General features: G+C 41.3%; 6 protein-coding genes and 1 long non-coding RNA gene across 13 annotated transcripts; 5 read left to right on the top strand and 2 right to left on the bottom strand.

The window, feature by feature from the left end:
• Positions 1–13,763: 13,763 nt before the first annotated feature.
• Positions 13,764–17,290, top strand: ube2g1b (ubiquitin-conjugating enzyme E2G 1b (UBC7 homolog, yeast)). Its single transcript, XM_061801146.1, has 6 exons — positions 13,764–14,023; positions 14,307–14,409; positions 14,512–14,609; positions 16,420–16,598; positions 16,669–16,763; positions 16,832–17,290. Exons 1-5 carry the CDS (start codon positions 13,981–13,983, stop codon positions 16,753–16,755), a joined length of 510 nt encoding a protein of 169 aa, XP_061657130.1. The 5' UTR covers positions 13,764–13,980; the 3' UTR covers positions 16,756–16,763; positions 16,832–17,290.
• A 415-nt stretch (positions 17,291–17,705) lies between these two features.
• arpc3 (actin related protein 2/3 complex, subunit 3) lies at positions 17,706–20,886 on the bottom strand. The gene is made up of 7 exons (XM_061801145.1): positions 20,735–20,886; positions 20,322–20,421; positions 19,828–19,904; positions 19,577–19,645; positions 18,658–18,784; positions 18,426–18,520; positions 17,706–17,953 (listed from the first exon to the last, which is right to left on the bottom strand). The coding sequence occupies exons 1-7, from the start codon at positions 20,738–20,740 to the stop codon at positions 17,891–17,893; spliced, it is 537 nt and encodes a 178-aa protein (XP_061657129.1). The 5' UTR covers positions 20,741–20,886; the 3' UTR covers positions 17,706–17,890.
• A 35-nt stretch (positions 20,887–20,921) lies between these two features.
• gpn3 (GPN-loop GTPase 3) lies at positions 20,922–25,243 on the bottom strand. The gene is made up of 8 exons (XM_061801142.1): positions 25,041–25,243; positions 24,780–24,888; positions 24,195–24,362; positions 23,611–23,735; positions 23,398–23,513; positions 23,145–23,241; positions 21,789–21,917; positions 20,922–21,186 (listed from the first exon to the last, which is right to left on the bottom strand). Exons 1-8 carry the CDS (start codon positions 25,086–25,088, stop codon positions 21,100–21,102), a joined length of 879 nt encoding a protein of 292 aa, XP_061657126.1. The 5' UTR covers positions 25,089–25,243; the 3' UTR covers positions 20,922–21,099.
• A 21-nt stretch (positions 25,244–25,264) lies between these two features.
• rnf170 (ring finger protein 170) lies at positions 25,265–30,819 on the top strand. Of its 2 annotated transcripts, none has more exons than XM_061801144.1 (7): positions 25,265–25,369; positions 26,080–26,254; positions 26,369–26,447; positions 26,615–26,729; positions 28,301–28,374; positions 28,449–28,580; positions 29,746–30,819. In XM_061801144.1, exons 2-7 carry the CDS (start codon positions 26,115–26,117, stop codon positions 30,013–30,015), a joined length of 810 nt encoding a protein of 269 aa, XP_061657128.1. In that variant the 5' UTR covers positions 25,265–25,369; positions 26,080–26,114; the 3' UTR covers positions 30,016–30,819. The 2 variants fall into 2 exon arrangements, with proteins under 2 accessions (XP_061657128.1, XP_061657127.1); XM_061801143.1 differs by lacking the exon at positions 25,265–25,369 and adding an exon at positions 25,468–25,910.
• Positions 30,820–32,644: 1,825 nt separating this feature from the next.
• hook3 (hook microtubule-tethering protein 3) lies at positions 32,645–54,424 on the top strand. 4 transcript variants are annotated; one of them, XM_061801587.1, is made up of 24 exons: positions 32,645–32,858; positions 37,871–37,956; positions 38,335–38,407; positions 38,761–38,811; positions 39,369–39,501; positions 39,997–40,064; positions 40,210–40,272; positions 41,098–41,181; positions 43,117–43,280; positions 43,349–43,489; positions 43,649–43,736; positions 45,516–45,629; positions 45,734–45,844; positions 46,011–46,095; positions 46,164–46,233; positions 46,708–46,848; positions 47,097–47,184; positions 48,335–48,369; positions 48,584–48,666; positions 48,754–48,854; positions 48,948–49,052; positions 49,435–49,506; positions 51,236–51,372; positions 52,625–54,424. In XM_061801587.1, exons 1-24 carry the CDS (start codon positions 32,802–32,804, stop codon positions 52,638–52,640), a joined length of 2,166 nt encoding a protein of 721 aa, XP_061657571.1. In that variant the 5' UTR covers positions 32,645–32,801; the 3' UTR covers positions 52,641–54,424. The 4 variants fall into 4 exon arrangements, with proteins under 4 accessions (XP_061657571.1, XP_061657572.1, XP_061657573.1 ...); XM_061801588.1 differs by having other exon boundaries at positions 51,509–54,424; XM_061801590.1 differs by lacking the exon at positions 32,645–32,858 and adding an exon at positions 35,398–35,401 and having other exon boundaries at positions 37,870–37,956.
• Positions 54,425–61,060: 6,636 nt separating this feature from the next.
• trabd2a (TraB domain containing 2A) lies at positions 61,061–141,829 on the top strand. 3 transcript variants are annotated; one of them, XM_061802006.1, is made up of 7 exons: positions 61,061–61,086; positions 75,479–76,039; positions 105,606–105,752; positions 106,182–106,356; positions 132,560–132,650; positions 134,803–135,045; positions 139,440–141,829. In XM_061802006.1, exons 1-7 carry the CDS (start codon positions 61,069–61,071, stop codon positions 139,621–139,623), a joined length of 1,419 nt encoding a protein of 472 aa, XP_061657990.1. In that variant the 5' UTR covers positions 61,061–61,068; the 3' UTR covers positions 139,624–141,829. The 3 variants fall into 3 exon arrangements, 2 of the variants coding, with proteins under 2 accessions (XP_061657990.1, XP_061657989.1); XM_061802005.1 differs by lacking the exon at positions 61,061–61,086 and adding an exon at positions 73,124–73,266; XR_009792354.1 differs by lacking the exons at positions 61,061–61,086; positions 75,479–76,039; positions 105,606–105,752; ... (1 more) ...; positions 132,560–132,650; positions 134,803–135,045 and adding an exon at positions 137,918–138,138 and having other exon boundaries at positions 139,440–139,576.
• Positions 141,830–141,835: 6 nt separating this feature from the next.
• LOC133491105 (uncharacterized) lies at positions 141,836–165,573 on the top strand. Its single transcript, XR_009792355.1, has 4 exons — positions 141,836–142,968; positions 156,446–156,505; positions 156,603–156,641; positions 163,858–165,573. It is a non-coding gene; the product is annotated as an uncharacterized LOC133491105 (long non-coding RNA).
• Positions 165,574–241,816: the final 76,243 nt, after the last annotated feature.

Genomic DNA, 241,816 nt, shown 5'->3' with positions numbered 1-241,816 from the left:
TATTGATCACTGAAACTGCCAGCCAGATGTGACATTACCTAGTGAACAAAATCTTTTTCGACAGCCAGTTTGGCAAACAGAAGTTTTGCCTACGTAAGACCGCTAAGTATGTAACATGTCCTCCAAATAGTCTACAATAGAACACAAACTTAGACTTGCATTATTACATTTCGCCTGACTATATTACCACACTAACATAAAACAATTTGACGTCAAAGAGACATGAGCCGACAGTTGAAATATCTCTGCTGGTCATGAGGCAAAAAAAGCCTTGCCATCCATTTAGTATAGCACTAATCAGTCCTCATTATAGGCAAAGGTGAGCTGGACTGCATCCTGGCTGACTTTGGCCTGAACACCAGGTATACAAAGGCCTGTTCGCTTGGCCAATTGCAGGGGGCATAAGAATAACAGACATTGACTCACATTTGCTACTCAGCAATATTTAAAATCTTGAATTATCCAAATATGCATGTTTTTGGAGTGTGGAAAGGCAAGGAAAAAAATGCAAACTGCACTTAGCGAGGCCAAAGCTGAGAACTGTGAGGCAGGCATGCTAACCACGAGCCCGCCACGCTTCCGTTCATTCAAGCCATCAAAGCCTTCAAATAACAATAAACAAACTATGCATGCTGCTGGAGATGTATTACACCATACACAATTCTGCTGCATGTCTTCTTTGATTTGGAATGAGCTCCTGATTGTCCACCTTTGCATTTTCTACACTTGTCCTTTACAGGCTTGTTGTCGGGACATTGGATTCTGTCCCAGATGACTCAAGGCAAGTGGCAGGCTACACTCCGGACTGATTGCCAGTCAGTGACACGCTGATTGCGGTGGCCATCATAGGCGATTGTGCATAGTTGAAAAGTCCCTGCCATTTTTCACATTGTTCTCTTCAATTGCCTTATCCAAAGGCCTGCTGCCTTTAGCTGTTGTACTTGATTTATCGTGTCAAACCAGCACATGGGAAGTTTCACTGTGACATTATTGATGACTCTTTGCTATCATCAGTGCCCTTTGATAATGGTATTCTTAAGTACATGATCACTGAATAAAAATATCATGGGATACCTGTGCATTGCAGAAGATAATGGGGTTCTAACATGAAATAGAAAATTATAAATATATACCCCCAACCATGAAAAAAGGCTTATCTTTATTGCCCAAGTATGTTAAAACTACTATCATTGTCGCTATCACTCTAATACTATCGTTGAAAAAAACATTCTAACAAAACAAACATAACAAAACACGCAGTCTACTAGTTAGACTGCTTATTTTTTGTGTAAAAACTTACAATTTACAAGAAAAGGCTTCCCAGTGACCGATGAATTGTAGGTCGCGATTAACATTCGACAATACTGCTATATTTATTTGTGCATTCAAAACTGACTGCAAAATCGATAACTTCTAGTCTAAACACTTAATAACAGGACAACATAACATTATGTTATTCGTAATATGATAATGTACATGATTTAGGTTGTTTGTTTTGACAGCTCCATGCAGGAGAAGATGGTAAGTATGAGCTATAATCCTGACACGATTCCCCATCAGTCATAGCATGCGCAGTTATTTTTAAAACGATAAGAGGCACAGCTGCAACGGCCGTCGAGCCATTTGTCTTGTCCTTCATTATTGTCTATCTCCATTTACACTGATTGGCTACCTAAAGTGAATGTCTGCAGAGACAGGAAAGATTTAGGAATAGGCAGTGAGGTCAAGACAAAGAGATATCTTGTAAGGAGGAAAACTGGGAAGTCAGCGTGAGGAGTTTAGAAAATGTAGTAGGAACGGCATACAGTTGTGGCTAGGGATGCAAGTTTAATTGGTTCCGATTGGTTCTTGTTGCTTGTTGTGAACTGAATTGAGTTCACTGCCAGCAAAATTTTGCTCACAAGTCAAAGCAGGAACAAAAAATCAGAAAAGCTAAAAAAAAAATTGTATTTGTACCTCAAGGGACTGCTGTATTATATTTGAATTAGAGGACCTTTCAGCAGTTGGGCTTTTGTTAAAATTACGGCGCAGATAATCAACCGGGTTAAGGGTGGGTTCAGCCCTCGTCAGCTTTTCCAGGTCACTGGGAGGTCAAGCAGGGCGCATCAATCAGCAAAAAATACAGATAGATTCCTAAATGGCCTCTTCCCAGCCCTTGCAGCCATTCGAGAATGATGCTGGCCTTGTCGGAGATAAAACTAGATCCATTGGCGTGATTTGTGGAGAGTGGGGCAATTTCAATACTCCTCTCTGGCTTGATAAATGGGGCCCCCGCTTGATAAAGGGCCAATTTGCTACGGGGCCAGTAGCAATGAAATTGCAGTACCCTGCATCCATTGCAAAACAAGGCTGCAAGGTGGAATACCTCATTATGCAAAGCAGACAGTCAAAACAAAATGAGTTGTGGCAGAAACTATGACTGTGTTTGATCACGACGCCACATCCATTTTCTAAACAAAACAAAAAAAATCTTAACATATAAATGTCAGAAACTCAAGTCAAAACAATCTAGACTGTGCCACAGCAGATATCAAGCACCCAAATCAATAGATCCATTTGAACTCAAATAGGGCGATTCACTTTAGCATCACTTGACAGCTCTCCTCTAGACTGGAGTGTGCAGGAGATAAAGGCTGACGACAAGGGGAAGACGCTGTAATCTAAAAATCAGTAAACGCAAAAGATTTGATGCCCGGTCCATTCTCGCTGTGGGCTGTCGGATGGAAAAACAAATCTGCCTTTTCTGTCAGAGTAACTGGATCAATCCTTTGGATTTTAGATTACACCAAAAGCACCTGCACATTGGTTGAATTCTCTGGGGAAATGTATAGTCTTTGGGGCTGTATATATATATATATATATATATATATATAGATATATATCGTTTCAATTGTACCGAGTCGGGCACCCAATATTGGCTCAAGCCAGAGGGAGAGCCATCCTTCCTCGTTCATTCCTGTAGCGCTTCCATTGTAATTAGGAACAGATTTTCTGTACCTGGGAGGTTTGAAGGCAAAGAATTGTGACCACTGCCAAAACAATTCATTGCATGCCTCAACAAACCTACATTACCGGGCAGAAGTCTAAATTTGTAGATTTGCTGAGTCTGAAATGCTATATGACCATAGACAGTTGTAACGAGAACAATGTCTCTTAGCAGAGTGCAAAACTCCACACAGGCTGAGGTGTTAGCATATACATTGAAGAAAATATGTATTTGAACAATCTGCTTTATTTATTGCAAGTTCCCACTTAGAAATCATGGAGGGGTCTGAAATTTTCATCGTAGGTGCATGTCCACTGTTAGAGAGATAATCTAAAAAGACACCAGAGACAAAATTGTGCAACTTCACACGGCTGGAAAAGGCTATGGTAAAATTGCCATGCAGCCTGGTGAAAAAAGGTCCACTGTTGGAGCAATCATTAGAAAATGGAAGAAGCTAAACAAGACGCTCAATCTCGATCGGACTGCAGCCCCATGCAAGACATCACCACGTGGGGTCTCAATGATCCTTAGAAACGTGAGGAATCAGCCCAGGACTACATGACAGGACTTGGTGAATGACCTGAAAAGAGCTGGGACCACCGTTTCCAAGGTGACTGTTGGTAATACACTAAGACCTCACATGGTTTGAAATCATGCATGGCATGGAACGTTCCCTTGCTTAAACCAGTACATGTCAAGCCCGTCTTAAATTTGCCAATGACCATTTGGATGATACGGAGGAGTCATGGAAGAAGGTTTTGTGGTCAGATGAGACCAAAATTGAACTTTTTGGTCATAATTCCACTAACAGTGTTTGGAGGAAGACGAAGGATGGGTTCCATCCCAAGAACACCAACCCTACTGTGAAGTATGGGGGTGGTAGCATCATGCTTTGGGGGTGTTTTTCTTCACATGGGACAGGACGACTGCACTGTATTAAGGAGAGGATGACCACGGCCATATATTGTGAGATTTTGGGGAGCAACCTCTTTCCCTCAGTCAGAGCATTGAAGATGGGTCGTGGATGGGTCTTTCAACATGACAATGACCCGAAGGACACGGCCAGGAAAACCAAGGAGTGGCGCCGCAAGAAGCATACCAAGGTTCTGGTGTGGCCCAGCCAGTCTCCAGACCTAAACCCAACAGAAAATCTTTGGAGGGAGCTCAAACTCCATGTTTCTAAACGACAGCCCAGAAACCTGTCTGCATCACACAAATAAATCATTAAAAAAAATCATACATTGTGATTTCTGGATTTTATTTTAAGATTATCTCTCTCACAGTAGACATGCACCTACGATGAAAATTTCAGACCCTTCCATGACTTCTAAATGGGAGAACTTGCAATATAGCAGGGTGTTCAAATACTTATTTTCTTCACTGTAGCAGAGTGTAAAACTCCACATAGGCCGAGGTGTTAGCATATAGTTATCATCTGTTTTGTTTTTTTTTGCTACTCTAGGGTGATACTATCATCTTTTATGAGATTCGGACGTGTGTTGCTAATACGCTTCTGGGGGACACTGTTCCATTGATGCCATGTTTACAGATACTGTTGCTGAAGTAACATTTTGGGTTTAATGCCCAACACTAGATTCCTTCTGTGAGACCCACTTTGGTTCACACCCACCACCACCACCTTATACATTTTCTTAAAACATGTGAAAATGAAATGAAAAATATAGATGGTGGAACACAAATATTGGAAAAACTACACTGCACAGATTGAATATATCAAATTGTACTGTATATGTGCAAAAAGCCAGAGGGAAAAGCAGCACTTAGACGTAAAATGATGGGAGCATGTCAAGAGAGAAATATCAGGGAATTATGACAAAAAGGAGGCGAGCAGAAGGCGGTAAATGAAAATGTAAAATGTGTGATTTCCATCAGATTTGTACAGACCTCGAGAATAAGTTGAGTGCCAAGGCTTATTGGCGTGCGGACTTAAATGTGATTATGCTAACTCCGGTTCTGATTGCAACACCTGCGCTCATCATGTCGTCGAGTAATGACCTCAAATTTAGCATCTCAAACAGAGATTATCCGTAATCTGATTTCTATCTCTCGAGTCACGATCGTACTTGAAAACTGGCCGTATATGCGAGCAAAAACAGCAAATTAATTTGCATGAATTCCTTTTGAGCAAACACGTTTCGTGCAAATACTGTAGATTTTTGCACCAAACAAAATGGGATCTTTAAAATGACAATTTAACAAGTCTATTCTAACAACGTAAGGGAAAGAAAGTAAATACAGCGACACCTTGAAAAACGTGTGACCCGAAGAACAAGTCTTTCCAGACAGAAGCGATGAATTTTTAAAAAATTCTTTTGGTAAAACTTTCAAACTAAACATAGAACCAAGACAATTACACATTGAATATTTAATACAACCACACACAACTTTTCCTGAGAATTGTCTGCTAGATTAACGCTCACAAAATGTTGTGAAATGCCTTCGATGGGCGTATTAACTCTTTAAACTATAACAATAATCACAGTCACATATTTTAGTTTCTCCACTGTGAAAAAATAATATTACAGCAGCTTACTGAGCTACCTACAATAGTTTTGAAACTCTTATTCATTCGTCTGCATGCTGTATTATATAAGAAACCACAGTGAATAAATCATGGCGTAGAATAAAAGAATAAAAAAAATAAAGCCCAAGTGTCATCCCTATAAACATTCTAAAATAGAAATGAAAAATACATACAGCATTATTCACTTCAATGTCTATAGGAAAAAATAAATATGAGGGGAGAGCACGTCATGCATGCGCAAAGTTGTGAAAGTGTCATTTGACATCGAAGTGGTCACCATATTGGCTGCATCTACTGCCCGTGACGTCACTCCGGACATTCGTCAGTGAAAACACGCCGTGGCTCCTACTGTAGGACACGCCCCTTCAGACACGGAAGTTGAATTCGAAGAAGAGAAAATCTCACAATCAAGTGAGGTGACCGGGGCAATATTACCCTATTGTTTCGAGCCATATTTAGATGATATGCGAATCACGGCCAAAAACGCATGTGGCCAAACCACCTCCCTGTCCGATCCACCTCTGCGCGGCGTAGATGAGCCACCCCAGCCGAAGCCTTGATCAGCGGACACGGCGCCGACGCGCACATCGACACATTTAGCACCTATGATTTACGGACGCGGATCTTTTGTCACGTTATGAAAGGATTAAGCCCCCCCCCAACTATTGTTTTTTTTTTAGTAGCTCTATACACACCTACCTGTCATTTGGAAGCCACAAAGCTCTCATCCTTTGCACCTGTGCAATCCATTTTTCAGGACGAACTCTCTTGGAAATGTTTGAAGGGTAAATCCATCCTCCCGAGTGTTCAAGCAATATCCAGCAACGCAACAAGCCGGCATTTTGGCTAACACGAAGGAACAAAGAGCTACCTTCCCGCAGGTGAAACTAATAGAAACAAACGAGTCCGCTTGAGGGCGGTCCTGCCACGTACATCACTTCCTGCTTCTTCTCAAAAACAAATCACTCGAGAGGATTTTCATGGCGGGAGTTACAAAAAGCCGTATACGTCAAAATCATGTTTTGTGGTGAAAAACCGCATGGGCCCATACCGGCTGCCATTTTTTTTTTTTTTCATTAATAACATACTAAAAATCATGCATTTTATGACAGTAGCCCTTTAACACTCTGTTTACTGTAATTGTGTTACTACTCTCTGATTTCAGAAAGTACAATCAAAGAGGCTGTTTTTTCCCCTTTGGAGATACTGAAGCATATGATTGCATTTCTATCCATTTCCGTGGGAAAAGATGATTTGAGATGCGACAAGAGTGGTCATAGAACGTATAAAATTTGTACTTCATGGCACCATTGTATTTGTTTTCACACGTACCAGAGTAAAAGTAAAACGTTGGCCAGAAAACCAGGTTGCCAAGCCATAAAAACCATTGGATTTCAGCCAAACAGAGAAAAAGAAACAAGACAAATTTATGACCGTCATGATCTTTTCTCCCAAATCCAAATATTCAAACATTAACAACACTTTTCACAATGTTTTAAAGAATATGATTTTTAAGGCCAAGCCTCGTCTACCTCTCTTGGACATCTCTTTTTTTCTCTGTCATTGTGTCCGCATGGATGATCTTTGCAACATGATGCATTAACCAGGCCACTTGTGTTTTCATCCTGTAATCTTGCAAATCAATGTTGTTGTAGCTTTTTACATGCGCGTATAAATTGGAACGCTGAAAAACACCGAGCGGCTCCCATTCAGGACCAGCCACCAACTGAGAGGACGACAAGGGCATCTATTTCGGGCGCCGAGCCTGAGGGGGCCATATTTTATTTTACAATGCTCCGTATTAATATAAACCAAACACCATGCATGGTCGCCATTAAGGGCCTGTAGATAAACAACCCCACAACACATCGTAGATTTGTGTTTTACAGAGACATTTCATTTATCTGGAGTTACATCAAAGAGGACTCCTGAGGGGGCTGGGGGTGGGGGGGACATTATGTTCACTCAGGTTGTGAACGGTACGATCATAGAAGGATTTACCAAATTTCCTGACCTGCACTTTATTTATCATCGTGCAACGGCGCCTCCGTTTTAACCCTTCAGGCGGGGGGAAAAAAAGATGATGCCCTGCCCGTGTCACGGTTGATGTAATTGCTACAGCAAACAGCAGCTGCCGAGTCAAGATGCCATCTGTAAAGGTGAACGATACACGGAAAGTATTGCTGAAAGCAGAGGGAAGTATGATGGAGCAATTAACAACGGTGACCCCAAAAATAATCAGGTGACAAGGTAGTGTAGAGCAGTGATTCTCAAAGGGTGGTCCTGGTACCATATGTCCCTGCCTACACAGTTCAGTTCTATTTGACTTTTTGCTACATTGTGCTGTATTTTTTAACTTATTTAGAAGGAATTATGGTTCACTTTCATGTGTGCAATACATTTTGATCTCATGTTGGTGTGTTAGGGTAGGTAGGTTTTATTTTCTTATATTTAAAGACAATGGTAATCTTCAAACTGCACGTTAAAGTGTAGTACAAGTGTACGTCACAGTACACTTGCCATATACTACCTATGTACAGTGAAGAAAATAAGTATTTGAACACCCTGCTGTATTGCAAGTTCTTCCACTCAGAAATTATGGAGGGGTCTGAAATTGTCATCGTAGGTGCATGTCCACTGTGAGAGAGGTCATCCAAAAAGGAAAATCCAAAAATCCCAATGTATGATTTTTTTTTAACGATTTATCTGTGCGATACAGCTGCAAATAAGTATTTGAACACCTGAGGAAAACAATGTTAATATTTGGTACAGTAGCCTTTGTTTGCAGCGACAGAGGTCAAATGTTTCCTGTAGTTGTTCACCAGGTTTGCACACACTGCAGGAGGGATTTTGGCCCATTCCTCTACATAGATCTTCTCTAGATCAGACAGGTTTCTGGGCTGTTGCTGAGAAACACAGACTTTCAGCTTCCTCCAAAGATTTTCTATTGGGTTTAGGTCTGGAGACTGGCGAGGCTATGCCAGAACCTTGATATTCTTCTTACGGAGCCACTCCTTGGTTTTCCTGGCAGTGAGCTTGGGGTCATTGTCATGTTGAAAGACTCAACCACGACCCATCTTCACTGCTTTGACTGAAGGAAAGACGTTACCCAAAATCTCCCAATACATGGTCACAGTCATCCTCTCCTTCATACAGTGGAGTCGTCCTGTCCCACATGCATAAAAACACCCCCAAAGCATGATGCTACCACCCCCATGCTTCACAGTAGGGATGGTGTTCTTGGGATGGAACTCATCATTTGTCTTCCTCCAAACACGGTTTGTGGAATTATGACCAAAAAGTTCGAGTCTTACTGATTGTATGGGGTGGATAGGTGTCTTTTTGCAGCTAACGACCTCACGTAGGTGCATCTGATTCAGGATAATACATGGAGTGGAGGTGGACTTTTAAAGGCGGACTAACAAGTCTTTAAGGCTCCCTGAGAAGGGTTGCGTCAGGAAGGGCATCCGGCGTAAAAATTGTGCCAAACATATATATGCGTTCAGCTGAGATGACACACTGTGGCGACCCCGAAAGGGACAAGCCGAAAGAAACACACACACTAACAGGTCTTTGAGGGTCAGAATTCGAGTTGATAAACAGGTGTTCAAACACTTATTTGCAGCTGTATCACACATATAAATCATTAAAAAAGAATCATACATTGTGATTTCTGGATTTTTCTTTTTAGATGATCTCTCTCACAGTGGACATGCACCTACGATGAAAATTTCAGACCCCTCCATGATTTCTAAGTGGGAGAACTTGCAATATAGCAGGGTGTTCAAATACTAATTTTCTGCACTGTAGCTCGCGTTCATTTTCTGCAGGTTTTCTGATACAATATTCAAATATTATGATTAGAATTTGTGCTACATTTACAACAGTGTTACATATTGAAATTATGCATGACTGTATTATGTAAATAAGACATTCCGTACTGATGTGAGGAGTGTTGGTTGCGTTGTGACCAGAATCCAATTAAATTACCAGCTATTTGTTCATCATTTTTGACTGGAGCAATAATTTCCAGGTGAATCAGGCAAGTCGAACTACGTCTGTGTAGGCGTGTGAATTTACAACAAGGCAGGATGCAATCAGCTCGGCAGGGGGTGGGGTCCACCCCACCCCCACCCCCCTGCAGGGGTTTAATCCTCTATTATTTAAAAGAGGGCATATCAATGGGAAAATAAGCCCAATCAAGGGGTTTGACAGGTCAATCAAATAAAAACACCAGACGAACAAAAACTCCCCAGAGGTTAATGTGCCCTTTCAAACATGCTTGTTTTGAAATTATAGTTGGTCAATGTACCGATTTATTAATGTATAGTTTCTAAAAAAAAAATGCACTAGAACTACAAAAAAAAGCATGAATATAATCACAATGTTTACCTAAATTGCAATATTCAGTTTCCTGTGATGTCTATTAATGTATTATATATGAGCCTGCATTTATATTTCTACAAACATTGCAGTCTGCACCGTGACAGTGAGAAAGCAGTGAGACTGCAGGGCTACTGCTGCACTCTCCCCAAAGATTAAATTGGACGTTAAAAAAAAAAAAAAAAGATGTTCTTATCTCCTATATTTACTTTGCTGGGATAATGAAATGTTTTGTCGTGTTGGAGTTTTGCCTCCTGTGTGGTTGACTTGTACAAATGTAGAGAAATCTTTCATGCTCACCAGCCATGTCAGCGTTGATAAGGAAAAAAATGAGATAGGAAAAAAGTGGAGGTCAGGGCAGCGCAGCGCAGCGCAGCGCCCTAGTGGTTAGCACTTCTTGCTCTGCCGTTTTAGGCTTGCGGGGCGGATCTCGTGAATGAGATTTCTTTGGATCGTCATTCAAACACAAAAACATTATCTGGACCTAAATCCAGATTCCCCCCCCCCCCCCCCCCCCACACACACACACACCCCTTCCCCTAAATGACAGTAAAAGAATGAGCTGGTTGTGAGTTGATCAGGCGGCTATTCAAAACCTGTTACACACTGCCACCTATTGAAAGCTGACAACAATGCAGGACAAATTCAAGAATTAAAACCAAGCTTCATTTTTAATGACACTAAAACAACTATCCATCCATCCATTTTCTTATCCTCACGAGGGTTTCAAATCTCATCTTTGGCCGTCCTGAGTGCAGTTTACATTTTTCCCCCGTCCTTCCACATTCCAATACTTTAAATATTCCTGAGTTGTAAATGTGAGTCGATGTTTGTTATTATCCATCCATTTTCTTAGCCGCTTATCCTCACAAGGGTCACGGGAGTGCTGGAGCCTATCCCAGCTATCAACGGGAAGGCGGTGGGGTACACCCTGAATTGATTGCCAGCCAATCGCAGGCCACACGCAGACAAACAGCTGCACTTGCAATCACTTTTTTTTATATATAATTTAGAGTGTCCAATTAATTTTGCATGTTTTGGGATGTGGGAGGAAACCAGAGTGCCTGGACACGGGGAGAACATGCAAACTCCATACAAGCGGGGCCAGGATCGAACCGGCTCCTCAGAACTGTGAGGCTAACGCTTTACCAGCTGAACCACCATGCCGCCCCCTAAAAAAAAACTAAAGACAACTAAATATATATAACTATAATAATCATTTTTGATTGAACCGTTGTTTTTTCTGTTTGTGGGTTTCTCTTAAACAACGCTTCAAAAACGTCCTGGTTGGTCCGCTAATGATATAGCAAGGCTCATTTGAATACATTTGCGTGAGTGATCAAGTCAATTAACTGATTAAATTATTAATAAATGAGCATTTCTCTGTAAATGCTCTGAACAGGTGCTGCTCTCATGCCCCTCGTGTATTATAGTGAATAATGCTGCTCAAAGGAGTTACGCCTTAGCAGTTTGTATTACCTGAAAAATGTTCTTCCATCCAGGTCGAACGAATCATACACGCTGAGGTTTAAATCCGATGAAGTCCAAATTCCTATTGATTTGGGGGAGGGGTCAATGGTTCCAGTCATTTTTTTTTTTTATCACTCCGTCACATTCCCAAAAGCAAATCATTCCTTCAACCTGCGGTAGAAACAACGGATGGAAGTGAATTTCAAGTTGGTTCCTTTGCTTTTTGTTTTTGTTTTTTTTTTTTTTGTAGCAAATTTCCAGCGAAAAAATGTTCTTTTGGAAACTTGAAAAAGCGAACAGTTGTGCAATGACTCAAGTCAATAAAATATAAACTAATCGCCCTGATGTTATGCTGAGCGGTTATATCGTATTTAATGGGCCTGCGCTTGATGGGAGGTACTTGAATTTGAATGGTTGGTACAGAATGAACGTCACATAAAAACTCTCAAACTAAAACTGCGCAGTCATAGACAACCACAGCCCGCATGCTCTGAATCAATGACATTAAAACGTCAAAATATACAAATGAAAAATAACTTGGTTTGATCTATACAGTAGCTACTCAGTTATTTGCTTGGAACATCATATTCTAAAAGACAGTAAGTAGCGTGTCATTATTTAAATGAGTCTGAAAAGAAGTTAATAAACGTCTTGCCTTTCTGATCTATAACAAACGGGATTCCAAACGTATAGAATTTATGCAACCAATATACTACCAATTTTAAGCGCAAGAAATCTTAAAATCCCGGAAAATTGTTGCACATTAAAGTGATGATGATTAACGGTTGGTGCAAATGAACAACACTCAGTGACCTTTGAAGCAACCTTTTGCGAAGAGGCCTAACCTTTCCTTTGAGGGGAAAATTCTCATTCTCGGAATCAATCAGATGAATAATAATGTGACAAATGTTTGCCCTCAGAACACCAATAAACAGGCTAAAAACAATACTAAAAATGACTAATATTTAGTCAAGCAACTGTGGGTGTTAATTGTGTGTGAGACGTTAATTTACCAAGCAAGATCTCAATTCAATGATTAACTGTGTAATTTCTTACCATAGTAAGACACTGTCATTCTAGTATTACTGGATTACTTGTGAGGATAGCAAGGACAGAGCGTATTAGTTAACGGGCCTTGAGATGGATATAAATGATATCGAATATCGTAAATGCTCAAACGGATTTTATGAGTTGAAGTGAGTCCGACTGCTTAAATGAGCCGCTAACTAGCTAGCTGCTGGCGGCGTAACATCTTTTCATGTCAGATTTGTCATTAAAAATTGCTAAAGCATTACCTGTGCGGTAAGGCACGGTGATGCAGGTGTAGAGTGTTGGGCTCACAGTTCTGAGTACTGGGGTTCAAATCCCGGCCTCACCTGTGTGACGTTTGGATGTTTTCCCCGTGCCAGGTACTCTGGTTTCCCCCCACATCCCAAAAATATGCATGAATTGGAGACTCTAAATCAGTCATTTCCAACCCTTATCGAGCCAAGGCGCATATTTTACAATTGAAAAATCCCACGGCACACCAACAAAAGTAAATGTCACCAAAAATGGATCGCTTAATTACTGTATGTAATTCCTGCCATCTAATAGAAGAGGATTTTTTTGTTGTCTGTCATCGTGCCTCACTGGCATAAATAGATGAATAAAGATAGATTATTTCTTGGAATAAATGTTTTTTTTAGCAATTACATAAAATTGGATAACTTCCCGCGGCACACCTGAAGAGCGCTCACGGCACTCTAATGTACCCCGGCACATTGTATCACATTGAATCCCTGCTCTAAATTGCCCCGAGGTGTGATTGTGAGTTCGACTGTTGTTGCCTCCGTGTGGCAGTTCGGGGTGTACCTCACTTCCTGCCCGATGACAGTTGGGATTGGCTCCAGCACTCCCTTGTGAGGATAAGCAGCTCAGAAAAAGCGTGGATGGATAACCTTGTTAGTATTTATCACAGGCAGATGATAGTTTAATCACTGGAATCATCTTTAGAAAAGTTTTCTGATAGGGAAATTAATATTTGACGATAGTTTTTTCAATGTTTGAATTCAATGTTGCTGAACTAAACTCCCAGCTAACCAAACCACATTTTACATCCTAATCTTGTTAAAATAAAAGGCACTTCTTTCGAAGAATACATTTGCTCTTTTTTTCCAGCATTTACTTTTTGGACATTACACGCGTAGCAATATAAAGCCATTTAGTTTTCCCTATGCCACTCCTTCAGTGTCTTGCGGGCTTCTCTTGAATTCCTGTAAATACATTACAGGACATTTCACAATTCACTGACATATCACTTTCTCACAAATCGTCATTAAACTGGTATTTGTCGCTGGTTTCGTGAACAAACCGACACCGTGAACGCCTGCGAGCTCTGACTGAGGGCACACTGTTCAGTCGTCACTAGCTTCCTGTGAGCTTCTTTTTTTTTTTTTTCCTCGCTAGCTCGTGTGGTCGACGTCACTACAGAACGGAGAAACGTGGATGTTGTCAAATGTCTTCTTTTTCGGGGTCTGTAGTTTGACACGGTTTTGAGAGGAAGTTCGTTCAAATAGGCGAGTGGGGTGTTTTAATTAAAAAATATATAGTAATAATGACGGGACAGTCGGCGTTGTTGCTGCGCAAACAATTAGCAGGTGAGTTAGCAAAGAGGCACGGGCTTTGTGATCTGTTGAAATAGAACGTTTAGAATTGTTTGGTTGAGATAAAGTTGGGCTTAAAAGTGTTGTCGACGGCGAAAGAGCTAGTAGCTGTTGCTCAATCGCCGGCTGGCAAATGAAACTGTTTTTGTTGCTCGAGGGCCAGTAGAACGATTCGATTCGAGCTGTCACGTGTATTCGGCAAATGCTGTTTACGTCTTATTCGCCTTTATATTGACAGTGTACGAGCTCACCTCAGCAAACGAATGTAACATTTCAGATCTGAACAAGAACCCCGTGGAAGGCTTCTCGGCGGGTCTTGTGGATGACAATGACATCTTTTTGTGGGAAGTGGTGGTCATTGGACCCCAGGATACCCTATTGTAAGTGAAGTTCACCCAGTCTCAGGAAATTGCCGATTAAAGGTTAGAAAAGATTGTTTTTCCTCAATTAATAACAACTGATCTGATGTTTGCATTTTGTAGTGAAGGAGGGTTCTTCAAGGCCACTTTAACCTTTCCCAGGGATTATCCTTTAAGGCCTCCCAAAATGAGGTTCGTCACTGAAATCTGGCATCCAAACGGTATGTTTTCGTCAACTTCAACTGGCTTAATACATCGCTTCATGTGAAACGGGTTAAGATTCCACACTGATATTCTGCTTCTTGTTTCCCCGATGTATGATGGAAAAATGAAGAAATGAGATAAATCAATTTAGAAGTGGGCAGGCGAACTTTCATTAACTCTACAAGCCGTGCTGCCTAGCGTGGGAGCTATTTGTACTTTTTTTTTCCATTTTAAAATGTCTTTTGTTTAAGATTTGTTATAATTTTGAAACAAATGTCTATGCTTTAAGACACAGGTGTCAAACTAAAAGCCCGGGGGCCCAGAGCCGGCCCCACCGCTTGATTTTATGTGGCCCTCGAAGGCAAATCATCTGTATCAACTTCCATGATTTATGTAAAAATCCGTATCAAAATTTCAAAATGTCACTTCATATAAATGATAATATTGATATATTACGAGTGGTTTTGTGTTAAACAACAACAATAGTTTAAAAAAAACATTACTCTTGATTTCTGATTCCATAACTAGTTCATAAATTTCATATGAATATCTCATGAGGCGCTCAAAGATTTTTATTTATTTATTTCATAAAGGCCCTCTGAGGGAAATTAGGGTAAAACGTGGTCCGCGATGACAATGAGTTTGCCACCCCTGCATTAAGATTTTTACAAATACTTGGAGGCATTTAAAGTGTGTGAGTTTGTATTATGCGAAATGTTATTGGCGATATATGGCCTTTTCACTGGTAATGATCATCATCTCCAAATACTAGCATTATTATTAGCATTTTTGACTACCAGTATCAGGCATTAGAAAAATAACATCGGTCTGTCTCGCAATAAGTTTCTTAACCAGCATAATTGTAAAAATAAGTTACCAATGTCGAGCGGAAATTGGAAACAGATACGTGCATGAAGTTCGACGACTTCCAATCCGTCGTAAACGTCATCTGTATCCGAGTTGAAACACACTTTATTCTGATGCTAACCTACGCAAATGGCATTAGCAAATTCAGAAATACAGGAAATATTTTTAAAAATCATTTTCAGGCAGTACGGCAGTAACTTAGCATGCTTTTCTTTGCCGCATTGCGGCATTAAAATGTGCTATCGTTGATCACTAACGCGGTAGTCAAATCATAATTGCAGTATTTGTAGGTCATGAATCTTGTGCCCTTTGACCACGTATTAGACAGTGCCGTAATCTACTAATCAACACTAACATAAAGTCATAGTCATATGGGCTTCTTCAATTTTTGAGTGATTTAAGATTTTATGGCTGCAATAAAATTGACCGTACATGTCTTGATTTATATGGTAAGACTTAATAATTTTTGGTACTCAAGGGTTTTAGCATTTTACCAAATGGTAATTTGAGATTAGCATCAAATTGCTTGCACTTTTATCCAGAATGTTACTCTCATCATGTTCAGTTTTATAGGTTGTTTGGATCTGTCAGTATCATTTAGGGTTACGTTCTCACTGAAGGGCTTGATGCCCAATTATTACGAAGTCGTTCACATCATAAAAACAAATGTGACTTCTATTCCAGACGGAATGCGTCCGTGACGTCGCACGTATGCGCACAGAACAGGATGCTGCTTTGGCAAGTGCTTACCACTTTTGTCGCGATCCAACTAGTCTCGAACTCCAGTTTCTGTTCTTGACCTTGTAGCTGTGGATCCTTTTTGAGCTAAAGCTTGATGGCATAGATTGTGACCGTTTGACCTGATTCTCCACCTTTGAGGCATTTTTTTTTTTTTTAGATGTTGAAGTTCCGCTGTACATAAATGTAATTTTTTTTTTTTTTTCTGGGTGGGGGGGGCAGTTGCGAAAAATGGCGACGTATGCATATCCATCCTGCACGAGCCTGGAGAAGACAAGTATGGCTACGAGAAGCCGGAGGAACGCTGGTTGCCAATCCACACCGTGGAGACAATAATGATCAGCGTCATTTCCATGTTGGCAGACCCCAACGGCGACTCTCCCGCCAACGTTGATGCAGCAGTAAGTCTCTCTATGACATATTCCATTGAAAAAGAACCAAATGCTCACATTTGTATGTGGCGCTTTGCAGAAAGAGTGGCGTGACGACCCTAAGGGTGTTTTTAAGAAAAAGGTTGCACGTTGTGTGCGGAAAAGTCAAGAGATGGCTTTTGATTGATGTCTCAGGTGAGTGCAACAACTTGACTGGATGGCACACAAATCACGGAAACTTGATTGGGTTGTTGTCGTTTCAGATCGAGGATGTAACAACTTGCATACCAGGAAGTCCACTCAATGACAGACGTTTACGGATTTCAGATGTAACATATCTGTACATGCCCTCTGATTTTTTTTTTTTTGCATAATCTCCTTCGATACATGCAACAAAGTCAAATCTCAAGTTTTTCTTTATATATACACCTATTTATTTTGAAATGAGAACCAGTGAAGAGGTTTAAGGGCTTTTTCCGGGGGTGGAACGCGAGGGTTACATCTGCCACACTGAGCCATGCAGCCTACAGTGCCTTTTGTAAAAACTGAGGCTTAGTGTGGTGGGGGGAAAAAAAACAAAACTGCATACCAGAATATAGTGTATAAAGTTTCTTTTACCATTTCTTTTTTTGCTTTGGCAAGTGTTAATGCAGACCACTTGGGTGATTATGTTGAAGTTAGTGGTTATGTGTGGAATAAAGTGAACCATTTTTTCTGTTCTATTTCACTTGAGTGCTTTTACACGTGCATTGGTTTTAAACATAGAATGCTAAGTGGGGAAAAAAAAATTGTTATACACTAATAATGCGCAAGTGTTACTGTAATCTGGGTTAATCCCTTGCTCTCTGATGGGAAATCCTGAAACTAAAAGATGTTTAAAATGACCTGGAAATGCCCATCACTGAAAGAATATCTGCCATTCTAGTTAATGAAAATCCAGGCAGCTATGGCTCAATTGGGAGAGCAGGTCATTTAGTGACTGACGGGTTGATGGTTTAAATCCTGACTCCGAAGTTGAACCCTCAATTGCTCCCAGTGGGACTGACAGCATCCAGCATAGGAGCAAATACCCATTCCCGTATGAAATGTGAAGTTGCTTGTAGAATTTTGTAGAAACTTGTGCAATAAGAAACATCATTGTCCCACATCCATAACTGCTTTATTGAATCAAGCACCAGCTCAATTTAACGTTCACTTTAAGTGACAACACATTATCGACTCAAAGCGTATAAAATTGCACCACAAAAAAAAGCACAAATCCAATCTTATAAGAAAAAACGCCCATCTGGCAGGCACAGATGAAAACAATGCATGCTGCCTATTTACTGTCCTGGAGCAGACAGACTCTTGTTCATGAACTGCTTCTTGACGAAACACATCCACCACTTGAAGGGGGGAAAAAAAACAAACAAAAAATACATTTAGACCATGAATGTTGGGCTTCTTGACTAAGATAAATATATACTAGTCCAAACAAACTTTCCTCCCCATTGTAAATATTGTACTGTATTTTGCTCGGATTTTTTTCTTCATCTGACTCACAGTTTGATTTATATTATTATCAAAATAGAACCCCCCACTATGTCCCAAGAATTGGGACAGGCCAGACCAAAAAAAAAAAAAAAATTAGTTTCATGTGCATTATGATTTCATTTTTTAAAAATTAAACCAAAAATTATTGAATATGTACTGATACCTTCGAATAAGTATAATAATATTATAGATAATTAAGTTGCGCTTAATCACAGGACAAATTCAACTTCTAAATCAAGGTAATGCTAAAAGTCAGAACAAATGTTCAAAAAAATCTGTCATGTAAAATTTACACTTCCTTGCCTGTGTTCAAAGTGGACTCACCTTACTGGGTTTGTCTGTCTGGGGGTCAAACACACGGTCACATAGCCTCAAGCCTGTTTCCTGCCTGATCTGCTGGAGGTACAACCTCATTGTGTCTGGAGAACAGACAGTTTAGCTTATTTTGGATCAACTTTTAAGCACAAACAACAGCACCAAAGCACAGTGGAGACTATTCAAACTAATGTCGGCCTTCTATTGTTGGGTTTCTTGAACGCACTTTTAACCATCTCACCTTCCTCCTGCCTGTTACCGGGCTTGGTGTACATGGCGTTGAGGGGAAAGCCAGGCTCGCCGGGAATGGGAAAATTGGTGATGCCCAGTGTGTACATTTCCTTCTCCCCTTGGCCCCTGGAGCTGCACTGCAATGAGCAACACGTAAACATTTTATGCGATTTGATTCTTGAGAATATTTCATTAGAACACTGTATAAAATGGTTTGAGAACTTAAGTTTCATGAAGTGTTCTTACTGTTACACAAACAGCAATAAAAAAAAAAAAAATAGGGGGAAAAAAAAGTTGCACAGAAAGGCCGAGTTTGCGTGAACATATTTTTATTTGTGTTCCACTGTATAAAAAATATATACTCAAGAAAGTATAAATCGCCCACACAGGGCAAAAAAAAAAATAAAAAAAAAAACAAAATATAACCCTCCTCCACCCCCCACTACATCCGGAGAACTGGACAGGCCAGAACGAAAAAAAGAACTCCAGTTAAATGTGCATCATGATTTCTTTTTTTTTTTTTTATTAAACCAAAAATTCTTGGAATATGTAGCGATACCTGCGTATAGGTTTTTAGGGTTGGACGGGGAAAAAAAGGCATAAGAAAAAAATCGTGACTAGGAGAATCCGCGGATGCTGGACCACCAGTAGCCAGGTTTCTACTGTATAGAGATGTAGTTTACTGTGAAGTAAAACTACAAATTGTATATAAACTGGAGTGGAGCTAAATGAGGTGACCAAAATATTAGAAGCAGTCCTCTATATGCAGTATAGTTTTACTGACTGGAAAACTAAAACAATGATATACTTTAAATACGTATCATCAAAAATGAGCATTAATCTTTTTGTAAAAGGCGGAATTATTACCACCACTCTTGAATTAGCTTTCATGTCATGCTTGTGGCTGAGAAGTGCAGGTCATCATTTACCTTTTGCAGCTTCTTTAGACACTCAGAAATATAGAGTGTGATGTAGATCAGCGTCCTGTCTGCTTCATTCTGAGAGAAAAAAAAAATTAATCGCTGAAGGGATTTTATTTAACATACATTGGTGCAATTCCATAAACTTCTCCTTTCTGGGCACGAAAGGAAGCAAGCTGAGGCATGTAAAGGAATGGAGTGCACAGCTAATTCAAGACAGCATGCTAAAAATGTGGCAAAAGTGCATACTGCTCTCTCACCTTGATCTCGTAGTTCTTAAAGAAAACATTAGCCTTGAAATAGTAGATAGCCTCATCAATAATGTCGGAATCGATGCCTGAAATGAACAAAAGCATCTTGTTAAACATGGTTTAACAAAATCGGCAATCACTGAATATTTACAGTTGACAGGCTGACATCAGAAGACTTAAAGGGCACATTTTGCCACACTAACGTTTTATAATATTTGGTAAGTAATATTGTCTATGGCGATTCAGTAAATGTGAAATATGAATTAAAATCATCCACACATTACTTAGGTCCAGATTTTTATCTGCCAAAAAGTCTAAAATTGGGGTAATTTGATTTTAGTTTAATGTTCAGAATCTTCACACATGCATACATACATGAAGTACATGGGTTATATAGATATTATTTAGAAAGTATATCGGATAAGGAAGTTTCCCCACACACAAATTATTTGGAGAAGCAGACAACACGTTTCAAGGTAGGATAAAAGGGCGCGTATACTAACCGTCTCCTCTCGCCGGCCCCTTAAACTGTGTTTTAAGGGGCAATAAAGCCATGTTCCCCACCGTCCTGGTGTTCTCTTCCTGCATGGTTGAGTGATACGCCTGACAAGCAAAAAGGTTCAACACAGCAGTTGACATAAACTGTATCCCAAAGTCACAGCGGCCGCTGCTAGCATCCCCGGCGGATGGTGCACTCGTTGCTATGCGAAGCACTAAACTTAACGCACAACATCGGTAGATGGTCACTGAAAAAATTCCATAACATTTCCTTTTTAGACGTGAATGCTAATCCTGTTAGCCAAAAATGCTAACATCAAAGCTAGCTCGGTCGCCAAAGCGTCACTTCTTTCCGAACATTTTAGGTTTACTGACGACTAAAGATTGGACTCCTTTAAGTACAACGTGAGGCACTTACCGGCATGTTGAGTTAAAAATGTTAAATTCAACTGCTCAGCGACAAATTTTAGCACCGTAAGATGCTGCTTCCGCCTGTTCCACCCTTTCTGTTAAAACAGGAAGAGGCCGGTCGGCCACGCGGCATTCTGCAAGATGGTCGCCAGGAGGTGCCAAAGAAACGCTTAGTGATTTGACGACGCAAAGGAAAAGTTTTGGTGTTTTTATTAGTAAAATATAATATTTACACAATTTTTTAACAAAACGTCACACGTGATAAAACCAAACAGGACGAATAACACAACCAACGAAGTCCCTTAGTCACTGAGACCCGTTGTTGATTACTTCCTGGTTCTCAATTTGCCTTTTAAGGAGCTCGAGTGGAAGTCATGACGTCCTAAAATGACATTTCTCAGCTACATGGTCTTGAAAAAAATCGTCATAATTAGTATCACCAGCGTCTTCGTCAGTTTCCTGTAAAAGAGGAGAGAATGGGAAAAGTGAATGGATAAATTATACATATATGGGTAGCATACAACGATCCTGACGTGTCATTTCAAGGAATGGGGAACGGCGTAAGAATTTGGAGTCATGCACCACTCCTGTACTTATTCTTTATTCATTAATTTGACAGTTTTCATACAAATATTTGTTTTAATTATGACATTTCGTAAGTTCAAAAGCCTGCACAATGAGCAAGCTTCTTGAGTTGGGTAAGACTACAAAATGTGTCACAAGAAAGTAGCGCTTCCCAAACTTTCTTTGTAGCCCCCCTTTTCGCGGATGAAATTTTCACTCCCCCCCACCATTAGTATACAATATTCCTGAAAAAAAAAAAATCAACAACAACATGAAAAACTACTGGTTGTAACTGAATGATGAAGTGTTCGTGACAGTTCACGGTAACCCCGCACCACCCGTCATAACGCGATGCTCCACCAGGGGTATTAGGATAAGATAGTGACAAAGATAACTGAACTGCCTGATCCGACTAGCCCACTGATTTGGGTTACGTCACCACTGTACAAACAGAATTCTGTTGTAAACCAAAGCATTAAAGGAATGATGCTCGCTACCTTTGGCTCTTTGACTTCCAGATCCTCTCCGTACTGTATCGAGAAGTCAATATGTTGAAGAACTATGTTGATGCCCTCCTCATCGGTGCGGTCAAATGGCATAAATCTCACCAAACTGTAGTCGTCAATCTGTCAACACAAATGAAAAACTTACAAAAACAAGTACCGGTACTGTTGGGATAAGCTCAGCTGACGTACCTTTCCGACCTGTAAAGTACAGACAATCAGATAGCCACATTGTCTTAACCCCTGGCTTGACACGCCCCTCTCGCCATATTGTCCCAACAAGCAATGCTGATTGCCAGTAGCGGGCGCTTGGAAAAGTTAATGTAACAAAGAAAATGGTCCTCAGAGGCGGTTGGGGAACATGCAATTCTGATGAACGATATCCTGCTAGGTTACAAGGGGCCCGCGGTCAATTCATTTTCCAAAGCCCAAAACACAATTGATGAAGTGCCTACAATGGATTAAGGCTTGCGGAAGAGCGCACGTACAATTAAATGTGGACAATATCAAACACGAGGCTGTATGTTCGAAAGTAAGTGAGGGAGAAGTATCTTCTCTGAGTTTAATTGAACTATTATCAGTGCTCTATACATTGCAGGAGAACCACTTTCACTTTGTTAGTGTATCACTGACCTGCTGAATGAAATGTGTAACGTTTTATGTCAAAGAGTAGGGTTAGTGATGTCATGCAAGAGAAATGTCTATTTGCCTATTTGTATCACATCAGACTTTTAAGACAGAGCACTGGGTTCGATTACAAGCCAAGTGAAATGAATACACCCACTCACTTATAAAGGCTTCAATGATATTTCTCGTGATCATTCCAAGTAAAAAGTTGTCACCCTCCTTTACATGCGCAGTACGATTCCACTATTTTATCCTATTGGATTTCAATATGAAGTTTGTGAGGCGTCAAACCTTTTTTTGCATTGATCGCCAACGTTTCGCTGTAACTCTGACATTGCGTCCTGCTGTGTCCAAAATCTTAATTCCGTGTACATATCCTTGTGTGACATAGTTGAGACATCTCTGTAGTACTCTCTTAGACAAGTCTGACGCGTTTGGCAAAAAACATACCCCAATATTATCTGGAATACGCGACAGAGAATCGACTTCAAACATGTTCTGTTCAATCACCATTTTGGAAGCTTGTGGGACATGGCTAAGGTGGCAGAGCTTAAGATCGCCACTGGAAAGTTCCATTGGTTGGATTCCATTTCAAATGACGGATACTTTTGTTCAACGCAATTTCTATAGCAGATGCTTGGTGCCACCAACACACACAAAAAAACAATTATGGCAATTAATAATTCGAGGAAAACAATGCAGTATGAGATGAACTGCTCTTACCAGTTCACAAATAGCTTTTGTCAGCTTCTTGAATTTTTCACTTCTGATGGCGTCAGAGCTGTCCTGCATCATGGAGTACATATCAGGATCAAGATACCTTATGAAAACAGAATACTTTATTTTAGAGACAAGCACTTTCAACATTTCTCTTTCATTGTTGTCGAGTGTGCTCCATAAAACACAGATAAATAAAATAAACACCTGGTACCTTATATGAGAAAATAGTGTAAGGAACGCAAAAACTGCACTTTACTGTTCAAGTTCTTTCTTGGCTTTGGGATTAAGCAGATCCATTTTCGTCATGATGTTTACTTGTGAAATCTCCAATGACACCATGGCACTCAGGGCTGCCATGACTCCCGATATAAACTGCAGTCAGAGAAAAGGGGAAGTCATTTAACTTATAAATCACGTCAAATAAAAGCATACAAAAACGCTGTGTAAAATATGAAGACTAAAATCCAACCTTAAAAGACTCGACCATGAACTGGGAATCGACCAGAAAGACTCCACACACCCGAAACTCCCACTGCTGGAGCTGTTCCACCAGCTGCCTCATGACGGGGAGGTGAGTATACAGCTCAATCTGACCTGGAAAAGGCAAAACAGAGACACTATGGAGTATCCATCCATTTTCTTTACCACTCATCCTCACGAGGGTTGCGGGGAGTGCTGGAGCCTATCCCAGCTGTCAACGGGGAGGAGGCGAGGTACACCCTGAGCAGGTCGCCAGCCAATCGCAGGGCACATAAGAGACAAACATCCACACTCACAATGTGCCACCTCGGGGCAATTTCGAGTGTCCAATTAATGTTGCATGTTTTTGGGACGTGGGAAGAAACCGGAGCGCCCGGAGAACAGGCAAACTCCACACAGGTGGGGCCGGGATTAAACCCAGGTCCTCAAAACTGTGAGGCCAACGCTTTACCAGCTGATCCACCATGCCGTCCCAGCAAAAGTCAATCAACTTTTGTTTAAGACCCACAAAAAAAAAAAAAAAAAAAATGTTGCACGTCTTCTTTAGTCAAAATGGCCTGGGATGACATTCACCTGGGCAGTCAAACAAAATGTAGTCATCCTCGACATGACCCAGGGCTTCTTCCAGCCAGTCAAAGTTGTTGGCAAAGTACTCCATGCAGAAGACCAGACCGCCGTTGGGCCCGAACCTCAGAGATTGATCCTCCATCACGTCGTCCACCTGGATGAGTTCACGGATGTCTGATAACATAGATGACATTGGGTAAAAATATTTTGTGTACAATGGGGAATGTGCAATGTTTTCAGCGGTGAACGCTGACACAGGAAATAAAGGCACCATCATTCAAGGACACTGAAAATATACTCATTATCTCCTTAAAAACGTATGTATTCAGGTTTATCACGGGTGTATTTACAGTAAATGTCAATTATTCAACCATACATTACAATTTGGGTATTGTAATATGGGGTTTGGGCTGAAAATGTTTTAGAAGCCACTTGTCTAAAAACCAAATGAAGCTCTGAGTAATGTTTCCTTTCTTTAGCAGTAAGGTGTGCGAATTTTTCCATATAGGGACAATTATTTTCAATCAAGGTTTTTATCAACTACAGTACATTTAATGCCGGTAGACTATGTAAGCTAGTAAAATTACTCACCGGCCATAACAGGGTAGTCAAAGTGCTCAGCTGCAGGATCCAGATTGACCACTTGGACAGAACGCTTCAATGAATCAAAATGTTGGATCATCGTAGCACAGTAGGTGCTCTGCAAAGTAAAAAAAAAAAAACACACACACAAGTAAATCATTTATGTGGATCTACAACTTCAAAGAATGCTGTTAGCTTAAGCGCTAACAAGCTAAGCTACGATACTATATCGACTGTGTGCCTTAAACCAAGAATCGTCAGAGGACTTACCTTACCGCTACCTGCAGGGCCCATAACTATCTGAGCGTAACGCGGCATTTTCTCCACAAATCAAGAAATGTGTTTGTCGTAATAAAACTAGCTCCCCGTTGGAGAAGACAACATTTTCTGTAACAACAACAGGCCGTGTCGTGCGGGTAAGTCTTCACTAGCGTGAGCGGAATTCATTTTGTTGTTGAGGCAAGCTACCGCCATCTAGAGTTCAAAGGGGGGAACTAACAATACCCCTGCTACGATCAGAGATGTTCTCAGAGGAAGATTATATACTTGGGAATTGCGTAAAACATCGATTGCAGGGTGGCCAGGAACAGATATGTGGGGTAAAAAATTACATATTTATTTTTCATTCCAATGTACTACACTTCATCTTATTAAAAGCTAATATAAAATACCGCTACACACAAACGTCCTTAAAACCCAGACCTCAAAAGGAAAATTGCCATAGAAGACGTACAAATGGTGTTACACTTTGTCAAAAACACAGAGAAATCACCTTTAAAAATGTAAAAAAATACATTTATATCAACTAACTTTAAAACGTCGCAATGGGATTAACACATATACTTTCCGTTCAGGTATGTCCGTGGAAATCTTTTCTCAGAACATCTCCGGCAAGACTCGTCAAAACGGTAGTAGCCAGTAGAAGCTAGCAAGTCGCAGCTTCTTTGAGCTAACACAACACCGATTTGAGGAAATGTAAACAATTTTGTCTCATAAGACTTATGATAAGGTTAACCACGGTAGCAGAAACGCTAAAGACATGGCAGACCGCATTTACTGTTGGCCATTGTTTGACGAGCTCACAAAGTAACATATTTAAAGAGAGACTGCTGATATAGTTTGTAGCAGTGAAACTAAAAGGTGAGTTGATTAGTAGAATATCAAACTGGTGCATTAAATATGTCGACTAAACTACAGACGTCTTAAGTGCCAACAGAATTTAGCTTGTACTGAAAATGAAACTTTGTGGCATGTGATACGACACAGCTCATGTTGGAATGCAGTTGTCCACTATTTTTCTTCACTCTAGTAATGGAGGTAATTACTGGATTATGAGTGTGGGTGATGGAGGACAACCAATGTGGGGACGTGAACTATCTCATCCAAGATGAAGACACGTTTATAGAAGGTGTTAGCAACCAGGTTCTGTTTGTTGTGGTGCTCACCATCACATTCCTTGCAGGCATCCTCACTTTACTCTGTAGGTAAGGAAATAATCATTGAAAAAGAAAATAAATAAAATGCCTGTTCCGTTATCTGACATCACACCGCTCAGTTGTTTATTTTGACAATATCCTATCTAAAAATTGATCTTTTAGAGAGGAGCAGCAGCAGAATATTCATCCTGAGAATCAAGAGCATGTTCGAGCTATCCGACAGCAGCTACAAACAGAGCAGGTATGGAGGCAAATAACCTAAGGAGTAAAATGTACTATATGCATCCATATATCAAAGAGAACAACATTAAATTGTGTAAATAAAAAGAAAAATCGGTCATAATAGTTGTTGGATAATGTAACATTGCAATGTGGAGCATTACATGTTTTCATTTTAATGTATCCCAGGAGGAAAATCCCCAGCCAGAACCCAGGCCGCAGTATTACAGAGACATGTCTTGCCCTGTGTGTTTACAACAAGCTGTTCTACCTGTTGAGACCAACTGTGGTCATCTTTTCTGTGGTGAGGATATTGGATGCACTAATCTATAAAACTAATACGCTGAAAGAAAAAAAATACAAAGCAAATTTTGTCACTTCAGCAATTATGAAGGTTACATGCTTTGTTTCTCTTTTGTTGCTTGAAATTGGATTAAATGTTTTAATTCAGATACGTTTATTAATACATACTAGAACTGGAATAGTTGAGTGCACAGCTCTATTTAGGCTGAATAATCCAAATAATGATAATTAAATATTCCTCTTTCATTCATGGTCCACTGTCATGAAATGCATGATTTTAAGTATGTTATTAATGAAAAAATGGCAGCCGGTATGGACCCATCCGTTTTTTTCACCACAAAACATGATTTTGATGTATATGGATTTTTGTAACTCCCACCACAAAAATCCTCTCGAGGGATTCGTTTTCAAGAAGAAGCAGGAAGTACCGCACTCAGGCGGGCTCGTATGTTTCGATTAGTTTTACCTGCGGGAAGGTAGCTCTTTGTTCCTTCGTGTTAGCCAAAATGCCGACTGGTTGTATTGCTGGATATTGTTCGAACACTCGGAAGTATGGATTCATTCTTCATACTTTTCAAAAAGACCCGATTCGTCGTGAAAAATGAATTGCACGGGTGCAAAGGACGAGAGCTCTGTGGGTTCCAAATGACAGGTAGGTGTGTATACAGCTACTAAAAAAAATAATAGTTGGGGGGGGGGTGTAATCCTCTCAGAATGTAACAAAAGATCCGCGCACATAAGTCAGGGGTGCTAAATGTGTCGATGTACCCGTCGGCGCCAAGCACGGCTTCGTACGAGGGGCATGGCTTCGGCCGGTCTGGCTCATACATACTGTCTGGGAGTCTGTTGTTAGTTAGAAGTGATTCGCATATCATCTAAATATGGCTCAAAACGAAACGAAACAATGGGATAATATTGCCCTGGTCACTTCACTCGATTGTGTCCGCGGCGGACGCTTAAGCCGGTCTGGCTCATACATACTGTCTGGGAGTCTGTTGTTGGTTAGAAGTGATCCTCATATCATATAAATATGGCTCGAAACGATGGGGTATTATTGACCTGGTCACTTCACGTGATTGTGAAATGTTCTCTTCTTTGAAAAGAACTTCTGCGTCCCATAGTAGGTGGCACAGCGTGTTTTCAATGGCGAATGTCTCGGTGTGACGTAATGAACAGACGTTGCAGGCAATATGGCTACCACTTGGATGTCAAATCAGACTTCCGCAAATTTGCGCATGGGTGACGCGCTCTCGGCTCATATTTATTTTTTCGTATGGACATTGAACTGAATAATGTTATATGCATTTTTCATTACAATATCTATTTTAGAATGTTTATAGGCATGACACTTGACCTTTAACATTCAGACAATCTCAAAGGAATAGTTAAAAATGTAAATAAATTTCCTTTATCCAATTGTCAGAATGTATTGGGCTCCTATTTGGTCCATACGCCGTTCACCCACGAAGTTTAGTATAAATTAGGTTAGTTATTTATACCCGGGTAGAAAACCTAAAACAAGATAAGCTTTTAAACTGTTATTTAATGCAACATTCCTCTGACCCAATGCAGGTTCCTGTATTATAGCCTACTGGAGGTACGGCAGCTGGTTGGGTGCCATTAACTGTCCCATATGTAGACAAATGGTGAGACTTGACTTTTTTTAATGAACTTGGTTGTTCTTCGAATAAGATACATTCATCTACCCCCCCGGTTCCAGGTGACGTTGCTGTTCCCGCTGTTCAGTGAGCAGGCTGCTCCTCAGAGGGTCCTGGACGGCGAGGCGGAACCTCTGCTCATCTTAAGAGACATCAACGATTACAACCGTCGCTTTTCAGGCCAGCCGAGATCTGTGAGTTTCAGGTTCTTCGTAAAAAATGCACAGTGAGGCTACAGCAGCTGCACCCACACTGTATGCTAATGTAGTGGTTAGAAGTTACCGTAATTCCCGGCCTACAGAACACACCTGGTTATAAGTCTCACCCAGTACATTTGTAAAGGAAATACCATTTGGTACATGCATACGGCGCAGCTGTGTAAAAGCCGCAAGTGCCCACATTGAAACTCACATTGAAACACGAGATATATACAAAAAAAAGACGGTACACAGAGAGTTTAACACGGAGAGTTTAACGCTAATGATAGCGCCGCGCTAACAGGGCCAATTAAAAAACCATACCGGTAAAAATAACTGAGACACGGCAGGAACATGCTCCCGCAGCGCTAACAGGGCCGGACCGGTAAAAGTCACTTCCTCGGCACATATCTTCCACCATTCTCACTCTTACCTTTTCCGCCCGAGTGCCCCCTTGCGGCCGTTAGAAAAAAAATGCACAAATTAGCCGCATCGCAGCATAAACTGCAGGGGTGAAAACGTCGCGGCTTATAGGCCGTAAATAATGTTAAATAGATATTTTTCATTCAATTGTCAGAATGTATTGGGGTCCTATTCGGTCCCTACTCCGTTCACCTATGAAGTTTAGTGGAACCCTAACCGTCATGCTAATTCTAACGCTAGCGCCGCGCTAACAGGGCTGGTTAAAAGAAAAACGTACCAGTAAAAATCACAGAGACACGGTAGTTCCTCGGCACATATATTCCACCTGTCTCACTCTTACCTTTTCCCCTCGAGTGCCCCCTTGCGACTGTTAGAAAAGAAATGCACAAATTAGCCGCATCGCACCATAAACCGCAGGGTTGAAAGCGTGTGAAAAAAGTTGTGGCTTATAGGCCGGAAATTACGGTAAAAGTAAGTTTCTTTCGGCTTGTCCCTTTCGGGGTCGCCACAGCGTGTCATCTCAGATGAACGCACATATGTTTGGCACAATTTTTACGCCGGATGCCCTTCCTGACGCAACCCTTCTCAGGGAGTGGAGGCGCCAGTGGGATACGAACCCACAACCCCTGGTTTATCAAATCAGTGTAATAGAAAATAATTTTGAGACAATGCCATGACTTGTATGTTGTGTAAAAAAAACATCATAGACGTGCTCTTCTTTTCCCTTCATTTCTCTTAGCTAATGGACAGGCTACGTGATGTACCCACACTCCTTCGCCACGCTTTCAGGGAGATGTTCTCCATGGGGGGGCTCTTCTGGATGTTCCGGATCCGAATCCTTCTATGCCTCGTCGGAGCCCTCACCTACCTGGCCTCGCCGCTGGACATCCTCCCCGAGGCGCTTTTCGGCCTGCTGGGTTTCATGGACGACTTCTTTGTCATCCTCCTCCTCTTTGTCTATATCTCGATCATGTACAGGGAGGTGGTCACGCAGAGACTGAACGGCTAGGGCGCAGCTCGCCAGTAAAAGACGCTCCGGGAGGGAGTAAATGATCCAAGGAAAGATGATCAACAGTGCTTGTTTGGTAACTGGTGCGGTCAAATCTTCAGTGACGGGGGATTAGTAAAGGTTGACTGTATAGAACGCAGAACATTTACGGTATTTCGTCAAATAGTAGCATGGGGTGTCTTGTGATTTTTAACCTCAGTACGAGGCACAACTGAATTACACTGAATTCAGTTTTGTGGTCATTATGGCTGCTCATTAACTTGCATGGGTTTTCTTTGGCTTCTATCAAAAATGTGCATTGCAGGTTCATTGAAAACTCTGAATTGTCAATTGATGTAAACAGTTGTCCGTTTCTGCATACTCTGATTTGGTGACGGTATAGAGAACGGGTGCCTAGTTTTTTTTTTTGGGGGGGGGGGATGCATTTGCCCAGAGGGGACAAAAGAAGGTGTTTTTATGACATTTGAGGTCATTTGTTGTAATGGGCCGATGCACCAAGCGATTTATTGAAAGACGGTGTCTCAGCTGTTTATCGAATCACAATGTTAAGTAGAGGGGAGACCACAATTTGAGGAAATGAGGTATGAGCTTATTGTTTTGGACATTTATGTTGTGTGATGGGACCTTGTTTACATTGGATTCAATGCCAACAAAAATGGATCGAACTGGAGTTGTAAGTTGATTTAATTTGTCCAATTTAAACGCACGAGGTATCATTGTGCGACTCTTAAAATCTGTTCAGCAAGCTACATTTGTTGATTATGTTGAATATTCATTGGTAAAATAAATTATTATTTTCAGTCATTGGTTGGTTGTACTTGTAGATTTATTTTCCATTATATTTCATCTGTGGTTCTTCCTGTATAATGTATATTAGAGGATCTGTTCCCTAACCTGGAATTGAGAAATAAATGTGACGCTTGAGCAACGTGCAATTAATACATGTGACTTTTTTTTTCTTTTTTATTTGGACTCAACATGTCACCAGTTGGTCGTGGGTGTGGCACCCATAAAGTGTAGACATCTTTTAGTGGCATCCTAAAGTTAGTGGGAGGCTTTGCGGGGTCCTGACCTCTGGGCCACAAATGGCTGCTGTAATTGTATCTGTTCCATTTGTTTTCAAGATTATAGTGTGGTGACATGCAGTATAAAATCACTCAGATTCTTCTGACTTCTCTGATTTAAAGTGCCACTGTCATGAAATGCATGATTTTTAGTATGTTATTAATGAAAAAACGGCAGCCCGTATGGACCCATCCGTTTCTTCAGCATAAAACATGATTTTGATGTATATGGCTTTTTGTAACTCCCGCCATGAAAATCCTCTCGAGGGATTTGTGTTTGACAAGAAGCAGGAAGTGACGTACAGGGCAGTTGCGCTCTCAAGCGGTCTCGTCTGTTTATACTAGTTTTACCTGCTGGAAGGTAGCTCGTTGTTCCTTCTTGTTAGCCAAAATGCTGGCTCGTTGTATTGCTGGATATTGCTCAAACACTCGGGAGGATGGATTCATTCTTCATACTTTTGAAAAAAGACCCGGTTCGTTGTGAAAAATGGATTGCACGGGTGCAAAGCACAAGAGCTTTGTGGGTTCCAAATGATAGGTAGGTGTGTATACAGCTACTTAAAAAAATAATAGTTGGTGAGGGGACGTAATCTGTAAGTCAGCGGTGCTAAATGTGTCGATGTGCCACCGCGGCCGAAGCCGTGTGCGGAGGTGGATCGGACGGGGAGGCGGTTTGGCCGCATGCGGTTTGGCTGTGATCCGCATATCATCTAAATATGGCTCGAAACGATAGGGTAATATTGCCCCAGTCACTTCACTCGGTTGAGAGATGTTCTCTTCTTCGAAAAGAGCTTCCACGTCAGAAGGGGTGTGTTCGTCTCTCATAGTAGGGGCCACGGCGTGTTTTAAATGGCGAATGTCCGGGGTGACATCACGGACAGAAGATGCAGCCAATATGGCGACCACTTGGATGTCGAATGAGACTTCCGCAACTTTGTGCATGGATGACGTGCTCTCGGCTCATATTTATTTTTTCCGTATAGACATTGAAGTGAATAATGTTATGTGTATTTTTCATTTCAATATCTATTTTAGAATGTTTATAGTGATGACACTTAACCTTTAAAGTTTGTTGTACCTGTTCTCCACTTTGTCCTTGCTGTTTTTAAGGTACCCACGCCTGTGATTTTGACACTGGGAACTGGTTGTTCACGAGTCCTCCAATATTGTGATTAAAAATGAAAAAAAAAAAAAAAAAAAGGTTGTGGCACAATCAGCACCACATTGGTTGAGATCCAGCAAAGCAGAAAACAAAACAAAATAACAGCTGACATGTATTGGGTGTTGGTTTATTTTACTTTTCCTCCCCTGAAAATAGGGTTCAATAGAATAAACAACAATTTATTAGTTACATTAAGGATGGGAAATATTTTGAAATCATTTATTTTCCTCCCCCCAAAACAAAACTGACATTTGAACAGGGATGTTACGACTTTTCACATCCACCGTATACTTATCGTGACTTTTTTTTTCGGGATGTGCTGTGATATTATTGTCGTGTAAAATTTGAGTCTAGGTTCAATAAAGGATGAGGATGAGGAGCGCTGGTTGACAGGACAGCAGAATCGGGTACGGTCTGGTTCTAGACTCCGCCCAGCCAGGCCGCCGGTGTCGGATATTGAGAGACACCCGAGCAGAGAGCGAGAGAGACCTCGGGAGCGTCTGAGGTTGCTAATAACTTTCGGCTATTCATCATCTAAATTCCTTCTTCCTTTATTTACAATGTCTACATCGGGGTCCTTGGATCGATTGGAACTATGTGAAAGCCTTCTGACATGGGTAGGTCATAGACCAGAAGGTCCGATTTTATTTTTTTTCCCCCCCCCACCGCCCTCCGGCTCCGATGACTAGCTAGTTAGTTAGCATCGATGCTAACGCCTGGTTGTGAGCTAACTGGAGGAAAAATGAGTCGAGTTGACGCCGCTTACGTATGCAGGCCAGCTGTTGGCTGCCCGAGCTGCGGATGTGTTCGTGTGCTAGCCGCTTGCAAGCCTTCTAATCGAGCGAGAGTTTTAATTTTAATTTTGATTTTTTGCTCTCCGTGCAGCCGGATATTTGGCCAGGTTCAATTTCCTAATGAATATCACGCAGTTTAGTGACAGGCAGGGAAAGTGGTTCAGAAAACATCTGAAGAGCCTTTCTTTGGCTTGAGCTTGGGCTGGTGTATCCGCTGTTTTGTTTGGATTTGAGTCGTTTGCATTCCCCTCCTAAATCTTCTCGTTTGCTAATGAACTCAGCATGAAACATCTTTTAAGCAGCGCGTTCTTCCCGTATTGCTTATGTTTACGTAATCCAGATGTAGCAATAGCGCAAATGTCGTCATCATATTCATCGCACTACGTCATCACGTCACTAGTATTATACTTTCCACTTCGTACCAATGGTGCAATTACTTATTATTTTCCTTTCGGCTCGTCTGTAGCATAATTAAACTATACAGATCGATCTTAATAAATTAGAATACTGTAGGACAGAGTTTCTCATACAAGGGCCCGTGGACCCGTAGTGGGCTGTCTGTGAAAATAAAATACATTTTTCAAAAGAACCCATTTTATTTATATAGGGAGAACGATTTTATACTTAAACCACACAGGGTACTCAAGTTTCTCACCACATATATGTGACCACATTCTTTCAGTTGTTTATTTTTACTTCTCCTCTTGAAACAAAATAATGATTATCATAAAATGTTAAAATTCTGCTCTACAGTTCATATTAACAGTGTATAAAGTTTAGTTTTTCCTTAAAAGTTTACATTTGAACAAGGGCTTGTATTCTGTAGACCTTTTATAGCCACTGTCTGTTAATAAAAAATAAAACATCACACCATAACTAATACTCATTTGTACATCTGGAATTTCAAGACTGTGATGTCATTGTACAAATACCAACACACATTACTGTCACATCAACAGAGGAGTGCAATGGCATGTTTTGACAATACACTGCCTGGATTCTCTGCAGTTTACAGTAAAGATATGCGCTGTGATATCGCAGACCTTTGTGCGGTACAGTGTGCTGCTTCGAAACCAAGCTGGAATGTTGTCATTTGTCAATATTATCAATAACATTTTTGTCAGGATAAAGTATGTGTCGATTTTATAATTTCAGTTTTCATCTGTAATTAATTGTTTTCCTGACTTCTGTACCAGCACAAAAAAAGCAAAACCAAGTAAGGAGGATGTTTTATATCAATTGTGCTAAGAGTGAAGCAAGAATGAAGGGAAACTATGGTGGCTCAGCTTCCATTCAGACATTTTCTTCAGGGATAGGAATTTGTCAATCTTTATATACACATTTAAAAGCAGTGGTGACTGATTAAATGTAAACAATCAAATGTTTTCCTTTGTTTATACACTAGATAAGATGATTAAATTTGATTGAGTTTCAGTTCGCTAACTATTCTGTGTAACCAAACTTTTAACTTGGATTCAGAAAACAAATGCACTTGGAACAAATATACTGCATCGCACAGGGGGTTGGTTCTTCACAGCTAATATAATTACTGTGTGTGTGTCATTACTGGAGGTGATAAAGTTATGTCATTGGCATGTACTTGGTGCAATTCTTGTTACCATAATGCTGAGAAGCCCTGCAAATCTGCATCACATCAAAACTCAACTGAACAGTCTTTCTTCATTTTAGTATTGGGGAAAAATTCCTCACATACCTGTGAACTACACCGCCCAACCACAACAGTGTGACCACTTGTGGAATTTAAAGGTATTAAAAAAAAACCATCACCTTTGGTAGATATTGTAAGAGAGCTATTCATTTAACAATGTTTATTTTCATGAAATTAGAGCTGCTATTTTGTATAATCAAAATATTCGGATCAGCTTTCACTCATTAAGATGCGGTACAGTTCTTAGTGTTGTGGCTGGTCTGTATTTGAAGTCACATGTGAAGTGAGCAGGCTGCAATGGTGTCACTGGCAGGATCTGCTTACCTCTGCTTATGAAATGACTTTGCAGCTATCAGAGGAAAAGCTCTTCCTGTTGGATAAAGCAAGGCAGGTTAGGGTTTGTGGTTGACAAGTAGAAAGATTATGCTGTCATACATGATAAACCAGAAACTAAGTTATTTAAGTTGAAAGAATGCACTGTGTATGATTGAGTTGTTAAAAAAATGTGTAGAGAGCTTGATGGGTTTGTTGCATATTAGCGAAGTAACACAGGAATACAGTTTGAAAGTTTTCTGTTCAACACAGGTCAGCTTTGTTGGATCACATTTCAATTTTTGTGTCAATAACAGTGCTTGAAGTTGCAACATACCCCCTAAAACCTAATTGATGGCTTCCATTTTCAGGAACCTCTGACATGACTGTCACATTTTTTTAATAAGAAAACCAACACCCTTGAGTGTTTTACCCTAAAATCTAAAAATTGAAGACACAATATTAAACTGTTTGGGCATTATGATTAATTCATAGTGTGTCTTCTTTTGGTCTGGATGCCGTAGCCATAAGGGGTCAGTAAAATTCAGGCATAGATAATGAGCGTGTCACTACTTACTGCTCAATAAACTGCAGTAATATCCGTTGTTTTGCACAGGGGATAAGTACCAGAGGCGGCACGGTGGATCAGATGGAAAAAGCCTTGGCCTCAGAGTTCTGAGGTGCCAGGTTAAATCCCAGACCCGCTTGTGTGGAGTTTGCGTGTTCTCCCCGTTTCCGCATGGGTTTCCTCCGGCACTCTTTGTCTCTATGTGCCCTGCGATTGGCTGGCAACCAGTTCAGGATGTACCCCGCCTCCTCCCCGTTGACAGCTGGGTTGGGCTCCAGTACTCCCTGTGACCCTTGTGAGGATAAGCGGCTAAGAAAATGGATGGATAAATACCATATGTGTGAGAGTATTGGCTTATTGTTAGTCTACATGTGTAGCGCAACCATTTGTGTCTGATTTCTATTCTGTGATTCTGATGGTATTCATTTACATTGCGTTTTGTATTGTGTTAGCCTGTCCATGGTGGTTTGTATTATGTTAGCCTGTCTATGGTGTTTTCCTCGAAAAGGTCAGTTTAGTATAATATTACATTTTGCTTTTCTTTTATGGCTTTTTTTTTAATTCCGATGTCATAACTCTGGAATAGTATTAAAATAATTTCTTTATTGGAGCATTTTTTGTTAGGTTTTTGATGCAGTGTACCTTATGGCCTGGACAAGAAAATTTGGATGCCCTGTCATTAGGGTTTATTAGATAAGAAGAGCTAAATAATATTTCAACGCTAAACAGCCCAAATAGTCGTTAAGTAGCTTTTGGCTCAAGCCCTGCTTTTATTCCATGACCCCTTTCTCACACTCAGACCTCTTTTTTGCAAGCCAGTTGCTAGTATATGTATCCAGTATGGCCTTGTGTATCTATTGCTGCTCGGTATGTAGAATGTTAAAAAAAAAAAAAATGGGTGATCTATTACATCAACACCACTCAAAAATAAGTGTTCCCATCATGCATCTTGAACATTATATGTTGAAGGCCATCAGTCGTAAAGACTGTTCAACAGTGTGATGACGGCTGGGAAGTCTTGAATATCATATTGTCTCTCAGGAGTGCTGCGGGTTTCTGTGTGTGTTGGTTGTATTTGGTGTTTTCTTTCCTTCCACTTGCTTTCCGGGAAGGGAAGTGAGTAAAGTGACCAAACCTTTTGCAGGGTTTGAAGTCTGTTGCAGCTTTTTCCACCGGGAGCAAACAGGGCAACACATGAATCGGGAAAATATACTCCAGCAAAATGCTCTGACATCCATTTTGACAAATCATGCTAGTTATGCCATTCTAGTAATAGAGTACATGAAAACAGGAAGTATTTTTTTTCTAGATAACCTGACATCAAGAAGAGTTACCAATTCATTATCTTTACATTGAAAGAATGTGACTCTCCATACCTTAATGGATGGTTTTTATGGTTATTTAAAAAAGGAATCAACTCAATCTCCCTGTATTTTGTTGTTATGTAATAAAGGGGTGTTGTTTGGGTTGAGTGTGTTGGCTGTGGACCAGCGGGCAGTCTTGACATATTTGTCTGCCAGGCACAGATCCTCTCAGATTACCTCTTGCAGTCCTTTTTGGATTTGTTGAACCGTCTTCATTTTCGTTGATCACATCAGTGCAGCACAGTTGCTTGCATCTGCTGTTGGTAATAGTTCATGCACCCAGTCGTCAGTACCGATCCACAGATTTTAGTTGCTCCGATATGGAAGATCCTTTTTAAGTCTTAACAGTTCCAGAAAATGGTTCTATTTTCAGCAACAACTAATGTAAAATTTTCCCCCAAAATGTTAGATGGATCTTGCTTTGGGGAAAATCATCATGTTATTTTTAGCTGCGTTATTAAAAAAATAGGGGAAAGTTATACATAAGCAGGGGCTCAACCTTGTCATTTCCTTCCTGTCAAACTTCCAACATTGCTGCTCTCAATTTCATAGCCTCTGTCACGTAGACTTGTTGGCATGTTGACTTGCCATTCTAGCCAACAGATTTCTTCCAGCCTTCAGTAAAAGTAGAGAGGACAAAGAAGGGAGAATGACCGAAGGAGGTTCTGACGATTGTTTGAACGAGAAGTTCCAGCCATGCATTGTTTTACATTTGAACTTACTCCAATTTGTAACCCCCCGCTGGTCACGTTCATGGGAGTAAACGATGGTTAAAAGCTTGTCTTGTAGTCACTATTACTCACCGCTGTTAGTCTTGATATGAACATGATGAATTACCAAATCTTTGACCTGTTTGTTTTGACATACTTCAACGTATGCAATATTGGCACAATGTAATCTGATCCAATAATTGTTTTTTTAGGTTCAAACATTCGGTGTTGAGGCGCAATGCAAGACTGTAGAGGACATGACGAGTGGCGTCGTCATGGCTCAGGTGCTACAGAAAATGTAAGTTGTGATTTTGAATTTGGTTTATAATGTCAACAAATGGGCAAAAATATTTAATTGTTTACTAAAGTAAAATATTATTTTGCCAGATGTCTTATTATCGTTAAACACAGATAATCAGTCTTCTTTGTTATCATAAATATAATTCTTAATGTTTACTCTTTTATTATTATATATTTAATGTTGCCGATTAATACTCATAGTGGAGAGGCAAAAATTCAGAGAATTTTGACACTTAAGTTAAACAAGATCTCCAAAACAATTGCGAAAAATCAGGATGGAATTATTTGACGACTAATCAGTTTTTTATTAGTCATTGCAGCTGTAGTGCGCTTTTACAATTCACTTTCATTCAACATCTTTTTTTTCATTTTGCAGAGACGAAGTGTATTTCAGTGATGCATGGATTAGTCGAATTAAGCCAGATGTGGGGGACAACTGGAGGTTAAAGGTAAGGTTTAGTTTCTTTCCATTTATTTTTAAATGTTGTTCATTGTGTTGCTTTCCCCCCACCCTGGTGCCCACATCTTTTTCTATCCACTCATTGTCATTATTACTGTATTTTATCATATACTGCCACAGTTTCAGGTGCCCACTTGAGCAAATAATTGCCTCACATCTAATGATCATTTTTACCCAAAAGGAGGTAGAGGTGATGTCTAAAGCATATATTGTAGTTTTTCAAGGAAGATCATTGTTATTACAACCAAATTAATACAGTTTAATTATTCCTACTTTTAGTAGGGAGACTCAACTGCTTTCCTTGCATCACATTTGCAAAACTTTTTTTTTTTCTTTTTTCAGATCAGCAATCTAAAGAAAATTCTCAAAGGTATCCTAGATTATAACCAGGAGGTAAGACAAATATTTTAACATTTATTCCTCAATCTGTTTGCAGCCTTGCCGTCTCAAGAGTCGTTTTACTTTAAGATTAATATTAGGATTGTTAAATCCAATGGCATTTCCCAGAATAGCTGTTTTTGTTGTTTTAACAAGTTTAAAGTGTTTAGAATTTTACTCCTGGTCGTGTCCAAGGCTTTAATGACTCATTTGATTTATGAATAAATGTTGACAATGTCAAACAAGTACGCTGACAATGGCAAGCACTGGATGCAATACATCTGTCGCAATACACAATCGTATTGGTTGACGTCAAGGTGGGCTGTCAGGGAGTTGTCATTGATATGGAAAACTACACGGAATATTAAAAAAAATCCAATGTGGTAAACGTTTCATCGTTGATCATAGATTGTCACTGATTTTTTTTTTCTTTTTTTTTGTTCCCGACAAAGTACATTGGGCCCGATCTGACTCGATGGATAATTGGGCCAACATTGGTGCTCAAATCCTGTAGGCCAATCTAGGCATTATGAGAAAATCATTTCAATTAATATTATGCTCTCCCTTTCTAGATTCTTGGCCAACACATAAACGACTTTACGCTACCTGACATCAGTCTCATCGGAGAACACTCTGATCCTGCAGAACTAGGGAGGATGCTTCAACTCATTTTAGGTTGCGCTGTCAACTGTGAACAGAAGCAAGGTGCCCACCAAATCTCCACATTTCAATCAAAGTTTGACTGATTATACAGTGGTACCTCGGTTTTCGAACGTCTCTGTTTTCATACAAATCGGTTTTCGGCCGAAAATTTCGAGATTTTTTTTGCTACAGATACGGCAATGCACTCCCAGCCTAGCATACTGTATTGCTAAAGCATACATTTTAAGCAAAAAAATAAATGCATTTCTTAAATGATTTAATCGTACAAAGTATTTAAACTATACATCTTTCTACTATGCAGTTTATTATCAGGAAAAGCTAAAAAAATCGCTTTAAAAAAATGTTTTTTAGGCTTGGAACACATTATTTAATTCTCCATTCATTGTAATGGGAAAAACGCGCTTTGATTTTCAAAAGTTTCGGTTTTTAACCGGCCTTCTGGAACGGGTTGTGTTTGAGAACCGAGGCACCTTTGTGTTTACGCTCTCGAGCTGACTGTAATAAAATTTAACCTCATCATTTTATTTTTACCACTAGAATATATCCAAACTATTATGATGATGGAGGAATCAGTCCAGCATGTCGTCATGACAGCCATCCAAGAGGTATTATGAGGGCTTTGATGCCTTTATGGAAAGTCTTTTTAGACATTCAGCTCTTTACGCGATTGCATCTCCCTGTAAAATGTGTGCCTGAATCACCTTGCTCGATTAAGTCTTCAGTTATCGTTTTTTTTTGTGTTTCTGTCAGCTGATGAGTAAAGAGACACCAGTGACAGGAGGGAATGACTCCTACGTGGATCTAGACCGACAGGTATGCGTACGAGTGTTAACATTATCTTTCATGACCTGCTGTCAAAATATTTGCACGTCAAACAGATATGAGTTTGTTTTGTGTTCAACTATCTCAACAACAGTGTTCCCATGAATTGAAAAGGCCTTAACTTATTTTATATTGTTATTTCACTGTTTCTATCAAGTAGAAACCTGCATCGTCGCTGTCCAGTGGAAACCTTCTATGTCCAAATATGGTTCCATTAAAAAAAAAAAAAAAAAAAATCACCAATTGATACTGATAGATAGCCCCCATGTTTATTTATTTTACAAATTATTAACCTTCCTATTATTGTTGAAAATAGCTTATACACTTCAAATTTCTGAGAAGTGTCGGTTCTTGCCTTCTTCTTGACTCCATGTGAGCCTCGCGGGAAGATTATTAGACAGTTGAACATAGTTTAAAGTAGTTTGGTTGGATAAATTTGAGTAAGCTTGCATCACTCATGGCTCTTAAGATCTTTGATATATTGGGAAGATGTTAGCCTTTTTTTTTATGTATTAAAGCTTTTTACCTTGTTGGGGGTTAGCTGCAATTACACATTTGGTGATACCATGTCCGCAACATTGTATTCTATGACTGTGATAAGTTACTATATTTTTGAAAGTAAATTGAATTAGTGATTAAACATGATTGGAGGAAGTTGTAGTTTTGATGTTGCTCGGCAAGAGTATGTAATAGCAATGTAATTTAGCGTTTAGTAACTCAAACAACATGACAATTACATTTTAATTGAATAAAGTCTGCTTTCCATTTATGTTTAAATCCCCTGGTTTACATTAACCGTTTGCTTTGCTTTGATAGCTGAAAAAATCTGTGGAGGAGCTGAATGAAGCTTTGGCTACAAAGGAGGAGATCTCCCAGAGGTGTCGTGAGCTTGATATGCAGGTTGGTTTCATGCAATTCTAAGATGGTTTTTTTTTTGTTTTGTTTAAATTGTTGTTTTAAGGAACTTTTTTTCGCTTTGAATCAGAGTAAGGTGAGCAGTTAGCCTTTTCACATCCACTACCTAACAATTTATCCCTTATCTTTTCCCTCTATTTTGTGTAAATTGATTCACATGGTATCTTCACTTGCTTTTTTTCCATTCCTGGTTCTCATTCCTCCCCTTAAAAATGCTATGTATTTGTCATCATGACACAGAATCAAAATGAACTTTTTTTGCATGCATGCATTTCCCCACCCGCTCCAGAAATGAGCAGTGTTTGAAAAGATTACCTAATCTGTTGTGTTCAGTCTGTCTCCTCTAATTACCTGACTATTTCAATATACTTTGTGCCTTGCTTTAAAGGCCCTCCATGCCCAAGAGGAGCGTGATAGACTGAGGTTAGAGTTTAATGAGCTAGAAGAGAGGGTAAATTCAAACTTCTATTTCTGCCTCTTTCTTCCATTCATTCTGTTTGGTGTGTATAATAAGAGTGCTAGAGTTTGTTTTTTTTCCCCCCATTTTTGCTTGCATCAAATTACCCCTTCCGTGTTGCGTGCGTGTGTGTGTGTGTGTGTGTGTGCGTGGGCGTGCTACAAGTTCAACTTAAGATACACTGCCCATAACTGTAGGTTTGTTTCATATGTCAGCCCTCCACTAATAATCTCCATTCTTTTCCCCTGTACCACACATTTCCACAGCACCATTAGGAATAAACACCAGCTTGCTTTTTAAGGCCAAGAATAGCTTTCAAAATGTTATTTGCATACAAATATACATCTCCACATGAACTTCGGTATTTACAATGTATACAGTGGAAAGTAGATTTGGATTTTTTTGTTTTCAATGTTGGTCTTTTAAGTTGACTTAATCGAGCAGTGTTTTGGTCCAATAAAATTGTCCCAATTTTTTTTTTTGTATTCTATATTTTGTGTCGATATTATGACATCAGGAGTAACTCCACTTTCAGTTTTAATTTTTTTCATCAGTTATTCTGTCCTCTCCCCCCATTACCAAATTTCTTTCTTTCTAAAAATACCACTGTTCGTGTGGACATTGCCTTCAATTCCGGAATAAATCTATATATAGGGCTGTGCAGCATGGTAATCATGGACTAAAATTAGGATGCGGCTTGTGCTTTGCTTGGTGTGGAGTTTGATACCCTGTCTATCACACAGAGAAAACAACATCAAACCATATGTAGCCCTCTTTGTTGGTTTGCCCTGTTGAGGACTTGCAGTGTCTTTGTCTTGTTACCAGAACTGATATTGCAATGTAGCGACTATTTTAGGTGCCATCTAGGGCTGGGTAATACGGCCTTAAAATAAAATCATTCTCGTTTTCACAAAAATTTGATTTTCCAATTTTAGTTTCATCCTCCCCTTCACCTTAGAGAAAAAGAAAATGACAGTTAAAAAAGTTTTGCTCTTTTTCCACTGGACTGCTTTCTTGCCATCCGGAAAACAGTGTGAAAATGATTTCACTCATGTTGTCACTTTCTCAGTCGGAATAAAAGTCGTTCGGTATGTATTTGAAAATAGTCGCTAAAGGGGTCAGAAGATTCACTGAGCTAGCTCTTCTCTAACTTATCGAGTCCTACCCGTAATTCTACCCTAATGACCCCTAATTGTGACTACAAATAATAAACCAATAATACACAGTACATTTCATATCCAGAACTAAAAGGTCCATGTAAAGTATTTTTTTGCAGGAATGTTGTCACCGTAAGTAGTGTACATCATTTTGGACTTGGTTTGAACCACCGAAGTCCATAAATAATTCAGATTGTGTTGATGAAAAAAAAAAACTTGGATTTGATCAAACCGATCAATTGCCCAGCCCTAGTGTCATCTGCTTTGAATGCATTTAAAATTGAAGCTATATTCACATTTGCACAGGTCGCAGCCTTGCAGGAGGAAAAGAGCAGTTTGCTAGCAGAAAACCAAGTTTTAATGGAGAGACTCAACCAGTCAGACTCGATTGAGGACATAAACAGCCCGGCTGGCCGCAGGCACCTCCAGCTACAGACCCAACTGGAGCAGCTCCAGGAAGAAACATTCAGGTAAAAGATTATTGTTCTTATGAAAGAGTTGTAGGTTAACTAATTTTCCCGGGACTATCATTTTCTAGGTTGGAAGCATCAAAAGATGACTACCGGATCCGTTGTGAGGAGCTCGAAAAAGAACTCGTGGATGTAAGGTCGCAAAATGAAGAGCTCACATCTCTGGCTGATGAGGCCCTGTCCCTCAAGGATGAGATAGATGTGCTCAGGTGAGTGACCTCGTCCTCTTTCTATTACTTTCATCATTTAAAGTTCATTGACGTTAATTGTTGCATTGATTTATCTTGATCTCGTTTTGTTATATGTTGTATTTCCGCTGTACATATTAGATATCTCATTGAGAATAAACCACATTGTTTTCCAACCAGGCATTCATCAGACAAGGTGTCAAAGCTTGAGGGTACAGTCGAACACTACAAGAAGAAACTTGAGGACATGGGACTTCTCAGGAGACAGGTAATATATGCACCCTCTTAAACCATTTTCCCAACAAATGTGTTCATGGTCTGTTTTAGTTCCACATATCCAATGAATTTCTCATTTCCAAAAAGGTTACATTAAACCGGTTCTCATACATAGTTTTTCTTCCTGTAATAAGCAGCCCCATGCCAAGAAGAAAGGACACAATGGATGTCCTCTATCCACCTATTTGTACTTTATAGCATTCCTCTTTTATATTAGTTTCTACTGCATTGCACAAGTATGATAATACACTATTTGCAAAGCTGAATTGTCTCACCATCTCACGAAAAACCCAGCCTTATAAAACAGAAGTCAAATCAAGGTTTACTATTCCGAAGCATATTTTGAACTGATCAATGGAAATGTGGCTCACAATGATACAGTGGTGCCTCGGTTCTCGACCACAATCCGTTCCAGAAGGCCCGTTGAAAAGTGAAACGTTCGAAAACCGAAGCGAGTTTTTCCATTACAATGAATAGAAAATGAAATAATGTGTTCCAAGCCCAAGAAATATTTTTAAAGCATTTTTTTTTTAGCTTTTCCTGATAATAAACTGCATAGCAGAAATACATGTATAGGTTAAATACTTTATATAATTAAATAATTTAAGAAGTATATTTATTTATTGCTTAAAACGTATGCTTTAGCAGTAGAGTATGCTAGGCCGGGAGTGAATCGCCGTATCTGTAGCGACTCTGCCCCCAGCCTTGTAAATCTTTTTTTATCAATAAAAGTGCAGAATAACTTTAAACAAGCAATAATGAGGGGGAAAAAACAGACAAATTGTTTTTTATTTGTACAGAAAGTACGTAATGTACAAAAAATTTAATTTGCAACTAGAGGGAGGGTTAATGGAACAAAAGGAAAAAAAGGAATCTAATGTAGACTGTTTCTGCCATCTTTTGATCACCTACCTGAATTGGCTCATGACAACCTCATTGAAATTTTGCAGCGTTCTGCAACATTCTGCTTTGTTAGGGTGATGGAGTTCTACAAAATTATGTATGTTGTTCCATTTAGCGCAGCTAGTTTTTTTATATCGTCACCTAAAACATCCTTCCTGCCGTCAGCCTCATCAGACGACATCTCCTCCCTTATTTGCCAACACTATCCCCAGCTAACTGCTGCTCGTTTACGGAAATAAGAAGCAACTTCTCGACTTCCTCCAAGATTTGTGGCCTTTGCTTGGTCAACACGGTTGCTCCTTTAGCAACATCACTTGCTTTGAGGGCATCCTTGTATGCTGATTTTTCCATGCCATATTTCTTCGATAGCTCAGAAACACGCACACCAGATTCGTGTTCAGCTATCTAATCCTTCTTGAAGTCGACATTTTTACCAACCACTTTCCTTTTTTCAGCACCAGCAGTTCCGCTTGCTTTCTTTAGAGCCACGATGGGGGGTTAATATTGCTCAATTGGAAGAAAAAAGTCAGTACCGGCACACGACCTCGTGCAGAGCAGTGAGTGGGTCAACTGCTTGCATCGCGCACGATTGTACGCGTTACTTTGTTTCTGTTTTTTTTCGTGGGTGCATTCGAAAGCACAATAACAAATAGTCTTGGGTCAACTGGTCGGGGGGTTAGAATACCAATTTTCATTTGAAAACTAAAGCAAAAAAATCTCAGAATTTTTGTTCAAAAACCGAAGTACCACTGTATTATTATTTTTTTTTACCTTTTTCATCCACCTCTGAATCTATATTTTCTCTGTTTTATGTGTTGCAATATAAACGGGTAGGCAACCTAATCACATCTTTGTTTCTATTTCTCAGAGTAAGCTTTTGGAAGAAAAGAACACAGTTTTAATGGAGTCCAACATCAGTTTAGAAGAAGAGCTTCGAAAAGCTAATGCTACCAAGGGGCAGCTAGAGACATACAAGCGACAGGTAACTCAAAAGCCAATCAGCCGTCTTGCCCGTCATGTGTACTTATTTATGTAATGTACGCAACTCTGCTGGGAGAGTGATCATTTGTCTTTTTCTCTGTGCAGGTGGTCGAGCTTCAGAATAGACTGTCGGAGGAGTCAAAAAAGGCCGACAAGATGGAGTTTGAGTACAAACGTGTCAAAGAGAAAGTAGACTCTCTACAGAAAGAAAAAGATGTATGTATATTACATTTTTTGTGCTGTTTTAAACTGTATTAAAATCCAAAACTGTAGATTATTTCATTAAGTTTTTAAATTTCAGTGAGAATATACTGTTAATTGTTAAATGGTTTAGTTCAGAAGTCTCTCGTAACTCACAAAACAATCTGTTTTTTTCATGTAGCGTATGCGAACGGAGAGAGACTCTTTGAAGGAGACCATTGAGGAGCTGCATTGTTTCCAAGCTCAAGAAGGACAGCTTACATCAGGTACAATGCTAAAAATGTGGCCAATCTTTTAGAATAATTTACACTAACAAGACCATCGTTTTGGCCAGGTCTTCTCCCACTGACAAGCGCTGACGGCTCTGATTCGTTGGCGGCTGAGATCACGACGCCTGAGATTCGGTAAGTTCTCTGAACCTCGCGCACGTCATTGACAATCAAAGATACAACTCCAAACACCTTTTAGAGTAAATTATCTTCGGAGCTGCTGCTCATATTGCAGCCACATGCTTTGCAGCTCAATCTACTTTCCACCCATGCTGTTGTAGAGTCTTTATGAGTTTGGCAGAAAAAGCACTCCTCCTCGACTGAGTTATGTAATAGCAACATACCAGTTACATCAGCTTGCTTTCTAAGATGGCTTGATTTTCTGTCAGCTTGATTTCCCTCTTTTCTCTCTCTCTCTCTCGCTTTCGCTCTCTCTCGTTCTCGCAACATAATCTAGTAGCGATTGTTGCTTTCACTTTTAATCCTATCAAACGTGTTGGGTTCACGCATACCAGAGAATGAAGTTGTTAAAGATGGGATTACCACTGCTCAGTGAAACGAACAGAGTTCTCACCTGAATTACTTTCCTTCAATACGTTTTTCACACAGGGAGCATTTAATTCGCCTTCAGCATGAGAACAAGATGCTGAAGCTGGCTCAAGAGGGTTCGGATAACGAGAAGATTGCTCTGCTACAGAGTCTGCTGGAAGACTCTAATAGAAGGAAAAGTGAACTGGAGACGGAAAACAGGTCAGGCCAGGACATACAAACTTGCAGTGGACCCTGACATGTAAACATTTATTACAGTTTTTCCACAAAGTGCTTTTTCTAGTGCAAATACATAGTTCAGAGAAACGTGAGCTCCGATGGGCAAACAGCAACCTTGTCGCTTCAAACTTGTCCCCGTGCGATATATTCGAAAGTCGTCGGCCTGTAAGCGTTATGGTATGTTCAAAACTATGTTGTCCAACTGGTCTCTGTGCTTTGCGCTTTGGCAGGTTAACTAACCAGCGCTTGATGGAGGAACAGAGTCAGATAGAAGAGCTACAGAAAAATCTGCAAGAACAAGGCTCCAAAGCAGATGACGTACGTAATAAATTGTTTAATACGCGTATGTGTGTCATTAGGATTAAGGGACACAAAATAAATTCCTCGGTGATACTTGTGTGGAAAATCGTTGCAGGTCTATAATAATAATAATTTAAAGTGCTGTTTTTCTTACACCCAGAATTTGATGTGATAAGAAACTTGCACATAATGTCGTCATAGATTTTATCCATTCATCCATTATCTGAGCCGCTTATCCTCACAAGTGGCGAGGATCATAGATTTCAATCCACACAATTTATTCAAACAAGACATAGGGCTCAATGTTCCCTCTAAATTTGCGCATTTGCGCACTTGTCGCACACACTCAGCGCAGATGAAAGGAGATCCAGTGCAGTGAACTACAGTCTGATGTATTTTTTTTTCTTTTAATGACGGCAACACACTGCCTCTCACAACGAGCTGCTGCCCAGTCACACCGGACCGCACACTGTTTCCTGGTTTACCTGACTCTTAAAAGGGTAATTACAATTGGTGTGTAATGTTAAATTTCACCTTGGCACAGACTGATCGAGGATGAAAGCACAGATTATATGGTGCCCAAAAAATTAATTCTGTATTTTAAATATAGGAGGCAATCTACCATTAACCCTAAAAGTGTTTGGGAGCATCATTCAGCTTTCAACGTACATTGCTAAAGATATTCTGCAAGCAATAATTCAGTTTTACACCAAGAAAAACAGACAGGGATATCATTGTGGATTAAAAAAGAAAAAAGAAATAAAGTTGGAAGTGACATTTCAAATTTATAGTTCATAGTTGGCTTGGTTTGGTTACCAATGTCTTTTTTTTTTTTTTTTTTTTTTTGTTGACATTTTCAGTGTAAGTTTGCAAAAACACAAAATTGTTTTAAAAAATGTTCTGATGGAATGTAATTTGAACTTTTTAATGAGCCATGTAACTTCAATGGATGACACTGATTGACCACAGTGCGTACGTCTGATGTTGCTCACACTGGTCAAACGGAACGCCCACGGCCTTAGTGTGTTTGCTCAGATACATAAAAAATTGAACATTGCTAGGGAATGGACATCTAGTGTAATGCAGTTTCTGCATTCATCCAACTAATTGAGTCCACGGTTGAGGAGGTTGTACACCAGTTAAACTACATTTCTTTTTCACGTTTCAGTCCTCCATTATGAAGAAGAAATACACGGAGCACATGTAAGTTATCGCTTTACAAACTCACCAGTCTGCACTATTTCTTATTCTAATAATATAAATACTCGGATGATGTCCAGTCGGAGACATTGTGGTCATATGTAACCAGGCATTTTGAAATGAATTTGTTCATACAAAATGTCAGTGAGTGTTCTTGTAGGTTGAAATGAGCCATCACTATACTTTTCTTACACGGATTCTTTGTGCTCCCCACTAGGGAGAAATTACAAGAGGTGAACAACGAGTTACTTAAGAAAAATGCCTTCATTGATGAGATGGAGCCCAAATACGCTGCCAGTTGTGAGTTTGCAGTGTCATGCAACCAACTCTTTGAATGCTATATTAGGGTTTGTGTCTGCATCGAAATGTGTTCTCCTCTTATTTTAGCTCAACGAGTGGATGAATTAGAGGAGGCCTTGAAAAAGAAGGATGACGAGATGAAACAGATGGAGGAACGATATAAGAAATACCTTGAGAAAGCCAAGAGCGTGAGAATTTTTTTTTTCTTTTTTTTTTTAAACCTTTGAAACTGATAAGAGATGACAGGATATCATTTGTAACTGATGACACGGGGTTTTCAGGTGATTCGCACCCTGGATCCTAAGCAGAACCAAGGCTCGGGTCCGGAAGTTCAGGCCTTGAAGAACCAGCTGCAGGAGAAAGAACGGATGTTGCACTCATTGGAGGTAATCAGTTGGGCTTTGTCAAAGAAATGGGCCAGCTCTTTTGTAGACTACAGATCAGTGACTCGAGATTAGACTTTACAGGATTAGTATTTTTGGGGCTGGTCACCGATCAGCAAATTCTAAAGAACGATCACAAGATGGAGCAATGAAATAAATGTTCTTCTATTGTATTGCATTCTATTATAATTCATGTATCTACTTTTTGTGACATTTTTGATTGTTAGTCTGCTGTGACATTTTTCAATTATAAAATATGTTCCTTGGCTCCATAAAGGTTGGAATTCCCTGCTCTGTCCAGATTATCTGTTCAACTCAACTGCAACACAACCATGACCACATTTGTTCACGTGCTATTGTTTTTTATTTTTTTTCCTTACAACAGAAAGAGATGGACAAAACAAAGAACCAGCGGGACTACGAGGAGAAACTAATAGTGTCGGCCTGGTACAATATGGTAGGACTGACATTGATGTCTTCAAAATGAAGCTATCGATAAATCAATTCACATTTGTCCTCTTGATATTTAACAGAAATGTTCACATTTAAAACATGTAACAACCAGTGATGCCAATTACTCTGTAAAAAAAAAAAAAAAAAATCCATCATTTTGAGTAATGACTTTTCTCGGAAAAAGTAATTAGACTACAGTTACGTCTTCAATCCATCTAGAGATGTTTTTCCATCGTCATTGTCTCGCTACATAGTTGGTGATTAAGGATCTGTCCAAGTGTGCAGTAGCATTTAACCGAGATCACCCATTTTTTCCAACATAAAGAAGAAAGTGATTGTGGAGTGATTGTTGGTTTTACTATAGAGCTCGTGCACGTGACGTCACAGTTTGCACGGCGCCATATTGCAGTTAAAACTTAGCTGCTCTGCAGTGTGGGAGCCGTTGAACCGGAGCAGATTTTTTTAAAATTCCCCAAGACTTATTGTTCTGTTGGATGTCACAATAGACAAGTCAGCTATTCAAAGAGATCATTCTATGGAATCCCAGCTAAAAAGATGAGAAAAGATAGATGGATTTCGGGTCCAGCGAAATACACACGCCCGTGTAGCGATCATTTCATTTCAGGTAGGAATTATTTTTGTCAATCTCAAATAACCGAGAAGTATTTATAATGCAAAGTTGACTCATTTGAGAGCAATGCATATTTAAAAAAAAAATAAAAAGTGTCACAGAGAGATTTACGGAGGTTAATGTGGGGCCGCAATATGCTTCTGTGTACAGACGAGACAACTTTTTTTTCAGTCATAGTTAATGAATGCGAGTTTGTGTAAAACCAGGGGTCATGTATTTGAATTTAAAAAATCCGAGTGGGTCCAGCACAATATGGGTTTTATTCCTGATTGAGAACAGATCCAGCAACGAAGTATTTGTATGAGTACAGACATTTATACGCTTTCAAACTTTTCTGTGTAAATCTCGACGACTTACTCACCAGATACATGTGTAGATCCAGTTGTCCAAGGCAAGCAGAAGCGAATTAACAGTCCAATTTCTTATCGGCGAAAACATGGACTTCTGCATTAAATACGGGTCCTCTATGCCAAGTGTCTCTTATTTTTCCACATACCTATGTTTATTAACACCTAAATGTTTAACGGCATCGGACAAAACTCTGGATGTCGTGCTACAAGACATATTTTCGTTTTGTCTCAACAGAATTAACTTGCAACAATGCTCTGTTTGACCGGCAATATGGCGATCTCACGTGATTTTATGACGTAGTTGCACGAGCTCTATAACTGTAAAAGTGCAAAGAAATGCACACTTTCGGCGCACTGTTATTTGTTTCTCTTTATTATTTACACATTAAAAATATAGTATTATTGGGGTGTTAAACGTACAATGTATTATTGGTTGATTATTTATTTTGTTTCTGTCAACCTCCTTTAGCCAGCCAAGGCTTTGAGTTTGAACCATGAGTATGTTTAATCACTAGATGGCAGTATAACCATAACTGATCTTTGCTAACGCTGCTCCGCTGGTGGAAATGATCAGAACTTCTTATATCAACACAAATGTGTTGTTAGGGTCCCCACCCCCCACCCCCATTCATCACTATTAGCGGGCTGGTTATAACAGATTCCTGCTGTGGCATCTGTTTTAAAAGGGGAAAAATTACTATCTAGATAATGTTGATTCTGTTTAATGCTCATCTGGCCTTTTGTTTTCTCAGGGAATGGCTTTCCAGAAGAAAGCGGCTGAAGACAGATTGGCCAATACTGGCTCCAGTCAGTCTTTCCTGGCCCGCCAGAGGCAAGCCACCACTTCCCGCCGCTCCTACCCAGGGCACGTCCAGCCAGCTACCGCAAGGTAGAAAGGCAGAAATACGCGACAGCAAATCTACCTTTAAAAAAAAAAAAAAAAACAAAAAAAAAACCCTGAACCATTGATTTCAACTTCATTCAATTGATTTTCTTTGTTTTTTTCCACCCTTCTTCCCGATCAGATCCGTCAGGTAGAGATGCCAGGCAAGACAGCCACAAACTTTCACCACTTTTATTCCTCGCAAAACTTATTTTCCCCTGACTCAAGTGATGGCAGACCACACACAGCCCAGCATTATTCTATCAGTCGTTATTAATCACCTCAAATGCATTGTTTACCAATTAACCTCAACTTCTATATGCAGTACTCATACGCAATTCTACCTACTAGATATTAATCCTAAAGTTTCTTTAGTTTTCTGCTCCCACCATCTGACATTGTCTGAGCTTCTGAGTTGTATTCATATATTAGTTGATATGATGAATTTATTATTACCATCCCCAGAACAGAACTTATTTTCTCACTATTTTGTCAACAGTGTAAGTCCATAATGATCTTATTATCGTTATCATATTAACGTCTCGAAGGGTTGAAATAATTTCAGGTCGAACGGCTTCACCAGCATCTAATTGGTTCTCTCATGAAATGTTTAGTGCCAAAATGGAAAACTATACCTACGATAAAGACAAACGTACTGGGACATCTGCATCTTGTGGAAGTGGAAATTGGAGAAATGATGGGAGTTGAGCGCCTCCTTCATATTTTTGCTTTTTGTCGACTTTCATCCAGAAGAACATTTTGTAAAGTTCATGCCTCACAATCTTCGTTTTGTACCTTTTTTCTCTCACAGACTTTCAAAAATTAATCTATGGAACCCCAGATCTGACATGGGATTATTCTTTTTTTTTACCGTGGCTACAAGAGAGGTATAACTTGTGGACACAATAGACATTAATATCCATGTCATTTGTGAGTAAATTGATCTTACCTTCCTTAGAAACTGTAAAGTTAGTCAGGACTACATATGTTGCAGTTTCCATTTTAAGGTGTGCTCGGATTGCTTAACCTGACGTTCGTTATTCTTGGATATTTATTTGCTATTTTTTTTAATGCGCATATCTATTTTGTGGCCACAATTGAGCATATCGTTTCCACAAGGTATGCTGTGGTAATAATTGTTTTTCCCACATAACGTCTGGTGTTCCATAGTTCTCCGCTTAAATCAGGGCCAGAATTTGCTGCTAACATTCCCTGCGATCTGACCATTATCTCCTGTTCTCCTCCCTCCCCCTAACAGCAATATCCCAGCATGATCGGCACAACAGTGGCCCGGCCTGATACGGCTCGGCTCGTCTGTGGTCTGTGCTGGCGAGACCCGAGGCGCACGCTGCATGAAATACCCGCCTGCTGACTCTTTGCATGACTTTGCATTGACTGTGAGTTAACCCAACATACAAGCGACAGCAGCATGAGCACTAACCGCCCTCTGCAGCATTGCAATCCTCGGGCGCGCCGGTAGGGGGAGCCGCGGGAAAAGAAATCCTTTCATACTTCCCGTCTATATTCATTCATCTCGTTTCCATTTTCCCTAACTCCCATCACTGTTCCTTCTTTGCGCCTCACGGACACATCTGCTCGTCTTTTCAACCTGCATCAGGTCTGTTACGACCCCGCCTGTTACGAAGGCCTCAGCCAGGGCCAGAACAGTTGACATCTGTCCTGAATACCTCAACAGCATTTTCTTACATGTTCAGTCGTGAATTGATGTCAATACTTCATAGGAAAACAGAACAAAAAAAGTAAACAGCCTCGAAATTAAGAGTGACACTCTCCCCACTTAGACGCTTTGTCATTGTGTTTAAAAAAAAAAGAAAAAAAATCGGTGAATGCCGTAATGTCTTGACGTGGCTTGAGGGGGTGCTAGCTGCGTTTTTACCTCAAGTTTTATTTGATAGGCACAAGATGAGCAAATGTTCATATGCAACATAAAAACCACAAGTCAATTTTCAAGTATTTTTCTAAGCTACATCATGTCTTACCAGTATGTATTTTATGATGTAATGTTTATTTGATACGTATTTAGTGTACTCGGGACATAAAATTGGTATTATGTGCGTTTCAATATAAGTCCAAGGAAGTAAAGAACCAGTGTTGAGCCAAAAGCAAGTATTCACATCTGTGAAGCATTTGTAGAAAATTGATCAAAACTAAATCAGTTTCTTTAGGCCAATGTAGTCTCTCTTTTTTTTTTTTTTTTTTTAGTTAACAAAAGTGAAGCAGATGATATTTCGCCTCGAAACCCCCCACCCATTTTATTCTGTGCAACGTAATACTCATGAAAAAAAAAATAGGTCACCTTTATCATGCAGCATCACGTTACATTTTGTGTAGCTTTTTAATGCATATTTATATTTTATTTGCAGGGCTTAATATGTCAACATCCATAAAAGCGGTGGTGATATGCATGTTACGGGCATAAATGCATACTTTCACACGTTAGAGACAGTTTAATCCTCCATTTAGTGCCTTTGTTACTGGTGCGATGCTTTTTAAGGCAGTGATGCAAGCTGGCCTTAAACATTAAACGTTTCATTGTGTCATTTTGTAAAGAAATATAAGAAATGAGCATCCACCACCTCCACGTTTGTAGTTGAAAACTAGAATTGATGAGGGCTTGTCTGTTATATTTTTACTCAGTAATATCTAACGGTTTATCTTATGTAGTGCATTTTTTTTTTTAAATCTTACAAAGTTATTTATTCTGTCTTGTGCACAAGTTTTAGTATTATGTTGCCAGTTTAACTGTTCCATGTGACATTAATATACTGGTGGTGTCCTGCATTGATTGTCTTCATGTAATGAATTGACCGTAAGCCCAACAGTCTGATTGGTCAACAGATTGTTTGTGACTTTTAATTTCTTTACAGGGAATGGCACAATTTCAGGTCTTAAATGGTTTGGTAAATCTTGTAACAAGAAAAGGACACTTAAAACTGTAATTAATTTGTATTGGATTTACTGATCCTTCAAATGAAAATATTTTATACTTGTGTGGCTGTTTGCTCACTTGGGAATTTAATAAAATTGTCTTTCAAGATATTAGTGGGAAAGTCATTTGCAGTCAATATTAATTGAATTTTAAAAAACAAAACAGTGGAACCACTTTCGTTAACTTCCAAGTTGTTTTAACTTATCCCAAATTTTCCAATATAGTGGTTTTTTTTATTTACATTCTAAACTACCATATCCTGTAGGTATAAAAAATATATTTGCCTGTATAAAACTGAATCTAAAATAGTCCAACCACTTACCTTCTGACTGACCCATAATGAGGAGTGCTTTCCTGTTCATTGTACAGCCTTGTGGTGTTTTGTAGATATTGCTGGAATTAGTTTCTGTATAATTAGTATTTGTATTAGGGCAGCCAAACCACTTTTAGGTCACTAAGGTCCACGGCAACCAGCAAACTTTTCTTTTGCCGTCGCTCGTTACGCTTACGTGGTTGGTAGAACCATTTTCCAGGAAAAGTTTGGTTGAACTAAGCACAACAACGGAGATCAGTGTTGAATTAAATCAGATAAAAGAAAAAGAAATCTCCTTCATATTTTTTAATCCATCTGTTAATTCTGTTGTTGTTTGTTTGCGCCGCTTGTACTGAGGGAGGAAATTGATTTGATGAACTTAATTTGCAAAGCAAGCTCTAATTGGGGCTTTCTTTGGTGTGTCATCGTTCCAATTGTCTTATTGTAGGAGTTCAGCTAATGGAGGAAAAAAAATATTAAGAATGTGGTGCATTAGTTAGATATCAAGCGAATGGACCCCCTCCTATCCCTTTTTGTGTTACGAGACTGCTAAATGCAAAGAAACAATGGTATACTGTGAGACTGTACACATTGTACTTTTTATCTTTTTTTTTTTTTTTTCACTGATAGGAACAATGAAGTTGAAACTAACTTTCAATATGCCAAGTTTTCTATTGCTTGTATACAAAACCCACTATGTACATAATGAAGTCTTGCAACTGCAGTAAGAGGAGACCTTGAATGCTTTGAGGGTGAGGGAATAATCGTAGTGAGATGGATAGCATCTATCTGATAATGCGCTTCCACTGTGTAAAATGGAGATGACATTGTAAATAAATGCTTGTATGAAAATATTGTTTGTCTATACTTGTACGGGCATGTGCAAACAACATTTTGGGGGCAGGTGAACGAAGCCAAAAAAAAAATTGAAACCTATACAGTTTTTTTTTTTTTTTTTTTTATAAACATAAGTCTAATCAAACAGGATTGTCCCAATGTCACACTCAATAAATAAAATAATAACAAAAAAATATCAAACATATTCTAAATGTCAGCTCAGTATAAAGCATCCCATGTTTGTGTCTATACAGGTATGTGTGTATATTACTACTATGTATGTACTTTACAAGAGTATTCACTTTTTTTTTTTGCCTCCTTGCCGATGACAAGGTTTTCAGTTGTTTTCCTGCCAACGAACCAAACCAGCTTTTTGCACGTAGTTAGCGGTAATTGCAGTAAGCAAAGGATGAATGCCAGTTTTCATGATTTTATACCCCGATAAAGTGTAGCCCGTCCTGCCTGACCTTGGAAATAAATCTTGCATTCCCCTCTAGGCTTTGACATGGAAAATAGAAACACTTCCCTGGGTCATCATTCATGTATTCTTCATTCTGCAGTTTCTTTCTGTCTTTCTCCCGCCTCTGGGTGCGTCCTCTTGGCACATGGAAGTGGCGGTCCAAAGTCAATAAAAGACACGCTCTTCTGGTTTTTCACACACGTCCATCACAACCAAACTGAAAGTCTGTTCTGTTTTTGTTTTTTTACACCAGCCTCTTCTGTTTTTATGCCAATGTGTATACCTGAGTCAATTCATATTACGAAAAAAAAGCTGAAGTTTACAGATTTCCCATTTCAAGATACTAATTAGTGCATTCATTTATAGATATTCTAAAATCTATTATTTTTCTGTAGGCCCAAAACATTACATGGATGTTGCCAAGCTGTAAATGTCAAGTGTCGCTGGTCTAAACATTGTCGGTAAACTAAAACCGCAGTGACTAACCATCTTACCACAGGGTCAAATTATGTACTTTAGTTTTGAGAATGCTTATTGTGAGAACACCTCAATTACAGGAATCTCAATCACAAAGTTGAGATGAAATATGAGCAAAGACATAAAAATGCCGGCGCCTTTGGAAAGGAGAAAAGTTTCTAACCCTCTTATACGTCGTCATTTCTCAAGTGGATGGTTGTTCAAAAGCAGTTTTCTTGTCAGTGCTGAAGTTAGGGATCAGTGTGAACCTATTTGTCTTCTTTTTTATGTAATAGAACAGCTATTCACTGAAAAACTTGCGTAATCTGTAACAACACAAGGTGCAGGCTAATAGGAGCTCCTTCGAGGGTGCCATGTTTGCTGAGGAGTAGCTAGCATTGGCCACCAGCCAACTTAAAACAAACAGCAACTTGATGGAAGAGTCCGGTAGAGGTTGGTAAAGCGGGCAGATGAGGCTCCTTGTGATATTGAAAAAGCAGTATGGTAAACTTCGCGAGATGATACAAGGAAAATACAGAGGTCTAAAGGACCTACATTGTGTCTTTAGAGCTAGAGAAACCCTATGAAAGAGCACCCAGGGAGGAGGTGTGGTATTGCATGTGCAAGTAAAAAAATATCAGAGATGTTAGAATAATGCAGGACATCTATGAGAGAAGAACAGTGGTGTATTGCGTATTGTGTGTGGATTTTAGCTGTGACGAGGAATTTAAGGTTGTGGTGAGACTGCATCAGGGATCAACCTTGAGCCCCTTCCTGTTTGCAGTGGTGATGGACAGCCCGAGAGATGAGGTTAGACTAGAATCCCCGTGGACCCTGATGTTTGCAGATGACATTATGATCTGCATTGAAAGCATGGAGCACATGGAGGAACTGTTAAGAGAGGTGGAGGCATGGACTGGAATGGAGAGGAATGAAGATTATCTGAAATAAGACAATACATGGGGTGGAGGCGGAAGACCGAGGCTGCAAGGAGACGAGAGGAAGGGTGGAAATCTTGGGGTCAATAGTCCAGAGCAATGGTGAGTGAGTGTGGTAAGCAAGTGAAGAAACAGGACCAAGAAGGTTGGAACAGGTGGGTGGAGGAAGGTGTCAAGTGTGTTATGAGACAGAAGAGTCTGCTAGGATGAAGGGCAAAGTTTATAAGACAGTGGTGAGGCCAGCCATGATGTACGGATGAGAGATGGTTGCACTGAAGACACAACACTCTGCAGAGCTGGAAGTGGGAGGATAGCGGAAGGGAAGAATAGAAATGAGCTCATCAGAGGGACAGCCAAGGTTAGAAGTTTTGGAGACAGAGTTAGAGAGAGCAGACTTTGATGGTTTGGACACATCCAGAGGAGAGAGAGAAAGTACTGTACATTGGTAGAAGGATGATGAGGAGGGAGGTGCCAGGAAAGAGAACTAGAGGAAGACTAAATAAAAGGTTGAAAGGTTAAAGGTTGAAAGGATGTCTTGAGTGCAGTTGGTGTTCAAGTAGGGGATGCAAGGGTTTGGTTTACATGGAAAAGGATGTCAAGCTGTGGTGACCCTTAACAATCTGAAAAGAAGATACCAAGATGACCGACGAAAGGCCAGAAACCGTACCATGAATGTTTTCACTCTTTGACGTGACCCCAGTGCTTCTCACATGATTTAAGGGTGCCGTCTTGTTGTACCGTTTTTATCAAATTACGCACTGCAGTAACTTTTGGGGATTTTTTTGGGCAAATGGTTTGTCGTGAGGCTGTATGTTGGTCCTGCACAAGTTCTCTTTTTTTTTTTTTTTTTTTTCCTGAAAATTTGACAGACAGTGCCTCTATGATGCAGATCTATTAAACCAAACCTAGAATCATTACTTCTGCACTTTTTGGGAGGATTAAATACATTTATAAAGGCTGAATTTGAGTAACTGACCGAAAGTCTGATGACTTAAAGGCTCCTGCATATATTGAAGAAAACAGCTTTTTAAACATCTAGCCACCATAGTGAAATTTATTTTTTGCAATAGTTTTAAAATATTGCAATACATACAAGTATGTGAATATATTGAGCATTTTCTAAAATGTTTTGATTTTGCACTATTGTGATTCTCACCATATCCATTTTATTTTATAATTAGAGTAATAAATATTAAGAGAGAGGTTGACAATTATAATAATTAAATCATTGGATTAAATGCATGAATTATTACTTTTTTTTTTTTTGCTGCTGTTATAAAGAAGAATGTACAGGCTGCGGTAGATAAAGCCCTAAACTTTTTACAGTTTCCTCTCAAATCCAAATGCATTTAAGCCGCAGAAACTCATCATATCCATCAGAAGAAGAAAAAATGACAGTGAGCGACATTTATTGAGCGTGTGAAGACACCACAGGCAGACAGGGACAAATATAAATATAGTGACAAGAACCACTTGCCACGTTTCCTCAAAGGCCTCTCATTTTTTTTATTGGCTACTGGAAGTACCACAAAAGTCTGCGTGCTCCATTATCACATCACGATAGGCCAGACACGTGATCATACGTTCTATAAAGTGCAAAATTATTGGGACACCGGGTCATTATCCCGACAGCAAGTAAAAATGGAAGAAATTATGGAGTTGGGTCTATTGGTTTTTACTCTTCCAGGAAGACTTTCCACAAAATTTGTGATCTGAAAGTGTCTGTGGGAATTTTTGTCCATCCAAAAGAACATTTGCGAGGTTTCGATCCATCTTGCTTTGTGCACGTGACGCCGGTCATCCGCAAACAGAAAAGGACTTTCCTTTAACTTTTGCCACAAACTTGGACGGAAGCCCTGCCAAATTTCCGGCAATTTTCAAAAGCGGAAAATTTCCATAGGAGGAAACCGCACCGAGGAAGGGTTAGGTTGGCGAGGAGTGAAATGGGGCTGTTGCTGCGGAGGATTCTGCATCGAAGGACCCGGGGCAGATTCTGAGGCTCACCACTTCTCTGCAGATGTTTATACGCGGCACTTCGGTTAATTAAATGGACACTCGTGCTGTCTAAACTAACATTGTTTAGAGTTATATCAAGTGGTTAAATGCTTCTATTGCAGCTTGATCATCCTCAAAGGGGGGTTCCTCCATTTGTAATAACCTCTCTATTATTTGATTTCTAAAATTAGTTTTCTCAGGAATTTTTTGTGATCATTTATGATATAACGATTTGAAACTTTAGTACAGATTTTTTTAAATAATGGAAGTTGACCATGGTCCTTAGTCGGAAAATGGAGGCGTGCCCTCTCCGAGTCGGGGATGAGATCCTGCCCCAAGTGGAGGAGTTCAAGTATTTTGGGGTCTTGTTCACGAGTGAGGGAAGAATGGAGCAGGAGATCGACAGACGGATCGGTGCAGTGTCTGCATTGATTCGGACTTTGTATCGGTCCGTTGTGGTAAAGAGGGAGCTAAGTCGAAAGGTGAAGCTTTCAGTTTACCAGTGGATCTACGTTCCTACCATCACCTATGGGCACGAGCTGTGGGTCGTGACTGAAAGAACAAGGTCCTGGATACAAGCAGACGAAATGAGTTTCCTCCTCAGGGTGTCTGAACTCTCCCTTAGAAATAGAATGAGAAGCTCGGTCATCTGCGAGGGGCTCAATGTCGAGCCACTGCTCCTCCACATTGGAAGGAGCCAGATGAGGTGGCTGGGGCATCTGATCCGGATGACTCCCTGGTGAGGTGTTCCGGGCATGTCCCACCGGAAAGAGACCCCGGGGACGACCAAGGACACGCTGGAGCGACCATGTCTCTCAGCTGGACTGGGAACGCCTCGGGATCCCTCCGCAAGAACTGGAAGAAGCGGCTGGGAAAAGGGAAGTCTGGGTATCCCTTCTGAACCTACTTACCCCGCAACCCAACCTGGAGAAGTGATGGATGGATGGAAGTTGAGTCTCATAATTTTCCTTCGCAGGCCACATAAAATCATAGGACAGAGCAGATTTGGTCCTCGGGGCTTGAGTTTGACACCTGTGGGATAGGGGGTCTAGACTACAGGATATAATGAGTTTTGTACACTCTGAACCCCTTTTAAAAACTAAAAACTGTTAAACTGCTCTAGCAAGTCTCAGTGTGTTGTGTAGTGGAAAGGACCAACACAGCCTTTCTTCTGATATTCAAGTGAAAAACACACGTATTTGTTCTTTTTATGCACAGACCAAAGATCCGTCTAATATAAAAGTATTACTTTGATGCAATCATGTGCCAGGTCCACGTTTCTGTTTTGTGCATAGCGTGGAAACACGAGTAAAAGAAGAAGAAATGGTTGCAGGACTGTTAGCTTATCTGGTAACTAGATTGTGGTTGCAAACGGTTTGACATGTCAGTCTTTACTGTTAAGTTTTTTTTTTTTTTTTTTTTGGGGGGGGGGGGGTCATGTTATCCAAACACTTAAAACAATTACCAAGTGTTCTTCTCTTTGTGTGAGGCAACATCGTTAGCTACCTAAATTGCTGTCCTTTTCCACATCACAATCACGGCGTCTGCGCCTTGTTTCAACTTGGCGTCAACCCCGTCCATAAAGATTTACAATTGAAAAACATCTAATGTAGTGATAGTGGGAGAGAGAAGACTTTTTTTTTCTTGAGAAAGAAACCACACCAGACAAACTTAATTGTCTGCTTTGGATTGTTTGAGACAGGTGGTACAAAGGCTGAAGGGCAAAACCACTCGACAAACAAACGCTGAAGAAATGACCAGTGAGCTCAAGGTGAGTGCCTGTCCACACTGAAATGTTTTTTTTCCCCATGTTCTAGCCACACAGAAAAATTTTCTGACCCCATATTGCCCCGCCCCCTCACTGATTTAAACCATGGTGACTGCCACATGACTCCATTGGCGGTTGTCAGCAAATACTTTCCCCATTTAGTTCCCTATAAATGCCATAAAATGGTGTCAAAACGCTACTTTTAGCATTATCAAGCTTATCAACGCCAATTTAGTTAGTTCCTTGACACCAGGAGACCAAGATGTAATTTTTTTAAAAACCTATATATAGCCATCCATACGTTTATCCTCACAAGGGTCGCGGGGAATGCTGGAGCCTATCCCAGCTCTCAATAGGCAGGAGATTGGGTACACCCTGAACCGGTTGCCAGCCAAATGCAGGGCAGATCAAGACAAACGGTCGCACTCACAATCACACCTAGGGGCAATTTAGAATGTCCAATTAATGTTGCATGTTTTTGGGATGTGGGAGGAAACCGGAGTGCCCGGAGAAAACCCACCCAAGGCACGGGGAGAAAATGCAAACTCCACACAGGCTGGTCCGGGTTTGAATCCAGAACTGTGAGGCCAACACTTTACCTGCTGAACCACTGTGCCCCCTAGTTCCAAAGTTCTCTGGCTAAATATCCCAAGGCAGCGATGTTAAATTAGCCAAAAATGTCTTCATAGTATGAAAAATTTGAAATCAGATGGAAGTTAAGAGGTTGAACACAAATGCCAAATTGCCAGTTGATTATCTAACTGCTAAATAATAAAAGTGCAAGAAGCTGTTTGAACAAAAAGAACTGCAAACATGCTCAAATCCATCATGATGAAATGAAAAAGCATCGACACTTTTGGCCGACTCAAAGAACATAAATAACCAGAAAACTGTCACGCTCCCAATTTGGTTTTTATATTTCAAGCAAAAAGTCACCATTGATGCCAGATGTTCTTGTTTTTCCAACACTCCTCTTTCCAAATATCAAAGTAATTACTGAAACATTCCGCCGGGAAGAGAAATCAGCGCAAACGAGAGCCTTCTATTATTTTTATGCTACTCCGGCCGACAATGTGGCCTTCATGGCGCGATAACACAACGTTCTCCTTGACGCACACAATCAAGACGCTCCCGGAAAATGATGTTTCAGCACTTTGCGTCTGACACATACGCAGCCATTTGATGGTTCCCTCCAACACAAACACTCGGGACTGCTCGCACAAGCCGCCGCCGCCGCTCATCATTTTTTGGCGCCACTTCACAGAGGCGCAGGTGAAGGAAATTTAAACCTCGCGCTCGGCCTGTTGACACAGTCGGAGTCAAGCGGAAGACAGGCGCGCTTCTTTGGATTCTGTTGACCTCCGAGCGGACGGGACGAGGCGGGGGGACGTGACTGACAGCCGCCGCGGACGCGACGCTGCGCTCGGGTCGACTTGGGATAAGATGTTCTTTTCAAGACAAAAATCCCTTTCATTTTTTTCCCCTCCCTCACCGTATCCCTCCTGGTGTTTAAACACATCTCGCGGAGGTGTTGAGAGGATGTGATGGGCCGGCAAAGAACAGCGGTACGATTTTTCCGAGACGGGCGCCGCCGCCGTGTTCGCATCCCTCCGGTACGCTGATAAGTTGGCCGTTAAAACCATGAGGGCGAGAAACAAAAACAGAGATAATATTAATCTTGCATAAACCCCTTTTAACACATTTTAAGTTCATAGTTAAGTCTGTTCTGCGTCACGTTCAATTAAATTTACTTACGTAGTTGTACAGTATGAGGCGGAACAACAAGTCTACTGTTCTAAAATGTATTTTTCATGTGTTTATGAACCCAACAATCCGAGGACACACTAAGTGACAGTACACAGTGTGCTCAGTTTACGACCGTCCCGACATACAGGATTTCAAAGTTAGGAATGCCACCCACAGAAATAGGAAGGGTTTTTATGTTTATGGCCTGGAACATTTTTTTTTTTTCATATTTACTGGAATTATGACCTGACTCGGGGTGTATTTAGTCATTTTTGGGGCAAAGGCAAACACCGTCACGGGCCTCTCCATGTGTTTTGAAAGCTATTACAATGAGCTTATAGCTTCAGTGACTAGATATCATTTTTATGTATTCCTCTTCACCCTGTCCAATGAATGATAGATTTTGAATATCGTTTGTCATCAACTTGTGAATTTGATTTAAGAAAACAATTCCCTTATTTCCTGACCTCGATAAGTCCTTCGAAAGCCTTTCTGCAGCTTCTTATCTAAGAAGTAAATTGGTTCAATGCCTTTACTCTAAATGATCAGAACATGAATCAACATTCACATTCATTTACTTAATACTATTATCTTCATTATTAGCATTTTGTCTAAATTAAGCCTGGACGTGCCCAAAAGATGGACTCGTCCACAGCGTGTAAAGGAAAGTGGACCATGAAAAAGATCATGCGTTTCATGAGATCCAGCATTTTTGTGGATCTCTTGCTTCAAGACTTGTCATACAGTGAAGAAAATAAGTATTTGAACACCTTGCTATATTGCAAGTTCTCCCACTTAGAAATAATGGAGGGGAATTAAATATTCACCATAGGTGCATGTCCACTTTAAGAGCGATAATGTAAAAAGGAAAATCCAGAAATCAAAAATATGATTTTAAACCAGCACATGTCAAGGCCCATCCAAATTTTGCCAATGACTATTTGGATGATACAGAGGAGTCATGTGAGAAGGTTTTGTGGTCAGATGAGATCAAAATGGAACTCTTTGGTCATAATTCCACTAACCGTGTTTGGAGGAAGATGAATGATGAGTTTCTCACCAAGAACACCATCCCTACTGTGAAGCATGGGGGTGGTACCGTCATGCTTTGGAGGTGTTTTCTGCACATGGGACAGGACGACTGCACTGTATTAAGGAGAGGATGACCGCAACCATGTATTGTGAGATTTTGGGGAACAACCTCTTTCCCTCAGTCAGAACATTGAAGATGGGTCGTGGCTGAGTCTTTCAACATGACATTGAGCCAAAGCACACAGCCAGGAAAACCAAGGAGTGGCTCCGTAAGAAGCATATCAAGGTTCCGGCGTGGCCTCGCCAGTCTCCAGACCTAAACCCAATAGAAAATCTTTGGAGGGAGCTGAAACTCCATGTTTGTCAGTGACAGTCCAGAAACCTGTCTGATCAAGAGAAGATCTGTGTGGAGGAGTGAACCAAAATCCCTTCTGCAGTGCGTGCAAACCTAGTGAACAACTACAGGAAACGTTTAACCTCTGTAATTGCAAACAAAGGCTACTGTTTCTAAGTGGGAGAACTTGCAATATAGCGGGCTGTTCAAATACTTATTTTCTTCATTATAAATATTCTCCCATTACTTTGGTCGAAGTCGGGGTGTATTTATTGCCTTTCGTATGTTCCGGTTTGAAAACTCAAGATGACAGGATGATTCATGTACCGCAAATGTCTCCTGGAGATACATAATGCTAAAATGAATGCCTTTAAGGATTTTAATTCTCCTGACATCTTGTGCAGATTTTTCCTGCTCAAAACTGGCATTGTGAGTGCATCCAGAACGTGCGCTGCATGCCTTGTGATGATCAAAACCTTCTATTAAGTCTTCAACCGTGTCAAGCTTTTACACAGGAGCCAGGGAACAAACAATATTCAGTTGGAAAAAGAGAGATGAGCAGACTTCTGCGGTAATCGTAATATATGTGCACAATTTGTGGGAAGACAAAATGGGGTTTCGATTGGAAATGTTTGGTTAACTTCAACCACTAAGCTGTGGATTGCAATTGCAATTGTACTTTCTACTACAAGGCGAGTTTGAACTTCTTCACGGGGATTCTACTGATTGATTGATTGAACCTTTTAGTTTAGACATTGGGACGATAATCATCTTTGACTGTGGTGATCGAGCCCACATTTTATTTTTAGGCCCGGCTGGATGCGAGCCCTTTGAAAGTCATCTGGGCTAAATTCTGCAATGTGCGCCTCGAGATCTCACAGGCCACGCAATCATCTTCAAGAAAGGCGGGATTGATTGGGCTGATATTAACGCTGATTGGCTCCAGTCAACACATGCACACGGGAGTTGCAAGGAAATGTGCGGTTTTCAGAGGATTCTGGGATTTGGCTGAGGAGTTGAAAGAGGACGGTGATTTCATTTCCGAGTGCTTCAAGAAGAAGTCACATCACAAGACGGGCTATACACACAGATACATATAGATGGTTTTTATTCACTACCCCCAATCAATTTTGACCTCCAATGGAGAAAGTTGATTTTTTTCCAAGAACATTTTTGTTAGGAACTATTTATAAAATACTTATTTTGTATAGAAGAAGGGTTCTAGAGTGCAGGTTTTTACAGTAAAAATCCTATTCACAAGTGATGTCTGGATGAAAACAAATTACACACAAAATAATTTCTGATTTGTAAATATTGAACAGGTGTAATATGTACGTCTGCCCTAATTGTTGTCAGAGGAGACCATCCATCCATCCATCCATCCATCCATCCATTTTCTTCACCACTTATCCTCACAAGGGTCGCGGGGAGTGCTGGAGCCTATCCCAGCTGTCAACGGGCAGGAGGCGGGGTACACTCCGAACTGGTTGCCAGCCAATCGCAGGGCACATGGAGACAAACACCCGCACTCATAATCTCACCTAGGAGCAATTTAGAGTGCGAATGTGGGAGGAAACCGGAGTGCCCGGAGGAAACCCTAACGCAGGCATGGAGAGAACATGCAAACTCCACACAGGCAGGTCCAGGACTGTGAACTGTGAGGCCAACGCTTTACCAGCTGATCCACCGTTGCCACCCAGACCAGACCAAGGAGGAAATATTACGCCTTAACACACCCGCTTTGATCAGAAGTGGGGGGGAAGGCTTAAATTATTAGTGTATTAGTGTGAACAGGGCGATTTCCCCAAAACTCCATTTCCATCTTGACAAACCCAGCATGAATCACGTTCCTCAATTCAGACCAACCACAGGGACGAAAGACATCTTGGTAGACCACCAGGGCCGATGAGAACCCTTTACACTAAATTAAAACCGTGAATTCCCTCAATTGGTGCTAACACAAATCAGATTAGCCACATACAGTATTAGCACTGTCCTTGTGGTTAACCAAGGTATTGCGAACACAAATGTTTTTGAAGCGAGACAAGAAAATGCTGGGTAACGGAGGTAGGTCGCCATGTTAGGGTTGCCCTAATGAACTGCATAAGCCCAGATCAAAACGTTGGCTCATTAGTGTACGTGGCATGTGTGTCATACCACAAAGCCACCAACACATGGCGGCTTCCCGTAAATGGTTTTGTACCGTGAATACCATTTTGGCTTTGATGATGTGACTAACGCTGTAGTAACACAACCACTTCCATCACAGAAGACTGTGGTCCATCACGCTCACGGCCTTAAATGTTGAGCTCGTTTTACAAACCAAAAAAAAAAAAAAAAAAAACCGATAGACGAAATATAAAGATGTTTGAAAATAATGCAACATTTAAAGAAAAGCACAACTGTTTATTAATTCACATAGGAAAACCTCAGTCTCAAGTCACTGAAGCAGTTTTATAACAGTTATCAAGGCGGCTGTATTGTACACCAGGTTTTGACTCAAGACCACATACATACTGTACCTAAGTGTAAATTACCAAACACAAATTTCTCATCGGAAATGATGAATTTTTTTTTCCCTGAGCCTGTCTATTAATGGACGTGATAACATTTTAAAATATTTTGCTGATTGTGTGGGATTATGTACGGAGAAACTTACTCATTACAATGAGAAACTTACTCATTACAATGAGAAAACAGTTTTTTTTTTTCAATGTTCCTTCAGGGCACAGGTGTCAAACTCAAGGCCTTGAGGCCACATCCAGCCTGCCGCATGATTTTATGTGGCCCGCGGAGGCAAATAATGTGTATCAACTTCCATGATTTTTTTTGTTCAAATCTGTACCAAAATTTAAAATTGTATAAATGATAACGAGATATTACAAGCATTTTTGTGCAGGACGTCCACATGTGATGTTAATGCTGCCAGAAAAAGAAGAAAAAAATCATGTATTGTGAGTCCCAAATGTGTTGAATTCATTGGAATTTTTTCAACAAGGCACCTTGAGATCCAAAACTATCCAGAGGCAATCCACCGTCTTCCCGAAACCGTGCTAACGTGATATGTTTTTGGGACAACTGGGGACCTCTTGATTTCAAATTTGTGGTATTCTTGGCCCTCGCGCGGAGGAAATCAGTTTCACTTCTAAGCAACCGCACGCATTCGGGCCACGGATTTTCAATCAGACTTTAATGCGCTGTGAAAGAAGCGGGACACGGTCGATATAACTAAACATCTGTAATGGACTGACTCACAAGATGTGGAGCTGTTGTTACTGGAAAAGACTGCTTCTCTTTGCTGAAGTCGTGTCCTTGTGTGGTCACTTTTGAGGATCATAAAAAGAAAACAAGGAATGTGTAAACGGGAGTGCGTGCAGACATACCAAGAGTGGAATCAAGAGATGGGAATCTTGGGCCTCGCCCACGCAATCGTACAGTATTCCTTCCTTCTGTTTATTGCCGTTGCGGCCACTCGGCAATCAATCAGCATTGGAATATGTGTCAGGAAAGAAAAACTGTAATCTATGCGTCGATCGGTTTCTGTCAGAGGGCCAATATAACTGAAACCATGAAAATCTTTAATTGACCCAACATATTCACACATTAAATTTATCAACTAGTTTTGGAATCAGAAATCAAGAGTAATGGGTTTTTCAACTATTGTTGATGTTTGGTAACACAAAAATGCTTGCAATATCTCAATGTCATTTATGATATGACGGTTTGAACATTTTGGTTCAAATTTGAACAAAGATCATGGAAGGTGATACACATGATTTGCCTTTGGGGGCCACATAAAATCATGTCGTGGGCCGCATCTGGCCCCTGGGCCTGAGTTTGACACCTGTGGCTTACATAAACAACACACTGGGCCAAAAAAGTTCATCGCAATCCTTTGAAGGACGTCATGGGTAGGACAAATTATTTTTTCAAAATTAAAATACAGGATGGTCTTGCAAGATCAATGCTAAACTAATAATGTAATATAATATTTTGTATTCATCCATTTATCCATTTTCTATTCTGCTTTCCTGCACAATATATCATTTTTTTTTGTCATCAGCATATTTCTATAGGGATATTTTGAATGCAGTATTTTGGTAAGACTTACAAAACAAAAAAAGAGTAATGCCACAAATACCTCCCGAGACCAATTTCTTGTTTTTAAAAATGAATTGGTCATTTTCAATTTTTAGGAGGTGGGGGGCGGAATAAGTTGCAATATTACCACCACAATTTTTGTTGGTTACGAGAGTGATATTTTTGGGACAATTTTATTTACCTCCCCCCCCCCCCCCCATTTAGCATTTTTCAAATTATGTAAAAAAAATATATATATATACAGTACGCAGACTCCGCCCACAAACAGGGCAGCCGTGCTAAGATAAAAATGTGATATTTTGCTTCAGAGTTCATCACTGTGCATAGTGTGAAGATTAAGACATGCCTCTTCATTGTCATTTTTTGACAAGTTTTTCTGAAAATGAAACTTTGATAGTGAGCAGTATTCCCTTCTTTTGTAGTCCACATTGTATGACACCCTACTGTTGATGCTCAGTAAAGCATATTTAAAAAAATGTTTTTGTCGTGAGTAAAGCAACAAATATGATGGAATGAGCGTGCTATATAGTCTACCGACCCAAAATTTTTGATTTTCCTCAAAACCAAACCTTTTCGGACAAAAGCGTATGGCAACATCTCACTAAATCCTCCAGAAAGCAGGTTCGCTTGTTTCACATGCCGTATTTGTGTTCTCATGGCATCGAGGCCGCAGGGGTCACCCGGGTCTGACGGGATCAAATCGGTGCACCTCCCGGCCCGTATAAAACGAAACATATGTGGTTATTTCCATATTGTGAGGCCCTTTTGAAGCTCTCTCACTTTCTCTCTCTCTCCCGTGGAGGCAGGCAGAATGAAACGCTAGCGCTGGATCGCTCAGAAGATCAATCGAATCTTTGCTTGGGAGAGCCGCTTTAATGTGGAAATGGACAGATGGGGCGGCCTATCAGTATTGACAATGTCATGAAGGCCAAGGTGGCCTTTGAACAGCCACCTTTTCATTCCATGAAAGTCTCGGTTCGATGTGATTTTGAAGCTTGGGGGGTAGATTTTTGCATGATGAGTTCAATCATTCTTTCGTATGCTGTCATTTAGAGTGCGATTATATTCATACACTATATGCACATCCATTGCTTTTGTTATAATAATAACATCATGCAGCTGCTGTGCATGTTTTTAAGCCAAAGTGACATTTTGCCTGCCGTAATTACCCACTTGCAAGCATGAGCTTTGACATGAAACATGTGATATGCTGCTTACTGAATTCTTTACCCGAGAATAAGTTTGCAACTTCTGGATTTGCTCACAATCCCTCACCCCGCTCATTCCGGGTGGGGAAAAAGACAAAAAAAATTGAGGGATTTGTGATGAAATGTAGCATAGAGTAGCAGTGTCAAACTCATTTTTGTCGCGGGCCACTCTGTAGTTCTGGTTTCCCTCAGTGGGCCGTTATGACTGTAAAAATCGTTTATCGCCTCAACGTATTGACGCGTGAAATTTATGAATTACTTTTGGAATCAGAAATCAAGGGTAATGTTTTTTTTTATTTTTGATGTTTGGTGACGTAAAAATAATTGCAATACAGACAGTTTGAAATTTTGCGACAGATTTCAACGAGAATCACAGAAGTTGACATACATGATTTGTCTTCGCGGGCCACGTAAAAATCATGCGGCGGGCCGGATCTGGTCCCCGGGCCTTGAGTTTGACACCTGTGGCATAGAGCATAATTGGAATATGCATGCGTGCGAAATGGGATGTATGAGTCTATTTTTGTCACCCCGCAACATGAGAAGTGTAAAAATGGAAGGTCAGCCCAGACCGTTTTCCAGGTAAAATCACTCTCAACATACCGAACAGCAGAGGATAAGCGGTCAGTATAATCTTGATAATCCTACCTTTGCTGATTTTAAACGATAGGGCTGGGGGGCTGGGAGAGGGGGTAAATCCTTTAATCGGGTGTGATTATCAGAATCTATGTACCCCGCTTAAGCCACCTTGATTCCTCCATTCTTTTGTACCGTTTATTCCATTCAGGGTCTCAGAGAAACCGCGTACTGTATTAGTTTTTGCTGAACCACAAAAACGTGGTGCGGTTGTCAAGGAAGAAGCAAAGGGGCACAAAGAAAAGGAAACAGGTATGCATAAGTAGAAAGTGTGAATATTGGCTAGTGACTGACTACGCCATTCATTAAGAGGGACAGAGACTCACCACGCTTTGCTTTCTAGCCTCAGGTACCCATGAAATTTTGAATATAAACAAATATTATTGCAAAAGTCACTATGTATCCTGTGCATAATGTTTTGTTACCGTATTGGCTCGGTGTTGCTTATGTTTTGAAACCTGGACTTTTTTTTTTTTTTTGGGGGGGGGGGGCACGTGTATTTTAAATTGGTTTTTACAACTGTACCGTTAAAGACTCTTTGGATCAGGAGTGTCAAACTCATTTTTGTGGCGGGCCACATTGTAGTTACATTTTCCCTCAGAGAGCCGTTGTGAATGTGAAACCATGAAAATCTTTCACCTCATCATATTTTCAGATGAAATCTATGAGTTAGTTTTTTTAACTGTTGCTGTTGTTTGGGCACAGAATATTGCTTGCAATATCTCGCTGTTATCATATGATGATTTGAAACTTTAGTACAGATTTTTTTTTAAATCATGGAAGTTGATTCTCAAAATTTTCCTCTACGGGCCACATAAAATCATACGGCGGGCCAGATTTGGCCCTCGGACCTCGAGTTTGACACCTGTGCTTTAGATTTTCAATCGCAGCAAAAAGCAGTGGCCAATCCATCTAAGTTCTCCGAAGATCTACAGCCATTGATTATTTATTACATTATTGGATGTTTTGTTAGTCATGTAGACCTCAGCTATTGTTAGAACTGTTAAGTATTATTTGCTGATCATTGGACAGTAACTAGTAGTAAACATATAATGTTTCTGTTATTTTTGATTTCAGGTTATCATCCGAATTCAAAACTCCCACAAATATTGTCGTTGAAGTGTGCAATAAAGCTTAATATAAATTGACAAGAAAAAAGAAAGAAGTTGAATGGATTTAGTGACTTTGAAGTAGAAGAGCACTCGACACTGGGAAGATTTATTTAACTCGATTTTTTTAATTACAAAATTAAAAACAGTCTTCTTGTAGACTTTAAAAGATATTTCCTCAAGCCACTGCCAAGTACAGCATGTCTCTTGAGCATTACCTAATATACGTGTAACGTTTGTTGTGCCTGTTGTGTAAGAACATGAAATCCAATCTTTTTTTTTTCCTTCCTAAGAATTAAATTGTAACACGAATTGGTCTGAAGTGGCCTTAATGTTAAAAATCACATAATTTTTTAAAAATGCCACGATAGGCTATTTGAAAGTCTCTTTTATCTTCATTCATTTTTAGTCATCTTGATACTGGGTCTTTACCCTAGAAACTGATTTCATTCATACACAGAAACAGCAACCAGTCTTGCATTAAATAAATGACCACTAGGGGGAGCTTGAAGCGGACTTGGCAGAATTGCGGTCATTACAAATCCACACAGTTGAGGATGGCAATCATTGCACCGTATTTAATAATCCACTTGACTTTTGTTTTATGTGTATTTTGTTTCAAGTTTTGAATGCATTTAATGACACTCTCAGACTTGCGGGAGAAACAAGAATCAGCTCGTCGTGAATTTCCACACACATCAAATAGTGGCCGAGAAGCAATTGTGTAAGAGATGAGCACAGTTCCAGTGTGTTAAGTCTTCCACCGACACTTGTCTCGACATTTTTGTGACTTGTAAAATTCGCGAGCCACGCATTATTGATAAAATAAGATGATCTTGCATTATTTTTTTTAGAATTCGTGTCGAATTTCTAATTGGATTTCTGTAATCCCCAGCCTCTTTAATTCGATCAATCGTGCTGCTGAGCTAATTAAGTGTCTGGCCGGCATCTTCATGAATTTGCAGTGCAAAGCACCTCGTTATTGCGCGTTTTCTCATGGTAATTGCCCTCATGCACTTTTTTTTTTTTTTTTTTTTTTTTTTGTCGGGCGTTATGATAATCGGGCCGCCGCATTTTGGGCTTTCCTGCAGGCTTCTTGCGACTTTAATTCAAGTTGGAGCAAATGCATTTAAAAAAAAAAGTCGTTATATTTTTTCCTGGTTTGTTGGTTAGTTTTTTTGCCATCGAAATGAACGATGAGAGAAAGTTTTTATACGTTTGTGTGTGTGTTGAGGGGTGGTCATAAATCTGTTTGCGCGGTCACACTGTCACAATATCGTTAATCATTAAAGTTTAGGGGGATGAGATTGAGGTTAAACTAAGGTTAGAAGTGTGTTAGTGTATTTATGTGGGTACAAGGGGGTTCTGGTGGGTGGAGTGGGTGTGGAGGGGACAGGGGGTTGGGGTGGGGTGTGGATCCCTGACAGCGGAGATGCTCATGCGCGCGCGCACGTACACACACACAGCGGAGATGCAGACACGCACACATGCAAATATATAACGGTGAAGCAACAGGGAGACTTTTTGGGCTACTTCCAGTGACGTCAGTCTAACTTTGTCTTAGTTCCGCGGTGACGCGCGTGGTTTTGCGTTTTTTTTTTTTTTTTTACGCACCAACTTTGGGTCGCGGCGCAAGGGGGGGAGACAAGGCGGAGAGAAGAGGACCAAGGAGACGATGTGATGTGATGGAAAAGGAAAAGAGACCACCAAATGACCAGAAGAACCACCAGCGCGCCGCCCGAGTCCCGGTGCCGGCTCAGCCCTTGAGCATGGCTTTGTTTTGCGTGGCCGCGTGGAGCCGTGGACGCTCCAAGTCGCCCATGCCTTCAGTGGAATAGTTCGGAATATTTTTTTTTTTTTTTTATTTGGTGGGGGAGGCGTGGAGGGGGAGGCGAAGAGAGTCGCGATGATGCGCGGCGGCATGAGCGCACTGATCCTTTGCTGCCTGGTTCTGTTGGTCCGAGGCAACCCGTGGAGGTTCAGACCGGACTCCAGCAACTGTGAGCTCAACAAGAAAGTAAGTGGAGACAGACTGGATGTCACCACACCAATTCATCACCCGCAATCATGACAATTTGAAATGTCAATTAAATGATGATGATAAGCATGCCATCCAAAAGCCATTATGATAACACAATTTATCATTTACATAATCATGAGAACAAGGTGAAATCCAATCCGAGAATTTGTTTGTGCTTGATTAATCAATGAAATATACATTTTGGAGGAGACCAGACAACTTTTTGGTCCTGGCCCCCGAGGTTGGAAAGCCCACTTTACAGTATCTTGTCAAAAATAAAGGAACTGATTTGGAGTCACTAGAAATTATACTTTGAAACTCGAATAACCAGTACAAGAATTTTTTTTAATATTTCTATACAGTTACAAAAAAAAAGAGTGTTCAAATCGTGATGTTATCAAATGATTGTGGTGTTGACGCTAAAACAAAATTATTTCCATGTAAAGAACACACTATGCTTTAACAATAAAATGGGCAGAGTAAAATAATTTCATCTCTAACTGAAACTAATTTGTGTTGGTGGCAGTTGCTGCCTATAAATTGAGCACCAACTGTGAAAAAATGTCAGAAAAAGTTTAATCTTCCCTTTTTGGAAAGCATAAAAGACATTGTGGCTTTCGGAATGCAGTAGTTTGTCACCATTTGTTTGATTTGCTAACTTTTCTGCTTCCATTTGCACGTTTAATCCGTGTGATATATTGTTTTGTTGTATGTGTCTGAATTAAAAAGAAAAATTAACAAAGACATTGTTCAAAAAGCTAAAGCACACAGAATTTGAAAACCATATGGCCACAACTGTACTTCACTGGTTCAACTATAGTAAGAAAGACGTCAATTCTACACATTTGGTCCACATTTGAGTCTGTAGTTTATTATTGCAAGTCAGATCCAGCTGCAAACACGAAGGCGGCTCATCGGCAGAGTGATCATGTGACATCATGTGTATTGTTTGTTTGACACTTTGCTCCCAAGTGGCCTGTTAATAAGTCATTATGGCTCTGTTAGCACTTGGCTAATAAACACCCTCTCGTTCGAGCGTCAGACAGCGCTGGTGTTCGATGTGTAATGTGTGAAATAACTTCTCTTTTCACCCTCCTGGCTCGCTGAAATTCTTTATGCAATTGTCCGTGTACTCCAGGTTTACTGATAATTGAAATTTTTATTCAGAACTTCCATGTTTGTGACAACACTGGCCTACTTCTAAGTAAAGCAGAAATCCAACAAGACATTTTTTTTTAACCTTGAGTGTTACACCGCTGCCCCAAGTGGTCAACAAATTCTTAAATCTGTATCGAGACACAAAAAAAAAAAATGGCATTTCTTGTGAACATTGTAACAAACAGAAAAATAAACATTAGTGAATTATGGTTTTAAAGATGGCTTTCCTCATGCAACACTTTCCATTTGTCTCTACATACACTAGATTGTGCTCTCCGTGTTTATAGCGTATGCATAAAGTGTAGACCAGTAACTGAACCAAGGCCTAAAACCCCTTTGTATAAGACAAAACATGTTATGGCTGCTCCACATCATGCAACGCAGCTGCGTGATTTTTTTTTTTCTTTCCATAAGCTCAAAGAGATAATCAAGAGCACCTGTTTTGAAGACGCTGAAAATATTAAGATGGCTGAGACAATGGAAATGTGGAGATCGCGGAAGAATCTTTCCAGAAGTGCAGTACATGAGGGTTTTCCAGGGGAGGCTAGAAAACTGGATTAGATTCCAGAGAGGTTACTTTGAAGAGGTTTGTAGTTTAGGTTTGAAATATACAATTTGTCCAGTCCCAGAAGGTTTCAGACACACGTCATATTAGTCGATTAATAAAAGTCTAAATTGAAATCATTTAGCATGAGTGCAAATATGTTGACGTGTGCCCTGCCCGAGACCAGTTCAGGGTGTGTCCGGCCTCTCCCCCAAAGTCTGCTGGGCGAGGCTCCAGCTTATCAGAGACCACAATGCAGACAAAACGAATATTATGTCATCAAATATTAGCTAAGCATCCATTTTCTGTCATGCTTACCCTTTTTAGGGTTGCAGGGAAGCTGTTATCTGTTGCCACCTGACTTGAGGCGAAAGGCAGACTACACCTTGGCTTGATCACTTGCCGATCTTATTTATTAATTGTGAAGGATGATACCAACCACTTCGCGACATATTCGACTGAGTATTATCCCATCCAGGAAAATAACAACTGTTTTCTCCCCCGCAGCAAACAGACTTAAACTCCTTCTTGTGGACTATCAAACGAGACCCTCCCTCGTATTTCTATGGCACAATCCACGTTCCTTACACTCGTGTGTGGGACTTCATCCCCGAGAACTCCAAGCAGGCCTTCCAAGAGAGCAACATCGTTTACTTCGAGCTAGACCTAACCGATCCTTACACCATCTCTGCCCTGACTAGCTGCCAGCTGCTTCCTCAGGGCGAGAACCTGCAGGATGTTCTACCCAGGGACATCTATCGCAGACTTAAGAGGCACCTGGAGTATGTCAAACTCATGATGCCTTCGTGGATGACGCCAGATCAGAGAGGGAAGGGACTCTATGCGGACTACCTCTTCAACGCCATCGCCGGGAACTGGGAAAGGAAGCGGCCTGTCTGGGTCATGCTAATGGTTAACTCGCTGACCGAGGCGGACATTAAGACTCGAGGCGTGCCCGTTCTGGACCTGTACCTGGCCCAGGAGGCGGAGAGGATGAAGAAGAGGACAGGAGCTGTCGAGAAAGTGGAGGAACAGTGTCATCCCCTTAATGGGCTCAACTTTTCCCAGGTGAGTGTGAAACGGCAGCTACTTGCCTCAAAGTCGAGTGGTTACGCTTGGCATTTAAGTTCGATGTGTTGTAGATGCGCTACTTTTTCTCACCCCAAAAAGTCGAGTTTGATTTAGTCTGGTACAGCAACGCCTTTTCCAACATGTCCGATTTCAGCACTGATCTGTTGGTGTACCAGTTGCATTGTGTATGTGGCTGGATGACGTGATGTTTTCTGCTGTCATCCGGGGGTTGGACTCTAAAGCGCTGTGGTTTCTCAGATTTTTCCTCATTCTGATTACAAAATAATCTTCTTCTTCTTTTCCTTTCGGCTTGTCCCGTTAGGGGTCGTAAAAAGAGTGTCATCTTTTTCCATCTAAGGCTATCTCGTGCATCTTCCTCTCTAACACCCACTGTCCTCATGTCTTCCCTCACAACATCCGTCAACCTTTTCTTTGGTCTTCCTCTCGCTCTTTTGCCTGGCAGCTCCATCCTCAGCCCATTTCTACCAATATACTCACTCTCTCGCCTCTGGACATCTCCAAACCATTTAAGTCTGCTCTCTCTAACCTTGTCTCCAAAACATCCAACTTTGGCTGTCCCTCTAATGAGCTCATTTCTCATCCGATCCAACCTGCTCACTCCAAACGAGAACCTCTGCATCTTTATTTCTGCTACCTCCAGTTCTGCTTTCTGTTGTTTCTTCAGTGCCAACGTCTCTAATCTGTACATCCTGGCCAGCCTCACCACTGTTTTATAGACTTTTGCCCTTCATCCTAGCGGAGACTCTTCTGTCACATAGAGCACCAGACACCTTCCGCCAACTGTTCCACCCCGCTTGGACCCTTTTCTTCACTTCCTTACCACACCCTCCATTGGTCCGTATCGTTGACCCCAAGTATTTGAAGTCATCCACCCTCGCAATCTCTTCTCCCTGGAGCTTCACTCTTCCTCCTCCGCCCCTCACATTCACGCACATATATTCTGTTTTACTTCGGCTAATCTTCATTCCTCTCCTTTCCAGTGTGTATCTCCATCTTTATAACTGTTCCTCCACCTGTTCCCTGCTTTCGCTGCAGGTCACAATATCATCTGCGAACGTCATGGTCCAAGGGGATTCCAGTCTAACCCCTAATGATTAATGATTACATTACGAAATAGTAATATTAAAAGAAGCATAAGCTCACAGAGCACAAGTTTGTACCTTGATATTAACCTTTCTACTGCATGTGTCGAGCTCCTCTTCGCCGTTAAAATTCTGCTTTCATGACACTTAATAACGTGTCAGAAAACAAGCCCAGATCAGGGTTAATCATTCCAAACTGTACCGTACCGAGCTGAACCAAAGCGTTCCGCCTAGTTGAAACGTGTCTGGAAAAAAGCAAAACATATGTGCTGTGGTTTAGCAGCTCATAAGCCTTCAAGAGCAAGGATGTGCTATTAGTGGCCCAATAAGTGGACCTGCTGGATATTATTAGTCATTATTCATAGCGTGAGAAGCAATGATGATGCACTCATGGTATGCGTTGCGCCGAACGACCACGACTGCGCGAAAGACTTAATGGCATGTCCACTTAACGGGTGTCACCTGATGTATTTCAATGCAACACGTGTTTTCCTCCACTTCATACTCCTTCGATTTGTGACTTTTTTTTTTTTTCACATGACGTCAGGTCTTCGCAGACAAGGCCTCGCTCACAAATTGATTCCGCCCAAAGACTTTCAGTATAATTGACGGAGACCAAATACATGGCTTAAGCCTGAACAGGACCGGAGTTGCCACTCCTCCCCCCTTGCTCGCGTGGCTTGGTGCGATGTTAATAATCAGCTGTGCAAACATTCAGCCCCGTTCCACCACGTCCTTTGTTATGATGGAAAAATGGATCTTAATGGTTCAGGGCTGAAATCGCCCCTAAAAAAAAAAAGAGGCACCTTGTCCCCCGAACCAGAGGCACACTTGAGCCTCCTTGTCCGCCTGCCTGTCTGTCTGCGCACCTTTGCTGACCTTTCCAGTATTACAAACATGGCACTAAGGCATGAGTCCCTCCAGAGTCGTGTTGCCTATTATTGAGGAATTTCAGCTAATGCTGGTTGGGAGCTGAGGGGATTATACACCACCATTTACTCTAACACCCAGAAGCTTTAAGTGCTGTTATTTTAAAGTAGGCCTCGCTGGCCATCACAATCTAGTTCTCTTCCCCAAACCACCCAGCGGCATTTCATTTTTGGTCCTTGGTGGCGACAAGCACTGAGTAAATGGAACAAAAATGACATTAGATCATTTCTGCAGGTTGCAGTTGAATGGCAAGCTTTTAAAAAGCTTTTTTTTTTTTTTCACGTGGGTGAAGCTTTCATTATTTTAGCTGGTGGACCATTTACGGTGAAGAAAATAAGTATTTGAACACCCGGCTATATCGCAAGTTCCCCCGCTTAGAAATCACGGAGGGGCCTGAAATTTTCATCGTAGGTGCATGCCCACTGTGAGAGAGATCATCTAAAAAGAAAAATCCAGATATCCCATTGTATGATTTTTTTATTTGTGTGATACAGCTGCAATTAAGGATTTGAACACATGAGAAAACCAATGTTAATATTTGGTGCAGTAGCCTTTGTTTGCAATTACAGAGGTCAAACGTTTCCCGTAGTTGTTCACCAGGTTTGCACACACTGTAAGAGGGATTTTAGCCCACTCCTCCACGCAGATCTTCTCTAGAGCAGACAGGTTTTTGGACTGTTGTCGAGAAACACAGAGTTTCAGCTCCCTTCAAAGATTTTCTATTGGGTTTAGGTCTGGAGACTGGCTAGGCCACGCCAGAACCTTGATATGCTTCTTACGCAGCCACTCCTTGATTTTCCTGGCTGTGTGGTTTGGGTCAGTGGACCTTTTCTCACCAAGCTGCTTGGCAATTTCTCTGTAGCCCTTTCCAGGCGTGTGGAGTTGTACAATTTTGTCTCTGGTGTCTTCGGACATCTCTTTGATCTTGGCCATGTTATAAGTTTGAATCATACTGATTGAATGGGGTGGACGGGGGTCTTAAAGCAGCTAACGACATCACATGTGTGAATCTGATTCAGGATAATCCATGGAGTGGAAGTGGACTTTTAAAGGTGGACTAACAGGGCTTTGAGGGTCAGAATTATAGCTGATAAACAGGTGTTCAAATACTTATTTGCTGGTGTATCGCACAAATAAATTGGTAAAAAATCATACATTTTCATTTCTGGATTTTTCTTTTTTGATTATCTCTCTCACAGTGGACATGCACCTACGATGAAAATTTGATTTCTGGATTTTTCTTTTTTGATTATCTCTCTCACAATGGACATGCACCTACGATGAAAATTTCAGACCCCTCCATTATTTCAAAGTAGGAGAACTTGCAATATAGGAGGGTGTTCAAATACTTATTTTCTTCAGTGTATTTGGTGCAGTAGCCTTTGTTTACAATTACAGAGGTCAAACGTTTCCTGTAGTTCTTCACCAGGTTTGCACACACTACAGGAGGGATTTTGACCCACTCCTCCACACAGATCTTCTCTCGATCAGACAGGTTTCTGGGATGTCGCTGAGAAACATGGAGTTTAGGCTCCCTCCAAAGATTTTCGATTGGGTTTAGGTCTGGAGACTAGCGAGGCCACGCCAGAACCTTGATATGCTTCTTCCTGGCTGTGTGGTTTGGGTCCTTGTCATGTTGAAAGAATTGAATTGATGTGAGAACTTGCAATATAGCAGGGTGTTCAAATACTTATTTTCTTCACTGTATCTCTGAGATGTAAGGAACATGTTATAGTGTTCTTGAACGAGACCTTCAGCTGGCCCTTGAAGTGTTTTTTGCATGCTGTCTAAAAAGTGGGATTGAATGGAAAGCATGTAAATGAATCATCTTATATATGCATCTCATACTTTGCGTCCGGACACATATTACGCTTATGGTCTTTCAAATATACGTTGACACTTTCAGAGGGAACTCTTGCAGGCATTGTCATTGATGTGTTTTTGGGAGGGATGTTCGGATTTACAATGAGAACTAGAATAGCACTCAGCGGAGCGCAGCCATCCGCCACGGTTGAATTGTTTGTGCAACCGCATTGTGGCCAGCACCGTTTCTGCAGAGCACACTCTTACATGATCGAGGCAGGAGAGAACAATAAACAGGCACGCACACAAATATATTTGACATTTCCTGGTTTGGTTCACAGATCATGATGGAATTTGAAGTGGAATAGACTTGTTATTTGGTGCCATTGTGACTGAAACGCAACAGTGTGTCAAGACTTCTTCTTGGGCATACGTGACAGGACTCGACAAAGTTTTGCAGGATTTGCTTGCAGATTTTTATGTACTCACGCTAACAAACAAAACAAATACCTCTCGGCCTCCTGGTGTAGCTGTTTCGTCTCACTTTGTGACATGCTGCTGAACACGCACTAAATAACGACCTACATACTCAAACTCCCCTGCGAAATAATGGCTGCTGTCATACTTTTCCTCAAATTAGATTGCTGGGTCAGAAGGTTTCCAGGGCAGCTTGCTCGGGAGACGCGCGTCTCACAAATGGTCGGTCTTTCCTTCCACTTCCTGGACTTTGTTTTCATCAACAATCTCCACAACAATCTCAGGAACTTGTGAGAGAAAAAAGAAGCGGCCAATGACAGCGCTTGTGGTCAACTTGTGGCGCCTGTGTGGAGAGATCGCACGTTCAAGTTCAGCGTAGCTCTGGAAAGATTTTTATCATTTCAGCTATTTAGTTAAACATGTACTTTGGTAAGATGATGAAAAAGGCACGTATTATCAAATATTTGGCGGATGGGAGAGCGCTCCGACGGGTCGCCGCCGCCGGGGCCCAGACCATTCCTGGCCGCTCGCTTCTTAGCAACCAGCCAAGTTACATCGTGATGGGGTTGACCCATCCCAGACACTCACAGTTTTAACCTAACACCCGCAGGCAGACGATTCAGCACATTAAAAGCCAGAACCAACAGAATAAGATTTTTTTTTTTAATGCAAGTGCTGTGTTTGCGCTGAATAGTATCAAACGACTACAACATACTGTACATTTACATGAATTTTTTTATTCTCTTATTATTAACTTTTATTCTTTCCACGTACATCTTTCTAAAACAAGAACAATTATCCTCTTTTGTTCATTAATCTATTTACTGTGCAATCTACTTTTTTGCACCTTTGGAGAATCAATGTCATGTCAGTAAAGACATTCTTATTCTTATCCTCTTCTTGTAACAAGAAATCACAAATGAGGATGTCATAAAATATGAACATGTGCATTTAAAACTGTCGCCCTTATCTCAGGATATGTTTATTGACTGCCAAAAGTAAATTTTGTTCTCGTGAGTTCTCCTTGATCAATGGACCTTTCTGACTGGCGATCTTGAACTCCGCCCTCTTTGCCATGTCCCACAAGCTTCCAAATTGGCGACTGAACAGAACAGGTTTGAAGTGGATTCTCTATCGCATATTCCAGATAATATTGCAGTATGTTTTTTGCCAAAAGCGTCAGACTTGTCCAAGAGAGTTCTACAGAGAAGTCTCAATTATTTCACGCAAGGATATGTACACGGAATAAAGATTTTGGACGGAGCAGGACGCAATGTCAAAGTTACAGCGAAATGTTGGCGATTGATGCAAAAAAAAGTTTAACGCCTCACAAACTTCATATTGAAATCCAACCGGATAAAATAGTGGAATCGTACTGAGCAAGCAAAGCAAGGTGAGTACTCTTTACTTGGAAAGATCTTGAGTAATATCATTGTAGTCTTTATAAGTGAGTTAGGTTCGATTTTCTACACAAACAATGGTGATTTAACTCAGTCAGTACCGTCGTCACCAGATGAAAAAGTTTGACTTGGCTCGTAATCGAACCCGGTGCTCTGTCTTAAAAGTCTGATGTGATACAAATGGGCAAATCGACATTTCTCTTGCACGACATGGCGCATTTGTGTATCCCTAACCCGACTCTTTGGCATAAAACATGACACACTTCATTCAGCAGGTCAGTGATACACGAACAAACTGAAAGTTGTTCTTCTGTAATGTATAAAGCACTGATAATAATTCATTCAAACTTAGAAAAGATACTTCGCCCTCACTTACCTTCAAACATACAGCCTTGTGTTTGTTGATATTGTTCACATTTAATTTTACCTGCGCGCTTCCGCAAGCCTTAATCCATCGTAGACACTTCGTCAACTGTGTTTTAGGCCAGTGATTTCCAACCTTGAAAGGGCCAAGGCACATATTTTACAATTGAAAAATCCCACGGCACACCAACTAAAGTAAATGTCACCAAAAATTGATAGATTAATTACTGTAGCTACTTCCTGCCATCTTATAGAAGATGATTTTTTTTTGTTCTGTCTGTCATTGTGCCTAACTGGCATAAATAGGTGAATACAGATACATTATTTCTTGGAAATAAATGTATTTTTTTTTTTTAGCAATTACATAAAATTGGTTAACTTCCCACGGCACACCTGAAGAGCGCTCACGGCACACTAATGTACCCCGGCACACAGTTTGGGAATCACTGTTTTAGGCTTTGGTAAATGAATCAACCGGGCCCCTTGTAACCTAGCAGGATATTTTTCATCAGAATTGTTCTCCAAGCGCATCTGAGGACCATTTTCTTCGTAACGTTAACTTTTCCAAGCTCATGCTCCTGGCAACAAGTATTGCATGGGCGTGTTAAGACAATGGGGCTATCTGATTGGCTATTATTGTACGAGTGATTGACAGGTCGGAAAGGTCCATTATGATAATGACAAAAACCCGAGATATTTTTACAGATAAATGAACTAAGAAATTACATAAATACTCTCCAAAGACTGTTACCATGTAAATGTAATTAAGAAGCTACAAAACCTCGATTAGGTGTCTATAAAACTCTCAGGCAATAATTGCGTCACCGTAACGCTCCACGCACGGTGACTCGAAGCCCAGAGTAATCACAGCCTTCATTGCATTCAAACCCACAAAATCTCCGGAGGGCGTAAACAATGAATTCTCGTGTCCCTTAAATAACCTCCACGCAGACAATACGCAAGCGCACCACACAACTTGGCACTCCCTTCCACTCTGTTTTGGGGGCTAATCAGCGATCGTTTGATCTTCGGCCCAGATCCACCCGACTTGAAGGGGCCCGCGCAATATTTCAATAAACAACTTCCTCCCACATCACCGCTCTGCCTTGTATAGCTGAAAATGGGAAATCTCTTTTTTTTTTGGAGAGCCGTTAAGCTCGAATCAACTGCACGACGTCTCGGGAGTGTGACGAGTCCCTCAAGGGACATTTGCGCTTTCTCGCCTTCTTTTCTCTTTTATCCGGCTGTGACTGAAGAACAATATTCGAGATCTCTTAGTCGGCTCTGGAATGTTTTCATGAGAAAATGTTGTTGTGCATGAAACTAAACTCTTAGAAATGAAAAGTACCCAGCGCAATTCATACCAATGTGAGATGCAATGCAAAAAAGAAAGATGAATAGAATAACAAGGATAAAGCAAGTACAATGACTTTTTGTACACCCATTATGGATCCATTTATTCATTTTCCATCATGTTTATTCTGTTCATATGGAAGTAAATATGTAGTATGTGACGTCATGTGTCTAAGAAAGCGGAACTGGATTGGCTGGGTGCTGGGTTCTGACCTGAAGTAACCCTGCTTTCTTAACATTGAATTCAGACGGTGAATTTCAGACAGCGAATTGTAGCCAGCGGAATCTCAGGAGACTGAAAATATTGCGTTTGAATTTTAAAGGATGATTTTTTTTTTTTATATGGCGATTTTGAAAAGTTAAACTGAAATACAGCGATTGAAAAGGTGATCACTTTGAAATAACAATGTGAATTTTCCAACATCAAATTTTCAGTGCCATTTCTAATTCAGGGCGGGACGGTGGAACAGCTGATAAAGCATTGACCTCACAGTTCTGAGGTCTCTGGTTCAATCCCGGACGCGCCTGTGTGGAGTTTGCGTGTTCTCCCCGTGCCTGTGTGGGTTTCCTCCTGGCCCTCCGGTTTCCTCCCACATTTCAATACACATGCAACATTAATTGGACACTCTAAATTGCGCCTAGGTGTGACTGTGAGTGCGGCTTTTTGTCTCGATGTGCCCTGCGATTGGCTGGCGACCAGTTCAGGGTGTACTGCCCGTTGACAGCTGGGATAGGCTCCAGCACTCCCTGCGACCCTCGTGAGGATAAGCGGTGAAGAAAATGGATGGATGGATTTTGAATTCAAATCCTGGTGGCGCATATTCACTTCCATATGTTCAGGAATTTGGGTCACTCTAGCTAATCACTACGCCATGGACTGGTCACTAGTCAGTCACATGCAGGCCACAGACAAACATTCACACCATCACCGAGTGGGAATTGAACCCATGCTGTCCGCCCCAGAGTGCAGGGAGTGAATCATTGCAGTCAGACACTGAGTCAGGTGGACTAATAATTGCGTGTATGCTCGCTGCACCCAAAAACAAATTGCCAACATATGCAACAACAAAAAAAAAGAGCAACCAGTGACCCAGAAAGTGAGCCAGCATCCACCTCATGTTTGCTAACGCAGTTTGCGAAATGATCTCCAAGGCAATATTCATTGACTCATATGAGGAACGGGCTTTTTCGCCGTCTGCCACCTTTTTGAGCTCTTATTTCAGGTTAAAGTTTGCCCTAATGATGCTTTCATTTGATTGCATCATATTTACGGTGTCTATTTTTGAGATGGATCTTGCGAAATCAAGGAGGCCCATTGAGTGCTCGCTCTTGAAACCACAACAAATGATCCCTCTTTCCCCAGATCTCTAATCTGTGTAAGCATGACTGCTCTTATTCGTGCACCGTGCCCCTTGTCTTTTGAAGAGCGGGCTCCGCAGAGCCCATTACACTAAGTGAGCTTGTTGACGACAACAATGGGCGCATGAAGGCCCTCTTTCTGTGTCCGTGTTGTTGCAAAGCCACGGAACATTCCGCGTCGCACTGCAGCAGACCTGCTAATGAAAGTGTTGTTTCTTTCCTGCCATCAGTGTGAGTAATGGTGCATGGCGCCGGGGATGAATGCAGGTCTATGCGGAATGTTTGAAGCCCATTCGGACCATTCATAACCAGCAGGGATCGGCACATAGAAAACCGAGACGTGGTCTTGGATCACAAGAAGAGCCATTAAAGGGAGGAAGGCGTGACTCCATCTGCATCTTCAACGCCGTTACGGTGTTACCTGCTCGGTTCTCACTTGAAGTCATGCTTCACATCTTTGGATTGCTCACAAAGCGAGGTCTGGTGAAAATCCGAAACAAAACCCAAATTCATAACCGGGAGTGTAACGCAAGGTTGACTGGCTGAAAATAATGCGGCGCAATTGAGATCCCTGTTACTTCTTTAATTATATATATATATATATATATATATATATATATATATATATATATATATATTGCCAAGTACACAGAACCATACATGTCAATTGTGAAATATAACAAATAGAGGGTGTTATCAATTGTATTCCAATTAGGTTCAAGATAGCAATTTTCAGGGAAAAATGTTTGGAATGGATATTAAGGTGGCATCACGTTAGTTTTATTGTTTATCATTATTTCTTTATACCGCTCAGTCAGCATTTGCTTTACAAAAGCTTTCACCACTCAATATTGTAAATCCATCCATTTTCTGAGCCGCTTATCCTCACTAGGCTCGCAGAAGTGCTATCCCAGCTGTCAATGAGAAGGAGGCGGGGTACACCCTGAACTGGTTGCCCGCCAATCGCAGGGCACATCAAGACAAACAGCCGCACTCACAATCACAACTAGGGGCAATTTCGAGTGTCCAATTAATGTTGCATGTGTTTGGGATGTGGGAGGAAACTGGAGTGCCCGGAGAAAATCCACACAGGCACGGGGAGAAAATGCAAACTCCGCACAAGCCAGTCCGGGATTCAAACCCGGGTCCTCAGATCTGTGAGGCCAACGCTCTAACCCAGGGGTCTCACACTAATTTTTGTCGCGGGCCACATTATTGTTACAGTTTCCCTCAGAGGGCCGTTAGGACTGTGAAACCAAAAAAAAAAATTAATTGCTGTATCATATTTACACATGAAATTTAATTTTTGAATTTAATTTAATCAGTAATCAAGGGTAATGTGTTTTTTCGCCCATTATTCATGTTTGGTAACACGAAAAGGCGTATAATTTGTCAACATTCTCATTTATATGACAACTTGAAATTTTGGTCAAGATTTTCACAGGAAACATGGAAGGTGACACTGATGATTTGCCTCCGCGGGCCAGACAAAATCATGTGGCGGGCCGCATCTGTCCCCCGGGCCTTGAGTTTGACACCTGTGCCCTATCCATTTGCGCCACCATGCCGCCGTTGATAGATGAACAGAGACATATTTGTAATCAACAGAAATAATTTTTAGGTCAATTGAAGTGAATTTGGATCAATTCCAGTGTCGCCCGTGACGATCTGCTTTAAACTTCTGGGCCCTCAACTGGACCTCGGATAAGTAGAAAAAAAATGGTTGGATGGATGAACTACAACCATAATGTTAGCTTGTGAAGGTTTTTATTCTTTCCACATATTGCTTTCTGGCAGGGTAACGCGTCCCTCAGCAGATAGCGAGTGCGCGCACTCAAGTCCGCGTGTGTCTGGGAGAGTGAGCTGTTGCTCAACAGTGATGCTGGCACGATGACAGCACCTCACCGTACCGCACGGGCAGCCGAGCTGATTACATCTCGTTGAAAAGAATCACATCCTGTTTCGGTCTGCGATGGCACAATGGCCCAGTGGCTCATATTTGCACAAGCGGGCCAAAAGGAAATCCGTGGGAATTTAGGTGGAACGTGACAAGAGCGCCAGACCATTGTCGAGGCTTTTGTCGAGTTCAATTCGGAACTTTATTTCCAGTGTGAAGGGAGATAAGTGAACAAAAAGCAAAATCTTTCCCACGCGAGGTTGGATGAACACACCTGCAAAGCTTTCTATGAGGGAATAATTATTTGACATTTTTACTCTTTGGCTCAACCTATACAACCGAACATGATGATAACATGATAAATAGAAATTCAGAAGTTGTAAGTTGCTGTTTTCTCCCGGCACTCCGGTTTCTTCCCACAACGTGCAACATTAATTGGACACTCTAAATTGGCCCTAGGTGTGATTGTGAGTGTGACTGTTTGTCTCGATGTGCCTTGGGATTGGCTGGCAACCAGTACTGGGTGTACCCCGCATCCTGCCCGTTGACACCTGGGATAGGCTCCAACACTCCTCGCGACCCCCGTGAGGATAAGCGGCAAAAGAAAACGGATGGATGTAATCATGGCTTGAGGAAAATATATATTTCATATGTGGCACTAAATAAAAAAGGTTCAAAATTACAAACGACGGAGCCCTGTGCATTTGTTTCTAACCCTGCTCACCGTACTCCATGAAGTCACTTTTATATGAATTTATTTCCTTTATTCAACTTTCAAGGCACAATACAACTGTTTTGCCCACTCGAGAATGTAAATGGCCAAGTCCCATCGCTTTTCCTATTTTTCCCCTCTGTTCTTTCACACATTTAATTTCTCTTTTCACTATCAGTCACCATCCAACACGCCTTCAAATGTAAAAGCCGAGTCCTATCCATTGTGAACCACAAATGAGCCTTCTAACTAACACAAATGCATCATTCTGCAAAATGTTCCAGTGGGAAGTTGAATTATTCCTTGCAGCACCATAAAAATTGCCTAAATCCTGTAATCTTATGTCATTCCCCATAATCCTGGAAGTAGGATTCTAGTAATTATTACTAACTAACTAACTAAATAAATAAATAACTGATGGGCTAACAAACAATGATGCTTTTTGACTTTCCTTCGAGAGATTTATTTCATGTCACCATAGACCCAGAATTAAAAATCAGGTCCAGTCCCGTCATCTTGCATCAAAGTCTGTTACAAGTAGATTTAAATGTAAATTTTACTGTGCATTTTTAGCATTTGGCTATATTAAAGGGCAGCACGGTGGGGCAGCTGGAAAGCGTTGTAAATAAAAGTAGCCTCACATTCCCTACAAATGAATTTTAGGTTCATTTAAACCCAAAATTGTCTCAAGGTGTCAAAGTTAGTTTTTCTTGATTTGGCTTGCGACTCATCCCGGCCGGGGTGCACCCCGCGATTCGTCTAAAGTCAGCTGTGATAGGGTTAATTTAGTTTCTTTTTCCCCCCCCTTTGTTTTGGATATTGAGATGAAAATAATTGAACTCGGCGACACAATGGATCAGCTGGAAAGTGTTGGCCTCACAGTTCTGAGGTCCCAGGTTCAATCCCGGCCCCGCCTGTGCGGAATTTACATGTTCTCCCCGTGCCTGGGTGGGTTTTCTCTGGGCAGTCCGGTTTCCTCCCACATCCCAAAAACATGCAACATGAATTGGACCCTCTAAATTGCCCGTAGGTGTGATTGTGAGTGCGACTGTTGTTTGTCTCTATGTGCCCAGCAATTGGCTGGCAACCAGTTCAAGGTGTCCCCGACTTGTGCCCGTTGATAGCTGGGATGGGCTCCAGCACTCCCTGCGACCCTTGTGAGGATAAGCGGCTAAGAAAATGGATGGATGGATGCTTATAGGCGGTTTGTATCTGTCGCGTGCTAACTCCAGGCTGATTAACTTTTGTTGTGTATAATGATGGTCCCAGCGTCCTTGGTCACATTCATCTTTAAAAATCTTCAACCTCACATAATAATGGATCTGAGGGCCTCTTACATTATAACGCACATTAAATTAAATACCAGAGGGCCACTATTAGTGACATTTGTAGATAACCAGATTTTCTTATTTAAATGGCTGACCCTTAAACGTCTTATTGTGTCGCAAAGTCTCCCAGCGGCTGTTTGCGTTTACCTTTCACGAGCTGGAAAACTAGCTGCTAACTACTTTGTCATCAATTTTCCCTAATTAGTTGCGTTTATGAAGTCAACGCCAGCCAGTTTCCCCCATCTGACACGTTTCATTTTATTCAAACAGAAAAACATCTCCTATAACATGCTGGGGCATTTACAGTAATACACGGAAAACATTCACAAAACATGCTGCGGTGGCTACGGCGAGGACACACTGGAAGGAAAATCTGCTCTAATCTCAAAGTAAACATGTACGAAGAGTTTGTTCCCTGCTCTATTTCAACACAAACAAACATTTATTGACACAGTATCGCGTATAAACTGTATGGATTTCTGCTGTTTGCTTAGCAGAAATGCCAAAATGATGCCAAAGTCAGGGAGGTGAGTTTGTTTACCGCCAAGTGCTTGTGAGCCTCAGTAGGTGGGTTTGTGCCCTCTGACAAGACCAACAAGGAGTCAGCAAAATGGCGCTGGCGCTGCTGTTTGTTTATCTGATATTATTTGGACGGTTATCTTATTTTTGTTACACTTCCCAAAAGATATACAAATATTTTGGCTATCATCTATGTACAATTTGCTTCTGCACAGCATTTTATGGAATTGGACCATAGCAACGTCCAATGTTGTGTTTCGGTCAAAGCCAGGTTGACCTTTTTGGTTATACACTACACCACATTTGCGAGATCCTGACATTCTGCCAAGTTTATCTACGTCACTCGCGTAGATCTCCGCCTACCTCTTCGCTCCCGAGCCAGCGCTATCAAATGACAGACATGGGTCCTTTCACAAGTGGTTGGGTCATCTACATGGAGGGAACCAATCAGAGGAAAGGAGGCGGTCTTAGCTATATATGGACAAAGCAGATACAAAACTGGGTCAAACAGAAGTAGCTGTCAGCCAGGCCTTTTCTGGGCACCGAGATGTTTTTTTTATTTTTAAGTGGAATTGAATCCATTTTAGAGACACTACAGAGGTCTAAATAGCCGCAATATGGGACCTTTAAATGTCTGTACGGACTCACACTTCCCATGTGTTTGAATGTGATTGGTTCATTCTTGAGTACAGACAAATACCAAGTTATAAATCTGTGCACACTTGTGCAACCACATTACCGTAATTCCCGGCCTCCAGAGCACACCTGGTTATCAGCCTCACCTTAGTACATTTGTAAAGGAAATACCATTTGGTACATACATACGCCGCAGCTGTGTAAAAGCCGAAGGTGCCCACATTGAAACCCACATTGAAACACGAGATATTTACAAAGAAAGATGGTACACTGAGAGTTGAACGCTAACGCTAGCTCCGCGCTAATGCTAACGCTAGCGCTGCGCTAACGCTAGTGCCGCGCCAACAGGGCCGGTTAAAAAAACATACCAGTCTGAAGAGTGTGACAGTCTGAGCGCTCCCATTGCTGCAACCTCTTCTTCAGGTTAATGCACATGCACGGAGAATTTTTCTTTTTCTACATCCGTGCCAGTCTGAAAGTTCCCCATCCATGCTTCTTCCGGGTGTTCATTTTGGCTCCGCGTGCTTTTCGCTATGGGCGCCTCACAAAGCCGAACACAGCGAATGAAAGAATACAGAAACAAATGCGAGCGTTCAGCACGAGGGAGCGCTCAGACTGTCACACCGGAAAAAAATAACTGAGACACGGCAGTAACACGCTAGCGCAGCGCTAACAGGGCCGGACCGGTAAAAGTCACTTCCTTGGCACATATATTCCACCGGTCTCACTTTTACCTTTTCCGCTCGAGTGCCCTCCTGCGGCCGTTTAGAAAAAACGCACAAATTAGTTGCATCACCGCATAAACCGCAGGGTTGAAAGCGTGTGAACAAAGTTGCGGCTTATAGGCTGAAAATTACAGAAGTTAATTTTTACAAATTTGTACCACTCCTCTCAAAAATAAGTTGTACAGGTCACATTCATAGTGGGAAACCTTTTTTAATATGTCTTGGTCAGTTTGTTTTTTTTTGCCCCCCAAAAACTAGCATTTTGAACAAGGGTGTGTAGACTTTTTGTATCGACTATATTTGTATTCACTCTCAGTTGCATTGTTTAATTTGAGCGCTTCGGTGGCTATCTACAAGTGTTTTAGGGAGGAAAAAGATTATAAAAAGAGGAACTTAGTGTTGTGTATCCTGAGTGATGGGCAGATAATGTCAGGAAGTGGCCGACATCTAATATGGGAATGTTTGGTCAACAGAGGAGAAGAAATCAAGCACCGTCATCATGTGACACGATACCAGCGCCTCGAAGCAATCTCCGAGGGCGCCGTCGAAATTCAAACACGGAGCACTTACTAACACGTACCCACCCGTTCTAATTACCCCAACCGAGATGTAAAACTGCGCATAAATGCGCACGTGCACAAACAAGCACGCCCACCCAGACACAAACAATAATAAACACGCGCACGCAATTACGGACGCAGTGGACAAACGGGGCCTGTGCTGTAATTCGAGATGGAAAGTTTACACTTCCTGCCATCAAAGCGCAATTAAATGATTACTTGAGGATGGAAAACAAATATAACAAGTAATCCTTCTGATCTGTGGGACATAAAAGCTGAATACACAGTATCAGTACTTTTTTTTTAAAAAAACAGAATCAAATGATTACAGTGAAGAAAATAAGTATTTGAACACGCTGCTATATTGCAAGTTCTCCCACTTAGAAATCATGGAGGGGTCTGAAATTTTCATCGTAGGTGCATGTCCACTGTGAGAGAGAGAGAATCTAAAGAGAAGAATCCAGAAATCACAATGTATGATTTTTTTTCATGATTTATTTGTGTGTTACAGGTGCAAATAGATATTTGAACACCTGTCTATCAGCTAGAATTCTGACCCTCAAAGACCTGCTAGTCCGCCTTTAAAAGTCCACCTCCACTCCATGTATTATCGTGAATCCGATTAGATCAGATCGTTAGCTGCAAAAAGACACTTGTCCACCCCATACAATCAGTAAGATTCAAACTTGTAACATGGCCAAGACCAAAGAGCTGTCCAAAGACACCAGAGACCAAGTTGTACAACTCCACACGGCTGAAAAGAGCTACGGAGCCCCATGCAAGATATCACCTCGTGCGGTCTCAATGATCCTCAGAAAGGTGAGGAATCAGGCCAGGACTACAGGATTTGGTCAATGACCTGAAAAGAGCTGGGACCACTGTTTCCAAGGTGACTGTTGGTAGTACACAAAGACGTCATGGTTTGAAGTCACACATGTCACGGAAGGCTCCCAGCTTAAACCAGCACGTGTCAAGGCCCATCTGAAGTTTTTGTATGATACAAGGGAGTCATGGGAGAAAGTTTTTTGATCAGATGAGACCAAAATTTAACTTTTTGGTCATAATTCCAGGAACCGTGTTTGGATGAAGACGAATGATGAGTTTCATACCAAGAACACCATCCCTACTGTGAAGCATGGGGGTGGGAGCATCATGCTTTGGGGTTTTTCTGCACATGGGACAGGACGACTGCACTGTATTAAGGAGAGGATGACCGCAACCATGTATTGTGAGATTTTGGGGAACAACTTCTTTCCCTCAGTCAAAGCAGTGAACATAGGTCGTGGCTGGGTCCTTCAACATGACAATGACCCGAAGCACACAGCCAGGAAAACCAAGGAGTGGCTCCGTAAGAAGCATATCAAGGTTCCGGCGTGGCCTCGCCAGTCTCCGGACCTAAATCCAATCGAAAATCTTTGGAGGGAGCCTAAACTCCGTGTTTCTCAGCGACAGCCCAAAAACCTGTCTGATGTAGAGAAGATCTGCGTGGAGGAGTGGGCTAAAATCCCTCTTACAGTGTGTGCAAACCTGGTGAACAACTACTTTTTAGATTATCTCTCTCACGGTGGATTTGCACCTACGATGAAAATTTCAGACCCCTCCATGATTTCTACGTGGGAGAATTGCAATATAGCAGGGTGTTCAAATACTTATTTTCTTCACTGTCTGACAAGTTTTTCCATACCAGATGCAGGCCCTAATCACACCACACATCGAAATTTCTGTTGTGCTGGCGAGTCAAAGTACACACAGCTTCAGGAATACAGTATCTTCCATCTATCTATGATCTGAGCCGCTTATCCTCACAAGGGTCGCGGGAGTGCTGGATCACGTCCCAGCCATCTACGGGCAGTATCTTATTTTGCTCAATTCTGTGGAAAAAAAAAAAAAGCAAATAAATGCCGCACGGAAAGTGGGACGTCTTTATTGAAATCGAGTCAAAGATGACACGGCAACAAAAGAAAGCGGTGAAGCGTCACGTAGTATCTCATCCGTTTAGGGTCCACTTGAAATTCCTGAATAAGAAGCGCACAAAGCAAATTAACCCGCAAACCAAAGCTGTTTTGGTTTTTGGATAAATAGCTTCCCCAAATGCTCAACATGTCAAGGAAATATTTGTCGTGGATTGTTTTTTGACAGGCTTTCGTTTTCAAATGAGCATTAACCTGACGTGCGGTTTTAACTATATAAATGTCCTCATGTCTGCTTGGACCGCTCCATACTGGCCGTGTTTGTTGCCGGTCTGGTTTAAATCCAGCTTCTTCAGCACTTAGCAGTAATGAGCCAAACCCCGCTGGACTTGAGCCGAGGGGACCCCGAGCCAAAGTTGTCCGCAAGCCACCGGCGCGGCGGTTTAACAGTTTCTGCTCCCTCGCTCAAACTCACCTGTTTGTATTTATTTCATAGTTTTGGGGTTTTTTTTGTTTTGATGGTGGCAGCAATTGCTTTGTGATTTGCATACAGTATGTGAACAAAAAAAACTGAAAATATTGTCTCCTTGGGTTTATTTGTAGTGATATAGTTTGCAGTGTTCTTTAATAATTTTGAGTCAAATTAATCATTTATAATAATTGGGAAAAAAAATCAACATTGGAACAATCATTGCATGAGTTAAAATTCAGTATTTTTTTTCTGTATTTTTCGTTTTTTTTATTATTATGGTTACCATTTGCAGTGGTCCAGCATCACTGAGACATTTTCTTTCATGCTACTCAAAAGGGTCAAATATTACAAACCGTACACATTTTCAATATAATTACATATTTTTGGGTCATCAGTCAAGCCAGGTTTCCTGCTCCAGCTCTCATTGCATTTTGCAGATGTACCTGATGTTACGTCGGGTGAGTGTATGTAAATATGTTTACAACCCGCGATGGTATTTGAACTAAACTGACCATAAACCTCGTATGTGTTTAGCGCACATTTTTGGTGGTTTTTGTGGAATTTCACATGGGAGCACCACACAGGGGGCGTTTGTTGCATCCCCAACAGATGTTTGGACCAGACAGAGAAATGTTTGCACAGTGTTGTGTAGCTTCAAGAGTCAAACCGACTGTTGCCTCAAGCGTCAACGGGAATCCATTCCACCTAAGAGACATTGTTTGACCCTAAATGTTCTCATTTTTTGAGGGTCAGACTATTCCCATTGGTATTAAATAACCTTGTTAGACTGACAGATATTGGTGGCTACACAACTGGTCATGTAACACTTGTGTGGTACCTGCAAAGTTATGCATGTTGCCAAAAAAAATTTGACCTGTCATAGAGTGGCCAACATCTTTTTGTGATCACGTTTGCTCTAGTTGGTCCTGATCCTAATGTGCGAAGGTTATGGAAGTCAATATGTGCCACCAGGATTTGAATTTGAAATGTAAAGTGATCACATTTTCAATAGTTGTATTTCAGTGTAAATTTTCAATGTTAACAATTCAAATGGCGACAATTCGCTGTCTGAAATTCACCGTCTGTGCCACCAGGCAAGGTTACTTCAGGTCAGAACCAAACAGCCAGCCAATCCAGTTACACTTTCTTACGATGTGACGTCACGTTTTCATGGCGAGAGTTACAAAAAGCTGTATACGTCAAAATCATGTTTTGTGGTGAAAAAACGGATGGGTCCATACCAGCTGCCGTTTTTTTCCATTAATAACATACTGAAAATCATCCATTTCATGACAGTGGACCTTTAAATTGAGTTTCAGGTGACCCAAATGAGATATACATATATATGACAGAAAAAAAAAAGAAATATCCATATCATTTACTCTATGGAATCGATCTCTATTGTTGTGTCTGTCTAGCTTTTGATGGGGGGGGGTAGTCTTAAATTCAAAAGGGCCCACTTTGACGGCCTTGTGGAACACTTTTATAGCGTGTTCCGATCCCACTCACGCAGCTTTGACACGATTTTGGCAATCTTGCGGCAACATCGGTGAGTTGGAGACATTTTGTTCACGCGAAAAAAAAAAAAAAAAAATCCAACATTTTTGGGTGTTTTTGTTAGTATGCGGTTGAGAGGTTGCGGTCGGGGGCGGAAAGCTGTGCATCAACAACCGCCACTCTGTGTTTTTTTGTCTATGGTGCAAGTCGATGGAACATGCTTGTACGCATGTTGCAGCGACGTGTTTTAGTCGTGTGTGTCTGTGTGTGTGTTTGTGCGTGTGTGTATTTGATTAGGCTTGGTTTGACAGTGGGCGCTTCAGTTTCAAGAGTGGGCCAGCGGTTTCTGGAGTCTGGCTCTGTGCCGCGATTATTGCTGCCTCTCTATCTGTTCCGCAAAGCCAAAGGTTTCACATTTATTTTGGGGACTGCCGTTTGTGTTTGTGCTATTATGAAAAAATGTCGCCCTTGCAATGTTATCCCAATCAACAAAAAGCAGGCGAAAATAATACAGCAAAGCAAACTTTATTTGCGTAGCGCATTTCATACAGGAGGTAACACTGCTTTACATGATTCACAGGCATCATGACACTCGTTTTATGATTTGAACAAATTTAAAAGGCACATATGTCCCTTTTTATAGTGTCTTAATATGTAGCTGGTGACAGTTTTTCACTAGTTTTAGCCAGTACAATCTAAATAACTATCATTTGTGAAATTTACAGCTTGAAATACATTTTTCTTCCAAAAATTGAAACCCAAATCCATCATTATTGACCTTTTCATTTCCATCCGTTAACTTGGGAGTACAGTATTTTGAAAATCACAATCATGATGTTGGCTTGCATTTTCACGTACCAGTGATACGGGGGCGGGCCAAAATGCAGGACTTCCAGACAACGGCATAGTGTTTGGAGTGGTTTTATTCCAGAAACTGGGTCATACATGGTGTAGCAGAGCAACAAGACTGAGTCACAAAATCATAACTAAAGGCAGGATTCAGAAACCTGAAACGAGGTCTGATGATTATGACAAACTAAGACTTTGCATGTGGCATCATTTCATGATACGACGCTTTGTTACTGCCTCGCCAAAGTAGAGATTGTAATTAATTAACTCGTGGAGGCTCTTCCACCCTGAGGCTCTGCTGCAGAGACGTTTTATAATCATCTCTGCCACCTCAGCGGACACAGATCAGAAAAGCCCGCCTCTGAGTCCCCAAACTTTGCTTTAAAGCGGGGGTGTCAAACTCGTTTTTGTCACGGGCCACATTGGAATTCCGCTTTCCCTTATCGGGCCGTTATGACTGTGAAACCCTAAAAATCCTTGACCACCTCATCATAATTTTAAATTTTGGTACAGATTTGGACAAAAATCACGGAAGTTCACACACGATTTAGCTTCACGGACTGCAAAAAAATCATTCAGCGGGGCAGATCTGGCCCCCAGACCTTGAGTTTGACTCCTGTGTTTTAAAGTATTCCCTATTCCCACGACCACAACATCCAGAAAGCAAACATGGCAGAGCAGAATCTCCTCGAAGTAGTTTGGCATTTTTTTTTCTCTTCACCGAGCTCACCCCACACGGCTCCAAGTTACTGCCGTGCTGACCGCCAAAGCCGCAATCCGCTCGGACTCCCAGTACTTGATCGGCACCCCTGGAGCACGGTCCAAAAATGCTAGGACTAGGACTCCTTTTTCAGCCTGACCGCAACCCTCACCGCCGATGTCCGGCAAAGGTTTTTGGTGGTTACTGCTGAGTCGTTCTTTAGGTGCATAGAGACACAAACAACAATCAAGACCGGGCTCGACACCAGAGGCAGACATGGAAGGTGGCTATCATTTCACTCAGTGGCGTGAGCACCAACTTGGGTGGCAGTAAACACGCCTGCGCCCGCTTGGCATCTCTCACCGGGGGCGGTTTCAGGCCCAGATAAACCCCAAGCCGCTAGAACCTCTCGACCTCGCACACCAGCTCATGCTCGTTCTCTTCCAGAGAAGTGCTGTTCTAGTTCCCTCGAATCAAAAGTTGAACAAATTTGCCTCCAACCAGCCTACTTGAACAGATTGTTAACTTGGAAGTCCACAGCACTGTAATTCAGACAAGGTTTGGGTAAGGACTAGATCATTTTCTCATTTGTCATTTTTGTCTTTGATCAATTTTGGTTTGGCCGAGGTTCCAGGCGGCGGAGGCCGTTAGCACCGGACGGCAAAGCTAGGCTAAAGGCCTCCGCCGCCACCAAAGGCGGGTCACGAGCCAAGGTTCCAGGCGGCGGAGGCCGTTAGCACCGGACGGCAAAGCTAGGCTAAAGGCCTCCGCCGCCACCGAAGGCGGGTCACGAGCTCCGGCGGCGGCCGCTAGCCAAGGTTCCAGGCGGCGGATGCCGTTAGCCCCGGACCCCGAGGCTTGGCTAAAGGCCTCCGCCGCCTGAAGGCTCTGCATGCGGCCACCGCCGGAGCTCGCTCACTGGCGGTGTGCAGTTGTGTATGGGTCAGTGAAAACAACCCATTGGTGAGATAAAAAGGGCATCATTGTGAAACCATATGGAGACATGATCATTCATGAAATTAAAAAAAAAATAAATCAATCAATCGTGAGGTTATCTTGATATAGCAATGATGCATTTAGACGCGTTTGTTCTCAGTGAGCCACACGCACGGCAGTTCTCCTTTGGCGAAAACCGAAGGCTGCCGACAGCTGTTGCGGCCGTCGCATTCCGGACCCAAGCGCGCTGCGTCTCGCCCCTCTGATGTGGAATAATAGACATCGGGACATACAGTAAATCAATGAGGAGTGAGCATCTGCGGTTGATCGCCAACTCGATGACAGGTGGCACCCTCGCATTTGCGCGTTTAACCGTTATTTTCATCCAGAATCTTCACACCGTGGTGAAACTATAGCATGAATGGAGACCTCAGTGCTATATCAGGAGACCGCAGCATGAGCCGAGCCATAACTATTAGTATCCCTGTCATTAACTTGTCCGTCCTCGGTTGTTTAGTCCAAGACGTCAGAAGAGTGTTCTCTCTGGCCAAAAAGTGGCTTGCTCAACATTTTTGGGGTGTGTGTGACTAACAATCAAAGTCATTAAAAAAAACATAAAAAAACGGCGCAAACCATCACGCCAGAAATGTATATGATACACAGTGCAACGTTAAACGATGGACGAGTGAAAGTGGTGTCTTGAACAGAAGGATAGTGGTGTGGTGGTGCTTTGGGGGATTGACATTTCAATCAACACAATCCCCAATACACACACACACAGACACACACACACAAACCTCCAAGCCATTTGGGTTGAGACTGATTCCCTGTGACAGCCTAAATATTTTGGCTGCGTCAGGGCACCAAGGTAAATGCACCCCACGAGAATGTTTTTACAGGGTGAGGGACCCGGGGGGGGTGGAGTGGGTAGGGGGGAGAGAGAGAGAATGAAGTTTTGGATGGAGGTAAAGAGACGGTAACAGAGAAAAGCCAAAAGGGATGACTGGACTCTTAAGTTCTTATTAAATGCGGTTTGTATATTTGACTGAGGGCTCAGGGGTCAAAATGTTCCCGTTCATTGAAGACAAGCAAAGAAAACGAACGTGGCTGACACTCGTGTTCAAATTCTATGAGCGAGTGACGCTTCTGCACTCGTGGCATTTGCATTTATTTCAATGAGGAACGGTAATTTGAAGTACGGGCGGTTTTATTTAAGAGTACCGTCACGGATCGAGTTCGGATCGAGTTAAGTTCACATTTCAGGGCACCACTGTATAGCGTTTTTCATGTAACAGCTTTTAATTTCATATATTGTTGAATAAATATTTCCAAATGGATACCTTGAGAATGAGAAAATAGTTTTACCCATTCCTATCTTATCGGTTATGTGTAGCTATCAAGCACAGTACAGTCATCTTTTTTTTTTTTTTTCATCAATTATTATTATTTTTAGGAATTACAACTTACAATCGCAATAGTGTGAAATATTGTCAATGTGCGTTTCAGGTAGCGTTACAGAATTTCTTTGTGAACGAAAACTACACACAGTGGCCACAGATTGACAACAGTGACACAAAAGTAAACAAAGATTAGCTGATGCATTAGGAGCGTTTAGCGATTTTAAAAAGCCACACCCAGAAATGCGGGAGATTTATTGACATTTGAACTGAAAATACACACCACCAATTTTTTTTTTTTTATGTTGCTGATACTGGGCTCATGGAGCAAAAAGTTGAAACGCTGATTACATGAATAATATCATTCGTAATGGAGGTAAAGTATATTCACACTTAGGGCACACTTAGCATTTACATTATCCAGACATTTGTAATATTTGTTGCATTCTTTTGACCTCACCCAAAACTGGTTAAAGAAAATGTTAATACTACTACTACTACTACTAATAACAATAATATTGATTTTTTTATTTTAACTAACACACTAAAATATCTAAAATAAAGACAAACATTCTCAGAATGTATTACTTTATTACGTAGCCCCTAAAGGGACATTGAAAAAAAAAAAAACCCAAAACAAACTGTTTTCTCATTACAATGAGTAAGTGACTCATTACAATGAGAAAGTGTCGAAAAATGGCTACCTATGGGTCGTAGCTTATTTACCTGCTAGCGGAAGCTTCCTGCATTCAGGTAGCCTCTGAACTACAACTTGCTTAGAGCACGTCAGCTGAGAGAATGGCAACAGAAGAAGACTTGGTCTCTTTCCTCAAAACAAGGAATGTACCTGACAGTGTCATCGATCAACTCAAAGAAGATAAAGTGAGTATAACTGTAAGCTTTTATCACACAAATATAACAATATAGGCTTCCTTTCCGCTTGCTTAAAATGACTGACATTTGTAACCCATGTCATTCTTAACTTACTTACTCATTACAATGAGAAACTTACTCATTGCAATGAGAAAGTTTCTCATTACAATGACAAACCAGTTCGTTAGTTTTTTTTTCAATGTCCCTTTAGTGGCTCCGTACCTTACAGATTCAACATCATTGAAATCACATGAGCTCATTTATGAAATTGATTTTGTAGAGCAACTATTAGTATACATTGTAGCCGCATTACAACCATGCAATGATTAATATATTTCATTTTTCAGCCTTACAAGTGTACTTTCTCCATTCAATCATTTGCAAGTTCCGCCATCCCCACCCCTTCGGTGGAAAGTTAATAAAAGCTAAAAAAAACAAACCAAAAAAAAAAAACAAAGGTCCACCTTTGGCTCAGCGGGGGCAGCAATAATCCACAATGTTGAAGCATTTAAAAAGAAACACAGCGGAACATATATGTACGCGTGGAGCAAAGAGCTCGCCTCACGCGAGTGTACGCACGCTTGCGCACGCAAATACACACACGCACACTCGCGCACGCACGGGCGAGGAGGTCATTAGTGACCCGAGGAATGCAGGGGTCACATCTTTAAGAGAGCTGGCTGATAGAGGGGATGTTTAGGATCAAAGCGTAGAGGATGGGAGCGAGGGAGAGATGGATGGAAAGAAGCGAGTGAGGAGAGGGAACGTGCTCCATCAAAGGGGGCTGAGGAGGGGAGGAACCAAATCGCTGTGTGAACGTGTTAGCGAGAGTAGAGGGGGAGGCGAGGATGCCAGGACGTGGCGAAATTGTGGAAACAGTAGAGCTAACTTAAACAGACAAGCGCGCGTGTGTGTGTGTGTGTGTGTGTGTGTGTGTGTGTGTGTGTGTGTGTGTGAGTGTGTTTATTTGCGGGCCAGCGTTTAAAAGCCGGGGGTTTCGGCGAGGAAGCCAAAGCTCGCTTGCGCCGCGGCGATAGATTTATGCGTGCGAATTGCGCAGCGCCAGTTAAAAAGCTGCTGAGCGAAACTTGGAGCGTCGTAGCCATTAGCTTCCCTCGACACAGGCATCCGTCTGCAAACCATAATAAATGAGGAGCTACAACTCACGGTAGACCACATCTCCGCCCGCGACATCATCAGTGTGGAAACTGCAGACATGAGTATGATTGATAAACTTCTCGGGAACTAAAACTCGCCCGCGGGCTGGTTGGGATACAGCTACGCGACGGTTGGCTAAATGATTCAAAAGAGAGGAATACTGTGACTTTGACTTCTTGTAAAAATGATGAATTGTTGCATACTTATCTTATCTTTGGTTTGTGTTACTCTGATTCTGATAAGATTAGAATCAGAAGGAAATCGAGTGGTGTGAAACCGCCTTCGTTTGTATTGGGAAATGGCCAAAGCACATTATGTTTTTGTGTTTGTCTTTTTAACCATTTAAAGGCCACATGTCCCACTGGAATGTTAATAAAGCCATTGTCAGACAAACACTGGCCGGTCTTATTATAATGCAATTCCAAACCTATCTTCATAACAAAGACTTTCGTTTGCCTGAGGCTTTACCATAAAAAGAATCTCTATTATTCTGCTTACCTCGGATTTATTATTACCAGCGGTGCAATATATTTTGTACTGATGTAAACTGATCATGTATTATATATATATAATTGTATGGAAGCCACTATTTTCCTATTTTCAAGCGCAAGGCAGAGCGATAACTAAAAGCTGCCGTCATACTGTGTGTCGTTGTTTTTGACATTCCTTGACTGCGTCATACTTTCAACTGGATTTATCAAGTGTTAATAAAGGAAGACAACAGGGATCCGATCCTCCTCAAGAAACAAATTACGATTGTGTTCTTGCTGAGCATGTACATCTCCAAAGAAAGTCCATAAATACGTTTTTTTAGCCTATCTTTGGACCACTGACTGAAGCCCTCTCAGCAACAGGGCCCAACAACAGTTTTCTTTGGCATTTTCTCTCTTTGAACATGTTTTTTTTTCATGGCTTTGCAAATAAATAGAGCGCATAGAGAAATCCACTGCATTTTCTTATCCGATCTTAGGCCTAATCAGTTGGCAAGTAATGGCATGAGCCAGGTTGGACCACGGCCAAGAGGGGCGTGGCCAGTGTTCTGGGCGGTGACACCTGTCACCGCTCATGGCTGTTTCACATTGGACTGTAATTAGGCTGTGTATTTGAGTTGGAGTTTTTGCCACTGGCATTTGCCAGTTTGTTGTGCGTTGTTCCCTGAGTTTGTGAGTTGCATTCACTGGGAGTAGGAATCTCCACCGTTGAAAATAGTGTAGTTTTGAGCTATCCTCATCACAGTGTTTCTGTGCCACCTCAGCTTGAATAAAACTACACCTAAGCTCATGTCCTCGTCCTGGAGGCCTGCATTTTGGGTCCAGCCCCGCACTGGAGGTTCGTGACAAGTGCGTGCCGATGAAACAGTGCAAAACCAGTTGCAAAAAAAAAAAAAAAAAAAAAAAAACACACTAGCTCAAGATTGCTACCGGGGATTGGTAGCACCCTGGGATTGGCTTGTGCCCACTCCATAGAAAATGAATGGCCGACACTTATACGGAATACAGTGCAAACTTGGTTCTCGACCGCAATCCGTTCCAGAAGGCAGTTCGAGAAGCGATTTGTTCGAAAACCGAATCGATATTTCCCTGCGCGCGTTGTATTATTTCCATTTTTTTTCGCGGTGCGTTCAAATTCACAATAACAACGTGCATAATGGGTCAGCTGGTTGGGGCACGTGCGTTATGTTATTTCTGTTTTTTTTTCGCGGTGCGTTTGAATTCACAATAACAATGTGCATTGCGGGTCAGCTAGTCGGGTCCCGCGTTATTTCCAGGTTTTTTCGCGATGCGTTCAAATTCACAATAACAACGCGTCGTGGGTCAGCTGGTTGGGTCTCACACGTTAAGTTATTTACAGTTTTTCGGCGCCGTGGGAATTCACAACAAAGCACGTCGTGGGTCAGCTGGTTGGGGCGCGCGCCTTATGTTATTTCCGGGTTTGTCACAGGCGTTCAAGTACCGATTTTCGTTCGAAAACAGAAGCAAAAAAATGTCAAAATTTTCGTTTGAAAACCGATTTTTTTGAAGAACGGAGACGTTCGAGAACCGAGTATTCACTGTAGATTTCTGACTAGTGAGTTCCTATTGGAGAGCGTTTGTCATCTATGGCGCAACACCAGCTGGGCACATGGAGCAGTTGGTTAACCTTTGACCTTTTGGTGGGGGATTTCCATCACCGTCTATAGGTGCACCTGACTGGCTGGCAATCAGTCCATGATGTATCCCAACTCTCACCCAAAAGACTTCTGGGATACGTAATAGCTCGCATGTGGTCCTGAAGAGAATAACCGGAGAAAACAGTGCAAAATTTAAAGGATTCTTCCATGCTGTATTTTGTCTAATAGCCAACGTTTGCTGAGGCCTGATCAAAAGTTGAGAGAGGCCATACAGTAGATCTTGATACAAAGATTAAAAGACAGAAGATGGCAAGAATGAATAAAGTTTAACTGAACTTTAGTGTCTCAAAGCTAAGAGAAGGTCTTTACATCCAAATGAATGAACCAAATATGATCATAATTTGACAACTACCATGAAGCTAACCTCTCCTCAAGAACAACTAAATCATAACACTCCAGCGATAGAGTGGCAAGATTGCTTTGTTTGTGTTTTTTTTTCTCATCCGCGGACCACTCCAAATCTCCACGTGGGAATCCCGAGTGCGATAATGTTTGCTGTGCACGCACACTTGCACCCCACTCAATCGCAACAAGAGGGACCATTTCCATGACAATGGACAATTATTGACTTTCATTGGCTCCATTTGCTTTGATATCAGCAAGGGGTGTGTCTGTGTGTGTGTGCATGGGGGCCCGGTTGGACTGGGGAGGGGGGGGGCGGCGGCCGTGGATGAGAAGAAGGAACGGGGGGCACCTGATGAAAGGAGCGGGAGTGGGAAAGTGCACCCGCTGACCCAGAGTGCACCAACACAAGTAAAAGAATCAGCGGCAGAAACAAAGACATCATTCGTTAGAGTTTTCTTTTGGAGTTTGTATCCGTCTTCACTTTCATGTTTGTTTGCTTCCTCCGCATCTGACTCTTTGTCAAAACCTCCCGAGTTTTAGTTGCCATCCTCTTTATCGGGCCAAGACTGAGCCCCCACCTCTTACCGCCTCTCGCCGCCGCCCTCTTTCTCCCTTTATGGCCATAATTTAAGGGGCTGAAAGGCACGGCAAGTGCAGAAAGAGGAGGGGGGGGGGGGAGCGGAGACGCTGCAGATGAGGGCCTTCCTTCACGGACGTGGCACAGATGTGAGGGTGTTTTTTTGTGAAATGAAGTCGGGGAGGGGCGGCGATAGGCTAATTTGCGTGGCATAAAGACGGGAGCCCTTTTCATATGCAGAGCGCCACTTTGATGCGCGGCTGATGAAAGCTGGAGGGAGCGCAAAGAGGAGAGGACAGGGTGACGGAGGGCTTCTTTGTCCCCCGACAAGAAGGCATCTGCTCCGCACTACCCTCTCCCTACGCCGCTATACCGAGGCTCCCACAATTGGGCGGCCGAAAAGTAAAAAACAAAAAAAGTGAAAAGTGTCATCGGAGGACCTTCGAGGCCAAAACATGAACAAAAGAGACGCTTGGGTCGGCCCACTCGGAGTAAGGGTATGCGCAGCGAATTACATAAGCGTTCATTCATATTGTGGACACATCGACTTAATTCCACAGCTGTCAACACACATCTTCACTTTGAAGAACCGTTCCCACCAACCTCACTTTCCTGTTCTTTGTCGCGAGTGCCGCGATGAGATCAGAGACCGCGTGCGAGAGGTGAGCGGCGGTTTGGGCCTTTCTAAGACAGGAGGCCCACACCCGCGGACCTTCAGTGTTTGCCTGTATGCGTTTCCCCGTGGCGCTGATCATAGGCGGCGGGCTCACCGGGGTCCTATGGCCAAACGCTGGCCGATTTCACGCTCGCACAAAAGCAGAATCCAGGCAGCAAAGGAGCTTAGAGGCACTCGCGGGACAAACTGCCTCACTCATCTTAAGGAGTTGTTAAGTAAATCTTCGGGGTTTATGGGAATCGCCGGTTTTACTGTCACTTAAAATGCTGAAGATATTATCAAGCGTATCAAACGGGTTTTCATTCCTGGCTCTTGCCGCATAATTCTCCAGATTTGGCTGACCTCTGATCTATCACACGGGAGGTCATAATGTTTCAGTAGTCTTCATCCCAAAGAACATCAAATAATGTTTTGGGTTTTGAACTGCAAAACTTTGTGTGACTTTTGATGCATGTTTTGCTGGAATTTTTGGTCAAATTCCAAATAATACAACCTCGCTGGATTTCCACACAAGGGCTGTACTGCGTTGAAGTTTATTGAGCTTTTTTATAGGATTTTACAGAATAGATCATGATTTACCACCATAGAACATTACAACTGTTATTATATCAACAGATTTAAAGATGATGTAGCCCGCTGTAGAGCGGCCCCACAAAAATGGGAGTTTTGCAAGTCACATTAATTAACAACGGCAAGCCCAAGTGGTCTTGCTCATGTGGATTAGTTTCTTGTGTTTGTGTAAGAACAGTAAGCTTTATTTTTTCTTATCATGAGTTAGATCTCACATATTCTAAAACTTTGGCGTGGGTGTTCTCTGTTTTTCTTCCTCTCATTTTAGGTCATCTTTGCCCTCAACCAGACTTTACTACAGCAGGAGTCTTTAAGGGCCGGCAGCCTTCAGGTCCCGTACACAACGGAAGACCTCATCAGGCACTACAACTGCGGGGACCTGAACTCCATCATCTTCAACCACGACACCTCACAGGTGAGTGCCATTTCCTTGACAAAGTAAGTTGCTTGTATGTTAGCTATGCGGTCATCCATCTTTGTTGTGAAGTGGAGGAGCATGGGCCAAGAAAGAGGTTTGGTGCCAATCAAGGATCTTTGCTCAGATCTTATCAGCTGCGTTCCCTCTAGTTAATAGGCTAAGAGTCATTTTGACCCTTTCCCCCCACGCAGTGTTGCAATGACACGGCCCTTGACCTTTTTGAGTAACCCTTAACCCCTCTCCCCGACCTTTCCATCCCACCAAACCTCCTCCTTGACCCCCATCTCTTTCTGAAGTCACAATTCAACTCCTCTTTCTGAGCGTAACTTTTTGGAGCGTTTCATCCTCTTTATTTCAGAAACGCTGTCAACTCCGCTACACCCGCCCCTTAAGCGATGTCTTTCACCAATCTCTCGTCAATCGCAGGTCCCAAACTTCAATAACGTAACATTGCCGCCCAGCGAGCAGGTGACTGCCCAGGAAATAGACAGCTACTTCAGACAGGAACTCATCTACAAGAGGAACGAGAGAATGGGGAAAAGGGTGAAAGCCCTGCTGGAAGAGCACACAGACAAGAGCTTCTTCTTTGCCTTTGGAGCAGGTTGGTGTGATTTGTACCGTTAAGTCCTCATATGTGATCGAGAATGACCCAGTTAATAACAGAAACATTCATACGAGAGCTGCCATCGGCTTCATGTCCAAGCAGTCTACACACAAACTACCTGACTTGAGTCGACTAAAGCTTGAATGTCCCTTTGTGCTTTGTTCCTTTCTTCTTTTGCACTTTCATTTTTGCTGACGTCTCAACACCCCCACTCAGACCGAGGGATACTACAGCACTTTGTGCTAACCTAGTGCTCCAGATCAAAGCCCCTGTGTTTAAATATTCTAGATTTCAAAGTACTGAATCGTTTTAAAGTACTGAAAGATGTATAGAGAATGACGTATCACTTAGGCCCGGTGGGTCTGCTGGTAAGGTCCCGGGTTCAATCCCGGACTCGCCTGAGTGGAGTTTGCATGTTCTCCCCCGTGCCTGCGTTGGTTTTCTCTGGGCACTCCAGTTTCCTCCCACATCCCAAAAACACACATTAATTGGACACTGTAAATTGCCCCTAGGTGTGATTGTGAGTGCGGCTGTTTGTCTCGATGTGCCCTGCGATTGGCTGGCGACCAGTTCACTGTGTAGCCTGCCTCCTGTCCGTCGACAGCTGGGATAGGCTCCAGCAATCCCCGCGACCCTCGTGAGGATAAGCTTCAAAGAAAATGGAGGAACAAGCGGACATATCACTTCAATTTTGAAGTCTTGTGTCTTGTGGGTTTTTACAAATATCAAAGTTGTATATAACTAGTGAGCTTATTTTAAATCAAGTGTTTGGGACCAGGGCAAAATGCTGATGTCCATGGTGATGTCCCCTATGTCCAAGGAGTGTTTTGCGACGCCGGAATATGTTTTAATACCCCAACTTCTCTTGGGCTGCTTGTGCTGAAAGCAGTTGTCACGGTCCGACAGGGATTCAGTATTCATTTTTCACAACAGGTGCTGAGAATGACTTTGTCGCACGTCACATTCTGCTTAACTAGTTTTTCATAAAAGACGACAAATACAGTTCTGTGTTATGTTCTTAAACCCAAACAAATCCAATAGTTTGAGTTTTAACTTCTTTTATTTTAAATCTGGCCAACGTTTAATATCTCCTTAAGACTGTTTGTATTCAAGGCAGCTGAGATCTTGAAAAAAATCCTTCCTGGAGACTGGTTCAAACCCGAAAGTGCTCCAATAAAATATAAACTAAGCACCTGACTGATGACCCCCACAGGCTACTATTTGCTTTTACACTTTAATAGATGAATTGACAGTCACCGTTCCTGAGAACAAAACATCATTCTTAATCGTTTAAACATCTTTTACTGGTAACGTAATGGCTGACTATGTTGTGAAATATGTACATGGTCACCCTCTACAATAAACAATATAGTGATAGTTAGTTAATGCAGTTTTTTAGTGCGTCTCTGGTTGTGGGCGCTGTCATTATTGCGTGGCGTCCGATTACTGCATCTAAGTGAGGGCGGTGTTGTCGTTGAGACTGGTTTGACAAGAACAAACAAACTTCTGGTGCAGTTCAGAAACTCTCAATAGCTCTTTGCGATGCAGGACGATAATCGAATGAGTGATTTTGGTGGTTTTTCACCACCTTTTATAATTGTCGATAAGTCCAATATTTTTCTTTTGTTAGCCAACTGTTAATAGATGGAAGGGGGGGGGGGGATCAAGTTGCACACCCCTCTCTGTTTAAACCACTGACCAACACATGACGCCCCATAAAAATGGAGGCCCCAAATAAATACCAACAATTTTTTTTATCTTTCTCGAGAGCAGAATCTCCAATAAACCATCTTTTTTTTTTTGTTTTTTAACAGAACTGCGTGTTTTCTGGTTGGCTCGGTCTGAAGTCTTTTGCAAGGCTTCAGAAATGTCACTTTAATACTCTGGATTCCTGCGTAACTACGCAACAAGCCGTTAAGTCTGATAAGAGGAAAGATGTGAGGCAGGGTGGATACAGACAGAAGATAACAGTCCAAGTTTGGTGTTTGTGTCCGTGTTTCTTGATTGGCTGATGTGTATCTAAGGTAGACGGCCTTTGTCCTGTCGGGAGTTTTGCCGCTTCGGTTGCAAAAGAAGGGAGCCTGCCTAGTAAAGTGGACAAAGCGAGGTTGTAATCATTTACTCGGGGAGGCTTTCAGTCTTCAGCCTAACGCTGAATGTAGTTGTTGTAATTAGCGGGAGCCCAGCGCATATTTGTCCTCAATGAGGCCATCTTGCTTTTCTCAAAGAAATTGAGCAATTCTCAGTTGTACCGGTTCCATTTCCCTTTTCAAAGTGACGCTGCTCCTGGTCTTTTTCTTTTGGTCAAATATTTCCACATGATTGTAGCAGACGGCTGTGGCTACTCTGACTACTCTACTCTGGTGCTACTGTGACAAGTATCGTGATTTTTGATATAGTATTCAACTTTTGCGCCGACTAAAGTTCCCCTTAGCACAGTTGTATAGATGTACATAGAGTGTTTAAAAAAAGGTATAGATATACATTTCGATACGATATTCGATTTCTTATGCTACACATTTACATTTATTACGGTAATGTGCGCCCCCAACCTCAACTCTATGACCTCCTCGGGGACCTCGCATTGCACGATCGTTAGCGTAGCATGTTTGTTGCTACTGCACTAAAGATCAGAAATGAACAAATATTTAATGCAAAAAATGTTTACGTCAAACAGTGTTAAATATTTATTCTCGTCCCAACATTATATTAGGGCTACATCAGCACGTGCATAATGATTATATTTAATGATTGTTGTACAGGCAGTTTTTTGAAAACAATACAAGTACAAACCTAACAAAATATAAATACAGATAATTCCCAATATTTTGAGCATATGGGTAGCGGCAAATTGGCAGTGCGTATTGTACATTGGTAGAAGGGTTTTCCAGATTTTTTTAGGTCAACTTTGGGGGTGTGCATTATACTTGAGGACACATTATACTCGAGAAATTATGGTAGCTGTCTCGGTTGTTAATTTACTCAACTGCAAATACTATTATTCCTTTATCGCAAAAACGATGCATACTAGACTGGAGTATACTAGAGGTATATGGAACAGAATTTTATTGAAACGGCTTCCTACATAATAAATCATTGTGGCCTCTCATGGAAATAAGCTTTATGAAAGGCCACTTTCACAAAGTCTAAAGGCACGTTAAAAAAAAAAAAAAAACATCAGATGTGTAAAAGGCATGTTTATTCAACATTAAATGAAATTGTTCTCCAACATTTTACACTTAAAAGCCAATTAGAAAGTACCCAAACACTGCAGGGCAGTGGAAAGAACGTTTCAACATGTTGTTTTGCTCCGGCGGTGGCGTGCGTTTGGCGGAGAGGATCGGATTTTAGTGTCATCCATTTTGCTGTCACTTTTTCCCCCCTCCTGATGACATCGTCCACAGCCGGAGCTTCTCGCTGGGTCATTCCCTAGTCGGGAAAGCAGCTTTTAAACAGAGTCGGGGAGCAAGAGGGAGGCCTTCGCAGGTTCCTGGCAGGAAACAGCTGAGCAAAAGCAGACACACACACACACTCGTGCACACGCACAAGCGCACACCTCCAAGTACATTTCATGACAAGTCCCCAAGGATTCACCTTTACGAGGGTTTGGCCTCAAAATGTGTGTGCATGAGTGCGTGCTTGTGTGTGTGTGTGTCTTTCGAGCTGGTGAGTGAAAGTGAGACAACCAATCAGCCCACAAGCACTACTTTTAGACGAATGGAGGGCAGCTCGGGTCAGTGTGGACAAGGAACTGGATGGGGGACATCTGGGTGCGTTGGCTATTTCGCACGCTCTCACACACGCATTGACACACATACCACAGCCCCCCACAAAGCCACACTGAAGACAAACTACGGTAAAATGTGTCCTTAATTATCCCTGGAGGGGGTCAAAGGACACGCACACACATACGCACACATGCGTACGCACGCTCACACCACAATGGAGTTCATTATGGCAGCTTACTCAACTTCCCTGTTACAATCAGTTGACAGACAGTTCTTATCAGTTATCGGCAACCACGTCTCTGAACGCCACAATCTCAGGCTCTGGATTCTTCCTTTAAAAAAAAAAACCTAACGTCATTTTACAGTCATGACAGCTTTTGGTTTTCGTCTTTGTAGCTTTCGTTCTGTTTTGTCAGGTGCAACAATTTTTTCTCCAGTATTGTATTGGTCAATGTTAAAATGATGTTTGGAAACTGATCCTCGGTAATGATATCGTACATCCTCAAATAGGAAGAAGTTTAAATATATATGTATATAACTAGGGGAGCACGGTGACTCAGTTGGAAAGCATTGGCCTCACAGTTCTGAGGTCTCGGGTTCAATCCCTGTGTGGAGTTTGCATGTTCTCCCTGCGCCTGTGTGGGATTTCTCCAGGCGCTCTGGTTTCCTCCCACATCCCCAAAACACACAACATTAATTGGACACTCTAAATTGCCCCTAGGTGTGATTCTGAGTGCCGCTCCTGTCTGTCTTGATGTGCCCTGCGATTGGGTAGCAACCAGTTCAAGGTGTACCCCGCCTCCTGCCAGTTGACAGCTGGGATAGGCTCCAGCACTCCTTGTGAGGATAAGCATGTGGATGGCTATATAGATATATGCAGCCCTAACCCAAATTCCCAACTTTTTCTACAGTGCATGTGTTCAGTTCAATGTCGCAGTCAGGTAACTCCTCTAGCTGATATAGATCTCTTTTGTTGGATAGATCTGTTTTATATTCCTTCTTGCCTTGGATTCATTTTTTTTTTAAACATACAGTGATGCCTCGGTTCTCGACCGCAATCCGTTCCAAAAAACGGTTCGATAAGTGATTTGTTCGAAAACCGAATCGATCTTTCCTATTACAAAGAATGGAAAAAGAAATATTGCATTCCAAGCCTAAAAAATTTGGCTTTTTAAAGCATTTTTTAAGCTTTTCCTGATAATAAATTGTATAGTAGAAATACATGTATAGTTCAAATATTTTATATAATAAAATAATTCAAGAAATATATTTATTTTTTGCTAAAAATGTACGTTTGAGTAGTCGAGTACGCTAGGCTGGGAGTGCATTGTTGTCTCTGTAGTGACTCGGCCCCCAGCCTTGTGAACATTTGTTTTTATCAACAAAAGTGCAGAATAACTTTAAACAAGCAACTTGTCTTCATTGGAGCCATGATTGGGGGTCAATACGGTAGTCCTCAATCAGAAGAAAAACAACAGTCATTACCGTTTGTGTACAGAAGATGCATTATACAGAATAACAAAAGTGCGCTGCTTACGCCACGCGCGATGTTATTTCCGGGTTTTTTGGCCGCTAGTTCAGACAGACAATAAAAAAACGTGTAGTGGATGGGTCAACTGGCGTGGGAATTCACAACAAAGCGTGAGCTGGTATGGCCACAGGAGTATGTTATTTCCGGGTTTTTTCGGGGGTGTTGGAGTACCGATTTTCGTTCGAAAACGGAATAAAAAAAATCTCAAAATTTTCGTTTGAAAACCGACTTGGTCAAAAACGGGGACGTTCGAGAACCGGGGCTTTACTGTACTGTACCCGTTCCCCTCGGAATTCTGACAGTTTTTTCAAGTTTCAAACACTACTCGCTCCACTCTGAAATAGTCGTTCTCAATTGTAGACCTTCGTTTTCCTACTGTTATCAAGATGTGACCTACTTTTATAATAGTTATCAGCAATAAATAAATAAATAAATGGCCTTTCAAAACTACAAACATAACTACTTGTGCTCACATCTTCAATGTGCCTTTGGGAGCTTTATTAAGGAACTGAGGATGAGCTTGCCAATTCCATCCATTTTCTCCACCGCTTATCCTCACGAGGGTCGGGGGGAGCTGTCAACGGGCAGGAGGCCCGGTACACCCTGAACTGGTTGCCAGCCAATTGCAGGGCACATAGAGACAAACAATCGCACTCGCAATCACACCTGGGGGGAATTTATAGTGTCCAATTAATGTTGCAAGTTTTGGGGATGTGGGAGGAAACCGGAGTGCCCGGAGAAAACCCACACAAAAATGGGGAGAACAGCATGCCAATTTCATGTACAAAATTGAATAGAATAATATTCTATTTACAAATTGCACAAACTAAACACACAGAATGTCGCTTATTTTCAGGGTGTGGGCTCTTTTTAGATTTTTATAATACATTTTTTTTTTACTAACAATCCCATTTAGGTCACAAATATAAAGCAAAGGAGTTGGGAAGAGTTTCGAAGCAGTGCTCTAAAAGACGCCGTTGCTCAGTTTGTCCGCGGGTGTGCGCCGCATGAATTTTGAATGGCACTTCTGGTTACCTCCCATTTTGTGGTCTACCAAAGCAACTCACCGAGCCAACAAGCAACAAGCCAACCCCTGAGAACCGGCCTGAAAAAAAAATGACGTAAAGCGCTAATTAAACAAACTAGATGAAATGCGCCAGTGTGTTCACGCTTGAAAACTGATTGATGGGCACGTGAATAGAAACTGCACGTTTGACAGTTTCACTTTCCAGTGTCATTGGCACATGAAAGTGACACATTCTCATCTACCGATCTACAGAGTCGAGCACATCTTGGCCCACCCAACAATTTGCTGAAATATTAACTGAATAATAACCGAGTAATAACCGAATAATACCTGAATAATGATAATAAAAGTGTGTCGCTTTCTGCACACCTCCCAGCAACTATTTAGATGAATACAGAAGATTATCAAGTCGTCGGATTTATATTGTTCTCTCCAAGTGAACATGCGAGGCCAACAAAATATGAAAACATCGGATTCCATGATTAAATGTTTTGATTGTGTTTTGGCTTGAGGAAGCATATCGCAAGATTCCAAAGTGTACGAGTGTTTGTGTTACGTCAGCTCGTATTTGGGTTTGTCAGGAGTGATAACGTGTGTCAGGGGGAAAAAAATATATTCCCTGCAACAACCGTTTAAGTGATAAATTAAATGTATTTGGCAACCAAATGCTGCTCAGAGAACCGCAATGGAAAGCGTCATCTTTACGCTTGAGTTGCGACAAAAATCACACAACACTACGCGATGAGTGAGGCAGCAGCGGAGGGAAGCGGAGCGACGTTGCGGCCTTGATGTTATCTGAGTCGACTGGAAAAGAAATATTTTATATATATATATATATATATATATAACGGAGAGGGGATTGATGCTCCGCTGGCACTTCTTGCCAAAGTGGAGCCAAAGTTTCTCATTCTTCACACGTAATAATTCTCTTATCATTGCGTTTACCCTCCAGTTGTGTTTTTATTGTAAGAACATTTTGAGCCAAGTATGCTGGAAATGTTCCATCCACCGGATGGGACTGAAACAGCTGGATCAGCTGGTAAAGCGTTGGCCTCACTGTTCTGAGGACCCGGGTTCAATCCCAGCTCCGCCTGTGTGGAGTTTGCATGTTCTCCCCGTGCCTGCCTGTGTGGGTTTCCTCCCGGCACTCCGTTTTCCTCCCACATCCCAAAAACATACCACATGAATTCCACCCTCTAAATTGCCCCTAGGTGTGATTGTGAGTGCGACTGTTTGTCTCAATGTGCCCTGCGATTGGCCTGCAACCAGTTCAGGGTGGACCCAGCCTCCTGCCCGTTGACAGCTGGGATAGGCTCCAGCACACCCCGCGACCCTTGTGAGGATAAGCGGCTAAGAAAATGTATCAATGTTTATATTAAGCACGCGGTTTGTATCCGTCACATGCTAATTCCAGGCTGATTAACTTTTGTTGTGTATAATAACGGCCCCAGTGTCCTTGGTCACATTTAGCGCGACCTTTGTGAGGATAAACACGAAGAAAATTGATGGATTGATTAATAACCGCAAAATAAAAGCGGGAATAAATTCAGTCTGCATTGTTTGGACTTAGAATTACCCCCCACCCCCCAACGCCCTTAGCAGTAAGAGAAATAATCCATCCTGTTGGCAGAATTCCACCATCAGAAAACCCAAGTTAGGGCCAGTTGAATATTCAAAATTTCAATTTTATAAGCCAAATTAACAACAGCAACAATAAAATGTCACACGTCACATAAAGACACGACCCACTTGGGCGTTTAAATTAGGTTCTTCCATTGTACCACTTTCCTGTGTCGTAATAAGCGCAATTTCCGATTCTGTCTTCAACGTCACGTAAAAAAAAAAAAAGAGTGAAATATACTATTCTAGAACCATATTTTTCGGTGAGAATAAACGCTGCAGAGAACGGGTGGATTGACTGCCAAAGTCTGAATTTTTGGACATCGCAGTTCCACTGTAATAAGCGTCATTGAAGTGGCAAATCAGTTACCTTGAGGAAAGAATGCCTTTTAGGGTATTATTTAATAACAGCAGTCATCCAATCAGTGTACAGTACTGTGTTTAACAAAGGGAACTAGAGCAAGGAGAACAAAAGGTCAGATACTGTAATTCAGAACACCTTTACAAATGGAAACGCGACATAAGTGTAGACCAAACTAAAACCTTTCAAATGTGGGGAGTCGGGTTCACCGTATAGTGGAACAGGAGTACCCCTGCCTTGATTTATTTATATTATTTTTATTAACCTGGCAGCGCTCTCTGCGATGCGTTTATTTTTCTTAAGCAAGAAAGACCCAACATTTGCATGCTCGCCATAATATTTTTGATGGTCAAAAAGTGCCCGTTATATATTTGTCAGCTTACATTACAGCGCTTCACTTTGAAGGACGAACAAGAAAATGTTTTCATTGCTTTCTCGTCTAAAAATAAACCCCCTGATCCGTAGTGACCAATCTTCTTTTTTGTCAGTCCTTGCGATCCTTCACTGTGCTTTAAGTAAATACCTCCTAGGAGCAGTTTTTTCTTTTTTTCTCCTCCATGTTTGTCCGAACCGCTGCAGTCATCACTCACGTTAAATGACGACGTTGAAAAGGTGCCATATGTTCCCGGCGGCATATGGAAGCGGTTATTGCTCTCCCTCTATAGGTACAGTAACTCAATCCTTGCGTACAACCTGAACCCGTGTTCCCTTCGTAATGTCTGCCATATCCCGCCACTCCTGACTTTAATAAAGCGATGTGTTTACAAATCACTGAATGCTGATGGCGGCATTTTCCCTCCCTGAACATCCGTGTTTCGTTTCTCTGTCCCGAGCTGCGGTTCCCCACAAACCCAAACACCAATAATCGAGTTATTAGTGGCCTGACAACTGGCAAAGTGGCTGGCTGGAACTGTCGCTGGCTGAAAGTTGTGCCACCTCACTAATTATTAGGGTTCAGCCCTGGAACATTTGCATTACGGAGCATAAGGGTCACCGAGATGCCACTTGTGTATCAGTAGTTAGAAGGCCAATTAAAAAAAACATAGGGGTTGCTGTTGGCATTATAACTCACATCTTTCTGCTAACTTCCAAAATCAAAGTATCGTACAGTTAAGATGGTGAGGATGAAAAGGAGTATTTATCAAATTTCACATTTTCATAGTTTAATTAACCCATTCGTGGGCAGCGTCTCATTTTTGGGACATCATGATTTTCACGCATTATATCCTTCAGTGTATCAAAATGTTTAATTTAAGTGTTTTAATCTGAAGCCATAATTTGGTATCGAAGAAAAACTAAGTACCCTCTCGTGGGTAGCGTCGCATTTTTGGGACGAGATTATAAATTAGTAAAGTTATCATATAACTTAACCATAAACGAAAAAGAAGTGTTATTTCCTTGATTGTGGCCTGTTACGAGACTTTTATCTCACTAAGGCAAAAAATTGCCACCCTGCCCATGAATGGGTTAACAAGTACCGTAAATTCTGGACTACAAGTCGCAGCTGATGATAAGCCAAACCTAGCCCATTTTTAAAGGAAAAAACATTTTGTACATACATAAGCCGCACCTGACTGTAAGCCGCATGCGCCCACGTTGAAACGAGATATTTCCAAAGAAAATAGAGTACACAGAATGCTTTTTCAAAGTTTTAATAATATACCTTTGCTTCTCTTTCCAAACAGTGCCTGTAACACAGCACTAACATACCGGTAAAAGTCACTGAGATGCGGGAGTAACACAGCAGCAACACGGTTCTGGCCACCTGATTTTATTACCTCTGAAGGGTTTCTTCATCTTTTTACATTGCAACAGTTCTTCCCACTGTCGTTTCCAGCATCTCACCATTGATTCATTTATGCCAAGCTTACGTGCAGTAGCTCTGTTCTGTTCTTTAACGACCAGCTCGATTGCTTTTAACTTGAAAGCTGCGTCATCTGCATTTCTTCTTGCTTTATCAATGAAGAGGGTCTGTTCATGCTAATTTTATTCATGCACAAAGCGCGAAGTAACATTAAACTTGCGTCTTCCGCGACACGTATATTCCACCCGTTTCACTCTTAGCTTTTCTGCTCGAGCGCCCCTAGCGGTCGTTAAAAAAAAAAAAAAAAAAAAATGCACAAATTAGCCGCCGTCATTGCATAAGCCGCAGAGTTGAAAGTGTGTGACAAAAGTTGCGGTTTATAATCCGGAAATTATGGTAGTTTTTAGTAGCACAGCTTTCTACAAGAGTGATAAAGCCTCTTGTAATTGTTCCTCCAAAAAGTGCAATTGGGTTCATTCAAGCCAAGAAATCATTTCAATTTTGTGTTTCCACAATGGCAAAATATTCAAGGCTGGAATATAAAAAAGAAACTCCTAACAGTTACGAATAATCCAACATCAAGAAAACAGAAACAGATGGCGAAGTACAGTAGACTCAAAACAAACCACGAAAACAGACACAGGAAAAACACAGAAGTCCAGGGAATCGTTTGATTGGTCGGCCAATAAGAGAGCAGAGCGGGGCTTAAGAAACTAAATTGGGAGGTGACAAATACGACCAATCCCTCAAAAATGAAATAAAAATGTAACAATACAACTGCAAGCAACTTTATGTTGCTACTAATTTAAATAACCTCTCCCCAAACCGTCGGGCCAAATCTTACGCGAACCTGCGCCAAATATTCGCCCAGTGTGACTTCAGACGGAGCGGCACAACACGGCGGGGGCCGCCCTTGTCCCCCTGGCATCTTTCTCCTTTGCCAGATGGTGTGAAAGTTAAAAAATTTCAGAACCCCCCCCCCACATAAACAGCTAGTTTACAACTGTTTGGGGCAGACGCTGACATGAGTACACACGTCATAAAGTCCCATTAAAAATCCAGACCCGACCTACCACACGCTTGGCCGGGACAGCGGCCGGCTGGGGCCCAAACGCCGCCAAACGTGGTTGAAGTCCCAGAATCAGATGTGAACCACATTTGTTCTTCAGTTGCTTTTATTCTTAACATTTTTTTTTTTTTTTTACTTGAATCACTTGTGTTTCATTTCCTGTGGAAAACATGGTCCCGTTCTGTGTGGCATTGATATGTTTGTAACTTCATATTTCAATTCGGATCATCAACGATCAAAGCTGAATTGTCTTTTTTTTTTACTCCTGTGATTCATAATAAAGACATTTATTATTACAATTACATATTATTGTAGCACATTCTGCGCGGCCCTTTAAATGATGAAAAACACATTCAGATCAAATGGCATTGATAGGTTTGCAGCCCAATTATCTTGACAAAGTTGCGCATTAAAAACGTTTCTTTGACATGCTCGGGGGAAGCTTGGATCAGACGCATTTTCAAATTCCCTGCCCCTTCTTCTTCTTTCACTTTCGGCTTGTCCCATTAGGGTCATCTTAGATGAATGGATATTTTATTTGGCACAGTTTTACGCCGGATGCCCTTCCTGACCCAACCCCTCGGCATTTAGCCAGGGAGAGAAGCATGCAGAACCCAGTAATGTCAGGCGGTCTCCGATCCAAGTACTAACTAGGGCAAAACCCGCTTTGCTTCCGAGATCTGACGAGATCGGGCCTTCACAGGGTATTTATTATTATTATTAATATGTCATCAAATGGTCTTCAAAGAAGACTCTATATTGTCGAGTGACAATTAATGTGAGCCTAATCAAGATAAGTGAAATGGACGGAAGATCATCCATCCATCCATCCATTTTCTTAGCCACTTATCCTTACAAGGGTGGCGGGGAGTGCTGGAGTCTATCCCAGCTGTCAACGGGCAAGAGGTGGGGTACACCCTGAACTGGTTGCCAGCCAATCGCAGGAAACATCGAGACAAACAGTCGCACTCGCAATCACACCTCGGGGCAATTTAGAGTGTCCAATTAATATGTTGCATGTTTTTGGGGATATGGGAGGAAACCAGAGTGCCCAGAGAAAACCCACATAGGCACGGGGAGAACGTGCAAACGCCACATAGGCCAGGATCGTACCTGGGTCCTCAGAACCATGAGGCCAAAGCTTTACAGCTGATCCACCGTGCTGCCGTGGAAGATCAATTCATCTAAAAGTGACTATTTGACTATTATAAGTTGTAACCTTTGATCTTTAGGGTATTTTGATGAAAGCATTTCGTAGCTGTTTTAAATTGTCTAGAGGGAAGAAAAACAGTTTCTATTAAATATGGGGATGGTTGAGGCGGCAGGGTGCCTCAGCTGGTAAAGCGTTGGCCTCACAGTTCCTAGGTCCCGGGTTCAATCTCGGCCCCGCCTGTGTGGAGTTTGCATGTTTTCCACGTGCCTGCATGGGTTTTCTCCAGGTGGGCACTCCTGTTTCCTCCCACATCCCAAAACATGCAACATTAATTGGACACTCGAAATTGCCCGTAGGTGTGATTGCGAGTGCGGCTGTTTGTCTCGATGTGCCAAGCGATTGGCTGGCAACCAGTTCAGGGTGTACCACACCTCTTGCCCGTTGACAGCTGGGATGGGCTCCAGCACTCCCCGCGACCTTTGTGAGGATAAGTGGCAAAGAAAATGGATGGATGGATGGTGACGGTAGATTCCAGTCGATTGCTCGGCTAAAAATGATAATGCAGGTCAACTCATTTCGCAAGTGACTAAAACGCTAAAGACACGCTCAAGGCTCATCATTCTGGCATTTTTTTCCTACAACATTGCCACTTTGGAGCCTGACAGTGCGACACGTCAAAACGGGTCTCTTTAGTTTCTGCATTTGATTTTCAAAATGGCTGTTTGTGCAAACTGAGTTTGTGTTGGCAGGCATATGAACAATGGTCGACCACAGTGCGATAGTTGTCTTTTTTTTGCTGATGTAGTCCACTGCTCCCGAGTCTAGCAATGTAACATTACTTACAGTACACAATTAAGTCAACAAAGGGTGTTCAAAAGGTTTCTGTTAATAATTGTGTCAGTCTTTTAGATTAGCGAAAATGGTAGCTGTTTAGAACACTCTGCGTATAAGCTAAATCGCATTTTCACAGTACCGCAATAGCTGGTCGAAATAACCATGCTAAAAATCCAAAAACGTGTCAGGATGTCAGGGGCATCTGCGACATCTCCTGTGGAGTGTCGCACGCTCTCGTTAAACAAAAGGATAAACCCGTCAGCCCCTCTGGGAGTGAGGAGCACCTAAAATGTACACTTTCTTCCACTCGATGGGTCAAAGGTCCACGGACATAAAAGACATATTTTATACAGCCCGCACTTCTTTCTTGGTCATCGAAACTTGTCACAACAGTTTGGGATGATTTATTGAAAGAGTTGAACTCCAGACCCTTGACCCCGTACAAACCCACCAGTGCTTCCTTTTGCACCTGGAACGAGCCCCCTGACAGGCCTGCCCAGCGGCTACACTCGCTTATTACACTCATTTTGGGAAAAAAAAGACACCGCGCTCCTATGAAAACGGGAATAGGAAAAGAAAATAATGTATTCAGCTGTGCATTTGGAAACTGCTTTGAAGGAACAATTCCCTTTCGTTGTGCAATTTGTGGCTTTCCCCCGCTTAAATGCTTTCTTTTGTTTCAATGTTATTGAAGGAGTGACGCACAAGGACTCGTAGGCCTCGTTGGTTGAAGAATTGTTCAGGGTGATAGAATAAATAAGTGAAGGTCCAATTTAAAAAGCAGATGCAAAACAAATACTGTAGTTTCAAAATGATTCAAGCAGTATTTATAATTTTCAGCACCGTTGTTTAAATGGCACAAAATTTCCTTGAAATGGAAAATCAACAATCAGTGAAAAGGCGAGTTTGTGATTTCCACCCCAAGTTTTTGGTTCAAATGAATTCAAATGGTAATTGTGAGCTGACAGTAGTACAAAGTACAGGTTATGCTGTATATGATCTGAGAAAAAAAGATCAGCCATCTCTGGTCTTATCTTGTAGCACACCACTGCACCCGAGGAAAAACAACCAACCAGAGGCAGAAAGCACGATTGATGAAATTTTAATCACCCGCTTTCCTGACCTCCTGTCCTGTTACGTTGGTCTTAGGACCTTCTGCAGTAGAGGTACCTCCAGAAAATAAAAACAATTCTTTTAGCACTATGAATCAATGGTTTAATCATATGGTTCACAGTTCTGAGGTTCTGTGATTGAATGTCAGCCACTGCCATGTTTTTCTGTGGGTACTCCAGCTTCCTCCCACACTCCCAAAACAAGTTGGTTAGGTTAACTGAAGACTGGAAATTATGCTTAGTTTTTAATGTACCATTTAATTAACAGAAAGCAAAATCCCTTATCTGCCGCTTTTCCGGGTCAGGTCCTGGGGGAAGTAGCTTCAGCAGGGATACCCAGACTTCCCTTTCCCCAGCCACTTCTTCCAGCTCTTCCGGAGGGATCCTGAGGCATTCCCAGACCAGCATAGAGACATAGTCTCTCCAGCGTGTCCTGGGTCATCCCCGGGGTCTCTCTCTGGCGGTACATGCCCAGAACACCTCACCAGGGAGGCGTCGGGGAGGCGTCCAAATCAGATGGTCCAGCCACCTCATTTAGCTCCTCTCAATGCCGAGGAGCAGCGGCTCGACACTGAGCCCCTCCCACATGACCGAGCTTCTCACCCTATCTCTAAGGGAGAGCCTGGACACCCTGCGGAGGAAACTCATTCGGGATCTTGTACTTTCGGTCACGACAGAGAGCAAAGTTTGATTAATAAATTTTGAACAACTGACCTGAGCAATGGAGGTCATTTTCAGATTCATGCAATGCAAAATTGCCCTAAATCAGTTGAAAAAACAGACAACTTGGTCATTTTTGTACATTTTGGCACTGTGCAACGAACAACTGACTTGTGACTGAATCTTAGCGCGTTCCATTCTGAATGGAACACTTTCAGTTGTGATCATTTCAATTCAGAAAAATCAAGGAATCGCATTATCCGGCCTATCGTTAATTTGGACAAATGCTAGTATGAAAGTCAGACATTAACTTTTGAGTAGTAAAGGTTTATTCGTTGCTTAAAAATGGACTGCGGTACATTTACAGTATCATGAGCGCAGCCCAGGGTTATACGTTACATGCTTGAAAAATCTATTTTAGCTGCTGCTGAATATTCCCTCGACAGCAATTACGCGTAAAACGAGACTTCCAGCGGCAGCGGCACGTAACGCTGGCAACGCATTGGTGGATTCAGTCAAAACTGCTCACTTGTACAGAAATGTCCATCTTTGATCCGTCTTTGACGCGACTGCAATTGAACGAGTCGGTGTGTTGGAGCCCCTCAAGTCGCTGGCAGGGAGCGCAAAAGCGAGACTTGCGCCGGGACGGAGCGAGCGACTGGACTACAGCCGACCTGACAGATGTAATTCCTTACACGTCTCCCGAATGGTGCGCGCTGCCACACATTCAGAGCGAGCGTTTATTTAGAAAACACTCTCACACCACAGACCTCTTGTGTGCTCGCCGCCTCATTTATTCTCATCATAAATTCAAAGCTGCTCCGAAAGCGCCGCCTTTTTTCACACTGTGTGGCCTTTACAGATAATTCATGTAAACTACAACAAACGCAGACGTGGTTCATGATCAGTCTTTTCCATCCTTCACAAGGGGAAAAGAAAGCTTTTGCACATTGTACCTACGAGTGTATTTACATGACAATTTGCTACGTCAGCTTTTTCAAAGCTAAGCAACGTTTTTCCGTCACACAAATGCAGCGCAATGTTTCGAGGCAACACCGATTGAAAATATTTATCTACACTGAGATAGTAAATATCTTGAGGGGTGTCCAAATTGTACGATTAAATCACGTTGCCGATAACGCAGCTGTTCCCGAACTTTTTGAGCCACGTAGCACCTTCAACCAATCCAACAAAGATGACGCAAATTTCAGTCCATAACAGAACAGATGCGTCGCTAGGCTTATTTCAAGGATTTAACCCCGCACCCCAAAGAAGGTTTTTGAGGGGATAGCATGTGTGTCTATTCCGATGTATGTCTTTTGAGATCATCTTTTGGGAGTCATAAAAATCTAAATCTTCCCAAGAATATTTGTCTTTTTCCTTCATTTATTCACTTTCCGAACAAGTTCTCCTCACTTGAAAACTAACGGCCTGACTAGATCTTCAATTATCATCTGGCATCCGATGACTCGACGTTCCTCTGCCTTTGTTTTCATTCATGCTATTCTAAAGTCAACATAGTAAATTCTGTCTTTGTAATCCTCAATCTGCATCCAATCCACTTGTCTGCCACATTTCACCATCTGTTCTACTTTGGGTGTCTTCTTCAACAGTCGGCGTCTGTCCGCATTTGTCATTTTTTGTCATCTTGCTTGAGAGAAATGGAAAAACAAGTGTTTGAGTGCTGGATGAGAGGTTAGCACTTCTTGGTGGTCTTAAAGAAGAGCGGTCTCGCGGCTTTGGCATGCTTTGTACGGTATTGCGATTCGGCAGCGGCATGTCTGTTAGCCGTCAGCTCTGTCTTCCCGAGGAGTCGCGCTTTATTGAAAACCTCTTCTTGGAATTTTGATGGAAATGATACTGAGTGTCTCCCACGCAGTCAAATATTGAACTCTTGACAAAGCAGTTCAATGGGTAGCTTGAAAAGTACTGAAATCCACAAGACGTTTTAAGCGTGTTACAGCAGAGCAGAGGCAATGAACGATTTATGATTACTTCCCCGGCCTATCTTATACAGTGAAGAAAATAAGCATTTGAACACCCTGCTATATTGCAAGTTTTGTAAGTTTTAGCACAGTGTGATGAACAACTGACTTGGGACTAAATCTTTGTGCTGGTTTAAGCAGGGGAACCTTCCGTGCCATGCATGATTTCAAACCATGACGTCTTCGTGTATTACCAACAGTCACCTTGGAAACGGTGGTCCCAGCTCTTTTCAGGTCATTGACCAGGTCCTGTCGTGTAGACCTGGGCTGATTCATTGAGACTCCACGAGGTGATATCCTGCATGGGGCTCCACTCCGATTGAGATTGAGCGTCTTGTTTATCTTCTTCCACTTTCTAATGATTGCTCCAACAGTGGACCTTCTTTCCACCAAGCTGCTTGGCAATTTCTCCGTAGCCCTTTCCAGTCATGTGGAGTTGTATAATTTTGTCTCTGGTGTCTTTGGACAGCTCTTTGGTCTTGGCCGTGTTACAAGCTCGAGTCTTACTGATAGTATGGGGTGGACAAGTGTCTTTATGCAGCTAATGAAATCACAAAGTTGCATCTGATTTAAGATAATACATGGAGTGGAGGTGGACTTTTAAAGGCAGACTAACAGGTCTTTGAGGGTCAGAATTCTAGGTGATAGACAGGCGATTTCTGGATTTTTCTCTTTAGATTTTCTCTCTCACAGTGGACATGCACCTACGAGGAAAATTTCAGATCCCTGCATGATTTCTAAGTGGGAGAACTTGCACTATAGCAAGTTGTTCAAATACTTATTTTCTTCACTGTACCTCTCCAGTGAGTTAACCTTAAACCGCTGCAGTAGTTTTTACACAACCTTGCAAAAGGGTTAGGTCAGGTTAAACCCTAACCCTATTTGCAAATGCGTCCGATTTTCAGTCAAAGAGCGCAGATCTGAAAAAAATCCCCTCAGTTTTTCCCAAATTCATGAGGAAATTCTGACATCACTTTGCAAGACAAGGCTCATGCAAGTCGACCATTAAGCACCGAGCGGCAGTTTGCGCTAAAACAACACGATTACGTTTAGTTTGGCTCCATCTGCGGCTTCACCCTTCCACTGGACTTCACTATGGCTTTACGTCAACCGGCGGCGCGTTCTTATGTTCTTCCACTGTACCGCTAAGTGGATGATTAGGTCATGTGTAGTTTTAAGAGGGCGCAATTTCCTTTTATTAGCATTAACATCCAAGATTTCAATTTGTATTCTTCAATACAGATTAAAGAAAAATAACACCAGTCCTGCAAGGATTATGTTAAAATCACATTACTATGATTATTATGAAGTTGCAAGATCTTATATAATTCACATCACTTTTGGACAATCATCAGCAGCCAATTTGTGCAGATTTGTAGCATTAAAAGATGACGGAATTGCTTGTTGACCGCTTTGCCTACTGGGATTCTCTTAATTAGGAGTTAAAAAGTACCACAGCTGTTGTATGAGAAGAGAGCTAAACAAATCTGGAGCATCAAAAACTTGGGATCAAACCGTGAATCAGGTCTGCAGTTAAACGTAGTTGCTGTACGCATAAGAGTTTAATGGTTGGCAACATGCTTGGGCATATATCAAATATCCCTGTCTGGAAAAAAAAAAAACTGATTCATAAACCTACACCAAATTGAATCCAATATTCAATTTAAAGTATTTCTTTCCATCCAGCGGTGATGAATATATTCTGTAAGGACGATTATTAGATTAACATTAAGAGACTCTCAAGGATCAGCACCACAAGTTATGAAAGTCTTACAGTACTTGCAATAATATTTTACCGCTTACTCTCCAGTAATTTAATTGTGGTTACGACCACTTAACATGACCCACTCTGTTCATCCGCGTAGTGTTTCCCACATGTCGTCTAATATATTCCATGATACCGGGGCTAGAACTGCATGGCTGTTGGCAAGGTTGAAATCAAGTACCTCAACAACAGCTGAAACTGATAATACGATTAAGACATTTTAACGTCCTTGGTGTCATTACACGGGGAAAAAAATATAGTACTGTAGTTGCATTTGACCCTGTAAATCATTAAAATACTGTGACCTAGAAAAGTGAACATTTCTTGAATTGCAGTCCAGCCAAAAGTGCATAGGTCTTTATTATATACTACAAAAAGTCATCAACATTACAGCAGGGGTTCCCAGACTTTTTTTTTTTACCCCAAGATCTACTTTTCAAGCAGCCCGCCTCTCACGAGCTACCGACGACGATGGGGGGGGGGGGGGTTGTCCACTGTATTGTCTGTGCTTTCATCCTGGATCAGGCTGTGCCAAGGTGGAATTTTAAAATTACACACCATCTCATCCTGCACTTTCTACTTTGGCTTCAGACCAGACCTTTCCCACTTGGAAAAGAGAGAGTCTCGTCCAGTTTAACCACTTTTTCTTTGATTATTCACATACTCCAATTGCATCTTAACATACTCCGACTGCATCTTAAAACAACAGCATTTATTTTTTTAACTTTCTCCATTAATATCGAAAGTAAACATAATCAGCATGTCTGGCTCCTCTTTGCTCTACGTTGCCCTGACTGTGTTGCTGACTAAAGCAGCGGTGGTGGACGCTGTCATTATAAAACACATTGATGGGCTGCATAAGTACTGTAACATTTGTAATTATGAGTGTACGTCTTTAAGAGGGGCTGTAAGGTAAACTAGTAAAAAAGAGAGTGTGGTGGAGCACCAGTCATTGTTAGAGAAAGTTCTGTGTGCTGCCTAAAAGAAACCAGTGGCTTCTTCTTTTCATTTTTTTTACAGTACATATGTGAATTGTGCCATTGGATGTAACAGCCAGTCATCCCTCACTCATTGAATCACATTGCAAAATGCCACAAACTAAATAGCTGCATGTTATACTTTCAATTTGCATTGGATTTTTTTTTTTTCGCGCGCAACGCAGAATATCTGCGAAGAGAGTGCATCAGCGGTGCACAATTGCACACGCGTGCAGTTTAGAGGGAACATTGGCGAATGTTTTGGCACACCGTCCCGCGATCGACCAACACTGCCCCGCGATCGACGCATTGAGCACCCCCGCTCCGCTGTAGAGTATTACTCACCACAAACGCTACTAGTGATTTGCGTGTGACAGCTCAAACAAAGAGATCAATGTTTGAATAAAGTCAGATAGAACTCAATAAGAGCTGTCAGGAGCCCGTTTCACACTGCCTTGCCGCAAGAGAACACAACGCCGTGCTGGATTCAAGCATTTAGATAAGATGCGGGTCAACATCGCTGCCGGTAGCAACTGGGTAATGGGGCTCGGTTCCAAAAGCAACGACCACACTGCGGTCGTAGCCACTTAGCCATAGCAGTCATTGTTCTGCCTTTGATACTACTACTGTACTAATTAATTTTCAAAGAACTAGAAGACGCTTTGCACGCATTATTCATTTGCTCCTCAGTCACATCCTAGTGGTGACAAGCTACTTGCGTAGCCACACCTGGGGCAGCCTGACGGACGCGGGGCTGCCATTCTGCGTTTACCGCACCGGACCGGACCGACTATCACCAAACTGCCAACCACATTCATTCATACGACATCAGAAGCCAGCAAATTTGCAGGTTGCAGACGCAGCCCAACGCCGTTAAATGGTATCGGTATGTAACGGCCAAACAAAAATGTCACGATTACGATTCTGGGTCCATCCACTATGCAGCCAGACACTCCCAACCAGTACCAATACAGGACTCAATCTCTGAACAGCGGCTTAATCCATTGTGTACTACTTTTTGGTTCAAAAGTTCGCCATTTTATGTCTCTGGAATCAGGCCTACACGAAGAAACATGATCCATCAGAGAACGCGAAAATCTCAACAACGCTTCGGACGCCTCGTTCTCCTCCAGTACAATAGAATACTTCATTCAGTGCGTCGCGGTGGCGATAATGGGCTGCTGGAAGCGGCTCGCCATCGGAACATGTGTACTTAACACAGCTTGCGAAAGCTCAATGGGGCAGAATGGCTTCAGCACCGTCTGTAGCGTTTGTTTATCCAACATGTCGCCGTGTTATGAGAAGCGCCGCCCGAGCCCTGCTTACAGGTTCTAATGTAAATATAGATGTGCGTGGAAAATGGATACTATTTAAGACTTACCATATGTTGTAATATTTTTAGCCCCCCATTGTATTGGCAGGATTTCTGTGTGAGCACAGACATGAATGTCAAATCTTTGTCTGTCCCATCACTAAAATAAGTATAAACGTGAAGTTAGCTCATCAATGACCCCATAAAATGTACTGTATAGATGACAGCATGAATATGATGTGAATATGAGCTTTCAGCCCTGCTGCTGGTCTTTATCTCAGCCATCTTGCCTCTCTCAATGTTGGAGCGACATACAGTCAACTTATTGTATATTTGTATAATCGTTCTTGGCCCATTCCAGCAATGTGAAATGTACAAAATTAGCCTGTATAAATAATCTCTGTAAATCTGATTTTACAGAAGGGGAGCGGGTAGTATAGGACATAATTTTAGTTTTTTGTTTTTTTTTAGATTTAACCTTAAAAGTAGCATATTTTTGATGTGAAACGAAATATCAACAATCTAAAGCTTGAGTATAATGTTCCCCAAATCGTTCACCACGATAACAATACAAAGCGTTTGCAACCAAAGGAGCTAACGTTTAGTCCAAATTCTACTCCAATGGACCTTTCTGATGGTGATCTTAAGCTCCGCCCCCTTAACCATATCCCACAATCTTACAAAATGGTGACTGAACGGAACATGTTTGAAGTTGAATATCTATCGCGCATTCCAGATAATATTCGGGTATGTTTTTTGCCAAATGCGTTAGATTTGTCCAAGAGAGTTCTATAGAGAGGTCTCAAATGTTTCACGCAAGGATATGTACGCAGAATTAAGATTTTGAACGGAACAGGACGCAACGTCTGAGTTACAGCGAAATGTTGGCGATCGATGCAAAAAAAGTTTGACGCCTCACAAACTTCATTTTGAAATCCAACAGGATAAAATAGTGGAATCGTACTACACATGTAAAGCAGGGTGAGTACTTTTTACTTGGAAAGATCACGATTAATATCACTGTAGTCTTTATAAGTGAGAGGGTGTATTCATTTGACTTGACTCGTAATGAAACCCAGTGATACAAATAGGCAAGTAGTCTTGCATGACATAGCGCATTTACGTATCCCTAACCCGACTCCTCAGCATAAAACATGACACACTTCATTCAGCAGGTCAGAGATACACTAACAAAGTGAAAGTTGTTCTCCTGCAATGTATAAACCACTGATAATAATTCAATCAAACTCGGAGAAGATACTTGTCCCTCACTTACCTTCAAACATACAGCATTGTTTGTTAATATTGTTCACATTTAGCTGTACGTGCGCCTTAATCCATCGTAGACATTTCGTCCGCTGTGTTTTAGCCTTTGGAAAATGAATCAACCGGGCCCCTTGTAATCTAGCAGTATATCTTTCATCAAAATTGCACGTTCTGAAGGCCATTTTCTTTGTAACATTAACTGTTCCGAGCGCAGGCTACTGACAACCAGCATTGCTTGTGGGACAATACGGCGAGAGGGGCGTGTCAACCCAGGGGTTAAGACAATGCGGCTATCCGATTGGCTGTTGAGTGATTGACAGGTGGGAAAGGTCCAATTCACTGCTCTTTCACCTTCTTTTGTCGAGATGTCCTGCTTTACCACAGGTCAATCTACGACAGGCATTTGGTTTGGGGGCGGAGACTCAGTTTTTGGTAAAGCTATCGTGACCTACATGGTGCTCTGTGTTCTTTATCGTGAGAATAGCGTGCATAAAAACCCATGTGGCAATTCTGACCTTGTCATTTATAGGGCACTAAATGTCTCTACTCGAGTCAAGTGATGTGGCGTCATTCTGACAATCGCTAACAACTATTCTCCTTATTTTGAGCCGACATGAAGCCTCAAGGCAAGTTCTTTAAAATGAAACAGAAACAATTCGTTTTGTCAAATGGAAACATCCCAGAAAGTAATACAGTACGGAAATGTGCAATTACAGATTAATGCAGCATCGTTAGCGATATCTTGGAAAAGTTCACAATCATCTTTCATTGCTCATGACAGACGCCACGTCATTCTTTTAAGAAAGAAACCCAGACATAGTTAGAAGGTTTTGGATTTCAGGGACATCAGTCATTTTAATCAAAGACATCTCATTTTTGTTTGACTTTGGTGTACTGGCATGCTGCTTGCAAGTTTGACTGCTTTCGGAGTGAAATATATTCTTGTGAAGGGTGGACCGACCAAAAATGGGTGACAAGTGCAATTCACTTTAAAGTCTTCCCTCGACGCATTAAATGATTGAATTGAATCGTTTTATTGACTTCATTAAAGTAAAGCCGCTCCATCTATAGCTTACTACAATATTGTTGAAGTACATCAAGGTCAAAACTATAAACCAGCTTTATGCCTTTTCTTTACGACTGATAGTTCAATGCTTAAGTTGTTTTAAAAAAATGCCATGTTTGTGCAATCTTTTACCCCTGAAAAGCTGTAAATTTTTACTGCAACTTTTTTTTTGTTTTGTTTTTATGGCACAGAGCACAATATTCTCTGAGCTCTTGTTACACTAACATCAGCGCTGGAGTTGCTCAAATCCCCAATCGCACCCGCAGTCCTGAAATTCGCATCCAGGCTTTGGCGAACGTGACCCAATCGATGGTTCCAGTGATCTCGAAGGATTTGCGCGCGTGTGAGCGTTCGCGTACGCACCCCTTTGAAGTTTGGAAATCCGCCCACCCTTCTGAAGCCCCACATTGTGCCGAACAGCTCCATTTGTCCCACCTTTAATCCCCCTGACGTAAACGCACATAAATCACATTGAAATGTTTCTAAATGCGAGTTGGCTGGAAAGCTTCACCGCGCCGTCTCGCTCCCGCGTTCCAAAAGTCCAAAGAATGTCAAACGGGCTACCGGCTAGTCCGTGATTGCTGTTCATAGAACACAGGCTGAAGCTGTACAAATAAAATACTAAATGTGGTCAAAATAATAATACAATATATATGATTTAGTGCCAGAAAAAAAAAAAGCTGAGAATTTTCATTTGAAAACATTTTACAGATGGAAGATAGTATCATGGCACCAATTGTGCATCTTGGCCCAGCCACTCACTGGCAATAGCTGCGGGCCAGATTAAAGTGCCGCGTCTCATTGTTTACGCAGTTCTATGGTGCCACGGCTGAGAAGGCCCAAACAATGGCTCCGGGCTCCCCTTTATCGCAGCCAGGCTAAGAATGGAGACCTCTTGACACGGCAACCTGAAGCCTCAACGGTCCCACTTCACCTAGCAGAGAGGGTCAGTTGAGAGATGGGGGAGGAAGATGGCCGGCGGATGCCTAAAACTGGGGAGGAAGGCGGGATGCAGAATGGGGCGGGGGTGGTTAAGACGAGGATCGCCTAATCTGACAAAAATAAACCAAAAAATGAACGGCGTGGAGATGAATGATGCAGAAGACAATGATGTGGTAAAAAAATGAGATAAATGCTTCCTAGTGTCAAGATGATAGAAAGGAATAACTGGCTAGTGTGTGAGTACTTATCTATTATGTAATATTGATGTTATCACGTCAACTTGTATTCACAACTAGCGATAAGAAAGGATGGATCCACCTGCGAGGCAAAGGAGAAGTACGCAATAACACCGATTTTGAGCAATATTTGAGAGAAATAGGCCTTCTTTCTGCATTAAAAAAAAAGTCCTTGTATTTTTATCAAACACGAATGTGTCACATGTATAATGTTTTCAGTATATTATAGTTATGAAAATACATGGAGTATTAAACTTTTTTTTTTTTAGTTGACTTGAGTTGGTGTTTTGAATTACAGTATGTGACTATGTAGGGCAGGGGTGTCAACCTCATTTATGTCGCGGGCCACATTGTAGTTATGGTTTACCTCAGGGGGCCGTTATGACTGTGAAACCATGAAAATCTTTCACCCCATCATATTTACAGGTGAAATTTATGAGCTACTTTTGGAATTACAAATCAAGGTTAATGTATTGCTGATGCTTGGGTACACAATAATGCTTGCAATATCTCAACATTATCATTTGTGATATGACCATTTGATAGTTTGATACAGATTTTAACAAAAATCATGGAAGTTCATAGTCATAATTTGCTTTCGCGGGCCACATAAAATCATGCAGTGGGCCGGATCTGGCCCCCCGGGCCTCGAGTTTTTACAGCTGTGACGCAAAGTTATCTACTATATAGTATAGTCGTGAGCACATCTACCTCACAATCCTGGGTGGGTCCTGGGTTTTAATCTCAGTTCAGGTGTTCAGATGTTCTCCTCGTCCTTGTGTGGGTTTTCTCAAAGGTAACTCCGGGTAATTCCCAATGTAAAAAAAAAAATAAAAAAAAAAAAAATAAAATAAAAAAAAATATATATATATATATATATGTCAAATGTAATGTAGATAAATGTAACCTAACATTTCCTACAAATGAATTTTAGGTTCATTCAAACCCAAAATTGTCTCAAGGTGTTAACGTTTGTTTTTCTTGATTTGGCTTGTGGCCAATCCCGGCCGGGTGACCCCACGATTCACCCAAAATCAGTTGTGTTAGGGTTGAATTATCCCCCCCCCACTCCCCCCTTTGTTTTTGATATTGAGATGAAAATAATTGAACTCGGCGGCACGGTGGATCAGCTGGAAAGCGTTGGCCTTACAGTTCTGAGGTCTCGGGTTCGATCCCAGCGCCGCCTATGTGGTTGCACATAATGTCGATTCAGCCATTTACTGAATCGCTTATCCTCACGAAGGTTACGTGTGCTGGTGCCTTTCTCTGCTGATTTTGGCGGGAGGCGGGGCATAAGGTTACCAACCAATTGCAGGGCACATGTGAACAAACAGGCGGCACGGTGGAGCAGCTGGTAAAGCGTTGGCCTCACAGTTCTGACGACCCGGGTTCGATGCCGGACCCGCGTGTGTGGAGTTTGCATATTCTCCCTGTGCCTGCCTGGGTTTTCTCCGGGCACTCCAGTTTCCTCCCACATCCCAAAAACATGCAACATTAATTGTACACTCTAAATTGTCCCTAGGTGTGATTGTGAGTGCAGCTGTTTGTCACCATTTACTCTGCGGTTGGCTGGCAACCAGTTTAGGGTGTACCACGCCTCCTGCCCGTTGACAGCTGTGATAGGCTCCAGCAGTCCCGTAACCTTTTTTTGAAGATAAGCGGCTCAGAAAATGGATGGATGGATAATTGAACTCTAAGTACTCATCAATTGAATAAAAAATAAAAAAAAAAGTGTTCCTGTTTCGATTGCAGGGCACTTCCTGGGTAACAACACAGTCATTGATGTGCTTCGTCGCCAAGGCTACGAGGTAGAGCACACCCCTGCCGGGCAGCCCATAAACAGGTACGTACCGCGCTTTCTCACCTGTCATTAACTTCGGCTGTTACATGACTTCATTCGATATTTCCCTTGTGGCAACCTAAAATAAGGAAAAAAAAAAATCTGTCTTTATGATAAATGAGAACTGGTCCACACACACACACACACACACACACACACACACACACACACACACACCACACACACACACACACACACAAATAGGAAGCGAATTAGGCACACAAAGACTCAATCGATATGAAAGCATGTATCATGTTTTATCACTTAAACGAGTTTCAGGTTCCTGCCAGTAATATTTCTTCCAACTGAGGGACTTCCAAGTAGGAAATCATTTTTTTGTTTTTTTTTTTTTACATTCATGCAACTTCCAAGCTGGTATGTACTCATCTCCAGAACTGAAACAGATGTTCTGTAATGCTTCAAAATATGTTGCCTGCGAATAATCACAAAACAGCCACGGGCACTTTTCCACTGATTAATTCTCATTTCTTCCAGTACTCACTTCCTCCGTGCGTCCTCAAACATGACTTGTTGTGTCATGGTTTTTCTCAGGTCATAATTTCTTTGCTCTGGAGAGTTTATGTCGAATGAATCATAAATCTACAAATAAGTTTTATGTTTGTATAAACAGTCAGAAAGGGGAAAAAATTGGAGATTTAAAACATACCAGAGTTGAGGCCTTATGTGCAATGGTGTCTGGAGAGTTTTATTCTATTTAAAGTGTGTCTGCAGAGCCTTAAAAGGTCCTAAATGGGATTTTCCAAAATAAAGCTTTGAAAAAACACAACAACAAAAAAAGCACTTATTCTATAAATCTCTTTGAACCTAAAAAAAAAATAATTTTTTGCTCTTTGATTGTATGAAAGCAGCTAACATGTAATATAAGTCTTGTTTTTCAATATTTTGTGGTGAATATGAAGCTATTTTGGGTGTATTGCTTTAATAATTTTTTTCTAGCAGGTAACATCAACAAATATATCCCCCAAAAATACAGAATATCCACAAATATCAATTCAAATTATGATTGTGTAATATTGAGCTAATATCAGGAAGGACTGTCAACAGTACTATGATTCTTTTGTCGGTATGTTAGCCTATATTCTCAGCCAAGGTGCCATTTGGAGGCCCACTTATTCTCCAAACGTACAAATACAAAACCGAATGAAGTCAATCCAGCTCATATGGAACGTGCATAGTTCTAACCTTGGGTTGAAAAATGACTATTTATAGTCTTGACTGAGTTGGAGGTGAGACTGCATCAGGGATCCGTTCTGAGCCCCTTCCTCTTTGTGGTAACAATGGATAGGCTGACAGATGAGGTTAGACTGGAATCCCCTTGGACCATGATGTCCACAGATGACATTGTGATCTGCAGTGAAAGCAAGGAGCAGGCGGAGGAACAATTAGAAATATGGAGGCATGCACTGGAAAGGAGAGAAATGAAATAAAACAGAATATATGTGCGTGAATGAGAGGGGATGAGGGGAAAGTGTGAGGCTCCAGGGAGAAGAGATAGCGAGGGTGGACGACTTCAAACACTTGGGGTCAACAATACAGCGCAATGGAGAGTGTGGTAAGGAAGTGAGGAAACGGGTCCAAGCGGGGTGGAGCAGTTGGCGGAAGGTGTCTGGTGTTCTATGTGACAGAAGAGTCTCCGCGAGGAGGAAGGGCAAAGTTTATAAAACAGTGGTGAGGCTGGCCAGGATGCACGGATTAGAGACGTTGGCACTGAAGAAACAACAGAAAGCAGAACTGGAGGTAGCAGAAATTAAGATGTAAAGAGGGAGAGGAAGACCAAAGAAAAGGTTGAGGGATGTTGTGAGGGAGGACATGAGGACAGTGGGTGTTCGAGAGGAAGATGCACGAGATGGGCTTAGATGGAAAAAGATGACACGCTGTGGCGACCCCTATCGGGACAAGCCAAAAGGAAACCTAATCCTAAACCGGATGTGAGGCACAATATGCAGTATGGTACATAGCATGTTGTGAAGGTGGCTATCACTGAATAGATCTTGTGAAAAGATGGGGGGGATTCATCTACTATCATGCAGAAATCATGTTTAGAAAAAGTAAAGGATACAGTACTTGGTGGCGGGTTATAATTAGCATGACAAGTCAACAATATCTTACATTTCCTTTGTTGTCAACCATCTAGGAGATCATCACCCAGATCAGATTGGAGTGAGCCAGAGGACCGTCATGACGGGTCCCCTCTCCTCGAGCCTTTCCTCCACGAACTCCCAGAGGACCAACGTCTGACCCACATGTTTCTGCCTTCGGACAGCCTGGAACTGCTGGATAAAACCGAGAAGAAGATGCTCAAGAAAAAACGGAGAAACAAGCAGAAGAAACAGCGGCACAGGCATTTCAATGACCTCTGGGTCCGCTTAGAAGAGAGGTAAGATGGCCCAAATGGAAACAAAATTTGGACACGCCGTATTGGCGAAATCTGCGAATGTGTATTTGTGAAAGCCAAACTGCGAGTCTCCTGGGTTCACTCAACGAAATAATTTTTCATACCTAATCCCTTGTCAGTATCATGGAAAGTGTCCAACTGGAATCAAAAACCGTTCTAAATATCCCTCAGGAAACAAAAGTCATCCGTTTGCTATGAGCATAAAATTGTCTGCATAAGATTATTTCAAATACAAGTGAGTAGCAGCTAATAGCATGAAAACACAAAAACTCCTGCCATGAAAACATAAACAGTCCCTGGCAGAGATACCATAATCACGGTCGTCAAGGAAGTGCTGTGGGAAAACAAGAGAGGGAAGGGTCCAAATGTGCAACCCAGAACCCCCACCATGAACCTATAGAACAAAAGTGACACTTCCTGCTGGGGCGCTGGAGGCTCCAACGCGCAACATATCATATCGCCTTTTTCTTTATGCGCTGTAGCTGAACGCACAACCCCCGGAGTGACAAATGAGTCCCGACTCGTCGGTCGCCGTTATAAGTGACTTCAAGGTGAACATAGCTGCCTGGGAATTCCTCGGAAGAATCCGGTTTTCGGGCCCTCCGTAGCTTCAGGCAGGGACTAACCGGACAACGCAACAAGCTCACCTTTCAGATGAAAACGAGACCCCTGCACAGGTGTGGTCCACTAATATTTTGTGAGTGATTAGACATGCGGTTACCAAGCTAATTTGCTGATATTCTAGCACCGCACACCCCACCACATCCATCACGTTGATGGTGGGAGTTCGGGTTTGCATTTGTTTACTTCGATTTATTAAATCACATTGAATATCAACCATGTTTTCCCCCGTATTATCTGAATTTTAAATAAAACGTAGTTGTCTGCTATGTTAAAAACATTCACATGCACTAATGGAGTCGATAGTTCTAATATAGATGTTGGAAAAATAGCGACAGATAATCTTAAATCAAATTGACATTTTATCTCATACAAATGATGACAAAGTACAGTGGATTAAATGCGTCTGCACACATCAATTCCAATGCCATTTTTTTTTTGGGGGGGGGGGGGTGATATATATTAATCTTTTTCCACTGCCACCGCCCGGTGGTAAACTGGTTCACATATGTGCCTCACAGTTCTGAGGACCTGGGATCAAATCCGGGATTGCCTGTGTGGAGTTTGCATGTTCTCTCCGTGCTTGTGTGGGTTTTGTGTGGGTACTCGGGCTTCCTCCCACATTCCAAAAACAATCATGGTAGGTTAATTGACGACGTTAAATTGCCCGTAGATGTGAATGTGAGTATGAACTGTTTGTTCACATCCATCCATCCATTTTCTTTGCCGCTTATGCTCACGTGGGGAGTGCTGGAGCCTATCCCAGCTGTCAACGTACATCCTGAACTGGTCGCCAGTCAATCATCGGGATGTGGGAGGAAACTGGAGTGCCCGGAGAAACCCCACGCAGGCACGGGGAGAACATGCAAACTCCACACAGGTGGGTCCGGGATGGAACCCTGGACCTCAGAACTGCGAGGCCAAGACTTTCCCAGCTGAACCACCGTGCTGCCTGTTTGTTTACATGTGGCCTGCAATTGGTTGATGACCAGTTCAGGTTGTGCCCCACCTCCCACCAAAATCAGCAGGGATAGGCGCCAGCACCCGTGACCCTCGTGAGGATAAGCGATTCGGGAAATGGATGAATGGACATTATGTGCAACTTAATTGAGGAAAAATCTCATCTTTTTGAGGGGTAAAGTAAAAATAAACTGCTGAGATAATGTAGTTAGTTACACACATGTGCAAAGGAGAGGTGGCTGTGTTCGGAACTCACGTACCCCAAATAGAGGTCCAACTAATAATCCAAGACTTTGTGGCGGGTGGTCCATTTTGGAAAACAGAGGACGTTTGAGATGGCTTCTTTTCATCACGTCTGCAGAAATCTTTTCTCTTTTTCTAAGGGACCTTGTCTTTTTCTAGGCAGCAAGGAAACTGTTTGTTTCCACTTGCGCCAAAGCGTACAAGGTTGACACCTTTGTATATTTTAATGACCGACCACGTGCCTGGATGGGGGGCCGTAGAACTTGCTTCTCGTGAATGTCTGCTATCCACCCCTCACCCCTAAGAAATGAAATCCGACGAACTGAAAAGAAATTGGTAAAATGTAAATACCTGCTTTATTTATTAAACAAAGAAAATACTGTATGAACTCAGGTTAACAATTCCGGAGTCAGCAAAAAACAACAACCCTCAAAACTGGAAGATTGGATGATGTACTATATAGTTCTAGCTCAAATTTTCAATACTTCATTTAAACGTCACGTTAGTCTTGTTTTTGGTTTTCTTTCTCGACATGGTTTTTATCTTGATCATCAAATGATTGTCATTGTCAGAATGTTGTGTCTCGTTGCTGTTCCAAGCTTCTGCTCCGCAGAGGTCCAGACTTCAGAGGGCTGAGTTTGTTTTGCCTGGCGTTGTCCCAGTCCAAACTAACAAGCCCCGCAGGCACGAGATCAAAACTGGAGGGAAGAAATGACTCAACTTTTTTTTTTTTTAAGGGGCTCATTATAGGGATGGGCCAAGTCATCAAAAAGTCGGGCTTGATTAATCGTGTCTTGAACAAGTTATTTTGGCGTGATGCTGAAATGTCCGAGTCAGAAAATCGCATGAGATCTCACAGGCAATTTACATGAATGAAATCAATAAAGAGAGAGGCGTGGCCTGGCCCCCGCTCCGAGCGGTTTAATCTCTGTCATCTGTCGCCGGTCACAGCTGTGTCACATGAGGCACCGTGATTAGACAATGTATTTAAGTTGGGGTTACGTTGAGTATGTGTTCCCACATCCAGGGTTACTCCGCCACTGCGCCATTATAGCCCAGTCACACTTTTGGTGATGCTCTTTAGGTGACTCGTAGTTATCGGACATTGCTTCTTGTGTTTTGGATCCTGCCTTCTTGGTCTGTGTTGTCGTCCACAACTTTCGTTGATAATAAAACCCACTGAACATCATGTCCTCGTCTTGGAGTCCTGCATTTGGGTCCGCCCGTGCACCGTTGGTTCGTGGCACACAGGTACAAAATGCATATGACTTCTACTACACTATGAGGAATCACAGTTGTGTGTGTGTCTGTGTTTTATGTACTCGTAACAGTCATGAGTTGTACCATGATTTTGTTTGTACCGTTCGGTTACTATTTTGCTAAGTGGCCACCTTGCTCATTTTTATTTTGTGTAAAGGATGGGAATGGCATTTCTTATACCCGTACTGCACCGCTAAAAAGATTTTCTCGTCTCAAAAAGTGTTGAGGTAATTTATGTATGGTTCACCGTCAGCCCCGAGATTCACATTCACTCTGTAAGACTTACTTTGAGGGCTGTTAAATCAAGGAAAATGTTGGCAACAGCCGGGGAATCTTGAACTGTCATAACTCAGAAACATCTATTCTTTATGGGCCAGTGGTGACAAGACGGAGCTTGGGCCACTCCCGAGAACTGACTGTGTTCGGCCCACGTTTGCAGCGATTCCCATACATACTACAAAAGGAACAGAAGTCATACAAAGGTCAGAGGGGCCTTGACAGAATTGCACTTCCTTAAACACTTGTAATGTAGCAAAAATGATTCCTTTTTTCCTCCAACATCATGGATGATTCATCGTTGAAAATATATATAGTTCATAATCCCAAAAGAAAGGTTGGTAGAGTTGTATTATTTCAATGCCACTTCTGGTGTGGCATTGAAGATTCCACAGGTGATCCTTGGCTGTTGGACAACTCTTCTGATTATTCTTTGCACTCCTCTGTCAGAAAACATGCAAGGACCACCTGATCGAGGCAAATTTATGGTGGTATGATTGGCTTTCCACTTTCATATTTTGCTAAGTGACCACCCCGCTCATTTTTACATATGACATTTCTTGTACCCGTACTATACCGCTGAAAAGATTTTCTTTACTCAAAAAGTGTTGAAGTAATTGGTTCACCGTCAGTCCTGAGATTCACATTCACGCTGAGGAAGGGGGGGTTGACAAAGGTGACAGAATTACACTTATTTAAACACCTGTAATGTAATAAAAACTGTGCCTTTTTTTTTCCTGTAAAATTATGGATTTCATCCTTGAAATTATATATAGTTCATAATCCCAAAAGAAAGGTTAATAGAGTTGTATTACTTCCGGTGTGGCATCTACCTCGGTGACGGTGGTTCCATTACCGTGCTGATGGACTTGGTACTCAAAGGGTGTCAAAAAACTTCCAGATGAGACTCTTTCTTTCCTTATTTTTTGTACTACAGTTTACCAAAAGTTTTCAAGATTTAGGTTTTGGAATTCCAACTAAACCATTTTTTCCCTCTCTATTTGTGGTCTCTACAGCGTCGTAGCCCAGTCTCCGCAACTCCCCCGCGTCGTCAATGGTTACATCACAATGAAGCCCCCAAGACGAGACTTCAACCACCACAACTATTATAACGTGGCCTCCGCCTCGTCGCTCTGCTCGTACTCACCGATCCTCCTCTTTGCCTCACTGATTCATCAGATGTGCAGCATATTTCTCTAGCGCAGTATTTGTTACGCTCGACTACAATAAAGAGAATCTTATGGACTCCTTTTGGAGAACGTGTGGAGGTGATGAAATCAAGCTGTTGGGATTATAGTATCAACCACGGATATCAAACAGATGTATTTGGGACAATTTGCTCCAGCAATCCTGGTTTTGTATCCATTTAACAAAACGAGGCCTTGAAGAGAATGGAAGGGCACTATCACAGTATGCGTTTCAAATATTAACAGTTTCTGCGTTTTAAAGAAAACAAATGGTACATAAAAATACATACAACATGTCAGTTCCTTTATTTGTGAGTGTTATAGCACGAACATCTTATTTACATACAGTGGCTGGAATAAATATTGAACACATCACCCTTTTTTCTCACTAAAGATATTTCTAAAGCTCCTATTCGCATGAGTTTTGCCAGATTTGAACAACCCAAGTAATCCAAACATACAAAGAAAGTAAAAACAAATAAGATCGGAAGTTATGTGTCATGTGAAATGATACAAGGGGAAAAAGTAAGGTATTCAAGTCCTACTTTCTACAAAGGCCTTTGTTTGCGCTGTGATAGCTTCAGTACACCTCATGTTTGGAGAAACCAGTCGCATGCATGGTTCTGGTGTGACTTTGGCGCATTCCTCCACACAAGTAGTCTTCAAATCTTTCAGGCTTTGCTCATGGATCTTGAGTTCCATTTCTTTCCAAAGGTTTTCGATTGGAGTGGATCAAGTGATTGGCTGGAACATTGTGGCAGTTTTATTATTATTTGTATTCTTTGAAACCAGTTGAGAGTTTTCATAGCATTGTGTTTTGGATCACTATCCTGATTAAATGTCCACCCTCATTTCATTTTTTCATCCTCGCAGACAGCAGAAGATTTTTGTTGAAAAATTCTTGGTACATTTACCCATTCATCCTTCTTTTGATAATATGACGTTTACCAGTACTATTTGTTGAAAAGCTTCCCCAGACTATGATGTTCCCACCTCTGAACTAAACTGTTGTTATGATGTTTTTGGGGTGAGTTGCAGTGCCATTTCTCTTCCAAATATTGTATGCTTTATGGCCTCCAAACACTTAAATTTTGCTCTCGTCAGACCTAACTATATTCTCCTGGTATCTAATGGGCTTGTCCAAATGTTCATCAAACTCCAAACAAGCTTTGACATCTTTTTTTTTTTTGGCAATAAGGTCTCACGTAATGAGCATGCGTAAAGGCCAAGGTGGCAGAGTGCATTATTCACAGTTTTTCTGGTGACAAGAGTGTGTGTTAATTCTACATCTTTTTGAAGATTCCACAAGTGGTCCTTTGGCTCTTGGACAACTCTTCTGATTATTCTTTGCGCTCCTCTGTCAGAAAACATGCAAGGAGCACCTGATTGAGGCAAATTTATGGTGGTATGATTGGCTTTCCACTTTCGTATTATGCCCCCAACTGAAAAAGCTTTGTTATGCACCTGTAACCAATCAGGTTGCACTCCACTCTTACCCATCATGGGAGGTGTCTTGATTCACACCTTGGCAATGAGATCTTTTTTGAAAGACATCAGTTAGGACTGAACCAGCTTATATCCATCTGCACTGATAAGGAACTGGGTTGCTGTTTGATCCTTGATCGATTTTAGGTATTGTCTTGGCTTTCCATGCCATTTTTCACCTTCCTTTTTTCACATGTTCAATACTTTTTCCCAATATCATTTCAGATTATTACACATAACTGAATTTCTGATTTGGTTTTACTTTCTTTTTCGGTATGGATTCCTTAGGTTGTTCCCAATATCTCATTTTCATGTTAATAGCACCATGTTAAATACTCATTTCTGCTGCAGTATCTTAACAGTTACACCCTCACCATTAATGTGTCTCTTTAAGCGTGAATGCGTATGTGCGTCTGTCTGTGTTTCGAATCAATAAGCTCTTAAGTCGTCCTGGCCTTGTTGAAAGCAGTTTTTCCAGATTTTAATTTATTCTTCCATATTAGAAGAATCTGAATTTGTGCTAAATATGTTACATAATAGCTTATGTCAGGGGAAATATGTATATATTGTCTAAATATTATAGCTGTATTTTAGAATTTTACAAACAGGAATATCATACATTGTTTATATGAATATATACATAGGTATGCAGTATATTTTTGGACAAAATCAGGAGCTAACCACCATAAGTGTACCGTGTCTCTCACTGAAAAGCAAGCTTTTTTTTTGGGGGGGGGGGGGGCAGATATTCAACTTTGTGTATCAGTGTTAATCATTTTCTTGGCTGTATGTGTCCAATGGGAGGACATATTATTATGCGTTGTCTTTTTTGGTAATTGTTTTTAATTTATTGAACTAACTTAGTTTCACTTTAAGTTCAATGACAGATTCACAGTGTTTTTTTTGTACTGTATTTGGTCTCATTGGTCCATTTTCCCAGAAAGATCCCACAAATGGTATCCGAGTGGAAAACATGGATCTTAAAATTTCTTCTTGTTTGGTAAATGACGATAAAATTACCGCCCACAAGTGCGAAAGCTTGAAGGCGAGTGTTTTTCCATCCCCGTTGCTGGCTAGTTTGGGATCGTGCAATGCTATTTGCCGCTTATTTTTCTCAAATCCAAATGAAACATCAGCCTGCTGCTCGAGTATGCAAAATGCAGTCTCATTCAAATTCCACAGCAGATTTTTAAAAATAGTTTTTACAATTCCTCTAAATGAATATAGTCCAAACGGTAATCAAGTGGTACAGCGACCAAGCCCTGCCATGAATACTAAAAATCTAGAATTGACAACTCTTTGAAAGGTTTATAATTAATTCTAGATGCAACAAAATAGCGACAAAATACATTTCTATCATTTTTATATTTCTATCAGGACATTGCCCTGCATATAAAAACAGCAAATAGGTGAGTTTTTTTGTTTTGTTTTTTAAAGTGGAGCGGCTGTACCTGACTCGGTGTATGACTAAATCTCAAATGCATGAAACTTCATGAATATCAATATTACTTTTAATAAAGTATGTGTTTTGCTATGTTACAATGAATACATGCCATTCACTACTTTTATTTATCCTTGCGTGTGGGCATTTATTTTTAGACTCCATTTTTAACTTCCGCATAGGTTGTCTTTTGCCTGTGTCAAAGTCGACTACCAATGCCGTTCGACTCCAATTCACCAATCAGACGACACAAACCCCATCACATGACAATGCATGTGACCTTCGTGAGCCAATCAAAATGACTCATTTATTGGGTGTGCAGGTGTGGGACTGCGTTTGTTTACCAAAAAAACAAAACAACAACTTTGTCAAGCAGCTCCTGCTCAAACTTGGATGTTTCAGTTCGCTCCAAACTTGAGACAACACCTTGTGGTAAGTTGCAAATGTTTCCATTGTTATTTTGATGGGGATGTGACAACATGAGCATGATCCTATCAGTGTCGCACACGCAATATGTGTGGTTAGCTAGCTGCTTCTCCATAAAGTGAGTAAATATGTGAAAAGAGTAAATAAAGTTTCTGTCGGGCTCAACGCATGTGTTGTTGGTTTTTGGGGCACTTAAATATTGAAATTGTGACGGGCGTGTGTCGACTCCCATTAATTGTTTTTATATTTTATTTCATGTGATATATATATATATATATATATATATATATGTGTGTGTGTGTGAGTGAAGTTATTCTAGTTTTTTTGAGTACTTCATTACTTTTACTCAAGTAAATATTTGGATGATTACTTCATTTTTACTTGAGTCATATTGTTCTAAAGTAACAGTACTCTTACTTGAGTATAGGCTTAACAGGATCAGAATTTTTGGAGTTGATCAAGTTTAGAAAAAAAAAAAAAACAATCACCGATCCAATCACAAGCTGGAGCATCGAGTCTATTTAAATGACCTGTTAATTGCTCAAAAATATTTATTTACAAGAAATCATGTATCTTTGTTCATCTGTTCATGCCACTGAGGTATAGTGACAGATGGAACAATGGAATGGCATTCAGTACATACACTTATTAATGTATCTGCTTTTTGTGATTTTTTTTCTTTGTTGGTGTGCTGTGAGATGTTCCAATTGTAAAGTATACGCATTGTCTCCGTAAAGGTTGGAAATCACTGCAATGGTCACATCATGTATTTAACAGAATGTTAGCATGTTTACGCACAACCACGGGTGCTGGCACTAGCTTGCTTGGCTTATGAAATGTTTTGTTGCCTGCTTGCGAGCCCTATCGTATTAAAAGTACATGAACATACTTCAAGCAAGTCTAAAACGAATCTCCTCCCCTATCCTGACCACTGATGACCACGAGCACGCGTTCTATTCTAATAATACAGTCGGCGCGATCCACTCGTGGTTATCCCCGGTGTAATGAGTGTATTTGGTCGCATTTGAGTTAACATAATAAAGTCCAATGATAACAAAAACATGATGCGGTGGTATCGGAATATAGCATTTTATGGCAGTTGTCTGACAGCGGAATTTGTCTTGTATGATCTGGAGATTATGTGTTGTCTGTGTAATTAGTGTAAAGTCTACTTGAGTACAATATTTGAGTAATCTACCCACTTCTGACAATATGCAATGGATACTACCATCATCACATGCCCGCCACGTAGGCATGGGTGAGTGTTATTGCAAATCTGTGACTCAGAAATGCATCTGGACTATTCCTTGCCTCCATTTTGCCACAACACCAGTAAACAAAAAGTGTCAAGTTCTGGAAATAGCATACTTATTCAAGGGCGTTTTAAGTGACAAATGGAAGCTATTTTTGGATAGATTATTCAGTCCAGACGGTCCATATTATCCAATTTGTTATATCGGCGTGTGTTTTAATGAGGTTCCACTAAAAGGAAGTTTTGAGAAACATGCTTTTTACTGTTCAGTCACAATGTCAGCACAATAAAACGCTCTCTTCGTCTTCTTTTCCTTTCGGCTTGTCCCGATTAGGGGTTGCCACAGCGCGTCATCTTTTTCCATCTAAGCCTATCTCGTGCATCTTCCTCTCTAAGACCCACAGTCTTCATGTCCTCCCTCACAACATCCATCAACCTTTTCTTTGGTCTTCCTCTCGCTCTTTTGCCTGGCAGCTCCATCCTCAGCACCCTTCTACCAATATACTCACTCTCTCGCCTCTGGACTTGTCCAAACCATCGAAGTCTGCTGTCTCGAACCTTGTCTCCGAAACATCCAACTTTAGCGGTCCCTCTAATGAGCTCATTTCTAATCCTATCCAACCTGCTCACTCCGAGCGAGAACCTCAACATCTTCATTTCTGCCACTTCCATTTCTGCTTCCTGTTGTCTCTTCAGTGCCCCCATCTCTAATCCGTACATCATGGCCAGCCTCACCACTGTTTTGTAAACTTTGCCCTTCATCCTAGCGGAGACTCTTCTGTCACATCGAACACCAGACACCTTCCGCCAACTGTTCCAACTCGCTTGGACCCGTTTCTTCACTTCCTTACCACACTCTCCATTGTTCTGTTTTGTTGACCCCAAGTATTTGAAGTCATCCACCCTTGCTATCTCTTCTCCCTGGAGCTTCACTCCTCCTCCATTGCCCCTCTCATTCATGCACATATATTCTGTTTTACTTTGGCTAATATTCATTCCTCTCCTTTCCAGTGCGTGCTTCCATCTTTTCAATTGTTCCTCCGCCTGTTCCCTGCTTTCACTTCAGATCACAGTATCATCTGCGGAAATCATAGTCCAAGGGGATTCCAGTCTAACCTCATCTGTCAGCCTATCCATTACGACCACGAACAGGAATGGGCTCAGAGCGGATCCCTGATGCAGTCCCACCTCCACTTTAAATTCTTCTGACACACCTACGGCACATCTCACCGCTGTTCTGCTGTCCTCACACATGTCCTGTACTATCCTAACGTATTTCTCCGCCTCACCGCCACAGTTCCTCTTGTTACTCTGTCATAGGGCTTGTCTAGTTAAAGCCTAAAATGGGTGTGGTAGCATTACTACGTCAAGAATAAAATATTTATCCAGATTAACATTGAATTCTGTTTACCCTTTGCAGTAACTGTATCTAGCCAATTTGCAGAGACATGCCACCGCTGCGTGCTGAGCTGGTTTCACGCCGTGTTTATATGAGGTTAATGTGGCGTGATAAGGCGGCGAGTAGAAGCCCTCTGATGTGCGTCGTGGTCGGCCGCAAACAAGGCAGCTGCTCCGCTCCCGGCGCATCGATTTCTGCAGGAAACAAACAGGAAGGCAGAGCTCGAGCCTACGTTACATGTGCAGGAAATGAACGTTAATTGGTTGGTTATAGCAACAGGAAAAGTACAGCAATTTTTTGTTTGCAGTTTGGTTTAGTCCTGATTGGTTTTAGTGACTTTTTTTCTTTCTTTCTGTCGTCTTGTTGTTGTTTAAATCACAGCAATTGATTATTTTATTTTTTATTTTTTGCAAAACATTTGGAAAAGGTGATCTTAAAAATGAAAGTCATCCTGTTTTCTACAGCTTTTCCAGAGTCCGTTGTTCTATGTAAAAGTGACTTACAAATGTGTTCCAATTGGACAATGTGTAAATTGTAAACGGCAATGACAATGAACAGACTCCTCAGCATTAATGGCTGTGTGACTTGAGAATACGCTTTACTTGGTGTAATCCAACGCTTTTGGATAAACAAACCTCAGTCAAGAATCAACAAACAAAAATGCAGTTTTCTCGTCTAATTGCCTCCTGTCGCCTTCATTTACTGACAGACACAATCCATGTACAATCAAGTCCAGAAGCTGAAACTGTTGCTCCATTTTGTTAACCAGCATTCCATTTACAATTCAATCTTTTTTTTTAAACTGTATAAAAATAACTAAAACTTTCTGCAACGATCCTGTTGTAATCTAGCCTTATAAGGGTGTCTCGCTCGACATCACGCGTGTAGAAAAAATATATCACATCATGCTGTGAGGACATCTGTGTGACTGATCATAAATCACTCACCAGCGAAGTTTGTGGGTTTTGATGTGGGTCCAAAAAGTGGAAACGAGCGGGAGGTTAAAATGTATTGTTACTTGTGTTGCTAAGCGAATATAACATTACAAAAAATACCACGTGCACATGTAATAATAACTTTACAGTCATTGCGTTATGTTTGTAACTTGCTGCTCCCAACACTGCTTACTTTTTATTGTAATGGACTCTTTTGTTGATTTTGGACAATTATATTTCATGTTTTCGCAACACATTTTGGTACACGAGTTGGTATTCTTTTCAATTTTGAGCTTGTTCATAGCTCATTCTCACACTATAAAAAAAAAAAACCCAAAACAGATGCCCTTCCGTTTCTCACAAAATTGAATGAGAATTAGGTGTTAAAAACTTAACGCCCCACAGTCGATGGGACGAGGTAAACCTGGAACCCAAGGAATTGAAAGCAGATGTCCACGCAGACGCCTGTTTCCTGTGAGGTGGGTTGAAGCAAGACGTGGCGGCCAACGGGACAGATTCAAATTGTTAATTTTCAGTGGAATCTTAATGATTCTGGATTGTGTTTCCCAAAATATTGGTTTGCTTTGTCGCCCTCGTTCAGGAGGAATGAATGGCTTCATTTATGGGACGACGGACTTGGTCATACACGGGGTGCTCCTGGGTTTCACAACTTTGATGACTTCCTGTTATTAATCCAATCTGAATGGATTTGGTTCCCCCCGCCCCAATTATGACTAATCTACTTGAACGTATGATTTTTGCCCAGTCCGATGAGGACCTCGGCCCCTCCGCTCAGAAGGTCAAGCAAGCGCACAGTTGAAGCAGCTCCGGTTTATTTTCCGAGCGGCGCTCTGGTCACTGTGTGTCGAAGCGTGGCTACTATCAGTACATCAGTCAGTGCTGCATGTTAGCTGAGACCCGTGTAATAAGTGCTCTGCCGTCCGAGTCCCTCGTATATTTACATAGGAAATCTCTTTGGGTTTATTTTCAGCTTCAAACCAGTGGGAACTATTGATTTGTCTTCGGGCGGGATGTTCTCAGACATTTTTGTTGATACGGAGGAGAGCCAAAGGTGAGAAGAAGTATTTCACCCAATACATTTGAAATCAAGCAGATTGGGGTTTAAAGTTCACACGACTATAACAGCAATAAATATATTGCCGTGGTTTGACTGACAACCTTATAAGTCCACTTGGACAATTTTGAATTTTGACATAATAAAATTGTTTTCTAGGTAGTGCTGTTGAAACTGTGCTGCCAAACAACCACCGAAAACTTGTTTATAACACAAATCTTGGTTTACAATGTCAATTAGCTGCCACAAGTGTCCTTCATTAGACATATACCATAATTTTTCGACTATAAGCCGTGACTTTTTTTTTTTTTCACACACTTTCAACCCTGCTGCTTATGCGGTGATGCGGCTAATTTGTGCATTTTTTTTCTAATGGCCGCAAGGGGGCACTCGAACGGAAAAGGTAAGAGTGAGACCGGTGGAATATATATGCAGAGGAAGTGACTTTTACCAGTATGTTTTTTTTTTTTTTTTTTAAACCGGCCCTGTTAGCGCCGTGCTAGCCTGTTGCTGCCATGGTACTGCCGCGTCTCAGGCACTGTTTGGAAAGAAAACCTAATGTATATTATTAAAATTTTGAAAACTCTTTCTGTGTATTGTCTTTCTTTGTAAATATCTCGTGTTTCAATGTGGGCACATGCGGCTTTTAATCAGGTGCGGCTTGAGTATGTACAAAATTCTTTTTCCTTTAAAAATTTCCCGAGTGAGACATATAATCAGGTGCACTCTACAGTCCGGAAATTACGGTAGTCTTCCCTGGTGGCCCTGAACGGTCTTCTTCCAAACCAAGTGCCGCCAACCTTGTAGGTCAGGGTAATGTTTTGAACAGATGACAATTAAATGTTTGTTTGATTTTTGTAAGTCGCACTCTGGCCATTTAATGCATCGGCTGATATACGACGTGCTCACAAGCTATTTTCCACTCAAATGGCCTCTACTCGGAGTATAAATGAAGAATACTGGTCCGCATATTTATTTTCATGAACTCTGTATGACACAAGCCTTCGAAGATTAGCATTTGTGATACATTTAATTCTTTGTGCACCCATTGACTCACCACATAATCAGATTTTATGTGTTGGTGAAGGCGAGGTGGCGAGTCCCGCTGGGCGTACCAAAGGCATCGTGGGGCGTCCACAAAGCTTTGTCGTCTTTCAGAAAATCCACCACACACTCAAAACGTCAGGAGCCCCCTCGCTCTTGCTGAGTTCAAAGCTTCTGTAGACACAAGAAAAGATTTACTGGAAATACTACAAAATTCACAACCTTAGGACAGGGATCAAGATTTCAGAAAACTGGAGGCTAACGTCAAGAGTTTTATTTCAGATAATCTGAGAAACGTTAGGAAAAATGCAAAATAGCAAAGAATAACCTGGACACTATAACAATTATATATTTATTTGGTGGGTGGAGTGTCTTCAGTTCACGAAAAATAGACCTAGTGACACAATTGGGCAAGGTGATGATAATTTGAGTAGTTATCAATTTTGTGGCATTTTTGTTTGGTGTGGTGGGTTAACCCTAAAATGAGCTGAGCGAAACGAGCCTTTTTGCACGTCTCCAAAATTCACAGTTGAGCTCTTGATTTATACAAGTGCAGGTTGCGATTTAAAGTGTGCAATGCTGCCCTCTGTCTGTCGTCTGAAGTACTGTTTCAGTTGAAAGACACTTCTTCAAAATTGTCATCATTAGGTGAAGTGATAGGCATAGGGAAATTGCCTCTTAATTAGGGTGCACTAAGTTCCATATTAAATGCATTGCTGTTGTATTAGGCAATGGATTGTATTGTGCAATGGATAGTTATTAAAAGTGACTTTTTTTTTTTTTTTTGATGCGTTGCCTCTCTGACCACATTTTTGCTTGACAGATCCTCGCACTATCGGTCCTCAAATGGACCTGTGAGTTAAAGTGGAATTTGGGAGGCTACGCCTTGGCGGTCAAGCGTGAAATAAATTTGCCAACTCCAAAATAACTTTCCTGTGGGTTTGTACTTGGCTTGGTGAAATTTTGATAGGGATTCCATCAACTTAAATCCTCGATTTACTAACAGAGCTTACAGCAGAGGGCTCACCCTGATGTCACGGTTTCGCCACATTTGAAGTTATCTTAAGTTTACGAGAAAATTCAGTATCATCATGCAACGTAATCCATAACCATAAATGTGACCTTATCGTTCTTACTTCCAACTGAAAACCAAGAACAAAAGACTTTATTAAAAGGGAACTCCGCTCATTGAAAAGAAGTGAATCCGATAGGTCATGTCATTGGTAATGTAACTTTAAAATAAAGATTTTCATCAGATAACATTTGAGGTTGTTTATCTCGGCAATTTTGAATGTTCCCCCGTCGCTGACATTTTGGGAGTCAGATGAGCGGATGTGACGCGTCATGTGCTTGGTTACGTTCCTACAATTACTGCCAGCGCTGGTTTCTCGGCTTTATCCTCATCTGATGAGGAAATGTGAGTATCGGTTGATCGGGAAGACTGAGGAGTAGGTCCATACAGATTTGAACCTGTGGCTGTAAATAATGTTGAATATTTGGCTGGTTCTTTGGGCGGGAATGATGCGGAGTCTGACTACTCGGAGGCCTACATGTGGTATACAAGTGCGTAAACAAAGTCACCCAGAGCTCCGAGCCGGCAGCCGCGGATGGTTTTTCGGATGGGAATGACCCGGACTCTGACGAGGGAACTTTGGCGGCAGGCCTTTAGCCTAGCTTCGGCGTCCCGGGCTAACGGCCTCCGCCGCCTGGAAGCTTGGCTTGCGGCCAGCCACCTCCGGAGCTTGCTCGTCGCACTCCGCGTCATTCCAGTCTGAAGAACCATCCACGGCAGCCAGCCCAGCGCTCCGGAGACCTTTTTATTTACACACTTAAGTCCCGCGCGTAGGCCTCGGAGTTGTCAGACTCAGCGTCATTCCGCCCGAAGAACCATCCGATTATTCAACATTTACAGCCACAGGTTCAAATCTGTATGGAAGTATTCCTCTGTCTTCCCGATCAACCGATACTGCTATTTCCTCACCGGATGAAGATAAATCTGAGAATTCATCGCTGACAATAACTTTAGAGGAACGTAACCGAGCACATGACACGTCACATCCGCTCATCTGACTCCTCATCTGCCTTGGTTGCGGCACAGTACATGTCACCTCCGTGCAAGTAGGTCATGTGACTGACGAAAATGGCAGCGCCCCTGAAAATTCGTAATTGTCGTAATCTTCTCAAAACACTATTAAAGGAGAGAGGATTTAACATCACATTGTCAAAACAGAGTACATATTACATGACGTATTGGATACACTTTTCATGTAAAGCACTGGATTTCCCCTTTAAGTTCAGTACTATATGATCAATGAACTTAATATTTAATTCTAGAGTGTGTATGAATAATTCTGGATCCTCCCAACCAGACTGCAGGCTTACACAAAATGATCCAGTTTGTCTTTTTGCCAACTCACAACCGAGTCAATTCCTTGCAGATCTGCTGGCGCAGGGATTTTGAAATAGAATCAATTAAAACGTCTTTAACGGGGGTTTATGGGAATCCTCATTAAACCAGTGTGTATTTACTGCCTTGCTATGAAGTCGCAAAAGGTTTTGCTCATCAATATTTGCTCTCCTCGTACTCGTCCCCGCCATAATCACCCATTTTAATTAGATCTCTGTTCTGTTCATTTCCGGCAGCCGATATTAATCAATTAAATCAATCATAGGTTCGCTGGGATCTCATTTCATTTCAGTTCTCCCATATTGTCATCTACTTTCACTTTCGGTGTCACGGCCAGCGGCCAGGTGAAAATATCTTTTATATCTTTTCGCATCTCCCAATCTGTGTAATGGAGTTTGTGACCATCAGGAGGCACAAATGCACTTTACCACAAAGTGCACTTTGTCTTATTTGATGAAAAGCGGGGAGGGAGGGGGGGGGGGAGTGTGGATTTCGTTCCTTGCTTCAGAAAAATGCTTCTAATATTTTGCTCTCGTAATACATCACAATATTGGAGTAAGGTCAAAAGCATAATGTTAAAATATTGTAATGTGAGAAGTTGAGGAAAACCATTTGAGTAATTGCTACTACGGTGTAAGCATTTTACAACACAAACCCACACATTAGTTTTCATAAATCTATAAATACTGGTGTGTAGTCCAACCAAAATATTTAACCTTTGCTTTTCCTAATCGGGTCTTTGTAAATTTCCGATTTCACGTTTGTTTTTTAAGTAAGTCTCATCGGAAAGCAACTTTTGGGGTACACGAGGTGCATCAAAAAACTTCTGAGATTAGTGTCACAAAATATATACAGTATTTCAAACCCAATCTACAAACTTGGAGCTGTCCCCTTCCTTCAGCGCGGGTTGGATGATCGACATCTGTAAAGAGGTCCCGCAGCGCTTGCTTGATTCGCAATGGGTGAGAAGAAGCGAGAACTGTGGCAGGACCGTGGTTGCGCGCCTGCTCGCAATCCCTCCGAGCATCTGACGGTTCCTGGCTGACACGAACATTGCTGTGCTGGAGCAATCTCCGCATTCATCAAACCTGGCGACATGTGATTTTTCTCCCCGACTCCACGCCCCATTTCTAAGATCAAGGGGGTTGTCAAGGGGCCACATTTCCAAGACTTGGACAACATCAACATGGCCCTGACAACAGCGATGCGAGGGATTCTTCATAAATCTTTTTGGGAGTGCATAAATGAAATGAAAATTCATTTACCAAGAACCATAAACACTTGATTTTCTTTTTTTTAGTTGTTGTGACTTTTGGATTGTCTCAATAGGGGTCGTCCAGACCCACTTAGTGGGCCAGATCTGGCCCTCAGACCTTGAGTTTGACACAAACATGCGCTATAAGGCGAAAACTCATCATTTGGATTTAAAATCTTATCTTTTGCATGCCAATTCACGATTTTTTTCTGACACAGACACAAATGGTGTCTCACAAAAATGATGAAAATCATGGAGGGACATAAGAGAAGCAGGAAAAAAAATGGACTCCATCATTTGCATTCTGGGAAATATTTCCATTGTGATTTGAACACCAAAAAGAGAAGCAAAGTTTCTCCACCTGGATTTCTATTTAGATTTACAACATCAGTTAATTGGGATGTTTTGTAATGTTGACCGATAAATGACCACCAAAACAAAATTTCTCCCCTTTTGTGTTTTTGCAATTTGTAAAAGTTTAGATTATGTCGCTTAAAAAGTCTGTGTGTATTCTCGTTGATATTGCCACAATGAGATGAAGATGAACTGCAGTTAATCTGAACCAAAATCGACCACTCATGTGTTGTGTCATCATTAGAATGAGATCAAATTCACTCACTCCAACTCTTGCCTCCTCCAGTGGAAGGCAAGGATTAAGAATCAGGGTTTCTTATCAAGGGATTATTTTCCTGCACAAGTACTCATCTCATCCACTCTTGTTTTCCCCAAAATGAATGGGGAAAATCCTCCCAAGAGAAGCAACAGAGTTGAACAATTACTTGACATTCATGCTGAAATGGTGCTTCAATCACCTTTTTATCGCCATGTTAGATCAACTTAAATTGTTTTCTTTTTTTTTTAAACACGTTATGATTTAAGTGTGTCTAGCAATTGAACTAAAATGACGGTGGTCTTCCCTGACTTTCTGCACAAGCCAAATTACATCACCAGTCGAGAGCCGGATTGACCAGGATCGTCTGAAATTCCAAGTCGTTTCTTTCCACTTGTGCAACGTTATTGTGAAGTCTTTCCAAGGCACGGCCGTCTTCTCAGCCTCGGGGTTCTGTCGGACCGCTTGCTGATAACACATTTGGGGAATAACAGCACCTGAGTCTCGGCTCCTTTTCCTGGCCAAATCAATTTCAGAGCAGAAATTGAGGGGGGGAAACGTAGCAGAAAAATTCTGAAATGGAACTTTTGGAACGTCACCCCCCCCCCAGTTTCAATACATTCCTCCTGAGAGCTTTCTACAGTAGGACACTGGGAACTTTGACAATGTTGGCTATGAAGAAACTGTGCTGATGAATAAAAGGTTGTAGCTCAACAATCATGCCACTTTGGCAAATAAAACACAGAATGCATATTTCAATAATGCCTGGACACTAGATGGCACTTTGACACAGCAGAGTTGCTAACTGCTCTTGTTTGGCAATGCAAGCTGTAATTACCTCCTCTCAGTATTCGGATCAGGTTCCGACTGGTCTGAGCCTCCTTTTGATTTCTGATCAGTCTGGAATATTAAACTTGCGTGTTTGTGTTAATCACGTTTAAGATTTCCTATGGCAACAAAACTACTCATCCTATTTCATCCTTGGATTATAATAGTTGCAGATCACATTGTGTTTACATGCCGATCTTATTCTGCAGGAGAGAAGGCTTCGGAGGGAAAGTGGTTGATACTACGCTGCCGAAAAACATAGCAGTATAACTCCAATTCAATTACACATCATCTCGGGGATGTGTGTGTGTGTCCAGTTAGGAATCAATGATTGATGTTTGTCATCAGTTCTAGCAGTTGTTGTGAAAACAGAGAGACGACTGGTAGAAAGGATGAGAAATTGGCAAGAGACTTCCTATGAAGAAATGGTTCGGCCTCCCGGATGGCACAACCACAAACGCCGCTCCCGTTGCTTCAGAGCATGTAGTCTGGGCGAGCCATGTGGAGTCCACACAGTCTTTTCAAAGAAGTTGAATCAGCCTGTGGTCTGATATCCCCACTTTTGAGTTTGAGTATGATTCTGAATCTAGTTCTCATTGTTACAGATCTGGACTGCTTCTCGATCAGTGAATATGTCCCCCGCATGTGGTAAGAATGGAGCAGTTTGAATTCCTTTCCTAACATCTGTACGAGTGATAACTGAAAGCTGCCCGCTAATTGTCCAGTTCAAGTAAAACTTGCAATTAATCAAAGGCCTCATTCGACAGCCGTGGAGAATCGAGGGAGCGATTGCACTTCTGTGCTTGTTACGAGGACTTAGAAGTGGGTTGCGCCCTTGCTGGAAAACAAAAATAAACACACACAAACCTCCGAACTTTAACTTGACAAATCCTCCTACTAGTAACAATCGTTTGCTGGAACCAAAACTACTTAAGTATTCATTTGCCTCCTGTGAGGAGCTGCCAAACAAAACAGTAAGATCTATAGAATTATCAAATTAAAAATACAATGAGAACAATGCAACTTTTGATAGAAACTCATTGAAAAGAAGCTTAATAATAATGGGAATTTGTTATAGCACACGAGGGTGGAAACCCCGAAGGGACAGATACGGCTGAAAAACATAATTGATTTGCCATTTCTATCACCATTCATGTGGACATGTTTCATTAGGAGGGAAATTGCTTACAATTCTCAACTCGCACGCAGGCAACAAGTCCTGATACGAGCTTTTTTTTTTCTCTCTCTCCATTTTCCGCATCAGCACAGCAACAGAATGCAAAATTAAAAAGTGTGGTGTGTTTGTGTAAAGTGGATTGTTTATCAAATGTGCATCAATGGGAATGCAAAGTTACAAAGTTCACCATCCAGATACTTCGCAGTAGGCAAAACAAGCAAGATAATAGTTCCCTGCTGCGTCACCGACAGCCGCTGATTATGATCATTTTATTCTGTTGTTTTTTTTTTTTCCTTGTAGTGCTTCAGATTCAGCTAGAGGGATTGAGTAAGATCATTTACATTCACAACAACATAACAATCCCCACAAACTCACAGGGAAGCACTGTTTGCGTTAGCACGCTTGCCCTCACAGTCGAGAGAAAGAGGTTCACCGAAGACTCAAAATTGCCGAAAGGTGTCAATGAGAGTCTGTTTGTATATTTTCCGTACCAAAATATGAAGGCAGTAATTTTGCTTTTGCTCCCATTTTTCTCGAGATGAACTCAAAGATAACTAATCCAGATAAATATGTGAGCGAGCACTTCTCCTTTGCCGAGATAATCCATCCACCTATCTCAATTTAAGACGCATGATTATTGCACAGGTGTACCTGAAAGCGGCATACAATAAAAGGCCACTCTAAAATGTGCGTCACAGCATGGAAACTGTTGTGGTAACTACTCAGAATGTGCAGTCACTTGTCAAGATTGTAAATTTATACATAAAAAAATACATCTTTAGCCATCACAAGTGACTCAATATCAGATGCAGAATCGTGTGTTGCCTCCAATTTCAGAATGGCATTTAAGTTACAAGTGTTTGAGATAGGCTCCGGCATTACCTTGACTCTTATGAGGATAAGCGGGTGAGAAAATGGATGGATGTTTGTCAATATGCTCTCCGGTGGACAAAATTAGTAACAACAGTTACTTTTAATGAAAAATAGCAGTGAATGTGTTCTCCATCCCTGCTAACAAGATTGGACTCCCTGGTAGCCTGATTCCGGCCCGTGGGGCGTGCGTTTCACACGCCCGGTCTGTGAGTCCCTGATTTCTTCCACTCGGGTTTGGCGCAGTACCATATTTCAGGACAAAAAGGTCCTACTATTTTCAGGCGCTGTGAACCCTGCAGCATATTTCAAGATGAGTCTAAAATGAAGTGTGGGGTTTTTTTTGTCAGTAGCGGCTATGAGTTTAAAAATACAACACAAACTTGTTGTTAAAACATAGCTGTTCCCTACAATAGAGTTCGGTTTGGGTGTGCGCAGATCCTTCCAATGTGAAGAAAACTTTCAGCACGTGCAGAAGAAGAATCTACCTCAATTGCATGTAGAAGAAGACTGAACTACATTTAACGTACAGAAGACAGCGCTTGGTGCTCTCAAAGCAAGACATTGCATGACACTCATGAACGCAAAATATATATTTTTAAATTAATTGCAAAGGTCTTGCTTTTCTGAGGTCTTCCAGTGGATGCGTGGAACAGCATGAAAGGATCTACTAGTCATAACTGATTAAAAGGTGATGGAGACTTTCTGAGGCTCTTTGATACTTTAGTGGTTTCTGTGAGCAGTAGGAGGATGCATTAAAAACAATAAATTTTCTGTTTATGTTTCAGCCATTTCCTGTCGTGTTACAGCCACTGTTTGGAAACAAGGTATGTAAATAGTCTTTGTGTGAATATCTAATTTCAGAACATACCAGTGTGTAGGGTATGCAGTATATCAGTATGGGGAAAAAAACAAAACAAAAACCGCTACACAAATTATGCACGACCTATTAATCGCTCTGTGCTGTCGTCTGCAAAATATGATAATTGATGAGGAGTTATCCGGTGGTGAGTGCTCAAAACTTACTAACAACATAAAAGTGTACATGTGAGAAATATTATTAATCCCCAAAACTTTCATGGGAGGCTATCTGAAGACCCTAAATTGCCCGTAGGTGTGAATATGTTGTCGGCCAGTTCAGGGTGTACCCTGCCTCTCGCCTAGAGTCAGCTGGAAGAGGATGCAGAACCCTCGCGACCGTGAATATGGCTAAGTAGCATGGAAAATTGATAAATGAACGAAACGGTAACACTTATAATCCATAACTCTTGTTTTCCGCGAGATACAAACGAATGCAGAAATCTCAGCGTGTTGCAATCGACCAAAGAAGTGCAGACTTGCAATCGCGAATGTGATACTGATGAGCAAACAGTACGATAGTCGTCAAGCCAATTAACTAAATGCTTTGATTAGAGTCCTCTAATGAACCTTCAAAATGATCTTGTCAAGCCGTCTGCGGCTGAGCTGTTAAAATTAGCCTTAATGAGCAACGAGCTTTCGCTGGTGTTTGTTGCGATGGAAGACTCTCCAACAGAGCGACGGTGTGAGGTCCATTTATTATTAAAGCAATCTGCAGAGGATTGTCTGGAGGACAGATCCACTAAGAGAACGTTCCACCCTGCTGCTACACACACACACACACACACACACACACACACAAACCATGCAGATGAAGCGACCAAACAAATGTTAGTCATTTACATCATGCATGAGACACGCATTTTACACGTTGCATCCAAAGAAACATGAAACCTTAATCATGATTATTACTTGTGCATTCAGAGCACAGCCCTCTGCCGTGTAGTTGCAACTCAAGGAGAACGCAGCCGTGCGGTATCGGAACGTTTTAATGCTACCATTTTGGACATTTTCTGGATATCGCACTTTAAATGTCCGATTTTATTAAATGATTGCATGCATGGGGGGGATTTTTGCGCCTAAATCATATAGAGTTGATTGCAGCAAAACTGTGTAGTTCAGGAACAAACTGAAAACATACATATTTCATTTGAGTTTTTAAACTGATAGAGGCTAATGTGACAATTTATTATTACTAATTTATCATTATTTGGAAAAGTCAACATCCTCAACAACCCTCATTTTAAAGCTTGTATACAATTATGATGACACCAGAGCAATGGTGAGTGAGCAATGATGTACGGATTAGAGACGGTGGTACTGAAGAAACAACTGGAGGTAGCAGAAATAAAGATGCAGAGGTTCTCGTTTGGAGTGAGCAGGTTGGATAGGATTAGAAATCAGGGAATTAAAGGCACAGCCAAAGTTGGATGTTTTGGAGACAACGTTAGAGAGAGCAGACTTCGATGGTTTGGACATGTCCAGAGGCCAGAGAGTGAGTATATTGGTAGAAAGGTGCTGAGAATGGAGCGAGAGGAAGACCAAAGAAAAGGTTGACACATGTTGTGAGGGAGGACATGAGGACAGTGGGTGTTAGAGAGGAAGATGCACGAGATTGTCCAAGATGGAAAAAGATGACACGCTGTGGCGACCCCTATTCGGGATAAGCTGAAAGGAAAAGAAGATTCAATTATGATGGCCTTAGATTGTCTTAAAATGTGGCTGTTTCCACGTAAAACTACAAATATGTTTCTTTTGTTCTTCTTTAATCTTGAGGTGTCGGTTAGGGAATTAGCAACGGGTGAGTTATTATCTGATGATTGATAATCGTCAGTCTTTGAAGGGGAAAACTTGTAACTGCTGACTGGACGTGACCTAAGTGTGTGTGGCTGGGACAAACTTCCATCTAACTTTTTATCCTCAGATTCTCTGTATTCTCATGTGGGGAAAATGCATTAGGATTCAAAGCAAAGGTAGACGAGTGGCTACAATCCGGGTTACTCCATGAATCAAAGTCATGAGGGTGACAAGAGGCCGACGTCGAGAGGGTTTCTGCATAGCAATGGGAACGTTCAAGCAGCAAAAGCTTTTGCAGTGGTAAAATGTGTCCATAGAACAGTTAAGGGGACAGCCTGAAACCTACATATAAAAGTTTATTCTATGTATTACCCATTGGTTATTTATTGTTATCGCCCTTAAGCTTGTTACACACATCCTGTACCCATTTGAAACTCCTTAACTGAATTTTAGACATTTGTCAATATCGCTGACAGTGATAGGCAGCACGGTGCCACAGGGCATCCATACCAATAATGGACTTGTTCATCCTTTACTGGTGTCAGCCCCAAACCGGTTTGCGGTCAGTTTGAGGAGGTAAAATCACTCTTAATTCACCCCACACCACACGATAATACCTTTTGGATATTCTTTCAAGCTCTCTTCTGACTTTGATTCCAAAGCAGAGAAAATGCTCAAATTTTGTCCAATTGTCAGTAAGGGTGAATTCATAGAATACTCAATTTTATTTTTTTTTATTTTTTCAATTTTTCCCATGAGTGGAGGTGGGTTGTAGCGATCTCTCCCAATCCCCTTAGGTGACTCTAATCCTATTTGATGATAGGCAAAGTTTAGATGTATTTTATGGCAGTGTAACGACACAGGTGGGGGCTGGAAGCGAGGGGTGGGATGGACATGGAATCAAATATCCTCAGATCAACAAAATACCTGCTGATGATAGTAACGCACAATGCGGCAAATTAAAACTACAGTAAAAGCGTAGGCCGTAATGGTCTTAATCTGCTATGACATGGGAGCCACATAGACCATTAAACAAGCAAGACAATTGCTGATGGCAGCCAGTGGAGTAATGATGAGGTTACTAAAATTTTTTTAATTGCTGGTACATGAATATCTGGGTCTCTGAAGTGCCTCCTTACCCGTCGAATGTGACATTATACAGCTAACTAAAATATTTTATTCACTCGCTATTTCCCAAAATATGTCTGTAATCAAGCATAAATTTGGTCTTGTAATATAAATTAGCGTTCATATTTCCATGAAATTAAAAAGACTGGTGCAAGAGAGCAAACTCAATCAGCATGCCCCAGCAAACCCAGTGCCTTATAAACTTCTCGCAGTCTGAAGCGTCTTGGGACAATCTGGAAAATCCACTTATCGAGGACATCATTGCGCATTGTGCCCCCACAGAGAGGCAATCCGTTTGCTTTGGAAAAGTAAATCGAAAAGAACAGAAAAAAGTCCATTTGATTTCTTCCTGCTCTTTGTGAACCGCAGTATCAGGAAAAACGAGAGGTTGAAAGTTGTCACAGTCTTCCCACATTGGTTAATAATACCCTTTTATCAATTGGGGGAGAAAAAAAAAATCTATTCTAGTTGTTCATGTTGCTCGACAAGTGAAAGAGTTTCATTGAGTGGCGAGAAAAAGCTCAAGCTAACAGGCGACAAAAGTCTTATTTCAGCTTGATAATAGCTAGTTTTCTTAATCAAATCATCTCTGTCAGGTTGCGATTGCATCTGTAGACGAGAATCGAGCATACAAGAAGGAGAAACAGAAAAGCAAGAGGGTAATATGGAAAAACTACTTGCAGGGATGAGAATTGTCCGGATTGTACGGCTTGACACGGGACGAGGCTGTACTCAAGACCGGCCGCCAGCATCTACCGGCAACATTCGTCGTGAAATTAGTCACAGCTGTGATAGCAGAAAACGGCATTGCTATCTGTTTGCATTAAATTCGGTGTTTATAATAACGACAACATTCCGATTTCCAGCAGCATTTTGGCGGTATTTCGTCAGTATTTTCACTCTGATGTTAACGTTTCAAAGGGAAGCATTCTGTTTACTACGGCATAGTTATAACTCATAGACCCACGTACGCATATGTTATCGAGCGATCTGCGCGTTTGCCAGTATGGCGAAAGTCTTGGAGCGAAAAGATGAAGATCGTGCCAGGGAAATTGATAAAAACCACGGGGTAAAAAACTGATTCAGATGGGCATGGCTTGAAAAAATTGTAACCGAGCAGATAGGAACGAAATCTGTATCAACATGTCTAACCGAACACATACAAAAAGTGGACGTTGCCGGCAAAGTGCTGTGCACTCTGTGTTCCGATAGGAGCAAAAAATATCCAGGAGTATCCAAACCAGGAAACACAAAGGTAAGTTGGACGTAAGTTTGTCAAATATTGTATAATTGACAACTTTTAAAATGATTCTGTCGCACTGGCCCTGTAGATCAACCATTTTATCGCTCACTTTTATATTTCATGATCTCTCCTGTATAAACAAATTACTTGTGTACTTATTTCTGAAGTATAACGTGTAAGTGCAGTAGCCTATTGGATATAAATTTCACTATCTACATTTTTATGTCTGAAGTTTGGCAACATTTATTTTGGTTGTTTGGAGTCAAATTTTAAGTTTTCAAAATATTATGATTGCCCTGTATTTACACTGTTAGAAGTAACCAGAAAATCTTCGTGCACGCACACACCCACACCAAGGCAAACATTTTCAGTGTTTTTCCAAATTGGTCATTCTCATCCCTGTACTTGGAGAGGAGAAGAAATGTATATATATATATTTTTTTTTAAAGCCACAGGGGAAGGAATAACGCTAAGATGGAAAAAAGTTGAAGAAAAAACTGAATCTGACTTACACAAGGCAGATACAGGAATAACAAAAAGTGTCAAAGGTACCTTTGAGGAGAACAGAACAAACGCTAAACACAACCTGCAGGTAGCAGGCCAACTTTGAACAGGAAAGAAGCAATAGGAACACAATGACAGGAAATGTAATAATTTGGCTTCTTCCTTCCGCTCCCGTCTAAATATCACAATCATGATTACTGACAGCAGGTGGATGCGACATACGACAACTTCCACTCATGTTCCCCAAGCGGTTCACGGAAACACAAACGAGCGGCAGAGAAATGTCAACATGACATATTTATTTTAATGGGTCATGCCTTAAGATGTTTTGGGAATTTAGATTGAAGTGTTTTGTTAGTTAGTTACGAAAAAAACTCTTAATATAGGCAATTATTTAAAAAAAATAGTTAGAGGGATGCCAATAAATGGCTTCAGGCAATTTATTGGTACTCCATTTGACTTTAGTGCACCGCTGTTTACTAAAATGGAGCCCATTTACTTTTTTTTTGGTAACAACAATTCTTTTATTGTCACAGTTGGACTATTTCCCTATGTAATTTACTTTGTCAGAAAACTAAAAGGAAGGACAACTCTGACAGAATTATTTTAGTTTTGGGGTCCCAGCTACTGTCATTAGATGTTAATATATAGTTAAACAAACTGCTATTTGTGATATTTTCCCCCCAATATTTATGCATTGTGTTGATGAACGGAACAGTGCAGAAGTAGCCATCGCTCAAAATCCTCACTTTGGGGATCCATGTAAGGTAAAAAGAACATTTCCATCGGAGTTATGGCAGGAAATAATTTGCAGTCTTGTTATATAGTCGAGCAAAAGGGAAAAAGGAAAATGTTCCAGTCATGTGTCTGTGGCAGCAGAAATAAATCAAATAGTCTTTGACTTAATGCAGCCTATTTTAAAGGGATGACTGGACTCCAATAATGCTGCGTTGACCCATGATGAAATCATCCAGCAAATTGAGGGTAACAGGTGTAAGGCTTGGTGCAAAACCGCTATTGGCTCTCTGATGTGGCGTAACAGCCTATGCAAATTCCCAATTACATTTGTCACAAGCAAGGTGGTGTCAAGTCCGTTTACATGCGCGACGCACTCAAAGCGAACGGACGCTTTGGTGGTCCTTTTGATATTTTCCTCAGGCTCTCTGCTTGATGCGGACACACAAGCGGGCCTAATGGCAACGACGACAGGAGCGTAATTGACACCGCTGATATGATGACAGTGTGAAGTCTGTTTCATGACAGTTATTACCATATAGTACCTGTCAGTTGTTTTTTTTCCCTCTTGCCACAATGTTGGGTGTCTCTCAACCCTCCATCAGTGCTGTGCTAAGCAGGAGTCAAATACATTTGAAGTGACGATACTTCAGGTATGCCAAGTACAACGTATAGTGAGGTCCAGAAGAAATTGGACAGCCACAGTTCTTCTGATATATTTATTTTTGTAGCTGTATACCACCACATTGGATTTTAAATAGATTAACATGTTATTAAGCCATCGACTTGCTTTATTGTAATTGTCAGAAGAACAAAAAAAATTAAGGTGCTCAACTGTAGTTTTCATTAAGTTTTTTAATTATTTTTTTTATTTGTTAAAAATTTAATTTGTATTGATAATTATAAACATTATAATTTGCATTTGTGGTTTTATCAATCCACCCGACCCTTCTCAAGGCAATTAAAAGGGATTCTGATTCTGATCCTTGCATACTTTTCACTTTTCCAAAGTAAAGTCAGGACCTCGTGTGATCGGAAATGATTTTCATCAAAGTAATAAATATTCTATCTTTCCACCAAACATCCAAATACTTACGAGCAATGAAAATAGACATGGTCCATATTTATGGTGAAGATTTATGAAAGGTTATGCAGTCACTGTGAAACTCTCAATACATAAATGGAAACATCTTGATTATTCCACCAAAATTGTCAAATTTGAGGTCAACATTCCATGTTTCATTTACTGTATGAACATCCGCCATTTTGTCGAGTTTGTCAGGGTTGTACCCCAGACTGGTTCCTGTCCATCACAGGGTGCATGTGGTATAGACAGGCATCGACACTCACAATTTAGTCTTCAACAATACGCTTATTTTGGAAAAGAGAAACCAAAGTCCGTAGGGCCTCAGAACTGTCCTTTTTAAATCATTTACGTCACAAATGACTCACATCCATATTTGAGGGAGTCCCTCTTTAATCTTGCTTTTTCAAATCTGCCGTTAAGAAATGGATGAGCATAATGTTATAACACAAACTGTAAAGAAAACAAAAAAAGTGTCTTTTATTCTCAAAATACTCCCATTTGCAAAATTAGCATTGACAAAATGCAAAAAGCCAGTTTGAATAAAGCAAAAAAAAATCTTATTGGTGTAAAAATAATTTCCCTAGGCCATTGCTTCTTCTGCCTGCTTTAATTCTGTCAGTGTGAATGTAACATAAAAAAAAAAAGCTCGATCTAACGTCATAACCATGATTATTTTTCTTTGCATTTCCAGCAGCTTGACAGAAGATGCCCGTTTCACTTCACTTCCTGCCCCATTAATATTTCCGCATCCTATTTTGAGTCAGCCACGAGAAAGAAAGAAAAGCTGTCAGCGTGACACTAAAAACACGCACATGCCCGCTCGCCATGACGACTATTCTGACGTCGCGTTTCACTGCAGGCTCCTCGCAGCCGTGCGAGGTTGAGAGACGAGAGAACTTCAACCAAGAGGAACGATGATGGGTGAAATCGCCGGTGGCAAAAATGGGCTGCTGTGGGGTTAAATTCATCTTCACTTTGAGGAATACCATCAAAAGTGGAGCAGACTGAACATGACGCAACAAAGCCTCAAATGTTAAAAGGTGGATTGCGAAACATTTAGCATTTAGCATACCACCACGGGCAGTTGCTGTTCCAGTGGTTTGATTAACGTTTTTGTTCCTGAAGTCCACAATACTTTTGCGCGGCTGACAAATCTGTCAACTAATCAGGCAAACCACACTGCCACAAAGTTTAAAAGGAATAATTAAAAAAAGAACAAATATCTACCGCAATTTCAGGCCTACATAGCACACCGGATTATCAAACTCACCCAGTACATTTGTAAAGGAAATAACGTGGTATATACATAAGCCGCACCTGTGTAAAAGCCGCAAGGGCCCACATTGAAACCCACGTTGAAACACGAGATATTTACAAAGAAAGACGGTACACAGAGTGTTCAAAGTTTTAATACCTTACCTTAGCTTTACACAGCTACAACACGGTAGCACGAACAGGGCTGGTTTAAAAACAACAACTAGAAAAAACATACCGCGGCAGCTACACCGGAGCAACATGGTAGCACAGCACTAACAGAGCCGCAGAGCCGGTTTAAAAAAAAAACAAAAACAAAAAAAAAAACATACCTAAATCACTGAGACGCGGCAGTAACACAAGAGAAACACGCTAGCGTGGCGCTAACAGGGCCGGTTAAAAAAAAAAATGATACCTGTAAAAATCAGAGACGTGGCAGTGACATAACTGCAACACGGTAGCACAGCGCTAACAGGGCCGGTAAAAAAACAAAAACAACAAAAGGAAAACATCCCGGTAAAAATCACTGAGACGCGTCAGTAACACACCAGCAACATCCTAGCACAGCGCTAAGAGGGCCGGTTAAATAAAAATAAAAAATAAAAATCACGGTAAAAATAACTGAGATGTGGCAGTAACACAACTGCAACAGGCTAGCACAGTGCTAACAGGGCCGGTAAAAAAACAAACAAAAAAAAAAACATTGCAGTAAAAATCCCTGAGACGCAGCAGTAACACAGCAGCAACATCCTAGCACAGCGCTAATAGGGCTGCTTTAAAAAAAATAAAAATCACTGAGACGCGGCAGCAACATGCTAGCACAGTGCTAACGCTAGCTAGCGCAGCACGAACAAAAAAACATCCCGGTAAAAGTCACTTCCTCGGCACATATATTCCACCCGTCTTACTCTTACCTTTTTTGCTCGAGTGCCCCCCTTGCGGTTACAAAAATTGCACAAATTACCTGGATCGCCGCATAGGACGCAGAGTTGAAAGCGTATGAAAAAAGTCGCCCCTTATAGGCCGGAAATTATGGAATTGTTGGATAAATAACCGTGGCTTTTTGTTGAAAAGGACTTGTAGCGCGCAATACACAAACAAATACAATACACAGATAAAACAAAGCCACAGTACAGAACGGTCTATTGACATATATACCCATCACCAATCAAGTGGAGTACATTTTAAGCAGGTAAATTTAATGTATAAATTATGCTTGAATCCATATATATTATTCGCAAAAAGTGCTTATCTATTCTGGTGAATAATATATATTAAAATGTACAAGGAAAAACTACAATTCTCATTTTGGCTTCTTCAAGTTCGGCCGTCTCTTGCAGCTTCCCTTGGTACAGCTTCTGCATATTTTGTTTACATGATTGCTTATTTCTTTTTCATCATGCTGAGTGAAGACAATTTTAGCAACTGTTTTCCCCTCTTCTGGATGATGAGAAAGTAATTAGCTTGTTCTTCAAGTACTTTGTACTCGAGAGTTTTACCAGACTGGTGATTATGTAAATCGTCGGTCCTCGCTCGTTACTAATGAGTGCACGCAACGCACAACACATTGGTGCCGATGCACAGATAGCGTAGGAATGCTACGCTGTAGTACACTCATTAAAAAAAAAAAAAGTTATGCATCTTGGGAAAAAAATAAACTTAAAAAGAAGAAATGAGTTGTGGTTGTTTAAGCAGCTGGGAGTGGATTAGTAGAAGCTGGGTGCTGTCTGCAGGCTGTCTGGGGAGACATTTTGCAAGTTACGCAATGAAAAGTGATGCAATTCAAGTACAAACATTGCCTTTAGGATTTATAATTTAATTCCACAAAGAGCTCCGCTGAGTCTTAAAAAAATGTGTCTCCGGCACTGAGCGAACAAATCTTCATCGAAATCCTCACAAATCACAAAATGAAGCACGGCAGCGGCAACGTAAGTTATCGAAAATGCTGCAATATGCCGGACCAGAGTTTGGCAATGTCGCTTAAACGCTAATAAACACAATGGTGCAGAATTTATGGAACATAGAAAGAACTTCTTGAACTCTGCGCTCGTCTTTTGTTGCCTTTATTCAGAGAGCGGCGTGCAGAAACGTGTTAGAACTGAGCGGCAGATAGCGACTCCTCGCCAGGGAGGTCACACCGTTCCAGTTTCTCAGGATAAAACGGAGAGAGACATTCATGCTGCCTACGGGGCCGATTTCAAGGCTTTATGTCCCGAGTATGCAAGCCACTACAAGAGGTCGAAAAGTCCTTGACGGCGCGAATCTGGAAAATAGGGCAGTTACTTTTCTGTATAAAAGTATAAAACCTTGAGGTTGGAACAACAGTGTAATCAGTTACAGAGTGATGTGGAGAAAAAAAATGGGTGAACTCGCCTAAGTTGACCACAAAAATTGGCATAAAACATTAATCATTCATATTAACGTCACCAGGAATCCTTTGGCCAGGGACTTTTGTTGCAGACGGACGCACTGTTCGACGAGTGGAAAAACACTGCCAGAAATGTCTAAAGAGCACCTGGAAATGATCTGTAAGACACTCTTGAATCTGTAATATATATACTGTATAAATGTAATTTATGCGTTAGGTGATTGGTAGTTGTTTTTTTTTTTTTAGCCTCAAATGATAATCGCTAGTGCTAATCGCCAAAGCTAACCCTTTAGCAAAGGCGATTTTTTTTAATGTCTTTACAGAGTTTATAATTAGTACTAATATTCACGTTGAGGATGGAGGTCCATCCCTCATAAATGAGGACAAAATGTCAGTCGTTAAAAAATATTAGTACCGTATTTTCCGCACTATAAGGCGCACATTAAAAGGCTTTAATTTTCTGAAAAGCCGACGGTGCGCCTTATAATCCAGTGCGCCTTATATATGGATCAATATTGAATGGATGCATAATGTAACCCCAGCCTCTACTGTAGCGTCTATTCTATGCGTCTTATAATCCGGTGCGTCTTATATAAGAAAAAAAGTTTTAAAATAGGCCATTCATTGAAGGTGCACCTTATAATGCGGAAAATAGGGGATTAAAAAAATAAAGGAGGGGTGGGCGATTACTCCAGTCCAGCCATTCATTTTCTGAGCCGCTTATCCTCAACGAAATATCCGATCAAATTCATTTATCTTGAGCAGTGCAAACCAAACAACAAATGGAGTTCTTGAAAATCTTTTTGTATCACTTTTCATGTGATCTTTTGTATTTCTCTCTTTCACCCTCCCGATCGCTTTCATTCGCCTCACTGCTGTCCAAGCGGGTGCCATTCCCGTTTCTCCGCCTGTGACAACGTGGCAAATGCTTTCATGTCACCTATCTTTGTTCCCCCTCCCCGGGCTGCACTTGAATCGCGTCGGATCTGTGGGAAGAAAAATTTAACACATTAAGATGCGTGCGGGACTTTGCGCTCGGCTAGTTCAAACCTTGCAATTTAAGTGACTCACAAGCCATCGAGAGATTGAAGCACTTGAGATGAATGACGCAAAGAATATTTAAAAGCCATTACTAAGTGTGAGTTATATCATAAACAAACTGCAAAATTCTATATATTTAGGCTTTGTACTCGTCGTCGTTTGAAGCAAATGCAAATTTATTTTTATACTGCATTTCATACACGAGATAACTCAATGTGCTTTACATGATTAAAGGCATTTGAAAACAAAGAGACAAAACATTTAAAATGGGATAAAAAGAATAAAAAATGACAAACAAAATATTAAAAAAAAGAGACAAAACCGCATACAGTGCAGGTGTAATAGGATCAAAAACTGGACATATTCTAAAACGCATGAGGAAAAAAAGAAGAGTTTTCAACCTGGATTTAAAAACATTCCCACCTGGGGCTGACCTCACCTTTGTTGACAATTTATTCAATTTGTGTGCAGCACAATAGCTAAAAGCTGCTTCACCATGTTTGCTTTGGACTCTGCGCGCCACTATTTGACCTGAGTCAGTCGATCTCAGAGCTCTACTGGGTTTGTATTCCGTAAGCGTTCCTTTCATGTATTCAGGACCTAAATCATTTAGTGATTTAGAGACCAGTAGCAGAACTTTAAAATCTATTCCAATGCTGACTGGACTTTAGGATTGGAGTTATATGCTCTGACCGCTTTGTTTTGGTCAGAACGCATGCTGCAGCATTCTGAATGAGCTGCAGCTGTTGAATACTCTTTATGGGGAAAGACGAAGAAGAAGAAGAAGACCATTACAGTAGTCAAGTCTACTTGAGATAAAAGCATGGATGAGCTTTTCCTGGTCTGCTTGACACATGCAAGACTTCACTTTAGATATGTTTTTCAGATGGTAGAAGGCAGTTTTTTTGATTGATTTGATATGCTTTGTTGATAGTCAGGTCGAAATCAATCAGAACACCAAGGTTTCGGACTTGGTGTTTGGTTTTTAAAGATAGAGAATCCAAGTGTTTACTAACAGCAATTCTCTTTTCTTTATTGCCAAAAACAATTGTCTCAGTTTTATTGTGATTTAATTGAAGAAAATTTTGGCTCAGCCTGTTATTTATCTAATTTAGACAGTGGGACAATAGCTCAATTGAACTCTAGTCATTCGGAGACACTGCTAAATATAACTGTGTGTCATCTGCATAGCTATGGTAGTCAAAATTAAAGTTTTGAAGAATTTGACCCAAGGGTAGTATATACAGGCTGAACAGGAGAGGTCCAAGAGCTGACCCTTGAGGGACCCCATAAGTCATCGTTTGAACAGCGATGTTGTCAAACCTAGGATGGAAGAAATCTATTCGGAATTCGGACAACTTCCACCTAAGGACTCTGCAGAAGGAAGAATTTTTGCACTTTTGTACACAAAACTGTGATGGAAAGAACACGTTTGCCTTCAGGGTGTGAAAGGCAAAGTTTGCCAAGGAATAAAGCTGAAATGTGTGACTTCTGATCAAATTTAATCTTGTGTAAAATGAAATATCGAGGCTTGCCGCTTCACTTGATTTAAAGTGACGGCTTGTCCTTTCATCGATTTGTCACACGTGTAATCATCTGCGCCGTACACACACAAACGCACACCGCTGTAAACACCCCCCTCCACCCGCACAACAGCAGCCATATCAAATTTCTTGAAATTAAAATGTCACCTTCACCTTGGAAAAAAAAACCAAAAAAAAAAAAACACCTTCTTGTCTTTTATTGACATTTCCGCGGCACAAAATGCACAAATCGTCAACAAACACAGAATAAACAAACTAGGATATGTTTATAGATATATATATTTGAAAGCGACATTCACCTCAGTTGGACCCGCACAAAAGTTCACCCAGAGTTCATAGCTCTGCATTGCGATGGTAAACAACAAACACCAACTCGAGTGACAAAGTTTAGTAGCTTGCTCAGCTGTGAAATAGACTACAAATTGCATGTAATTACTGTATAATGAGCTTAATGCGTTATATTTGAGACCCCTACCATCATCCCAAGTTAATTAACATTCCACGGCAGAGTTCGTTTGCTTTATTTTCAGGGGGGGGGGGGGGGCTTGACTCGCCGTTTGAGTGACATGCAATCCAAAATTCTGCTTGCCCATTGTGTCATTTTAGACAAAAGAACTTTAGATATCATTCAATAAGTGGATTCCATTTTCTGGAGAAATTGTCAATTAAAACTTCACAAGAGACAGCAAATCTAGTGCTACTTTCATCCAATGAGCATCAAATGTGCACTGTTTTGCTCTTTCTTCTCTTTCCTTCCGTTCCGTTGGTAACGGCAACATCTTGCGCACACCTGCCCTGCCTCGTCCTCTGAAGACAAACATTTATATGCAGGTAAACTTGCGGCTGCCACAAAATGTTTTTGTTTTTTTTGTCTCTCCAAAAGAAACAACACTGTCATCTTAATAGAGTGACAGATATGTTGCTTGTCATAGCTGTTTGTCATCCCCAGAGTCACTCTAGTGTTTATCTTGCTGAAACAGTGACATGCGTCCACCTGTTTTCCTTAATGAAGAGCGACTGCTGTCGTTTCCTCATTTTTTTCCCCCCAATCTCTCTTCTCCTCTCTTCTTATGATCTGAGCCAAGACACTGAATGTACTGGTTGTAAAATATATTTTTGGTTGTTCACCGGCGTCAAAAGGAATAAGGATTGCCGCCTGTTTTTTTTTTTTTTTTTTTTTTTGTTATGAAATGCCAGAAAAGTTCACAACACAGCGTGCCTTCAGCATGACATTTGCAAAAGAAAGTAGACGGCCAAAACGTATATAAAAACAGGCATCTGCCAAGCATTTCTACAATGTTATTGTTGGTCATTAGCCCATCTATGGCATTTATCGTAATTTCTGGTCTAAAAAGTGCACATGATTATAAGCTTCACCCAGTACATTTGTAAAGGAAATACCATTTGGTACATACATAAGCCGCACCTGTGTAAAAGCTGCAAGTGCCCACATTGAAACACGAGATATTTACAAAGAAAGACAGAGTTTTCAAACTTTTAATACCTTAGCTTAGCTTAACGTAGCAACAACACGGTAGTACGAACAGGGCTGGATTAAAAAAAACAAACCAAAAAAATGCCACTGCAGCTACACAGTAGCAACACGGTACACATAGTTTTCAAACTTTTAATACCTTAGCTTAACTTAACATAGCAACAACATGGTAGCACTAACAGGGGCGGTCAAAAAAAAAAAACCATACCTAAGTCACTTAGACGCGGCAGTAACACAGAAGCAACACGCTAGCACAGTGCTAATACTAGCGCAGCGCTAACAGGGCCGGTTAAAAAAAAAAGACATACAGGTAAAAGTCACTTCCTCGGCACAAATATTCCACCGGTCTCACTCTTATCTTTTCCGCTCGAGTGCAGAAATTAGCCGTATCACCGCATGAGCCACTGGGTTGAAAGCGTGTGGAAAAAAGTCGCAGTTTATAGGCCGGAAATTACGGTATGTGTTAGCGTGAAGGCAAACTTTAATTGTGTGGTTGTTTTAAGTAAACATTTCTCTTTGTTTTATGTTTATTTCGACAGCAAGCAGAGAGTGGCGGTAAACAACTCAAAGCCTTTCTTGTTGAGATTTGTTCGCCATGCCAAACTGATGTTTCTTAAGAAGTTGAATTTACTCCCACGTAGCATACAGCGCTGATTGTTGAAACGGCGCAAACATTCCCATTGTCAGCATTCATCGACTGGAGCCATCTCAGTCCCAGTGAAGTAGCCTTGACCAATATACTCGTAATGTTTACTTTCTTTCTGTGGCACTTGTGAGCGTTGAATAAGACATTGTCCTGCCAATGCGCTTTGAGTATCTTAAAGGTAGGACTGCACCGTACAAATGCAGCCCATTTCAAAAAAAAAAAAATTTTCCCTCAAATTGCTTCTCTAAAGCCTTTTATTGATCGAAAAAATATTTGTTACAATAGAAAATCTTTGCCGGGGTCATCAAGCAGGTCATGGCTACTTCTCCAGTAAACCCAACGGTGTTTCTTTGCTGCTTGTGAATCTCATTGGTCTCGCAAATTTTCCAACGGATTTTGACAGTGTTTGCCGTTTTCCAAATAATGTCTTTTGGCTTTTTCAAAAGGTTTTTTGGTTAAAGGTTTTTATGCGCAGAATGTAAAAAAAGTTAAAGTTAAGTCTATGGATGGACATTGTCTTTGCCTCCAACAACCTGTTTTCAGCTCTTTTCAGGAAAAAAAAGAAAAACTGTAAAAATGGTTACGCTACTCTCCGTGACCAAATGTTGTCTTGACATAACAGGCTTCAATATGCTCATATAATAAAAGCCCACTGATGGCGGAACATCAAATTTCAAGGAAGCGCAGCGCTTTTAAAATAGAATCAATCTCCTCTTTCTGGAGTGTGGAATTGCCTCGGTAGGTTTTCGATCATGCACGTGACGCAACCTGGAAGACACACTGATTTCATCTGTGTATCTGCAAAGTATAGTATTCATTTTTTAAGAGCAGTATTTCCAGACAGAACATAAACAGTTGATTTTGACATTGCGCCTACAGATAAGTGGGGCTGAAGATGGAGACGTTTGAATCAGGGAGAGGACGGAGATCAAATATTTCTCCATCAGGGGCAGTCGTCTATCTATCTATCTATCTATCTATCTATCTATCTATCTATCTATCTATCTATCTATCTATCTATCTATCTATCTATCTATCTATCTATCTATCTATATCTATCTATCTATATCTATCTATCTATCTATCTATCTATCTATCTATCTATCTATCTATCTATCTATCCATCCTGAAACCACATTGACAATCCAGTTTATGCGTACAAGTATATAGTGGCTGAATTTAAGAGATAGTGAATGCCAGAACGGCATATATTTTATCATGAAATATTAGGTGGCCTTCAAAATGTAGATTTAAGAAAGCCATCAGTAGATATTACAGATTCCCCGTGGTGTGTTTAAGACCTCTGCAAGTCTTTTGGGCGACTCGCCTGTTTGCGGCAATTCAGCCCAACGTAACATCAGAGCAACCTTTTGACATAAGAAGGCTGGAGGAGACGGAAAAAAATATTAATGAGGCTGCCCTGGCTTACCTTGCACCAACTTGGCACCTGTGCTGAATGTAATAAAAAGAAGGTTTTGCATGGGTCACCGCAGAGACGGCAACACACTGTAACACTTGCAAAGGCACGCGGTCACATCGTAATTTCGTGTTCAGCTTGAACTGAATGGAAGCAAGAAGCGGCAAAAGAACATCTACTGCTGTATTGATGGCTAACCAGTACGCTGCGAATCAAGTGAATTGAAAGTGCATCCGTCCCAAAAATCAACATGCATGACAGGCACTAAAATTAAAGACAGGATTGTCGAAAATGGCCGCTGGAGTCAATTCCTGCTAACATTGGGCGAAGGGCAGACTACACCCAGAAATGGTCGCCAGTCAGTCACGGGGCACATAGCGACACCATCATGTGGCGGGAATTGAACCTTATAGAGTTTTGTCGTCTTCTTCTTTTCCTTTCCGCTTGTCCTGATTAGGGGTCGCCACAGCGTGTCATCTTTTTCCATCTAAGCCCACCTCATGCATCTCCCTCTCTAACACCTGCTGTCCTCATGTCTTCCCTCACAACATCCATCAACCGTTTCTGTGATGTACCTCTCGCTCTTTTGTCTGACAGCTCCATCGTCAGCACACTTCTACCAAGATACTCACTCTCTCGCCTCTGGACATGTCCAAATACATCGAACCCTGTCTCCAAAACATCCAGCTTTGGCTGTCCCTCTAATGAGCTCATTTCTAATCCTATCCAACCTGGTCACTCCGAGCGAGAACCTCAACATCTTCACTTCTGCCACCTCCAGTTCTGCTTCCTGTTGTTTCTTCAGTGCCACCGTCTCTAATCCGTACATCATGGTCGGCCTCACCACTTTTTTTATAAACTTTGGCGTTCATCCGAGCAGAGACCCTTCTGTTACATAACACACCAGACACCTTCTGCCAGCTGTTCCACCCTGCTTGGACACGAGTATTTGAAGCCGTCCACCCTCGCCATCTCTTCTCCCTGGAGCCCCACTCTTCCCCTTCCTCCCCTCTTATTCATGTACATATATTCTGTATTACTTTGGCTAATCTTCATTCTTCTCCTTTCTCCTTTCCAGTGCATGCCTCCATCTTTCTAGTTGTTCCTCCACCTGCTCCCTGCTTTCACTGCATATTGCAAAACTAAACTTTGCCCTTCATCCTGGCGGATACTCCTCTGTCACATAACACACCAGAAACATTCCACCAGCTGTTCCAACCTGCTTGGACCGTTTCTTCACTTCTTTACCACACTCACCATTGCTCTGGATTGTTGACCCCAAGTATTTGAAGTCGTCCACCCTCGCTATCTCTTCTCCCCTTCGCCTCACTCATCCCCCACCACCTTATACAATATTATAATACATCAAAAACAAATGTAGGCGTTTTGATGGTGAGGAGTCTGTGTACTCTTCCCTCTACCCCCTGCCATGTTTTTCTTAATTGCAATAAGTTGCATGTTAAAACTGGTGTTACTGGAGTCTTTGCCGAAGAAAATGTGTCCTTTCCTACTCGACTGCATTGTTTTTGTCCAGTAATAGGTCGCTTGTTAATTGCAGCAGGCCGTCTGTGTCCCCAGCAAATTGAGGACAAAGGTGTTTGGATGGGGAATAAAAGGATGAGTTGTCCTTTGTCAATTGATTTTCACTGCTTCCAATTATCGTAAATGGGCTGGGCAATTAGTGGGATGTATTTCAGTGCAAAATAAAAGTGAATAGTAATACCCACGCTGAAATCATTCACCACCTGGCAAGTCATTCAGGGTCATGAAAAATAAGCCATCGATCTCTTTATTTTGGAAGTCTTGTTCATCTTGCTGTTATTCTTAGACTGAGATGATAGCGACCAATCGATCACCAGTGGCTCACCATTGGAAGTCTTCAAACACAATGTTCTCAGAATGTTCGATCCAGACAGACCGGAAAAGTAACGGAAAGGCACAGAAGTGGAAAACGTTCATTTGGAAAAGTCACAAATCACGCACCTGTTGTCAATTTTGCTGTTCAGTTACTTGTTAGGGAAAAGAGAGTACTGGAACGAGTGACTTACTTTACGTTCCAAAGTTTTGGGAAGGTCAAATTAATCCTGGAGTTTCATCTGTAAGCCCAATATTCCATCCAAACGGAGTACTGTAAATCACGCAATCGACCAAAACTGCCTCTCGATTGACACATTGAGCCCACCTGCTATAGATAGAATGGATCCCACGACCCTTGTGAGGATTAGCGCCTCAGAAATTGGATAGCTGGATGGATAGATTGAATGCCGGGGAAAGTTTGAGCCAGGAACAATTTCATTCCTGAACTTTATTTTCTCTGGGGGAAAATATGTCCTGAATTTAGAGCAACTCGGGAGTCAGACGCCGTCACATAGAGAGAGAGAGTCCTCAGTTTTCCGCTACGTCTTTCAGCACTTAACGGCATAACGTGTTGTACCCTTCAGTAAATTCACAAGCGAAACTTTGACTAAAGGGCCAATGCTGCCGTGGCTTTTTCACAGTTATGTAGACCTTCACAGCAAATAACCTGAACACTCGTTTCTCAATGAAGAGTAATGCTCCCCTCCGGCGTCTCTGTAGGACCTTCAATTTTCATGTGTCTTCATTTCCGTGATATTTTTCCCCCCTCTAAATGCATTTGTTACCATCCGAGCAATCATGAGTCATCGTGGAGTCAGCCAGACAAAATAAATCCAAATTTTCCAGCATCTGTAATTCTTTAAGCGTGTGTCTCGACCTTTCCAAGTTGTCCCTTGGAGTTGCGTTCGGTCGTCTAGCCGGTGCTACGTACAACATCACCTTCCCGGCCACCACACGCAGGAAAGTAATGCCGTATTAATTAAAGCCACGCTTATCGCAAATATTAATCTTTCAGTGCTAGTAGACAAGCCCATGTTTTATTGATGTGGTCTGACTCACCCACTGCACACAATTTAATTCTCTCTGGCAAGGTAAATGGAAGCTGCTTAAGAGTTTTTTTTTTTTTCTTTTTATAACACCTGCTTATCACGTACGCGCAGGTCAAATTTAATCACACTTTTCACTTCCAACTGAAATCAGTTCCACCAAGTTGAAGTCCTTATGGAAAGGCAAAATTTAATTTCTTTCACTCAATCGCTGTGATATCAAGTGCAGCAGCGAATTGAGGCAAAACGCTTCGAGCGCGACATTCTCAAATTGATCAACTTTCACTTTGTCATCTATAGCTACAGAGACTATAGAGGAGCTCTTTCTTCTCTTAATTATCATGCATCTCAATAATGGCAGGAGTACATTTAAACAAATATTTTATCTTGGGAGAAAAAAATAAAACATTAAAAACATGTCATGCAGCTCTGCTCTCAATGTTGAATGGGAAACATTTTACTTATAGAACAGCTTACTAAAAAGTCCTCAAGGACGCGACGAGAGTGAGCAAGGCATAAAATGTGATCTGCCGATCTGCTGTAAACACATTTTTTGCAATAAAATTACATAATCTGACCAGTTTATTAGAATTAATGGTGCCAAATGCAACGGGAGTTGAAAATAAAATAAAAAAAGATTTCGGGTGAAGTGCACCCGTGTAGCTCCCCAGAAACTAAACATGGATGTACAGTATACAGGGAGTCGTCGGTCGACGACTGAGATCCGTTCCTACAGTGGCGAATTACTACTTGAATTTCGACTTAAGTCGCATTCCACCATTAAAGTCAGAATTTACATCAAAAATACTTTGTGTAAAAAAACAAATGCATTGAAATAGACAAGATGACGTGCTTAGCATTACTGCTGAGAGGTGGATGGAGAAGAAGAAGTGGAGGCTGTGCTTAGCTATTGTGAAGGAACTTGGTCCTCAATCCTCTCCATCTCGATAAGTATCAAAGAAAGACCAAAGAACCTTGTTTTGTGATCATTGTATCCGACATAGGAACGGAACCCTTCACATGCACTAAAATACAGATTTTTTTTCTTTAATAGTTGTCACCACCGTCGACCGACTGAAGCCTTGTGGTGTTGGTGTCTCTCCTTTATCCAATCTTTTTATTATCTTGAGCTTCGTTTCAACAGTAATGGATTTTCTTTTGGCTGCAGAAGCATTGAGAAAAGACCCACCTTTCTTTGGGGTGATAATGTTGAAAAGGGAGGGTAAAAAATGTGAAGATACTCCCGGCGCACAAACTTTCAAGCATTAGCCAGACAAAATGGCGGACAGGGGACGGGCGTTGTAAAGTTGAAACGTCTGAGGTCGAGATTGTCTTAACCCGAGTAATCCCGGTATACGTAAGATCACCTTTAATACCGTGAAAGGAATTCATTTACAGCACTTAAGATGTGCATTGATTTCATCTGCTTATAGGCTTCGGTGCTGCTGTTTTGGTTAGCCACGGAGCTCAATAGGGCACAATAGTGTGGAATTGAACTTTGATAACGGAGCTGCTCCCAGTTTTCTGTGTCAATTGGATAACGGTGATGTTCGATACCAAACGGAAACCTGGAACATTCAATAACTCTCCATCTTGAGTATATGGATGGCTGATTTTGTTGGATACACAATACTGTCACTCATACTGCAAACTTACTACTGTACTTGCGCTTGGTTTATTGATTTGGCTGCTGTCAATTTAGGGTAGCTGTGACATAAACTTTAAAGTGGTCTAATGCATTTCTTGCGTACACAGCATTTAGATTCTTTATATTTCATGTACAAATTTGCTTTCTGCTTGGTATATTTTGTACATAAAATGCGAGCGGCAATTTTATGGCATTAACGATATTTTTCAAGAGAGGTTCCATTTGTATTCACTCCCCCTTTCCCTGCATATTTAAAGACATTTGTAAAGCATGCGTGCAGCCTTTTTAGATGGGTTGGCACTCTGCTTTCTCTGGGGCCAAGTTCAGCAGGGGAGCCACCCAAATCCATCCGGCGGAATTGCTCCTACAAGACCACAGTGGTTAATCAAATAAGTATGACGATAATATTGTTGGGGTTTGTTCCGATGTCTGCTCTTTGCTCATCGCTAATGTATTCTGGTCGCACGTGTTTCCTGATGCTCTCGCGCTGCGTACTGCACAAAGCCTCCGCGCATTCCACAGGCACTCCCAATTGTATCTGTGCTAACTGGCTAAAATAACAAGTGCCCCTCACACTGAATTATTCACAGAGATTATTGATTCACACTTGGCTCGCGCGTCTTGTAATTGCTTCCAATGACAGAAGGGGCCGGGCAAAGTGTAGCGCCGAGCTCCTCGGCCGCCTAAGAGCTGACTACGTCTCGAGGCGCGACAGTCTGGCCACCTCTGTTTCACTCCGGCCCCTCTGTGCACCCTAAATAACTTGGGTTTTGATGTGCAGGATTCATCCCAAAAATGGCTTTTGCTTTTCTTTTTGAACCCAAAACGCACTCGCTCTTACGCGGCAGTGAAAAAAAACCAACTTGCATAAGTGAACCAGGGTGAACCTGAATCTCATTTTAATTTAATGTCCCTGTTTTGTCTTACTTCAAAAACCTAACTTCTATCCATCCCACATCACCGTTCGCCGATTTGTTAGGTGACATTTTTGCAGCGTATTGGCCAGTCAGTAAACCCCGGGGGAAAAAAAATTTAAAAAGCAGGTCGGACAGAGAGGAAAGGAACTAGACGAGGGAAAGGTTCAGCTGTGAGGCGGTGGAGTCAGCCAGGGAAAATAGGAGACGGTACAGGGAGGCAAATACCCACAGCTGGTACCAGGATGTGGGAGGATAAACAACAAAGAGAATAATTCCCTGGTAGCTGCGGGAGAGAACTGAAGTTGGAAAAAAAAAATGAAAGAAATGCAAAGGCTAGGATCCTACTGGGTGTTTCGGTGAGAAAGAGGAGGAAGGAAGTAGAGTGAGAATAAATATGCTGTTGCCTGCACAATTAGGTCTTCATGTCACGTGATTGGCTGGAGGATGCACTTGCAGTACTTGCAGGTATAATGCCAAAGTTAACACTGTGTCATTTGTCTAAAAAAAAAAAATTGGCTTGCGATTATGCACAGAGTATTTGGAATATTTACAGAAATAGACTATGAAAAATAGCTGTATTTTATGTTTGCCTTTTATAGACTAACACAAGGATTATAGAATATCATTGAAGATAATGATATGAAATATTATTATAAACTATCATTGAAATTGAATTATATGGTAGAGTGACAAAAATACATTTTCCTCACAAACACATGCTGAATATTGAATGTAAACACCGGTTTTACTAGACGAAGTTATCTGTACAAAGCGCTGGACAGACCAACCAATCAGAGGAGGAAGGAATGCTGATGTCATCAAGAGCCAGCGCTTTAGCCCTGCAATCTGATAATGGTAATTAATATGCTTTGAAAAGAATTCAGCCACCGATTCTGAAGGCCCCCCCGGGCAGATTCGATTTGACTTGGCAACACGTAGACACTGAAAGCAAATAGAGGAAAGCAAACAAAAAAAATCTCACATCCTCCTGTACTGAAAGCAGTGCAGCCAGAGAAGCGACTGCAGCTCTTGGGAATAAATTAATTCAATTTCATAGAGCAAATATCACAATGTAAGTTTGTAAATGTAGGTCAGGTCTTTTCCCTTTCTGGCCCTGAATTCCCACAACTGCATTAGCATTCAGTAATTACAGCCATTTTTTTCAGAGAGAGTGCGGCGGGGCCACATAACCCGAATTTGTTTATACACAAGTAATCTATTCCTTACCCAGGTGAAGGCTGTTGTCAAGTCCAAATTGTAGTAAAAACACGTGTAGGCCAGAAATACAAAATAAACAAATTAAATACATAGTATTGTTGTAAGTGAGCCTGTTTTGTGTTGGCTTATAAGAGCTTATATCACTGTGGAAATATTGTTTTACTTTGATGAAAATCCTCTCCTGGGAAAAAAAAACGCACAGTCAATTATGCAACACCATTGCTCGAGAGCGAGGTGTGTTACTATGGCGATCATAAATGTGGTCATTAACACTTTAGCCCCAGTCGCCCACCCACCTCATTACCGTTTGTCACCGCCTTCATCGAGTTGTTGAGATCAATTGCCAAACACCAACATTGGGCTGCAGCCAAATTAACTTCGAGCAGGTCTCTGTTTATATTCACGCTTCATCATAATTATAGCGTGCACATGTCGCCTAATGGCCACGGCGCATTCCTGGTTTATTAACAGTCATTTTTAACTCTTTTGGGGTTTTACAGATGCTGAAAGATTAAATAAAGAATACTGGATTGCCATGCAAGGTTTAGCGTTGCCCACGACTGGTGTTATGTTCTACGACACTGTGAACACTCCATTAGCACCTTTATTTTTCATAGAGTTCCACTCTATTGTGAAGATTTTACAGTGTGCCGGTGGAAGTGTTTTACTTTGTCCCAGTTGTGTTACAGTGTATATATTTACAAATTCACCATTAGCTGTGGAAACTATTGCGGAATAAAGATGATGAGCCCCACAATGAAGTTATGGGAAAGGATAGTGGAGGCTAGACTCAGGACAGATGTAAGTATCTGCGAGCAACAGTATTGTTTCTTCCCTAGAAAGAGTACCACAGATGCATTATTTGCCTTGAGGATGCCCGTGGAAAAGTATGGAGAAGGTCAGAAGGAGCTACATTGAGTCTTTGTAGACCTAGAGGAAGCCTATGACAGAGTACCAAGAGAGGAACTGTGGTACTGCATGCGTGGTGTGGTGGAGAAATATGTTAGAGTAGTACAGGATGTGTATGAGGGCAACAGAACAGCAGTGAGATGTGCCGTACGTGTGTCAGAAGAATTTAAGGTGGAGGTGAGACTGCATCAGGGATCCACTCTGAGCACCTTCCTGTTTGCGGTCGTAATGGATAGGCTGACAGATGAGGTTAGACTGGAATCCACTTGGACCATGATGTTCACAGATGATATTGTAATCTGCAGTGAAAGCGGGGAACAGCCAGAAGAACAATTGGAAAAATGGAGGTACGCACTGAAAAGGAGAGGAATGAAGATTAGCTGAAGTAAAACAGAATATGTGCATGAATGAAAGGAGCAGAGGAGGAAGAGTGAAGCTCCAGGGAGAAGAGACAGCGAGGGTGGATGACTTCAAATACTTGGGGTCAGCAATACAGAGCAATGGAGAGTGTGGTAAAGAAATGAAGAAACTGGTCCAAACAGGAGGGAACATCTGGCAGAAGGTGTCTAGTGTGTTATGTGACAGAAAAGTGTCTGCAAGGATGAAGGGAGAAGTTTATAAAACAGTGGTGAGGTCGGCCACGATGTACGGATTAGAGACGATGGCACTGAGGAGACAACGGGAAGTAGAACAGGAGGTAGCAGAAATGAAGATGCTGAGGTTCTCGCTCGGAGTGGGCAGGTTGGATAGGATTAGAAATGAGCTCATCAGAGGCACAGCCAAAGTTGGATGTTTTAGAGACGAGGTTCGAGAGAGCAGACTTCGATGGTTTGGACATGTTCAGAGGTGAGAGAGTGAGTATATTGGTAGAAGGGTGGTGAGGATGGAGCTGCCAGGCAAAAAAGTGAGAGGAAGACCAAAGAAAAGGTTGATGGATGTTGTGAGGGAGGACATGAGGACTGTGGGTGTTAGAGAGAAAGATGGCACGCTGTGGCGACCCTTAATGGGAGAAGACGAAAGGAAAAGCAGAAAAGTCCATTTGTGAGTAAAATGAAACAAGATCTTTATTTTAGCATATATACTTTTTTGTGACTTTTTTTTTGGGGGGGGGGGGGGTGAGATTTTTCTGATGCAAAATGGGTCAGCTTTAGTGGTTTATGCTTCACGCAGACACTTCCCTGGGCACAGTCAGCCTAAATATAAATTGAAGTCAGATTTGCAACTTGCAGAATGAAAACATTTCTAAAGAGCGAGCAAAGCTCAGACACAGCTGGGCAGCGCTCATCATTTTGAGTGGAATTGTATTCTCTTCACACTTGAAACGCTACAAATCCACAACCGTGTGCGAGAACACAATGTATCTTTTTTAGACACGTCAACGCCTCCTTCTCCTGTCTTTGCCTTTGAGAAATAATGAGCTGTGTCTATTTGTCACAAGTCTATTCCGCTGCCCGGGGTTGATCTAATCTGCTTGCAGGTGTGTTCCCTCTGCAGTTGCGTTGCGGAATGCTGAATAGGGTTTCGGCCCTGTTTGGCAGAACATCTTCCATTCGAGATGATTACAAAACTCTTCCCAAGACCAATAGTCTTGAATAAAAAAATAAATAAAACTGAAGGCGTCCGCCCAATGGCACAAGACATATTGAGAAAATGAATTGAGAAAAAAATACTATCACGGGGGGAATACATTGTTTATTGTGTACGTTTTAGAAACATGTTTACAGTAAATAGAGAGAAGTGTGTTGGCCGCTATCAGCTGGAAAGGCTGCATTGTCTGTCTAATGATACAAATTATATTATTCAGCATTTCCAACGTGGCTGCTCAAGATCAACAATTGGCTTGAGTGCCTTCTTCAGGAGAAAACACAGAAATTACCCGCGTCGTTTGCGTACCAACCAGGAGTCAAGATTTGAAGGCAGTCTGAGAGATGACGCACGTCACAAAAAAGTCCAAATAAATCAAGTCGAGCCAATCCACAAATAAGCAGAACGAAGAAAATATGTGAAAATGAAAACCATTTTAAAATAAGAAATTTCAGTCTAACCTCGTCTGTCAGCCTATCCATTCCTACCGCAAACAGGAAGGTGCTCAGCGCGGAACCCTGATGCACTCCCACTTCCACCTTAAAGAAATTAAATTCAAAATGTTAATTTCCATGAAAATTATTTTGAGTGTTTCTTACACAATTCTAATTGCTTGACATTTTCTGCTTCGTTCCGGAAAATGTAGAGTCTGCGAAGATGCTTTCTTGGGGTTTACGGCTAGCTCGCGAGCTAGCTAAAATGCAGGCTTTAGTGGTAAAAAAATCGGTTTTGTGATAATAACTAAGTAATTTGAAGTTGAGCTAAATGGCGACTGATGTAGACAAAGATAGGTTACGTCTTATACACACTACTGGGTGTCTTTGTAGCCACACAAGCCCTTTAACGCTATTCCGCCGTAATTTAATACCAGTAATATTCATCAGATTTTTCTTGTCACCTATTTTCCTCAAACATGTATAATGTATTTTAAAGCAAATTAGAGTTAACTTGTCATGGTCTTTAAAAAATAACATGCACAATTGATGAAGCTTTTACGGTGGCCATGATTTTCTAAGAGGGAAAGAAAAAAAAAACTCACTGATGGTTGACATCCATTTAAGCAGTTTGCTTTGTTTTCTACTCAATGTGAATTTGAATGTGAAAGGTTGACTGTGTATACTGTTTATGCACTGCAATTGACTGAGGACCAGTCCCGGGTCGCGTCTAGTTTTAGCGAAGTTAAAATAAAGTTTTGAGCGTGGTCCCGTAAAAGCTTGTGTTTGACCTTAGCCATCGCGCTGTCAAAGCAAGAAAATAAGCTAGAAAAACAACTTGTGATATAATCAGTTTGACAAACAGAAAAAAATATTCCACAGGTTACAGAAAAGGCAACACTGAATCAATCAGAGGAGCCAGACAGAAAGTGAAGCACTCCGATTTATTAATAACCATAACAGAACATGACAAAGAGCCGTTTGGGCTTTCACAGAAAAACAAGCACACAAAAACTTTCCTGAAAACAGGAAGGGGAAAAAGGAGAGCGCTCCAGTCACAAATTAATGAGACACAAAAGAGTCATTTAAATGTAATTTTGCAAATACCCAACGAACGTAAGTCATCTAAACCAGATCAGAGTGACTCCGAGACGGAACAAAGTCTTCATTCCCAAGCGAGGCTTTCGGGGGGGATGCTGAATCACGCTTAAATACTAGAGAATTAAATCAGATCTAGGAAAACACAGCCCAGAGGTGTGCAAGGACACGAGATTAAAGAAAAGTCCTTTTTAAACTCAATTGAATGAAAAGTTTAGAATTCAGCCCATCCGGACTTGATGAGGTCTTTAAAAAAAAAAAATGCGATGTGATTGTATCTCATTTCTTGTTGTAGTGAAAAGTCAAACATGATCAGAAAAGTAAAGTTGTGGATGCCAGATAAGCTTACATCTAATTAGCAAAGTTTTTTTTTTTTTTTCTCTCTCTGCTTGCTGCCGGCACGGGCAGCAGTGTTTAGCACAGCTGGCTCGCAGTCGAGAAGTTCTGAGTTTAAATCTCAGCTCAGGCCTTCCTGCGCGATGTTTTCGTGGCACAGGCTTGTCATCTTGCTTTGACTTTAGTGTGCTACAGACGCCAGCTAATTTACAGATGAAGAAAACAAAAAAAAACAACCTCTATCAAACTTTTTTTAACAGATTGACAAAACTCTGTTTTGATAACACCCACAAGGAATTGTAGTCGGAAATATATTAGACGGGTTTAATATTTACGATACCTGGCTGACCGTTTTCTGAGCAAATTGGGTAGGAAAATTGACTCTCCACACACAAAACAATATTGTATTTTTCGAGCCTGAAATATAGCAGCTGTGACATGTTGAGAACAAACTGCCCGGTTCCCCGAGACCCGATTTTTGCCATCCCGCATCAACTGGTCTAATTGACAGCTACACACAGAGAGAAAACACAAAAGGGAGAGGACGGACACAAATCGCAGAGGTTTAAAACTGGCCGCATGGAAAATTGATTCTCTCTCATCCAGAACCAAGAAGATGACGTCAACTGCAGCTACCGCTGGCGTACACGCTTGGATTGTGTATTTTCAGAATGAATTTTATGCCTGCAAACCCACTAAAGACAAGTTTGGGAAGATTGTGGTCAAAGCCAAATTTACATTTACGATATATTCTATTTTCTCCGAGATGGTCTGTTTGTCATATTTAATTGTTTAAATGAGACATACATACATTTACTACATATGGTTCAATTGAGAAAATCCAGATTTTTTTGTTTCTCTCCCATATGATGCAATTTACAGCATATAGAAAAAAGCTATAATTAGACACATGGATTCCGACTTCCCAATTTAGACACAAATACAGATATCTACCAAACAATTTGTCGATTTGTGTAAAATATAGCCAACAGTTTTGTCAAGTGACACTGAACTTTTCTCTGAGTGTCAATTCTTTGCATTGCAATTTACTCCCGATGGAAAGTTGATTTCCTCCAAATTCCCAGTGTGGAAAACGTGTTTGTGCGACAAAGCACAGAAGTGCTTCAGTATCTCCTGAATGCAAAACATGACGCAGCGAGCATCCACACTGGAGCTAACGAGTTGGATGCATGAGTTGATCAAAAACTTTCTTTTTATACTTAAATAGCCCAATCTATCTTGCAATCATGACCAAGACCCTTGTGAATATTGTCAGTTGAAAATTCAGCTTGAAAATAAAATCAGATTCATGTCATTGAATTTCTAAGAATGACACTAATCCAGTATGGCTAGCAGCTCGATGAAAAAAACAAAAAATTTGTGATTATATTTTATTAAAGTTCACATATGCACTTTCTGTTTATTGACAAGAATTTGATTTGAAAAATATTATTTGGTCAAAAAATGTTTAAGCAATTACCATGTGATTCAATAATTCCATAGCCACAAATTAATTAGCTTTTTATATATATATAGATATTTTTTTGTTTTTTTATTTTATTTAATTTTTTTTTTCATGTCCCTTCAGCAATTGTCTTTATTATTGTTTACTTCTGTGTTGTTGCTCCCCAATTTTCACCTAGCCGGGGGCCGGACAAAATGAGGACAAGGACGTGAATGACAATGAGCAGCAAAATGATGAATTTCAATCTAAACCAAAGAGTAACCGAAGGCGGCTCTAAAGCCTCATTTTAAAACCTTAATAAAGCACCTAAAGAAATGCGTAGGTGGGAGTACGTGAATAAAAAACGCAAAGAACAGGTTATTAGTCACAAATGAGAACATTTCAATATACATTTTGCTACTATACATAGCTCGATTATATAAGACAATAGCCACATTTCCACAGTAATTTACATTGTCCTCGAATCTACAGAATGGGGCTCTATAGGCAAGCGATACAGAAACGTGTATTAAATAAGCCAAGAAATGAACAAAGAGGACATATGGAAGCCCCGCTTAAGCATCACGAGCGCACATCTGCAATTGTAAGAGAGAAGGTCTAATCTGTGAGAAGTGATGAAGCTTTAGTGCCTTCTGCTATCTTCATCACTCACGCTTTGAGTGCAGTTCATTTGGGGAAACAGCTGACAAACAATTATCCTTCGGAGTGGCGGATTCAGTACGTTGGACTCTTTCCAACAGAAGGTTAAAACAAACATCAAAACAAACTTCCAGCCAAAAGCCGGCAGTTTTGTTTGTAAACCATGGATTCCCATAAGGTACGCATATCAACTTCCATCCAGGGGGACGCAAAACATTGGAAGGGGACCAGTTGATTGTTTTGATGAGTTTTTGAGTTATGACTGCGGTTACGGAACAATTTCAACTTCTATCTCAAGACGCCACCGTATTAGTATTTCACTTTCTATTTTTAGTGAGGTAAAAGGCAGTGGATGACATTCTAATGGGCATTTACCACTGTGTTGTGACACCGAAAATTAAAATGGTCCCACTACCACGTCATTTAAAAACTACTGTAAATATCCACCAAAAATATGCACATCTGTTAAAAAAATGACCACATTTTAACTAACCTAGCAAAACTAGACTGGCATATTTTGTAAGACTTCAGGTCAGTGAGAATCGGAAGCAGGGGTGTCAAACTCACCCACATTGTAGTTATGGTTTCCCTCAGGTGCCCCCCATTATGACTGAAACCATAAAAATCTTGAATCGCCTCATCATATTTACACATCAAATTTGTGAACTCGTTCTCGAGTCTGAAATCACTGGTAATGTGTGATTCGGTTGAAATTTGGTAACACAAAAATGCTTGCAATATCTCTGTTTTCTTTTATGATATGACAATTTGAAAAGTTTGTCCAGATATGTGCGGGGGCGAACCCAAATGCAGGACTTCGAGGCAGAGGCATAATGTTCAATGTGGTTTATTCCGGAAACTGGTTCATACACGGTGTAGCAGTCCGACAAGGCAGAGGCACAGCCAGACAAACGCTCGGCTAGGCGAGATCCAAAAGACATACAGCAAGGGTTCGATGACTCTGAAGCAAACTAACTAACTCAACAGGACAGGATCAAACTAAAAGGACACAGAATCGCTGTGACTAGGGTTACTCTAACTTACGCGTAGATGCGGAGAGTCCCACTGGCCATGAATGCAACTCAATAAGACAAGGCAACGAACTGGCAAATGCCTGTGACAAAAACTCCAACTTCAATGCCTGTGTAATTACAGTCCGAATGTGAAACAACTGTGACAGGTGACACTGCCCAGAGCAGTGGCCTGGCCACCCCCCTCCCAGCAGTGGTCACGCCTTGCTCATGACAAGATAATAACTAACCCTATACTGAGGAGTTGGCACAAATGATTTTCCTTCGCGGGACACATAAAATCATGTCGCGGGCCGGATGTGGCCCCCGGGCCTTGAGTTTGACACCTGTGTTCTCAAGGATTAACACTAAAACGACAGTTGCCATCAAGCTTCCCGACTTATATTGCATCTTAATCAGTCTGACTCGTCTTTTACAGTAGTGTGAAAACTTCTAAGGAAATGAGTTTTATGCTTAGGTTGAAAGAAACAGAAGTTTTCTCCCTTCATCGTTTCTATTCTGATAAATCGCGGCACATTTCCCCGTGCTCGGTTTTAATAAATGGCTATTAACTGCGCTAGTTTACTCCCTAGCATTTAGCTGTGACACCACCACAGGCTCAGTTATGAATTAGTCAGTGGGATCAGCAGAACAACAACTTAATTAGGGGGGCTCCACCACAACATTGTGTACTCTTTAATCAGGAATTGGTTTCCCTTCCGTCTCCATCGTGGACACCCAAACACACACTTCGGGTCGCAAAGGGAGAAGCACTTATGCTTCATCATTAAGTGAATAATTACACCATATACTGTTTGTTCGGCCTATTATTCTGGCATGTTTGACAGCATCGAGTAATTTTCACAAACAAAATTAAGGCTTGTCAACAGGAATAAGCATCCTGCTTATTTTTGGGGTATAAAATGCCGGATGGATCCTCCAGCTTCAAGTACAATGCTGTAATGCAGTATTTAAAGCAGTTCACAACTTACTATGAAAGGTAACGCCTTGGTCTGTGGGTCAAAATAATTATATATCTATATATGTATATTATATTTGTGTGTAAAGTTAGTTTTATCATAATTAAGCCAAATTGAGTGATTATAACAGCGTGACACTGTTGCTATTTTTTAAGCTAGTCTATGGAGTTTTGTATTACTAATTAGCATTAAGCTAAAAGGCATTTTAAAGCAAACCTACAGTATGTGGTTGTTTTAGATACCCAACATAATCCTCTGATTTATGTTTAGTTTGACAGTAAACTACAACTGTGAGGTCCATTAAAAACAGATTGAAGCCTCATTTTCATTTTGTTAGATTTGTTCGATTTCAGCCACAGGGGCCGCTCTTTATGAACTGAGTTGACTGGCACCAAACAGCGCTCGTATCCAAGGCACTACTGTGTTCATATTGATTCACTGCTCTGAATTATTTTCTAAAGAAAATCAAAAATCACTTGGGTCAGAAGGGGCACTGCCATTAAAATCGATATCCAGCAGTTCAACATACTGAAAGAATTGTATCACTTACTATTTTGGCAAACATTAATGGACCGTTCCGACCTGTCAATCACTCGTACAATAATAGCCAATCAGATAGCCGCATTGTCTTAACCCCTGGATTGACACGCCCCTGCCGCCATGCTGTCCCTCAAGCAATGCTGGTTATCAGTAGCGTGCGCTTGGAAAAGTTGATATTACGAAGAAAATAGTCCTCAGATGCACTTGAGGAACATGCAATTCTGATGAAAGATATCAAGGGATTCATTTTCCAAAGCCTAAAACACAGTTGACGAAGCGTCTTCGATGGATTAAGGCTTGCGGAAGACCGCGCGTACAACTAAATGTGGACAATATCAACAAACACAAGGCGACTTCAAACATCTTCTGTTCAATCGCTATTTTGGAACATTGTGGGACATGGCTAAGGGGGCGGAGTTGAAGATCGCCATCGGAAAGTTCCAGTCGTTACAAATGGGTGTAAGCAGCATAACCAGGGTGCTTGTGAGGTTTCGCCGAGTCATCATAATCACGGCAGTTACTGAATGAATTTGTGTCACACGGATCACATCCAATCATCTTCTGTCGTACGGGCGACTTATCGAACTGATGGATCGGTAATGTAGAGCCTTGGACAGGTCATAGTTAGCCTTTGTCATCCCTGAGGCTTGTGCCCCCCCCCCCCGCAGCCACATGACAACCGTCATCGCTCACTCCTGGTAAGAGTCAGAGAAGGAAACGATGGAGTCTACAACATTTAGACATGCTCGGTAATCACTCATGGCAGCCCCGTAATGCACCGAGTGTACCTCCCGGTGATTGATGGTCATCATCTCCTCTGCTCCCTTATTTCTCTCACCCCTGCTACTCTCATTCGCTATACTTTACACTTTCACATGCATTTTCCATCGCTTCATTTATCTCAAAGCCTCTTTTTTTTTTTTTTTTTCCCCTTCCTTCAGCCACTTGACTTCAATCCGCAGGTATTACCGTCTTGACCTGTCACAAAACCACTGTCCCGATTCGTGTGGCAATTTGGGGGTGGATCTGAAAGACCGGACTGTACAATCTGACGAAAATGGCCCCTTTAGGAACAATGTCTCATTGGTCAGGACAACACCTGTATCCATATTACTCTCATTTATACATATTTCATTCCTGAGGCAGAAAACGTGAGAAAATGAAAGTTTATCACTCCCACCTTTTGTTTGTGCCGCTGCAAAACAAATTTCTTTTAACCTTAATTCTTCACCCAAAAGAATCCAATATATATAATGGTCTGGATTCAGATTAGTGCCGGATCACTGCTCGCGGTAATGTAAAGAGTGAGCGAGATTTTAAAAGCATTACAAGAGGGTCTGCAAACGATGTCATTTGGTTCACTTGGCTGAGATTCAACATCCTAATTTCCAGCATAAATGAGTAAAAAGTCGTGCAGTCATGTATGGGAAGTAACGTGCAGATTGCACGCTACACTGGCATCATTCCATAAAATGCCAAAGTAAAGGAAAAAAAAACATTACTTGACAAATTAGACTTTCTATTAATTCACTTTTATAGTCCTACATTTGGGAACTTTGCATCATTTTAGTAATAGTGTGTACAGGAAACGTAAAAGAAAGCAAACGAACAAGCCAACCTTTTCTAAATTCACTCTGTCTACTTGGCTGAGTTTGTTGATTTATTGCAGTCATGAAAAAAATAACTAGAACTCCACCAAGGCCAAACAATCTCATACAGGTTGGTCTCGCTTATTTGATTGAAAAATAATGGTGTAAACATCCATCTGTTTTCTGAGCCGCTTATCCTCACAAGGGTGGCGGGAGTGCCGGAGCCTATCCCAGCTATCATCGGGCAGGAGGTGGCGTGCACCCTGAGCTGGTTTCCAGTCAATCGCAGGGCACATAGAGACAGCCAACAGTCGCACTCACAATCACACCTATGGGCAATTTAGAGTCTCCAATTAATGCATGTTTTTGTGGGAGGAAACCGGAGTGCCCGGAGAAAACCCACGCAGGCACGGGGTTCTCAGAATGGTGTGGCCAACGCTCTAACCAGTTGTTCCACCGTGCCGCCATGGTGTAGACAGATTACACTTATATAGTGTTTTTACGACACCGTCGCTGTACCCAGACCACTTTACAAAACCTTACAATCATCCATACATTCACCAATGGACACATGCCGCCATCCACGGCCCTGCTAGGGAGCAAATTAGGGTTTAGACACTTCATGGGGACTAGCTTTTAACTGCGACTTTTTCTGGAGAAAGCCCCATTTGCCCCCAAATGCAAATCGACTACAGGAAAGATGTAAAAATCACTTCAATCTATTGAAATTTTTAGTGTACAGTAATTGTGTAACTAACTAACAAGCGACTTTCATGAGTCTTCCTATGCTAAATACAGGGGTGTCAAACACATTGTTGTTCCGGTTTCCCGCAGAGAGCCGTTATGACTGTGGAACAAAAATATTTAATCATCTCATCATATTTACATCATCAATTTATGAGCTAGTTTTGGAACCAGAAATCAAGGGTAATGTGTTTATCAACTATTTATGTTTGGTAACACAAAAAGGCTTGTAATATCTCCACTTTATCATTCATGATATATGACGTTTTTAAATTTTGGTACAGATTTTTACAAGAATCATGGAACTTGACACTCTAGATTTGGCTTCGGCGGCCCCATAAAATCATGTGGCAGGCCAGATCTGGCACCCAGGCCTTGAGTTTGACACCTGTGGCTAAGTATGTAAAATAAAACTAGTGTCAAGGAATTTTGTCCTGGTGTCAGTCACCTCAGTAGTACAAAAATATAAACAGGCTGTATTGCAGCCATACTGATCAGAAATGGAAGGAAACCGAAATAATGGCGCCGTCAATGCTAAAGCGACACGTGTGGTAATAATGAAAGAGCGAGAAGTGTGCACAAGTCTGCCAGTTTGTCACCGTGATTCTACTTGTCAGCCGTTCAAAAAGCCAATGGGAAAGGTAAGGTTGTCTGATGGTGTGTGGATGAGGTGAAAATGCTTGTTCTTGGAAGCGAGGAGATGTGGAAAGATAGCAATGTGCCTGTAGATTCTCGGTCAGGTTCTGCTAATCTACCAAAGTGGCATCAAGGCCGATGGACGTATCCTATTTGTTGAAGATATTACTTAAGTTCACATATTTTCGGAGTGGGGTCTCCCTATTTTGGGTGCGTTCTGTGTAGGTGGTCAAAATAGTTGCAAGTTTCCCAGGATGGCTGGTGAACGATCGTCCAACATGACCAAGCGGTTTCTCACTCACCTTCTGACGAATCAGCTCATTAGGGTCACGGTTCCCATGGAGTGAAAGAATGTTTGACGGGAGGGATTTCAGGACATTATTATAAGCAAATGTAGAGAGCGCTACTCCAGGTTGCGTCCTCATTATACGGAATTTCCTCGAAGAATTGCGCCATCTTATTGAGATGCAAATAAACTGCTGACTCCAGACTCGGAGAAGCTGCTCGTGGATGTTGTGCCGTGCCGCCCGGTCTCTTCAATGAAGAGCTCGTTGCACTCCTGCACTGCATAAAGAGAATTTCCGAGTTTGCTTCTCCGGATTCTTTTCCGTAGGATGAAATAGCTTTTCTCCGAGGGTGTTAGTGATGGCGTTGAAGACGGAGCGGAAACTAGGACAGGATAGCAGGTCATATAGCAACACAGGTCGAGGTGTTCCATGATTAAATGGACATCATCCACTCGGGCAAACTGCAGGATATCCAGCCCACGTCCTGTGAGATTTTTCAGGTGTCCCATCATGAGGTGCTCAAAGGACATCATTACAATTGGCGTCAGAGTGACAGACCCCAAATAATTCCATCCTGATTGTTAACTTTCTTGGAGACGAAGACCATTTTCACAATCATCTGAGGGATTTGAACCATGATGAGACTTCATATAGTTATAAAGATTTATTGAAGATTTTTATGAAGATTGGACACAGCTAACTGATCAGGATTGTCCATTAGGCAGGAATGAAGGAAAACATTCTGCCGAATGGTCTGGACTGCGATGCCCAAATGACCTACCGTAAACATATCTAGACCAAACATTTTCGCTCCAGGCTATTAATCTTTCCACTCTTAGCATTCTGCTGACATACCAAAACTTCCAAACAATAATTAGTCTCGGGACATCAGTGCTCATTTCATTTGGAGCCATTATTGTTTACAAGCTTCCTATTTCATTTTCAAGTCTTTGGCTGCTCCCCTTTTATCTCCTCACAAAAATTTGGATTGTCACTGTCAGCCCGAGCCACGAGCGCCAAGCACATCAGTTGGCAACGGTTTGACCTCTATTCTCAGCGATTCGGTGGCTTATGAAGTTCAGATAAGATGAAGACAGAAGAGGGATAATTGGCCAACGGAACAGGCACATGCGAAGCCCGGAGTGACTTTAGATTGAGCTTGACAGAGAATAAAAGTCTCGAGACGAAAAAAGAAAATGACACTCATCTTTCATGCATATTTTTATGCTGATACAAGATGAAATTCCCCTGGGGACCGGACCGTTCAAGGGATCCTTAAAAAAAAAACACGAACTCTATCCCACATTAAGAAACTGTTCTGCTCACAAAGAGCTGTTCAAAGAGATTGATTCATTTTGAACATTATTTCCAGTGAAAAGCGTGATGATCAAATTGGTCACGGATCAATGTAGTAGATGAGGTTTGGGCATAAATGGATATCACGCAGATTTTTGCTCCGGCGTAATTAGAAAAACACGAAAGGTCGCTTTGCTTCTGAGAAGAGTCTTGTTTTTGCGTTCAAGTTCCAGACTTCACGTCTCAGAAAAGAAATGTAGACGGAGGCTTAATAAATGTTCATGAGGAGGGTGAAGACCGAGGGGAGCGAATGACTTTATTTCATTTGGAATACTATAATTAAATCTTGTTTTCTAAATGGCATCGGAACCTATAATTTACGGAATGTTCAGTCTGAGTATTTTTAACAAAATGGATTGAGGAGGTGGAAATAATGAATGAAATTAAAAAAAAAGGTCAATTAGTGATTGAATTTTCTTGGCCACCACATCATTGCAACCATAATCTTTGCACTCAGGAAAAATGAAGACTAATGATTCAAACGTCTCGAGAATCACTGTATACATTTACATGCCGACAATTCAGTAAAAATGGGAGTGTCTTATTTGCATTTTTGAAATTGGAGATAGAAGAAGTAACAAAAGACAAGCAAAGCTGGAGTTGCTGTATCAGATTGCCGCCGACGGGACCCAGACCCGGTTGTGCCAAAGGACGGGGCGGCAGTTCAGATCACTGCGCAACCTTTTCCTTGTTAAAAGAACATTCCATTATAAATAACACCGAATGATGGAATAATGCAATCTGCTTGATTATCCCAATTTTGGAACCCATTCAGAACAAAGCATCTGGCAAATTTTCAGTGTTTTTATGCGACTCCGGTGCTTTGAAAATAAAAAAAAATGTTCAATCATTAACCGCCATCTGCCATTTCCATTGGCGTCAAGGTCCTCTGTGGTGCTCTGCATCTTCGCCTCCCCTCATCTGCAACTTGAATGGTTATTCAACCATCCCGACCATTAACAACTTCCCAGTTCCACCGCCGCAATCATTCACGCGACGCGTTTTGCATCCTCCGCAGTTCTTCGCGAACACGTTAAAGGAAGCAGGTGCCGGGCCACCACGCCAGACAAGATTTGAGTGCCTGATGAAGATGCAAATCAAATATGAACGCAAATTTTCAATTGTGGCAATACTTTAAAAAGGGATTATACTTGGAAAGCAATTCAGTGGAGAAAATTAAGACGTGCTTTCTGAGTTGTCTCAACCTAAAACGAAACAAATTGAGGAATGAGTGCTTGGTAAAATGTTCTTGATTGAATGTGTGGAAAATTAACAGATCAATTAATTTTTTTTATATGGGTACTCAGTGTTTCTGTAATAGCTTAGAAGCACTCAAATAATCAACTATCTTTACATACAGTTTGTCAGAATTCTCAGAAATGAACTCCATGAGTTATGACCTCAACATTTGAATGGCCACAAACCAGAATTTTCTAGAAAATCTAACAGGTCACTCATCGGTTGAGTATGTTTTTCTTTGACTTTTTAAAATTCGAGAACCAACATTAAAACATTTTTTTTTTCTTTTTTCTTTTTCTTCCCACCTCCCCAAAGCACGTAATCATTAATTAAATACTTAGATAATAAAATACTTAATAATAAATGGCCAGTAGGTAAGAATGTGAGTGAGGATGGTTGTTGGTTTATATGTGCCCTGCGATTGGCTGGCGACCAGTTCAGCGTGTACCCCGCCTCTCGCCCTGAGTCAGCTTGGATAGGCTCTGGCATTCTAGCAACCCTGAGTCAGGATAAGTAGTATGGAAAATGAATTGATAGATAATATACACTCTTGCCAAGGTCCATTGAGCTCAGCAATGTGTGGGATGATACAAAAAAATGTATTTTCTTTTGTCTGTTTGTGAAGAGATTCTCCTTCCAAGTGAGTAAGACATCAGATATGTCACTCAAAATCAAAGGGTGACTAATACATAAAACATCCATTCATCCATTTTCTTAGCAGCTTATGCTCACAAGGGTCGCGGGAGCGCTGGAGCCTATCCCAGCTGTCAACGGGCAGGCGCCGGGGTACACCCTGAACTGATTGCCAGCCAATCACAGGGCACATAGAGACAAACAGCTGCACTCACAATCACACCTAGGGGCAATTTAGAGTATCCAATCAATGTTGCATGTTTTTGGTATGTGGGAGTAAACCGGAGAGCCCGGAGAAAACCCACGCAGGCACGGGGAGAACATGCAAATTCCGCACAGGGGGGGCCGGGATAGAACACGTGACCTCAGAACTGTGAGGCCAACGCTTTACAGCTGAGCCACTGTGCCGCTCCTAATGTATATTGTATATTTGAAAATTAATTTTACATAACCCGACCTCCAAGCACTGAACGTCCCTTTCTACTCTCCTCATTTGTTCACCAATGATTGAAATTAGGGAATCGAATGGTGTCTTTTTTTTTTTTTAAAGATTTTAACAATCGGAAACTTCTTGGTTGACACGTACAGTGTTACTTAAAAAAAAAGCCTACTGTTCCTAAATGTTTAATGAACCCTGTGTACGATAAGTGAATTAATTTTCTGGTATTTCCTTTGGTAATATTTGACTTGATCTTAAAAAAAAATCTTAACCTAAGAGGTTGCACTATAAATCTTTAATGCCTGAAAGTTTTTTTTTTTTTTTAAACGGATGTTTCACAGCCAGACGTTATTCTGACAACCTGAATTAGGGGAGAATTTTCCTCCTACTTGGTGATGCAAAACAAACGCCTCGTTCCATGTCTTACAGTGTGACTCATTCCCTCGCAAACACAATTTTTATTATTTTAAAAGGCGATCTGAGTCAGGAAAGGTCAGCTGAGCAGTGAAATAGAAACTGGATTTGGAGACAGTACACTTTCTTTCTCTTCAGTGGTTCTGCCGCCCTTCTACTTTATTGTTGTTATTTATGATGGAGCACTCAACAAAAGCCTTTTATTCTCAGAAAACGACACACCCCACTCTGGGTATATTTGTGCAGTATATTTCTGGTGCATGTAAAATATTTAAAGCACATCTGAAAGCATTTGGTATTCATCAATCATCGGTGACACTTTATAAGGATTTACAGAAGACAATTTCATTATGAACCAAATATTCAATACAGTCTGCCTCCCATTTCACAGCAATACTGTAAATGAGAACTAAAAACACATCCGTCTTGTCAAAAGTGCCCTTTCACCAAATATATTCCACTCACATATCTAAATTCAACGCTAATTTGTGAAAAAGAACAGGAAATGCTGTCTCACACGAGCGCGTGGCGCTAACAAACAAATTGTGAATATAAAAAAAAAAAATGAAAAAAAAAAAACAATGCAGGTCCGGTTCTATCTTGGGCATTTCATGAATTATTAAAAGGGGTGCAAGAGTCATTCAGCAGTCATAATAAAGATAATCAAAACACAAGGGAGATTCAAGCGAAAAAAAAAAACTTTATAATAATAATTGTAGGTGTGCTCCAAATGAAACGTGCTCAGAGGAGAAATTAAAGTTAAGCTTGATGAATTAGACCTGCTTATTAGTATAAAATTAATCAAATGAAGATGATGAATTTTATTTTTCCCCAACATGGTTCACCTTTTTTGCCCTGGCTGGAAACATCCGAGTGGAGAAATGCAAAAGGATCATTTTGAGAAACTCTGGAGGCCAAAATCTTTGCGTTTTTGCACTTCACTTAAAACTGAAAACAAAAGGAAGGGTGCTTTTTTTTCTTTTTAGATTCCTTCATCTCACTAAATTGGAATTTAAATTGAGCCTACACAGGAATGAGTCGGCTCTCTCCTTCAGAGTAAAAGCAAAGTCTGCAAGTTTTCCCACATAATTTCCTTTTTCACTGCACAGCACTGCTCGGCTCAACTTTTGTTCTTGCAGTTTGGTCTAATCTGTTTTCCACTTCAAGATAGTACAGTGGGAAACTGTTATGAGCCAAACCTTTTAGGAAGTGTTATTTTTCACTCCAGCACAGAATAATCCTTGATTAGATCATATTGCAAAGCGATTCAACCGATTTGTAATATACAGTAATTCCCTGGTTATAAGCTTCGGTACACAGAAAGAGTTTAGCGTTAGCGCGGTGCTAGCGTTAAATCAGGGGTGCTCAATGCTTCGATCGCGAGGCAGTCTTGGTCGATCGCAGGACGGCGTCCCCCCCCCCCCCCCCCAAAAAAAAAAGACGTCAGCCAATGTTTCCTCTAAACTGCGCACGTGCGCAATTGTGCACGGCTAATGCAGTCTCTTCACAGATTCTGCGTTGCGTGCAAAAAAAAAAACATGCAAATTTAAAATGTATAACACAGCTATTAAGTTTGGCATTTTGCAATGTGATTCAATGAGTGAGGGATGACTTGTTGTTACATCCAACGGCACAGTTAACATACGTACTGTAAAAAAAAAAAAGTAGAAGCCACTGGTTTCTTTTAGGCAGCACACAGAAGTTTCTCTAACAACCACTGTTCTGCCACACTAGTTTTTTCCTAATTTACATTACACCCGCCACCCCAACCCCGCTCTTAAAGACGTACACTCATAATTATAAATGTTACAGTACTTATGCATCAACGTGTTTTATAATGACAGCGTCCACCACCGCTGAACACAGTCTGTGCAACGTAGAGCAAAGATGAGCTAAACATGCTGCTTATGTTTACATTTGATATTAATGGAGAAAGTTTAAAAAAAAATGCTGTTGTTTTAAGATACAATGACTGTCGGAGTATGTGAATAATCGAAGAAAAAGTGGTTAAACTGGACGAGATTTGCTGTTTTCCGAGTGGGAAAGATCTGGTCTGAAGCCAAAGTAGAAAGTGCAGGATCGGATGGTGTGTCATTTTAAAAATTCCACCTTGGCACAGCCTGATCCAGAATGAAAGCACAGACAATACACTGCACAAAAAGCTAATTCTGTATTTTAAATACAAGAGGCAACATAACATTAAACTTAAAACGGTTTGGGAGCATCATTTCCCCACCCCCTGTCAGTAGCTCGCGAGAGGCTGGTTGCTTGAATATTAAACCTTGGGGTAAAAAAAAGTCTGGGCACCCCTGCATTAAACACTTTCTGTGTACCGAGGCTTATAACCAGGTGCTCTAACGCTAGCCCCGCATCACGGTATAAACTGCAGGGTTGAAAGCTGGTGAAAAGCTGAGGCTTGTAGGCCGGAAATTACGGTACATACAGTATTTTCTGGGTTTTATTTTAAGGTGAATTTCAATAGAATTTGTACTTATTAAATGCTAGGTATTTATATATTCTGAGCTTTTTTTCCACTGCATTGTATTTCTTCCTCTACCGCTCTAACTGAAGTCATTTGAATGCAAAAGATCAATAAAGCGCCGATTTGGCCATCGCAATGACCTTCATGAGTGGCTCTCTCAACTCAAATTCAAACATCTGAGGGCAATCTGAATTGCCAATGGCCACTTCCTGCTTATAAATCATATGTATTGCAATGCTAATATAAATGTCAAAATCTTTTACAGCGCCTGCATGGATATAGAGCAAAAATGACCCTTTTTATACCACTGGGCCAGCTTACACCAAGTCACTCTATATGTACTGTATGTGGCCAGATCTATGATAAAAAAAAAAAAATGGAAGTTTTCTGCAGATGAATGGAGTATAGACATGGGGGTGGGTTTGATACAGTAAGGGAAGTGCACTTTCAAAGGCGTGGGACCTCACACTATTCCGGAACGTTTTTATCTATTTATTTTGCCATCGGTGCCATACACCTCTGACCTTTACATAATATTTAAACTAATACTCGGTGTGTGTCATGAACCTCGAGGCAGGTACATTTTAATTGCCTCATTTTCTTCCGTCCTCGTGATGACATTTTCGGTCGGCGCCTCAGTCATTGTGTCCCCCGCCGATTCACTCGTCCAACTTCAGAGGAGCACTCCCAAGTGCCAAGGGTGGCGGGTGTGGGTTGGGGGCCTTCACAATGCTTGATGTCACTGTGAAGTGTCCCCACTGACTGTTTTGTTATGGCGCATTGAAGCGCAATTGATTTTTACAGAAAAGAAATGGACCGCCACCAAGGTTGAGTTATTCCCGAAAGTGGGGGTTAAAAAAAAAAAAATGCTGCGATTTGTATTTGCTTTGTCTGCCACTTCCTGAGTTCCTTTCAAAAGGTCCAACGGGAGTGGAAATTCGAACTTCGACAGGAAAATATTTTGCTGATTCATCATGATGCAGATGGGAGTTGGGCGTCAGGGTGGTCACCCTTCAGCCGAGGGACACCCTGACTACTGTGGCTCCGCCCCTACATTTATCTTGTATGACTCATCGGAGCTACAAAGCAGACAATGTCTCAAAGCAAATATGGTTCATAGGCTTGCTGATAATTTTATTGTCTGTGTACTGTATATTTTATTCTTGATGTGGCGGCACGGTGGATCAGCTGGTAAAGCGTTGGCCTCACAGTTATTAGGTCCCAGACCCGCCTGTGTGAAGTTTGCATGTTCTCCCCGTGCCTGGTGTGGGTTTTCTCTGGGCACTCCAGTTCCCTCCCGCATCCCCACAACATGCAACATTATTTGGACACTCTAAATTGCCCCTCGGTGTGATTGTGAGCGTGGCTGTTTGTCTCGATGTACGCTGTGATTGGCTGGCAACCAGTTCAGGGTGTACCCCGCCTCCTGCCCGTTGACAGCTGGGATAGGCTCCAGCGCTCCCTGCGACCCTTGTGAGGACAAGCGGCAAAAAAACTGGATGAATGGCTATTCTTGATGTTAATCCTGATGGCGAAGACCCCGTGGTACCACTACTAGGTAATGTGTGCAATCTTGTGTAATTGTTGCTATTAGAATTTAAAAGTCAGGGTTAGTAGAGGAAACGTTTATAACCCTCCTGCCCCCTCCTCAAATCATTAAAAAAAAAAAAATCGTGACATATTTGGGCCACACAGAGTGCACCTGCAGGCGGTTGGCCATATTTATTGTAGTGTTATTCTGGTATTCATATGTATAGCAATATTGCTAGTATGCTCTCCTTTAATAGATAGTTCTTGGTAATGTTTTTCTTAAACACAACTTAAATTACTCTTCTTTTTATTTTCACTGTTATTAAAACTTGTGCAGACTTGTTTACAACCTTTGGCAAAGGGAAGTCGTGACACTTTTGAAGAGAAACAAATCATTAATAGGACATTGTGGTGCCAGGAAAAAGAAAACTGAGAGAAAACTGTCTCTGCCGTAAATATAAATCTTCAGGACCATATTTTTAACTCGCAAGAAGTGCTGCATCTTCACTCCTTTACCACAAACTTTCTTATATGCTAAACAATTTATGCTGTGGGAAAAACAAATGTCTGCAATCGTGGACAAGGCAACATTTGTTCCATATTCATCAGAGACAAAAGAACGAAGCACTCTTCTTCCATTATTGTCGCCGGACTCACATCAATTATTTAACAGAACGCATCAACAGGAGTGAACACCAAAGTTGTTTCCAACTACAAGGTCTTGTCAGAAAGAGACACGGGGATAGTCTGGAAATCCAGAACACGACGCAATCTCCCACTTCAGTGATTGTCAATTTGGGAAAACCAGATTTAAAATGTGCCTTAAAATCGGCATAAAAACCACCAAAAGGTCAAACCGTCATCATGCATGATGTCAGTCAATATGTCACCGCTTCTTGACATGAAACTTCATTTCAGTCATTGACGTTTCAATTTCTTTGCCCTCTTTGGAACCAGAAATTTAATATAACGTCAGAAAGAGATCCATGCGTCCCTGGCCTGGCTGTTCAGACAACCAAGTCTTTAATTCTTGGACTGTAATGTCTCTTCGGGAGCCAGTTTTTCGGGTGCCTCTCGCTCTGTTGACTTGTCAGCCTCGTCAAAGTCGAGATCAAAATCGATGTCTTCCACTCCCGAGACACGCTCCCCTATCTCTGGTTCAACTTCAGTGCCCCACTTCATCTCGGTCTAAAATCTGGTCCCGAGCCTCCTTGACAGATAACCCCCTGGTCTGTCACCTACTCATTGTGCTTCAGGTAAATGGACTGCAAGGCAAACATCAAACTGTATTATTTTTTTTTTTTTTTGGGAGGGGGGGGAGTTATATTGTATATTGATTAGTCTGGAAGATGCATTTAACGTTGAGGGTAAGGCGGGAGGTGGGGTCGAGGGTCGGGGGGGGGGTTTTAGGAACAGAAGGAAGAGAAAGAGATGGCTTCACAAAACAAACACTAGTCTGGTCTATGGTAAGATTATTTTTTTCATCAGCAAGGGTGGTTTCAGAGATGTGTACCCAAAAAAAAGTCTAAAAAATTCTGAGTGGTGTGCATCTGTGTTGGTGGGTGTAGATGGGAATATTATTCTCATCCGATGGACTGTGGATTACATCATAAAGCCTTGAGTCACTCATATGTAAAGCGCAATACTTATGAATGTTATTAAGATGCAAATCAGGCTTGTTCTACATAACCGAGAAAGAAAATGCATCATTTTGGAATATGGAATAAAACCGGAATACCTGCGGAAAACCCATACAAGCGCAGAGGAAAGCTTTGCAAACTATAAACGGAAAGGCCAGAGCCTGGATTTCAACTGCAAACCTCAAAACTGTGAATCCAATGTTCGAACCACCCATCCCGCCCCGGGTTTTTACACAATAGAAGTAAAAATTGTACACACCCTTGTTTGAATGCCAGGTTAAACCTCTTCAGTACAAGTTAAATTTATATAGGTGTTGCTAGTGTGATTTAGTCAGCCATTGATATAGTAAACTTGGGATTTTAATATATGTTACTTGGAAAAACTCCCCTCAAGGCAGTAACACATTTCTCCTCCCGGCACCAACCCCCCCACCCCCCGTGCCTTATTCAAAATGATTTCAAATCAAACTTTCCAAAGTTCCTTTGAAAATACAGCAAACTCAATATGGAGGACACATGCACAGCACAAACACTCCTTCAGCAACAGGCATTGAATTAGAAAAATGAACTCGGCAATGCCCTTTTTTTCAAATTCCCTCCGGTCTGATACCTTCCAAAGATGGTCAGACTCATGCCGCAATGTGACTGAAACTTTTTATAGAACAAAAGCTTTGTGAGGACCTAGAGGCCGTGTATAAAATACTCTATCATCAACCTCTGAAGAAGTCGTTGAAGGGCCGAACTTTACCTTTTATTTTATTCCATAGAACAGCAACATAAAATTGAACACTGAAATTCTCAAGTGTCCTGTTTCTGTAGCAACCACAAGCAAGCTTTCATTCACCGTCAACTTCACTCTCTACTTTTTTCTCTTTTCTTTCCATTTTATCTCCTCCGTCTCTCGTGAATTCTCTGGATCATATAGTTGATATTCACAACTTATTCTCACCATTAAGACGCTTTGAACGGCATTTTAAAATAGCTACAAATGGCCCCGTTTGCTGTTCTTACCTTTGACTTGACATTAAAAGTTCGTATGACACAAAGATCTGATTTACTCATTTTGTTTGATTGATTTTGACAGTCGGTGTTTATTTTGAGCTAAAAAGTGGTCCCTGAACACTTGGGTCCATGGGCCCGATGCGAAAGTTGTGACAGACGCGTCAGCAAATATACAACGTGCAACTGTCTGCATAAACACTTTGTATTCTGGTATAGTCGGACAAAAATAGTGGGTTACTTCGTCCTCTACCTCAATGCTTTCATGCGCTAATTAAAAAAAAAAAAGTAACTCTAAAACAAAGTGTTGTATTATAGCTTTGTCATAAGCCAGCGGCACGGGGGCGGACCCAAGTGCAGGACTCCGAGGCAAGGGCATTATCTTAAGAATGGTTTTTATTTAAAGAAGAGGTTGTACACAGCTAACCGGTCCAAAAAGGCGGAAGCACAAAAACGTGTGGCAAAAAGTCAAAGTCCAATAATCCTGAAACAAGGTCCGAAGTACGAGGTAAAGCTTGTAAGACAGAGGCTCAAAAACGAGACGAGACTAGAGCCAAGGTCCAAAAACATGAAACGAGCTCCGATGACTACAAGGCAAACTAAGAAACATGACAAGACTTGGTCAGACTCGCTGTGACAAAGGATTGCTCTACACCAGGGGTGTCAAACTAATTTTTCTCACGGGCCGCATTGTAGTTCAGGATTTTTTCACAGGGCCATTATGACTGTGGAATGAAAATATTTAATCATCTTATCATATTTACATCATCAATTTATTAACTAGTTTTGTAACCAGAAATCAAGAGTAATGTGATTTTCAATTATTCACGTTTGGTAACAAAAATCATTTATGATATATGATAACTTGAAATTTTGGGACAGATTTTTACTTGAATCATGGAAAGTTCGCCCATGACAAGCTTAACTAATTATAAATATGTAGAAGCCTGCTGATCCCCCCCCAAAAAAAGGTGATGACCTGCCCTTTAAACACTGAAATATCATAAACATTTTTAGTAACGTCAACCATTTTATGACGACGCCGATTTAGCCATATCTCCTCCCTGTTTTCCCTCAAGGAGGGCAGCACTTCATCCCCATGTTGCCTAAAGTACACTGGTCATGTGATTGTCGGTGAACCATTCATTAACAGGACACATTTGCACAACGACCCACACAGTGAGTTTCTCAGTTATTCCCAATATATAATACATCACATTTAGGAAGTACCAGCCTTAAAAATGTCACCATTACTCCCTGCCGTGATTGTTCATGATAGTGTCACAAGGTCTCTTCTTTCAACACCTCTTCTTTTTTTTTCATCTCATTTGGTAGCACGATCAAACTGTACCTTAAAGCGATGCTACATGAGCAAACAGCCTTTTTAAAAGTGTGTTTGTGCCGTCATCTTCCATTCAATTTCCATATCACAGCAGCTGGATGAAACACGAGGAGGACTCTGCAGCACCCGAGACAGCTGGAGTTCCACAGTTCAGAAAGTTGAAGAAAGGTTTTCTTTCATACAGCTGGTATAGCCACGTGAGGCTTGAAGTTTAATGGCTTGAGCCAACAGACAGGAGGCATCAAATATTCAAATATCACATATTGCCACGAGCGCCACCGACTCAGCCTTCCCCATTAACAACAAATGTAAATTTCATGCATTAGTGTCACCTTTGCTTTTGCGAAGAATGACAAATTATGCAGTGGTTTCGGTTTGTGCAGTTCTTGCGAGTTGGTGAACTTCGTTTGAAATGGTTTATCAGGGCCGCACTGCAGAGAAAGTAAAGTTTAAAAAATATAACCTTACAAATAGTCAACTCACACCTAACAAAAATACTTAATACTAACAAAAATACTATAATATAGTAGTAAGTAGTGGGGTTTTTTTTCCCTCTCAGGTTTTTATTTTGAGCCCAATGTTGATAACCTTTACGATGCACATCAGTGGTTCACAATGCAGATTTCAATTCCATTTATTTGCTCTCAGATTGTGTTGTCAGTATGCTGAAGGACTTTCAGGCCATTATTTACCTGAATTCAGCTACTTTTAAGGGTCTTTCTCTGTCACGTTAAGATGGCCACCAGGATTTTAGTGAACGACAGCATGTAGTAGTGATGAAATGTTTGCTTCAGGAGTGGAGTTTTAAAACAAGCCAGTGGACCTTTCCAATACTGATCTTGAGCTCCGCCATGTCCCACAAGTCTCCAAAATGGCGATTGAACAGAACATGTTTGAAGTTGACTCTCGATCGCGTATATCCCAGATAATATTGGGGTATGTTTTTTGGCAAATGCCCATATGCATCAGACTTGTCCAAGAGAGTTCTACAGAGAGTTCTCAACTATTTCAAACAAGGATATGTACATGTAATTAAGATTTTGGACGGAGCAGGACACAATGTCAGAGTGACAGCGAAATGTTGGCGATCGATGCAAAAAAGTTTGACGCCTCACAAACTTCATATTGAAATCCAACAGGATAAAATAGTGGAATCGTAATGCGCATGCAAAGCAGGGTGAGTACTTTTTACTTGGAAAGATCATGAGTATCATTGTAGTCTTTATAAGTGAGTGGGTGTATTCATTTGACTTGGCTCGTAATGAAACCCAGTGCTCTGTCTTAAAAGTCTGATGTGAATAGGCAAATAGACATTTCTCTTGCATGACTTCACGCATTTACGTATAACTAACCCGACTCTTCGGCATAAAACATGACACACTTCATTCAGCAGGTCAGTGATACACAAACAAAGTGAAAGTTGTTCTCCTGCAATGTATAAAGCACTGATAATAATTCAATCAAACTCAGAGAAGATACTTCTACCTGACTTCCCTTCAAACATACAGCCTAGTGTTTGTTGATATTGTTCACATTTAGTTGTACGTGCGCTCTTCCGCAAGCCTTAATTCATCGTAGACTCCCTCTCAACTGTGTTTTAGGCTTTGAAAAACGAATCAACCGGACCCCTTGTAACCTAGCAGGATATCTTTCATCAGAATTGCACGTTCCCCAAGCGCATCTGAGGACCATTTTCTTCGTAACATGAACTTTTCCAAGCGCACGCTACTGACAACCAGCATTGCTTGTGGTACAATATGGCGGCAGGGCCGTGGCAAGCCAGGGGTTAAGACGATGCGGCTATCTGATTGGCTGTTATTGTGTGAGTGATGGACAGGTCAGAAAGGTCCATTGTAATCAAGTCTGAAGATTCATTCTGAATTACTCCTGGACACTATTATTGGGTAACCTGGGTAAAAGTTTTGTTTTTCACGTGTAATTCAATTTAGTTTTTGAGGTCTTAAAAGTGTTAAATATGAGTGCTTCCAAAACATTTCATGATTGAAATTTTATTTTCTTAAAGAAAATGTCAAACTTTTGTTACCTTATCATTGATTCACAGAAGATGATACACTGAATGTATGCATTTTTTTTTAAAGGTCATAATTTATTGAAATGAGTCCTTTCAAAATGTCAGCGCGAATGGTTGTCGAGATCTGTCCTACAATTTGGTGCCGACTGCATTTTGCTTAACACCAGCTGAGGGAGTACAGATCACCCGTGACCCGAATGACGACAGGCAGTTAGAAAATGAAAGGATGGAGGAAAGGGGCTGTATTTCACTTGCGAGGGTACAGTGTTTGTTTCAGTTTAAAGTTCATCACTGATCACCGTTTTAATAGTTTTGACCCAGACGTGCAAAACTTTTCAACGGTTAGGAGCTAAGATGTTAATCAAAGCCTCCAACCTTGAGGACTATTTCTGGCTTGTTCAAATCAGAGATTGTGCCTCAAAACACATAAGAGGGGCCACCAAAGATGTATTTCCTCCGCGGCCTCCCATCTTGAAAGGCGCACTGATCCTCATAACGATGTCTCTGGAGCCTTTTTCATCAGCTCTGATTTCCTCCAGGCATCTTTCTCCCAATCTCCTAGCTCTCTAGTGAATATCCCATGGGCTGACTGCTGGAGAGGACTTCTGGTGCAGTAATAGCCCATTACATATAATTTCTCTCTCCCACCCACCCACACACACACACTGTCACACCATGATTGACACAGCATAATCATTGGAAAATGGCTCATTTTCAAGTGAGGCGAGAGAACAGGTGGGACGCTCACTGACGTTTACAGCAAATAGTTGCAGCGTATACAACACACACGTACACAGGCCACAGGCTGCCGCAAAATGTAAAACTGAATTTCTCGGGAGAAATTGAAGTATACCCTTCATCATTCGCTCAAGGAAGAGATTGTATGATGGCATCCATCTGTTTCTCTGCTTCTTTTGTATAGTCAGCTATTCCTGGACTAACACTGCTCGGCTCATATACTCTTATGTTGTAGGCAATATTTCCCCAAAAAAACAACCTCCTCACCCTGCAACCTCCACAAATAAGGTGCACGATCTCACCCGAGATCCAAAAAAAGACATGCCTTGGATTTCCTTCTCAATTATTCACTGCCCAAAAAAAAAAAATACACAGCTCTTCGAGTATTACTATAATGCCCAACATTCATGTAGGCATAGAGCAGGGGTGCTCAATGCGTCGATCACGAGGCAGTCTCGGTCGATCGCGGGACAGCGTGCCAAAAAAAAAGTCTTAAAGCCATACACTCATAATTACAAATGTTACAGTACTTACGCAGCCCATCAATGTGTTTTGTAATGACAGCGTCCACCACCGCTTCTTTAGTTAGCAACACAGTCTGGGCAACGTAGAGCAAAGACGAGCTAGACGCGCTGCTTATGTTTACTTTCGATATTAATGGAGAAGGTTAAAAAATAAATGCTGTTGTTTTAAGAATCGAAGAAAATGTGGTTAAGCTGGACGAGATTTTCTCTTTTCCGAATGGGAAATGTCTGGGCTGAAGCCAAAGTGGAAATTGCAGGATGAGATGGTGTGCAATTTTTAAATTCCACCTTGGCACCGGATGAAAGCACAGACAATACAGTGCACAAAAAGCAAATTCTGTATTTTAAATATAGGAGGCAACATAACATTAACCTTAAAATGGTTTGGGATCGTCATCATCCATCCCCCAAACTCCCTGTTGTCGGTAGCTCGCGAGAGGCTGGCTGCTTGAAAAGTAAATCTTTTTGTAAAAAGAAGTCTGGGTATCCATGGCATCGAGTGTCTGTGTTTATTAAAAAAAAAAAAAAAACAGACTGAGGTTTTAGTCCTAGTGTTAGTGTAAGCCACAGTAACATGCAGTTTGAACATAAGCAGTGGGTTTTGATGGATGTACAGTACACCGGAAAGTGTACTCTTTGAAGAGGCTCCATTCGTAACTTGTAAATCAAGGTAAAGTACACTTTTTTTTGTTTTTTGCATTTGTATGATATAAAGAATGATAAAAGGTTTCTTAAGGCATTTGGATTTAAAGTCATTCTAGCTCACATGATAAGCAATACAGAAAATGAATGGATGTCGGGACAATGGCAAATGTATTTTTCCCCAGCATATAAAAAAAAAATGTATGCCAGACCAGCTTTCTGGAACAGATTTTGCTTTACTTTGACAGTATTTAATTTGATCTTACTTTGTCCTACCGCCCCACGGCCCACACACAAACATTCCCTCCCTGCCTTCTCGATTTACTTGGGATGTAATTTAAATCTCATCAGATCTCAGTTTAGTTACAGTAGATGAATAATTCATACATTTGGTGATGTCATGGTTTATCTTCAATTAAATTTACAGTGACTATTTCCTGTGAGGATGACATGGAAAACAAACAGAGGGAAGTCTTTAAAATGGTGTTTACATTAGAACAAATCAATCTTGTCCCGTTCTAAAGATCTTTCCTCGTGCCCTTGGGCCAATGCAGTCGCATGCTTTTACGTGGCTATTTGAAGATTCACAGGTGATAACGCCTGCTGTTGCCATCCGAATGTCGCCTTGGAAACAAATATTTACCACCCGAGCAGAGGGAAGCATCTACTGGCAAACTCAGAATAGCGTTAGAGGAATATTACCCAGGCTAAAGGAACGCCGCAAAAGCTGTTTGTGAAACAAATAAAAAGAATGGCTGTGCAGGAAAGAAAATTAGTACTGTAGAAATCATTGCTTATGGATTTAATTTCCTTCTTCCTTCTGCTTTTGTTTATTCTCTCGGTGCCTGTAATTAGATATACACAAAGCTGTCATTAACACTCATATTTATGGCACTACATTACTTGGCTTGATTAAACTTCCCCCCGTAGTTTCCGCTCAAGTGCATTCAGTACACAAATTGGATCCTGGCAGAGAACTGGATTAAAATTATTTGCTATATAACATTCATTCATTTTCTATGGCACTTTTGCTTGTTATGGTCACACAGGTGAGCCGGAGCCTATCCCATCTGACTTGGGACTGGTCGCCAGCAAATCCCCAGAGTATTTTATTTCTATTCCTAGATTCAAAATTCAAGATGTACAAAATGTATTCTGAGAGTTTGTTATAAATATACTATACAGTGCATGTTTGAAGAAAATTACTGAAAACATCCAAGGACTTGAGAGCTATATGGTACTGTAGTGTTAAATTATTTTTTTTTACCATTTTAGTTTGACTCACCCCACCCTACGTTAACTGTTTTCATTATTTTTCTCCAGATGTTGCGCATCTTTCAATGCCCTCTGGAAAATTGCTTCCATAGATTGAGAGAATAAATTTATTTACAGTATATGGATATTCTTTTTTTTTTTTCCACCACTTTTTTTTTGTCCTGCCTAACTCGCTTACCAGTAGTCGAACTTATGTATAAACACACCACAGATAACAGAATCATCATCAGTCTTGGGCTTTGGGGAGACTGTTCAATTCGTACTAGCATCAAGGGTAGCTGGTACTACAAAGTGAATTTGATTGGCGAGGAGTCGAAACCGAAGAAAGAAGGTGTTTACATACTAGAGTCGTGATGAAAAGTCGATTTCTTCACCGGTGAATACATTAAAATCTTCCGGCAATGCAAATTTGCTTACTCACTCGGTGATAAATTGATGCGCCACCTCATTTGTGGGTGTCTGTGTTCCATGTCATCTTGGGTTGTTTATCTGAAGTGCTCACAGGCTATGTCGTGTAAACATATGTTACCATGATCGCTTGCAATAGTTTTCCCATTTTTTTCCCCCAATTTGTTCACATATACTGTATAAGTATATATAGATAGGCGAAAGAGCGTAGAGGGACATAGTTTCGAAGAAATACAAATGTGTTCTGACTCCCAAGTCCTATCTGTGTGGTTAAAAACCACATGCAGAGGAAATGTGGAATGGACTTAAATGGTCACTGACTGGTTACCGATTCACAGTGCCAGAAGTTGCTCAACCTCATGCAACACTATCTGTGTAATAGTTTTCAGAAATAGTGGTTGTACGATATAACAACATATTTGTCCGTCCATTTTCTGAGCTGCTTATCCTCACAAGGGTAAGGCAAGTGCTGGAGCTATCCAAGCTATCATCTGGTCTGGAACAGTGAATTAAAAAAAAAACAACTGTACCACAGATGCATTATTTGCCTTGAGGATGCTCGTGGCAAAGTACAGAGAAGATCAGAAGAAGAATTGTCTTTGTAGACCTAGAGAGAGCCTATGACAGAGGACCAAGAGAGGAACTGTGGTACTGCATGCGCAAGTCTGGTGTGGCGGAGAAATATATTAGAATAGTACAGGACATGTATGAGGACGGCAGAACAGCAGTGAGATGTTGTGTGTATGTAGGTGTGTCAGAAGAATTTAAGGTGGAAGTGGGACTGCATCAGGGATCCGAGAGAGCAGATTTAGATGGTTTGGACATGTCCAGAGGTGAGAGAGTGAATGTATTGGTAGAAGGGTGCTGAGGATGGAGATGCCAGGCAGAAGAGCGAGATGAAGACCAAAGAAAAGGTTGATGGATGTTGTAAGGTAGTACATGAAGACAGTGGGTGTCAGAGAGGAAAATGCACGAGATAGGGTTAGATCTAAAAAGATGACACGCTGTGGCGACCCCTAATCGAGACAAGCCGAAAGGAAAAGAAGAAGATCTGTAATATTTTCGCATTAAAGACTGTGCTATGTTGGTGTCTTAATCATTACAGAAATATTTAAAAATCACGTTTGTAATCAACAGTGACTTATAAATATGCTTTCACGATGGCCTCCCCATTCAGTCTCGCTTTAACCCGGCTTTTCATCGTTATCTCACATCCCATTCTGACGTCTCAGTAACACCGTGAGCGCCACCCTTTAATCTCTTCATCGCCTCCTCGCAGGCTGAACAATGTGTCTCGACAGTTGACAAGACCCTGGCCCACCCCACCAGCCCCCCACACCCCCTTCGGGAGCATAAACAGCTGTGGCTGGTAGTGAGATTAAGTAGTCCAAGATAGCATCTTGTGGGGCAGATTGAAAGAGAGAGAGAGAGGGAGATTTACGACGATAGCGAGAAGAGAGAAGCGCTCAAAGGATAAAGGAGCAGCGGCACTTGCATTTGCAGTCCTGTGCACAAGAATGACATTCCATAAAACTTAACTGACATCAAACAATAACCGCAAAGCCTGCCTGGGTAGGCAAACAAAAGGATATCAGGAGACTGACCCAATTTTCTGATTCTTGGCGGTTTTTTTTCTTTTTCCGAAGCGATGAAGATTGCTCTTAGTGTGTTGTTTGCAACCACAATTTACATTTTTTTCATGGAATCCAAAATTGTAGACTTTTTGACAGAAATACCGCATTCAGAAACGTAACAGATGATCCAGGATTCCACTCTTCTCACAAATTGTTTATACTTTTAAAAGCGCTAATAAGAAGAACTGGAATGTATTTTTTTTTTTTTCAATTGCAGAAGAGAAAATAAGGAAGCTTGGCCTTTGGCCATTACTGTGACATCCATTTCAGCTTCCCAAATCAGACCACAGCAACAACATGTTGTTCAAAATAGATTTCAATTATTAATCGCTGTTGTCCTTTCCGAGCGGAGGAAAAAAAAAAATGAGGATGTAAATTGGGAAATGCAATCGAGGAGACCGGGACATCATTATTGGTTTTCCTGAATTCACACAAGTGAAGAAAACATACCAAAGTATATAATCCAGGGTAGAGCATAGCATCACTGTTTATTTTTGCTTTCTCTCAAGTGCCTCCCACATGTGCTTTGCTGTTCATAGACTCTAAATAGTAACCCCTCATATTTTTGTGAGAGCATGTAGACCTCAGCAGAAGATCCTGGAATTCAAAAGGCTGAACTTGGACTGAAAAAAATAAACAGAACTGAAACCGTAGCGTGATGGAAATCCCACTTGGGACAGCCTCAAAGCTTGTCTGGTTTTGACAATATTCACCCATCCATCCATCCATCCAACCATCTCTTTTCGATAGCAATTGCCTTCACTTGGGACACGGGTGACATAGGGTAAACTCACAGCAGACGTTGCCAGCAAATCACAGGGCGGACAAAAATCTCTTCCATTTCAAAACAAAAAAAAAATGCACAGGAAGTTGTTTTTTCCCCTCCGTTGGATTTTTATTCAAACATGATGTCCAATGTGCATGTAACAAGTTTCTTTGTCATGTTTCCACACGGAACATATTAATCAAGGAAGAGTTTGCAATGTTTTTACTGCCTTGTGCTCTTGGCCCATGTCTAATCTGTTAACGAATCCAGTGCAGCTTGCCCTAGGTAGCAAACTTCTTTTGATACTACGTAGAAATTATTTTAAGGTGAAAAGCAGTGCAGCATTGGAAAAAAAACAATCTTGCACTGTGAAAGAACAACTTCCAGCAGCCTCTCCCAGGCTCGTCAGTTTGAGGCAAAACAATATGATGATTTAAGATGTTAATGAGAATTATTATTATGGATTTGCGAGTCTGCCTCACAGTCGAGAGGTTCTGGCTCAGGTACTCCTGTGTGCCGTTTGTTCATTGCCCAAACAGTCACCTGTGATACCCCAAACATCGACTGTAAATGGATTTCTCATTGTTTGTACACATGCATGACAATGCCTGTTGTCACAGCCATCTTGATGTCGTCCACGTCATCAAAACGGGTCCCCCTTTGAACTTGGGAAATGGGAAAAGTTGGCAGTAGGGGCATAGCTCCGGCACCGCAATGTTCTTCTCTGTCAGGAACTGTCAGATGCTCAGGACATTGTGAGCCATGTCGTGGTAAAAGCAAACAATACGATCTTTTTGTTGATGCGTTGTTTGATTGTCTGGGACACACTGAAGGGGGAAAACCGCAAGATTGGAATTGAAAGACTGTATGTCTCTTGCGACAACAGTCCTGGAACTCTTCTGACACACCTCATAGATCACAGATGTTTCCTCTCTCTGGCCATCAAGCCACCATCAAACACCATGTCAACAACCAGCTCCCCTACAGTCAACACACTGACATTTCAATCTTGGGCCATGCCAATCCCAGTTATTATCATCACCAGACAAATCAGAAAACGACCTCGGCGGGTCATTTTCATCACCACACCAGTAACGGCTACACTCAAACCAGATCTCTGAACGTTGCCCTTTTAAATGTCAGGTCCCAGATAAGTTTTTTTTTTTTTTATTGCTGTTGCCACTTTGAGCCTGTCGCATCAAGGGTCCCCACAGAGACTCTCATGGCCTATTTTACACATCAATATTGACTGTGTGTTTTTAATTGAGACTTAGGACAGATGGAGCACCTACACTCCATCTAACTTAGAATACAACAGAAAATTTAACTAAAACGCAACATGGGTCAGATTTATATTAAATTTAAACTTGTGGTCTCAATGCTAATGTTTACTTTCTGCTCTTCTGGCCGGCAACCAGTTCAGTGTGTACCCTGCCACCTGCCCGTTGACAACTGGGATAGGCTCCAGCACTCCCCGCGACCCTTGTGAGGATAAGTGGCTAAGAAAATAGATGGATGGATACTTCTAAGTAAGGTCTACTCAATAAAATACAAAACTCTGTTTGATTCCATAACCAAATTATATCCCTATCATATTTAGTTTAGGATCTGTCAAGTACCACCTCAGTCAGTAGGAGAATTGTTTGGTTAGAATGGGACGTATTATCATTTTAAAATTAAAATATCCTGGGACCTCATCATTGCTTAAAGCCTCTGTTTTCCCAAAATCTTTACTGGCACACAACACCAGCATGCATTTTGACATATTCCAAGCCCAAGCCTCTAAAGTGTTCAATGAGGATTTATCACTTCGGCTGTGCAAGGGAATTTTGTTTTTACAGTGCATGGTGCCAGGTCCAATCCGAGCTGTCCGTCTACAATTAATTTAGAAATGAGCTCCCTGTTTCTGCAGGCAGTCGCTCTGTGTATTTTGTGTCAACATCTATGTTCGCGGGCATTCTTTTGCATTTGTCGATGTGCATCCCCGCCACATCTAACTTATGTCGGGAGCCAAAAACATCCTGTGAAATGGGAGTAATGGACTAATAATGTCCCATGCTGTTTGAAGCCTGCAGAGATCACTGCGTGGCATGATGTTACTTGCTCACCACCTGTGTTCAATAACCAGTGCAGTCTGGTGTTTTTGACTTAATTCTTTTTTTGTTTGTTTTTCTGTGGATGAGAAGTAGACCAAAATCAACTGGAGCTGGAATACATGAATTTAAAAGAGATACAGAGATATATTTAAAATTATAGGCCTGCTTTTTGTGAAAAATACCCCATGAATGAAGAACTACAGAAGACTAAATCAGTGCTTGACCCAATTAGTCGACTACTCCGCTAAAGCTTGAAATCAACTAACCACTAATGACGTTTTTGCCATCTCAATTTCCAGTCGGCAAATGTACTGAAAACTCTCAGCTTGCCGTTGAGCGTCCGGCCAATTAGGTGACACAGTCGTCATACATTTTCAGGGATGATAGAGTACGAAATATGTCATTATAGGCTATTGCGATCTCAGTCATTTGAAAATGTTCATACTAGCGAGACCACCGAACTGCCGGCGAAGTGAATCTCCATCTTGGGCACAAAAAGGTTCTTCGTTAATGCGCCGGCTAACCACATGCTAATAAGTTACTTTGTCTCACAGCATGCACAAACATAATGGCACGTGACATGCTTAAATTTGGTGGAGCCTTATGACAAATGTTCCATTTTAAAGTACGTTATACTATGGAAAACAAGATGAGACTGATTGCTCATTTAGAATACGGTAGAAGAAAAATGCGTGCATGGCTTTGACGAATGTGAATGTGAAATACTGATCCATGGCATAGGAAATTTTTTTTTGGGGGGGGGGCATTATCGATTCATCGACTTTGACTCAACTTTCATCACATTATACTCGCCTACACCATGGACCACGATGTTATGCAGTGAAAGCAGGGAGCAAGTGCCAACAATTAGAAAGATGGAGGCAAGCACTGGAAAGCAGAGGAATGAAGATTATCCAAAGTAAAACAGAGTATATGTGTGTGAATGAGAAGGGTGGAATAGGAAGAGTGAGGCTGGAGAGAGAAGCGAGGGTGGACGACTTCAAATACTTGGGGTCAACAATCCAGAGCAATGGTGAGTGTGGTAAAGAAATTAAGAAACGGGTCCAAGCAGGTTGGAACAGGTGGCGGAAGGTTTCTCGTGTGTTATGTGACAGAAGAGTGTCTGCTCGGATGAAGGGCAAAGTTTATAAAACATTGGTGAGCCCGGCCATCATGTACTGATTCGAGACGGTGGCAATGAAGAAACAACAGGAATCAGAACTGGAGGTGGCAGAAATGAAGATGTTGAGGTTCTCGCTTGGGGTGAACAGGTTGGATAGGATTAGAAATGAGCTCATTAGAGAGACAGCCAAAGTTGGATATTTTGGGGACGAGGTTCGATAGAGCAGACTTCGATGGTTTGGAGGCGAGAGAGTGAGTAGATTGGTGGAAAGGTGCTGAGGATGGAGCTGCCAGGGAATAGAGCGGAGAGGAAGACCAAAGAAAAGATTGATGGATGTTGTGAGAGAGGACGTGAGGACAGTGGGTGTTAGAGGGGAAGATGCACGAGATCGGCTTAGATGGAAAAAGATGACACACTGTGGCGACCCCTAGCGGGACCAGCCAAAAGAAAGAGAAGAATGTTGGCAAAAGTTTGACCCTGGAACGGTACTCGTACTTGTGTTCTTATTTTCCTTTCATTTCTTTAGTTATACAGTATATTTGATGTTATGGATATGTGTCAAGATTTCTGTATAATTGTTCAATAAATAGAAATTACAGATTGACATTGTCACTTGTAGGGACGGATTACTTTTAAAAAGATGGTCTGCACTGTAAGTATTATACTATCATCCAGTTTGATTTATGACTTTGCCATCGATGCTCCCATTTGTCTCACTCAGCAATGTGTGAAGGACATCCAGTAGACGAGCTGCCCATGGAGATTTGTTTCCTTCTATATATGCGCTTAGTCATTTCATGCGGAACATTTGCAATCATTTTTAACGTAACATTTTAGCAGAATTTCAATCAGTCAGAAGTTGCGTTGCCAGAGAATGTGTGATAAGCCTGGTGAATAATTTAGATGTTCATTACAATGGCTTACACATTACCCAATAAAGTTTAGCAAAAACAAGAGAAGTGCTTTTTTTCCTAATATGTATACACCACTTTGCATGTATCACACGACGCTGTTGGACATGAACAAATACAAATCTTCAGTGAGACCAACTGATTGGGGTCTGTATTTTTAATGAGACGCATCCTGCCTCAGTGTGAAAGCTTTTTCTACTCCGTTTTGTATAAGTATCGACTTTCGGCGCTCTCAGTGTCCATTTGTGCATGCCTGAAAAGTTTAAAAAAAACGAAAATGCTGCGGTGGAATGATGATACTGTTGCAATTTCTATGCTAACATGCCCTAATAACCCACCGGGGTCTGAGAGATCGATACTGGATCTCGGCCACAACAAACATGCAGCCTATTGCCAAACGATGCCTGAAAGATGTTTTGGAGTCACTCAGTTGGAACAAGAGGTACCTGTATTTTACCGTAGTGTTCCCATAACAACGTTGATGTCGAGTGAATACAAAATTGAGACCAATTAAAGTAGAAAGCTATCCAACAAAGGGCAACGACCCCCACTAAAGTGGAAACTTGTCTGCATTGGCAAAGGCAATGTGGAATTGACAGTATATCTGACCGTGACAACTTCAGCCAGAGGTGGATGGCTTTATGTAAAATCCTAAAAAGTGTACCTTTTCAAACTAGAATGTAATGTCATAATAATAATGATGTATTTCTTTTTATGATGGATTAAAAAAATGCAGTTGGGCAGTGGGATACAATGTGAATACGATCAGTTTGCATTCGGGGACTAGGAAGGGACCTCTTCTTTAGAGAAAATACAGTACTCATTATGCATTTGTCATCCCGATGTGCACCCCCAAAAATTGCAATCTTGTTATGCACATTTGGCACTGATCCCCAACTTGTCAGGGAATTCTGTTTGATGTATGCTGTGCTTAATCTTGCTGATTAGCTGACACAGCTGATATGGATAAAAAGTTTGCCACCTTTGAGTTTTCCACCTCGGCTAAGGAAATCAAGCCAGAACCTTTACTAAACAATATTGACATGATTGGGACGGGTGTTCCACAATAAACACTGAAAACATCAAAATAATATATGTGATTGGAAGGGACTAAAAGTCAAATGTTTCAAGACGACCCAAGGCATCAGACGTGGTCCACAATGACGAAAGAAGGCACAGTGGCATCGCCGGGACCAAGCATCTCCTATTCGGGTGAGCTCCGTTATATCATCCTCTCCTGCCTGGTCACCCGCACCACCCGTGCATCATGATTACGTGCCAATCACAAACCCACCAACCCCAGCCTGTCTGGTGTCCAGGCCACCCAAAGCGAGGCGTCTGGCCGTGCAGGCCACTTCGTTCTGTCAAGAACATCCTGTGGAGGGAAGGACTCAAATGCAGGGCTTCGAGGCAGAGGCTTAAAGTACCGCTGTCATGAAATGCACGATTTTTAGTATGTTATTAATGAAAAAACGGCAGCCAACATGGACCCTCAAGTGGACTCGTTTGTTTCTATAAGTTTTACCTCCGGGAAGGTAGCTTGTTGTTCCTTCGTGTTAGCCAAAATGCCGGCTCGTTTGCATTGCTGGACATTGGTTGAACACTCGGGAGGATGGATTTACCCTTCATAAGTTTGCAAGCGAACCAGTTCATCGTGAAAAATGGATCGCACGGATGCAGAGGACAAGAGCTTCGTGGGTTCTAAATGACAGGTAGGTGTGTATACAAATAATCGTTTGGGGCGGACCACGTAATCCGTCTCTCATAACGTGACAAAAGATCCGCGTACGAAATGTGTCGATATGCGTGTCGAATGACATCGGGCTGCTGCGTCGCTTCGCCAGCGAAACGCACGGGCTCCCGGACAGTGGCGGCTCTGAAGAACGCTGCCGCAATGCAGCACTCAGCCATGTGCGATGACAACGCAGTAAACCGTCCCGGCTCGACGGTGTTGTTCATCGCGTACTGCGGCGTCTATGAACAACCCCCGAAACCAGGACGGCTCGGCTCTGCCTCACGCAGCCATGTTCGCGACAATGCAGTAAAGCGCCCCGGCTCGACGGTGTTGTTCATCGCGTACTCCGGTTGTGTGGTGTTCTCCTTTTCGAAAAGAGCTTCCGTGTCAGAAGTGGCGTGTTCGTCTCCCATTGTTGGGGTGCACCGCGTGTTTCCATTGGTGAATGTCCGGGTGACGTCACGGACAGAGGATACAATATGGCGACCACTTGGATGTCGTAGAATGACACTTCTGCAACTTTGCGCATGGATGACGTGGTCTCCGCTCACATTTATTTTTTCGTATAGACATTCAAGTGAATAATGTCATATGTATTTTTCATGACAATATCTATTTTAGAATGGTTATAGGATTGACACTTGGCCTTTAATGTTCAATGTAGTTTATTCCGAAAACTGGGTCATACACGGTGTAGCAGTCCGACAAGGCAGAGGCACAGAAACGCTGGGCTAGGTGGGATCCAAAAGACATACAGCAAGGGTTTGATGACTCTGAAGAAAACCAACTAACTCAACAGAACAGGATCAAACTAAAAGGCACACAATCGCTGTGACGAGTGTTATTCTAACTTACGCGTAGAAGCGGTGAATCCAACTCACTAACGCAAAGGAACGAACTGGCAATTGCCAGTGATAAAAACTCCAACTTTAATGCCTGTCTAATTACAGTCCAAATGTGAAACAGCTGTGACCAGCGACAGTTGTCGCCTTGCTCATGACATGAACTGTATCAGACTGAGGGTTGCGCCCATATTTTTCTTACCTTAATTAGTTATCATAAAATCCCAAATCATCTGTTTCCGTTACATGTGAGAGTCAACAACCTTGTATGCCTTACAACTGGAATGTCCTACAGATGTCTGGGTCTGTTCATCCTTTTCCGACATCACTTTTCATGTTAGGGGGAGTCACGGGTAGCTGGAGCCTAATCTCAGCTGAATATAGATGAAAGGGAGCCTATAACCTGAATACTGTTAGCAGTCAATAACAGACAAACGTTCACATACTCATTCACACCTTTTCTCTGAGGGAGCTGAACCCACGCTACCTGGATGGAAACGAGGGAAGAGAACCATTAAAACCGTTAATGACCGGTGAAGAATAGCTTCTTGCCAATGGCGATGAAAAGATGGATGCAGAAATGGAGTTCCTGCAACTGCAACAGCCCCCCCCCCCAACTATTTATTGAACCATCCTTTTAATGTGATTTTTAGCTTCCAGACGAGAAGTGCAATCAAACAATGTTTTATATATATATATATATATATATATATATATTTTTTTTTTATACAATCACAAAGTTCTATTGTATTCTATTAACTGAACAGATGTCCAGGTGACAGGTGTTAATGTTTATATTAAATCATGACAGAATTAGTAAGAGACATTGTATCTTTGTAGACCTAGAGAAAGCTTATGACAGAGTACCAAGAGAGGAACTATGGTACTGCATGCGCAAGTCTGGTGTGGCGGAGAGATATGTTAGAATAGTACAGGACGTGTATGAGGGTAGCAGAAGAGCGATGTGCCATTGGTGTGTCAGAAGAATTTAAGGTAGAGTTGGGACTGTATCAGGGATCTGCTCTGAGCCCCTTTCTGTTTGCGGTAGTAATGGATGGGCTGACAGATGAGGTTAGACTGGATTCCCCTTGGACCATGATGTTCGCAGATGATATTGTGATCTGCAGTGAAAGCAGTGAGCAGGTGGAGGAACAGTTAAAAAGATGGAGGCACACACTGGAAAGGAGAGGAATGAAGATTAGCCGTAGTAAAACAGAATATATGTGCGTGAATGAGAGGGGCGGAGGAGGAAGAGTGAAGCTCCAGGGAGAAGAGATAGCGAGGGTGGACGACTTCAAATACTTGGTATCAACAACAACAGCAATGGAGAGTGTGGTAAGGAAGCGAAGAAACGGGTCCAAGCGGGGTGGAACAGTTGGCGGAAGGTGTCTGGTGTTCTATGTGACAGAAGTGTAGCCGCTAAGATTTAGGGCAAAGTTTATAAAACAATGGTGAGGCCGGCCGTGATGCACGGATTAAAGACGGTGGCACTGAAGAAACAACAGGGAGCAGAGATGAAGATGGTGAGGTTCTCGCTTGGTGTGAAGAGGTTGGATAGGATTAGAAATGAGCTCATTTGAGGGACAGCCAAAGTTGGATGTTTTGGAAACAAGGTGAGGGACATGTTCAGAGGCGAGAGAGTGAGTATGTTGGTAGAAGGGTGCTGAGGATGGAGCTGCCAGGGAAAAAGAGCGAGAAGAAGACAAAAGAAAAGGTAGATGGATGTTGTGAGGGAGGACATGAGGACTGTGGGTGTTAGAGAGGAGGATGGACGAGATTGGCATGGATGGAAAAAGATGACACTGAAAATTGTTTATACGGTGGGTGAAAGGGTAATGGGGGGGAAAGTGTACACTAGTTTCATGATTGTTAGAATTTAACGTGTGAATCAGCCATCAGGATTGTTTCATCTGGTCTTGCAACTATTCATGTAATGCAAGCGGTGCTAATTATCTAATTAGATGTCATTATGTTGCTGTGGAGGTGCAGAAGAAGAATAGTAATTGGTGAATGTCTAATCACTTGCAAGATCTGTTACTGTGGCTCTCAGAGGCTTTTTTTCCTTTCAATACATGTATACGTGTTTTTGTTCTTTCTCCCCTTTTAAGGTTTTTCAAACATTGAAATCTAGACGTGAATAAAGGTAGACAGGTGGAAACACTATTGGAAAGTGTTATAAACGGCATCTGATCACAAGTAACAGATTATATTCAACGTCATGTATCATATCTTTAGTTTTATCCCCACCTTTGATTCATGTTTTCTGTTCATTTAGGATGTAACACTCTTACATGAAGCAGACGTGTGGAATTCATGCGAGTAGCTTGACGTGTTTTTTTAACCTTTACCTGCCCTCATTCCACTATCGATTGGTCCCAGTACTGAGAATCACCCGCATATCAAATGTGACAGGTTTGGTTCTTTTTAAATGTCTTTACTTGCCGCATTGCTATGCCACTCGCAAGGGCTCTTATAAAATCAATTCAGCTGCGGGCCAAACAACGGATTTGAAACGTAGAAGTGCTTGCATCTTATTTGATGTTGGTGCTTGGCCTTGATCACTGCTTTAATTGAAAATGGAAGGAGGAACATGTTGCAGAGAGGGACTGTTCCTTGATTTTCTCCATAATGGTATTTTTTCCAGGCACATGAATCATGCACAACCACTTCCATAGTCCTCGAAAGGGACAAAGTGGTATTATAAAATTGTGTTAGGTTGTCCAGATGGCCATAAATTTTCCATTTATTTCAACAGAAGGGGCTTAAGTATTGAAGGAAAAACAGCTTCTTATGAGCCTGGTTCCCACCAAGTAGTACTGTCTGGTTCAATCCATAACATGATGATGCTATAGTTTAAAACAGGTGCTCAATGCGTCGTAAGGCAGTCTTGGTCGATCGCGGGACGGGGTAGCAAAAAAAAAAAAAAAAAACGTCAGCCAATGGTCCCTGTCAACTGCTCGCGTGCGCAACTGTGCATCACTGATGCAGTCTCGCAGATATTTTGCGTTGCGCGCAAAAAAAAAAACACAAATCCAATGCAAATTGAAGTATAAGATACAGCTATTCATTTTGTGGTATTTTGCAATGTGATTCAATGAGTGAGGGATGACTGGTTGCTACATCCAATGGCACAATTCACATACGTACTGTAAAAAAATGAAAAGAAGCCACTGGTTTCTTTTAGGCAGCACGCGGAACTTTCTCTAACAATGACTGCTCCTCCGCCACACTTTCTTTTTCCTAGTTTACCTTACACCCACCCGATCCCCCTCTTAAAGACGTACACTCATAATTACAAATGTTACAGTATTTAAGCAGCCCATCAATGTGTTAAACTGGACGAGATTTTCTCTTTTCCGATTGGGAAAGGTCTGGTCTGAAGCCATAGTAGAAAGTGCAGGATGAGATGGTGTGTAATTTTAAAATTCCACTTTGGCACAGGCTGATCCAGGATGAAAGCACAGAAAATACAGTGCACAAAAAGCTAATTCTGTATTTTAAATATAGAAGGGAACATAACATCAACCTTAAAAGGGTTTGGAAGCATCATTATCATTTCCACCCCCCACCCCACCCCCAACCCTGTCATCAGTAGCTCGCGAGAGGCTGGCTGCTTGAAAAGTAGATCTTGGGGTAAAAATGTCTGTGCACCCCTGGTTTAGCAGCATGGCTTTGAAATGGTTTTTGTCTAAATAGTCCAAATATAATATATACAGCATTTTTTGGTTTCATCAAAGTTAGGACATTTTTTTTTTTACAAATCACATTTTTCACATTTTTTTCTCTCCTTGCTGAGCTACCATTAAATCATTTTGCATCGACTTAAACTGGTCCACTTGCCACATAATTATCAGAACTCCCTCCTTTGAACACATCACCCCCATACTCAAAAACCTACCATGCCGGGTATTTAATCCTCATGTGTTGTGCTATCAGTTGCCAGTTCGTTGTACGAGACTGCAAGATTTTGCGTGAGTATACGAGCTTCTTGCAGTGTATATACCTCGTTGCCACAGCCCAGCGTTTCTGTGCCACCCCAGGAAGTCTAATTACAGCGAAGAAAAAGGTATTTGAACACCCTGCTAAGTTCTTCCACTTAGAAACTACAGAGGTGTCAAATTTTCAGTGCACGTGCATGTCCACTGTGAGAGATAATCTAAAAACAAAAATCCAGAAATCACAATGTATGATTTTTTTTAACGATTTATTTGTTATTTGATACAGCTGCAAATAAGTATTTGAACACCTGAGAAAACCAATGTTAATATTTAGTACATTTTGGTTATGTTCAAATACTTATTTTCCTCACTGTAAGTCTTGTCTTTGCCTACTAGTTGTCCGACCTCATTTTTCATGCTTTTGGGCCTTTCCTTTTCCAACGGGTTTTTGTGCCTTTGCCTTCGTTGAACTGCTTACCTGTGTATAACCTCTGACTGGATTAAAGTTCCCCTCGAAAAACATGTCACTGCCTTGGAGTCCTGCTCCCCATGTTCGTGACATCCACTTTCACAATATTATGCCCCATTTTGAAATCTAACCTTTTTCGAGCAGCGTACACCAAAGGACGTTTTCACATCTTACACTTTTGTTTTTATGGAATTTCTGAATTTCTTCATTTTATTAGTGTATGGTGAGTTGTGGATGTCATGTATTATTATTTTATTGTCCGCAATCCTGACTTTGTTCCTCTGGTCTTCTATGTACACATCAGCGACCCTCCCCTCCCCCCAGCTGTTTCATTCTTAGAAAATAAAGACAACAATTTAAAAGTGCTGAGCATGACAGTAATGTTCTCCTTATTTTTCAAGTTGTGGCATTTGACTAAGGAAAGACATTTCCAGACACCTTTCACATAGATGGGCTTAAGACTAGGAAAAATTAAGTATTCCGTTATTTTGTTTGCGTTCCATTTTTCTTCCTATTGCAGTGTTCCGTACGAACTGATAATTCCAGTGACAGTTTCACAACTGAAATTACATTTTAACCATCTTACTTTGAAATTTCTAGGAAGCATTTGTGGAGCATGTACAGTACATGTTTGCTGCAAAGCTCAATGGCATATGCCAGTCGCATCCACTTGGGTGACACAATTACTTGCATTATACAGTAGAGTTGTGTCCCTGGACAGAGAGATAAGAGGAAAACACACAGTCAGATAAACCAAATAAATAACTACAAAAATGTCACTATAAGAAATGGGAGATTTGCCTTTTTCAATGCACAATTGAGGAATTACCCCGTATTGAGTATAAATCAGATATCACCAAGAAAGAGTGCAATGTGAGTGATGTATTGTTGTTAATTTCATGACAGACTTTTTGTACCGGATGCTCTGCTGATGGATGACATTGAGGACAGAAGAGCCTCAGTCATTCTGGACAGTTCCCTGATTACTGCATGGCAAATTCTTCTGTTGTGTTGCCCTGTGGCTCAAAGTTTGCACGCTTCTTTACCTAACTAATAGCCGTCATTTTTCTTGTCCAACCTTGAGCAATTTCCTTTCTCATATGTAGGGAGCTGCGAGTTATTGTTGGCAGCCAAGCATTTTATTTTATTTTTTTTGAAGAACTACAGGACTAGAGTCTAGAGACTGTTTGACAACGTGACTACATCTGGGGGACCTGGCCATGTTGGATGGGTTCACTCTAATGCTTTTGGATTTACACAAATGTTTGTACGACTGTTAAAAGTGACGCATGATGGCTAAAAAGATTTTGGAAAGTTATCGGTGCTCATTTGATGTTGTTTCAAGAAACCGTTACGAAAATAAGTGTGCTTTGATCGGCAATATCGAGCCATTTGCCTTGGAGAAACACAAATGGAGCACACAACGGTGGACGTCGGTAACCATCCAGACATCGTCAACTATCTCCTCTTCTCGACAAGCGCTTATACCGTGGTCCAACTAAAGAATTACAAACGTCTGGAGGCCTACAACCAATTCATCAATGGCTGAGTTCATCATGCGACAGCAACCTGTGTCTCCACACTGCTAAAGTTAGTTTAGCGCACAATGCAATTTAAATATGTACCACGTGATAACAGTCAGTGTTGTGTTGAATTATGTTGATTATACCAACGAAGGAGGTGTAGATTATTATTTTTGTTTTTGTTACCGAGAGGGACAGAGAGAGAGGTTCTACCAGGACGAGTCCCAAGTGGAGCCCGCACCTTTTTCTGCACTTCCATGGCAACATTTTTAACTCAACTCACAGCTAGTGGTGCGTTAACAAATTTTTGCAAACTTATGATAAAACAGAAAAGACAGATTTTGGAGACATGCATTGCATTCACACACGAGCAGTGTGGTTGGCTGCTCGATCGGCTCTGCTAATACGAGACAGCCACAGTTGTCGGCGTTTGGTTGCTAACTGCTCCATTTTCTGGCACTGGTTCTTGATCACAGCTGGCGGTCGAAAGAAAGACGCTTTACAACCCCCGTTTGAGTAACCGATAACATAACAGTGCGCCTTTCTGAAATGATTCATGCTTAGTTATGTGTGTTTACGCGAATTCACCAAACCAAGATTGCGCCCGCATTCTAAATCGGTAGGTGTGTGACGTCAGTCGAAAACAGTCTGTAGTGTCCACATTGAGGTGCTGATTGTCTTCCCTGTTACATCAAATCAGTATACGGTATATTGCATCAATTAGTTTATAGTATATGTACATTTCTTGATGCAGTATCAATGCATATACATGTAAACCCACACCTGAAATGCAGAATTTGGACTCACAGTAGTGAGACATCACAAACTTAAATGAAGCTGTTACCTCGGCAACAATAAAACACTGTCTGGTAACATACTCCATGAATTGTTGAAGAGGTTTTCTTGTGTTAATAATGATTGCCTAGTCATGCTCCCATCCAAAAAAGAAAAAGAACAGAGTCCATCAACTTGCGCATTGTTCAACATTTTTTTTTTCTCTGCATGAAAGCATGCACCAGCACATTCACACCTTCCCTTGTTATCCACCCCAGTGTGGGTTGTTGTCAGGAGCCAAGGCTGTCATCTACTGCAAAACCCACACTGTGTGAATCCCAAACAGCCTCAGAGAGCATACAGATCAGCTAAATGAGTCTGATGAGAACTTGGGGGAGGGAGGCGGGGGTTCTGTAAACCATGTCTCACTCACCATGTCTCGCTTGTACTCAGCGCTACTACCTTGGAGCTAGAAAAGTGAATAAATATGACGCATAAAGCCACCCAGGTTTAGTACTGTTTGGCTCTGGGTTGTTGTTTTTTTTTTCTTTTATTGGGAATAAAAAGACCTAATTCCTTATCAATCAAAGAATGACAACACTTAATTTGGGAATAATTTTTGAAATTTAAATTAAATGAGACTCAAAGGTAATGGTACAGTGCTCACATTCTTTACGCTACTGCAGCAAAAAAAAAAAAATCCTTTGGGGTTGATGGGCCTCTCCTGTGGGATACGTACCATCACGAGTGATATACTACAGTACATTGTGTTGAATTATTCAGCATTATACCGCAAGGAGAATAGACATAAAACACACTGCAAAGAGGATACGAACGAGGGGGCTGGATGATTTTATCTCATTAACAATGCAGACACACACACACAGATAAATATTGCAGGCCACAAAGGCAGGAAAAAAATAAGAGAAGCAGGTAAATAAATTATGTGCCACAATGGAGACAGCTCAAAGTCAATATGGGTCTATGAAGATTTTCCTGGTTGGATCTTGTGACAGCTTGACATTTGTTACGTTCGACCCTCCCGGTCTTGTGGCATGTTGTGGCTCCAAACCAAGTATTCATTAAGAAAGTACCTAAGACTAAAAAAAAAAATCTTAAATTATGAAAGAATCCTACAGACTCCAAGTAAAAGAATGATGAAAAAAAATCAATGTTCAATAAAATTAATTTATATGATTGTAAAAACGATAAATGCCTGTCCTTGAATGCTGTCTTAAGGTTGCATGTGTGCAAATAAAAGTTTGGGATCGTTAGGAGTCGGAAACTTAATTAAAAAGTGAATATTTAGTCATCTAAAGTCATGCACAGAATCTGTATGATTTCCCCAGCCTGCGCTCACTTGTTAAAATTGCAGGATAATAATCAGGATGTGCTTGAGCTGCAGGCGTCAAAATTTCCACATCTCATATGTGAATGTTGAATATTTGACCAGGATTGACACCCAAAGTATTTGTGACATTACAAGTCACGCTTCAAGGCCTTGCCTCATTTCCGCTGAAAGTCGGAGAAAGTTTACTCTGACTAATTTTAAACCATGTGTCAAAGTTGTTTCAAACGTCATTCTATGCTGTCAAGCTCATATTTAATTATAGGAACTCTCTGGGAACTTTTTTTTTTTTAACATCAGGAGAGCTATAAGTATACTGTAAGTGTAGAGAAGATCTTTGAGGATGCAGCAGGGAGAATATATTGTCACTTAATTAAGAACCTGACAGGAACAATCCCCCCCCCCCCCTGCCAATCTACAACTGCACTCTACAGTAATGAATTGGCAACTTTTCTTTGACTTCAAGTATAAGACGTTAAAGGCTTTTGATAGATTTATGGGTACGTGATTACTTAGCAGCCAAACAAAATATAGAAAAATTCAGCACGTTTTTTTCACCACTCGCCTTAAAATGAGTTGCTTAAACCAGGTTACACGCATGTACTGATAATGGACCTTTCCGAATGGTGATCTTAAGCTCCGCCCTCCCTTAGCTACATTTGCCATGTCCCACAAGCTTCCAAAATGGCGACTAAACAGAACAGGTTTGAAGTTGATCATCTAACGCGTATTCCAGATAATATTACGGTACGGGGTTTTTTTTTGCCAAATGCATCAGACTTGTCCAAGAGAGTTCTACAGAGAGGTGTCAACTATTTCACCCAAGGGTATGCACACGGAATTAAGATTTTGGACAGAGCAGGACGAAAACGTTGGTGATCGACGCAAAATAGTTTGACGCCTCACAAACTTCATATTGAGATTAAACAGGATAGAATAGCGGAATTGTACTGCACATGTAAAGCAGGGTGAGTACTTTTTACTTGGAAAGATCATGAGGAATGTCATTGTAGTCTTTATAAGTGCGTGAGGTTTGATTTTCTACATTTAAACAATTGTGATTAACTCAGTCAGTACCGCAGTCACCAGATGAAAAAGTTTGACTTGGCTTGTAATCGAACCCAGTGCTCTGTCTTAAAAGTGTGATGTGATACAAATAGGGAAATAGACATTTTTCTTGCATGACATGGCGCAATTACGTATCCCTAACCCGACTCTTCGGCATAAAACATGACACACTTCATTCAGCAGGTCAGTGATACACTAACAAAGTGAAAGTAGTTCTCCTACAATGTATAAAGCACTGATAATAGTTAAATCTTCTCCCTCATTTACCTTCGAACATACAGCCATGTATTTGTCGATATTGTCCACATTTAGTTGTACGTGCGCTCTTCCGCAAGCCTTAACCCATCGTAGAGACTTCTTCAACTGTGTTTTAGGCTTTGGAAAATGAATCAACCGGGCTCCTTGTAATTCCTCAGGATATCTTTCATCAGAATTGCACATTCCCCAAGTGCATGTGAGGACCATTTTTTTCAAAATATTAACTTTTCCAAGCACACACTACTGACAACCAGCATTGCCTGTTGGACAATATGGCGAGAGGTGGCGTGTCAAGCCAGGGGTTAAGACAATGCGGCTATCTGATTAGCTATTATTGTATGAGTGATTGACAGGTTGGAAAGGTCTATTGGTCAGCAAAGGCCTAAATACTGAATGTCTCTGCAAAACTGTCCGGAACAATTATCCTGTTTTGTGGGGCATGTTTAAGGGTGATTTTCCTTTTTTTTTTTTTTTTTTTTTTTTTTTGTCTCCTCCTGTTCAATATTTCCTTCCTATCCTTACTTGTGTGGTCTATGGTAAGTTCAGCTGAGACATGTACTCCATGATTGGGACCTAAAATTGTAGGACAACAAATTTTACGACGCAACTGAATACCGCAAACAAGTTCTGGGATCTATCACAAGATATTGGACTTTGCCAAAAGATTATTTAATGAATACTCAAAAGTTTTAGGAGGTGTTATAGAAGCTACAGTTTTGAGAAAATTAACTGTTTTTATAAATATAACGCTAGTCTGGTTTACAGTCGTGGAAGATGCTGCTTCATTTATGAATCCTCAGAGGAAGCAAGGATAATATTTTACAGGGTGACATTTTCTTTAACTTATTACTTATTCAGTGCTCACATCTCATTAGAAGTTGTGAAACTGATCTCAAATGGTTAGAATTGGGGCAAAATGTTGTCTGTTTGTGACACGACATGCAGAAATCCATTATTTAGAACACTGGTGTCAAACTCAAGGACCAGGGGCCAGATGCGGCCCGCCACATGATTTTGTGTGGCCGCGGAGGCAAATCATCTGTCAGCTTCCATGATTCCTGAGAAAATCTGGACCAAAATTTCAAATTGTCATATAAATGACAATATTGAGATATAAGCCTTTTCGTGTTGCCAAACATGAGTAATGGCTGAAAAAAATAACCCTCATTAACCTTGATTTCTGATTCCCAAGCTAGTTCATAAATTTCATGTGTAAATATGATGCGGCGATTAAAATTTTTTATGGTTTCACAGTCATAGCCTTCTGAGTGGAAACTGTAACGACAATGTGGCCTGCGACAAAAATGAGTTTGACACCCCTGATTTAGGCCGAGTGCAACAGTATTCAAACCGTGCCCGTTTCAACCAAGCAAAGCAACAGGTTGATTCAACTGAGGTATTTGGCCGTGATATCTTCTTGCACACGTAAAAGTCGACGAAGCCATAAACAGAATGTTAATTATTCGCGCTGATGTGCGCCGCCACCTTTTTCTAACGGGCCTACCCTCGTGTATTTTGTCCGTCGGAAGTCTGTGAGCTTGCTTTTCCATTACAGACTCTCAAGATGAATAAGGCCGTTGCTTTGCACTGACCACAGCCACAGTCACGGCCACTAAATGGTGCTATACATCATTCGCTCAAGGAAAGGTTCACACGTTTCAGATTTCCCCACAGGGAGGACAAAAAAAAAAATTCCCTTGGATCTGTCCACTGACTGTTTGTCTACCAATTTATTGGATTGTCTCAGACTGGTGATCAGCTTTTGGCATCTCCCCTCCTGTCTCTTGCTATTTCTCTCTTTTTATTTCTTAGCGGTCACCATTCTTCTTTTTTTTTTAAATTTTAGAAATAAAGGTTTATTTTTCCTTCTGTTTATGTTTTGTGTTTCTGAAATTGAAAAAAAAAAGGTATATAGATATATAAATTCAATAGAAAATTGTGGGGGGAAAAAAGCGAAAATAAGTTTTACAAGCGTTTGTTACATTAATTTGACAGTAATCCATCGTTTCACTTTGAATATTGCCAACACTACAGCAACGTAAATTAATCTCATAAATGCTGGGATTCAGATATTCACATCAATCCAATTCTGTAATAAAGTAATTAAATTCAACTCAACTTTATTGTCCCTTGAGGGGAGATTTTTCAGCATGGGAACTGCAGCAAGAAAAAAAACTAGCATTACAGAATTGGCAATATATAAAATGAGGTACACCAAACAATTTGTCCAGCAGAGAAAGTTGGACACAATATGAAGTAATTACTATTTTAAACCTTCACAATGTACATTAAATTGTACATTCCCATTCATCTATTATGCTCATCCTAATTAGGGTGATTTGTCAGTTGGTAGGGTAAACCCAGACTGGTAGCCGGGTACTAAAAAAATGGATTCATTCTTTGAGCAATTGGGATTCTTCAGTGAATTAAACATTTCTAGAATAACTTTAAATATTAATCAGTTTTGTAAGGCTGTCACATTTTCTCCTGGAAATACAAATGGTCTATCTTATTTCTTGTTTTGACACCAAATGTTATCAAAAACAAATCCAGCATGAAATTATTTATAGACATGAAGTCCATGTCTAACTTGAGTTTCTGAGAGGGAGAATACATTACAGTGCAGTCTTCTAGAGGCTTCCTTCAGAGATTTCAGCAGAGGCGTCACAGGTACTTCCTGTGATTGAATAGCTGGAACCTGCGGCCCAGCAAGTAAAATGCCAAATCTGAGTCTTCATGAAAGCATGTACACGCTGAGGCAGTGGTCAGAATAAAATGGGCTCCGTGCCACACTAATTAAATTCTGCCAGGAACTGCTGTCACTCCGGGTAGCCTTTATTCATGGGAAGGATCCATTGGAAAAGGTCAATTTACTGAAAGCAAGCATCTATTGATTGAATCAATGTGAAGGGTTGCTAAACTAATTACAAATTCTTCCCAAAACCAAATTTTAGATTTAAGATGTGGTGTGTATTCTTATTTTGTTAAAAGCCAGTCAATGGATTTATAAGGTAGTTTCTTCTGTAAGAAGTACCGTTGGATGTCAGTATCCTCAGAAGGAAAGATCTTTGGATCAAAACAAATAGAACAATCAACAGAATCTACAGTCTGTAGAGGACATATATTTTGATACAATAATGAGTTGTTATGTTTGCGGTCGAGGTATAAAATGCCAAAGTTGATGGAAAACAGAGACCATACAATATGTCCAAAAGGGTTGCGTCTGTCTCTGTTACGAGCAGTGTGGTTGAGGGTATCTAATGAGAAGACTTTTTGGCATGAAAACAAAGCACATAGCATAACAGCACTATATTGTTATGTTCCCTCAATTCAAAAGCACCCGTTTTGGGACCGAGTGAGGAGAAAGACATGTAAGACCCAGACCAATTAGATTACTGTACATCATTTAGCTGAATATGTAATCTGACCAGCACACGTTTTGGAGGATTTTATGGTAATCAAATTTTTTCAATTACCAGGCGCATTTGGGTACCCTATTGGAAAGTACATTATTTATAAACACTGACTTTATTACTTGCAGAAATGTTTGTTTAGCCCTTCCACTTCAGTAAAGTCAGTCGGTGCGTCAATATTTCAGACAGAAATACAATATGTTATACATTACGACGTTCTGGAACTCAGCATGAAGACTTTTTCCAATAATGGATCTCTTTACGTTTTAATTGTGAAGCCCTGGTAAAAGAGCTCAACAATGGGAACAACTCAAACTTCTCCTGTTATACTTTGTCTTCTCGTGACATTCTGAGAATTGCCAGACCTATCGAGTTTATGACATTATCATAGTTACATATTACACAACTCATACTGTTGCTGTGAAGAGACTATAAACTAAGACTTAAGACAACAGCAAAGCTTGAAGATTAGAGACCAAGTCTAAGGAAAGCAAAGAAAAATTAATTATTTCATACATAAGGTAACTTAATGTGCTTTGAGTCATTAAAAGACTTTAAAAATAATTATAAACCGTTTTAAAACGTAAAAAAATAATAGTAAACATTCACATTCGGGGCTGACATCACTTCTGTTCGAAACTAACTCCATTTATTTACAGCATAATAGCTAAAAGCTGCTTCACCGTGTATGTTTTGGACTCTGCACTCCACGATTTGAACTGAGTCTGTCGCTCTCGGAGCCTTAATGGGTTTGTATTCCTTTAGCATTTCTTTCATGTATTCAGGACCAAAACCATTTATTGATTTATAGACCAGTCGCAGAACTTTGAAATCTATTCTAAAGCCGACCGGGAGCCAGTGTAAAGAATTTAGAATTGGAGTTATATACTATGATCGTGAGTAATATGCTCTTTGCTTTTGGTCAGAACCCAAGCTGAAGCATTCGGAATGAGCTGAATGAGCGGTTTGATGACCCTGAGCAGAATAAGTAGTACATAAATAAACAAAGGAATGGATTTCAAAATTTCAAAATGTTCAGAACTCAGTTGGGGTAAGGGTCTTCAAAGAGGTTTTATCCCAATTTATTCCAAGATAGATGTGATTTTTGGGAAAGGGAGCCGAGTGGCAGAGCACGGGACAGACTTTCTCGAGACACGGGGTTACATAAACATGAGACCGGTTTGGCTCGGTATTTTCTGCAGTCCACCTTGATTACAGTTTTATAGCTGTAGTTGAGCTGCAGGCCTCTGCATTGAACTCATGTAAATGATGTCTATAAAGAACTGAGGTAAATGTAAGCCAGAGTGGAGGATTGGATTCACTGTAAACTTACATATACACAGATGTGATGACCTAAATCCACGCCTTGGACCCCTTAAAGACCATGGTAAATAAACAGTCCTAAAGTCAACAAACTAAAAAAATGCCCCATTGCCTATACAGTGCTCTAAAACTTTGATTTGCTCATAGAAATTTTGGTCCTGTTAAGATGATGACGAATCACAACAAATGGACTTTTTTTCAGCAAGACAGTCAAAGTTGATGTGTAAATTCTTCTAAATAATGGTGACAGTTGCAGCAGCTGGTAATTAGTCCTTCTTGGCTTCAAGCTATCTGAACTGCCAATCATGAGCTAGCTCGCAAAAACTGACTCCCCATTTTGCACTCATCTCGAAAAAAAAGCTTCGGGTGCGTCATTTGTCCACTGGCTGTGTTAAGGTGGCAAAGAGGTTATTTGTAACGATGTTATTTGGCACGTGATCAAAGATCAGAAGAATTGCAGCATTGTGGATAGTGACCATGGTCTCCTTGAATATCAAAAACATGGAATAGCATGTGTTCAGTTCTCTCTTGGATACACACATTACCATGCACGTCACCAGACCTCATTCTTAAAAGATGCACAAAAAATTACTCTCTCTACACAGTAAAATGTTTTTGATAATACTATAGCCTACTCCTATACACATAACACTAACATACGGAGTCACCATGTTAAACCACTAATGGCAAGTATAACCAGCTGCAACACCATCCAGTCCTCACTCATCCTGTAAGTCAAGAGTGTCAAAGTCAAGTCGAGCACGAAAAATCACGCGCGTAAAATTTTACGAGTAGAAAAAATAAAGATTGAAAGTCGTCGTTTATTTTGTTTCAATTTACGTGTTTATTTCATAAACATTGTTAACTGAACAAGCCTGCTCCAAAACAACTAGTATTCACCCGGAAACAGAAAATGCAAGTTAACCGTACTGAGCATGTATGAAATTTTAAATACTGTTTTATATCATGTTCTACTAATATCAGTTGAAATTGGAAATGAGTTTGAAATTTTAGTTTTCTATTTTAGTTATGTATTTGTTTTAATTTTAATTTACAGTTATGTTATATTAATCCAGTCAGTTATTTTAACGTCTTGATATTCTATCCCTAATCACATCCGCAACTTTATCCACAGGCTTGACTGGTGGACCACACCCGGAACTATATTTGCGAGCATGACTGACCACACCTGTACATTTTTCAAACGTGAGTGACTACTGAATCGCCTCATCATATTTACACATGAAATTTATGAAGCATTTTTTAAATTAAGCGTAATGGGTTTTTGAACCATTGTTAATGTTTGGTAAGACAAAAATGCTGATATCTCAACATTATCATTTGTGGTATATGACAGTTCAAAATGTTTTGACATATTTTCACAAGAATCCCGGATTTTGACCAATGATTTGCCTTTGCGGGCCACATGAAATCATGTGGCGGACCGGATCTGGCCCCCGGGCCTTGACTTTAACACCTGTGGTGTAAGTTATCAATCTCCACAAAAAAAAAACGTATTCAACTTATGACACGTAACACCAGAAGCATATCTCAAACTGAGAAAGGACTCAACAGAGTGACGTACTTCGCTGACACACGTACAAGAGCTCAAACATCTACGTCAAACCTAATTATGTCTATGGTGCGATACGGTGTCTCGCTGCGTTGAACCTCCTTATCAGCCTCCACTCAGGTTGAAATGTATGAGTGATTGAAGTCCTTTTCAAAAGCAAGATGAATCACATGTGGCCACTTGCATCTGGGCATAATACTGCACCGAGGAAAGTTTTCACAGATTTTTTTTTTTTTTCACTGAAATTTAGGTCAAGCGTGTAGGCTGCGACAACACTCTGGATACAGTATCGCTTGGAATAGTACTGTACTTTAGTTATTGCCCATTTTCCATCTTGAGAGGGAGCGTTGGTGCAGCAGTTTTCTTCACCGAGATCTCATAAACCACAGTAATTTCCGATCTAACCACATCAGTCTGAATTATTTCAACTAGAAACTCTTGAATGTATCCATAATTATTAGAAATACTGGCAAAATCAGTTGGAAAATGTGCGGCAAGATTGCGTACATCTAGTATGATACATACAAATACATACGCAATACACACTGGACCACATTTTCTCTCCATCAGGCGTTTTTGCTGATTAGGTTCCACTCAGGGAGCATGGTGGTTCAGCTGGTAAAGCGTTGGCCTCACAAATATGAGCTCCTGGGTTCAATCCCAGACCCACCAGTGTGGAGTTTGCATGTTCTCCCCGTGCCCACGTGGGTTTTCTCCGGTGGGTTTTCTCCGGGCACTGCAGTTTCCTCCCACATCCCAAAAACACGAAACGTTAATTGGACACTCTAAATTGCCCCTAGGTGTCATTGTGAGTGCGGTTGTTTGTCTCCATGTGCCCTGCGATTGGCTGGCAATCAACCAGTTCAGGGTGTACCCGGCCTCCTGCCCGTTGACAGCTGGGATAGGCTCCAGCACTCCCCGTGACCCTCGTGACGATAAGTGGCTAAGGAAATGGATGGATGGATGGTTCCACTCAATCAAAATAGCCATAACATTCTTTCTGACACTGTATTTTTAATGACTGAGTGAGAAAAAACTCAACATTAGTAGGACAGCACAAAAGTAGCTACTATGATAAAAATGAAATATAAATGTTTAAAAAATGTTTGTTTTTAAAGATCTTTGCCTCGAGTGAAAGATGGCAAAAGCATAATGCTGGAGGGCACGGCCCCCTACACCCCGGCAGTGGTGACGGGTGTGGTTGGCAGAAAGTTCATGTTGGTTTCCAGTGAGGAAACTATATTTTTTATTAAGTTTGTGAATGATTGCAGATTGGGACCACAACAATCATTTTCTTAGCCGCTTATCCTCACAAGGGTCACGGGGAGTGCTGGAGCCTATCCCAGCTGTCTTTGGGCAGGAGGCGGGGTACACCCTGAAATGGGCACATCGAGAGAAACAGCTGCACTCACAATTTCAGTATAGGGCAATTTGAAATGTTTAATGTTGCATGTTTTGGGGATGTGGGAAGAAACCGGAGTGCCCGGAGGAAACCCACGCAAGCACGGGGAGAACTTGCAAACTCCACACAAGCGGATCCGGGATTGAACCCAGGACCTCGAGATATAATAGTGATGTCATAATCTAGTTTGACTCATCCTTACTCTGAGCACACGTATATATTCATGCAAATACATCATGAATATGAATGTTATCGAGGGCTGAGAAAAACACACATTGGTCGTAGAAACATTTGAGAAGACGTTATGAAATACAACTACAAAATGTTCATGTTTTCAGGCAATCCAGCAGGGAGACATCATATTTTCACCTCTTGTAAAATGGATAGAAATGAGCGCGATGGCAAAAAAACGTCAGAAATATGCATGTCTAAAATAATCACATTCCAATGATTATAATCGTGCAGGCCAGACCTATTTGTCACCAACATGTACACATTAAAAATGGCAGTCAGCAGGAGAGACATAAATTATACTCATAAACGCCTTGGGCATAAAGGGCTGTGCTGTGTAGCTTTCAGTCTGGCGGTTGTCTCCTAGTAACTCCTGATGTATTACGATGCCTTTGAGGGAAACTCAATATCGCTACCAGTCCATGAGAGCCCGTAAAGGTGAAATGATCCGTTATTACCAAAGCTGTAAGAAGGGCCCCTTTCTTTCTCATCTGACAATTTTGAGGGCAAAGTGAAGTGCAACTGTGCTAAATGTATATTGTCTGGTGCTTGTAAGATACTGGCCATGATGTGTCGACAGCAGAGGCTCTAAAGTTGAACCGCTCGGCACAAGTCAAAATCGGAGCCACATTTTCAGGAGATGTGCGCCTCGGAAATTTCACAAAACCTTTTCATAATTCATCATATTGTGTGTTACTTAAAGTGCCATTGTCATGAAATGCATGATTTTTAGTATGTTATTAATGGAAAAAAAAGTCAGCTGGAATGGACCCGTCTGTTTTTTCACCACACAAATATGATTTGGATGTATATGTCTTTTTGTCACTCCTGCCATGAAACTCCTCTCGAGGGATTTGTTTTCGAGAAGAAGCAGGAAGTGACGCTACTAGCAGACGCCCACTCAGGCGGTCTCGTATGTTTCTACTAGTTTTACCTGCTGGAAGGTAGCTCGTTCTTCCTTCGTGTTAGCCAAAATGCCGGCTCGTTGTATTGCTGGATATTGTTCAAACACTCGGGAGGCTGGACTCATTCTTCATACTTTTCAAAAACACTGGGTTCGTTGTGAAAAATGGATTGCACAGGTGCACAGGACGAGAGGTTCGTGGGTTCCAAATGACAGGTAGGTGTAAACAGCTACAAAAAAAAATAATAGTTAAGAGGGGGGAGGACGTAATCATCTCAGAATGTAACAATTATCTGCGCGCATAAGTCAGGGGTGCTAAATGTGTGGATGTCCCCGTCGGCTCCAAGCACTGCCTGGGACAAGGGGCACGGCTTCAGCAGCACCTCGTCCGCCATGGACGAGGCACGGCTTTGCCCAGGCTGGCTCATACATACTGTCTGGGAGTCTGTTGTTAGTTAGAAGTGATCCGCATATCATCTAAATTTGGCTCGAAACGAAACAATGGGATAATATTGCCTCGGTCACTTCAATCGATTGTGTCTACGGCAGATGGCTTCGGCCAGGCTGGCTCATACATACTTTCTGGGAGTCTGTTGTTAGTAGGAAGTGATCCGCATTTCATCTAAATATGACTCAAAACAACAGGGTAAAATTTCCAGTCATTTCAATCGATTCCAGTCCAATACTAGGTGGCACAGCGGGCTTTCAATGGCGAATGTCCCAGTGTGATGTAATGAACAGATGATGCAGGCAATATGGCTACCACTTGGATGTCGAATGAGACTTCCGCAACTTTGGGCATGGATAACGCACTCTGCTCATATTTATTTTTTCGTATGGACTTTGAAGTGAATAATGTTATATGTGTATTTCATTAGAATATCTATTTTTGAATGTTTATAGGCATGACACTTGACCTCTAATAAGCTCAAGTCGACATGTAAAAAAATAAATTCACACAAGGGTATTTCTTTTTCTTTGGCTTCTTGCTTTTGTATTTTTGTCTGTGGGATTTCAAACTTCCGAAACTGGGCTGTAGACCACCGAGTATTTGGTACTGGGACCATCAGTCATTGCTCATGTGATATGGGGGGTGAATAAGCTTCCAACCTAGCAAAAATGAATAAAAAGATAAACGAGGAGCCACTTCAAAAAGGAGAGTATTGAGACAGAAGAAGAGCTCACAACTTAGAGAGAGAATGAAAGCTGTATCTTAAGATTCCTCAAGGTAAACGTGTATTGTTAGTAGACTCTCATGCAGCAAGCTTGCTCTGCATAAGATGTCACAGCAAGCTCACAAATGAGACAATAAAGCCCTCAAAACTGCTTTGGCATAATAAAATACAACTTTTCGAATTGTTTGGAAAGGAATAAAAGAGGCCTACTCATTGAAGAGAACCAAGTACCAAAAGTAGAAGAATTAAGTGTAGAGTACCCTGGAATGTGTTTTGTGGTCACATGAAACCAAAGCAAATGTATGTGTATAACGCATTTCAGACGCAAGGTGACTCAAAGTGCTTTACATGAGGAAAAGGATTTGAATACAAAAGAAATAAAACATTTAAAATGGGGGAAAAAAGTAAAAATTATGACTATATATATATAGATAGATAGATAGATAGATATAGATAGATAGATAGATAGATAGATAGATAGATAGATAGATAGATAGATAGATAGATAGATAGATAGATAGATAGATAGATAGATAGATAGATAGATAGTAGATAGATAGATAGATAGATAGATAGATAGATAGATAGATAGATAGATAGATAGATAGATATATAGATAGATAGATAGATAGATAGATAGGCTTAGATGGAAAAAGATGACACGCTGTGTGGTGACCCCTAACAGGACAACCCGAAAGGAGAAAAAAAAAAAAAAAAATATATATATATATATATATATATATATATAGATAGATAGATAGATAGATAGATAGATAGATAGATAGATAGATAGATAGATAGATAGATAGATAGATAGATAGATAGATAGATAGATAGATAGATAGATAGATAGATAGATAGATAGATAGATAGATAGATAGATAGATAGATATAGATAGATAGATGGATAGGCTTAGATGGAAAAAGATGACACGCTGTGTGGTGACCCCTAACAGGACAACCCGAAAGGAGAAAAAAAAAATATATATATATATAATATATATATATATATATATATAAAATGAAACATAAAAGTACAATTATAAACAGGGTACAGTGCAAGAAATATCTTTAAATTTGAAAATACTCTAAAAAGCATGAGGATAAAATAGAGTTTTCAACCTGGAAAAGCATTTAGTGATTTATAGACCAGAAGCAGAACTTAAAAATCTATTCTAAAGCCGACTTTAAAAAATATTCACTTTTGTTTCACCGCTTACGGCACGGTGGAGCAGCTGTAAAGTGTTGGCCTCACAGTTCTGAGGACCCGGGTTCAATCCTGACCCGCCTGTGTGGAGTTTGCATGTTCTCCCTGTGGCTGTGTGGATTTTCTCCGGGCACTCCGGTTTCCTCCCACATCCCAAAAACATGCAACATTAATTGGACACTCTAAATTGCCCAAAAGTGTGGTTGTGAGTGCGGCTGTTTTCTGTCTCCATGTGCCCTGCGGTTGACTGGCGACCAGTTCAGGGTGTAACCCGCCTCCTGCCCGTTGACGGCTGGGATAGGCTCGAGCACTCCCTGCGACCCCTGAGAGGATAAGCGGCTAAGAAAATGGATGGATGGATGTTGCATCACTCATGTGACCAGTTAAAAATGAAGAATGCCACAAACATTTTGTGTTTTGTTTCATCTACCTTAATCATATAAGGCCCCACTGCCTCAAATGTACTATATTATTCTGATTAAAGTCTATTCCATTCTTTAAACCCTTCTTGTTTCTTCATTGATGAGCAAATGCAAGTGTGCAACACCAGGGCAGCACTTAGCCGAGTATATTATGATACAGTATGTCATTTGTCCTACTTATAGCCGCGAGCATTAGCTACTGTAACTATGGACACAACCACTGTGCGCCTGAGTAAAGCAGCCTTTGAACAATTCCAAGTCTCTCTGCACCTTGTTTTAACACAGCTTTCATGAGGGTGTGAGTATGTGCCTATGGATGTTTTTTAACAAAGCGCTAGCAGTACTAGTGAATAATAGAAGGGAAGATAAAAGCTTCACAAAGCGCTGCTCCATTTTTGACGATGGCGTATACCAGCAGCGTTCTATAACTTCGATGAGGCACAATGTGCTTTTTTGCCATGTTCAAAATTTGTGTTTGTAAAATCATTGAGATCAGAGTCTAAATGTGTGTTTCTTCAGTGTTGATGAAGTTCTGGCATTTTTATCCTTATAGATTTAATGTATTTTATTTTCGCTGACAACAACTTTGATGTAGTAGCCTAGAGTTTGTTTACTTTATACGTAATGAACTGTGTCCTAAACAACTGGAGAAAGGATTAAACTTTTGGACACAGAGATGACAAATTTGAAATGTAGATTCTCGTCAGACCCCATCACAGTTTTTCACTTTGCTTCAATTTATTTTAAATGAGTTCGGGATTGGAGAGCTACAATGAGGTACATTGTGTCTTTGTAGACCTAGAGAAAGCCTATGACAGAGTACCAAGAGAGGAACTGTGGTACTGCATGCACAATCTGGTGTGGCGGAGAAATATGTTAGAATAGTACAGGACATGTATGAGGGCAGCAGAATAGCGGTGAGATGTGCCGAAGATGTGTCAGAAGAATTTAAGGTGGAGGTGGGACTGCACCAGGGATCCACGCTGAGCCCCTTCTTGTTTGCGGTAGTAATGGATAGCCTGACAGATGAGGTTAGATTGGAATCCCCTCGGACTACGATGTTCGCAGATGATATTGTAATCTGCAGTAAAAGCAGGTGGAGTAACAATTAGAAAGATGGAGGCACACACTGGCAAGGAGAGGAATGAAGAAGACATGTCCAGAGGCGAGAGAGTGAGTATATTGGTAGAAGGGTGCTGAGGATGGAGCTGCCAGGCAAAAGAGTGAGAGGAAGACCAAAGAAAAGGTTGATGGATGTTGTGAGGTGGACATGAGGACACTGGGTGTTAGAGAGGAAGATGCACGAGATAGGCTTAGATGGAAAAAGATGACACGCTGTGGCGACCCCTAATGGGACAAGCCGAAAGGAAAAGAAGAAGAAGGGCTCAGAGAAGCCTGTAGCGTTGGCTTTCACTTTGCATGGTAGAGTTTTAATGTGCATCTGTAGCTGTAGCAAAGAACTGTGTTTGCTGACAATGGTCACAAAATGATGCTGGTTTTGAATGCAGTGCCACCTGAGGTGATCGAAGGTCACGGGCGTTCCAATGTTGGGTTTTGGCTTTGCCCCTTGAAGAGATTTGTCCAGATTATTTGACTGATTTGACAATATTACGGATTGTGACTCCCTAATTGCCTTTTAATTTTTATATTGAGAAATATTACTGCAATAATTGATACAGTAATAATTTAATAATGTCCCAAACAGAGATAAGACTTGCAACATGTCACAATGGAACTGTTGGGCAACTGTTTAAGAGGTCAATGGAATGATGGAAATAGCAATTGGAAGCAGGCATAAAAACCTGTAAGGGTTTTTTTTTGGGGGGGTGGGGGGTGGGGGGGTTGTCAGGTATATACCCACGCCTTATATCCCCCCCCCCCCCCAATTTTTAATATGCCACAGTAATGTTGCGGGATGTGTCAAACATATATATTTTTTGGTACATGTCGTGAGCCACTAAAAAAAAATCGTCAACCGTTGGTTGGGCCCCACTAACCTAAGAAATTGAAAAAGCCATCCAATCAGGAACAGCGGCCATGCTCGACATGGAAAAAGATATACAGTAAAACTATGCGGGGAATGATTGACAATTGCAATGGGAACTGTTTGTTCAATAAAT

This window comes from Syngnathoides biaculeatus, chromosome 17 (genome assembly GCF_019802595.1).
Source record: "Syngnathoides biaculeatus isolate LvHL_M chromosome 17, ASM1980259v1, whole genome shotgun sequence".
Taxonomy (NCBI): domain Eukaryota; kingdom Metazoa; phylum Chordata; class Actinopteri; order Syngnathiformes; family Syngnathidae; genus Syngnathoides; species Syngnathoides biaculeatus.
Note: the sequence above shows the minus strand (reverse complement) of the source record. Positions and strands in the feature narration are given on the sequence as shown.

Coding starts and splice junctions, on each gene's coding strand:
- arpc3 (XM_061801145.1), bottom strand. Junction 19,646..19,827: donor TTAAGAACTACGAGATCAAG/GTGAGAGAGCAG, acceptor TTTTTCTCTCAG/AATGAAGCAGACAGGACGCT. Junction 18,785..19,576: donor GTCTAAAGAAGCTGCAAAAG/GTAAATGATGAC, acceptor TGCTCATTGCAG/TGCAGCTCCAGGGGCCAAGG.
- rnf170 (XM_061801144.1), top strand. CDS start 26,115: ATGGAGGACAACCAATGTGGGGACGTGAACTATCTCATCCAAGATGAA. Junction 26,255..26,368: donor ATCCTCACTTTACTCTGTAG/GTAAGGAAATAA, acceptor TTGATCTTTTAG/AGAGGAGCAGCAGCAGAATA. Junction 26,730..28,300: donor CTGTGGTCATCTTTTCTGTG/GTGAGGATATTG, acceptor GACCCAATGCAG/GTTCCTGTATTATAGCCTAC.
- ube2g1b (XM_061801146.1), top strand. CDS start 13,981: ATGACGGGACAGTCGGCGTTGTTGCTGCGCAAACAATTAGCAG. Junction 14,024..14,306: donor GCTGCGCAAACAATTAGCAG/GTGAGTTAGCAA, acceptor GTAACATTTCAG/ATCTGAACAAGAACCCCGTG. Junction 14,610..16,419: donor TGAAATCTGGCATCCAAACG/GTATGTTTTCGT, acceptor TGGGGGGGGCAG/TTGCGAAAAATGGCGACGTA.
- gpn3 (XM_061801142.1), bottom strand. CDS start 25,088: ATGCCGCGTTACGCTCAGATAGTTATGGGCCCTGCAGGTAGCGGTAAG. Junction 24,363..24,779: donor TGACTACCCTGTTATGGCCG/GTGAGTAATTTT, acceptor CTATGTTATCAG/ACATCCGTGAACTCATCCAG. Junction 21,187..21,788: donor TGGAAGTCAAAGAGCCAAAG/GTAGCGAGCATC, acceptor CCTCTTTTACAG/GAAACTGACGAAGACGCTGG.
- hook3 (XM_061801587.1), top strand. CDS start 32,802: ATGTCTACATCGGGGTCCTTGGATCGATTGGAACTATGTGAAAGCCTT. Junction 46,096..46,163: donor AGAAGGACAGCTTACATCAG/GTACAATGCTAA, acceptor CGTTTTGGCCAG/GTCTTCTCCCACTGACAAGC. Junction 46,234..46,707: donor ATCACGACGCCTGAGATTCG/GTAAGTTCTCTG, acceptor TTTTTCACACAG/GGAGCATTTAATTCGCCTTC.
- trabd2a (XM_061802005.1), top strand. CDS start 73,156: ATGATGCGCGGCGGCATGAGCGCACTGATCCTTTGCTGCCTGGTTCTG. Junction 105,753..106,181: donor TCAACCACGACACCTCACAG/GTGAGTGCCATT, acceptor CGTCAATCGCAG/GTCCCAAACTTCAATAACGT. Junction 106,357..132,559: donor CTTCTTTGCCTTTGGAGCAG/GTTGGTGTGATT, acceptor TTTCGATTGCAG/GGCACTTCCTGGGTAACAAC.